This window comes from Aulonocara stuartgranti (genome assembly GCF_965226115.1).
Source record: "Aulonocara stuartgranti genome assembly, chromosome: 8".
In the NCBI taxonomy this organism is placed as follows: domain Eukaryota; kingdom Metazoa; phylum Chordata; class Actinopteri; order Cichliformes; family Cichlidae; genus Aulonocara; species Aulonocara stuartgranti.
The window spans coordinates 20,760,320-21,012,347 of record NC_138959.1 but is presented as its reverse complement, the minus strand read 5'-3'; the positions used below and the strand labels follow the sequence as shown (position 1 = coordinate 21,012,347).

General features: G+C 41.3%; 8 protein-coding genes and 5 long non-coding RNA genes across 16 annotated transcripts; 7 read left to right on the top strand and 6 right to left on the bottom strand.

Moving 5' to 3' along the window:
• Positions 1-23,160: 23,160 nt before the first annotated feature.
• Positions 23,161-24,786, top strand: LOC309713212. The gene is made up of 2 exons (XR_014278517.1): positions 23,161-23,633; positions 24,016-24,786. It is a non-coding gene; the product is annotated as an uncharacterized lncRNA (long non-coding RNA).
• A 7,451-nt stretch (positions 24,787-32,237) lies between these two features.
• On the bottom strand, positions 32,238-33,863 carry LOC309712377. Its single transcript, XR_014278280.1, has 2 exons — positions 33,391-33,863; positions 32,238-33,008 (listed from the first exon to the last, which is right to left on the bottom strand). It is a non-coding gene; the product is annotated as an uncharacterized lncRNA (long non-coding RNA).
• A 1,059-nt stretch (positions 33,864-34,922) lies between these two features.
• Positions 34,923-40,586, bottom strand: LOC309712261 (phospholipase A and acyltransferase 3-like). The gene is made up of 5 exons (XM_082542923.1): positions 40,534-40,586; positions 38,627-38,700; positions 38,394-38,493; positions 37,888-38,153; positions 34,923-35,656 (listed from the first exon to the last, which is right to left on the bottom strand). The coding sequence occupies exons 2-5, from the start codon at positions 38,639-38,641 to the stop codon at positions 35,552-35,554; spliced, it is 486 nt and encodes a 161-aa protein (XP_082399049.1). The 5' UTR covers positions 38,642-38,700; positions 40,534-40,586; the 3' UTR covers positions 34,923-35,551.
• Positions 40,587-41,387: 801 nt separating this feature from the next.
• Positions 41,388-42,053, top strand: LOC309712907. The gene is made up of 3 exons (XR_014278451.1): positions 41,388-41,467; positions 41,606-41,705; positions 41,913-42,053. It is a non-coding gene; the product is annotated as an uncharacterized lncRNA (long non-coding RNA).
• A 6,582-nt stretch (positions 42,054-48,635) lies between these two features.
• LOC309712906 lies at positions 48,636-49,348 on the top strand. Its single transcript, XR_014278450.1, has 3 exons — positions 48,636-48,799; positions 48,938-49,037; positions 49,245-49,348. It is a non-coding gene; the product is annotated as an uncharacterized lncRNA (long non-coding RNA).
• A 24,346-nt stretch (positions 49,349-73,694) lies between these two features.
• noxo1b (NADPH oxidase organizer 1b) lies at positions 73,695-77,178 on the bottom strand. Its single transcript, XM_082544900.1, has 8 exons — positions 77,040-77,178; positions 76,856-76,936; positions 76,623-76,695; positions 76,170-76,353; positions 75,871-76,085; positions 75,664-75,774; positions 75,256-75,373; positions 73,695-75,108 (listed from the first exon to the last, which is right to left on the bottom strand). Exons 1-8 carry the CDS (start codon positions 77,112-77,114, stop codon positions 74,430-74,432), a joined length of 1,536 nt encoding a protein of 511 aa, XP_082401026.1. The 5' UTR covers positions 77,115-77,178; the 3' UTR covers positions 73,695-74,429.
• Positions 77,179-89,635: 12,457 nt separating this feature from the next.
• LOC309713301 (uncharacterized protein) lies at positions 89,636-126,169 on the top strand. Of its 2 annotated transcripts, XM_082544832.1 has the most exons (3): positions 89,636-90,535; positions 123,472-123,574; positions 124,446-126,169. In XM_082544832.1, exons 1-3 carry the CDS (start codon positions 89,971-89,973, stop codon positions 124,462-124,464), a joined length of 687 nt encoding a protein of 228 aa, XP_082400958.1. In that variant the 5' UTR covers positions 89,636-89,970; the 3' UTR covers positions 124,465-126,169. The 2 variants fall into 2 exon arrangements, 1 of the variants encoding a protein (XP_082400958.1); XR_014278541.1 differs by lacking the exon at positions 89,636-90,535 and adding an exon at positions 122,848-123,038 and having other exon boundaries at positions 123,472-126,169.
• LOC309713305 lies at positions 92,102-95,270 on the top strand. The gene is made up of 2 exons (XR_014278542.1): positions 92,102-93,338; positions 95,112-95,270. It is a non-coding gene; the product is annotated as an uncharacterized lncRNA (long non-coding RNA).
• A 732-nt stretch (positions 126,170-126,901) lies between the features above and the next one.
• Positions 126,902-134,616, bottom strand: LOC309713303 (glucose-induced degradation protein 4 homolog). The gene is made up of 6 exons (XM_082544835.1): positions 134,216-134,616; positions 133,768-133,827; positions 129,810-129,917; positions 129,613-129,714; positions 129,394-129,524; positions 126,902-128,334 (listed from the first exon to the last, which is right to left on the bottom strand). The coding sequence occupies exons 1-6, from the start codon at positions 134,405-134,407 to the stop codon at positions 128,271-128,273; spliced, it is 657 nt and encodes a 218-aa protein (XP_082400961.1). The 5' UTR covers positions 134,408-134,616; the 3' UTR covers positions 126,902-128,270.
• Positions 134,617-134,765: 149 nt separating this feature from the next.
• Positions 134,766-141,936, top strand: atpaf2 (ATP synthase mitochondrial F1 complex assembly factor 2). 2 transcript variants are annotated; one of them, XM_082544831.1, is made up of 9 exons: positions 134,766-134,961; positions 135,078-135,139; positions 135,232-135,276; positions 135,396-135,544; positions 135,784-135,881; positions 136,516-136,596; positions 140,297-140,409; positions 140,649-140,764; positions 141,122-141,936. In XM_082544831.1, exons 1-9 carry the CDS (start codon positions 134,930-134,932, stop codon positions 141,257-141,259), a joined length of 834 nt encoding a protein of 277 aa, XP_082400957.1. In that variant the 5' UTR covers positions 134,766-134,929; the 3' UTR covers positions 141,260-141,936. The 2 variants fall into 2 exon arrangements, with proteins under 2 accessions (XP_082400957.1, XP_082400956.1); XM_082544830.1 differs by having other exon boundaries at positions 134,767-135,139.
• A 402-nt stretch (positions 141,937-142,338) lies between these two features.
• On the top strand, positions 142,339-156,532 carry tom1l2b (target of myb1 like 2 membrane trafficking protein b). 2 transcript variants are annotated; one of them, XM_082543339.1, is made up of 15 exons: positions 142,339-142,465; positions 142,912-142,996; positions 143,730-143,808; positions 144,124-144,273; positions 145,589-145,723; positions 145,853-145,999; positions 146,836-146,952; positions 147,144-147,277; positions 147,447-147,498; positions 149,663-149,831; positions 151,162-151,288; positions 151,398-151,473; positions 152,244-152,303; positions 153,714-153,750; positions 153,857-156,532. In XM_082543339.1, exons 1-15 carry the CDS (start codon positions 142,414-142,416, stop codon positions 154,003-154,005), a joined length of 1,569 nt encoding a protein of 522 aa, XP_082399465.1. In that variant the 5' UTR covers positions 142,339-142,413; the 3' UTR covers positions 154,006-156,532. The 2 variants fall into 2 exon arrangements, with proteins under 2 accessions (XP_082399465.1, XP_082399466.1); XM_082543340.1 differs by lacking the exon at positions 152,244-152,303.
• Positions 156,533-162,879: 6,347 nt separating this feature from the next.
• foxl3 (forkhead box L3) lies at positions 162,880-165,077 on the bottom strand. The gene is made up of 3 exons (XM_082544599.1): positions 164,599-165,077; positions 163,678-163,846; positions 162,880-163,372 (listed from the first exon to the last, which is right to left on the bottom strand). Exons 1-3 carry the CDS (start codon positions 164,703-164,705, stop codon positions 162,899-162,901), a joined length of 750 nt encoding a protein of 249 aa, XP_082400725.1. The 5' UTR covers positions 164,706-165,077; the 3' UTR covers positions 162,880-162,898.
• A 4,550-nt stretch (positions 165,078-169,627) lies between these two features.
• fam20cb (FAM20C golgi associated secretory pathway kinase b) lies at positions 169,628-226,911 on the bottom strand. The gene is made up of 11 exons (XM_082543843.1): positions 225,592-226,911; positions 225,229-225,404; positions 221,548-221,626; positions 178,641-178,733; positions 174,617-174,732; positions 173,900-174,080; positions 173,488-173,597; positions 173,182-173,263; positions 172,123-172,182; positions 171,764-171,914; positions 169,628-171,330 (listed from the first exon to the last, which is right to left on the bottom strand). The coding sequence occupies exons 1-11, from the start codon at positions 226,101-226,103 to the stop codon at positions 171,214-171,216; spliced, it is 1,677 nt and encodes a 558-aa protein (XP_082399969.1). The 5' UTR covers positions 226,104-226,911; the 3' UTR covers positions 169,628-171,213.
• Between the last annotated feature and the right edge of the window lie 25,117 nt (positions 226,912-252,028).

Below are 252,028 nucleotides of genomic sequence, written 5' to 3'. Positions count from 1 at the left end.
GCCTCTGTAAGCTGCAACTGCGATCAAAAGCTCTGTCACACTGATCACAGCTGTACGCTTTCACTCCACTGTGGACGAGTTGGTGTTTTCTTAGGCAACTATCCCAGGGAAAAGACTTTCCACACAAGTCACAGCTGAACGGTCTCTCTCCAGTGTGGATGACTTGATGCATTGTTAGTGAAGCTTTGCGAGAAAAATCCTTCCCACACTCGTCACAGCTGTAGTTTTTCTCTCTCTTTCTTCTGTGAGGTTTGTCGGCCTCCTGAGAGCGCTGACTTCTCGGTCCATGTTGGTCCTGCAGCGACAGAGATACAAACACAGGAAATGAGTGAAATGCAGTCGCTGAACAAACTGAACCTTCAAAGTCCCTCCATTAACACTAATTTTAAACCTGAAGGTGGAGTGTGGCACCAAACACCTAAAGGTCTCTTATCACCACCTACTGGTAACAGTAACACATTACATCCAACCTGGTGTTAAAAATAATGAATGACTGTTCAAACACACTAAAATCATGCCCATCCACCCTGCTTTACACAAATATTAATGCTAGCATGCTAACACACTCAGAATAGTAATACATGTTTACCAGGTCTATACTTTCTTATATTTCTTTCCCCTGTTTCCTATCATATATTTCTATAATTTGCTAGTTTATTCAATGATAATAAATCCAGTGTAATAGTTGCAAGCTTGGTTCAGTGAAGAGTCTGTTTGTAAACTAAGGTTGTTGTTTTTTAACATTTACTCCCTACATTAAAAATAATAATCTGTACTTTATACTCCTTACATTTCCAAACAGATGTGTTACTTTTGGTTTAAGGCCTTTGAGAGGAGTTAGTTCATCACAGCTTAAACAGTAACACATGAACGGCAATCCAGATGGTGTATTAATCAATCAATAATAGTCAGGGGTCAAAGTGGGCCAGTGTTTTTTATTTTGGCACAACGCTGGAATGACTGCAGCGCTCATACGTTGCTGTCACAGTACTTCAGCATCTAACCACACACAAGATGAGCGAGCATAAATGGAGTAATAGTTTTTAAGTGGCAGCTAATTTCAAATGCAGCATTTTTATCAGCTCAACAAAAATTTGAAACGCACCAAATGTTTGCATGCAGTTTGTCTAACAGTGTGTTGCTAGCTAAAGGTCCAGCTGCTGTATTTCACAGGGAGAAAAGGTAGCTTCAAACAAAAGGACCAGTCAAAACAAATCGAGGACCTTATTCCTAAACGAGGGGCTACCTCTGTAGCATGGACGTAAAAGAGTATGGAGAGAGTTTACGGATTTTATTGATATCAGTGATGGCCAAATGAAGCTTTCTGAAACACTGAAGCTTGTATTATAAGCAATGTAAGCCCAACAAGGGACAATGGTTGGAAATTAGCAACAGCTATAAACTCATGTGCAGTACATCAGTTTTATGTTTCATACTTGGACTGTGTTAAACTGCGCTGTTCCTTTTAAATAAAGAATTATTATTATTATTGTTATTGAAAAAGGGTTCATTACTCAAAGCCTTTCAACACAGTCGTATGTGTATTTTGTGTGTGGGTGTATGTGTACATATATGTATAAATTAAATTAATTGAAATCCATTTGGTGAAACAGTGGTACTTTTTCCTCACCTTCTGTGTTGAGCTCATCGTTTTCTCTGTAGTAGCTGAGCTGAGTGCAAACGACTGAAAATGTTCCTCTGCTGCTCCGTCAGACTTCTCTCCTCCTGCTGATCAGCTGGGACACAAAACAGATCTTTGTTAGGCTCCACACTGCACTGAACAGTCAAAGTGTCTCATATGTTCTTCTGACCTACTGCTGCATACTCTGGTTCAACTGCTGTACTGTGGAGGACAAAGAGGAAACTGTAGTGGGTGGTGAGGGTGCCAGAGCGGGCAATTGGCACTTCACTAACCCCCCTCAGAGACATTTATACTGGCAGACTTCAGCGGAAAGCCAGTATCATCATCAAGGACCCCTCACACCCTGGACACTCACATTTCCCCCTCCCTCTGGTAAACAGATCCATCAGGTCAAAGATAATCAGACTCAATAGGAGCTTCTACCCACAGGCTGTCAAACATGCCCTACCTCCACCCTGAATGAAGGTTAGCTGTGCTGTTAACACTCATGGACACATAAACATACATAGTAATTATTATAACAGACTAGTCTAGAGAGTGCAAATGTGTTTTCAAGCGGGTTTTAAAAATGTCGAGTGTTGGCGAAGACCTAATGTGAAGGGGCAGAGTGTTCCAGAGTTTGGGTGCAGCGATCACAAAAGCTCGGTCACCTCTGTTTATCCCGTCTAGTTCTGGGGATAGTCAGAAGCAACTAATCTGCAGATCTAAGGGCCCTAGTTGGATTATTTTTTGTCAAACAGTCTGTAGGCTCAAGCACACAATGAATTCAAACAGAAGTAAAAAAACAAAAAACTGGACACTGAAAAATGTAACAAGGTGATGTGGGAGGGGACAAAGGGAAACATCACTGAATTATCATCAATGAAAGAGCAGAGATTGCAAAATAAATCAGGAAAGGACTTCAAACCAGATCTGTCTGGGTTAAAGTACAGACATCGAACACTATGAGAGATGGAGGCAACTATCATCCTTGCATTTAGCAAGTAACCATGGACATAAACAATTCAAGTTCCAAATCATGTCAGTGTGTTTATTGTAAGGCAGATTAATATGCATGCTAGGTTGAACCCACCCGAAAGATTCATAAAGTTTTATCTACAAATTCCTTAAAAGCTTTTTTGCTTTATAGTCGCACAAATGTTGACCATGAAAGCTTTTTGAAGTGACCTATGCTGCCTTCACCTACAAAGTCCAGAGCACACAGTACATGTTGGTATAGGCTACACCAGCGGTCCCCAACCCCCGGGCCTCGGACCGGTACCGGTCTGTAAGTCGTTTGGTACCGGCGTTCTGGGAATTTCTCCTACTCCGTAAACCGTCCTACCCGTTGTTCCTGAGCATGTGCGCACATGCGCACAACACAAAAAGGGAAGCTAAGCGCATCAGGTGTTCTGACAAACCATCCTACTTTGGCAAACCGTCCTACCAGTAGAATAATTTTACGCTGCCATATGACAAACTGCCCTACCGGTACTTTGGCAAAATGTCCTACTGTACGTAATTTATGCACATTTCTGCTGCCAAACAATAATTCCAGCACAAATTTAAGTAGGTATGACAGTTTGCCACTTAACTTTGCCCATCAGAGTATGTTTGTAGCTGATATTCATGAAGCCAGTACGGTTGACACTTCTTTTTACCCATTAAAGTGTGCTTGTAGGTCACATTCACAAAGGTAGCATGTTTTGGCACGCAATTCTTCCCATCAGAATTATGCTTCTACTTTATAATAACAAAGGTAGCATGTTTTGGCACGTAATTCTTCCCATCAGAATTATGCTTCTACTTTATAATAACAAAGGTAGCATGTTTTGGCACGTAATTCTTCCCATCAGAATTATGCTTCTACTTTATAATAACTAAGGTAGCATGTTTTGGCACGTAATTCTTCCCATCAGAATTATGCTTCTACCTTATAATAACTAAGGTAGCATGTTTTGGCACGTAATTCTTCCCATCAGAATTATGCTTCTACTTTATAATAACAAAGGTAGCATGTTTTGGCACGTAATTCTTCCCATCAGAATTATGCTTCTACCTTATAATAACTAAGGTAGCATGTTTTGGCACGCAATTCTTCCCATCAGAATTATGCTTCTACCTTATAATAACTAAGGTAGCATGTTTTGGCACGTAATTCTTCCCATCAGAATTATGCTTCTACTTTATAATAACAAAGGTAGCATGTTTTGGCACGCAATTCTTCCCATCAGAATTATGCTTCTACCTTATAATAACTAAGGTAGCATGTTTTGGCACGTAATTCTTCCCATCAGAATTATGCTTCTACTTTATAATAACTAAGGTAGCATGTTTTGGCACGCAATTCTTCCCATCAGAATTATGCTTCTACTTTATAATAACAAAGGTAGCATGTTTTGGCACGTAATTCTTCCCATCAGAATTATGCTTCTACTTTATAATAACAAAGGTAGCATGTTTTGGCACGTAATTCTTCCCATCAGAATTATGCTTCTACTTTATAATAACAAAGGTAGCATGTTTTGGCACGCAATTCTTCCCATCAGAATTATGCTTCTACTTTATAATAACAAAGGTAGCATGTTTTGGCACGCAATTCTTCCCATCAGAATTATGCTTCTACTTTATAATAACTAAGGTAGCATGTTTTGGCACGTAATTCTTCCCATCAGAATTATGCTTCTACTTTATAATAACTAAGGTAGCATGTTTTGGCACGCAATTCTTCCCATCAGAATTATGCTTCTACTTTATAATAACAAAGGTAGCATGTTTTGGCACGTAATTCTTCCCATCAGAATTATGCTTCTACTTTATAATAACTAAGGTAGCATGTTTTGGCACGTAATTCTTCCCATCAGAATTATGCTTCTACTTTATAATAACTAAGGTAGCATGTTTTGGCACGTAATTCTTCCCATCAGAATTATGCTTCTACTTTATAATAACTAAGGTAGCATGTTTTGGCACGTAATTCTTCCCATCAGAATTATGCTTCTACTTTATAATAACTAAGGTAGCATGTTTTGGCACGCAATTCTTCCCATCAGAATTATGCTTCTACTTTATAATAACAAAGGTAGCATGTTTTGGCACGTAATTCTTCCCATCAGAATTATGCTTCTACTTTATAATAACTAAGGTAGCATGTTTTGGCACGCAATTCTTCCCATCAGAATTATGCTTCTACTTTATAATAACAAAGGTAGCATGTTTTGGCACGCAATTCTTCCCATCAGAATTATGCTTCTACCTTATAATAACTAAGGTAGCATGTTTTGGCACGCAATTCTTCCCATCAGAATTATGCTTCTACCTTATAATAACTAAGGTAGCATGTTTTGGCACGCAATTCTTCCCATCAGAATTATGCTTCTACTTTATAATAACTAAGGTAGCATGTTTTGGCACGCAATTCTTCCCATCAGAATTATGCTTCTACTTTATAATAACAAAGGTAGCATGTTTTGGCACGCAATTCTTCCCATCAGAATTATGCTTCTACCTTATAATAACTAAGGTAGCATGTTTTGGCATGCAATTCTTCCCATCAGAATTATGCTTCTACTTTATAATAACAAAGGTAGCATGTTTTGGCACGCAATTCTTCCCATCAGAATTATGCTTCTACTTTATAATAACAAAGGTAGCATGTTTTGGCACGCAATTCTTCCCATCAGAATTATGCTTCTACTTTATAATAACTAAGGTAGCATGTTTTGGCACGTAATTCTTCCCATCAGAATTATGCTTCTACTTTATAATAACAAAGGTAGCATGTTTTGGCACGCAATTCTTCCCATCAGAATTATGCTTCTACTTTATAATAACAAAGGTAGCATGTTTTGGCACGCAATTCTTCCCATCAGAATTATGCTTCTACTTTATAATAACTAAGGTAGCATGTTTTGGCACGCAATTCTTCCCATCAGAATTATGCTTCTACCTTATAATAACTAAGGTAGCATGTTTTGGCATGCAATTCTTCCCATCAGAATTATGCTTCTACTTTATAATAACAAAGGTAGCATGTTTTGGCACGCAATTCTTCCCATCAGAATTATGCTTCTACTTTATAATAACAAAGGTAGCATGTTTTGGCACGTAATTCTTCCCATCAGAATTATGCTTCTACCTTATAATAACAAAGGTAGCATGTTTTGGCACGCAATTCTTCCCATCAGAATTATGCTTCTACTTTATAATAACAAAGGTAGCATGTTTTGGCACGTAATTCTTCCCATCAGAATTATGCTTCTACCTTATAATAACTAAGGTAGCATGTTTTGGCACGTAATTCTTCCCATCAGAATTATGCTTCTACTTTATAATAACAAAGGTAGCATGTTTTGGCACGCAATTCTTCCCATCAGAATTATGCGTCTACTTTATAATAACTAAGGTAGCATGTTTTGGCACGCAATTCTTCCCATCAGAATTATGCTTCTACTTTATAATAACAAAGGTAGCATGTTTTGGCACGCAATTCTTCCCATCAGAATTATGCGTCTACTTTATAATAACTAAGGTAGCATGTTTTGGGACGCAATTCTTCCCATCAGAATTATGCTTCTACCTTATAATAACTAAGGTAGCATGTTTTGGCACGTAATTCTTCCCATCAGAATTATGCTTCTACTTTATAATAACAAAGGTAGCATGTTTTGGCACGCAATTCTTCCCATCAGAATTATGCGTCTACTTTATAATAACTAAGGTAGCATGTTTTGGGACGCAATTCTTCCCATCAGAATTATGCGTCTACTTTATAATAACAAAGGTAGCATGTTTTGGCACGCAATTCTTCCCATCAGAATTATGCTTCTACTTTATAATAACTAAGGTAGCATGTTTTGGCACGCAATTCTTCCCATCAGAATTATGCTTCTACTTTATAATAACTAAGGTAGCATGTTTTGGCACGCAATTCTTGCCAACAGAATTATGCTTCTAGTTTATAATAACAAAGGTAGCATGGTTTGGCACTTGTTTGTAGAAGCAGTCTGCATGCCAAGGTGCTTAAGTTATACAGCTGTCACCATTGAAGTGATTGGAACACCTGACTATATAAACTTTGACAATGAACTCACTCCATTATAGTTACAGTATATATTTACTGAATATATATACAGATACATATATTTCACATTTATAGATCCAACAGAACACGGGGAGAAAGAACTGAAAAAGAAACAGTGTACAAATTATGCACATTTGTCGCACAGGTACTTGACCAGGCTGTTCTCATATTGAGCACATCCAAAATGTGCCAAAGTTCTAGCAGTTCGCAAGCAATTTCAGTGCGGTGCAACCCAATGGCTTCTGGAGTGGACAGCACCCTAGTAACCTCTCCACTCAGAAGGTAGTGTTCGGCAAACTGTAAAATATGTTACAGTAATTGCAATTGATTAACTTAATTCTAGTTAAATACATTAAATACAATTGCTTATTAAATACCTTCAACACTAAAACTCCACAACTGCTGGAGTCCATCTGCTTGTTGTGTGGCAGAGTCACCATTTTCCAATCCACTCGGGACTCTTCCTTTCCTTTCATCTTCAGAAAATTCCTAATAAAAACAAAACAAGTTTTTAAAATGTAGCCAGCATTTTGCTCTAAATAAAAAGAAAAAAAAAACCCACAAACCAAACAACCCAAAACAGATAATTAATGGATGAATACCTCCAGTTACGCATAACTTTCCTTTCATAACAACCTTCATTTCCAAGAGGGTCTAACAGCAGTACAGATTGTGAGGAGATTTTGACAACCTAAAATAAAAATTGTATTTAGTAGAATATGTGTATTACACTCACTTAACTCATTCACTGCCATTGACGTCTATAGACGTCAATTGAAAGCATACGTTTGAAAATGGCTGGCAGTGAATGAGTTAAGTAAACATAACCAATTGTAAGCATTTTCAAAATAAGAATATGCTGCTAAAAAGAACAGTAAAACAAAAAAGAGAAAAAACACATGAGGTGTGAACATGTACCACAAGGATCCAGTGTGCACCAGAGTTCAGTGGGCACAACCAAATGTCCTCAGCCGGAAACAACATCTGTGGAATATTTTTAAGTTTATAAAGGTTTAGATTTATTTACATAACATACACTATATAACCAATATAACATCTACATTACCTTGCTGACACATTTAAACTTCCCAGAAAACAGAGGTTGCAACAATGCAAGACAACTGATACACGGGTTTCTGAAAAATGCAAGATTTTTTTTTTTTTAAAAGATTACAAAATTGTATAAAATACTTTTGTGAAATAACCGGCATACGTTCTTACTTGCCTTTTGTTTCCTATTGAGGCAGTGCAGGTATGCATCAATGACCTGTTTGGATTAAAAGATTATTTTTACAGACCACCACTAGGACCAAAAATGATTATTTCACTTACCTCATCAGAAAGCCACCCACTGTCCTCCAGTGTGCGAAAAGAAGAGTCATACAATTTGTATGGCCCAACGACTGCCTCCACACGCCCGGTGTCTTTTGCAGCCCAAAGCCACTTCACTAAAAAACAAAATATGATAAGTTTCTTTAGTAATAACAGTTGCCATTTGAAAATCACGGTCAAGGGCGAACGGGCCACAAGCAGACAAGGGCCAACGGGCCAACAACATAAACATGCCAGAGGGGAGTATCCATTTGACTAGCCAAACTGGCAACAATTGACCAACCGGTTAGAATGAGATTTTTAGCTATGCCACCTTTTTCCTGTGTGCTGGGTTTCTGGGGGGTCACTGGTACAAGCTCTTCTGGTGCTTGGACTGATTTTACCTGAGCTATTTTTGGTGCAAACTGAATGACAGAGGATCTGTTATTTTGCAGCGCTTCTTGATGATGCTGAGGACTGCAAGGCCACATCTCAGAAGATGGGCTACTCTCAACAGGGTCAGTTGGAGTTGAGACTTGGACAGGGTGGCTTCTTCTATAGGGTTTAATGTGGTCAATACTGTATAGACTTTTTAAAGTATTTCCCTCAGCGTTTTTCAGTCTAACACATTTTCCACTGAAGTCATCAATTGTGTAGGGACCTGAAAAATCCGGTTCAAGTCTTCCTCCTTTTCGCCCACGTTTCCTCATATTTAGAAGCAGAATTTGATCCCCTACATTGTACACAACATTTTTGTACTTTTTCAGGGCCCGCTTGGCGTATGCAACCTTTTGCTTGTCTTGTGACTTCGCAATGTTTTCTTGTGCAGTTTCTTTAACTGCATGTTGTGCTTCACTTTCAGACTGTACATAGTCACTGTACCTTTTGTCGTCTGGCAGAATGATGTTGGAAATCTAAAATTTTGTAGATATTAGCAATTAAAACAAGATGATATCATATTCATAAAGACATTACTGGGTTTTTTTCTTAAATGGTTTCAATTCTTTGTTCTAACATAGAAAGAATTTGACAAACACTCACCGCCACTTGATTAGGCACTTCTTTTTTTTTTTTTTTTTTTTTTTTAAATGACATCAGAAACAGCAGTATGCGACATTACGTGATGGCAGAGCTTCAGTTCATCCTTTGTCATTTTTTTTTTTTTTTTTTTTTTTTTAATAAATAGGACAGGGGGAATGAATGAGAGAAAGAGGGGGAGAGAAAGAAAGAAAACCAAAGGGGAGAAGAGACGGTGAGAAGGGGGGGGGAAGAGAGAGAAAAAAAAAAAAGAACTCCTGGGTCACCTGTATGGAGAAAAAAAAACAAACAAACAAAAAAAACAAACAGAGGAGACAGCAAACAACAAAGAGCAACATAATAATAGAGAAAACAAAGCACCATCACAATAAACTAGCTAGTCATAGATATAAATATTTACTAAATAATAAACGATATTGTGCAGCACGCAAGATAGACAGCGCACAGTGTGCTTTGAGGCAGCAGCCAAGAAAGCTTTAGTCCGCGTCTGTGAATACCCATGTGTGCATACCTGTGTGGATCAGCATGCTTGCATTCCAAAGGTTTCTCCATGTAATGATCTGCTAGGGAGTGTGGGGGGGCCACAGCCCCGTCCTCCAGGGTGTGAAGCGGGTATGGAGGAGATCAAAACTCCAGACATCCAGAGGCCCCCAGAACACAAGAGACCATGGAAGACCAACAGAGGGGCAGCCGCGCCACTGTTCCAGTAAGAGCTGAGGAGAGTCCCAGATGAGGGCTCGCCCAGCAGCCGCGGAGCAGAAGTCAGGGGGAGTTGCAGTGACGCGCCCGTGAGCTCCGCCGGCCCCCAGCTGTGCCTGAGTGACCGAGCCCCAGGCCGAGAGGCCGGGGGCACCCCACCTCCAAAGGGGCCCGAGCGAGCCCCAGGCCCCAGGCCCCGACAAGCGGCCGCCAAGGAGTGAGCCGGTGTGTACCCGGACGCCCACCCCCAGACACAAAGAACCACCAACACACCGACACCTGAGGGAGTCCGCCACCGGCAGGGGAAGTGGTGGTGGGTGGAGATAGGCCTCCAAACCTTGGAGGGCCTGAGGTGTCCCCAGAGAGGTGGCGTCTGATACCCAACCTGACATATAGACACAGACATACGGGCACACACAGACACAAACATCCATTCCCACCCTCATGCTCTCATATGCACTCACTCCACACTCAACCAACGTGGAGACAGACATAAAGAGACGCTGTACACACAATCACACTCCCCAAGCGTACTCTACAAACCGGGTCTAGGTACCCTTGCCCCTGGAGGGGGGAATTGCACCCAGACCCAGGTGGTGTTACCCTTTTCCCTGCGGTGGGGAGAGGCAGACCACCCCGACTCCGCAGCAGCAGGGAGGCCCCACACCCCAGACCGCAGTCGGATGGCCAACTCCTCCTACTAGCCCTCCCGCTCCAGCAGGCCGCAGAGAATGGGGGTGGGAGAAGACTCCAAACCTCCCTCCACCCGCTCATTGTAGTGTTGATGCATATGTGTTCTAAGGTGCAATTAAAACCCAGGAGGGCATGGAGCTACCTGCCAGAGAGCAGCAGGTAAGCGCATAGTCCCTCCTGCTAGCCCTCAATGACTAAGTGTATTTAAAATTGAGAGGTGGCCAACGACGTCAGGGGTGAGGTATACACCCTGATGGTAATTTGGACTCCGTGATTGTGCCCACCCCCAAGATCCTATATGTATGTGTAATGAGAGTGTGAATAATGTGAATGTCTAAGTTGTGGGATAAAATTGAGGCAGAGGCAGCCAGAAGGGGACAGAGGGGGGGGTAGCCTCCTCTGCACCCTGGTGACATACCCCCACTCCAAGGCCCTGCATGTGTGGGTGGTTGTGGAGGAGCGGGAAGAGGGAGGCAGCTGGAGATGGGGAGGGAAGGAAGGGAGGGGCAGGTAACCCCTCCCTGGGGCCAGCTCCCCCGCTGACCCCAGTAGGCACTCCCACCCTTCGCGACCCGCCAGGGAAGGGGGGCCCAGGCCCATCAGACCAGAGCCCAGTGCAGTAGCGCCCTCCGGCTCCACAGAGCCCTGGACAGTCCACCCAACCCCACCACAGAGAAAACTGCACCCACCCCACCATCCACACATCTTCTGATGGAAATACTGCCTCTCTTCCATACATCAGAAAAAAAGGTGTGTATTTTGTTGTGGTGTGTACTTTTGACCGAAGTGAAAACAGGGTGGGCTCTAGATACAGATCCCAGTTATTCTGCTGGTCATTCACCAGTTTTCGGAGGGCTCTAAATGCAGGCATAGAAATATGTAAAGACAGTAATGAAAGTTTAATTAGAAGTAAAGAAATTAATAAATTATTAAGTAACAATTAAGTTTGAATAACATAAGTAATGTTATTAAAAACTGAGAGATAAAAATTAGGCATACCTTTTTATGTTGTCATTGGTCTTTTCATCTAGACCATTGGTCTGTGGATGGTATGCTGCTGTGACACTTCTTTCAATTTGCAATAACTTGCAAAGATCAGAGTTGAGCTTCAACAGATAAGGACAAGGTTCTTATACTTCTTATACAAGCACACAAGAAAAAATCTTTGACCCCAGTGAAGTAAAGTTAAAAAATGTAACTGAAAATTATTTAACACTTACTTCATTCACAAACTCTCTGCCTTGATCTGACAAAATCCTTTTGGGGCAGCCATGTCTATATATAATGGAGCACAAGTGCTGGGCTACCTCAGGTGCAGATTTCGTTTTTAATGGGAAAGCTTCAACCCATTTTGAAAAGTAGTCAGTTGCAGTAAGTATATACTGGAAGCCGCTTGAAGTTTTAGGAAGAGGTCCAGTAAGATCTATACCAATAAGTTCCCACACTCCAGACACCTATCAAGGACAAATTAATAATTTGAATAACAATTTGTATAATGTACACATTAACATTGATGGTTAAAATTAGTTGGCAAACCCTCCTGCCTTTATGAATATGAGCTACAAGCATAGTTTGATGGGTAAACGGGGCATAATATTTACCTGAATACACCGCAACGGTTGCACAGCAGTCAGTGGTTTCCCAACTTTTTGACACTGGTCACATTCCAGAATCTTTAAGGTAAAAATATTTATGGAGTTCACGTAAATGTTCAACATTCTCATTTGTAAAAAACAAAAACACTTAATGACATATTCTCTAACGAACAAACTATTTAGCAACAATAGCTTGTGTGCGCGTCTTCAAATCTCTGCCAGGCCTACAGGTTATTACTGTAATATCACTAATTAACCATATTTATTTATATTTTGCAAGTGTACAGTTTCTCTTTTAACTGATATCAAAAAATTTGCTTATTTTAAACGCTATTTAACAACAGTACAAACAGTTAATACATACCCATGTTTTAATGTCAACTGTCATACCAAACCAGTAAAATCTGGAACACACTGCATTTAGCGTTTTGTGTGTGCCAGTGTGTCCTCCAATTGGAGATGAATGAAACTCATGAAATATCTTCCTGGCATCATCCATGGTTTTTACTACTCTTCTGGTTCCAACAAAGAGTTCTCCATCTGCAGTAAAACAATATATATTTAGAAATTAATTTAACCACATATATGAGTTGTTAGTATTAACAATAAATTACTGACCCTCTTGTTTGAATTTTGAGGCATATCTTCTGAGGTTTTGCCTCTGAGCCTTGTCATATCCTGAAGGGTAGGAGCCCGCAGAAATGAACGCGTAAATCTCTTCCCACTTCTCCATATCTACGAATGTCAGTAAACATTTTCTTATGAGCTTCAATACCTGCAGTTAACAATGCAAATAATTTAACTTATTAAATAACGACATTACCGAAACAGCCTTAAAACACCAAAGCTGCGGACTCAAAAGTGTTGTGCAAATACCACGTGTCCAGTAACTTGACAGCAGACTTCACCGAATCTGCAAATTCGACAGTTTTGTGCAGAAAGCAGATAGCGACTTCACTTTAATATTGACAAACAATCACAAAGGCTTAAAAAAATCAAGTATCAACGTCAATAAAAAGTACTAATACTTACTACTTATGTATTCTCCTGCAAATATGACAACGGAGTAGCGTGAAATCACAGCCGGATGCGCTTAGCGTCCCTTTTTGTGTTGTGCGCATGCTCAGGAACAACGGGTAGGACGGTTTACGGGGTAGGAGAAATTCCCAGAACACCTGTTCATGAAAATATTGTCGGGCATAAACCGGTCCGTGGCGCAAAAAAGGTTGGGGACCGCTGGGCTACACCACATAGCTGCTACAGTTATATTACACCACTGGTTTGGGTATAATCGTTATCATGAGACTATGTAACAAGAGCATATGATCTGTTGATAAAACTCACTGTTATGAAGATAGATTGGTTCCAGTGTGTTCATGAAATGCTGGGTTTATCCATCTTCTGGGCCGTGCCTACAGTGGAGTTCGGAAGATTTCCTTGTGAGTGCTGGTGGTGAAGATCTCTGTTAAAAACCCAAAGGACAGCATTACATTTTTGATATTAAAAGTAACTCTGGACTTCTGTGGAGTGTGCAGCTGATCTCATTACTGTCTAAAAATGGAGAACAAAACCTAAGAAGTACTGAATTATTCAGAAAATACAGAGTATTAGAGTAACAGGTGTGTAGCATGCTAACTAGCTAGCAGCAAGCCTCTAACACAGTGTGTATGCTAGCAGCTAATCTAGCAAACAAATTAACAGAGTGATTTTAGGTTTTGTAGAAGATAAGATGATAAGCTGTGTGCCTTTTTTTTTATAACGACGTGGTTGTATTAACCTTAACTGACCGAGTAGTCAGTCGAGGTAAACCCATTAACAGATAAACTGGATCAGTCTGCCTACCTAAAAAGTGTATGGGAGCCTGAAGTCACGGCTCCAAAAGTGCAACGTGCAGCTCCCACAAGCGGGATATTTTGGCTTCATTTTTGCACAATGGGAGGAACTGCTGTTATGTCTTTCATCTATTATACACTCATTGCTCCACACAAGCACATTAACATTACTGACACTCGCTGGCACTCTATAAATAGTGGGCATTTCAAGGGTCTTACCTGCAAGCACTGGTATATCCACCAAAAAAGAAAGGATGTAAAGTAGTGACTGCCGTGTAGCTGCAAATGGTCTGCTGAAAAGGGGCAAAAAAGCTGAGGTGTCTGCTCAAAACATACTGCTGCTGGGAGGTTTTGAACCAGGACTCTCTGAGCTAAACGTGGGCTACCGCCGGCTCTATGAACAAAACTTAAATTTTTCGTGTACAATGAGAAGTTAAAACCGCCGTTTCTTCCTGTTAAAAACCTTGTGTAACTCGAAAACTATGGAAAGGAAAACTAACTAATGGCAATGAGGAAAATAGGTATGTTTTGATGTCTAAATTGTGTGGATGGAGCGGAAAATGAGTGAGTTAGGAGCGTTTGTTGGGACATGAAGAACAGATTGAGAGATTGAAGCGAAGTTGTGTGTGAAAAATTGAAGAATTGCCCTGTTCCCAGTAGGGCTGCCACGATTAGTCGACTAGTCACGATTACGTCGACTATCAAAATTGTCGACGACTGATTTAATAGTCGACGCGTCGTTTGAAGCTTTGTAAGATCACAAAAGACGCAGGAATAAGTAGTAGGATTTAAGAGTGTAATAACGGACTGAAACAGATGATGGCAGCACTGCATGTACAAGGATGTCAGCTGCCGTTAAACCCCGAAGAAGAAGAAGAAGTAGCTCTGTCCCAGAATTCATAGCGCAGCCCAGCTCAGTTTACAACAATGGCGGCAGCTACTTAGTTTTAATATTACTCTTATTATTCTTTCTGGGTCACAAAATAAACGTTTAACATATTTCCAGGCGAGAATGTAGCTGTGTAAACCTCAAATATCTGCTCAGTTTATCAGGACACCACATATTTTCAAAAGCACTCCGACGTTTTCGGAGACGTCTGTTACCCACTAGCTCGATAGCTGAGAACACCGGACTCCCGGCAAATCGTTTTCAAACCCACCGCCGTCTTTCGCTACTCAGGTTAAACATATATAAGTCACTTAGATAACTTAAAACTGTTATTGTTTGGCTTTTTTTGTATTTTATTTGTTCCTGAGTAAATCGGTTTGGCTGAGATTAAATTTATAGTTTTTACACAGCTGAATAAACGTCAAGCAGACAGCTGATTATCAGAAGTGTGAGATGCTGGAGAATATACTCCGGTGTCCTGTTATATTTTAGATAGCAAGGAGTTTATTAAACTTCACCGAAACAATCTGCAAATTTCATTCAAATTTAATAAACTATCATCTTGTCTTTCTTTATTTTTAGTTAGCACATACCTTAAACACTTAAAGCTGTAAGCTAATGATAGTTATATAAGAGCAGATGCTGCTGGTGCAATAAGCTGTACGTTTTATGTCCAATGGATGATGATCTGATTAGTCGACTAATCGCAAAAATAATCGGTGACTAGTCGACTATCAAAGTAATCGTTTGTGGCAGCCCTAGTTCCCAGGCAATTCTGCTATATTTAAAGCGCACACCCGCGCTCCCTGCTGCTGCGCGCTCCCTGCTGTCTGCAGGTGGGGACGTGTCAGCTGTGCTTGTTTTAAAGTGCTTTATAACTTAACATCATCATGATCATGATGACACTGTGCGCACAATCACCTCACTGACTCAACATGCACTGCCAGCTACCCTGACTGTGTCTCCATGGCAACATATACAGGTATGTACATATATGTTATGTACATACATGTTATTTGCTATGTAAACAGCTTCCAAAGATAGCAGCATAGCTCTCTGCAGCTGTAACACTTTCACTGTCTGCAAATCATTTCAAATTTGCTCATTTCATCAAGAAAGAATGTGCACTTTAAATGGACCAAATTTGCCGCCATTTGATGGGTTACAGAGGCAGGTTTCAAATACCAAGGTTGAAGTTTCCAATCAGCTGGTGCACATGTGGTTATGTGCCTCCTCAGGTTTTCATCCACAGCCTGCAAAGTGCTGCATTGTGTAAACCTCTTCCTTGCTCCGTACTTGAATCCTGCTCTCGTTTTTCGCCCCAGCCCACTGCAATTCAAACCCAAGCGAAACACTTTGCTTTTTTGCACACTCATACAATTCACTCAACTCCACTTCACAATGCACTTTCTATTATACTCTTACTCTTTCATTTCTCACCTCTCTACCTTCTTATATCATCAAAAAACATTGCCTCTCGGACTTTGCTCAATTTTATTACTAACAAATCAGAACAAAAATCAAAAGACAAAACAGACAAACATCAAATCATAACAATGTTTCATGTAAATGGTCTGTCTTCCCAGCCTTAGTTCTGCTGCCTGTCATGTGGCTAATGACAAAGGTCAATACATCACTTGGCAGGTCTTGAGTTAGGCGGGGCTGTCTGTGCTGATTTTGCCATCACAGGCAGAGCCTGTGGCCCATGTTGGTGAAAGATGGCACAAAGCAAAGGTGGCATCCCCATGCGACAGGGTGTTGCAGCCATGCTCAGTCAGCATTTTAAATACAACAAATTTGCCCTGATTGGCCGCTGTGGCGAGTGGTGCTAAGCAGCGGCCTGGCAGGCTGGAAACACAGTGCTGGTTGGATCCCAAGGGAACGCACCTAGCTCCCTATGTTCACCTGCTAGTGGGTTAGCCTGTAGAAGCCAAATGTGGATGAGGTTGTGTCGCTCCAGGCTTTTTGGTTGTCCTGGAGCCCTGTATGTAGCTGGCACTCACCTTCTTAAGAGCAGAAAAAGTAAATCCTCTTTTATACATGTTACTAATATCATTTTAAGCAGCACATTGGGTTAAATAACATCAGCGCATACAGACATCAGTGGGAAGAAACAAGCGTGTCTGTGAACGAGCTCCTTCAGGACTGTGATGGAAGACACTACAACATGTTTACCAATGACCTCAAAGTGTTAATGAAGAAGACTGAAGACGTGGTGCAAAAAAACAAAGAAACATTCCTCATCTTCACTGAAGAGAACACAAAGAAAAGAAAAACAAGAGCACTGGGACAAGAAAGAAAGAAAATTGCAGGACAATCAGCACAGGGAAATTAAACATGTCAGGAGGAGGAAGAAAAGCAGAAAAAGCTCCAAGAGGAATTGGAGCAGAAGAGAAAAATATGAAAAACAAAAGAAGATGATCGAATCAGAAGAGAGCTTGAAGAAAAAGAACAAAATGAATTAGAGGAAAGCTACAAGAGAAAAATGGAGGACAAGAAAAAAAAATACAACAACAAAAGAAAAAACATACTGGAGAATGCAATCTATTACAAGAAGTCTCAAGTCAGAAAGAAAAAGAAATGAAAGAAGAAATGGAGAAACAAGAGGAAAAAATACTTACAAAGCTTCAAGAAGATTTTAAGCAGGAAATAGAGAAATATTAAAACAAAAGAAAAGTAGATCAAATTGGAAAAAAAAAACAAAAAGAAAAAAGCAAAAAAGAGAAAAATGGAGATTATGAAAAAAATGATAAAGAGGAGGACATAACATTTCAGAGTGAAATACACCAAAGACTTTAAAGACTCATAGAAAAACAGAATGAGGAGCTGAAGCAAAAGAACAGCATGAAAACGAAATACAACAGGAAAAATATACCAAAGAGTAAAAGAGTATACCAAACAACAAACTACAGAATGCTCACATTAAAAAGACAAACTACTCAAAGAGCTGAATGAAAAAGAAAACTAAAAGAATTATAGAAAAAGAAAAAGATGAACTTGAAAAGCTGAAAAACAACAAAATCAATCACATCTGTTTGTCTTTCTGTGTCAAAATCATTCTCATACATTCTGGGGCCTACATATCCATAAACTGGATGTTTAACATCACTCCAGCTCTTTAAATCTTTCAGGTGATGAAGATTTCATTTTTTTTTTTTATGGAAAGACTAAAGAGTTCAGTATCACTTAGAATCTGATAAAATTAATATTGTATTATTATTTACCTAAAACCACATGAAGCTGTTTTTTACATAATCCATTCTGAAATCATTTAGCTTCACTTTAACTCTTTTTGGGAGTTTTTTTTTCATGGAATTATCCATAAAATGGTGTGTAACTGCACTCACCCACTCGGGTAACACCATCATAATATCATCTCATGGTTTCAGTGGTGTGGAAACTAAAATTTCGAAGGTTTCGAATGAATGATGGTCATGGTTAAAGGAAATATCGGAAATAGAAAAGGAGATTGGCCCAGAACTGCTAACAATTGGAGAATATACGAAGAAATTACACTTCAAAGCTGTAAAGGCAATGTGGGGTGAGACACTATATGTTCACTGTAGTTATTATTAATCAACAATCATTATTAATCAGAGTGAGGCCAGGAAGTCTTAAACTGCTACTTGTTAAAAACAAAATCTGAGTTGCTTTGAAAGGTTTTTAGCAGCAGTTTACAAATGAAATCATGTGATGATCAGAAACAGTCTGTCAAGGAGTTAATGTCGAAAGCAAATATAGAAACTGTATAGAAATGTGACTACTCAAGCTGTTTTAGTTTAAATGATTTACAGTCTCTGTGTGTGCTCCTTACTCTCCCTGCATCTCTGCACTGTCTGATGAATTTAAAAAATGATAACTTAAAATATCAGATGTAAAATTTGGTCAACTGAAACCAGTGTGATCATATCTAAGAATAATTGAACCCTGAAAAGTTAAATTAAAAAACAAAACAAAACTAATACGGGTTTAAGAAGATAAAAAAAAAATCTGACAGCAAACACTGATGTTGAGGTTGAGTTTAAATAGAACTTCAAAATAGGAGGCTTCTCTGCTGGGGTGGGGTTATAAGTATACACACATATAATAATAGTATAATTATTCCACAAGGGGAGCTCTTAGGAAGACCTATCATATAAACACCCATATTTGTAGTCAGCACTGCATGAGAAAGTATATTTAACAGGGTGCCAAGAGAGGAGCTGCAGTATTGTATATGGAAGTCAGGATGTCTGTTTCATCTGATTTTTTACCTTTGTTTTTATTATTACACCAAATCATGAAAAATGTAAGTAAGAAAATCACAGATTGAAAAATGACAAAGAAATAATATTTATACCTCTAATGAATCCATCCATCCATCCATCCATCTTCATCCGCTTTATCCGGGGCCGGGTCGCGGGGGCAGCAGCCTAAGCAAAGAGGCCCAGACCTCCCTCTCCCCAGCCACCTCCTCCAGCTTATCCGGGGGAACACCAAGGCGTTCCCAGGCCAGCCGAGAGATATAATCTCTCCAGCGTGTCCTGGGTCTGCCCCGGGGCCTCCTCCCGGTGGGACATGCCTGGAACACCTCACCCAGGAGGCTCCCAGGGGGCATCCTTGTCAGATGCCCGAACCACCTCAGCTGGCTCCTTTCGATGTGGAGCAGCAGCTGCTCTACTCTGAGCCCCTCCCGGATGGCCGAACTTCTCACCCTATCTCTAAGGGAGAGGCCAGCCACCCTTCGGAGGAAGCTCATTTCTGCCGCTTGTATCCGCGATCTCGTTCTTTCGGTCACTACCCACAGCTTGTGGCCATAGGTGAGGGTAGGGACGTAGATCGACCGCTAAATTGAGAGCTTCGCTTTTACACTCAGCTCCCTCTTCACCACGACGGACCGGTGCAGCGTCCGCATTACTGCAGCCGCAGCCCCAATCCGTCTGTCGATCTCCGGCTCCCTTCTCCCATCACTCGCGAACAAGACCCCGAGATACTTGAACTCCTCCACTTGGGGCAGGAACTCATCCCCGACCCGGAGTGGGCACTCCACCCTTTTCCGGCTGAGAACCATGGCCTCAGATTTGGAGGTGCTGATCCTCATTCCCGCTGCTTCACACTCGGCTGCGAACCGTTCCAGTGCGAGCTGGAGGCCCTCACCCGATGAAGCCAACAGAACCACATCATCTGCAAAAATCAGAGATGAGATTCTGAGGCCACCAAAGCGAAAGCCCTCCGCCACTTGGCTGCGCCTAGAAATCCTGTCCATAAAAATTATGAACAGAACCGGAGACAAAGGGCAGCCCTGGCGGAGCCCATCACCCACCGGGAACGAGTCCGACTTATTGCCGGCAATGCGAACCAAGCTCTTGCAACGGTTGTATAGGGATCGAATGGCCCGTAGCAATGGGCCAGACACCCCATACTCCCGCAACACCTCCCACAGGACACCCCGAGGGACACGGTCGAATGCCTTCTCCAAGTCCACAAAACACATGTAGACTGGTTGGGCAAACTCCCATGCACCCTCAAGTATCCTGGAGAGGATAAAGAGCTGGTCCAGTGTTCCGCGACCAGGACGAAAACCGCATTGTTCCTCCTGTATCCGAGGTTCGACTAGCGGACGAACTCTCCTTTCCAGCACCCTGGCATAGACTTTCCCAGGGAGGCTGAGGAGTGTGATCCCCCTGTAGTTGGAACACACCCTCCGGTCCCCCTTCTTAAAGATGGGGACCACCACCCCGGTCTGCCAGTCCACAGGTACTGCCCCTGATCTCCACGCAACATTGCAGAGGCGTGTCAACCAGGACAGCCCTACAACGTCCAGAGCCTTCAGGAACTCGGGGCGGACCTCATCAACACCAGGGGCTCTGCCACCAAGGAGTTGTTTAACTGCCCCAGTGACCTCGCCCCTGGAAATTGGCGGGTCATTCCCCTCATCCCCAGACTCTGCTTCCTCCTCGGAAGACGTGTCAGTAGGATTAAGGAGGTCCTCGAAGTATTCCTTCCACCGCCTGACAATTTTCTCAGTCGACGTCAGCAGCGCTCCCCCAGCACTATACACAGTGCAGGTAGAGCACCGCTTTCCCCTCCTGAGACGCCTGACGGTTTGCCAGAATCTCTTCGAGGCAGTCCGAAAGTCTTTTTCCATGGCCTCTCCGAACTCCTCCCACACCCGAGTTTTTGCTTCAGCCACTGCCCGAGCCGCATTCCGCTTGGCCTGTCGATACCTGTCGGCTGCCTCCGGAGTCCCACAGGCTAACCAAGCCCGATAGGACTCCTTCTTCAGCCTGGTGGCTCCCTTCACCTCTGGTGTCCACCATTTGGTTCGGGGATTACCACCGCGGCAGGCACCAACCACCTTGCGGCCGCAGCTCAATGCAGCAGCTTCAGCAATGGAGACGCTGAACATGGTCCATTCGGACTCAATGTCCCCAGTCTCCCTCGGAATGCTGTTGAAGCTCTGCCGGAGGTGTGCGTTGAAGATCTCGCGGACTGGGGCCTCTGCTAGACGTTCCCAGCACACCCTCACTACGCGTTTAGGTGCACCAGGTCTGTCCAGCGTCCTCCCCCGCCACCTGATCCAACTCACCACCAGGTGGTGATCAGTTGACAGCTCAGCCCCTCTCTTTACCCGAGTGTCCAGAACATATGGTCGCAGGTCTGCTGATACGATTACAAAATCGATCATCGACCTACGGCCTAGAGCGTCCTGGTGCCACGTGCACTTATGGACACTCTTATGTTCGAACAGGGTGTTCGTTATGGCCAAACTGTGATTAGCACAGAAGTCCAATAACAAAGCACCGCTCGGGTTCAGATCAGGGAGGCCGTTCCTCCCAATCACGCCCCTCCAGGTCTCGCTGTCGTTACCCACGTGAGCATTGAAGTCTCCCAGCAGGACAACAGAGTCTCCAGGTGGAGCACCCTCCAGTACCCCCCCCAGGGACTCTAAGAAGGCTGGGTACTCTGAACTGCCACTCGGCGCATAAGCGCAGATGACAGTCAGGACCCGTTCCCCGACCCTAAGGCGCAGGGAACAAACCCTCTCGTCCACCGGGAAAAACCCCAACGTACCGGCAGCAAGCCGAGGGGATATTAGAATACCCACCCCAGCCCGCCGCCTCTCACCAGGGGCAACTCCAGACTGAGACAGAGTCCAGCCCCTCTCCAGGAGACTGGTTCCAGAGCCCAAGCCATGTGCAGAGGTGAGCCCGACTATATCTAGCCGGTACCTCTCAACCTCACGCACTAACTCAGGCTCCTTCCCCACCAGAGAGGTGACATTCCATGTCCCTATTGCCAGTCTTGGCAGCCGGGGGTCAGTCCGCCAGGGCCTCCGCTCCTGGCCGCCACCCAGCACACAATGCACCCGACCCCTATGGCGCCTCCTGCGGGTGGTGGGCCAACTGCTTTCAGTTGTAATAAAATAAACCAAGGTGTTCTTGGCTGGACAGGCAGTTCAGGTGCAGGTGTGCTCTCAGTTTTCATGGTGACACTGTATCGATACAGTAATATGAAAAATATAGTGCAACTCAGAGAGTGATATTATACCCCTTTCGTCAAAAAAAGTGACAGGTTACTTCCGGAGCTCATTAATTATTCATGAGCTCCGGAAGTCCGGAAGTAATTAAATTATTCATGAGCTCCGGAAGTAGGAAGTAATTAAGTAATAAAAATATGATATTCATAAAAATATGATATTCATAAAAATATGATATTCATAAAAATATAGTTGATTATTTAGAAAGTTTCTTATATATCAAAATAGCATTCTTTTATTTTTTTAAGCAATTAAATTTTTATTTTTTTTTATGCTCAAAAAACGCCATCTGGTGGCGGGTCAGTGTGTGTGTGTGTGTGTGCGTGCGCCCGCGCGCGCCCGAGGCTGTGTGTCTGGGCGCGCGGGGGCGCGCCCGTGTCTCCGGACCGTGCTCTCTCGGGCTCCGTGCTCATGTGTTTAAAAATGTATTAAACCATATTAAAATTGTTTAGTTAAACTTGTGCTTTTGTAACGTTCAGTGTGGCCACAAACACATGCTGCATGCCTTGGGGGAAAACTTTATTTAGATTTATATGCATTTGTAGATTTAGAATAAAACTCATACTCAGAAAAAACTCGCGATCCCCTAACCCTCCTTAGATACATAAGCAGGGAAAACTCCTTAAAAAACCCTCCGCGATTTCTCCAAAACCCTACAATAACTTGTTAGGGTACCCCCTCTATTCCCAAAACCTTATATTCGATAACAGGGAAAATCCTGAAAAAATCCTTAGTCTTTTTTCTCAAATTCAGCGCCCCGCGGCTCCCTTCATGCTCAGCCAAACAAAGCCAAAACTCCTTTAAAAAAAATTCTCCGCGATTTCTCCAAAACCCTACAATAACTTGTTAGCTACCCCTCTATTCCCAAAAAATAGCGCTATAATCCAAAAACATTGGGAAAGCTCCTTACTCTTTTTTCTTCAAAAACTTGCCTCTTGCTAGCTACCTCTAAAATTCTACGCAGAGTCTAAGTTCTACCTCGCTCTTAATCGCACCGACCCGCAACAGCTTCCAGAGCATAATTTGTCCTGCTTGTTCGCTCCCCGCTCTGCTCCCTAATGCGCTGCTTACCTCGTTTGAAAATTCCCCCCTTAGACCAACTCCGCCTCACTGCGCCCCGCTGCCAATCACATAACTATTGCACCGCTCCCTTCGCACCCCGGTTAGCCAATCCGCTCCAGGTCCGATTTTTATGATCTCCCGCTCAGGTTAAGACTATCTTCGAACCCCCAGAAGACATCTCACTTCAGACGTATCAACAACTGGAACCGCTCAGACTGCTTGCGAGTTCGCATAGGGAGCGGCCGATTTCAACAGCAACTTGCGTCTCTTTCCTTATCCGCATATCATTCGGTAAGTGTTAATCTTCCTCTCTAACTACATTTTTGCATTTTCCTTTTTACCATTCTGTCAATCCTTTCATTTAAAAAAATAAATAAATATCACAATGGTTTGTAACAGGTACAATACACCATCCATCCATCCATTCGCCTCCACTTATCCTTTTCTCAGGCTCGCGCGGTGCGCTGGAGCCTATCCCACGTACAATACACTTTAAAATATATATAAGCTCCACTTTTAACTCCCGTAAAAGTTTATACATTACATGTCTACATCACCTATCATGGCCTCATCGGGTATCTCATATCATCTTGTTATTGTTATGTTATGCTCCTTTGATATTTTGCTAGTTTGCGTGTTTTAAAACTCTTTTTGTTTTTCTTTATATTTTTAGACCCAGATGTGTTAACCTGATCCCTGCGAAACACCAGCTCTGCGTGGATTTTGACCGCGAGTGACCGGATGTTGTTTCCGGCCTGAGGTTGCCTGAAATGCCTTGAGGCTCGTTTGAAAGATTGCGCCCGAGACCAACTCCGCCTCCAAGGCATGCCTACCTTTAGCTGCCACCAGTGAGATATCAGAGCCGGGCTCCACATATCCAATCAGGAGCACGAGCAAGACAGCTTTTGCAGACTCTCCAGAAATATACAAGTCCTTACCAACTGCTCTGCAACCCAGTGTTTCTGGTCCCCTCACTAACATCGCTTTTTGAGATATTTTTTATGAACCACCAAAAAAGCAATTTTACCCCACAGACTGGGTCTGAGGGCAGCAGCGGGGACAAATGATTGTAATGAAGCGATGGACATTTCAAGGCTGGTCTTGCATAATCGTGAGTTATTATGTCATATGGTGATAAGTACATAGTTTTGCAAGAGGCATACAAGCACTGTGGAAAAAGTAATCATAAAACTGTTTTTGTGAACACCCTACGTTATGCTTTAAAAAATGTGATACATGTAATGTGATCATCAAAGAACATGATTTTTTAAAAAAAAAACAACTTTTATTCTTATGCTTTTAAAGTATGTCAGATTATCTTAAAACACTTATTTGTATGTTATAATGTTTTTCTTACACCATGTGTAATTTTTATAGACACCTTATTCATTGTATCAATGTGTAATTATGTATCTTTGATAAATAAATAAAATATTTAATCTTGTATTTGTGTACTTTCTGGTGATTCAATAAAAAATTAGTCACATATCGCTCTGATAAACACAGATGGCTGAAAGAAATGTTTGATGGAACAAAGGAAACAAGTGTCTTGCTGCTAAACTTTTAAGTCACCATGGTTTAAATGAGAAAGTCTGTATGTAAAACATGAAAAACTCCATATCAGTGATATCTACAAAGGTGTACTCATTTCTTTGTAATGGTACTTTACTGTTCCAATGAAACAAAAAGAAAATCTCATTTTTAAAGTACATTTTTCGGCCACCCTGACCTATTTTCAGGGGCAAGAATGTTGATGTTAGACTGTGTTTTAAATCAGGTTGTGATCTTAAACTAACTATCACAGCACTGATTTCAGTTGTAATGTCAATTAGAATCCCAATTTGGCTTTTCTCCAGTCAGTGTTATGGTGAAATTTAACTTGTTCTTTTGTGTAATTGCACATGGCCCAGCAAAGGACCCCTTAGTAAACTGTACAGCATAAGTTTTCAATTCACTTTTGTCAGAAAACTTCACAGTATGAGAAGTTACAGCACAGTTTCTCCAAACGTGTGGTTCTTTTTCAGCCAGCGTGCTTTTAGAGCATCTACATTAGCTCATGTAGTAAAAGTACAATCAGTAAGTGTACTTTAACATTTGAGATTCCGAGTCACTCTTGCTTAGATCATGTGAACTATATCATGAACCTTTTTTTGTATAATGCATCAAACGTGTTCAAATCAGTTTATTTTCAATTTATTTTAACTAATCTAGAGACAAGCAACTCCTTTTTAGCTTCTGTTATGTATTTACCTCTCTCACCTTAATCTAGATGTTAGTGTTCTCAGAGTTAACATGTCTCATGTTGCCATGTTGTATTTCTAATACCCAGCCTCAGTGTTCGCCCTGTTGACCCTCAAATCCAAACACCAATGATCTAGATATTCACAAAATTCATAAGGAGATTCTTAAGGTCTTAAGTTTTGTTGTTTTTATGTTTTACAAAAAAAAACTTCACATTTTTTATATTTTTAAACGAAAGTGACATGCAAGGATATTTTTCTTTAGTGATGTTGCTTCAGCAATCTCAAATACTAATTATTCTGGGAATTTTTATGGTCAAACTATGTGATTTTCCAAATGTGTGTGTGTGGAGTAAAATGACCTTGTTCTTATGATGTTGTCACCGTGAATCATTTAGGATTAACAACACAAATTGTATCGATAGCAGAAACAGTCTTATAACTTATAATTCTCACACGTTACCGCTAGTTTTACAAACGCAGTCTTCTTCAGCTCTGTTTATGTAGCTTTTATGAAACTGATTTTCCATAGTACAAGTAGAATTTAATTTTTCTTTGCTCTCCAGTATAAATGCAATAATTTGCAGGCTTTTTACTGAAACTCTCACAATGCAACACTCAATGCTCAGAGCTTCATATATCAACAGCTCTGAAAATATCTTCTTTTTTAAAGTAATGTAGGACAGGATCTCTCACTCTCTGTGTCTCAAAAAAAACCCAACTAAACTGGCAATCACCACTAAACAAATGAAAGTAGTTTATGGCTTTTTTATCAGCTGCATTTCTTTCATTTATGTATTGATCCCATTGTTTATTGGTAATGCTTTTAGGTCACTGTTTTAGCATGTCTGCCTCACACTCCATTTAAACAGTTTAACAGATAGTGGGGTCTGGTAAGGAAGTTGGGGGGAAGCAGACAACTCCACAGGAAGAGTCTTTTTGTCTTTTCTCCACTGTAAAAGATAGCAAGGCAGTGTGAAACTTTCTTTGCGGGAAAGACAAAACTGAGAGCCATGCTAGGCTCAGTGAGAGACTCTGCTCACCCCTCTGCCCCAGCGATGGCAGTCCCTCACCAAGCTTGATTTCTGTTCTTTGTCTTGATTAAAGAATGTTAGCTACCGCTCATCGCTTGTCTGCAGGCTTTATTAAATGGAAAACTTCCACAACAACCTCTAAACAGTGGTTTATGGCTTTTTGTCACCTGCAACACCATGTAACACTTGGATGTTAGATTCTTTTACCAGTCAGTGTTGTTAGCCCCAACCCCCAGGCTCCAGCTGTCTGAGCTCTAACCCTGGCTGCCAAATGTCCCCCTGAGGCCTTTGTGCCTTTTACCACCAGACTAAGTTTGTAGTCCTATCTACTAATATTATTTTATTTTTTTATTATAGCACAAGGTTCAGTTAGGTTACTACTTTGACTTCCTCAATTTGAGCACATTTCTGACCCGATACTTTATCAAGCTTTTACTCGAGTGTTTTTGACACTAGCAGCTGTACTTCTACTTAAGTGAAAATTGCCTGCAATTTTGCCACCTCAGTTGCCACTTTTCTGGAGTTTGTACACTTTTTATATTGAAACGTTCAACGTTTTACGTGTTATCCTTGATCACAGTTCTAAACAAGTTAACTTTCTTCACTTCAAAGTAACCCAAAAAAAGAAACTATATGTCCAGTTCTCTTTACTCCAAACCTGGTTTAAGGCTATGCTGTTGTTGTGATATGGCCATACAAATAATATTAAGTTTAATTAATCTTAAAAAAAAATGGCTGCTTCATGGCTACCTGTTCAGAGAATTTGCAGACTTTTATGGAAACTGTCACAATGTAACACTCTCACTGTCAAAACATGGTTGATCCATGTTTCTATGAACACTGATTAATTTATCAACAGCTCTGAAAATCCTTTTTTTTAAAGTAAAGCAGAACAGGATCTCTGTATCTCTAAAAATCCCAACAAAACTGGCAATCACCTCTAAACAAATGGAAGTAGTTTATGGATCTTTATCACCTGCAACACCATGTAACACCTAGATGTTAGACTCTTTTACCATCACATTTGCAAGGGTTTATGTGTTATCCTTGATCACAGTTCTAAATAAGTTAACTTTGCTTGACATAAAAGTAGCCCAAAGAAGACAAATATATGTCCAGTTCTTTTTTACTCCAAACCTACTGATCGGAAAACATTATGTGATGCTGGAAGTTTTCATCCTATCCATCTGCAAAACAAGTTTACCTGTAAGCCAACACATTAGACGTAAGCAAATTTGTGAAATTCCTGAACAATGTGCTTTGTGGAGTAGCAGTAGTACTAGAACTAGTACTAGTAGTCCTAGTATTCTGCAGCAACCAGGCTTCAAGAGTGATCACTCTTCTGGCTTTCAAATGGTGAAAACATGTCACAGTCTTAACCGCAAATCAGAAATGTTGGTAAATTTAAAAAGGAATTTAAACGTCAGCTTTGACATAGACACAGACTTTATTAATGCCACACTCAGGAAATTCACATGTTACACATGATTTAGCTCACCTGCTAAATCCCCAGAGCAATAACCCCATCAGCACCATTAGCCTGAGTGTTGATCCTCCAGGTGAGTGAGTGGAGTTGTGTGTGTGTGTGTGTGTGTGTGTGTGTGTGTGTACTATTTATTTTTATTTTTTGTATTTTGTAATGAATCTCTAATTCACTTTTTCTTGTTGGCCTTGTTGTGTGTACCTCACAAGTCAAATTATACATTGTGATGGAGCAGTCACAATACACCCGCACGAGACACAGTTTGATTTTTCTAACACAGAGTTTGTATGAAGTTCACTTTATCAGCTGAAAAATATTAAAGCCAGAACTTACAAGATCAAAAACCTTTTACTTCATGTACAGGGTTTCCAAAAAAGTTTTATTTCAGGTATATAAACCATTACATTTGATTCAAGTAAAACAAATAATTACATTGATTCTTGTAAAGAGTTTCCAAAAAGGTTTTGACTGGCAACAACGCTCACCTGCTAAATCCAACAGAACACCACTGGGACATTATGTTTCACTCCATCTGACTGTGCAGGAGCTCAGTGTTGGGTATGGTAAATGGTCTGTTTCATATTTAGTGCTTTTAGACTCTTCCTGGTTGTTGATGTTTGTTTCTAAAGATGTTGTTGATGAGACTTTGCAGAAAGCAGCTTCACCTCTGATCACTCACACACACACACACACACACACACACACACACACACACACACACACACACACACACAACTCCACTCACTCACCTGGAGGATCAACACTCAGGCTAATGGTGCTGATGGGGTTATTGCTCTGGGGATTTAGCAGGTGAGCTAAATCATGTGTAACATGTGAATTTCCTGAGTGTGGCATTAATAAAGTCTGTGTCTATGTCAAAGCTGACGTTTAAATTCCTTTTTAAATTTACCAACATTTCTGATTTGCGGTTAAGACTGTGACATGTTTTCACCATTTGAAAGCCAGAAGAGTGATCACTCTTGAAGCCTGGTTGCTGCAGAATACTAGGACTACTAGTACTAGTTCTAGTACTACTGCTACTCCACAAAGCACATTGTTCAGGAATTTCACAAATTTGCTTACGTCTAATGTGTTGGCTTACAGGTAAACTTGTTTTGCAGATGGATAGGATGAAAACTTCCAGCATCACATAATGTTTTCCGATCAGTAGGTTTGGAGTAAAAAAGAACTGGACATATATTTGTCTTCTTTGGGCTACTTTTATGTCAAGCAAAGTTAACTTATTTAGAACTGTGATCAAGGATAACACATAAACCCTTGCAAATGTGATGGTAAAAGAGTCTAACATCTAGGTGTTACATGGTGTTGCAGGTGATAAAGATCCATAAACTACTTCCATTTGTTTAGAGGTGATTGCCAGTTTTGTTGGGATTTTTAGAGATACAGAGATCCTGTTCTGCTTTACTTTAAAAAAAAGGATTTTCAGAGCTGTTGATAAATTAATCAGTGTTCATAGAAACATGGATCAACCATGTTTTGACAGTGAGAGTGTTACATTGTGACAGTTTCCATAAAAGTCTGCAAATTCTCTGAACAGGTAGCCATGAAGCAGCCATTTTTTTTTAAGATTAATTAAACTTAATATTATTTGTATGGCCATATCACAACAACAGCATAGCCTTAAACCAGGTTTGGAGTAAAGAGAACTGGACATATAGTTTCTTTTTTTGGGTTACTTTGAAGTGAAGAAAGTTAACTTGTTTAGAACTGTGATCAAGGATAACACGTAAAACGTTGAACGTTTCAATATAAAAAGTGTACAAACTCCAGAAAAGTGGCAACTGAGGTGGCAAAATTGCAGGCAATTTTCACTTAAGTAGAAGTACAGCTGCTAGTGTCAAAAACACTCGAGTAAAAGCTTGATAAAGTATCGGGTCAGAAATGTGCTCAAATTGAGGAAGTCAAAGTAGTAACCTAACTGAACCTTGTGCTATAATAAAAAAATAAAATAATATTAGTAGATAGGACTACAAACTTAGTCTGGTGGTAAAAGGCACAAAGGCCTCAGGGGGACATTTGGCAGCCAGGGTTAGAGCTCAGACAGCTGGAGCCTGGGGGTTGGGGCTAACAACACTGACTGGTAAAAGAATCTAACATCCAAGTGTTACATGGTGTTGCAGGTGACAAAAAGCCATAAACCACTGTTTAGAGGTTGTTGTGGAAGTTTTCCATTTAATAAAGCCTGCAGACAAGCGATGAGCGGTAGCTAACATTCTTTAATCAAGACAAAGAACAGAAATCAAGCTTGGTGAGGGACTGCCATCGCTGGGGCAGAGGGGTGAGCAGAGTCTCTCACTGAGCCTAGCATGGCTCTCAGTTTTGTCTTTCCCGCAAAGAAAGTTTCACACTGCCTTGCTATCTTTTACAGTGGAGAAAAGACAAAAAGACTCTTCCTGTGGAGTTGTCTGCTTCCCCCCAACTTCCTTACCAGACCCCACTATCTGTTAAACTGTTTAAATGGAGTGTGAGGCAGACATGCTAAAACAGTGACCTAAAAGCATTACCAATAAACAATGGGATCAATACATAAATGAAAGAAATGCAGCTGATAAAAAAGCCATAAACTACTTTCATTTGTTTAGTGGTGATTGCCAGTTTAGTTGGGTTTTTTTTGAGACACAGAGAGTGAGAGATCCTGTCCTACATTACTTTAAAAAAGAAGATATTTTCAGAGCTGTTGATATATGAAGCTCTGAGCATTGAGTGTTGCATTGTGAGAGTTTCAGTAAAAAGCCTGCAAATTATTGCATTTATACTGGAGAGCAAAGAAAAATTAAATTCTACTTGTACTATGGAAAATCAGTTTCATAAAAGCTACATAAACAGAGCTGAAGAAGACTGCGTTTGTAAAACTAGCGGTAACGTGTGAGAATTATAAGTTATAAGACTGTTTCTGCTATCGATACAATTTGTGTTGTTAATCCTAAATGATTCACGGTGACAACATCATAAGAACAAGGTCATTTTACTCCACACACACACATTTGGAAAATCACATAGTTTGACCATAAAAATTCCCAGAATAATTAGTATTTGAGATTGCTGAAGCAACATCACTAAAGAAAAATATCCTTGCATGTCACTTTCGTTTAAAAATATAAAAAATGTGAAGTTTTTTTTTGTAAAACATAAAAACAACAAAACTTAAGACCTTAAGAATCTCCTTATGAATTTTGTGAATATCTAGATCATTGGTGTTTGGATTTGAGGGTCAACAGGGCGAACACTGAGGCTGGGTATTAGAAATACAACATGGCAACATGAGACATGTTAACTCTGAGAACACTAACATCTAGATTAAGGTGAGAGAGGTAAATACATAACAGAAGCTAAAAAGGAGTTGCTTGTCTCTAGATTAGTTAAAATAAATTGAAAATAAACTGATTTGAACACGTTTGATGCATTATACAAAAAAAGGTTCATGATATAGTTCACATGATCTAAGCAAGAGTGACTCGGAATCTCAAATGTTAAAGTACACTTACTGATTGTACTTTTACTACATGAGCTAATGTAGATGCTCTAAAAGCACGCTGGCTGAAAAAGAACCACACGTTTGGAGAAACTGTGCTGTAACTTCTCATACTGTGAAGTTTTCTGACAAAAGTGAATTGAAAACTTATGCTGTACAGTTTACTAAGGGGTCCTTTGCTGGGCCATGTGCAATTACACAAAAGAACAAGTTAAATTTCACCATAACACTGACTGGAGAAAAGCCAAATTGGGATTCTAATTGACATTACAACTGAAATCAGTGCTGTGATAGTTAGTTTAAGATCACAACCTGATTTAAAACACAGTCTAACATCAACATTCTTGCCCCTGAAAATAGGTCAGGGTGGCCGAAAAATGTACTTTAAAAATGAGATTTTCTTTTTGTTTCATTGGAACAGTAAAGTACCATTACAAAGAAATGAGTACACCTTTGTAGATATCACTGATATGGAGTTTTTCATGTTTTACATACAGACTTTCTCATTTAAACCATGGTGACTTAAAAGTTTAGCAGCAAGACACTTGTTTCCTTTGTTCCATCAAACATTTCTTTCAGCCATCTGTGTTTATCAGAGCGATATGTGACTAATTTTTTATTGAATCACCAGAAAGTACACAAATACAAGATTAAATATTTTATTTATTTATCAAAGATACATAATTACACATTGATACAATGAATAAGGTGTCTATAAAAATTACACATGGTGTAAGAAAAACATTATAACATACAAATAAGTGTTTTAAGATAATCTGACATACTTTAAAAGCATAAGAATAAAAGTTGTTTTTTTTTTAAAAAATCATGTTCTTTGATGATCACATTACATGTATCACATTTTTTAAAGCATAACGTAGGGTGTTCACAAAAACAGTTTTATGATTACTTTTTCCACAGTGCTTGTATGCCTCTTGCAAAACTATGTACTTATCACCATATGACATAATAACTCACGATTATGCAAGACCAGCCTTGAAATGTCCATCGCTTCATTACAATCATTTGTCCCCGCTGCTGCCCTCAGACCCAGTCTGTGGGGTAAAATTGCTTTTTTGGTGGTTCATAAAAAATATCTCAAAAAGCGATGTTAGTGAGGGGACCAGAAACACTGGGTTGCAGAGCAGTTGGTAAGGACTTGTATATTTCTGGAGAGTCTGCAAAAGCTGTCTTGCTCGTGCTCCTGATTGGATATGTGGAGCCCGGCTCTGATATCTCACTGGTGGCAGCTAAAGGTAGGCATGCCTTGGAGGCGGAGTTGGTCTCGGGCGCAATCTTTCAAACGAGCCTCAAGGCATTTCAGGCAACCTCAGGCCGGAAACAACATCCGGTCACTCGCGGTCAAAATCCACGCAGAGCTGGTGTTTCGCAGGGATCAGGTTAACACATCTGGGTCTAAAAATATAAAGAAAAACAAAAAGAGTTTTAAAACACGCAAACTAGCAAAATATCAAAGGAGCATAACATAACAATAACAAGATGATATGAGATACCCGATGAGGCCATGATAGGTGATGTAGACATGTAATGTATAAACTTTTACGGGAGTTAAAAGTGGAGCTTATATATATTTTAAAGTGTATTGTACGTGGGATAGGCTCCAGCGCACCGCGCGAGCCTGAGAAAAGGATAAGTGGAGGCGAATGGATGGATGGATGGTGTATTGTACCTGTTACAAACCATTGTGATATTTATTTATTTTTTTAAATGAAAGGATTGACAGAATGGTAAAAAGGAAAATGCAAAAATGTAGTTAGAGAGGAAGATTAACACTTACCGAATGATATGCGGATAAGGAAAGAGACGCAAGTTGCTGTTGAAATCGGCCGCTCCCTATGCGAACTCGCAAGCAGTCTGAGCGGTTCCAGTTGTTGATACGTCTGAAGTGAGATGTCTTCTGGGGGTTCGAAGATAGTCTTAACCTGAGCGGGAGATCATAAAAATCGGACCTGGAGCGGATTGGCTAACCGGGGTGCGAAGGGAGCGGTGCAATAGTTATGTGATTGGCAGCGGGGCGCAGTGAGGCGGAGTTGGTCTAAGGGGGGAATTTTCAAACGAGGTAAGCAGCGCATTAGGGAGCAGAGCGGGGAGCGAACAAGCAGGACAAATTATGCTCTGGAAGCTGTTGCGGGTCGGTGCGATTAAGAGCGAGGTAGAACTTAGACTCTGCGTAGAATTTTAGAGGTAGCTAGCAAGAGGCAAGTTTTTGAAGAAAAAAGAGTAAGGAGCTTTCCCAATGTTTTTGGATTATAGCGCTATTTTTTGGGAATAGAGGGGTAGCTAACAAGTTATTGTAGGGTTTTGGAGAAATCGCGGAGAATTTTTTTTAAAGGAGTTTTGGCTTTGTTTGGCTGAGCATGAAGGGAGCCGCGGGGCGCTGAATTTGAGAAAAAAGACTAAGGATTTTTTCAGGATTTTCCCTGTTATCGAATATAAGGTTTTGGGAATAGAGGGGGTACCCTAACAAGTTATTGTAGGGTTTTGGAGAAATCGCGGAGGGTTTTTTAAGGAGTTTTCCCTGCTTATGTATCTAAGGAGGGTTAGGGGATCGCGAGTTTTTTCTGAGTATGAGTTTTATTCTAAATCTACAAATGCATATAAATCTAAATAAAGTTTTCCCCCAAGGCATGCAGCATGTGTTTGTGGCCACACTGAACGTTACAAAAGCACAAGTTTAACTAAACAATTTTAATATGGTTTAATACATTTTTAAACACATGAGCACGGAGCCCGAGAGAGCACGGTCCGGAGACACGGGCGCGCCCCCGCGCGCCCAGACACACAGCCTCGGGCGCGCGCGGGCGCGCGCACACACACACACACACACTGACCCGCCACCAGATGGCGTTTTTTGAGCATAAAAAAAAATAAAAATTTAATTGCTTAAAGAAATAAAAGAATGCTATTTTGATATATAAGAAACTTTCTAAATAATCAACTATATTTTTATGAATATCATATTTTTATGAATATCATATTTTTATGAATATCATATTTTTATTACTTAATTACTTCCTACTTCCGGAGCTCATGAATAATTTAATTACTTCCGGACTTCCGGAGCTCATGAATAATTAATGAGCTCCGGAAGTAACCTGTCACTTTTTTTGACGAAAGGGGTATAATATCACTCTCTCAACTCTTTTCCCCTTTTCAAATATTATTGATAAATTAAACATTTGCACTTCTCGGGAAATTCTTTCAGTGTAGGAATTTTGCAGAGGGTTCGCTAATGAAGGGAGTTTGACTGAATAAAAAACAGACTGACATCCAAAGAACCCAAATTATTCTTTATTTAAATCATTCAGGAATAATGATGTCAGAGGAAGACTAAATATATCAGTTGCATCATGGTAAGCATTGGGGGGGAAACAGTAGGAACATTCATGCAGAAACAGCAGGTGAAGACACAAATATCAAATATTTGCTTGTTGTTTTTTTTATTAACATTTATATGATTGACTTTACTTGGGCACTTGGATATTTAATAGTGTGGTAATGATGACCACATTAAGTGTTATTTAGGCTATTTTTTAGTTTTCAGACTGTAGTGCCTTTTCAGAGCACACAGCAACATTTAAATGTATGAATTTATTATTAGAAAAGGCAGTGTTGTTACAGAGAGGCTGATCAGTGTAAACATGCAGCCTTACATTGTATTTAAAACCAAAAAAGAAGAATGGAATGTCAGAGCTGAAGGTGAGGACACAAGGAAGGAATCACCCACATGATTTCCATAACAAATATTTCTGATGTATTTTAAATAAAACTTAGAACAAATTATGGGAAGTTGGCTGAGAAATCAGCCTGCTTGGCATTAAAAATGGACAGGGACAGATTAGAGTAAAAAGATCAGATTAGGTTTGTGATTTCTTTGTGATCAGTAAGTCAAAATGATTTTCCGAGTTAGTCTTTACTTTTTTTGCTTTAAGTTCCAGTTAGTTTGTGTTGGCTTTAACTGCAGCTCGTGCCAAAGCACTAAGACCAATAACCAGACTCCCCAAAATACCAGCTGTTGCTGCTGCTTCATCTACCTTCTGCACCTGTAAGGGAAACATAATTGCTTTAGTTTGGGTCCCACGAACATAATCAGAGGCATTTAAACTCTATTCATATTTTTTAGAATAATGCATTTTTACACTATTTTGAACTCCTTAAGTTAACACAAGAATTTACATTTATAACCCAGCAAACATGGGAAACATTAGGATTGTATCTCCAGTCCAAAATCATTCAGTATGATGACAGAAACGGCATCATAGATGCATTTTTTTTATATACACAGTGGTTCAGGCACACAGTCTTTTACAAAACAAGAATTACTAATGAGATTATTGCTATTGTAGCAAAATTAATATTATATATTCATGTTGCTTTGTTAATCACTGTTAGTAGCCAGTCACATTATATGGTGCTACTATAAATAGTAGCTGCCATATGAGCATCTCTGACCTGTTGCAGTACACATCCAAACCTTCGGAGTGTCTTCCGTAGCTGTTACAGGTAGGAGTCACGTACATGTCGCTGCTGCCTCGGCCTGAATTGGCTCCACTTTTGTTTATTGTGTTACTCCTGTTTTTGCAGAGATTACCTACGGACTGTTTCCTCTGAAGCCTTCTACCGATTGCTGGTATGTTTTTATTTTGTATGCTGTATGCTTATTATTTTACCTGGTAGTAAACAGGTATTTATAGGTTGTAGCTGCAGAAGCCTCCTATTGACCCCTTTGCTTGTCAATTGGGCAACGCCGTTTGAATAGTATGTAATTTTCATTTGTTGCGATCTTAGCATTACTTCTGTCATAATTGTCTTTTTGCTACTTTTATGATGCATTACAGGAAGTCTGGGCCTGAGTGGGTGGCTGATAGCTTTATAGTGGGGCTGCTCCTGCTTCTCTCGGCTACGTTTACAGAAGTGCTGCTGATTTGCCATTTTGCATCCACTTTTGGGTTTTTTTTGTTGAAGTTTTTAAGCTTTTCCTTGTTGCCTTATTTGGCCCTCTTGTTTGCTTTGCCTGCAACGCTCTGGTTCTTAGAATAGCATTTGAGCCGTCTGTGCAATATATGAAAGACTGTTAATGTGCATTTTAATGCATTCAATTCCCAGAGGAACCCACCCGAGGGATTAATAAAGTTTTATCTTATCTTATCTTATCTTATCTTATCTTATCTTATCTTATCTTATCTTATCTTATCTTATCTTATTTATAACAGTTGTATGTTTAACAATTCGTAATAGTACTATGAAGTTATCTGCTCTAAACTGACAATTTAATTTATTTTGTTTGTACATTTGGTTTTTGAATGTTTGATTTGTAGATCCTAATTTTTATGTTACACCACTGGGAGGAGGCCCGTTGTCTAGCTGCAGATCACCAGTGTGTTTCTGCAGCAGGGTTAACCACAGCAGTGGGTCTGGGTTTTGTTTTGGATATGTTAAGAACTTGTGTTTCATTTATTCATAAGCAGATCGCCTAAAGTGGAGGTGACTGGGTGGTGGGAGCTTCTGTGTGCAGTGAATATTTATGCGCCCCTGGTTTGAGCTGCACCATAGTGTGAGCGTTGCATGTATGAGTTTCTGATTTTCTGGACCTGTCCTCATCTGGCATCCGTTTCATCTACTGGTAAACCACAGGTCTGAATTTTACAGTACATGAACGACTGATTCATCGGCTCTTTTATGAGACATTTGTTAATAGCTGTCAATAAATTGTTTGTTTTATCTTGAACCTCATCTCTGTCTCATGCCTAATAGACCAAAGTGTCTTCTTGATAATTAGCATAGTTTCAAACTAAATATTGTCTGGGTGAAATTCCCAGGGTGGCGTTGTCAGCTTTTCCCTTTAATTGTAAAGAGCTTTTGAGCTTCCACTTGCTGCACTGCCATTTTCAGTGTGTGCGTGCAACATCATTGGTTATTTGGTCTTTTACTTATCATTCCCACCACTTTGTGCTGCCACAGTATTAGGAAAGCAAAAGGTTTTTTGTTTGTTTGTTTGTGTGTTTAATTTCTTTTTGTGTTTTTTTTAACAGTAACACTTGATTTACAACAGCATGTAGCTGTTCAGTAAACTGGTTGTGTTCTTCCTTTGAAATATGCCCCCAAACTATAAATATGCAACCCTGATTCACACCAGTAAAATTCAAACTGAGTTGCTGAGTTTGTGCTGACCTTTGCGAGTGGCATTGCAGACCTACATCTGAAATCATAGTATTGTCATTTTGTGCTTGTGCTCTATCAGACCTGTAAAAAGGACAGAGGCAGTTCAACCCACCTGCTGAGACATGGCTACACCGTAACGCATCTCATTGGCAAAGTGTTCACAGTTACTCTCTTTGAGGTTGTACTTCCGCACTTTGCCAACCGATGCAAGGGCATCCTTCACAATCTCCTTAGCTGGACGGGGTTTATACTTCACATCCAAACTGTTCTTGACTTGCCACTTGGCCTTTCCAGCTACAGACTCCAGCTTCTCCTTCATCACACGGCCCTCCACAGTTTGGGAAGACACTGCCTTGGAGGCTGGACTAAGGTCTGCAGCTTTAAGGTCAAAAATATCAAAGAGGAAAAAACTGGATCATTTGCAGACAGTTTATATACTAAAAATCCCATCAGATTTTTCTCTTTAGTACGGTAATTTAACTAGTTTGTACTAAACAAGAAGCTACTGTCTGAAAACTGCATGTCAAATACGGGCTGTCAGATAAATTACATTTTCTTCCACTCAGAGTAAGAATATGTATGGAGGAGTAAGGTGAGTCAGCTGTGTGAAAGACTTACCTGGCCCTCCAAAGTGAACAACAAAGCCATCACCAACATACACAGCCCAGTGCGCATACAGGCCACGAGAGATCTCAATCAGGTCCCCGGGCTGTGGTTTCTTATCATCACAAGAAAGAAAAACTTTGACATCAATAGTTTTTTGGTAACTATTGCAGCACATTTGATGAGATGAGACTCTTTGACATAATCTAGATTCAACAGAAACGACATATTTAGTGAAATTTCCGAACCTGTACTGGTGGCATAACGGTGCTTTTCTCCTTGGACAACAGACAGATTTAATTTTCCTGATGACTCTCAGAACCTGCAAAACAAATACACAAAAATGTAAAGCAAATATAAATTTATAACTCTTTATCATCTCAAGCCAAATGCAATAATGATTCCCTCTATAATGTCATTACATTTTTCTTCACCGTGTGGTATTCACACATAATTTAGAAAATAATATACATGTGCTTTGAGTGCTCAGAGTACAAAAGCACTATATAAAAACCATTCCATTAAATTTATTCTTTGTAATAATTAAGCATGTTGTGCTAAGGTGTAGATTACATCTTCAACAACAACTCAGTTCAGTGTTAAGGTCCATCCATCGTAATACATAAGCTCTGTAAAGCTTTCCTTTCTTAAAAGTTATATTTACTTTGTCATTTATATATCATTCACATGCTGTTGAAATATGCTGCATCATAAACAGGAGTTTTTCTAAAACAGGTAACTTTCATGAAAGTTTTCACAATCTACACACTTCAACCCACTAAAAGTGGTGAAACTCCATCATGGCATCATGGAACGAGTCTTCATTCTGACTTTCATCACAGTTTAGGTTACACAGATTCTTTAATGGGTTATTATTCTCCAATATATTAAAAAGTTATGAACCTATTGAGGTCATGAACTGGAGCCATAGATGACTAAAATGAACCTGAAGAATCATGAGCTGCAAAAAATGTTTGACATGCAAATACTTCAAAACTATTCACAAAAACAAGTCCACAGAAGTGGAACAGGTTTTCTTTAGCTTGCAGAACTGCATTGCTGGCACGCTACACATATGACAAACTGTACTATTATCTAAATAATGTTTTAGTATGAAGTAGGTAAAATGTACTGAAATATACTGAACATGAATCTTTTTGCTGTGCTTCATGTCTATAAACTGGACGACATTCCTAACTCTACCTCATCTATGAATTTATTGCGTCCTGATGACTGAAGTAAAATCCTGTCTTGGATTAATGCTGAGAGACTAAATGGCTCCAACAAATGTAAATCTTTATTGAAGGTTCCCACTGGCAGCAGATATTTGCATGAGCTGAAGCGCTATGAAGAGGAAGTTCTTGCGGTCAGCAACTGGTGTAACCCACCTGCAGATCTCATAACTTTGTTAGCATCATTTTAGTTTCCGTGTCAGAACATGTTTGTCTGACAATGCAAGCGCATTCTTTATAATACATCAATAAAATCTATAAAAAGTTCTGAGACAAAGCTGCATAACAAGTTGCTACCTTACAGTTATTACTGCATCACAAAGTCAAAGTATAGTTTAGTCATTTACAATAAATAGGTGTGGTTTTCTTTAACTGTCTGCAGAAGCCTGTAGTGTAAAGATCACTATGATGACAGATTTGTTACTGAGTGTGTTGGGCTGTAACTACAGCAACATACACAGTGTGTTTTAGACATACAATTATCTGTTTAACTCTGATGTGCTATACTTACTAACATCTCTAATTGTTAAACTTGTTGTGCTTTTTATAAAAACTAAAACAAAACCTGCAAACACCACAAACACTTTCTCTAACAAAGATTCAGCTCGGCTGCTACAGGGTCATACAAAGGAAATTTTCAATAACTCAAACAGTAACTCAACACATCTGCCCAACAGAGACAAATCTAATGTTAACAATTTTATATAGTTGTTGTGTTTTCAAAGTCTGGACTGTCAGGACGCCAAACACCCACTAACCCACTGCACTATGTCTGTGAAGGTTCTCAGTCATCCAGGTCATCGTAGTCAAAGGAGCTTGCAAAGAAAAGCGTCTGGACTTCTTTAACGCCCACTCACATCCTGGGCCATCTGATCTCAGGAATTCGCATGATAAGGTAGGGCCAGGTTTCACAATGAACACACCCGAAACTCTGGCTGATTGGGGCCCACACTCAGTTTCACACCTTGGCTCAGGCGATTAGAGGATCATCAGGGGGTCCTTTTGTCCCTCTGTGGGGGGTTACTCCCACTAGGTTTATATCTGGGACTCTCCACCATTTGACCTTAGAACTGACGAAGCTTCTCGGATGAGAGGTGAAACGTCTTCAAGTAACTTAAAGAAGTCCAGACGCTTTTCTTTGCAAGCTCCTTTGACAACACACTGCACTGCACCGTCCACTGATACACTGGGCCACTTTAACATAATCTGGTGTTTGCTTTGCTGTTTTTATGATGAGCTGCTGAATTTGAGGTATTGTAATAAAATTATGGTTACTTAATATTGTTATATACATGAAAATGCTATTGTATTAGTTTTTATATCAAATTAGTTTTTACAAGTGTTTACTTCTTATCATCTCTTTATTCATTCTTTCTAAAATCTGATGGAAATATTTGTTCTTATGCATTACATATAAAAGTATGCAAAATTATATAATAAATTGTATAACAACTACCCTTTAACTTTGTTATAACTTGAAAGAAAGTTCGTATATGTGACTAATGTTCCTGGTTTAAACACTAAAGGCATAAAATCATCCATTTAAGTTAAATGCTGATTATCTGAAATAAAACACAAAGTTGTTCCACTTCACTTTATACAATAATAACAGACTGCATTAACCATATTTTATGAATTAAGATCATATGTTTGCTTACCTATTGAAGTATGATTTGTCCGCACACAGATGACTAAAGGGAAAGTGTAATGAACCGCTGATCTGTACCATAAGTCATCCTTGCGGGGGTTGTCGGAACTGTATGCGCAGTTGCACTAAGGACAGATGTGATCAGAGGCATGCCCCGTAACGCGTATAGAGCAGTCTGTCGCGGCAGGAATAAGTTGTACAAAGTCCATGTAAGTTACGATAATACTTTGATAAGTATGATAAGTGTGTTTCTAATGTAAGGTATGTTGCTGCGTTTGTATTGTGAGCTATCTGAAAACCCTTTTATTCTTTATTTACGTTACTTACATCCATGTGCTATTTTTTAGCTAGACATGTGTGTCATGCAAGCTAGCAGCACCCCATGAGAAACGGGCCGAAGTGTTTAAGTGTTTACCGGAGTTTTGCACCCTTGGCAAGCGGACTGAGGTATGTGATGAGAGATGATCTGTTGTTATATTTTATTTAACTGAACTGTGTAATCCCTTGATGCTGTTTGAAGTAACCCCTTTTGTTTTATTTAATCTGTGACTGTATATCTCAGAATTACTTGTTTGAACTTGCCTGAATTAACTTAAGCTCATTGTTATAGTTCAAAGGGTACTGTACGGGTATCAATTTTTTCTTATTTTATAGTTTTCACGGTGCTCAACGTCCAGAGAATGAGCCGTGTGTGGTGAGGAAATAAATGGCTGCACCCGTTAGAGACTCTTCTGTCGTTCTTGATGCCAAGGGCTGCTACAGTGAAAACTCATCGCTGCCTTGCAGCCATCTACACTCATCTACACTCATCTTATTCTTTCGTCGAACTGTGAGTAAAGGAGTGTATCGCATCATCTAGAGACTACTGGATCAGTAAAGGACTCAAAATAAGGACATTATAAATACAATGTCATGCACACCTTCATCTTGTAAGCTGTGTGAGCAAATGATCTTCAACATGGCAGTCTAAAGTAATGCAAGAAAGAAAGACCTCTTCTGTATTTAACACAGTAGCATGTAAAGTTGTGATGCTGAATATCCCACATTTCTTGCATCAGAATGTCTAAGACTGAATCTGGGCTTTATGCTATCAGTTGTACTTCTGTAAAAACTTAAGTGGCAAATTGTCTGATTTGAGGGCATCATCAGTATTATTTTGGTTTTGTTGCCAGTCTGTGAGGTTAAAGGTGTAAATATCTAAGTTGAGTGTTAATAAGTTTGAAACCACCACTCAACCCATTTGAGTTAAGATATATACACTTAAAAGGGCAGGTGCAACAAGCCAAAAATAAAATTAATAATAATGTTGTCCCCTGTTGAAGAAATAGACAAATCTACAGAGGCACAAGAGGCCAGGTCCAGCTCCAGAGAGCGAAGACTAACAGAAAAGGGGCAGGAGATGCATGAACAGGAGGCCAAGAAAAATGAAAGGTCATTTAGCAAGGCATATGAGTCCTGGAAGGAGTTAGCAAGAGGAGTTAGAACAAGGCTGAAAGGTTTCTGCTCAAACGAAGACCTTGTTAGAACACAAACGGACATTAAGGCTAAAGAAGCATTAATGCATGAACTGTATGAGCCTATCCGACGTAATCATACTTCTACTCCAGATGTTGTCAAGAAAATGGATGCGTGTGTTGCCCTAACAACAGAAATTTGTGATCTCATTAGTAAACGACTAGAAGATATAGATAAGACTTTTAATGACAGGCTCGAGAAGGAGCGTGTAAGGATGATATTGAGTAAGGAGGAGTATGGATCTGTTTTTGGGAAAACTGAAACAGAAACAGTTATTTCAGAGCATTCAAAGGGCTCAGATTCATACTCTGGAGACACATCTACGACTTCTAGCAAACGTGTGGATGCCGAAGCTGACCTTGCAGCTAAACTAGAACAGGCGAAGGCAATGCAACGAATACATGAACAGCAAGCCAAGTTGAGTAGCTTAGAGCATGAGTGGAAAATCAAGGAAGCACAAATGATTGCAGAAATGACAGCAAAGCTAGAGGAAGAGAGAACTAAACTGCAACAGCTACAGGCAGAAAATGAGGTAAAAGTAGCAGCAGCCAGAGTGAGAGCTTACAACAACTACGATGGATTGGAAAGCCTTAAGTATGAAGCAGATGACAAATCACAACTTGATAGCCAAATCATTGAATCTCAGAATCCATTGAATCCACAGGCTGAATCATTTCGACCTCAGTGTGCACCACCTGAGATTTTGCAAAGGCAACAGGAGGTCAGCTTAACACAGGAGCTTGCAAGCTTGTTCGTCTCCAACCGTCTGCCTGCACCTGAACCCACAGTGTTCACTGGTAACCCTTTAAAGTTTATAGACTGGAAGATATCCTTTATGGCATTGATTGGCCACAAACCCCTCCCCGCAGGCGAAAAAATGTTGTACTTGAAAAGTTATCTTGCTGGTGAGGCACGGAAGGCGGTCGAAGGATTCTTCTATCGAAACTCAGAAGATGCATATCAGGGTGCCTGGGAGATTCTTCAGGAGAGGTATGGAAGTTCATTTGTCGTCCAAAAGGCTTTCAGGGATAAACTGATGAAATGGCCAAAAATAGCTCCCAATGACCCAGTAGCCCTCAGAGAGTTTTCAGATTTCCTTCAAAGTTGTGCCGAGGCCATCCCTCATGTTAAAGGGCTGGCAATTCTAAATGATTGTGAAGAAAATCATAAACTTCTCAAAAAACTGCCCGAATGGCTGGTACGCAGATGGGGTCGTGTTGTTGTGGATGAACTAGACAGATGTCAAGAGTATCCACCATTTGCTCATTTCACCAGATTTCTACAAAGGGAAGCTAGAATAGCCTGCAACCCCATTGCTTCTCCCTTCTTATTAACCACTAAAGTTACAGATGAAAGGCTTCCTAAGAGAACCAAGGCACTCAGCACCAATGCTCAAGCTAAGCACTCTGCAGGTAAACCAGGGACCTTAATTTCAAAGCCAAGACCACCATGCTTCGTCTGCAACGATGAAACACACGGTGTCGCCAAGTGCCCAACCTTTGCCACAAGGCTTCCTGATGAAAAGAGAGCTTTCATTCGTGAAAACCGTCTTTGCTTTGGCTGTTTAAGAAAGGGTCACACTAGTAAAGAATGCAAAAGAAGGCACACATGCACTATATGTGGTCGAAATCATCCAACTTGCTTGCACATAGAGAGAATTGAGGGAGCCAGTGAAATGTTAAACAGTGATTCACCATCTGCAGGAAATGAGACAAAGGAAGTCCGCAATGTCATGTCACACACATTGACAAGATACTCCTCAGCTACGTCTAGCATTGTTCCAGTTTTTGTGTCATTGGCAGAAGACCCCCACAGTGAGATTCTCACATATGCTCTGCTCGACACACAGAGCGATTCAACTTTCATCTTGGGAGATCTGGTCTCTGCACTAAATGTGAAGACTCAGCCAGTGCAATTAAGGCTCAGTACAATGACAGCAGTAGACACAGTCATAGCTAGCAAAGTGGCTTGTGGATTGCAAGTTCGTGGGCTCCATAGTGAGTCGCATGTTCAGCTACGCCAGGCATATACAAGGGATTTCATCCCAGTCGATAAGTCTCACATTCCTACAAAGGACACCGCACTTCAGTGGCCACATCTGAGGCAACTGGCAAACAAGCTGCAGCCACTTCAAGACTGTGAAGTGGGATTGCTGATTGGCTATGATTGCCCATCAGCACTGGCCCCTCTAGAAGTCATTGTAGGGTCAGAAAACCATCCATTTGCTCAAAGAACCGTGCTTGGCTGGAGCATCATAGGATCAGCAAATCCATATCTTGATAGAAAGGAACATCAAAGCTTTGTACACAGAGTGGCAGTAAAGGAAATGCCATTGCCTCCGGTCAATGATGTGTTGAAGGTCCTAGAAATGGATTTCAGCGAAAGAAACTATCAAGATAAATATGTTTCTCAAGATGATGTTCATTTTGTAAAACTCCTCAGCAGCACAATCACAAAAAGGAAGGATGGACACTATGAGATGCCACTTCCTTTCAAGGGCAGCTCTCCACCTATGCTGCCAAACAACAAGCGACTGGCTGAAGCTCGTTTGCAACACCTCAAGAGGAAGTTAAGGTCCAACAGGCAGTACCATGACCATTACACAGCATTCATGGAGGAAACCATCAGCAAAGGTGTTGCAGAACCAGCCCCCCCAGCACATGAGGGAGAGACAATTTGGTACATCCCACATCATGGGGTGTACCATCCTAGGAAACCAGATAAACTTAGGGTGGTCTTCGACTGTTCAGCCAAGTTTCTGGGCATCTCTCTGAATGACACCTTATTGACTGGCCCTGATCTGATAAACTCTCTAGTAGGAGTTCTCTGCCGCTTTAGGAGGGAAGCAGTAGCCATCACCTGCGACATTGAAAAAATGTTCCATCAGTTCTATGTTCCACCCAACATGCGGAACTACCTGAGGTTCCTATGGTGGAAGGGCGGTCAGCTGGAAACAGAACCCCAAGAGTATAGAATGGCGGTGCACCTTTTCGGTGCTGGTTCCTCTCCAGGGTGTGCCAATTTCGGCCTTAAATATCTTGCACAGCAATGCGAAGCCGATTATCCTTCGGCTGCTGCTTTCATTGAAAATAACTTTTACGTTGATGATGGACTGACTAGCGTCCCATCAGTCACAGAAGCTACAGACCTGATTATCAATGCACAGCACCTGTGTAAGACTGGAGGTTTACACTTGCACAAATTTAACTCGAACAAGGTGGAGGCGCTATGTGGTGTTGCGCCTTCAGAAAGGGCAGTAACCACCGGACCTCTCAACCTTAGCCTGGATTCAACAGCGGAGGGTCACGTACTTGGCATTCAGTGGTCAATAGAAAGTGACACCTTCAGCTTCAACATTGACAAAAGGGACCAACCCTCAACTCGTCGTGGTATCCTGTCCGCTGTCTCCTCCCTCTACGACCCTCTGGGTCTTGTAGCTCCCTTTATCCTGAGTGGTAAATGTATTCTCCAGGAGCTGTGTCGCATGGGCGTAGGTTGGGATGATCAGCTTCCCGATAGCCTACATGCACGGTGGGAGCAATGGAAAAGGGATCTACACAGGCTAAAGGAAATAGCGATACCCAGATGCTACCATCCTCCAGACTTTGGCAACATAGTGAGGGTGGAACTGCATCACTTTTCAGATGCCAGTAACATAGGTTATGGTGCATGTTCCTACCTCAGATACAAGAATGGAAAGGATGAAGTACACTGTAGCCTTGTGTTAGCCAAAGCAAGAGTCGCACCAACAAAGCTCATGAGCATCCCAAGGCTGGAGCTTTCGGCTGCAGTAATCTCCGCAAGGCTAAGCGTCATGTTAAAAACAGAGCTCGGCATGCAGATTGACGAGGAATTCTTTTGGACTGATTCCCAAGTTGTATTGGCCTACATCAGCAATGAGGCACGGCGATTCCATGTGTTTGTCGCAAATCGTGTTCAGCTAATCCGAGAAACCACAAACCCTGCTCAGTGGCACTATGTGGATACGGCAGAAAACCCAGCTGACCACGCTTCGAGAGGTCTATGTGCAGGGGACATTCTGTCAACGAACTGGTTATCGGGTCCTAAATTTCTATGGAAACCTGAGATACACCCAACACTACATTTTTCACCAGATTTGCTAGTCTGTGACCCTGAAGTTAAATCGGTGAAAACCTTTGCCACCCATGCCAATGAGCAAAATGACATTCTGAACCGTCTAAGCCGCTTTTCCAGCTGGACAACGCTCATCAGAGTAGTTGCAAGAATTAAGAGACTAGGCATGAAGTCAGATCGTGTCAGTAGCATTGTGACGGTAGAGGAAAGGAGAAAAGCTTGTGAACTAGTAATCAGTCTGGTTCAGCGACAAGCCTTTTTGCAAGACATAAAGACACTTCAGAAGGGCAACTCTCTTCCATGCTCTAGCCCCCTAAGTTGTCTTGATCCCATCTTAGATGAAGGACTTCTTCGTGTAGGTGGAAGACTGACAAAGGCAACGCTCAGTCGAGAACTAAAACACCCGGTTATCCTTCCAAAGGAAAGTCACATTACAAGACTAATACTGTCTCATTACCATGCCACCATCTGTCATCAGGGTCGCAGTCAAACCCTAGCAGAACTCAGAGCAAATGGGTTTTGGGTGCTTGGGGGAAGCAAAGCAGTTGCCAAGTTAATACATAAATGTGTGCAATGTCGAAAACTTCGGCGCCCCACCGAGGAGCAACGCATGGCAGAGCTCCCGAAAGAAAGGACTGAAGCCTCCGCTCCTTTCTCGTACTCTGGTATGGATTGCTTTGGTCCATTTTCCATCAAGCGGGGCCGTAAGGAGTACAAAAGGTATGGGCTTATCTTTACATGCCTGTCTTCACGTGCTGTTCATATCGAGATGCTAGAAGACCTATCAACAGATGCATTCATCAATGCCCTTAGATGCTTCATCAGCCTCAGAGGAGCTGTTTGCCAACTCCGCTGTGACCAAGGCACAAACTTTGTAGGAGCCAGAAATGAGTTCAGAGAGGCTCTCAAACAATGTGACATGCAGGCACTGGAGGCTTTCCTGGCAGACAAACAGTGTGAGTTTGTTTTCAATGCTCCTTCTGCAAGTCATGCTGGTGGCATCTGGGAACGCCAAATTAGGACCATTCGTAATGTGCTAAATGCCACTACTGCTCAGTGTGCAGGAAGACTAGACGATGCCTCTCTTAGAACTTTGTTTTATGAGGCCATGGCTATTGTAAATAGCCGCCCCTTGACTGTGGGCAGTATCTGTGACCCAAAGGCACCTGAACCTCTTACTCCGAACCATCTTATACTGATGAAGTCCAAAGTTGCTCTACCACCACCTGGGAAATTTGTGAGAGAAGACTTGTATGCAGCGAAGAGGTGGCGTAGAGTACAATACTTAACTGAGCAGTTCTGGGGTAGGTGGAAAAGAGAATACCTCATGAATGTCTCCACAAGACAGAAGTGGCACAAAACCCGCCGTAATCTAAAAGTGAATGACATTGTTATCATCAAGGAAGATATGTTACCAAGGTGTCAGTGGCAACTGGGGCGTATCGTTGAAACTATCGAAGGCGATGATGGTTTAGTCCGTCGGGTCAAAGTTCAAGTAGGAGTCCAAAGTCAGACCAAGAAACAGGACCGTGCTTTCAAGCCCCCCATCATCGAGCGGCCTATTCAAAAACTGGTGGTTCTTGTTGAAAGAGAATAATAACAACCATGTTATTATCTGAGAGGAACTGACATACTGACATAAACAATGTAACAGTCCAGGTGGCACCTGCTCTATGATGTTTGTACACCTGTATATTGGTTGAAGTGGTCTCATTTTGTTGTTGTTCAAATCATGTATGATTAGCTAGTTTGTAAATCATTGCATGATTGGTGGGAGTGTAATGAACCGCTGATCTGTACCATAAGTCATCCTTGCGGGGGTTGTCGGAACTGTATGCGCAGTCGCACTAAGGACAGATGTGATCAGAGGCATGCCCCGTAACGCGTATAGAGCAGTCTGTCGCGGCAGGAATAAGTTGTACAAAGTCCATGTAAGTTACGATAATACTTTGATAAGTATGATAAGTGTGTTTCTAATGTAAGGTATGTTGCTGCGTTTGTATTGTGAGCTATCTGAAAACCCTTTTATTCTTTATTTACGTTACTTACATCCATGTGCTATTTTTTAGCTAGACATGTGTGTCATGCAAGCTAGCAGCACCCCATGAGAAACGGGCCGAAGTGTTTAAGTGTTTACCGGAGTTTTGCACCCTTGGCAAGCGGACTGAGGTATGTGATGAGAGATGATCTGTTGTTATATTTTATTTAACTGAACTGTGTAATCCCTTGATGCTGTTTGAAGTAACCCCTTTTGTTTTATTTAATCTGTGACTGTATATCTCAGAATTACTTGTTTGAACTTGCCTGAATTAACTTAAGCTCATTGTTATAGTTCAAAGGGTACTGTACGGGTATCAATTTTTTCTTATTTTATAGTTTTCACGGTGCTCAACGTCCAGAGAATGAGCCGTGTGTGGTGAGGAAATAAATGGCTGCACCCGTTAGAGACTCTTCTGTCGTTCTTGATGCCAAGGGCTGCTACAGAAAGTAAAGATTCTTGAGTGGCTAAAAAGGGAGGTGGGTGGGGAAACAGGATGTGTTTCAGGAAGTGGTGCAGGTGTTCTTTAGCTTTCAGAAGAGCTTCCAGTCAAACTGCATTGCTGGTATGGTATACAAACAATTTGCCACTTTTTTCTTTGTTGAATGGAAATAACTTTTCAGTATGAAGTGGCTAAAAATGTAAAGCAAGTACCTAAAATCTGAACATGATATGAATCATATAATTCTGTAGCTTCTTCTATCATGTGCTTTGGTACATGACCACAAATCTTTGAATCTTTGAGCACCATATCAGATCTATCACCAAATCTGCATATTTCACCTCTTCAGTATCTCAACTGTCATCAGTGAATTTGTCATGTCCTTTATTACTCTAATTAAATCACACCCTGGATTCTAGTAAAGTGCTGCTGCCAAGATTCCCACACACATGAAATCCTGCAATCAGCCTCTGACTCCCAGTAAAATTTTCAAAAAGATTTTACTGCGAGTCACCAAATCTGCATATTATTTCAGAGGGAGAGAGAAGAAAGAGCTAACTTCACTGACAGATGGAGAAAGATAAGAAAGAGGACAGGAGAGGAAGAAGAGAGCTTAGATTTAAAGGGAAGGACTGCTCATTTAAAGCTTACATGTAAGTCCTCATGTTTTTAAATCTCTTTCAACTTATGATGATACCCTGAAAGAGCCGTGCTGCCTGTTTTCCAGCGAGATATTTCAAAGTATGTATTTAAGTTGTGCATACACAACACTGACTGTTTCTAAAGCCAGTAAAGCAGACTAAATGATTTGATGTTCAACTGTTAAGGTTGGTCATGTGGCCTAAGTGAGGAGGGTTTGAGAGGTCTACAGAGCGTCATCTTCAGAAAACCAGAGAGTGTCAAACAAATCAAGAAGAGCATTATCTGCAAGTGTTATCAGGAGCAGAAAAGATGAACTTTGATCATGCTTCACATGATGAGTTTTACAGTCATTTTCTGATGAAAGCCAGTAATAAATATGTGTAATATCTCAGTTTGTCTTCAAACTTGTATCCACTTCATACCTAGTAGGTGTCCTGCTTGGGACACAAATAGGTGGGCATGTTTCCATGTCTGTCACAGAGCATTCATTGACAGTGCATTCCCAAGGCTCCATCACATCAGTGTAGGTACAAAGACAGCTGGCACATGTTAGTCCTGGAGCTAAAAAACACATCTGTTACACTGTTTGCAAACAGGCTGTATGGTAATACAGAACAGTAGACAGGTATGGAGACATTACACTTTCTTGTTCAACATCACAGGGAAATATTGTACTTTTTACTTCTTTGACACGTTCAGTTACTTTACAATAGTTTTTGCTCACAGAATGAAGACGTATTGAAATATGATTTTTTTTTTCATTTTGGTGATGTTCCAGCTTCAGCAATATTTTATATTTATATTACATTCATGTTTGCCTGTCAAAGGTGATATTGTTCCGTTTCAAGTTCTTTTATGTACATTTTAAGTACATTTTCATCGAATGTACCATTTCATCACAGCATTGATATTTTGAGTGCAGTAGTAGTACTTGTGCTTATGTTAAAAAAAAATCCTACTACAGTGCAATAAGTAGTCCAATTGATTCTGTCACAACGACCCTCAAATGAACTTTTGGACGTATAACTTTGTTATTTAGTTTGAATTGATTTGTTTGTAGATTACCAATGAACACAATCAAATAAAGTTGAAACATAACTGTCATTTTGATGTTTTCATGGATTTTTCAATCATATACATTCATATATATATATGTATTGTGTAGAATATGTATTCACACAGCCATTCATAGAGCTACAAACCTTCCTTTAACTTACATATTTCAGCCAGACATGTCAAACCTGTGACCCAGGGGACACAGCTGGCTCACTAGAGGGTCCAGGCATGCCTACTGAATGCTCTGGAAAGTGTGGACGTTTCAGTGAAGTCATGAATTGAAATGAATTGGTGATGCAATGCTAGTACTGACACACCACAGCAAAAATGTATAGACATTTATGTTTGCACGATAAAGACATAAAACACTATTGTTTAGCGGCAAGAAGGTACATGTTGAGACTTCTTTTGTTTTTACAGGCACCGTGCTGTAAATCATTATATAGTTCTGACTGTAGACTTGATATGGAACAAGTGAAAATTAGTGCTGAAAATGTACTTTGTGAAAAAGAAAGGAGAAGTCTTCTCCAAAACTGCCAATGCAAAGTCTATATTGAACACGAGAGGGATTAAATGGCATGTGAGAAAATGTCAAAGTTAATGTTATGATTTCAATTTGATATCATTTATGTGGCCTTGTTAAAACAGTTGATGCAGTTTGTGGAACTTGTTTGAACTCGGTGCGTTCCAATAGTCTTTCCAGCTGTCTGATGGCTGCATTCCATTTCAAAGAGCCGCAGAAACATTTATATATTTACAGATATGTACTCCAGTAACTGCTGCTAAATAACTAAAATATTGTTGATGATAATAAGACAATCTGGGACACTAAACATAAATTCCACTTCTGTCTAGTTTCATGAAAATTAGAGCTGATCGCGACCACTCAGGACTATTCAAGGAAGCAGTGTCCAGCTACACAAAGTGGGTGAAGGGAACAGGAAGTCAGAGCAGGAATAGAATAGAACATCCTCAACTTTCTAAATCAAATTGAAAATTGCTTCTTTGCTGTTGATGGCTCAGATCTGCCATAGACTTGAACATTAAAACTCTGAACATACAAACAACAGCAAATGTAATCAGGCTAATTACAGTTTCAGCATTCGTCAGTTTACTGTTTTACACACTTGCCTCAAAAGTAAAAGGTCTCTTGTTTGACTCCAGGAGCTCATAAATCAGTTTGGCGTGCATCAGGAAAGGCATCCAGTGTCAAATCTACCAAATCAAACAGACAGACCTAAAAAGCTGTGGCAACGCCTTGTAATAAGAGCTGCTGCAAGTAGCTTTTGCCTTAACATATTTCTATATTGTTGAAAATCTGCTTTGATTTTGTTACATTAATTCATGAACATAAATAATTTTTAAGAATTTTAGTCAGTTTGTCTGTACACCATAATACATCAGAGTCCAAATGCCACCATCACTACAAAGACATTTAATTTATTGGTCATTAAATTACAGTTTATTTCCACAGATTATGTGGCTTAATGTATTTGTTATGAAATTCTCATTTTGATACTAAATAATAATAATAAAAACATGAAATCTCAACATAAAAAAGCACTTCAAGTTCTCACACGTCAATTAACTTTTTATGTTTTAGTTTTATTTGCAGTGACAGGACTCAGTACATTCACAGAAGCCTTCACAGTTATAAATAAACAAAACTCATGTTTATAATGCCACCTTTATTTGAGAAACAAAAGCACACGGAGTGATGAGTTTATGGGCTTTTTACAGAATGTAGCAAAAAAATAAATAAAACAGCTTTACAATTAACACATTCAACATAAGATCACAGAACTAGTATTGTAAGTAACAACATAAGATACAGATTTTTGCATAAAACAACGGATTTAAACAAGTATAAATATGAGTCTAACATTTGTAACCAATCAAACTGCTTCAAATGAACACATCCTGTCCGTCAACAGCAAAGACCAATGTGGTTTCTGGATCTTTGGTTCCACATATTTTTGACACTGTTCCCCGTAGACAGTACACATCTACAGTTTGCAGATATTATATTAATAATATTATGTTACAAATGTTACAAACAATTCAATTCAATAAAACTTTATTGATCCTGAAGGTTGACCCCCGAAGGAAATTGGGTTAAAGCTGCCGACCTTTGCCAGCGCCATCTTACCCTTCTGACCACACATACATTACACAAACATCACAGGGAAGATAGGTCAGAGAGGTATAACAATGGAAAATGCACAACATGAGGAAAGACGAGGAGAAAAAAAGAGCTCCCCCCAGACTGAGCTCCAACAGGGAGATCAGTTTGAGAACAGAAAAAACACCTCAGCACAGGAATCATCACATCTCACAACACAGAAGACATAAGCTTCGAAGGCGTTTGGAGGGGGGGTGAGTGTAGGTCTGTGTCAGTGTACATGTGTGTGCGTGTGTTCCGTGTTCAGCCAAAAGAAAGTGTCCCTTCACTCGGTTAGGAAAAAGTCAACAATCTTCAGTCAATGCGGGTGGCCTTGGAGGGGGAAGAGAGTCACAACACAGTTTTGTTATCTAAGGGAGAATTTTTTGTTATTCCTGTCAGCTTTTGCCTTAAGCATCCAGCTGGCACCAGGGGGGCCGCATGAGATCAGGATGGTAGTTGTTTTGGTTAGTGCAAACAAACTGCTTCCAATTTTACAGCTGGTCTAATGTCCGTCACTGGTCATCAGGTCTCTCAATTCCCGTTGTTCTTCTTCAAGATGTTATCCATATAGCAGAGCCATGAGCTTCTCCAAGATCTTGTCCATATTGCGTTAAAAAAAAAAAAAAACACAGTCTGAGTGCTCACAGCCCTGCCCATCGTCTATCATGTCGGCCAGCCTTGTGAGATTTTGAATAGCTGTAGCCGCTTCTTGTTCTTTGATAAGCCAGGTCCAGGCCAGCTCCAATCAGCCAGAACTCTGTTACCGTGGTTCCGAATTGGTAGATCTCATTCAATGTTGATAGGTTTTGTATTGTTGATTGTCATTTATGCTTAGAAACATTTACTCATATATGCTTAGAAGTGTATAATTATTTGTAGATTGAAAGAATGTTAAGAGGTCTGTAACAACTCTGTGTAGCATGAAGAGGGGGTGAGTTCACTCCCCTACAGAGGAGAGATCGTATCTTCCTTTGCTGATTTATGGTATAGCAAACACACGTATATCTGTTTAAGTATAAGAGCCTTTTGTTTAGATGAACTGCTGGACTTCCTTACCGGGGGGGGGGGGGGGGTCTAGTCTACCCTCTTCCTGACCAAGGATGTTTGCTTGTGTGCTTTTATGACCCTTTGATCAGCAGTACCCCACACACACACACACACACACACACATCCACACACACACACACACACACACACACACACACACACACACACACACACACACACACAGGCAAGGTACTCTTTGTGTGTATGTAGACGTCATATGTTAATGACCCTATGCATATTCATGTAACCACAATAAAAGGAGTGCTGTGGGGAAACCTGGCTGAGAGTCTGACAGAGGTCAAGTGGTGGAACGACGCTTGGCTCCAGCCAGGTCTCCCTCATGCATGAGTAACCAGAGAACTTTGGTGCCTTGAGTCTTGCTTTGCGGTGTAATTATATTGTCTTCAACGTTCCAGCGAATAGGGTTATGCTACAAACCTATCAAATGTCTTCCATCGAGAGTGTCGCCAGCAGAGGCAGAGCCAGACATTTGAAACACCCGGGGCTTAGCCCTAAAGGGTAGTATGCATGTGGGATTTTTTTTTTTTTTTTTTGGGGGGGGGGGGGGGGGGGGGGGGTTAGAAATGACTGAAAGATTGATAGGCTCTGTTTTGAGTTTTGTTCAAAAAAGAATGACTTCATATAGGGAAAAATATATATCACATATGCAGGACACCTTAAACTAGTTTTTTAATTAAGCAGCAAGGCAGAACAAAGTCGGGGCTGTATCAAGACACGAGGACTAAACCCCAATTCAACCAGACCCAGAACTGATCCGGAATTAAAACAGGACTACAACAGTTCAAAATCAGGACTACTGAGGACTTAACCAAGACAGAACCACAATCAGAACTAGATGATAGTAGCACTAAAAATCATCATAGACCTGCACTACACTTATTTTTTAATTCTACCAAAGTACACTATTTAGATTGAGAAAAGTTTATATAATTATTTATCCTTGTTGTGCAAACAAGCCTGCATAATGTAATAAATGTAGAATTTGAAAAATAGCAAACCTAAAAAGAAACACTAGGTACGAGATACATGAGGACCTATGATACGGTGATACTTTTGGTAAACGACCATTTGACTAACATGTGTGTCTCACCTGCTCTTGTTCATCTCTGTTCTGTCCTCATTCTCCTCTCTCTCCCTCTTTGTGCTGACAATCATCAAATATACAGTTGAAACCAGATATTTACACACTCTTCAGATCAAAACACAAACACTTTTTTAATTGTAACATCAAATCTAAATGTTTTTTTTTAGATTGATAAATATATTATTTATCAATAACATATTTGTTAACTTTAAGAGTAAAGAGAGAAATTGTCTGTATTTCTTAATTGTAAATGGCACCAAATTGTATTCATAATTGAGCCACACTTATGGAGCTCCACGATTCTTTTTCTGGTGTTTTGTTTGACATCTCTTGATTTTCCCATTTCAAAGAAACAGGCTCTGTGTTTTGCCTTATATGCATCCATAGGTGCGCCACCAATTTACTCATATGGACTCTACTAACCAATCAGAAGCTTCTTCAGCTCAGAATGGAATCGTCTGGAGTTTTCTTATTAATTAACAATAAACTTAGTGTATATGTGCTCCTAAATTTGATGAAAGTGATAAAAACAGAAGCTCTGTCTCTCTTTATTCTGACATTTAACTAATTCAAAAGATATTTCAATATTTATTTATCCAAAACAAAACAAGTTTGCTCTAAATTGATGTTGTACAGTAAAATAAAATGTTCTTGTGTTTTCCATAAAGTGTATGTAAATATCTGGTTTCAACTGTGAATATACTGCTGTCTATTGAAGTTCCTCTTGTTTTGCATAGAAACATACTGAACAACATACAAAGCATAATATTTAAAATACTACCAGAGTTTTTTCTTTGAAAGAAGCCCCTTATGTCCATTCTTGTATATCAGTGCATTAGTGAAACCGATTTATTTAGCCGTGGAGGGTAACAACTGAAAATATGAAATAAACACACATGTAAGCTAAGACTCTCTAAAGAAACAGCATTGTTGTTGTTCAGCTTTTCATTTCGCCATTTGTTGATTCACTTGAAGAGCAAGTAACGTAATATTGGTCAAGCGATCAGTTTGATATCAATCTTTCGTGATGCACCGTCATATTTACATTATTTGTACGGTACGAATGATTTGCTTTGGTACCTGGTCAAACTTAAGCTCTCCTTAGTATGGCTGGCTCCGTTTCTCCAACAGCGCACTCACAGGCAGCAGCTGCCCCGCCCTCTCACTCAGTCGCTTAGTGCCTGAGCTCGGATCATACTAATATCAGGGGGGATTCACGCACAGTCGTAAATTCCTATGGTGTGCACTATGTGCTTCGAATATTGTGTGTACTTTTTGTTTTATACAGTTGTCAGCCAGACATCTAACTATGAAAATATTACACTCCAAAAGACCCCGGGCTTCTGACAAAACAACCCGGGCTTAAGCCCAGTAAGCCACCCCCACGCTCCGCCCCTGTTGCAAGAACAGGCTCATGTGTGGTGGTCCCTGAATGCTGCTCTGTTCTTGTCTCTGTCCTTTCTTGAAGCTGGCAGGTTGGACAGTCCAGTAGTGATATCCTGCCCATCTGAGGAGCAGTTTGAAAACACACATGCAACAACCTGAATAGGTGATAAAGCGATAGATCTTTCAGCCCAATTCTACAAGAACAGAGCCTGTTTCTTTGACCTCGCCTAGTCACGTATTGATCACGGTGATTATGAAGATGACAGCGAGCGGAAGACTGTAAAAATCCACCACCAGAATGTTTAGATGCTTTCTAATTATTAATGAATATCGTGTTTGTGTGGTTTGGGTTTTGTTTTTTTGGCCTCATTTGTTACTAACAAAGGTCTCCAAGCTCAGTTTACATTCTGTATGTGTTTTCATCTTTAGCAGCCACACTCTGACTGCAATTAAAAAAACACAACATTAGAAATATTGAAGGGGTTCAGGTAGAGCCGGCTTATGAATTACTATGAGCACTTACCATACTGTACCTGTACAACATGTTTTTGTATGAGACAGATTTGTAGCAGAGGCCTTAGTCTCAGTAAGCCTGAAGTCCTTTCCTGAATAATTTTGCAATCTCTGCTCTTTCATTGACGATAATTCAGTGCTGCTTCCCTTTGTCCCCTCCCACATCACCTTGTTACATTTTTCAGTGTCCAGGTTTTTTTTTTGGTTTTTTTTTTTTACTTCTGTTTGAATTCATTGTGTGCTTGAGCCTGCAGACTGTTTGATGGGCTCCTTGTCTTGTAACCGCTGCCTGTTTTTGACTAAAGATTTGGACTTTTGACTTTAATACAGCCTCTGCATGTCCTCCCTTTGTGTCCTCTGTGAATGTGTTCCACGTGTCACAGATGTTTTCATTTTAATAACACAGCTTTCCCACAGTGGGTTGCAGCAGCATTTATTCGCAGCACATTCGAGAAAGTTGATTCAGATGACTACAGTGATATTAAAGATTTATGAATTATTATCTTTCACCAGGTCAATTTTTAAACTTCAGCATTTCAAAGCAGGAGCTTTGAAGAATCATATTGGCATTAGGACTCTAACAATATGAGATTTTTACAAAGTCTCCTTTTTCTAATTGGGTTCAAAAACTGGAAGAAACGTATGCAATCAATAATACTGTTAGAACTTTGAGTGTTTTTTTGCATATGAATTATACTCAAATAGTTTGCTTCTGTACTGTTATGGTCACAAACTCTAAGCCACTGACAATCTAATATACATTATTGGCTCTGAGTTATTCACAGCACGGCTCATTAGACAGACCCCGGGTCTCTGTGTGAAACTGCTGTAAGGTGCAAGAGAGTTGTCCCGTTTCAGTTCATTGAAAGCACGAGGCAGGTTGTTGGAATTTGATCCAGTTTAATTAATAGGTTGTGCAATCGTCTCTGTAAGAGAACAGAGTTGAATTTTTGTCATATTAAACTGTGAGTATCGGCACCACGTAGCATCACCTGTGAAGACAATAGAGGGCAGCATTTGTTCATCATTTAGCATCATTTAAAACATGAAACTTAATAGACTGTACAGTGTAAAAATGTCTCAGTGGCCATTATAGATGAGAGAGACAACCACAATGCATGTATTGTGTATACTAGCAAGAGATTATTGTATTAAAAGAACTTGAAAAACTGGAACTGAGCCAGTTGTGTAACATGAGTGTGACACAGTGTGTCTATGTTTGTACAGATATGCTGTACTGTACTTTATAATACTGCACTATTGTTTTCTCAGAATAAAACAGATTACATTTCATTTTACAGTCACCATCAAATCCTGACAGCAAACACTACCCATCGGTCATAGCTCTACAAACCAGTAAGTTTGCAGAGCTACTATTAGAAGAACGACTAGCAGGAAGAATCTTTGTGAATGAAATTACCTTTAAGAAACATTACAAACCACATGAGTTAATAAATGAGACAATAAATGATCGACTGTTGTTGTTCGTTTTTTGTACAGGGTCCTTGCAGCTTTCTGCATGAGTGTTTTACAACATGGATATAGGGAGAGTCCTCGGGCATGTCTGTTAGCTGCTAACTCATACATCTGCTCCATCAGAGACACTGAAAGAAAGTAGTTGAAAATGATTGGATAGTTATTGATAAATTGGCACATTTTATTCATGAGGTTTGATAGGATACTTTTCATTACAGCACTTATAATCGACTTGTTTACTGTCAGTTATGCGTTGTGCTCCTTTCATACTTGCGGTTTCATGTGGGTTGGGCATCCCATCACTGTTACATAAAATAGGAAACAGCATAACCAGTTTAACTATATTTGTTATATAAATCTGCTATTCTGGTAAGTAAAAACATTTCCTTAAAAAATTCCCTCAAACAATGATCTAGTTTGGTGTGGCGCTGAGTCGTATGCCCAATAGGAGGACAATGCTCCTGATTATGATGCCCAGACAAGTAACAGTGACACACTGCAGTGACCTAACAAGAAGATGAGACAGACTGTAGCACAAATGAAAACATCTGAACCTATCACAGACTGAGTCAGAATCGTGGCATACTTTTTGACTCATTATATAATGATATGTTTCTCATATGACGTGTCAGTTGAAATACCGGCCATTGTTTTATCAAGAATGCCAGATAGAGATGCTTAGATAAACTGCTGTGAGTAAACTACCTGTAAATACAAGGTTAGCATTTTGTTTCTCTGACATGCGAATAGAATTTAAAGGTGGTTTCTGCTGGCGTTTGTTGTCAGTTACTCCAAACCCAGAAGATTAAAAACTAAAAAAGCTACTCCCAAGTCTGACAGTAACACTAAACATTCTTGAGTTTCTGGGTAAACTCTGTTAAAACCTCCCAATTCTTTTGATCTTTGGGCTGAAGGAAGGACAATACTCGGTGTATAAATGCTCAATCAACAATCTTTTATTCCATACAATTCAACACTTTATGCGCATAAACCATCCGGAGGGGAGATGAGCGCGGGTGGGTGTCTGCCTGATCTCGAAGTGTCTGAGCATTCCTCACATTCTTATAGCTTCAGCCCCTCCACTTTGTCATAAAACTCACTTAAGTCACTTAACCTCATCTTGTATCCAAACTCAGAGCTTTGACTTTGACGTGCCAGAACAAGAGATCATTTTATCAATTACCTGATAACAAAGAGCTTGTATGAAAAAGCATGAAGTCAGGAACACTAATGAAAATGCTCTGTAGCAGATGCTCAATGCAGAAAAGACAAATATCTAAATGAAGAAATGCATATGAATAACAAAAAAGCATCCACAAAAACAATGCATGAAATGAAAGAATCACAGTGAGAAAGCAATGTGATAAATCTGAGAGACTGTGTGTGCAGCTGCTGAATTATTCGCAGCACGGCTCATTAGACAGACCCCGGGTCTCTGTGTGAAACTGCTATAAGGTGCAAATTCATTTCTGCAGTGAATAAAATTATTATTCTGCAGTGAAATTATATAAAATTGTATAAAAGACAACTCTAATGTCCTTTGTTGAGTTGTCCTGTTTCAGTTCTCCATTGAAAGCACGAGGCAGGTTGTTGGAATTTGATCCAGTTTAATTAATAGGTTGTGTAATCGTCTCTGTAAGAGAACAGAGTTGAATTTTTGTCATATTAAACTGTGAGTATCGGCACCACATCTGTGAAGACAATAGAGGGCAGCATTTGTTCATCATTTAACAGCGAGCACAGAAGCCAGGCACTTTTTTTACCATGTCTTATCATCTCACGATTAAAAGATAAGCTCTGATTTTGTTATCTTAATACAGGTCAATTAAAAGTATTACAGATTGTTTAATGGTGTACAATTGTGTATCAACACAAAAGCAAACCAAAAAAAACCCCATTTGATTGAATAATATGTTAACGAATTATTATAATTTAGCTGAAGCTCACATGGTTTTTGAGTTTGTTTTCATTTATCTAACAAAGCATGGCTTTGTTTGTTTCTTTGTATTTCTATTTTAAGTTTTAGTTTGACTAATAGAGAAACAAAGTTCTGTTCTTGGTTTCACTTTTGTTTCTGTTTCAGTCTTTCACCCAAAAATCCAAGAAACAAAAAGAAAAAACAAACAAAACCTAATCAATCAATAAATCTTCCTAAAATTATGACTTTAACTAAATATATATATAAATGTAAAATGAAATGTACTTGACTGATATAAATTGAGTTTATCCAAAGCACATTGTAATTAATGATAATTTAACTGAGTAATAAATTGATTTAATGAATTTAAGTTGCATTTTACTCTGAATTATTGCTTCATGTTTATTGAGGCTTAAAAACCTTTTGTTTTGTTTAGGGTGGAGACTGTGTGTGCTCATGTGTTCTTTAATGTTTAATGTTTAATGTTCATGTGTTCATGCCTTGTGTTTAGTGTCTTGTTTAGTCTCTGTGTTTGTCTTTGGGTCTTTTTGTGTCTCCCGATTGTCTCTCCTCCTGTTTTGTTTTAAAAGTGTTGTTCTCTGCGTTGAGTTTTACTTCCCCGTCTCTTTGGTTGAGTGCCTTCAGCTGTGTTTCTCACCTGTTCCTACTTCCCTCAGTACATTTTCTGTACATGGTCTCAGTCTCCTCTCGCCCTTTGTTGAGTTGTCCCGTTTAGGTGTGCGCTCCCTTGCTCTGTAGTCTAATGAGTTCTTCGACTTGTCTGCCTTTTGAAATCCTTTTGAATTGTTTTGGATGATGTGCTTTGGTGAGCAATCAGCATTAAAGCTGCATTGTTGACTTTACATCTTGCTTTCTCAATCCTGCGTTTGGGTCCACAATCCTGCCACACATCAGTTTTGTGACACACACAGACAAATCATCTTCAAAGTTCTGATCTTTTATAACATCTTCATTCTGGACCTTCTGCCACAGATGAGCAAGTCTTAGACTACAGTAATTAATTCTGTATTTGTCACTCAGGAAATGTAGACATGCTTTTCTAATTACTGTGCGTTCACATTGAATAAGCTGTCCTAACATGGTCATCTGAAGTAAAGTAGACTCAGTCAAAGACAACAATTTTGCATGTTCCTTTAAAACATGAAACTTAATAGACTGTACAGTGTAAAAATGTCTCAGTGGCCATTATAGATGAGAGAGACAACCACAATGCATGTATTGTGTATACTAGCAAGAGATTATTGTATTAAAAGAACTTGAAAAACTGGAACCGAGCCAGTTGTTTGACATGAGTGTGACACAGTGTGTCTATGTTTGTACAGATATGCTGTACTGTACTTTATTATACTGCACTGTACTCGCATTTTTAAATTATTATTGAGTTTAATTGTTTTTAATCGTATAAACTGTGTGAACTTGTTGTTGTTGTTTTCTCAGAATAAAACAGATTACATTTCATTTTACAGTCACCATCAAATCCTGACAGCAAACACTACCCATCGGTCATAGCTCTACAAACCAGTAAGTTTGCAGAGCTACTATTAGAAGAACGACTAGCAGGAAGAATCTTTGTGCATAAAATTACCTTTAAGAAACATTACAAACCACATGAGTTAATAAATGAGACAATAAATGATCGACTGTTGTTGTTCGTTTTTTGTACAGGGTCCTTGCAGCTTTCTGCATGAGTGTTTTACAACATGGATATAGGGAGAGTCCTCGGGCATGTCTGTTAGCTGCTAACTCATACATCTGCTCCATCAGAGACACTGAAAGAAAAGTAGGTAAAAGGTTATTGCTGAACTGGCTCATTTTATTTATGAGGTTTGACAGGATACTTTTCATTACAGCACTTATAATCAACTTGTTTACTGTCAATTATGTGTTGTGCAAAGATGGGCAGTAACGTGTTACTTGTAATGCGTTACTGTAATCCGATTACTTTTTTCAAGTAACGAGTAAAGTAAGGGATTACCAGAGGTGGGACCAAGTCATTGTTTTGCAAGTCTCAAGTAAGTCTCAAGTCTTTATCCTCAAGTCTCAAGTCAAGTCTCAAGTAATGTCAGGCAAGTCAGAGTCGAGTCTCAAGTCACTGGTGTAAAAGTCCGAGTCAAGTCACAAGTCTGAAACTTTGAATTTCAAGTCCTTTCGAGTCTTTAAAAAAAAAAAAAAAACGAAAAAATAATGTTGCAGTTATGCTAAATGTAAATATTAGACCATGTAATTTTAAAATCTGTGTTTTTCTCAACACATGACAAAATAGTGAACTTAGAAAATATACACAAATTGTGAAATTGCACCTCTTTAAAATGCAGCTCAATTAAACCTAGCTCCAAGAATAATTTTCACCGACAGTTCTGAGATAAGCTGCATGTCATTCTTGGATGCGGTTGTAGGACCGGCTTTAAAATCGCATGACAAAAATATCATACACATTAAAAAAAACTGTATCACCAACGTAGCCTGGACAACATTTGCTAGTTAGATGAAGTCAGCTATCTCATCTTAGCATATTTATATGCATATTTATAATCATACGGTTCTTGGAGTGAGTGCATACACTCATGAAGTTTAGTAACTTCAGGTCACTGCAACAAGCCCAGGTACAGTTTACCGACGGATGGGTGCAGGACCTTGAAATGCACCGTGTAGAACGAAAGACCATCGTACGTATCATAAGTTTACCAGTCTCACAAATTGTCGTCATAAATACACATTCCTTAACCGTTTATTAATAGGACCTTTGAGCTCAACGGTAATTAATTAGTAGTGGAAATAATTTCTGGTAGCATCACAGAAATGTAGCAGTGACAATAATATTGTATGCTGTAATCGTACTGGGCAAATACAAAAAACCTGTTTTATCCTGTGAATAAAAGCATATGTTTTTGTCAGTGTACCATAATAACAGAAGCGAAACACAATATTGTGTCAGGACAATTCACTATTTATGCACAATAAACAAAGGAGCATAGCGCGACAATTTCTGTTCAGCACCAGACTTGCTTGTAACCTATATCACCAATTATGTTATGAAAATGACGTATTAACTACTAAAAAACACTGACCTTCGTGTAAATGCTTGGAGCAGACTAACCTGTGAGCTGGAGTGTTCTGGGACGTTATATTTGATCTTTGAATGGCTGCGATCCAGGCCATCCGTCTTGTCTTTGTTACTTCGGAAACATGGCTCGAACAATTTCTCCTCAACGACGTAATCCGATAACAACCGATCTCTTTACCCGTCGGCTTCCCGTGGCTGTCATGCGACCGGCTATTGCAGTTAATAATACAACAGCTTCTTGACATTTTTGTGTTTCTTTTTATCGCTGTATAACTGATTTTAATTGAAAGCCTGCGTGCGCTAGTACCGCTTGCCACGAGTTCCCAGAATCCTTTGCGGTTCTACCCGTGAATGACGTCACATTTTCAATCTCTATATAATATGCATGTTAAATTTTATATTTGGGGTAAAATATCAAGTCTTTTCAAGTAAACCGGTTCAAGTCCAATTCAAGTCCCAAGTCATTGGTGTAAAAGTCCAAGTCAAGTCACAAGTCTTAGAACATTTTTTCAAGTCAAGTCTAAAGTCATAAAATTAATGACTCGAGTCTGACTCGAGTCCAAGTCATGTGACTCGAGTCCACACCTCTGGGGATTACTATTGCAAAAACAGTAATTAGATTACCGTTACTTTCCCGTAGGAATGCTGCGTTACTGCGTTACTAAAACCGTGGTTTTTTTGCGAGAATGTCTCATGACAGTGACGTAAGCAAGTGCTACGTTTGTGACAACAGCTGTGTGCAGAACAACAATGGATAATTTATCGAGTGCAGGAGAGAGTATGAGCGTGCAGCGTTTAAAGCGTGGAAGTACTGACCTTACTTTAAGTTTGATTCCATAAAAAGTGACAAAAACATTAGCGTCCGCTGTTCATTGCGTGGGAAGAAAACTTCTTTTTACAGCAAAAAAACCCCTAAACTTCCGAGCAAGCACCGAGTGCGCTGCGACGTAATGGGAAACTCACAGAGAAACTGCCGTATCCTTCCACTGACCGCTGCGGCACACCTGACCCAGGGCAAACCTCCACCTACCCCACTCCTGGTTTACAGGTGAAAATAGAGCAACAGGACCACTAGTCTTTGACTTTATTAATTACTTTTGAAAATAAGTAATCAGTAAAGTAACGGGATTACTTTTTTGGGGAAGTAATCAGTAATTAGTTACTGATTACTTTTTTCAAGTAACTTGACCAAAACTGGTGTTGTGTTCCTTTCATACTTGCGGTTTCATGTGGGTTGGGCATCCCATCACTGTTACATAAAATAAGAAACAGCATAACCAGTTTAACTATATTTATTATATAAATCTGCTATTCTGGTAAGTAAAAACATTTCCTTAAAAAATTCCCTCAAACAATGATCTAGTTTGGTGTGGCGCTGAGTAGCGTATGCTCAATAGGAGGACAATGCTCCTGATTATGATGCCCAGACAAGTAACAGCGACACACTGCAGTGACCTAACAAGAAGATGAGACAGACTGCAGCACAAATGAAAACATCTGAACCTATCACAGACTGAGTCAGAATTAATGCATCTTACACAAGTGTTATAATAATATAACATAACCCTGGCAACAGTGGGAAGTAGGAACTCCTTTTTCTCAGGAACTAACCTGGTAGAATTGGGTCCAGGGAGGAGACATCATCTGCCACAGCAGACAAGCAGGCGAAGGACGAACAACAAAGGTGGCAAGACAGAAACTATAGGAGGCAGATAACGTATGACATACAATAATGGCACGCAAATACACGAGGCATAAAAAGGGGTGTGTGTGAGAAATGCTCAGCCGTCAGAACAAATCTTTTCACCTAAGCAAAATGAATTTTCTTAATAAACTTCAAGTATTTATTAAAAAAAATATTAAAGTAAAGCTAATCAAATTTTAATTTAGTCGTCATAATAGAAGGTTTAAATTACACCTGACTCTCTTGGTGCTCGTAGCTGAGATTATGTTGCACCTTGCACACGCAAGATTTATGATGAGGAAGAAGAGGGAATGTTATTTCCCATCCTGGGGAACAAAGAAAAAAACATATAAATCTTTCTGCACTTAGTTGACTCCAAGAACAACAAGATCCATGTAGCTGTAAGGAAGGAAACCCGATCAACTTAATAAGTTCTCATGGTGAAATTTCAGTGTAAAATAAAACCTGTAAAATACATATTTGCACCATTCTGCGGTTTCATGCGAGGCATACCGTATACTAGAGATTGAAACGCTTGAAGTTAATGATTACCGCTTAACAGTCACCACATCAAAAGCCAACAATACAGCTCAGAAATCAAAGACTCTTTCCGAGATGTTTGGATCTGGCTTGTGAAATGAAAACGTTGCGTCGGTCACGTTTGACCAGAATTAGAAAATATATTAAAACTTCACCCTTCTGTCTGTGTCTGTTGTTCACCTCTTTATTTGAGTTGTTTCCTCTGTCTGGTCTGTTGTACGATTTTTTGTTGCAAGGGGTTGATTAGGCAGTAGACTCTGATCCTTGGCCACCAGTCTAATTTTACACTGCGTGTCTGGAGGAAAGAGACAACACTGCACTACCTTCCCTGCAAACGTCATATTATTTCTACAGATTAAAGCCAATGCACATGTCAGATTTGTGCATATCAGAAAAGTCACAAAATCTGTGAAAGCATCCCTGCAAGGATTGGATCACATTTATATATGCATCAAAATATCCATTTGAAAACCTGCACAGACGCAGTACGTGCACCAGATAATGTATTACTAAATGTAGTTCTGAGTCATAAAGCACATTGAAATTATAGTATTTAATGTAGGCTAGCATGTTATGAGGACACAATAAAAAGAAGGGATTGTATTTTTAAAATGCAATGTGAGCTTATGATATCCTCTAACCAGCAAACTTACTTAATTTACTTTGCAAAGTGTCAATGAAAAAACTAATCTACCATAATTAAGTGCTAGAAGTGTGTCTTTTAACAACAGTCCTGAGAATTGATTAAAGCAGCTCAACACGGATAATCGTCGTGGCATACTTTTTGACTCATTATATAATCCCGTTCTGTTCCTCATATGACGTGTCAGTTGAAATACCGGCCATTGTTTTCTCAAGAATGTCAGATAGAGATGCTTAGATAAACTGCTGTGAGTAAACTACCTGTAAATACAAGGTTAGCATTTTGTTTCTCTGACATGTGAATAGAATTTAAAGGTGGTTTCTGCTAGCGTTTGTTGTCAGTTACTCCAAACCCAGAAGATTAAAAACATCCCGTCGGAGCTACTCCCAAGTGTGACAGTAACACTAAACATTCTTGAGTTTCTGGGTAAACTCCGAGCCTTGAGACTCATCCTCGTAACATTTTACTGGTCATGGTTCGAAGAGCGTGAAACTGGGATGGTCTTCAATTATCAGTGCTGATAAACTGTGATGATGTCCTGTAAATTACCTCTGCAAAGCTGCAGTAATGCTGGCATCAAAACTGCAATAGGAAGACAGGCCTGTAGCTGATCGTTGTTGTGATCAGTTAAGTTGTTTCAAATACTTGTGTTTATATAATTGAATGAAGTCAATAAGTAATAGTGCCCCCAACTGCTGCCTCAGCAAAAACCTGTAGTGTTCCCGTACGTGTCAGGAGTATCGGAACAGCTGAGACGCATTTTTTCTGATGACCACGTCTCGGTGGCTTTTAAACGCTCGGCCAAAAATTAGTCCACCACGAGGATAGGGTCCTCCGACACAAACAGAGTAATATAGTGTATGTTGTTAAGTTCCAGGAGGATTGCCTGATTGATGATGTATACCAAACAACCTCTGGCTAAGCGGACAACACACAAGAGCTACTTCGTCAGGCCAGTCTATTTACACCTACAGGCCAGTGGACCCTCCTTCAGTGATGAGGATGTACACATCCTGGATGGGGAGGAGCGGGGTGTGAGCGCGGAGTCAAGGAGGCCATTTACGTGAAAAGAGAAAGACCATCTCTGAATCGAGGAGGGGGCCTAAGGGTACATCTTTAGCCATGTTACAATGCTGTGATTGCAGCCGTTCCCCAACTCTCTGTGAATGGGACTCATGGCCATTGATCAGTGGTTGTTGATCAATGGTCATAGAATTTGCATATTAATCATCAAGAACTGACCTCACAGCCCATTTTTCATTCAGGGGGCTTGTTTCAGTTATTGTGCAAATGCACTGTTTATGAGGTTGGAGAAACCTGCAGTCAGCTGAGACTGAAGAAGTCACTTGGATGAGTGATGAAACGTTTCTCTCACTGAAAATGTCCAGATGAACAGAATCAACTGTTGGGATTTATTTACCTGGATGATTGAACGTGCATCAAGACAGCAAGTCATAGTGGTCCACATTCATTTATTCTTTTTTTTCTTGATGTACAGCAGTGCCTGCTGCCTCAGCTTCATTACCCAGACAAGCACTGTGTTTGTGTAGGTGTGTGTGTGTTAGAGAGAGAGAGAGAGAAAGCGAGAGATCCTAGAAGTTTTATTTGTAATGAGTACAGATCAAGTTTTACAGGTGTAACAGGTCCGACAGGTAACTACTAAGTTGAGGTTTTCCATCTGTAACGCCCCCATAAGAGCTTTCTTTATACTATCTGTCAACATTGCCATTAAATCTGAAGTGATCACATTGCCAGACGGTGTGAGGCTTTGTCTTCTACGCTGAAACTTGATTATGTTGGACGTGCTGCAGTATATTCTCAGGTTACAGGGTAATGATCAGGAAATGGAGCTCTGTAGCTGGGAAAATGCTGTTGTTTGTTATTTGTCAATCACACATAATATTCACACCCATTGTCTCACTGCCAAAGCTGATGGGATGCTTTGTGCATTTGTAAAGTTGGTGCATTGTTGTCAAGTACCAGTCTTTTACACATTATACAGGGTTGCTGGCAGCATATCCTTGTGGGAAATAATAACTTGGATACGTTTACTACTTTGAATCACAATAAAAAGACACTAAATGAGACTTTGATTTTATAGGAGTCTGCAGGGTTTTACTGTGTTTCTCACAACAAAGCTCAAACTGAAAATGAGCATGAATATAAATGAAGATTTATGATTTTGAAAGCACAAATAAAACCCGGAGAATTTACGTTTACCGAAAAGTTGTATAATATTTAATTGAAAAACATGAGTATGTTTTCAATAAATGTAATGCAATACACTTCAAATTTCTCTACCGATTTGTTTTCTATCTCATATTTCTGCAAATTATGGAAAGATTGCTTTACGTGCAAAAAGATCCCCCAGTTTAAGACCAGGAGGACAGCACAAACGGAACCTGTGAAGGTAAAATCTGTATCAAAATGCTGATCCGTCTGCTGTGGTGACCCACTGGGAACGGTGGAAAGTACCAAGCATTTCAAAATGTGGAAATTCTTTTTTTTTTTTGCATCACCTTTATCAACACTGTAAGCATTTGGAAAGTGCTCAGAGCATTTACTGGAGCCTTAAGCTTAAGGCTTCTTATCATTTGTTTCAGTTGCTTGATAATTCTGGACTGCAATTGGGCCAGTTAAGCCAGTTTAGACTTCAGTTAAGCCAGTTTAGACTGACTACAGATCTGTGCTGGTGCATGCTCAGAATGTGGCTGGATCTCTTTTGTTGCCTTCCTAGAAAATGAAATCATCTGCATGCCAGCACATGTTGCCCCGTGTGCCACACATCATCACAGATGCTGGTTTTTGAGCCGTGCCCTGCTTGTCGCTCACATACAGAATTCATTATTTTGTCCAACTATCGAAGCTTTTCATTTGAGTATTACCTGTTAGCAGGAAAACCAAATTACCTGGGAGATCGATACTTTTATCAAATGTGTGGAGGAAATAATTCGCACAACATCACAGCTGAAACATGCCCCGGGTCACTGCTCAAATAAACACGTGAATCCAGTGCCAGCAGCATTCAAGTGTTAAGTTGCATTCGCCAAAGAGGAAGGTTATTCAGTTACAAATCGAACACATTGCTCTGGGGTTTCCAAGCTTTCATAAATGATACGCTGTTCTTAAGCAAATGCACCCACATCCCAAAAATGCATCACGTTCACAAGTGGTCACGTAGACTTGTTGTGCAAACTGAACAGTGCAAAATAAATCCTCAAGGGTTACAATTATTATTTCTTGAGACTTCCTTTTACTGCGGCTTCGTGATATTTGCCCCATAAAACGAATGCCATAAAAACACAGCGTCGATGCTGTTTTTCATGTAGTGCACTCAAAAGGAAATAGAGCCTCCTGCTGTGTTTACCTTAGAGTCACTTATCAACCAAGGATTAAATGTTTACTGACATGGGCAAGGAAATCTGGGGTGAATAATTAGCCAGAAGTGGGCTGCTGATGGCAAGATGTGCCACGTGGTTGACACACTTTTATCGAAAAGATTTTCAGTTTGCTTCTGTCATTGAGGCAGCTTCATGACCAAAATGGCAGTGTGTGTGTGTGTGTGTGTGTGTGTGTGTGTGTGTGTGTGTGTGTGTGTGTGTGTGTGTGTGTGTGTGTTTGTTTTGTCTTTACAGGAACCTTAAGGAAGTAACAGCAGTTTTTGTTGAGTTTTCTTCTTATGATTGCTCACTTATGTTGAAAATGGTGCAATAGATACCCTATTACACAAAAATCAGATTCCCATTGTGGTAATCATCTTTAGCCTATGGGAGTGTCTGTCTTAGCTGGGGTAAGACTCCCAACACGTATGTGGTTCACATTTGAGTATACTTCCTAGTTCTTGAAATGACTGATAAGTAAAACTTTATCTGTGGCTACAAACCTGAAGGAACTGAAAAAAGAAAAAAAAGTCAACAAAAGGAGTCAAAAGAGTGAGTCATAAACGAATTCTTCCTTAAGGGAAACCTGTTCACATTTATTAACTTCCTGTTAATAATAGGTATAAATATACTTCCAAGAATCAAAGGTGGAAAAGCTGCAGTCTGGGAATGCAACTGATATTGGGGAGAGGTGCAGCTTCACTTTTGTTCTTAAATAAAGAGTCATGTGAGAAGAACTATTTCACTAAGTTAATAAAAAAGAGTGAATAAAAGTAAACAATATTAATTAGATTACGATTAGATAAATACAGTACTTTGCAAAAATCTTGAGCTATTCCTCCTTTCTTTATATTTTCCTAATAAAACATCAAATAGGAGAAGCAATTTTTGTAAATACAGATTTTAAGGGGAAAACGGAGTTATGTAATTGTAAGAGCTCTTCTTTGGATGTTGGTTGTTCCTTTTGGTTCCTGTTAAAATGATCCCACATTGCTTTAATAATGCTGAGGCTTCAGCCTTTTCTTATCGTTGTCCTTCCTTAAGAATGGCTTCCTGACAGCCAGCCTTCCACTGAGACATTCCCGATGAGTCTTTAGTGAACAGTGGATGGATCAACTGAAGGGCCAGATCTCAAGTCTCGTGTCAGGTCTTTTCTTCTGTCTGCTGTAGATCATTTTTTGTTTATTAGTTTGTTTGTTTTTACAGCTGCCATTTCTGTTGTGCCAGGTCTTTGGCTAATACCTCTTTGGGAATCAACTTGTTGGCACCAAAATATATTTTTATGTCTGTTGAATGGTTTTACATTTAGTATTTTTCACAGATTCAGCTTAAGAAATAGGGCCAAATTGTATGTTTTGATCAAAGGCTGCTTAAAATTGGCCATCAGCTAAATTAGCCACTGAACACAACCCTGGTTCATCTCTTGAGTTAAGACCCTTTTTATGCTTGAATGATTCAAATGTCAGTGTTAAGTGGTTCAATAGGCAAAAAAACACACCTCTGAAAATGGTTGGTTATGAGGACTGGATTGAAAACAAGAGTACCTTCAGAAACCCCGGAGAACATCTACTCAAGAGCACTTGTAAAAAAATATAGAATAATTTTTTTGACTTTTTTGAAGCAAAATATAAAGGCATGAGGGTTTGTTTGTTTTTTTTAACTTTTGCACACGTCTGACTTTAAATTGGATTTTAATCGTTGACTTGCAAGTTTATAGATGGCCTAGATCTTTTTTTTATTTAGTTTCCCTTTAACCTCTTCTGTACCTGTTTTCTGCAGAAAATCTTGCAGTCAGGGAATCATGATTCCTTACATTATTACACAGACAAAATAGCTAGATGACAAAAGAAAAAGAAAACAATGTGTTCCTCATAAATCAAACAAGCAGATGCACTGAGTAATTATCCAAAGTTAATCTTATGAAAAAAGAGACAATACTAGATAAAATGCTGTGATTCAATCCACGTGAGAAAGGTGAAGCTTGGCTCTAATAATGCCCACATCGTCTCAGACCTATCAGAAGAGCCACAGACCATAAAATGTTAGTTTGTCATGTCTGGGACATTGCATCATCTCTCTCAACCACTTGCATCCACTCCATTCATTTGCTGTCTGAAACGAGGCATTTTAGCTCCGGCTGCCCCTCACACATTTTGGTTTGAACAGCACGTGGTACATAGTCAGAGCTGTGTGCCAGAGACGACTATATGAGGGACTTCTGCTCTTACTGTAATCATACATGGAGTTCCACAGGGCTCAAAGCAATTCTGTTTACATTATACATGCTTCCCTTACGCAGTATCATTAGAAGGCCTGGGATACAATTTCACTGCTATGCAGATGATACCAAGCTTTATTTGTGAATGAAGCCACATAACATACGCCGATCTAGGTGACCTGTAGGAATGTCTTAAAGAGATAAAGACCTGGATGACCTCTAATTTCCTAATTCCAAATTTGGATCAAACTGAGGTTATTTTACGTTGTCCTAAAAATCTTGGTACATGGTATCCAACCCAATGCTTACTCTAGATGGTATTACCATTGCCTCCTGTGAGGAGTCTTTGAGTCATTTTTGACAAGGATATGTCCTTCACTCCATATAAAACAAATATGCAGGACTGTTTTTTTTTTTCATTTGCACAATATTTCTAAAACTAGGAATGATGCTGAAATACTACTTGTGAAATGATCAGGACCCACACAGCGTTTGAGTCTCAGTCGTAGCACCTTTATTTTAAAACAGTGTTTTCCACTGCTTTGACACCTTATGCTCAAACGGGAAGCCAGCTTTCCAGCTCCTTCCACACTAAAAAGGGTGAGAGTTCATTAGTTGCAGTCCCTCTCACCTGTCCTCCGACCTCCCGGCACCACCCTGTGAGCTTACTGTACCACCCTTCCACTGCAGCAGAGCTAGGGACAGCATCCCCGTCACACAACTTTATAAATGTAAATGGCCTGCATTTGTACTTTATAAATGTTTATAAATGTATTATTTCTAGGCTGGACCATTGCAGTGCATTATTATCAGGCTGTCCTAAAACTCCCTGAAAAGCTTTCAGCTGATCCAAAATGTTGCAGCGTGACTGGTGACAGAGAATAAAATGAGAGAGCAAATTTCTCTTGAGTTTCCTTCATTGAATCCCTGTTAAATCCAGAATTGAATTTGAAATCCTTCTCCTCACATACAAGGTCTTGAATAATAAAGCCCCAGCTTATCTTAAAGACCTCATAGTACTATATTACCCCAATAGAGAACTTTACTCAGACTGCTGGTATTTAAAAGTAGAATGTGAGATCCCTCTTCAGGGGAACCAGCTCCCAGTTTGGACACCCCTCTCTACTTATAACCCATAAGAGCCCAGAGACATTTTTATTGTCAGGGAAACTAAGTCAATGTTGAAACTTTAACAGGAACTTTCTTCAATATGTAAAGGGACACCTATTTCACCGTGGGTTCTTAGAAGTTAATATTAAGCTTCAAACTTTAGTTAGGACTGGGTCAGGCAACCCTGAATCCTCCCTTAGATATGCTGCAATAGGTCAAGGCAGCTGGGGGCTTCCCATGATGCACTGTATATTTAATCAGTCATTAAAAGAGACTGTGATCTGAGAAGTACAAGCCCATATGGTTGCCCTTTTTGTTTTTTTGCACTCAGAATCTTTTGACACCCAAATTTGTCAAACACACGAGAAACGAACAAACATCGGTGCACATTCAATTTTATTGACCTATTTCATGCAGGATATAAGGTACATAGTGAAGCAGCAGCACATTCATACAAGAGGCTACTTCAAAAACAAACAAAAATGAAAAAAAAAAACCTACAAAAACAACACATCATGGCAGGAGACCCACAAGCCACCCCTCCCTGTTTCCCCGACAGCTTGTTTACCACGCCCATGACGTTTCAGTGCAGTCATTCAAAAGGCCTTTGCGTCAGCATTCAGTCTGTTCACTGATGCGTGCCTTGCTGCTCCTTTTTTTTTTTGCAAAAGCTGCTTCACATGTATTAGTTTTTCAAATCTGTCAAGCACAAGCACTGCAGTGAATAAAGAGGAAATAATCATTTAACCATATTCACAATCTATTACAATATTTTTGAACCCACAGCTGATTTGATTGATTTCTACATGTTAAAACAGCCATAAAGCCCCTGTACATTTACAACCGCTTCAAGGCCACCGAAATTTCCCCAAAACACTCTTCAAAGCTAGAAAACAAACAAAGGTCACATACGTAGACTTACTTACTGCTCCTCATAATGCTTCACTGAAGCTACATTAGTCTTATACTTACACTGAAATATTCAATGAACAAGTTACATTTGCTTCTTATAAACACATAATGAGTCTAAAAGGTTTGCAGAAACAAGTGAGTATCATTAAGAATACAACTTATTGTAGGATTTGTAATGTATAGCACTGGTGCCGTGGTTTCCTTAACGGCTGTGAATGGACTTGGGCTGAATCTGGAGCCGAGCCTTGGTGGCCAGGGCTGCCTTGCGCGTCATGGTGGTGCAGCGGGTCAGGATCTCCTCTGTTTTGGGTCGGGGAGGTACCCTGGGGACGACTGAGGCGTTGCTGCTGCCTTTGGACTTGACAGACCCAGAACTCTCTGAGCCGCTGTTGAAGCTGACGCCGTCTAAGAGGCTGGGATCGGGGCTGCTGCGCGAGCTGTCGGGCTGTTGCGTGGCTGCAGGGTGGTCTGCGTGGCTCTGCGCCTCCTCCCTCAGACTGGAGGACGAGTCACTGCTTGAGGAGAACTCAGAGAGAATGGAATCAGAGCTGATTTGGCTCATGATGCTCGGGTGACTGTTTGAGGCTGGGGCTTCCCTCTCCTCCTCTCCCTGAGGCCAGGGATCGGAGAGGACATCAAGAGATCGAGCCTTGTGGAGACGTGCTGGCTCAAACATTTGTCTGGAGGGGCCAGCAGAATTCTGGTGTAGGTCATCTTCTTCGTGGATACTGGGAGGGTAGGGAGCCTGGCGATCCCTGCTGGCTGTTGCCAGATTCAGAGAGGAGCTATGCAGCCTGTTGTGCAGCCCATAAAGGCCGGCCCTAGGGTTGTTGTATGGCTTCAGGTACATGGTTGGGATGTAGCCTACTCTGCCATTGAATCTGTAGAGAACAAAACATGATGTAATTCAAACCTGTTAAAAATAATTAAATTGTCTACAAACTGCTATACTATTAAATGTGGACTTTCTAGTTTTCTAAGTAGAAGATGATAAGTTTATCATTTGCAAACAGACAAGACCGACATACCTAATGAGCCACCAGCCGTTGTCAGACTTCCTCAGCACCTCAACCACAGAGCCAATGGGCACGGAGATCTCATCAACCTTCTTAGATGTGTAACTTCTCACAGCACAGTACAGAGCACCTAAAAGTCACAGGCAAGAGAAAAAAAGCTTGAGCAACAAAGCAGAGCTGAAAAGTGGTCAAATAAGTCGCCTAAAATGCAAAAACAGCATCTAGATTTTTATTAAAAGGAAACATGCACTGATGAAAATGGCTGAAGACAGCTCTCTAGTGTTGGCTATTTGTAACAACAAGGCAAAGCTTCATCAGCACATATGTGGAACCTGCTCACAGGCATGCTCATTTATGTTGTAAATGTGTATCCAGTGCACTCTTTGAAGTCAAACTTTCCAGCGCAACGCAAGTACACACCTCTCAGCTGAAGCTCATCTTCATCGTCATCGTCGTCGCCTTCCGACAGCTCCAGATACGGAGCGGGAAACCAAGCCAGGCGCTTATCTTCATTCTCCACAAGCCACCAGCCTGGAGATGAATTAAAAAAATTAGCATGAGACTCTCTTGTTTAGTAGAAAGATAAGAGTCTCTTCAATAAAAATGCATAAATTTGAAAGCACTGACCTGCAGGGTCTTTGATCAGGACGTCCAGCTTCTCGTCCTTGGCCACCTTGAACGGGCGGTTCTTGGTGTCCTTTGTCTCATAGGCAGCCACGCAGTGGTATGTCTGGGTCACAAAAGGGTTAGTGATGCTGCCTCCATGGTGAAAGTGGTGGGCAGATCTGCCTCCTCCTCCACCTGACTCGTCATTCTGATCATCAGAAAGCAGCATCATGACACTGTATAGAAGAAAATTTATGTTACCAAAAATGGTCAAAGCTCTTATCTGCCCCTCACAGTTTCCCACTGGGCTGGGAGCATACCTGTTCTTGGTGTAGTCTGGCTGCAGGTCATGGTCTTTGGGGGTGAAGAAGCGGGTGACCTCGATGCTCCGGGTCACGCTTTGGTCGCACTTCAGCAGTTTTTCGAGGTAGCTTTCCAAGAACTTCATCCGTCGGACTGACTTCTTGGAGCCTTTCCTTTGCACGCTGCTCTTCCTGGCCTTCCCTGGAAAGAAGATGAGACAAAAACAAAAAAAACCTATCAAGACATGATTCGCAGAAGAGCAAAGTTAAAAAAAAAAAAAAAAAAAGAGCTAAATGACAGCTCCACTAGTGTTTTACTCAAATTCTGAGAGACTGAGCTGCTAAATTAACCCAGGTTTGGAGACATGCTTAACTAACTTTACTCAAACCTTCCTCTAGTTGGAAGAGGGCTTCTGAATTTCATCCGATTAACTCAACACACATCAACAACAGCAGGTGAATCAGTCTCACCTGTGAACTTTGGGATCATTCTGTCGTCTTTCCGGAAAGGGTTCAGATTGGGAAATCTCCTTTTTAGTTGTTTCTGTAGAAAATTTTTAAAAAAATTAATTAAATACACATTTAGCCTCAATTATTTTAAAAGATCCAATACAAAGCAGCCAAGATCAGTCCCAATAGTAATAAATGTAATAATAATAATAAGAACAGATGAGCTGATATATATATATATTTTTGTTCCTTACATGAAATTCCTTGAAATCCTGGAATGATCTGTAGATAATAATTTCATTCTGGTCAGACCAGAGCACAGACAGCATGAACATCTGTGAAGGGGGATTAAAAAATCAAAATCAGCCCAAACTGTCAATTTTTACCCGTTTATTCATTTTATTGTATTTTTAAAGCTAATGTCTGGTCTTAGCTCACCTTGAGTTTCGGTGCGTCCCTGTGAACACCTCCAATGATGCGAGCGCTGAAAACAAAGCGATGTTCGTCAGCCATCGTTTGGCACTTCGTGTCTCAGCTCAAAGGATGAGTAGCTGCTTCTTTTCTGACCTCAGGTATGCCGGTAGGAGAGCCAACTGCTGCTTAATATACAGTCAAGGGGCGGGGGAGGGGGCGTGGCGGGGGCGTGGTCTGAGAGGAAGGATGCCAGCATCCCAGCGCCTGAACAGAAACAGCTGTAAGAATCACAAACAGAGTAGGAGAATGCAGTGGAACCGGAAGCCCAAATGGAGTACGTGGTGCATGAAATGGGAATGAAAAGAAAGTCAAAACAGCCACTAAAAAAAGCCACTATTATGTGTTTATTTTTATTTTATTTAAAAAAAAAAAGAGATAAGTGAAGAGTCGGTGGATATGAAGGCATGATACAAATAGCTCACATATTTGACCCTTGAAGCAGGTTTATTGACAATATTATGATTATTATTACATTTCCAGCTGCTCCGCTCCCGTCTTCCTTAGTCTTCCTGGAATCCTTTACATCCTCAGCTCTCATAATTACAACATTTTTGCACGTGCAGCCGCTTCACGTTTATCACCTGGCAGTAATATCCCCTTATCAGTAACAAGTGCAGAGAGCTGCAGGGCTAGGTGTGTGTGTGTGTGTGTGTGTGTGTGTGTGTGTGTGTGTGTGTGTGTGTGTGTTGTGGGGAACAGGTGTTTCTTCAAAGTGAAGATAGCATGAAAGGGCCGGAGTCAGAGGGGGTTACCCCGACCAGTCTTGAGACAGTGCAGTACTGGTATGAAGCAATGCCAATCCTTTGTCTCAAACACACACACACACACACACACACACACACACACACACACACACACACTGCTTTATGATCTGAAAGGTCAGGACTGTCCAGCTTTGTGAGTGACCTGTGAGGATGTCAGCACCTGAGGGTAAAGCCACATTGGGATTTTCAACAATAAGTGTAAACAACCGTGACTCGGATTTTTTCTTGTCTTTCTTTTTTTTTCTTTCATTTTTTTTGGACTACTCAACCAAGTGCAGGCAATCGGATCCAGGAATTGAGACACGTGTGCAAATGTGTACAAATGAAGGATGTTTGCACAGGAAATCAAGCACACATGCTCGCACCCAAAAACACACATTAATGCACACTATCACCTAACTGCACCCACAAATCACGTGCACATTGGTTCTTCTCACCTGTCAGTCGAATAGGCAGCACTTTTTTTTATCTATTTATATTAAAGGCCTGTTTGCTTTCTTAAAGGTTTCTCAGGTATTTCACTTGATTTGAATGCCAAAAAAAGCACCAGTGAAGCCATGTGTGTGTGAGCTGTGCGCTTTAATACGGTTTTTGTAGTGTTTGCATAGCTGTGCTGAATGCAGTGGAGCAGGTTAGTGTGTTGCCCTGTGTGACAGCTTTAAAACATGAATGTAATAATCAAAACAGAAAGAAAGAAAAAGGAATGCACATTTGAGCTCCGTTCAGCTTTTGAGCATCACGCCCTGCTACTGGGTGCTGTGACCATTTGCTATGTTCTATTTTTCTTTATGCACTCTCTGTTTTTATGTTGGCCTTTCTAAAGCTATATAATCTGTTAAACAATATGCTAAACAGTAGACAGAAGAAAGCTAAGAGAGAGAAGAAAGCTAAAGGCAATGACCTCCAAAGGCTGGTCGCAGAATTGCAAAAACAAGAGACTGCATGAAAAAGAGAAAGCTAGGCTCATGTTTGCTTTCTTATTCACATAAATGAGGCATTACGAGCAACAGCAGGACTTCCCTAAAGTGGAATGCAGCACCATTATTGCGGTGAACAAGGAAAAATGTTTGTGTAAGAAAACGGCCTATGATTGAACAATAGCTCTTTGACTGAGGATGACATAAAGCGATCACCTATTTTCTTTGGAAGCTCCCACTTATCTGGAGGCTTCTAGAAAAACTTCCCACTTTTAATGCATTCCTCAGGACAGAGGCAGAGGTTAGTCATCACCTAATAATACCCATCGGCTTACAGGTGAGGAGTATTTTTGCAAGAGTCAGTTCATAGTTCAGCAGTGCCATCATCGTCATTATCAGCAATTATCGGTGTGCCGGGATTTTGAAAATGAGACGAACAGCCCATTCTCAGGAAAAGTGCTTCTTTTTTTAGCCAGAATTTTCCACACAGTGTCACACATCAGCATTTCCTATGAATTCGATTGGCGTCACAATCCTCTTTTTGTTTGGTTTTACTCTAAAACAGAGAATTGAAAGGAGAGAGCAAATAACCAGGTGCACGGCGCATACCTTTTGCTTTCCCCTAAGTTACTGGAAGACGTTTATCACCATGGTTTTTATGTGTGTGTGTTTTTAACCTGAGACATTCTTTCAATTTCAAACCTGTCAAATGTATCTTCACTTTAGTTTCAGATAGTTTCCAGAGCGAAACATCTTATTTCAGTTTAGTTTTTATTGTTTGAAAATTATTTGTTTTGGTTTAGCTTTTATTAGTTTTTTAGGTTTGATATGTCAGATGCAAGATTTAAGAAAATTGATACAGGTATTACAGTATAAAAACAAAGAACTTTTCTGTAGAAGTTTCATAAAATCTCAAGAAACATGTCCATCAAGGCGAGTTAAAATGAAAATTCCCCCCAAAACTAACAAACACTGAATTAAGCACATTACCTCTTTATTTTTATTTCCTTTTAGTTCACAAAATCATTTCAGTTGGTTTAAATTTTCCTCAAAAGTCCATTTTTTAATTTTTATTTTTATGTTGTTTTTGTTCACCTCTCGTTTCAGCTTAGTTTCCATTAACTACAGTACTGTAATAAAATGCAGCACAAACTGAAATGCATGAAGAAATGCATCACCTGTCACACAGACAGGAAACAAAGTGTGGACGTGCCAGTTGTCATGCTTTTATGACTTGCAGCACAACCGCTAACAAACACTGCCAAATTCTTCAAGCAGAATAAACATGTCAGCAGAGCGAGGCATAAGAATGCAAACGCAACCTCAGGAAACAGCTCGAACTAGACATGCAACTTAATGTGAAAGCTGCTTAATGAAGAGCCTGAAACATGTTCGTGATGTGCAGCAGATGCTTTGTCGCTTACATTCAACATAAGAAGGCAGAGTTGGTTCATAAAAGCTTTTGGAAGTTCCTTACAATTGTTAATAGAGGAAGCTGCGCTGGAAGGAAACCCGTTACTGTAATTATATAGCCACTGCCGAGAAGTCACAGGTACGCCCACATAAGGCATTGTACGTAACATATGCTCTTAGGATAATGACTCCTCAAATGTGAGGCAATGCTGGCATTACCCATGTAACTCACAGCTCCCGTATTATATCTGTCTGCATCTGTCTCCAGGCTGAGTCATTTGCGAACGCAAATTCCTCTGTTACAGCAACACATTAATCAACAGCCCCACCTTGTTTTTGTTTGACAGGCCGAAGGCTAAAACCTTCTTGTCTCAGGAGGAGTTATTTTAAACCACTTTTATCTCCATCGTTGTAGGCGTTTGGTTTAAGCTGAGAGTGCAGATGCTCTATTTATGGTGCATTTATGTCCCTCTGCTAAAAGGAGATCATGCTTACTTGCAAAGCTGCTGCTCTGAATGCAAAAGAGTAACACAGAAATCCATGATATATTAATACATCATGCAGTTTGCCTACAGACATTTCATTTGAACATTTCATTTGTAAACTTTTAACCATTGTGAGCTCATAAAGGTGACAGGCAATAAAAAAAAAGTCCTTCTTTAGTTATTGTTAAAGACACCTCCGCTAATCTGGATTGTCAGTGCAAGTAGAGATATTATAACATAATCGGGCTTGTGTCACTTGTGGTTGTGCAAAGCAAAAATCATCACTTGTCGTTTTATGAGGATGGCAACATTGCCTCGTATTGTTGACCCAGATGCTGATAATCACAGATGATTGAGCGCTTGGGTGTGGCTGTTGGTTTGAATGAAAAAAGAAGAAAAAGTCCAGTTACTTAGACAAAGTTTGGGTTCAAAGCCACAGATTGGAACTTTTGTGGATTAGTATGAAACTGTCCAGACGATGCTCACATTCCTGCCCTAAGACAGTTTTTTAAAATGCCAGGTAGGTCCAATCAGAGATGTCCTGGACTCTTAACTATACAGAGGAGTGACACTTTTCATAATCATCGTTATCTTCTCTTGCTGCCAACTTTAAGGCAGACTTTATGTCTGAGTGAGTGGGAAAAATCTAAGAATAATAAGCCAGTGTCACTGGCTCACATCCACCTACAGCATTTTTTGTTCCTGTCTTTGTAGGCGCTTCTTTTCCTAGAGTCACAACCACAATTGCGCAATACCAAGTCATTCAATATTTAGTTTAACAATACGCACAATCCTAAAGCCACTTCTTATCTCTGCATACATCACCTTTAACTTTTTACCCATTCAGTGTTTGCTTTTTCCTCACATTTTTAATGGTCTTTTTTTAAGATTTTCTGGGAAAAGAGACTTAACCCTACTGCTTTAAACCAGTGAGGCCTTCCAGAAACAATAAAATCTGAACCTGTTGCTCCCCATGACAATGTCAGCTGCTAATAAACAACCAGCCACACTTTAAATCATGTCACTATGTACAAAAGGTGGCAAAAATGTGTAATGTGCAACCCGATTTGCAGAATTTTATTACTGAAAAACTTATGAACATATGGATATGGGATGTTTGGCTTCTTTGCCCCCCCCGGAAGTCACTGCATTGGATGAAACATATGGGAACATGAACCTGAAACACTAAATCACCAACCCTGAGTCCTCCTGACTATCTGCGATACTGTGGGGGAGCATACACGTTTTGGAGCAGCATTTCAAATCAAATCAAATCACTTTTATTGTCACATCACATGTGCGAGCTTCACAAGCAACAGAGGTGTGCAAAAAATACAATAACATAAAACAAGCAAAATATAAGAATGGCTAAATCTGAGAGTAATAAATATATGTACAATATAAGAGTGTATGCATTGGATGTGTATACTAAAAATGTTTTTCTACGTGTGTGTGTGTGTGTGTGTGTGTGTGTGTGTGTGTGTGTGTGTGTGTATACATGTTTTACAAATTAAATAGAGTAAACAATAAATAAAATATATAAAATATACAGCTACCTTTCAAATGCTGCTTTCTTATCAGAGAAGGCCTTGATTCATTTATCCAGCAAAGACAATACCAGGCTATAATTTTGCATTTAGTGCAGCATAATAGAAAACTGTGGGCGTTAAAAAGAATGCCTTGGATGATGACCAACTGCGAAACATTCAGCCAATTACGAAATAGTTAATATAACACAGGAGGCTTGTTGTAACATGTCTCAAAAACAAAACCGCATTGTTAATTGATTTAAATTAGAGAGAATATGCTGCAAAATAGAACGACTATGGAAGAAAACCAAACTTGACGCACACAGGCTCCATCTTCGAGATCTCATGCTCTCCTTAAATGACACGGTGAAAACTGTTAGATCAGAATATTTTTCTAGAGTCATAACAAAAAACAAGAGAAATCCCAAGTTTCTTTTTGACAAAATTAGTGCTATTGTCTCCCCAGATGTGGTACCTTTAGATGTACACTCTAAAGTAGATAGTAACAAACTCCTCCGATTTTTTGTTGATAAGATTAAAAACATCAGTGCTAAAATCTCCCCAAAGCTTTCTTGTTCTCCGAGTCAGGCACTAACTTTGTACTCCTGGTCGACTTTTACAACTGTAACATATGATGAAATAGCAGCCCTGGTGGACAAAATGAAGCCATCCTCAAGCCCCTCAGACATTATCCCCACTAAGCTTTTTATTAATGCCTTTGACACCAATGGTCCTTGGGTTGTGAACCTTTTTAATGTTTCTCTTCAGACTGGGGTGTTCCCCAGCTTTTTTAAACATGCCACTGTGGAACCAAGGCTCAAAAAACCCAACCTGGACCTAACACGACTTCAAAATTTAAGACCTATGTCCAAACTCCCATTTATGTCAAAAATCCTTGAGAAGGCAGTAGCTGTCCACCTTACGGCATACTTGGAGAAATATAACATCCATGACCGTTTTCAATCTGGGTTCCGTAAATTGCACTCCACTGAGACAGCACTACTGAAAGTTACTAATGATATTATGATGTCAGCAGACTCCGGAGAATACAGTCCTAGTCTTGTTAGCTTTACCTCAGCCTTTGATACAGTCAACCATACCATCCTGATAAACAGACAGAGACCTGGTTGGGATGTCTGGCTCTGTTCTAGACTGGTTTTCATCTTATATATCTGAAAGGAGTTTTAGTGTGTCTGCAAACCAGATCATGTCGGAATCTACAGAGTTGTTGTGTGGAGCTCCTCAGGGCTCTGTGCTGGGACCTATTCTGTTTTTAATATACATTCTTCCTTTAAGCCAGATAATACAGCAGTTTCCTGAAGTATCGTATCATCTTTTTGCTGACGATATTCAGCTATATTATTCTTTTAAGCCTGCTGAAGCTCATAAGCTCTCCAATCTGATTGACTGTTTAACCAACATTAAACAATGGTTGAACAGTAATTGCTTACAGCTAAACCCGGCCAAAACAGAAACTTTGATTATTGCACCAGGCAGTGCAATACCTGATATTAAACAGCAACTGGGTGACTTAGGTTCCTCACAGAAACATAACCTTAGAAACCTGGGAGTTATTTTTGATGAAGCTTTTTCTTTGGAGGGACATTTAAATCAGACAGTAAGAACCTGCTTTTTTCACTTGAGGAACATTTCTAAACATAGATCCATCGTGTCAACAAGTGAACTCGAGATGATAATACACGCTTTTATCTCTACAAGACTCGACTACTGTAACAGCCTGTTTACTTGTCTAAACATGAAAGGGCTAGCCTGCCTACAGGTTGTTCAAAACTCTGCAGCGAGGCTACTGACCCGCTCGAACAAGGGTGCTCATATGACCCATCCATCCATCCATCTTCATCCGCTTTATCCGGGGCCGGGTCGCGGGGGCAGCAGCCTAAGCAAAGAGGCCCAGACCTCCCTCTCCCCAGCCACCTCCTCCAGCTTATCCGGGGGAATACCAAGGCGTTCCCAGGCCAGCCGAGAGATATAATCTCTCCAGCGTGTCCTGGGTCTGCCCCGGGGCCTCCTCCCGGTGGGACATGCCTGGAACACCTCACCCAGGAGGCGCCCAGGGGGCATCCTTGTCAGATGCCCGAACCACCTCAGCTGGCTCCTTTCGATGTGGAGCAGCAGCTGCTCTACTCAGAGCCCCTCCCGGATGGCCGAACTTCTCACCCTGTCTCTAAGGGAGAGGCCAGCCACCCTTCGGAGGGAGCTCATTTCTGCCGCTTGTATCCGCGATCTCGTTCTTTCGGTCACTACCCACAGCTCGTGGCCATAGGTGAGGGTAGGGACGTAGATCGACCGGTAAATTGAGAGCTTCGCTTTTACACTCAGCTCCCTCTTCACCACGACGGACCGGTGCAGCGTCCGCATTACTGCAGCTGCAGCCCCAATCCGTCTGTCGATCTCCGGCTCCCTTCTCCCATCACTCGCGAACAAGACCCCGAGATACTTGAACTCCTCCACTTGGGGCAGGAACTCATCCCCGACCCGGAGTGGGCACTCCACCCTTTTCCGGCTGAGAACCATGGCCTCAGATTTGGAGGTGCTGATCCTCATTCCCGCTGCTTCACACTCGGCTGCGAACCGTTCCAGTGCGAGCTGAAGGCCCTCACCCGATGAAGCCAACAGAACCACATCATCTGCAAAAATCAGAGATGAGATTCTGAGGCCACCAAAGCGAAAGCCCTCCGCCACTTGGCTGTGCCTAGAAATCCTGTCCATAAAAATTATGAACAGAACCGGAGACAAAGGGCAGCCCTGGCGGAGCCCATCACCCACCGGGAACGAGTCCGACTTATTGCTGGCAATGCGAACCAAGCTCTTGCAACGGTTGTATAGGGATCGAATGGCCCGTAGCAATGGGCCAGACACCCCATATTCCCGCAACACCTCCCACAGGACACCCCGAGGGACACGGTCGAATGCCTTCTCCAAGTCCACAAAACACATGTAGACTGGTTGGGCAAACTCCCATGCACCCTCAAGTATCCTACTGCGGTAAAGTGAGCCGTCATTTGTGAGCCGCGGTCAAGCCAGCCGCCTCCTATCCGCCGCATAAATTTCCTTGCGCTTTTACACCAGTCTTTACGGTAGCGCCTTTTCGCTTTATATCCTGATTGAAAGCCTAGACTCGCGCACACACGCACGCGCGTGAACAGTCACACGCACGCGCGTGAACAGTCACACGCACGCGCGCACACAAATTACAATGGAACAGCTCAATACAGCCATCGTGACAGTCTGGTTGCATATTCAAAAATTCATTAAAAATCATTCTTAAAAGTTGATGCCAAGCTTTCAACACAATCCTCTTCTCGGACACCTACTTTACCTCTGGGCCAGTTTTTACCCAGATTTACTGTAATATTACTCAGAAATCACAGTAAACTCATATTCAGTGCAATACAGTCAATGCACTACAATTATGTTTATTTCAAAAATTCATTAAAAGTCATCCTGATTAGTTGATGTCCAACTTTCAACACATCCCTCCTCTAGGACACCTACTGTACCTGTGTGCCAATTTTCATCCAGATTTACTGTAGAATTCCTCAGAAATTAATGGAAACATTTATTCAATCTAATACAGCCAATACACTACAATTGTGTCAATTTTCAAAAATTCATTAAAAATCATCCTGAGTAGTTGATGTCCAACTTTCAACACATCCCTCCTCTAGGACACCTACTGTACCTGTGTGCCAGGTTTCATCCAGATTTACTGTAGAATTCCTCAGAAATTAATGGAAACATTTATTCAATCTAATACAGCCAATGCACTACAATTGTGTCAATTTTCAAAAATTCATTAAAAATCATCCTGAGTAGTTGATGTCCAACTTTCAACACATCCCTCCTCTAGGACACCTACTGTACCTGTGTGCCAAGTTTCAGCCAGATTTACTGTAGAATTCCTCAGAAATTAAAGGGTACTTGTATCCAATGCAGTCAGCCAATACAATTTAATTATGTCAATTTTCAAAAATTCATTAAAAATCATCCTGAGTAGTTGATGTCCAACTTTCAACACATCCCCCCTCAGGGACACCTACTGTACCTGTGTGCCAAGTTTCATCCAGATTTACTGTAGAATTCCTCAGAAATTAATGGAAACATTTATTTAATCTAATACAGTCAGTACAATAGAATTATGTCAATTTTCAAAAATTCATTAAAAATCATCCTGATTAGTTGATGTCCAACTTTCAACACATCCCTTCTCTGGGACACCTACTGTACCTGTGTGCCAATTTTCATCCAGATTTACTGTAGAATTCCTCAGAAATTAATGGAAACATTTATTCAATCTAATACAGCCAATGCACTAAAAATGTGTCAATTTTCAGAAATTAATTAAAAATCATCCTGAGTAGTTGATGTCCAACTTTCAACACATCCCTCCTCTAGGACACCTACTGTACCTGTGTGCCAAGTTTCATCCAGATTTACTGTAGAATTCCTCAGAAATTAATGGAAACATTTATTCAATCTAATACAGCCAATGCACTAAAAATGTGTCAATTTTCAGAAATTAATTAAAAATCATCCTGAGTAGTTGATGTCCAACTTTCAACACATCCCCCCTCTGGGACACCTACTGTACCTGTGTGCCAAGTTTCAGCCAGATTTACTGTAGAATTCCTCAGAAATTAATGGAAACATTTATTCAATCTAATACAGCCAATACACTACAATTGTGTCAATTTTCAAAAATTCATTAAAAATCATCCTGAGTAGTTGATGTCCAACTTTCAACAAATCCCTCCTCAGGGACACCTACTGTACCTGTGTGCCAAGTTTCAGCCAGATTTACTGTAGAATTCCTCAGAAATAAAAGGGTACTTGTATCCAATGCAGTCAGCCAATACAATTTAATTATGTCAATTTTCAAAAATTCATTAAAAATCATCCTGAGTAGTTGATGTCCAACTTTCAACACATCCCTCCTCTAGGACACCTACTGTACCTGTGTGCCAAGTTTCAGCCAGATTTACTGTAGAATTCCTCAGAAATTAAAGGGTACTTTATTCAATTCAATACAGTCAATACAATAGAATTATGTCAATTTTCAAAAATTCATTAAAACTCATCCTGAGTAGTTGATGTCCAACTTTCAACACATCCCCCCTCTGGGACACCTACTGTACCTGTGTGCCAAGTTTCATCCAGATTCACTGTAAAATTCCTCAGAAATTAAAGGACATTTATATGCAATTCAATACAGCCAATACACTACAATTATGGAAATTTCAAAAATTCATTAAAAATCATCCATAATAGTTGAGGTCCAACTTTCAACACTTTCTTACTCTGGGCGTCCTACCGTACCTCTGGGCCAAGTTACATCTCAATTCACTGTAATCTTTATCAAAAATTGAAAGAACAATTATATGTCAATGCTGGATGTGTGTCCTTTCAAAGTGACACTAAAGAACAGAACTCAGGCACATCAGGGAATAATCCAAAAGGCGGATTTATTAAACAAAAACAACATACAAAATATCTCTAACCCATACTACATAACCTAAAAAGAAACAAAGGGACACTTAGAAGCACAAGGAAACAATACTGAAAGGGCAAGAGACACAGTCCAAACATAATCCACAACTAAAATGCCAAAAGAACAAGTCATCCCACATAGCAGACGGGTCTTGCCTGGATCTGGTGTCAAGCCGGCACTGCTGGCTGACTTCTGGCATGGTAAGATGGCACTGTTTATGTGATGGCATGCCACATTTGGCCTGATTGGGTGAATGTGACATGTTGTATAGAGCACTTTGAGTAATATGGGTGAGTAAAAAAGTGCTGTATAAGAATCAGTCCATTCACTGTCTGAACAGAGTTTCGTCATGTTACTTTTGCACTATTATGTTCCAGCACATGTTGTTATTACATGGCTTACATGGCTAAGGTACACATTAGGCTGACATCTGGGGCCAGAGCTGAAACTGTTCTGGGCCAGCACAGGGCCAGCAGTGTGTCTGCAACTGGCCTTGTGCTGGCTCATGTGTGGGCCACCTCTGGTAAACCAGATCTGGGCCACCATAGGGCCGTCATTCTTTGCGGTACGCAGGCCATGTGTAAGCACATTGTGTGGGACAGATCCAGGCCATACCAATTTTGCTATGTGGGAGGAATTATGTAAAAATAGAAACATCATAAAAATGAAAATGAACATAAAGTAAAATGTACTGAAAAGAACATCAGTATGGCCATCATTATTTGCTTGGAAAGTCTAAAGTTCCATGGCTTTGAACAGCCAGAGAACGCAATGCCCAGCTTACAATGACTAAAAGTAACTTCTTTTAACATTCTGTCATTCTGCTTCTATATCAAAAATCCACTAAAAAATAGTCATTTGAAAAAAAATATTCGCCACTTTTCATCAGTTTGGGTTCCTCTGTTTATAGCAATTTTTAGAAAAGAACCCAATACCTTTGTCACTATACAGTTGTACAGTGAGATACAGAGCATCTCCTACTCATTGCAAACATGCTGGGAGGGTGGCTCTATCCGCCTTAGTGCAGCTGCTGTACCATACTGTGATGCAGTAAGTTAGTAGGCTCTCAATGGGCGAGTGGTGGAAGGGTGAGCTGTAGTCCACAAAGAGCATTCTGGCGTAGCTCTGCCGCTGTTCTAGGTGACTCAGCACCGAGTGGAGGGTGATGGCATCTTCTGTGAATCTGTTTGCACGGTATGCAAACTGGTGGGGGTCGAATTCTGGGGGGAGGTAATCCTTGGTGTGCTGAAGGACTAGTCTCTCAAAGCATTTCATGATTACCGGTGTGAGGGCCACAGGGCAATAATAGTTCAGGCTGGTGATGGGAGACTTCTTTGGTACTGGGATGATTGTGGCTGATTTTAGACAGGATGGGATGGCTGCTTCATCCAGTGAGAGGTTGAAGATTCTGGTGGAGATGAGGGTGAGCTGGTGGGCACATGGTCTTAGCACTTTACCACTTATTCCGTCTGGACGCCTTCCTGGGGTTCACTGCTAGGAACACTCATCTGACATCGTGCTCCGTTACAGTGAATGGAGCGGTGCAGGAACCAGGTGAGGATGAGGATGGGAGCAGGGCTGAGGCAGATGAATGCTGCTGTTGTGGTGTTTCAAAGCGGGCAAAGAAGCTGTTTATGTCCTCTGCTAGCTGCACACTCAGGTTTTCTGTTTTCACAGTTCTGCCTCTGTGGTTTATGATGTCTATTATTCCATGCCATGTGTTGTTGCTGGACAGGTGGGACCCCTTTTCAGGTCAGCTCGAGCAGACCTGTACAGAGCTCTGTCAACAGACCTACAGGGAGTGCAGAATTATTAGGCAAGTGTAGCACTTGGTAAAGTGTAAAGCTAAAATATGTCCAAAACATTGCATAAATCTGTTGGTATTTGTGTTATTCAACTATAGGTTTGGATTTTTGGCTGCTACATGTTTTTCCACCAGTAGGGGGCAGTCACGAAAAAAGAAAAACTATGTTCGAAAAAGGAAAAGAAGAAGAGTGTATTTTTGGGCTCTGTATGTGAAAGCCACGGTTCTGAAGTACCCAAATAAACTCGGTTCTGCTGTTTACACCAAGTTGTCCTGGAGTGGTGTAACATTTTGGAGGTCCCACCGAGATAGTTTTTGGGACTACTTCACACAGAGGAACACAGTAAAGGAGCGTGACAGAGCAAAGGAGCTAATGCTAACGGATTGCGACAGTCTAGCTAATGCCACGGAAACTGTGTTTTCTCCGGTCGGATACACTGAGAGAGTTTTACTCGTCTTAGTTATCTTTCAAGCATGTCTGTGAACCGTGAAGATTTTTTGTTGGAATTGGAGCAGAAGTTATGTGGACTTTCTTTGGAAGAACTGCTCAGAGTATGTGAACTATGTAATATTACAGAAAAGGGCAGCAAAGAAATACAAAGCAAATCTCGCAGAGCTCTCGTTAAGCTTATTAGCCAGTTTTGTGAACGAGAAGAGCTTTTACAGCGAGAGGATGAAGGCATGCCGGTGCTTCTGGAGCTAAATGATGTGCTGGTTTTGCTGGTGGAGGCGCGGTCAGCGGCTGTTGGCGCAGGAGCGGTGGTCCGGTCTTCATCTTCAGACAGAGCGGAGATGACGGTGGAGGCTGTGCACGAGGAGCAACTGGCAGCGGCGCGGGCACCTCCGGAGCAGCGGACAGGGCCGATGACATCGCTAGAGCATCAGGCGGCTCAAGGGACATCAGCGGAGCAGCAGGTGGCCATGAGGACGTCGCTGGACGGCGAAACACAGCGCAAGGGGAGAGACTGTATTGGCAACAGCTGCTGTAATGTTTCATCAGGTGGATTCAGAAAAGACTTCAGGATAAGTGGACATGTGGGTGAGTCTACAGCTAAAGACACGCTGAGTTTCAGTAGCTTAGAGCACCAGATGGAAAGCGGCTTAAAAACGGGCTACTCTGAAGCTGAGATTGTGGAGGCTGTCATACGTGCCATCAGTCCTGGGTTAAAACTAAGGAGCTATTTGGAAGGGAAAGAAGATCTCACATTGACCAGCCTGAGACAAGTTCTAAAAGCCCATTATGCAGAAACGGATGCAACAGTACTGTACCAGCAATTAACCAAAGCTACACAGGGGGCAAATGAAACACCACTTGAGTTCCTGATTAGAGTGCTGGATTTGCGTCAAAAAATCCTTTTCGCATCTGAGCGCACCCAGTCTAGCCTAAAGTATAACAAAGAACTTGTTCAAAGTCAATGTTTTCAGTCCATTAGAACGGGTCTTCTAAATGACAATGTCAGAGCAGAAATGAGAGCATATTTGCAGGATGAAAACTGTAGCGATGAACTCTTATTAATGAAAATGCAAACAGCCCAGTACAATGAAAGCGAGAGAGCGTTAAAGGCAAAAGCCCACAGGTCATTTAGAACAGGACTAAATGTAGTTGAGCAGAATGTAGCGCTTACTGATCCCCGCACAAGCCAGCCTGACACAAAACCGGCTAAAACCCTCAAAGATAACTCCTTATTTGCAAAAATTGAGGAAAGTAACTCAGCAATTAGGGAACTCACAGGACAGGTAGCTTCACTAGTGCAAACTGTCCAACGAGATAGAAGTGGTGATGGTGGTAGACAAGTCAGGGCGTACAGAAAGGCAGCTCAGAGACCAAAAAGGCGATGCTCTGCATGTCAACAAGAAAACAGGGACTGTGACCATTGTTTCAAATGTGGCAGTGACTCTCACTGGGCAAAGGGATGTAAAGTAAGGGGAGCTCAGAAGCAGGAAAACTGGGCGGGGCTGTGACTGCGGGACAAGCCACAGCTTTACCACCAATGTCCCAATGTGATAACATTCCCAAGGCCCAAAGCTTATCCCTAGCATCACCAACTGACTCAGGAAATCCTAAAATTAGGAACCAACCCCCAAACGTGTTAAATTTAAGTACCAAAAAAAGAAAAGTAGCACAGCTCGTGGGCAGAAAGTGTCTAGTATGGTGTAGAATGAATAACTGCAAAACACAGGCACTGTGGGACACGGGAGCCCAAGTTTCAATAATGAGTGCATGCTGGAAATCAGACAATTTACCTCACTTAGAAGTTCACCCCATCAGCGATTTACTAAGTAAGGATGAACTTTTAGACTTGAGAGCTGTAAATGGATCTGAAGTCCCTTTCCAGGGTTGGGTAGAAGTTAGCCTTAGCCTTTGTGATTCGAGAGGAAAAGCTGTAGCTCAGAATGAGGTTCGGGTTCCAATCCTAGTAAGTCAGGATGTGATGCAAAAACCAATAATAGGGTTTAATGCTATTGAGGAACTGATAAAAAAAGACACTACTCAGTCCAGTGAAAGCTTGTCTTTACTCAGAAACTCTCTAAGAGTAGGATCAAGCAAAGCAGAAGCACTGTTGAACCTTATCCACACCACCAGTAGCGAGATAGTTACTGAAGGATACAAAAAAACAACAACAGCAATAGAATAATATTAAACACAAAGTGAACCCGTCTTCCTTCATTAAATAGGTTCTTTTAGATGTTAAGGAGGAATTGACTTAACCAGGCTGGCGGAGAATGAAGACAACCGGACACCTGCGGCAGATGGGGAATCAGTGAACTTTTATTGTGACAGAGACAACCTCTCAACACAGCTCACATCAGGAGATTCCCAAGATTTGCTGTGAGGATGGGTATATATTCTCTAAAACTTACAGGAGGGGGTTGTGAGGAAAGTGCTGCATTAGCAGAAAAACAACTCCATAAAAGGAAATCGGCCTTGGGTGTTCTAGTCTCTTCGCTTGCAGATATCTTGCACCTGCAGGATGAGGCGATCGCTTCTTATCGCTCTCAAGGCCAAAGTCGTGAGCACATTTTTATTACACAGTTGCACAGTAACTTTAAAGCTGAACAATATTTAAAGCTGAATAATGTTTGATCAGATTATATTTTCTTCAAATCCCCCTTTTGACCCATCTTAAATGGGTCAACACACAAAAATAAGTAACATTCAAAGGAACACAGAGACGTGTCGAAGCCTGGCTCGAAAAACTCCTCGGGTCTTATCATTTGTCTTTATCTGTCATTGCAGATGAGGAGAAAAGAGTCCAGGCACCACCCTGCCCAGGGGTCGGCTGCAAGCAGTCTCGGTTCCCGACGAAAGCAGTAACAGCTGTCCTGCACCCAAGGATACAACGAGTCAGTGCAACCAGGGTAGTGACACAAAATTAACAGTTCCTGTAACCCAGCAACCAAAAAGCATAAGTAATGATAAAAATGTGGAGAGTACAGAGTATACTATAATAATGAGAGATATAAACGTGAAAATGTGAAAGAATAAATCAACCGTAAAATAAACCCAGAACGGTAACTGCTAAGGACATTCAAAAGTGAATATGGTAAAACGTGAGGAAGGGGTGTGGAAAAAAAACAATTTATATCCAGTGGTGGGAGTACACATTCGCTCAGGCTTAAGTCCGGAGACCCTGAGAACATCGCTTAACCCTCACAACCCGACCAGACACAGTTCAACCAGATATATCCTTCAAGAGGAAGTGGGTGAGGGAAACAATTAATAACAAGCCTAATACAAAACACCACAGAGAAACAACCATTCTAGAAGCATTTAAACAAGAGAAAGACGATAATGTTCGTCACCCTCACGATCAGAGTTTTCATCATCCGTTGGCGAGGAGGTGGGAAGTTGACTAGCCAATAAAGGCATCTGCCGGGCGAGATCCTTATCCTCAGGAGTGAGAGCTGTAACAATCAGTCTCTGGAAGAGGGATCGAATGCATGGAATACAACAGCAACCGCAGGTGACTAGGACAGCAACAAAAACTGAGATGGAAACTAGGATGGAAGCTACAAGGGCCTTATATTTGCCAAACATGTTAAGCCAAGAGTCCCACATGGCAGTATCAACGCCCGAGTGTTCCTTCATTTTAACAGTAAGAGCTGTGAGACCAGTAATAGCTTTAGTGAGGGAACCATCAGGAGCTGTGTTATTGGGGATATAGGTACAGCACTCCTGACCAAAAAGGCTGCAGACTCCGCCTCTTTCTGCGAGGAGAAAATCCGTTGCGACCCTGTTTTGGAAAGCCATTAGGGAAGTGGCAGATAACTGTGCATGCACAGCTTCAAAACCATCTCGAGTGTAATTAGCCAACAGTTGCACATTAAAGTGAATGTAGTTAATTCTGTCTACATTCGCATTTATTTCAACCATCCAAAGTATCGAGGCCCATCCTGCTTTAACCTGGTCTCGCAGTTTATATTCATCGGGGACCCCACGGGGTATACCTACAGCATCAATATAGGTTGGATTATGAGCTGAACCTGGGATTAGAGAACGTTTAGAGCGGCGTTCAGAGGAGGATGGGAGGCCAACTTCGTGTACTTCTGTAGAGAGATCTACTGGAGTGACTAAAACAGGTAAAATAAGAGTTATGAGAGCGCAAAGACCTGACGCATCCCGAGGGAAACCATCATATAACTTGTTATTGCCACACCACCACCACAAATCAGCCCTAGCCGTAGGTCGGAAGTTTGGTTTCATAACCGTCTTCTCAGTGCACCAAGAAGAGTTCAAGCTACCTAGTTTTACTGCATTGCCAGTCAGGTTAATACAAGTGAAATTGTTCACAGCTACATCTGAAGAAAAGAAAGGTGGTTTATTAGAGACCGAGCGTTGAGTTTTAGGAAAGTGATTTTCCAGATATGAGCAATGACCTCGTTTTGTATTGTTCATAAGATGCAGGAGGCATGCACTACTGACTGGCGCCGGTACCACTCTTAAAGTGGGGCGGGCTCCCATACACACTATGCAGTCGGAAGCCGTCTTGTCAGCAGCTTGTTCAGCTAGTAGTAACCAGTTGTTTGTTGCTCCAGAAATACCGGTTAGAATTTGGAAGAGGTCATCTTTAGACATTTTATTTGTGTCTACAATGCGTATTCGGCCGTTTCTCCCCCCGTTTGTATATGTCACCGGAGGGCCATTAAAGGTGGGGTTATCATCTTTAACTACAGAGCTTGGAGCTGCACCAACGCTAGGGCATATTTCCATTTGCCAATACAGGGCGGTGCGATCAGTCCAAGGGGCAAGTATAAATTGTTGACAGGAGGTCAAGGCCAGATCCTTTAGGGTAAAAATTAAGCCTGAAAGATCCGGTTTTTTTGCTATTCTGAGCATATTTTGGTTTCTCCAGTGCAAAGCCTGACCCCTAGAGTGCTTGGACCAATCGAGGTCCGTTTCTGACACTAAACTGGACCACTTCCACTGATGCCAACCTCCCAGGGTTATATACCACACTGAGGAGGAGAGATGTACTGCAAGGTTAAAAAGATCCCCCCCTTGGTCTTTGGTGACGGGAGTGACTGGGAAGCTAGCGAAATCTATTTCGACTACCCAACTTTTATTGTTGGGGACACAGAGAGTAATCATTCTAGTCGTACTTGGGGTACAGGAGGTAACCGTGTCTCGTTTCTTTCTAAATGGATCGGGCGTGGGCAAAACTGGAGAGGAAGTGGTGGGCAAGACCCTAGGGGCTACATTTGTCAGATTGGGACTGTCAGAAGGGGGCGAAGCTTTTGAACTTGAAGGTGTCAGAAGTGTCGGGGGCCCTTCACAGATCAGGATTATGCCAATGGGAATGAGACCCAGGGCCAGGAAGCAAACAAAGACGCAACATCTTTGCCTGCCTGTCATTTCAGGGGGAAAGGGCCAAGACATGTTTACTTAGCTTGGATGTCTTCTAATAGAGGATGATGGGGCACAGAAAGGTGGTCCAGTTCCCCCCACCTCGCCAAGGGCGTGTTCTAGGAGTTAAAGAGCAACAAAAAGTATCAGTGACACAACTTTAAATGAGCTTTCAGCGGTTAAAACTATTGCAATGTAAAATGTAAATCTTAAAAACTCAAGCCAATATAAAAGCAAAGTCATAAAAGATGTTAAAAATAGAAAAATAAAAATGTTTAGTTCAGTATGAAGAACACCCCCTTTTGTAACCAGCCGGCTTGTAGGTTGAGTTTTGGCTCCCTCAAGTGGTTGGTGATGCTGTTGCAGCTCCTTCTGACAGGTCCTTCTGCACCTCTCTCAAGGTTCTTCCTGGTTCGGTGGCAGCAGCGCACTGTGTGTAATGAAACCAGGTGTCACCTTTCCCTTCGAGCCTGACAGCGTGGGAGGTCCGCTCTGTTATGCGGTAAGGGCCTGTCCAGCGAGGCTCAGCCCACTTTCTCTTTGTGACTTTCAGGAGGACGTAGTCCATTCCAGGTGTAGCCGCCTCTTTCAGCTCTTGCTGGTTTCTTTCAGCGACCTGTGAGGAATACTGGGCAACAAAACTGCGGAGCATGTTATAATATGTCCTCGGATCGAGGTCTGAATCAGCTTCATCCGACATTAACAGGCGAGAGGAGGGGCCAGGAAAAGGCCTGCCATGCTCCAACTCAAATGGAGTGTAACCAGAGGTTTGATTTACTGAGCATCTTATGGACATTAATGCAAGAGGCAATGCCTTAACCCAATCTAATTTGGTCTGTGCACAGATTTTAGCCAATTTAGTTTTTAGAGTTTGATTCATCCTTTCCACTTTCCCCTGGGATTGGGGGTGGTAAACTGAGCCAAACTTATGTTTCAAACCTAATGCGGCTTCAACCCTCTGCAGATCGTGGTTCCTGAAATGTGAACCATTGTCCGACCTTATGACCTCGGGAAACCCATGCTGTGGTATATAATGATTAATCAGACACTTCACCACAGTTCCACTGTTTTCACTTGCTGTCGGCCAGGCTTCTGGCCAACCTGAAAATGCATCCACAGCCACCAGCAGGTACCTGTAACTACCTACTCTGTCCACCATGTCTGTGTAATCAATGATTATTTCTTTCCCTGGGCAAAGTGGGATGGGGAAGTACCCTGCTATTGGCTTGAAGGCGGGCTTGATTCCAAATTGGTTGCACTCCTTACAGGTTTTAACCATGTATTTTGTCATGTCTTTTAGATAAGGGTGCCACCAGGCGGCTAAGTTCCTCATCATTTGTGCAGGTCCCACATGCCCCACTCCATGTGCCTCTTCCATTGCTGTCTGTCTGACCCCTGGCGGTAGAATGGGCCTTCCATCTGGGCCACGCCAAACATCTGTGTTTGTGGCCCCTCTTGTTACCCATAATGATTTTTCCTGGGGGCTGGCTTTGTCCTGTAACTCTCTGATTGTGGCTAGGCCTAGTTGTATGGGTGGTCTTTCTGGAGGGGGTGTGGCTTCTGGGTCCATTACCATAATCAGGGAGGGTAAGTAACCAGCTGTCTGCTTAGCTACTAAGTCGGCCTGTTTGTTACCTAATGCCACTAAGTCCAATCCGGCACTGTGTCCTTTGCATTTTACCACTGCCACCTTAACAGGTAACAACAGTGCTTCCGCTAATTCCCTCATTTCTATCTCATGTTTAATAGGCTTTCCGCTGGCTGTCAAAAAACCAGCTCTTAGCCACTGCTTGAGCTCCACATGCACTGCTCCCACAGCATAAGCTGAATCGCTGTATATATTCACTTTCTGTCCCTTTCCCATCCTTAAGGCTTCAATCACCGCTCTCAGTTCAGCTCTCTGTGCAGACTGTTGTCCTGTCAACTGCTCTGCTTTCACTGTTTTCCATCTCATGTCTGTCTGTTCCACTATTGCCCATGCAGCCTTCAACATTCCACTTTCAGTTCTGAAACAACATCCATCTGTGAACCAATCTTTTTCTGCATCCATTAGAGGTTCTGCCTGCAAATCTGGCCTGATTTTCTCCTGTACCTGCACAACCTCTTCACACATATGTGGTTCCCCTGATCCCATGTGATCAGCCATGTTTATGCCTTCATGTGAGTAGGTGATGTGTGGTGCTTCCAAAATGGTACTGAGGCGTCTCTGCCTGAGTGAAGTGAGTGTGAAGGCCTGTGAGGAGACGTAGGCCACCACACTGTGTGATGTCAAAATTTTTAGTGGGTGGTTCATCACTATGTGTGCTGTTTTCTGAATGATTTTTGCAAGTCCAGAAACGTGTTGTGTGCACGGTGGGTGGCGTTTTTCAGTGTTGTCAAGCATTACGCTTACATATGTCAACACTTTTCTCTCTCCCCCTTTTTTCTGGAACAGGATACCATTGATATGGGTTCCGGTTCCAGAAACATCAAGATGAAAAGGCAAAGCATAATCTGGCACAGCAAGGTCAGAGGCGACAGAAAGCTGTTGTTTTAACTTTATAAACGCCTGTTCTGTTTCTGTAGTCCATGAGAGGGGAGCAGAGAGGTTTCTCATGCCTTGTTCATTTACCAAAACGCGCAAAGGGGAAGTAAGGCCAACATAGTCTGGGACATAGGTCCTGCTGTAACCAGTCAGGCCCAAAAATGACAACATGTCTTTTACAGTTAGAGGTTTTGGATGGTGCAAAATGGAGTTCCTGTGTTCTGGGGACAAGGAAATACCGGACTGTGAGACCATGCGGCCTAGAAAAGAAACCTGTTTTCTTGCAATCTGTAGTTTGTTTTTGCTCACTTTAAAACCTGTGTTGGCCAGGTGGTGAAGTACCACTCTGGTGGCCTCCAAACAGATGTCAGCCGTGGGGGCAGACAGCAAAAGGTCATCCACATATTGTATTAACATACAGTCAGATGGTAGTGGGCTGGTTTGTAAAAGTTCTTTCAAACACTGATTAAACAGTCCTGGGGAGAGGGCAAATCCCTGTGGTAAGCGAGTGTAACGCCATTGTCGGCCTCTAAATGTAAATGAGAAAATGTCACGCAGTGACTCACGAAGTGGGAGGCAGAAAAAGGCATTAGCCAAGTCAATGCAGGTGAACCAGGCATGAGATGGTGGGAGGTTGGTCAAGGCAACATAAGGATTAGGCACAGGCAAAGTAGGAGTGCCAAGTAAGGCATTAATCCTTCTCAAATCATGTGCCATTCTGAACTTCCCCGTGCCTTTTTTCTCAACGGGTAGGATGGGCGTGTTCCACTTAGAGCAGGAGGGCTCCAAGACACCGGCAGTGACCAAACCAGAAATTGTTTCTGCAATCCCAGCCTCAGCCTCCGGTCTGTGTGGGTACTGAGGCTGCCACAAAGGGGTAGCAGATGACAGTTGAAAAGAGACTGGCTCCACATCAACTAAACCTACATCTGTGGGTCCAAGGGACCACAAACAATCTGGAAGAGAGTCGAGTAAAGGCGCAGCATCACAGTGGTCTGTGTGTTCTCTTCCATGTGACCCGCTGACCACTCCATGTTGCAGTGTTGAGGAATTAAAGCAATCATTTAAAATTTGGTATGTCTTGGTAGATGGAGAAAACAAAACCTGTGGGAGTTTTGTAGGTGTCCAGTCAGTGGCCGCAAGGGAACGTTTAACCATTCCACCCAGCTCCTTAGCCTGGTGTCCAGGATGTAAGGCCAGTGACACATGGGGAGCTGCCTCATCAGACATCATGTACCACTGTAATTGATCTGTTGTAAAAGTAACCGCTGCTGCCACTCCCTCCGGTGCCGCAAAAATGCACGACATGTTCAGAGACCAAGCCCGCCCCTCACACTGCTTTTGGAACATGTGCTGGTACCAGGTGGTGTCATGCCTGTCATAAAACAGTGTAACATGAGGTGGGTCAGGGGGAGGGACATAAGGATGTAGGAGTGAGAGCCACGGCCGCCATTGCTGAAAAGCAGTCCAAACTCCTGGTTCAGCAGGTGTTTCAACTTCCAATAATGCCCAGTAGATGTCAGCAGAGTCCGCCAAACAGGAGGAGGGTTGCAGCAGAAACTGACCACCTCCCTCTGGCCCATCAGAGCAGGGAAGTACAACCCCAGTAGGGAGAGTCACAGTTAGGCCTTGTGAAGAGCAGAGTATTGTGGCTCCTAATTTAATCAACAAGTCTCTTCCCAGTAAATTCACAGGCGCCTGTTTTGAACAAACATAGCTGTGTAACAAGGTCTGATCTCCAACCGTTGTGGGGAGGGGCACGGTGTAAGGCAGAGTTTTAGGTTCCCCAGATATGCCCACCACTGTAATCACTCTGTCAGTAAGTCTTTCACGAGCAACATCCTTAATGGTGGAGTATGTAGCTCCAGTGTCCACTAAAAAGCTGCTTCTTCTTCTATCTACAGTTATGGACAGCATAGGGTCCGCCGTTGTCCCTTCACCGTCCTGGGCAGTCTGTGGGGTGTCCTATAGCTGGGGACCACCCTCGTAGTACTCCCACCCCATCACAGGCATCTGTGGGGCCGGGGGCACTCCAACTACAGCACCACGAGGTCCACCTCTGTGGCCAGGATGCTGATAGGGCCCACCACGGGCTCCCCTGCCTCTTCCAGCAGCCGGGTTCAAAGGGCACGCTTTAGCCCAGTGTCCAGGTTGTCCACACCGGAAACAAACATACATCTGGCCTCCCCTACCACCTCCCATCTGACCCCTTCCCCTGAAACCACCTCTGTTTCCTCCAAATGGGGAACCTCTCTGCCCATAAGGGGCCGGGGAGTGATAAGCACCATACTGGGGGGGCTGTGGATCAGTTGGCCATGGGTTCGGATACAAATCAGGGGCAACTGGACCAGGAGGGGGAGCCGCAGCGGCCACAAGCTGCTTTTTAGGCTTGTCACCTTTTCCACCCAGGTCGTTTTTTGCTTTCTGCAGCTGAACCTTCAACAGTTGCAACTGTAAATCTTCGACGCTCTCCGCTTTATCATCAGACTTAATCTGCACTTTGTTAAGATTAAAAATCAAATGTTTCTTCCAGATTGCAAAGTCACAGTCCTGCAAATCAGGATTATCCTCCATTTTCTGGCTTACTGACTCCGGAATGCCCCTCAGCACCGCCCTTCTAAACCACATGCTCTGTGAACAAGTCCTACTGGGGTGATGACCTGTATGGTTCACCCAGTCTTCAACAGCCTGATTTAGATAATGGGTGGGATTTTGCTTTCCCTCCCATTTAAATTTCTGTAAGGTGCCTTGATTTTTGGGTGGGAATTGTTTGCGCAGGGCCGGTCCAATAAACCTCAAGGCCTGCATTAGTGGCACCTCGTTCTCATGCATGGTAGTACCCGCATTTTGTTCCAGGTCCGCTGCCTGAGATCGGGATGTGCACCTAGTTATAATAGCTCTAAAATCTCCCAGTGCGAGGTCCTGTCCAGCTGTGTATTTATCCAAACCAGCCAACCAGGCATTCCCTCCCTCCGTTATGTCAGGGAGTTTGTCCACTAGGGCCTGGACATCTCCGAATGAATAAGGTTGATACACTGGTCTACGTTGCGCTTTAGTCTGGACCAGGGGAAATATGCCTGGAGGCTGAGGCACAGGGCCCTTAGATCTAGTCTGATATCCTAAACTGGGAGGGGTAGAGGGGGGTGTATTGTTAAGGTCACTGAGTTCATCATCAGTATCCTCAGTTTCTTCCCCGCCTGGTGGGGTAGCAGTGTCAGCAAAAACGTGGGCTAAACTCATCTGTGTTTCCGGATCCTGACGGCCCACCAAAGACATGGTAACTGTGACATTTGGTGAAGTGCCAGGCTCAGTTTTTGCAGTAGCGGTCAGATCTCCTTTAACAGCGACAGGAGTGCTGGCAAAGGGGTTGGACCGGGAAAGAGGGGCTGACGCAACACGATTATTCACCTGGACCACTGACCTATGTTCATTTAAGCAGGTGCGTAATGCTGCTTCTTGATCAGTTAATTGTTGTTCAGTGGGTTCCTGTCTGTTCATTCGAACCGCAAATGGTGCGCTCGCAGGGGGGTCAGTTAGGCCCTCAGATCCGGTTCCAAAACAATGGGACATAGAAGAGGGGGCTCTACTACTAGCTGAGGATGTCGCCGACAGAGAGGAGCTTCCTGGGCAAAAATGCTTGGTATCTATGGGAGTTGGAGCTACGGGCGGTTCTTCTCCAATAGTCATTATTCCACCAGAGATATTAAGTACCGGATATATGCCTGCTGAGGGAGGAGTTGAGGCAGAATAGGGAGGTGGCTGAGACCTATTTTTCTTCATGTGTGGTTTTGCAGTTTCCCATAAACACACCCAGTGATTAAATTTAGCTTTGCGGCCTGCGTGCTTATCTGCTTCCTTTCTGTGTCTCACCCCGCTCATCACACCTGCACCTGCTGCTGCTGAGTTGGCTTCTTCCTCTTTCTCTTTTGCCTGCATAGCCTTATTCTGCCAAATTATTCCCCAGTTACCACTACTCCCCTCGTCCTTTCCCTTTTCTTTCATTAACCTTTCAGCTGTTTTCCTCAATGACTCTTTCTGCTTTTTTGCTTCTTTAGGCTGGTGTGTGGAGTTGATGACTGTCTCAACACATGTTAATTGTTCTCCCAATGTGCTAAGAATAACACCGGGACCCCAACCATCATCATTAGTTTCTCGATCTAATTCTCCATCCATTTTACTGTCAATGGAGGAGTGTTCTTTTATTGATTTTAAAGGAGAATTTGGGCCAGCTGGGTTTCTGCCTCTGTTAGGCACTAACAGCTGGGGCGCTGCTTTAAAGGTGAGTCAGCACTGAAATATCCCTTCAGGTGTTACCAAGCTTCTACCAAACCGGAGTCTGGCGGGTAACCTTGCCTAGAGCTTCCTGATAGGGGTGCTAGTTGGTTGTCACCTTGTTCACACGTCTCATTCACACTTCATACATTACCTGCAGTCACTCATTACCCTCCTTATGTATGTAATAAATGTGTAAAAAAAAAAAAAAATTCTATGTGTGGTGTATTATTTTAACCAAAAGAGGAACCTAGTTCCTTTAATTGTGTAATCTGTGAACAACGGAGAACCAAACTGTCCTGCCCAGTGTTCCACAGCAAGCATTCAGCGTGTATTTATGTGTGTCCAATATCAAACAGAACATCAAAACATTTAAAACACTAAAATCATCGGGGTTTTAAGAAGAGATCCGTTTTCTCCTATTGATCAAAGGGACCCCTCCTTTGGACTCCAACCAGTACTTCTCCTTTTTAAGTTTTAGAGGATCTTTTCTAATAAAGTCCTCTGGGCCTTCCTAACCCTTCTGTAGTTTAGAGAATATTACTAAAAAATATTCTCAAGGCCTTTAACCTTTTAATTTGTTTAGAAAGGCGTTACTAATAAACCCTTTCAAGGTCCCAGACCTGCACTGAGGTATGTATCCGACACCGGAGAGCAACCCGTCGGCTGCAACCGTGGTCAGACCTCAGTTCACTCTTATCTTTATTCACTTATTCACTTATTTCTTATTCACTTATCTCTTATTCACTTATTTCTTATTCACTTGTCTGATTCTCAACAAGCCTTAAGTAAGCCAGACAATTTTGGTTATGAATTACTAGGAGTTTGGACACTAAGTATTTTTATAATGTTCAATATAGCAGAAATAAAAGGTCTGCTTACCTTGTTTTTGTGTGCACACAGCTTTTGTCCAAACTCCGTTCACTCAGACCACGGCCGAAGTCCTCCCATCCGTTCCAGTTGACCTGGAGCGGATCCTGTTCGTGACGCCAATTGAAGGATACAAAAAAACAACAACAGCAATAGAATAATATTAAACACAAAGTGAACCCGTCTTCCTTCATTAAATAGGTTCTTTTAGATGTTAAGGAGGAATTGACTTAACCAGGCTGGCGGAGAATGAAGACAACCGGACACCTGCGGCAGATGGGGAATCAGTGAACTTTTATTGTGACAGAGACAACCTCTCAACACAGCTCACATCAGGAGATTCCCAAGATTTGCTGTGAGGATGGGTATATATTCTCTAAAACTTACAGGAGGGGGTTGTGAGGAAAGTGCTGCATTAGCAGAAAAACAACTCCATAAAAGGAAATCGGCCTTGGGTGTTCTAGTCTCTTCGCTTGCAGATATCTTGCACCTGCAGGATGAGGCGATCGCTTCTTATCGCTCTCAAGGCCAAAGTCGTGAGCACATTTTTATTACACAGTTGCACAGTAACTTTAAAGCTGAACAATATTTAAAGCTGAATAATGTTTGATCAGATTATATTTTCTTCATTACTTATCCTATCAGATCAGGACGCAAAGCTATCCGGTTGTTCAGTGATAACGCGACGAATCGTACTTCTGGGTCTAAAGTAGTCTGCGTTTAATATGGCATTTGTGTTGTTAACATGTTTAATGTTATGTATTTTCTTCTATTTGATCTCAAAAAGCTCCTAAAACAGTCAGTGATCACTGTTGACCTCCCTCGGCTTTTATTACCGCTAATCATCTATTTAAGCTCAGTTTTTACCTTAGGCTGTAACTACAGCCCAGCCCATACAGCAGTATATGAATGACTAACCTCGTATTGTGGATGGATTATCTCAGTTGTTCTCCTGGCTGAAGTTTGGTCCTTTTACAGCATCCTGCCGTGCGATTACATTTGTTCCTGACCACCGAGAACACTCACGGTAACTTTTATCGAGTGGGAAAAAAGTTAGCTTGTTTATATTATGCTAACATAGCTGTGTCGCTAGCGATCACGTAGCACATCATTATATACCAGCTAGCCCAACTTCAGTAACCCTACAAACGTCACTGCTGTTTAGTTTTCTGTCTTCATTTATGCTGGAAGTGATAAGAGTTGTACGTTTTAATTTGTTTCCAAAACCCCGCAGTCAGGACATGCTATATTGTATTTAGATAGAAGCTAGCGAGCTAACTCCCTGCTAACTTCTAATTCTGTTAAATGTCATAAATTCTGTTTTCATGGATGCCTGGATGTTAAACTCAATTGTTACACCTGGTAGAGCAGAACGCTGATCATTTTAATAAAGATGAAAGACTTTAGACAGTTTTTCAACTCTCAGTAATGCCATAGTGATCGTTTGATATATGGACCTGCAGCGGAGTTTAGACCCAGACACGGCTAGTGACGTCAGACTGAACAACCGGATTGTCGTACCGAGTGGACAAATGTACGGCGTTAGTTGTTCCATCAAAACAGACCTAAAGGTAAAAAGTGAAATGCTTTTTGAGCCAGATGAAAACTTGTCTTTAGATGAGGGTCTGAAATCTAACTGCCAGTTGCTGTCTATATCAGGCAGTACCCGCAAAGTCAATATCTATGTTACTAATGCTACCAAACATGACATTGTGCTGCCACCTAAAACCCTTCTAGGTAACATAGAGAGGGTAACACATAGTTATCCTGTAAATCTCAAAGAAGCTCAGATAGGCTCGATTGTAGAAAAAGACAATCAGAACCCACCTAGCTCAGCAGAAGAGCCTTGGGAACCACCTGTCAATTTGGGCCACCTTAACACAGAACAACAGGCAGTTGTCTTGGAAATGTTAAGGGAGGAGTCAGGCGCATTTGCTAAACACAAAGAGGAAGTTGGTTACATAAAAAATTTAAAAATGGATATCAAACTCACTGATCAGATTCCTGTAGCCAAATCCTATAATGCGGTCCCACGTGCTCTCTATGATGAAGTAAAAAGTCACATTCAGGACTTGTTAAAAAAAGACTTTATTCACAAATCAACCTCACCATATGCCTCTCCAATAGTGTGTGTGAGGAGGCGGGATGGAGGCCTGAGACTGTGTGTTGATTATAGGGGCCTCAATAAAAAGACCATTCCAGACAGACACCCTATTCCACGAATACAGGAAATCCTTGATGGACTTGGCGGCAATAGGTGGTTTAGTGTGCTTGACCAAGGCAAAGCGTACTATCAAGGTGAAATCAGCGAAGACTCAAAAAAATATACCGCCTTCACAACACCCTGGGGGCTGTATGAATGGAATAGAATCCCATTTGGACTCACCAATGCACCTGCAGCTTTCCAGCGGAGCATGGAGGAAAGTTTGGAAGGCTTGAGGGACAAAATATGCACTCCATATTTAGATGATGTTTTGGTGTACAGTCAAACATTTGAACAGCATATTGAAGATTTGAGATCAGTTCTCAAACGTCAGCGGGCTTGGGGAGTAAAACTAAGACCTGATAAATGTGACTTGTTTAAAAATGAGGTCCGCTATGTGGGCAAAATCATTTCAGCAGACGGCTACAAAATGGATGACAAAGAGGTACAAGCAGTACGAGCTTTGAAGGACAACCCACCAACAAACATTAAAGAGCTGAGAAAGCTTTTAGGATTTTTAGGATACTACCGAAGCTATGTACAAGATTTTTCAAGACATGCAAAGTGCCTATATGATTTACTCTCAGTTGACCACACCCAAACACCAGCGCGGTCAGCCAAGGCGGGGCATGCTGCACCCACCCAAAAAATCATATGGAGTGACAGCCACCAAAAAGCACTAGACTATTTGGTGGATGTTTTGACTAATGAAGGATATATAAAAAAAAACAACAGCAATAGAATAATATTAAACACAAAGTGAACCCGTCTTCCTTCATTAAATAGGTTCTTTTAGATGTTAAGGAGGAATTGACTTAACCAGGCTGGCGGAGAATGAAGACAACCGGACACCTGCTGCAGATGGGGAATCAGTGAACTTTTATTGAGACAGAGACAACCTCTCAACACAGCTCACATCAGGAGATTCCTCATATTTGCTGTGAGGATGGGTATATATTCTCTAAAACTTACAGGAGGGGGTTGTGAGGAAAGTGCTGCATTAGCAGAAAAACAACTCCATAAAAGGAAAGCGGCCTTGGGTGTTCTAGTCTCTTCGCTTGCAGATATCTTGCACCTGCAGGATGAGGCGATCGCTTCTTATCGCTCTCAAGGCCAAAGTCGTGAGCACATTTTTATTACACAGTTGCACAGTAACTTTAAAGCTGAACAATATTTAAAGCTGAATAATGTTTGATCAGATTATATTTTCTTCAAATCCCCCTTTTGACCCATCTTAAATGGGTCAACACACAAAAATAAGTAACATTCAAAGGAACACAGAGACGTGTCGAAGCCTGGCTCGAAAAACTCCTCGGGTCTTATCATTTGTCTTTATCTGTCATTGCAGATGAGGAGAAAAGAGTCCAGGCACCACCCTGCCCAGGGGTCGGCTGCAAGCAGTCTCGGTTCCCGACGAAAGCAGTAACAGCTGTCCTGCAACCAAGGATACAACGAGTTAGTGCAACCAGGGTAGTGACACAAAATTAACAGTTCCTGTAACCTAGCAACCAAAAAGCATAAGTAATGATAAAAATGGGGAGAGTACAGAGTATACTATAATAATGAGAGATATAAACGTGAAAATGTGAAAGAATAAATCAACCGTAAAATAAACCCAGAACGGTAACTGCTAAGGACATTCAAAAGTGAATATGTCAAAAAGTGAGGAAGGGGTGTGGAATAAAACAATTTATATCCAGTGGTGGGAGTACACATTCGCTCAGGCTTAAGTCCGGAGACCCTGAGAACATCGCTTAACCCTCACAACCCGACCAGACACCGTTCAACCAGATATATCCTTCAAGAGGAAGTGGGTGAGGGAAACAATTAATAACAAGCCTAATACAAAACACCACAGAGAAACAACCATTCTAGAAGCATTTAAACAAGAGAAAGACGATAATGTTCGTCGCCCTCACGATCAGAGTTTTCATCATCCGTTGGCGAGGAGGTAACCGTGTCTCGTTTCTTTCTAAATGGATCGGGCATGGGCAAAACTGGATAGGAAGTGGTGGGCAAGACCCTAGGGGCTACATTTGTCAGATTGGGACTGTCAGAAGGGGGCGAAGCTTTTGAACTTGAAGGTGTCAGAAGTGTCGGGGGCCCTTCACAGATCAGGATTATGCCAATGGGAATGAGACCCAGGGCCAGGAAGCAAACAAAGACGCAACATCTTTGCCTGCCTGTCATTTCAGGGGGAAAGGGCCAAGACATGTTTACTTAGCTTGGATGTCTTCTAATAGAGGATGGTGGGGCACAGAAAGGTGGTCCAGTTCCCCCCACCTCGCCAAGGGCGTGTTCTAGGAGTTAAAGAGCAACAAAAAGTATCAGTGACACAACTTTAAATGAGCTTTCAGCAGTTAAAACTATTGCAATGTAAAATGTAAATCTTAAAAACTCAAGCCAATATAAAAGCAAAGTCATAAAAGATGTTAAAAATAGAAAAATAAAAATGTTTAGTTCAGTATGAAGAACACCCCCTTTTGTAACCAGCCGGCTTGTAGGTTGAGCTTTGGCTCCCTCAAGTGGTTGGTGATGCTGTTGCAGCTCCTTCTGACAGGTCCTTCTGCACCTCTCTCAAGGTTCTTCCTGGTTCGGTGGCAGCAGCGCACTGTGTGTAATGAAACCAGGTGTCACCTTTCCCTTCGAGCCTGACAGCGTGGGAGGTCCGCTCTGTTATGCGGTAAGGGCCTGTCCAGCGAGGCTCAGCCCACTTTCTCTTTGTGACTTTCAGGAGGACGTAGTCCATTCCAGGTGTAGCCGCCTCTTTCAGCTCTTGCTGGTTTCTTTCAGCGACCTGTGAGGAATACTGGGCAACAAAACTGCGGAGCATGTTATAATATGTCCTCGGATCGAGGTCTGAATCAGCTTCATCCGACATTAACAGGCGAGAGGAGGGGCCAGGAAAAGGCCTGCCATGCTCCAACTCAAATGGAGTGTAACCAGAGGTTTGATTTACTGAGCATCTTATGGACATTAATGCAAGAGGCAATGCCTTAACCCAATCTAATTTGGTCTGTGCACAGATTTTAGCCAATTTAGTTTTTAGAGTTTGATTCATCCTTTCCACTTTCCCCTGGGACTGGGGGTGGTAAACTGAGCCAAACTTATGTTTCAAACCTAATGCGGCTTCAACCCTCTGCAGATCGTGGTTCCTGAAATGTGAACCATTGTCCGACCTTATGACCTCGGGAAACCCATGCTGTGGTATATAATGATTAATCAGACACTTCACCACAGTTCTACTGTTTTCACTTGCTGTCGGCCAGGCTTCTGGCCAACCTGAAAATGCATCCACAGCCACCAGCAGGTACCTGTAACCACCCACTCTGTCCACCATGTCTGTGTAATCAATGATTATTTCTTTCCCTGGGCAAAGTGGGATGGGGAAGTACCCTGCTATTGGCTTGACGGCGGGCTTGATTCCAAATTGGTTGCACTCCTTACAGGTTTTAACCATGTATTTTGTCATGTCTTTTAGATAAGGGTGCCACCAGGCGGCTAAGTTCCTCATCATTTGTGCAGGTCCCACATGCCCCACTCCATGTGCCTCTTCCATTGCTGTCTGTCTGACCCCTGGCGGTAGAATGGGCCTTCCATCTGGGCCACGCCAGACATCTGTGTTTGTGGCCCCTCTTGTTACCCATAATGATTTTTCCTGGGGGCTGGCTTTGTCCTGTAACTCTCTGATTGTGGCTAGGCCTAGTTGTATGGGTGGTCTTTCTGGAGGGGGTGTGGCTTCTGGGTCCATTACCATAATCAGGGAGGGTAAGTAACCAGCTGTCTGCTTCGCTACTAAGTCGGCCTGTTTGTTACCTAATGCCACTAAATCCAATCCGGCACTGTGACCTTTGCATTTTACCACTGCCACCTTAACAGGTAACAACAGTGCTTCCGCTAATTCCCTCATTTCCATCTCATGTTTAATAGGCTTTCCGCTGGCTGTCAAAAAACCAGCTCTTAGCCACTGCTTGAGCTCCACATGCACTGCTCCCACAGCATAAGCTGAATCACTGTATATATTCACTTTCTGTCCCTTTCCCATCCTTAAGGCTTCAATCACCGCTCTCAGTTCAGCTCTCTGTGCAGACTGTTGTCCTGTCAACTGCTCTGCCTTCACTGTTTTCCATCTCATGTCTGTCTGTTCCACTATTGCCCATGCAGCCTTCAACATTCCACTTTCAGTTCTGAAACAACATCCATCTGTGAACCAATCTTTTTCTGCATCCATTAGAGGTTCTGCCTGCAAATCTGGCCTGATTTTCTCCTGTACCTGCACAACCTCTTCACACATATGTGGTTCCCCTGATCCCATGTGATCAGCCATGTTTATGCCTTCATGTGAGTAGGTGATGTGTGGTGCTTCCAAAATGGTACTGAGGCGTCTCTGCCTGAGTGAAGTGAGTGTGAAGGCCTGTGAAGAGACGTAGGCCACCACACTGTGTGATGTCAAAATTTTTAGTGGGTGGTTCATCACTATGTGTGCTGTTTTCTGAATGATTTTTGCAAGTCCAGAAACGTGTTGTGTGCACGGTGGGTGGCGTTTTTCAGTGTTGTCAAGCATTACGCTTACATATGTCAACACTTTTCTCTCTCCCCCTTTTTTCTGGAACAGGATACCATTGATATGGGTTCCAGTTCCAGAAACATCAAGATGAAAAGGCAAAGCATAATCTGGCACAGCAAGGTCAGAGGCGACAGAAAGCTGTTGTTTTAACTTTATAAACGCCTGTTCTGTTTCTGTAGTCCATGAGAGGCGAGCAGAGAGGTTTCTCATGCCTTGTTCATTTACCAAAACGCGCAAAGGGGAAGTAAGGCCAACATAGTCTGGGACATAGGTCCTGCTGTAACCAGTCAGGCCCAAAAATGACAACATGTCTTTTACAGTTAGAGGTTTTGGATGGTGCAAAATGGAGTTCCTGTGTTCTGGGGACAAGGAAATACCGGACTGTGAGACCATGCGGCCTAGAAAAGAAACCTGTTTTCTTGCAATCTGTAGTTTGTTTTTGCTCACTTTAAAACCTGTGTTGGCCAGGTGGTGAAGTACCACTCTGGTGGCCTCCAAACAGATGTCAGCCGTGGGGGCAGACAGCAAAAGGTCATCCACATATTGTATTAACATACAGTCAGATGGTAGTGGGCTGGTTTGTAAAAGTTCTTTCAAACACTGATTAAACAGTCCTGGGGAGAGGGCAAATCCCTGTGGTAAGCGAGTGTAACGCCATTGTCGGCCTCTAAATGTAAATGAGAAAATGTCACGCAGTGACTCACGAAGTGGGAGGCAGAAAAAGGCATTAGCCAAGTCAATGCAGGTGAACCAGGCATGAGATGGTGGGAGGTTGGTCAAGGCAACATAAGGATTCGGCACAGGCAAAGTAGGAGTGCCAAGTAAGGCATTAATCCTTCTCAAATCATGTGCCATTCTGAACTTCCCCGTGCCTTTTTTCTCAACGGGTAGGATGGGCGTGTTCCACTTAGAGCAGGAGGGCTCCAAGACACCGGCAGTGACCAAACCAGAAATTGTTTCTGCAATCCCAGCCTCAGCCTCCGGTCTGTGTGGGTACTGAGGCTGCCACAAAGGGGTAGCAGATGATAGTTGAAAAGAGACTGGCTCCACATCAACTAAACCTACATCTGTGGGTCCAAGGGACCACAAACAATCTGGAAGAGAGTCGAGTAAAGGCGCAGCATCACAGTGGTCTGTGTGTTCTCTGCCATGTGACCCGCTGACCACTCCATGTTGCAGTGTTGAGGAATTAAAGCAATCATTTAAAATTTGGTATGTCTTGGTAGATGGAGAAAACAAAACCTGTGGGAGTTTTGTAGGTGTCCAGTCAGTGGCCCCAAGGGAACGTTTAACCATTCCACCCAGCTCCTTAGCCTGGTGTCCAGGATGTAAGGCCAGTGACACATGGGGAGCTGCCTCATCAGACATCATGTACCACTGTAATTGATCTGTTGTAAAAGTAACCGCTGCTGCCACTCCCTCCGGTGCCGCAAAAATGCACGACATGTTCAGAGACCAAGCCCGCCCCTCACACTGCTCTTGGAACATGTGCTGGTACCAGGTGGTGTCATGCCTGTCATAAAACAGTGTAACATGAGGTGGGTCAGGGGGAGGTGGCTGAGACCTATTTTTCTTCATGTGTGGTTTTGCAGTTTCCCATAAACACACCCAGTGATTAAATTTAGCTTTGCGGCCTGCGTGCTTATCTGCTTCCTTTCTGTGTCTCACCCCGCTTATCACACCTGCACCTGCTGCTGCTGAGTTGGCTTCTTCCTCTTTCTCTTTTGCCTGCATAGCCTTATTCTGCCAGATTATTCCCCAATTACCACTACTCCCCTCGTCCTTTCCCTTTTCTTTCATTAACCTTTCAGCTGTTTTCCTCAATGACTCTTTCTGCTTTTTTGCTTCTTTAGGCTGGTGTGTGGAGTTGATGACTGTCTCAACACATGTTAATTGTTCTCCCAATGTGCTAAGAATAACACCGGGACCCCAACCATCATCATTAGTTTCTCGACCTAATTCTCCATCCATTTTACTGTCAATGGAGGAGTGTTCTTTTATTGATTTTAAAGGAGAATTTGGGCCAGCTGGGTTTCTGCCTCTGTTAGGCACTAACAGCTGGGGCGCTGCTTTAAAGGTGAGTCAGCACTGAAATATCCCTTCAGGTGTTACCAAGCTTCTACCAAACCGGGGTCTGGCGGGTAGCCTTGCCTAGAGCTTCCTGATAGGGGTGCTAGTTGGTTGTCACCTTGTTCACACGTCTCATTCACACTTCATACATTACCTGCAGTCACTCATTACCCTCCTTATGTATGTAATAAATGTGTAAAAAAAAATTCTATGTGTGGTGTATTATTTTAACCAAAAGAGGAACCTAGTTCCTTTAATTGTGTAATCTGTGAACAACGGAGAACCAAACTGTCCTGCCCAGTGTTCCACAGCAAGCATTCAGCGTGTATTTATGTGTGTCCAATATCAAACAGAACATCAAAACATTTAAAACACTAAAATCATCGGGGTTTTAAGAAGAGATCCGTTTTCTCCTATTGATCAAAGGGACCCCTCCTTTGGACTTCAACCAGTACTTCTCCTTTTTAAGTTTTAGAGGATCTTTTCTAATAAAGTCCTCTGGGCCTTCCTAACCCTTCTGTAGTTTAGAGAATATTACTAAAAAATATTCTCAAGGCCTTTAACCTTTTAATTTGTTTAGAAAGGCGTTACTAATAAACCCTTTCAAGGTCCCAGACCTGCACTGAGGTATTTATCCGACACCGGAGAGCAACCCGTCGGCTGCAACCGTGGTCAGACCTCAGTTCACTCTTATCTTTATTCACTTATTCACTTATTTCTTATTCACTTATCTCTTATTCACTTGTCTGATTCTCAACAAGCCTTAAGTAAGCCAGACAATTTTGGTTATGAATTACTAGGAGTTTGGACACTAAGTATTTTTATAATGTTCAATATAGCAGAAATAAAAGGTCTGCTTACCTTGTTTTTGTGTGCACACAGCTTTTGTCCAAACTCCGTTCACTCAGACCACGGCCGAACTCCTCCCATCCGTTCCAGTTGACCTGGAGCGGATCCTGTTCGTGACGCCAATTGAAGGATATATAAAAAAAAACAACAGCAATAGAATAATATTAAACACAAAGTGAACCCGTCTTCCTTCATTAAATAGGTTCTTTTAGATGTTAAGGAGGAATTGACTTAACCAGGCTGGCGGAGAATGAAGACAACCGGACACCTGCTGCAGATGGGGAATCAGTGAACTTTTATTGAGACAGAGACAACCTCTCAACACAGCTCACATCAGGAGATTCCTCATATTTGCTGTGAGGATGGGTATATATTCTCTAAAACTTACAGGAGGGGGTTGTGAGGAAAGTGCTGCATTAGCAGAAAAACAACTCCATAAAAGGAAAGCGGCCTTGGGTGTTCTAGTCTCTTCGCTTGCAGATATCTTGCACCTGCAGGATGAGGCGATCGCTTCTTATCGCTCTCAAGGCCAAAGTCGTGAGCACATTTTTATTACACAGTTGCACAGTAACTTTAAAGCTGAACAATATTTAAAGCTGAATAATGTTTGATCAGATTATATTTTCTTCACTAATCCACCTGTGATGGCTTATCCTAAGTTTGAGGAACCCTTCATTCTGCACATCGATGCTTCAGAAGAAGGCCTTGGTGCAGTTTTGTATCAGAGGCAGGACAGTAAATTAAGAGTCATTGGATATGGGTCAAGAACATTAACACAAGCTGAGAGGAACTACAGGTGGCACTCAGGGAAACTTGAGTTTTTGGCACTAAAATGGGCTGTGACTGAGCGCTTTAGAGACTATTTGTTCTATGCTCCCTCAGTGACAGTGTACAGTGATAACAACCCTTTAACCTATGTTTTAGGCACAGCTAAACTGAATGCAACAGGGCACAGATGGGTTTCCGAGCTGGCTGATTTTAACATAACACTGAAATACCGACCCGGAAAAAGTAACGTTGATGCAGACTTTTTGTCCAGAACACCTTCTAGTATGGATTCATACATGTCAGAATGTACTGAGCTGTGTTCGCCTGAAGTGTTAAGCGCAGTACTGAATGCCATTGAAACACAGGAAGACAAACAACTGGATTGGATATCAGCCATAACATGCAATCCAGAAGTAAACAAAATACTTACAGAAAATCTGCCAGATGTGAGGATCACAACGCAGGAGCTATTGCAAGCTCAAAAGCAGGACCCTGCCATAGCTTATGTTCTTAACTTAAAGAGTACTGGTGCGAGTCTTGACAAGACATCAGCGCTCAAAACCCCTACAGGAAAACAGCTACTACACGAGTGGAAAAAGCTGTTTATCTCAGATGACGGGTTGCTGATACGAAAGACTGTGACTTACACTCAGATTGTGATTCCGGAATCGCACAAAGAACTGGTGTACAAACACCTTCACTGCGAAATGGGTCACTTGGGGGTGGACCGTGTGATGAATTTGGCAAGGAGTAGGTTTTATTGGCCGAATATGTACAAAGATATTGAGTTTTTCATCACACAGGTGTGCAAATGTAATATTCAGAAAAAACCTACAGTTCAGTGTAGGGCCCCCATGTGTCACGTGCCGGCTACTGCACCCTTTGAAATGGTTTCAATAGACTATGTCCATCTCGAAAAGAGCAGGGGAGGGTATGAGTATATTTTAGTGTTACAGGACAACTTCACCAAGTTTGCTCAAGCCTACCCTACACGCAACAAATCTGGCAAAACAGCAGCAGACAAAATTTTTAATGACTTTTCCTTGAAATTTGGTTTTCCTGGTAAATTACATCACGATCAAGGCAGAGAATTTGAAAACCATTTATTCAAACAGCTGCAGAAGTACACAGGAATAGCCAATTCAAAGACCACACCCTACCATCCACAGGGGAACCCAGTGGAAAGGTTTAATCGCACCTTGCTGTCAATGCTCCGGACCCTGGATGAGGAAAAGAAAGGAAACTGGAGTGACTATGTAAACAAAGTTGTGCATGCCTATAATTGCACAACTAGTGACTCGACAGGGTACTCGCCCTTTTATTTACTCTTTGGTAGACATCCACGTCTCCCTATTGATGTAATTTTTGGACTGAGTGAGACGAACAAATGCAAATCATATGAGGATTATGCTCACAAATGGCAACAACAAATGAAAGAAGCATATGACATTGCATCCAGAAACATTAAAAAGACTCTGGCAAGAGGGAAATCACATTATGACCTGAAGAGACAAAGTGCTGTACTCTCACCTGGGGACAGGGTACTTGTCAGGAACATGTCAGAGAGGGGAGGCCCGGGAAAGTTACGCTCCTATTGGGAGGATCAAGTTCACATAGTGATCTCTCAAAAGGGGGAAAACAGCCCTGTTTATGAGGTTAAGCCGGAGCGTGGTGCTGGGCGAGGCCGTATCCTCCACCGCAACATGTTAATGCCCTGTAATGCATTACCGCTTCCCACAATAACAAGAACTGAACGAAGCCACACTACACAGACACAAAAACAAAGAGACCTACAAGACGCATCGAACCATATAGAGAGCTCAGATGATGAAGAACAGTATTGGTCTCAGAGAGTGAGGCACCACCACTGTCAGCCTCAAGGGGATTTAATGGTGTCTGCACCTGCTACTGAACTGGACCAGGACCTTCAGCGAAAGAGCACGGAGCTTAGAGTGGATGCTGAAGAGTTTCAAGTAGAAATGGTGAATGGACAAGGTAACGCTGAACATGACACCTCAGCATCATCAGACACTGTTGCTTCGCCAGGTCAGCCCAGTGAAATGAACCCAGAACTGTCGGAACCGCAGCCGAGAAGATCTCAGAGGGAGAGATGTCCACGGAAAATATTGACTTATGATGCGTTTGGCCAACCAGTTCAAAGAGCAATTGGTCACAGTGTTAACCCATTGTATGCCAGTGCAGCAGCACCGCCATTCTATGACCAGTTTGGAGTACCTTGGGCAGCTCTACAGATGCCTTACTATGCAGCTTATGTGCCAGTTAGTTATTATTGAACTGTGAAAGAGTTTTTTTGAATTTAAATGATGTTACTTTTCAAAAATGTATGGGGACTTACAAGGCCTTACCAATATGGTGACACAAGTATTTGATACTTTTGGGATGGTAGCGTAAGACATTGGATCGTTATGTTTGATGAGGTTAATTGTGATTAAATGGTTACTATCTAAGTTGATAAGCTCCGGAGCACGTGATAAAGTGATAGTAATGTCTTAGAGGGTAATAATTGTATGTGGACTGTTGGAAACAACTCAGCATTGTTATAAGCCGATGCTTATCTGGTAAGAGAGTAACATGTGATTCTGTCACCTGAGGTCCAATAGTGCATCATGAAAGTGATCTTAAAGCACTGCTAAATCCTATTCCGACTTACGCCATCTCTACGTTGTCACAAGGAAAAGAGAAGTATAGTTGTTTATTTTTGTTTCTTATTGTCATGTTTCCTCAATGTTGGGACAACATTTATTTAGCAGGGGAGGAATGTAGCACTTGGTAAAGTGTAAAGCTAAAATATGTCCAAAACATTGCATAAATCTGTTGGTATTTGTGTTATTCAACTATATGTTTGGATTTTTGGCTGCTACATGTTTTTCCACCAGTAGGGGGCAGTCACGAAAAAAGAAAAACTATGTTCGAAAAAGGAAAAGAAGAAGAGTGTATTTTTGGGCTCTGTATGTGAAAGCCACGGTTCTGAAGTACCCAAATAAACTCGGTTCTGCTGTTTACACCAAGTTGTCCTGGAGTGGTGTAACACAAGTTGTATTTTTGAGGAATAATTTTATTATTGAACAACAACCATGTTCTCAATGAACCCAAAAAACTCATTAATATCAAAGCTGAATGTTTTTGGAAGTAGTTTTTAGTTTGTTTTTAGTTTTAGTTATTTTAGAGGGATATCTGTGTGTGCAGGTGACTATTACTGTGCATAATTATTAGGCAACTTAACAAAAAACAAATATATACCCATTTCAATTATTTATTTTTACCAGTGAAACCAATATAACATCTCCACATTCACAAATATACATCTCAGAATCAGAATCGTGTTTATTGGCCAAGTATATGTGCAGACACATACAGGGAATTTGGTTCTGGTAGATGGTGGCTCTCAAGCACAGCAATGTAAATCTCTCTCTCTCACACACACACACACACACACACACACACACACACACACACACACAAGTGTCTATATATACACATTACACATACATACACAAAGCTATGTAAACCAACTATAAATAACGAATCTAAACTTATATACATAAAATACAGAAATGAATGAGGTGGAATGAATACTACAAAATGTACATAAGGTGCAGTTGCAGTCTGGCAGTGGGAGCAGTGTGACAGGTCAACTGTTAAGAAGGGAGATGGCGAGGGGAAAGAAACTGTTCCTGTGTTGGGTGGTCCTGGTCTGCAGGCTTCTGTACCGTCTGCCAGAGGGCAGCAGATCAAAAAGTCTGTGTGCAGGGTGTGAGGGGTCTGCGATGATTTTCCCTGCCCGTTTCCTGGTTCTTGAGAGGTACAGATCCTGGATGGAGGGCAGGGGGGCGCTGATGATCCTTTCTGCTGCCCGTACAGTCCGCTGCAGTCTGCTCCTGTCCTGTTTAGTGGCTGCTCCATACCAGACTGTGATGGAGGAGCACAGGACAGACTCAATGACCGCAGTGTAGAACTGGATCAGCAGCTCCTGTGGAAGACTGTACTTCCCCAGTTGTCTCAGGAAGTACATCCTCTGCTGGGTCTTTTTGAGGATGGAGTTGATGTTGGTCTCCCACTTCAGGTCCTGGGAGATGGTTGTACCCAGGAACTTGAAGATCTTCACAGTCGACACAGGGCTGTCTGATATGGTGAGGGGGAGCAGAGTTGAGGGATGTCTCCTGAAGTCCACTGTCATCTCTACAGTCTTAAGAGTGTTCAGCTCCAGATTGTGCTGACTGCACCAGAGTACCAGCCGCTCAACTTCCTGCCGGTATGCAGACTCATCACCATCTTGAATGAGGCCAATGACAGTGGTGTCATCTGCAAACTTTAGGAGTTTGACAGCAGAGTTATTGGAGGTGCAGTCGTTAGTGTAGAGGGAGAACAGTAGTGGTGAGAGGACACATCCTTGAGGGGCACCAATACTGAGGGACCGGGTTTCAGAGGTGATCTCCCCCAGCCTCACTTGTTGCTTTCTGTCTGTCAGGAAGCTGGTGATCCACTGACAGGTAGCTGGTGACACGCTGAGCTGGGAGAGTTTGGAGGAAAGAAGTTCAGGCACAATGGTGTTAAAAGCCGAACTAAAGTCCACAAACAGGACCCTGGCATAAGTTCCCGGGCGGTCAAGGTGTTGCAGGATGTAATGCAGCCCCATGTTCACTGCATCATCCACTGACCTGTTTGCCCGGTAGGCAAACTGCAGAGGGTCCAGCTGGTGGCCTGTAATGTCTTTCAGATGGGCTAACACCAGTCGTTCGAAGGATTTCATGACCACAGACGTCAAGGCGACAGGTCTGTAGTCATCCAGTCCTGTGATGGTGGGTTTCTTGGGAACAGGGATGATGGTGGAGCGTTTGAAGCAGGAGGGAACTTCACACAGCTCCAGGGATCTGTTGAAGATGCGAGTAAAGACGGGAGCCAGCTGTTCAGCACAGGTTTTGAGGCAGGAGGGTGAGACGCCATCTGGTCCGGGGGCTTTCCTGGGCTTCTGTTTCTGGAATAGTCGGCTCACATCCTGAGTGTGTATTCTTAGTTACAGGGAGGAGGAAAGGGGGGTGAGAGGTGTGGTGGAGGTCGTTGAGTCTGGGATGGAGAGGGTGGTGGTGGTCGTTGAGTCTGGATTGGGGAGGGTGGGGGTGGTCGTTGAGTCTTGATTGGGGAGGGGCAGGGTGAAGGGGGGAGAGGTGGAAGGTGTGTTGGGGGTCAATGTCTGAAGCAATGTCCCTGGGGAGGGGAGGGTGGGGCGTGGGAGTCTGTCCGTCTCAAACCTGCAATAGAAAGTGTTTAACTCGTTGGCCAGGTCTTTGTTTGCTTCAATAGTGGGTGGGGGGGCGTCTGTAGCTGGTGATTTCCTGCAGGCCCCTCCACACTGATGCAGGGTCGTTGGCTGAGAGCCGTTCTTCCAGCTTCTGGGAGTAGATCCTTTTAGCTGCTTTGATCTCCTTGGTCAGTGTGTTCCTGGCTTGCTTGTACAGGACCCTGTCACCACTTCTGTAGGCGTCCTCCTTGGCCTTGCGAAGATGTTGGAGTTTAGGAGTGAACCATGGTTTATTGTTGTTGTATGTGCAAAAGGTCTTTGTTGGCACACACACGTCTTCACAGAAACTGATGTATGATGTCACAGTGTCCGTGAGCTCATCTAGGTTCTCAGATGCAGCTTCAAAAACAGTCCAATCAGTGCAGTCGAAACAGTCCTGCAGTTCCTGCTTTGCTGTGTTAGTCCACTTCTTCACAGTTTTGACTACAGGCTTGGCACGTTTGAGTTTTTGCCTATAAACTGGAATAAGATGGACCATGCAGTGATCAGAATGTCCCAAAGCTGCCCGGGGCACAGAGCGATAGGCATCTTTTAGAGTGGTGTAGCAGTGATCCAGTATGATGTTGTCCCTGGTGGGGCAGACTATATGCTGTCTGTATTTAGGGAGTTCGTGGTTTAGGTTTGCTCTGTTAAAATCCCCAAGAATAATTGTAAAGGAATCCGGGAATTTCCTCTCCAGGGTAGTAATCTGGTCAGCCAGCTCGCACAGTGCGTTGTTCGCGTTGGCCTGTGGAGGGATGTAAACTCCGACCAGCATGAAGGAAGAAAACTCCCGCGGTGAATAAAAAGGTTTACAGTCGATGAGAAAACTTTCCAAGTGTGGGCTGCAGTGTTTCTGTAACACTGTGACATCAGTACACCAACCTTCATTAATGTAGAAGCAGACTCCACCACCCTTTGTTTTCCCTGAGAGCTCTGTTTCGCGGTCCGCCCGGTGAAGTTGGAAGCCCGGCAGATTTAAGACAGCGTCTGGGACTCGCTCACTGAGCCAGGTTTCAGTGAAGCAGAGGGCAGCAGAGCGTGCAAAGTCCTTGTTAGTCCGGTTTAAGAGCAGTAATTCGTCGACTTTGTTTGGAAGAGAGCGGAGATTCGCGAGGTGAATGGAGGGGAGTGCCGTGCGGAATCCTCGCCGACATTCAAAAAAACAACAACAACAAATCAGTGACCAATATAGCCACCTTTCTTTGCAAGGACACTCAAAAGCCTGCCATCCATGGATTCTGTCAGTGTTTTGATCTGTTCACCATCAACATTGCGTGCAGCAGCAACCACAGCCTCCCAGACACTGTTCAGAGAGGTGTACTGTTTTCCCTCCTTGTAAATCTCACATTTGATGATGGACCACAGGTTCTCAATGGGGTTCAGATCAGGTGAACAAGGAGGCCATGTCATTAGTTTTTCTTCTTTTATACCCTTTCTTGCCAGCCACGCTGTGGAGTACTTGGACGCGTGTGATGGAGCATTGTCCTGCATGAAAATCATGTTTTTCTTGAAGGATGCAGACTTCTTCCTGTACCACTGCTTGAAGAAGGTGTCTTCGAGAAACTGGCAGTAGGACTGGGAGTTGAGCTTGACTCCATCCTCAACCCGAAAAGGCCCCACAAGCTCATCTTTAATGATACCAGCCCAAACCAGTACTCCACCTCCACCTTGCTGGCGTCTGAGTCAGACTGGAGCTATCTGCCCTTTACCAATCCAGCCACGGGCCCATCCACCTGGCCCATCAAGACTCACTCTCATTTCATCAGTCCATAAAACCTTAGAAAAACCAGTCTTGAGATATTTCTTGGCCCAGTCTTGACGTTTCAGCTTGTGTGTCTTGTTCAGTGGTGGTCGTCTTTCAGCCTTTCTTGCACTGAACATAAGTTCCCTGCAATTTCTGAAGAATATTACAGTAAATCTGGCTGAAACTTGGCCCAGACGTACAGCAGGTTTCCCGGAGGAGGGATGTCTTGAAAGTTGGACCTCAACTACTCAGGATGATTTTTAATGAATTTCTGAAATTTCCATAATTGTAGTGTATTGGCTGTATTGAATTGCATATAAATGTCCATTAATTTCTGAGGAATTCTACAGTAAATCTGGATGAAACTTGGCACACAGGTACAGTAGGTGTCCTAGAGGAGGGATGTGTTGAAAGTTGTACATCAACTACTCAGGATGATTTTTAATGAATTTTTGAAAATTGACACAATTGTAGTGTATTGGCTGTATTAGATTGAATAAATGTTTCCATTAATTTCTGAGGAAATCTACAGTAAATCTGGATGAAACTTGGCACACAGGTACAGTAGGTGTCCTAGAGGAGGGATGTGTTGAAAGTTGGACATCAACTACTCAGGATGATTTTTAATGAATTTTTGAAAAATGACATAATTCTATTGTACTGACTGTATTAGATTGAATAAATGTCTCCATTAATTTCTGAGGAATTCTACAGTAAATCTGGATGAAACTTGGCACACAGGTACAGTAGGTGTCCTAGAGGAGGGATGTGTTGAAAGTTGGACATCAACTACTCAGGATGATTTTTAATGAATTTTTGAAAATTGACACAATTGTAGTGTATTGGCTGTATTAGATTGAATAAATGTTTCCATTAATTTCTGAGGAATTCTACAGTAAATCTGGCTGAAACTTGGCACACAGGTACAGTAGGTGTCCCAGAGGGGGGATGTGTTGAAAGTTGGACATCAACTACTCAGGATGATTTTTAATGAATTTTTGAAAATTGACATAATTATAGTGTATTGGCTGTATTGCATTGAATACAAGTACCCTTTAATTTCTGAGGAAATCTACAGTAAATCTGGATGAAACTTGGCACACAGGTACAGTAGGTGTCCCAGAGGGGGGATGTGTTGAAAGTTGGACATCAACTACTCAGGATGATTTTTAATGAATTTTTGAAAATTGACATAATTATAGTGTATTGGCTGTATTGCATTGAATACAAGTACCCTTTAATTTCTGAGGAAATCTACAGTAAATCTGGATGAAACTTGGCACACAGGTACAGTAGGTGTCCTAGAGGAGGGATGTGTTGAAAGTTGGACATCAACTACTCAGGATGATTTTTAATGAATTTTTGAAAAATGACATAATTCTATTGTACTGACTGTATTAGATTGAATAAATGTCTCCATTAATTTCTGAGGAATTCTACAGTAAATCTGGATGAAACTTGGCACACAGGTACAGTAGGTGTCCCAGAGAAGGAATCTGTTGAAAGTTGGACATCAACTACTCAGGATGATTTTTAATGAATTTTTGAAAATTGACACAATTGTAGTGCATTGGCTGTATTAGATTGAATAAATGTTTCCATTAATTTCTGAGGAATTCTACAGTAAATCTGGATGAAACTTGGCACACAGGTACAGTAGGTGTCCCAGAGGGGGGATGTGTTGAAAGTTGGACATCAACTACTCAGGATGATTTTTAATGAATTTTTGAAAATTGACACAATTGTAGTGCATTGGCTGTATTGCATTGAATACAAGTACCCTTTAATTTCTGAGGAATTCTACAGTAAATCTGGGTGAAACCTGGCACACAGGTACAGTAGGTGTCCCAGAGGGGGGATGTGTTGAAAGTTGGACCTCAACTACTCAGGATGATTTTTTAATGAATTTCTGACATTTCCATAATTGTATTGACTGTATCGGGCTGCTACATTGTAATTTGTGCGCGCGCGGGTATAGTCTTTCAATCGGCACATAAAGCGAAAAGGCGCTACCGTAAAGACTGGTGTAAAAGCGCAAGGAAATTTATGCGGCGGATAGGAGGCGGCTGGCTTGACCGCGGCTCACAAATGACGGCTCACTTTACCGCGGTAGTATCCTGGAGAGGATAAAGAGCTGGTCCAGTGTTCCGCGACCAGGACGAAAACCGCATTGTTCCTCCTGTATCCGAGGTTCGACTAACGGACGAACTCTCCTTTCCAGCACCCTGGCATAGACTTTCCCAGGGAGGCTGAGGAGTGTGATCCCCCTGTAGTTGGAACACACCCTCCGGTCCCCCTTCTTAAAGATGGGGACCACCACCCTGGTCTGCCAGTCCACAGGTACTGCCCCTGATCTCCACGCAACATTGCAGAGGCGTGTCAACCAGGACAGCCCTACAACGTCCAGAGCCTTCAGGAACTCGGGGCGGACCTCATCAACACCAGGGGCTCTGCCACCAAGGAGTTGTTTAACTGCCTCATATGACCCCTGGTTTAAAGTTGCTCCACTGCCTACCAATCAGATTCAGGTGCGATTTTAAAATTTTAATTAGACCAGGGTTTTTATGATGTATTTTATGATTGTATTATGTGTTTACCTTGTAAAGCACTTTGTGACATATGTCTGTGAAAGGTGCTATATAAATAAACTTTACTTACTTACTTAAATATATTCTGCATATTCTGATAAGTTGCATTAAAAAAAAGCTTCTGGGAAGCCAGAAATGTAGCTTTCACAATGCTAAGTGGCCTGTTGGACAAACCAAAATACTCTGCTCGATGAAATGAGTAGAGAAAGTGTGAAAGGAATAAAAAATGTGAAAGTGACCCAGCTCCACTCCTTCAGGGAAAGAATTCTGCACAACACATGCCATAAAACAAATACTTTGATCGCATATTGCAAAACTAGAATGGGAATGTTATTTGGTAACAAATCCCTGCCACTATTCTCGGAATTCTCAGGCACACAAACCGCCCACATAGGTCAGGGTTCCCAGCCCTGTCCACCCTCAGACGGTATGCAGTCTTGGTACCAGACAAAGGATCTACAGAGCAGACCAAGATCGTAAGTCACAATTATTCCAGCTAGCAACAGGGATAAAGAAGTTTTTTGGGTTTTTTTTGCTTCCAAACAACCAGGCATTCATATACATTTTTTAAAAATGCACTTAAGTGGCAATTCTTGAGGCTTGTTTCCTCATTTTGGATCCAGTTCTTGTACCTAACCTCTTTTTTTTTCATTTAAAATCAATCAAGCATAGAAAAGTCACCTACCTAACTCAGGGGATGAGCCAGTTTTAAATTGTACATTAAGGCACTTTGTTAAAGCAGGCTGTCACAAAAACACATCCATCCATCCATCCATGCATCCATCCACCCTATCAAAAAATCTGAGAATGCACATTTTGTCCTTTAGTTGATTCTGTGCAAAAAAATTGGAAAAAAATTTGGCAAAGATAATATAGAGTGACAGCTATAACCTCGTATTTTATAGTATTTTTGCACCATCAAATAAAATAATTCCTTGTTGTCTATCTTGGCACAGTTCTGCTTAAAAAAACTGGGATGTAGCATGACTAAAAAGCTATCTAAACTATCTACAGCAGAAAACAGTGTCCGAATGTCCTTAAAAAGGGGGGGGGGGGGAATCCACTAAAGACCTGGAACTTTTTATTAATGAATCTAAAGAAGAATTAGCAGGTATCGCGTCTTACAGTGACTGCAATAAATGCGCAAACAGCAAAATCAAGCTACCAAACTTCAAATAGGTCCTTTTATTTGGCACTGGTTATGGAAATTTTAATAATCTGTTTTTTTGACCTTGTTACGTAATTAACAGTGGTTTCCATTGTAGTGGCTAACTGCAAAACGGTGTCATTGGTATTAGGAAATGTTTTCTTACAACAAGATATTCATTGTCTTTGGCTGATCTACAGCTTTGTCCATTGCTGGTGATGCTTAAGACGAAGGAGCAGCAATATCTGTACCGGCTGCATAATAAATCACAGATGGGATGTAACGAATGTCATGCCGTGGAAGAAGAAGCAAAAAAACTGGATCACCTGAGGTTATGAAAACAAAAAAGGTCCTAGCTTCCGGATGACAAGAATTGGAACATTGCCAAAAAATGTAACATTGTCTACATTATTCTGAAAAACTGAAAGTTCAAAGCAGTGTGTTGTTTGGCAGTAGTCTGTAAGTATCCAAGGGCAATAATTAAAAGGTAATAATGCATTTTTTTTATTGCTTTTTGCCTATTGACATGTAACAGTGATCGTATTCAGCATTTCTTTTGCATGGCTTTTAGCACCATCCAGTGGTAGCTGTAATTAACAGGATGGGAGAGGAGTCGAGCTGGTGGTAAGGCGGTGAATACAGGGAAGGGTCTCTGAGGAAGCTTTGTTTGTGCTCGTGTGTTGATAGAGGAAGCATCACAGTACAACAATCCTTTGAATCTGTGCTCAAAACACCACAAAAATGGCTTCATCTGTATTGTCAGTTGCATTAACATGTTAGTTTATCCATTTTTGGGGCTTGAGTGCCTCTGATGGTGGTGGTCATTTGTATTATAAATATTTGACTGTTGTAATAACACTTATCTTTTTTCATATTTTTGCTTCTGTTGACAGTTTGACAAGTGTTCGTATTTTTCTCATCTATTCTTTGAAGGATGCAATGCTGAAGAATATGTTTAAATCAGGTGCACTACATTACCTGTAACAACAACTGTAGCGAAAGCAAATCTTTTAGATTGATGATACTACTCATTATTTTATTTACTCTTAGGGGAACCTAAAACATGGTGTTGGGGGATAACACTACAAAGTGCTGATAGGTTAGCTATCTTTCACCATTTCTAGTTTATTCCAATGAACACCTGCTTCTCACTGCAGTCACGTAGTGAAAATGATTTTGTTTATTCTGGGATGCTGCGGCCTCTAAACTAAAGAGAGGATAAACTGGAAAATGCAGTCCAGCCTGAGCTTAACACAACTACTCAGTTTCCCCATTTCTTAACCATCCGTAAGGCTTTCCTCTGTGTACTAACTGGATTGCTACATTGCAAGAATTCAGGCCAGCAGACAAGAAAAACAAACAATAATAATAATGAAAGGTGGGTAAATGTTAGCTAACAAATATATGTAATTAAAGCAGCTGCTTGATTCTCCTTAGGCGAGTAGAGCGTCTCTTTCTTACTTTTCAAACAATACTTTCTTTTTCAATAAAGGATGTGTGTTTGTGTCTCAGTCGGCTGAAAGCTGGTTTCTTTGCTGGGAAAATAAATGAATACAGAAATGCATTCAAACATTTGCAAACATACAAGGAACAACATGGTGTGAACTCACTGAGACAGGTTTTCTGGTACTTTCTTGAGGAACAGTTCTCCAGGCTTTGTGTTCTTCATCCAGATGATCTCACACCGTTTCACAAATGTTGAAGTACAGACTCTGAGGAGGCCCATCCACAACCCACAGTGTTTGTTCTATTGTGTGTTTTTCTATCCAAGCATGATTATACTGTGGAAAAGTTTGGGATCATTGTCACGCAAAAATCTATCATTCCTCCGTTTTTCCTACCTGCTTTCCTTTCATTGAGGCTTCTTCCACTGAGACCATTTCTGATGAGGTTTCGGTAGATGAAACAAAGGATCAAATGGATCTCTCAGATCCTGCGTCAGGTCTTTGCTGGATTGTTTTTTCCTGTTACTTACAGACATGACATTCAGATACTTTTCATCATCTGCAGATCTTTTTTAGTCCTGCAACTTCTTATTTTGTCCTCTACTTGCCCAGCTTAGTCAGATTTCTCACAGACACAATTTACACCATGCTGAGAAGTTTGTAGCTTTTTGTGAATCCTTTTGTTGGTGCAAAAATACGGTTTCCTCTCTGCCAAACTGTGTTTTAAATTCACATATTTATATCGATTCAACTAAAGAAATGTGACCAAAATGTGTTTTTTTAACAGACTGCCAGTAACAAAGTGTTTAAAGATTTAAAGTTGTCAACTGTTAAATTAACTGTGTTCGACACAACACTGGTTGATCCCTTGACTTAAGTGCCTTCTTTGTGCTTATGATTCATAGGCCAGTGGCTAAACGAACAAAAACAACCTTCTCTTAAAAATGGTTGTTTTTGCAGCCAAGCAGCAAACGTCCCAAAAAAACCCTTTAAAAGACCTTTGCAAGTGCGTCAAGACCTTTGCACAATGCTTCAAAACAAAGTCAGGGTCGATAAATCCTCAGGAAGGCTGCAACAAGTGTTTAGCGACACTAGAGGGCACCAGAGGGCAAGATGATCTTCCAGTTTATCACACCTTTCATCAGAGTTTGAAATGAACACGTACCACAACTTATTGTAAAGAGGTCAAACACATAAGACAGAACAAAGGGTGTTTTGAAATTGTTTTTTTTAAATCCATATTCCACTCTTTATAGTCACACCACCAATCAAATCCAATGTTAGTCTCAAACAAACACGTTTTGTTATAATACAACTCTAATAAGCTTTAAAAAGATGGCACCATCAAATAGAAGGGGAACATGATTAGGCAGGAGAGTGTTGTCACATATATTTATAACAAAAATATTTCCTTTTAATTAAGATAGTTCTTTTTCATATACTCTAAGGATAGAATCAAATTTTCCCTCTCACATATCAGGGCCTTACTTTTGGGGAGTGCTATCTTGAAAGTGTTGCATAGTTGAGGAGACAAATGTGGGGGGGGGGGTCTTAATTTAAAACGACACATGGGGAGTAAAAAGCTTTTCGTTTGATGCAGAGTGCAGGATAAAAAAATACTCTTCTGAATACTGTTATGGGATTGTACTGGCTCTAAAGCCTTCATGTAATAAAGAAAATGAAAAGTGTGAAACCTGCGGCCTTGAAGCTTGTGTACTGGGATGTAAGTGTAGAACGCTAACTGCAAGCATTTTAGTAACAAAAACAAAACCTGTGCAAACATAACTCAAAAGAATAAGATCCACAGCAATCCTATGTGATGATCTCCCAAGCGGTTTTATAAACACAGGGGAAAAGCTTGTGTCTCTCAGATTGTATCCATTTTTAAAAAATAAAGAAAGAAAAAGTGCCGCTCAGTGACCATCATTCAGAGTAAAACAACATATACTCTTGGCAGGCAAACAAAGAACCAGCTTAGCTTAAAAATACTGACTTTCTAGCTTATGAGCTTATTAAAGCTCCAATTGTAAAACCTGATAAACCTAACCTTCTGTGTTGGCTTTCCTCCACCGACATGGTGATTTACTTCTTTAGAGATTGTGTTTATAAGAACAGAGTCCTGCAAGGAATCCTTGTCCGACGGTCGCCGAACCCGTTTATTCTGCTCATTCCAAGTGAATGAAAGCTGGATACGTTTCGATTTGCAAAATAAGAAGGGGAATTCCCAACTCAGCTTAAAGTGTCTCGAGATATTGTGCCAAGCATTTTTAAAGCCAGACATTAAAAGAAATGAAGAAAGGGGCACACTATATGAACCGCACCCAGTCTTTGCTGCTGGTTCTGACTTTACAAGCTCCAACCAGGGAGCACACCTGCACTTTCTTCCTTTCCAGCATTTCCATGCGTACATTCATTTGTCCCTTATATCCTGTATACTCATCTTCGTCTGTCCACCCACTGGTTGAGAACATGTAAAAGTTTGTACTGCTCCAAGTCCAAATCCCTAGTAGCGTCTGCAGACCTCTGCTTTGCTTTTAAGTCTTAGTCCAACAAAAGAAAGATCCACAACGCCGACCAGGGTCACCGGAACTCATAGATTGCGGCACTGTGCTCGGGAACATGGGTGAGGTTCAAAGACTGGTACCTGGTAGGAGATTGTATATGTCAGCATGTATATACATCAACACTATGTGAGAAATACAGACATAAGAGTGAGAAGGCACATTTTTGTAGGTACAGGCTACAGAGCAGTGCTGCACTTCTGCGAATGCAATATTACAGCCAGACCTATATCAATCACCTATCTGATACTGGCTGGTCGCAAATATATTGGTATTTGCTTCAATTCTGTATAATATGAGGCAATATGAACATTTTTGCATAGGTACAACATACAGAAAGACTAAGGCAATGGTGCCAACAACCACACCTCAAAGACTTGGATGTTAGTTTAATTGGTGGCTGTAAATTGACTGTAGGTGTGAATTTCGTGAGATAAAAATGGCTTGGAGACTATTTTGAACAGCAACAGTTAAACTGCTACCACAGAATGCACAAAAACACTAGAGATGGAGTAAAAGTGGGGCTAAGTTTGCTTATAACCAGGCAGCATAACCACATAAATTAAACAGACCAAACTGCAGGTTGGACTGTTCTGCTTTGTTGTCAGAGATTTACAGTTAACAAACAGTCAGGTGAGTAAACAACACTGAGACACTTAAGATTGACAACGTGCGGCACGGGTGAAAAGCTGTCTGTGTGTGTAAGCTGTGTGTGTGTGTCACAAAGTATGTGTGTTGCAAGTCAATTTCTAAGAATAATATAATGCAAGTCAACTTCTGCGGATATGTATTTCTGTACTGGTCTCTTGTCAGTGTCACAGGGTCAGCTTCCTGTTTCAACAGAAAACTGAACAGAAAACAGAAATATGTGTAACATAACTTTTGAAGCATAAGCAAGTAAAACAATAAAAACTCCCTAACATTTGTGTATATAAAATTACACATTTTAAACTAGAGCTGTCTGCTAATTATCTGAGGAGCCACAATTGAGAAAACTTGAGAGAAGCTGACTGAATGAGTTTTCCCCAACCAGATTTTCAGCCAGTCTAGGATAAAGCAACTTTTCAGAGGTGAGCCAGCTGGTTAAAGCTCCTAATACAAGTCAACCTTGAATCACAATAACTTTTAGTGTGCTGCATCACCATTCGGAGCTCCTGTGGTAGTAGTAGCCCTCAATTGTTGCTGTGGATTTCTGGAAGCAGATGTAGTAGAATCCCGCAAAGGAAGCGCCGCTGATGTCCTTAATTGTGTGGTCAGGGACTAAAAACTGTTCCTAAGGCAGGCAGGTGAGAAAAACCAACAGAAATATAAGAGGCAACCTACTGCAGAATATAGTTAAGTTCACTGTTCGGTAATCGTACCTTCCACCTCATGAAAATATAGTCAGAGTTCTTCAGATCCTCGTAGTCAAAATCGTCAGAGTTGAATGTCTTTGCATACTGGTAGAAGGCCTGGAACTTGCCCTGGACACAAAAAATGTTTACAGGATAGGTCAGAATAAATCAGTCTGATGGAGAATAATTTTTGTAATTTACAAATAAAAGCAGTTTCACCATACCCAGTGCTTACGATCCACATCCTCATCTGCATCCCATTTCCGAGTGAGAAATGGCCGTTTCCTACTGATGATCTCTCCAGCAAAGAAAGTGGTCAGTGTTGGATATTCCTAAAACAACAACGAGAAGCAACTGAAGACACGTCTGGTCACTTCTACTCTTTGTAATTAAAAAGAAAGTAACATTAAATGATAACAAACGCATCGGTCTACTTAATGTTCAATTATATAAAAGACACTTCAATTCTAAAACACTACTACAGAAAGTGATCATTTAGAGACTGACAAATAAGAGGTATGTGTAATAAGCCAACACAATGTCACAGCTAGTTCACCACTGCATTCATACAGTGGGAATGTTCTGGATGCTCTGTACAGCAGGAACACAAAGACGTGAGCTGTTACCTAGTAATTACTTCTGTAATTCACTCGACCCGCTCCAGTTCGCATACAGAGCTAACAGATCAACTGAAGATGCCATTGCTACAACGCTCCACACCACCATCTCTCACCTGGAAGTGCAGGGCCGTTACGCCAGGCTGCTCTTTGTTGACTTTAGCTCTGCTTTCAATACGATACTCCCGGACAGACCAATAGTTAAACTGCTAGAAATTGGACTTCCTTCCACCACCTGCCGCTGGATCAGAGCCTTCCTCTCAGACCGTGTACAGAGAGTTAGAGTGGGGCCTCATCTTTCCTCAGCCCTCAGCCTCAACACCGGCTCTCCATAAGGCTGTGTACTGAGTCCCCTACTGTACACTCTGTACACACATTACTGTGTTAGTTCCCACCCAGACAACACAGTCATCAAGTTTGCAGATGATACCACCGTGGTGGGGCTCATCTCAGGGGGAGATGAGACGGCGTACAGAGCTGAAGTTCAGAGGCTGTCAGATTGGTGTGTAGATAACAACCTGGACCTCAATACCACCAAGACAAAAGAACTGGTAGTTGACTTCAGAAGGAGGAAGTCCGAGCTGCAGCCTGTCAGCATCAACGGGGAGTGCGTGGAAAGGGTCTCCAGTTTCAAGTTTCTGGGTGTGCACATAGACACAGACCTCCAATGGAGCTCTAACACCTCTGCGGTCTTAAAGAAGGCCCAACAGCGCCTCCACTTTCTGAGAATCCTCAGAAAAATGGAGCTGAAGAAGGAGCTGCTGACCGTCTTCTACCGCTGCTCCATTGAAAGTGTGCTGACATATTGCATCAGTGTGTGGTTCTCCAGCTGCACCACAGCACACAGAAAGGGACTCCAGAGGATCATCAATATGGCCCAAAAAATCATTGGACATTCTCTTCCCTCCCTGAAGGACCTGTACAGCACTCGCTGTCTCAGGAGGGCACGCAGCATCCTACGGGACTGCACACACCCAGGACACCGGGTGTTTAAGATGCTGCCGTCTGGCAGGAGGTTCAGGCTGCTGAGGTCCCGAACAAATAGACTCATGGACAGCTTTTACAACAGGGCAATAGCCCTGATCAATGTAAATGGCTGACCTGACTGGCTACCTCCCTGGACTTTTTTAGGGGGGAGGTAACAATGTTTAAAACAATAACAATAATAATATTTATATTTATAACAAGGTGCAATAATAATTAATGTGCAATAATAACAGTGTGCAATACACATACACTTATTCTTCTTTTTTATACTAAGTTAATATACTGTGTTGTGTTGTTTGTTGCGTTGTGATGTGTCATATCGTGTCGTGTTATATGTAGTGCCGACTAGGGCTGCCACAAACGATTATTTTGATAGTCGACTAGTCACCGATTATTTTTGCGATTAGTCGACTAATCAGATCATCCATTGGACATACAGCTTATTGCACCAGCAGCATCTGCTCTTATATAACTATCATTAGCTTACAGCTTTAAGTGTTTAAGGTATGTGCTAACTAAAAATAAAGACAAGATGATAGTTTATTAAATTTTAATGAAATCTGCAGATTGTTGTGGTTTAATAAACTCCTTGCTATCTAAAATATAACAGGACACCGGAGTAAATTCTTGAGCATCTCACACTTCTGATAATCAGCTGTCTGCTTGACGTTTATTCAGCTGTGTAAAAACTTTAATCTCAGCCAAACCGATTTACTCAGGAACAAATAAAATACTAAAAAAAAGCCAAACAATAACATTTTGAAGTTATCTAAGTGACTTATATATATATTTAACCTGAGTAGCGAAAGACGGCGGTGGGTTTGAAAACGATTTGCCGGGAGTCCGGTGTTCTCACGGCTCTAGTTAGCCTAGCCTAGCCTCCGGCTAGCTATCGAGCTAGTGGGTAACAGATGTCTCTGAAAACGTCGGAGCACTTTTGAAAATATGTGGTGTCTTGATAAACTGAGCAGATATTTGAGGTTTACACAGCTACATTCTCGCCTGAAAATATGTTAAACATTTATTTTGTGACCCAGAAAGAATAATAAGAGTAAAACCAACTAGCTGCCACCATTGTTGGAAACTGAGCTGGGCCGCGCTATGAATTCTGGGACACAGCTTCTTCTTCTTCGGGGTTTAACGGCAGTTGGCATCCTTGTACATGCAGTGCTGCCATCTTCTGTTTCAGTCTGTTATTACACTCTTAAATCCTGCTACTTATTCCTGCGTCTTTCAGGATCTTACAAAGCTTCAAACGACACGTCGACTATTAAATCAGTCGTCGACGATTTTGATAGTCGACGTAATCGTGACTAGTCGACTAATCGTGGCAGCCCTAGGCCGACGTAGGACAGTTTTCCAATTTCATTGTACTACTGTACTATGTATGACTGTGCAATGACAATAAAGAGTTATCTTATCTTAATAACCGAGGACACTAATTATAGCATGTATTGCGTTAGCTGTAATTTACTCTGTGAAATAGATTTTAACACACCTCCTGCAGAGATAGTGTTATGGCCATTTTGCCAGTGTGCTGATAACATCTTATTCACACCATCTTTAAACGTTGCTATTAAGGCATGATTAGTAGTATAACATCCACCAATCAGAAGAAAGTTGAATTAAAATGACAAGGAAGAAGCAGAGGATGAACTAAAAGCCTAAATATAAGTTTTCAGGAAGTCATTTAACTTAACTACAGTCTTGTTTTGACTGTTTGTTTTCTTCTGGTTACGTGTGGCCATTCGAGTTCAACCTGTGATAAACGTTGCCTTTCCCGACACCTAGTGCACACAGCCTCAACACAAACTTAAACTGCCTGTTTGTGAGCTCAAAATGTAGCCTACTGAATAACACATGTTGGGTGTCTTATATCTTCTCTACCATTGCCATGAATCTGTCTGTGGCCGATCCCGACTACCCGCTCATTTCTGTAGGTATTAAGGTGTTCTGACTTTAAGCCGTTAACAAATTAAAACCTACAGGATTTCAAGAACCTGTGTGACAATCTCAAAACTACTTTTAAGTATTAAGCTAACAACATTTTTTTATTGATGAGACATGCATATTAGAACAATGTGTTCTCGAAGGGCCAATCAAAAAGGAGTTGCACGGCCACAATAACTGGTGCGATCTGCCTCAGGGGAGGGTGCAGTCACTGATTCAACTATTTCAAAGAGCACTCAAAGAAAAGGTTCAATAGTTGAAATTAAACTAGAAATGTATATTTTATAGTGACCAGCAAATGAATTAGTAGATGTTTAATGGAAAGTGTGGACAGTATGTGCAAGAAAAACCTTTAAAAAAATGCAAAAAGCCTTCAAGAAGTTAGCCCTTCTACTCCTTTTGCTAAACAGCTGTACTTACGTTTCCCACTGTTTTAACATCAATTGATACTTTGGTTGAAAAGCCCAATACTCTTTGTGTTGTCTTATGTTATTGCCTTTTTCTCTTGGCACTGTTAGACATGTTTGCTACTACAAAAATAGTCACAACAATTTCCATGACAGCTGTGGCCAGACATGGTATAAATTATTTATGCTCATGCTTTAATGAAGGGAATCACCTCTCTCACCTCTGTTAGTCCTTTTATCTTCAGGTAGCCACATAAGTAGGAATCCTCCATGGTCACATGCTTTAAAAAGAAAGCAAGACATACAATAAACTACATCACATTGACATCAGTTCAGATCAAGTTATGGTTTTACAAAGCCAATGCTAAATATTTAATTTCTAACAGCAACCTCAAATACAAATAATTTTCTACTGAGGTAAATGTTTGTGTAGGCCTTTACACCAATTCTGAATGTCCTTATTAGTATTTATAGTAATAAATTACTTCAGCTGCATTAAAACATTGACAACAAATTTAAAATGTTTGTTTGTATTCAGTCGTGGGCACTGCTACGGGACAGGACAGGCTGATTTTAACACCTGTCAATCATCATGCCGCCCGTTTGACAGATGACCAAATGCCTCTGACATCTCGACTGAATAACGAAATAGCCGCTTCACTGCCCCACCTGCAAAACAACCTCCACGTCATAAGAGTTTCCTTTGCTTTTCTGGTGGCCTCTGAATTTGGAACCGCTGTACAGGAGCGAAGTGACAACACCGGGCTGCTGCGTGTTTATCGGGGGCGGCGGGATAAGTGAGGCCGAGGATGTGAAGGCCGCGGCGGTGGAGTCGCTGAGGTATCCAGCGGGGACAGGCATGGCTCCCGCTTCGCTGACCAGGCACCGACCACGGGCAATTGCCGTCGAGGAGAGGTACTCTGTCGGCGTCTACGAGGAGGTGGCAGAGAGCCGAAGAGGTCCAACAACATTCAAATTCCACTTAATTCCGCTACAGTTCAGTTTACCAGCAACCAAGCTCCCAAAGAAGTGGACTTCGACGCGGTGTTTTAGCGAGAAGTATCCGCCGCTCTCATTGGTCAACTGAGTCTGGCTTTCGAACATCTTCGAAGCTCATTGGTTCGACATGCGGAAGGTTTCGTGGAAATATTTGGGTGTAGTTTTCCAACTGTTGTGTAAGGATGTGTAGCGCACGTATAGAAGCGCTTTTTAAACTACATTTCCCAAAGAAACTAGAAGCCTCTACGCTGCTGTCAAGCGCCGAAGGTCACACGCGTGTTTTTGAACACAAGAGATGCTTAAGAATTGAGCAGCTGATAAATGGATTAAAAATAAGACTTGATGCTAATAGGAAACTATGCGTGCAGTGCTAACTCTTGTTAAATGAGGACGTTTCGGACACAGACATCTCGCAGGTGTGTTTTCTTCTCAGTCAGCCTTACTTAAAAGCATCACATCTTCACATACTTTCCGCTATGCTTAGGTGTATAGTTAGACTTCAGAGTCAGGTTGGGAATGCTTTTTCTCTCAGTAAAGTGTGCCCGAGAAATCAGTACTACGAATGTGTTGCGAGATACTCCGCAGCCACAGCAGGTAAGAGCAATAACCACATTGAATGAAAGCTCCCGTCATCTACAGAAGATTTGTGTCATTTCACCCTGATGTGGCGTTTTTCTGTTCACCAGAAAGGAAGAGATTTTATCAAGATGTCAGCATATCTCAAAGTGAAGGTATCTGTAGTTTTGTCATTAGTAATCCAGTCAAGTGTAGTATTGTAGTAGCAGGTTTTCCTGCCCCATCTTTATGATTGTGTCATTCTGGATATCTTTTGAAAAATATCTCTATATAGGTGGTTTATATGAGATAAACCTGGACCAAAGGAAGCTGAAAACTCCAGGAGGGAAGCTGTTCACGGTGCCAAATGAAGCCTTGGCCATCGCTGTTGCAACTGAGTGGGATGCTCAAAGGGACACACTCAAGTTCTACACTATGCACTTGGTAAAGCATTTGACATGGAGTTGTAGCAAAGTACTGGTGGCACCTACGTTACATAAAATAATGTTCAGAGAAAAGGAAAATTTGAGAGGAGTTTTATGATTTGATAGGTCATATTTATAAAAGGAATGTTACCCAGATCTTCCAACAACTTGCAGGACGTGTACCTTTAAAATAACTTTGCCATGATATTTATACAAAAATTTCACTGTAATATTAAGTTTGGGAAACTCTTTCCTCAGACTACCCTGTGCAACACGGCTCTCGACAATCCCACCCAACGCAGCAAAGAACAAATGATCACCGCTGCTCTCAAGTTTCTGGAGACTGACACCATCTGGTATGGCACTTGTTTATTTCTATTTATTTTAGGTTTGTTTAATTTTCTGAAACTTCAAACATAAACTCATATGCGAATGCATGTATATACATCTACATAGTCCGTATATCCTGTGAACGCCCATGTGCATTCAGAGATCCACGTATGCATCTGAGAATTATTTAAATTTGAATTTATACAAAATAAGACAGGAAATGAACTATTGTATGGTATTAATATCCAGTAACACTTATATTCGCCTTTTTCACCTTGGGAAAAAAATGTCCCTTTGCAGAGTGCTATGATACTTTAAGAACAGTTTGATTTGCACTACAGTTAATTGTTGTTTCTTTATAGCTTTAAATATGTATGCTTTCCTGATCATAATTATGATGGTATTCAGGTATTTTCCTTAAACAGCGTCACTTAAATCACAATTAAAGCCAACATTGTGTTGAAAGACAAATATGAAAAATTCATTTGTTCATTTTATTAATAAAAAATCAGTGTTTTAACACCTATAAAGAGACATTGACACACTGTAGACAAACTTAGCTGGTTATTTTCTGAGTTGATGTTTTTTATGTTGCTTAGTTGCCACCAATTGATTGGAGTTATTGTGACTTTAATGTTGTAGGATTTATGTTTTGTGTAGTTACAGAGTAGATGAGCCCCATGGTTTAGTCGAGCTGCAGAGGAATGAATGGGACCCTGTGCTGCAGTGGATTGAAAAAAGGTAAGAACAGCTTTAGCTCTTGTTGTACATGCTGCAGATTTGAAGGTAAAATATTCGTGTTCTTTTCGGGGTATCCTTTCTTTTCCTAATAACAATAATTAGGTGTAAAAGGCCTCATCTGTGGTGTTCACATTGCTGTACTTAATACTTAATTCAAAATAGTTAAAGAAAATCTTGTGTATGTTCTCCTTATTTTAATAGTGATTTTTGTAGAAATACAGGCATATAAAGATTTTGTGTAATATTATTAACAGAATGTTACACAGATGATGTTGTGCAATAACATAAGCCTTATAATGAGCAGCGTATCTGATACACATCAGTTCAGTTGTATTTATATAGCTCAATTTGTAACAGTTACCATAAGACACTGTTGTAAGATAAAGACCTTGCAATATTAGAAAGAAACCCCAATAATCATGCCCATTGACCAAGCCCTTGGCGACCGTGGGAAGGAAAAACTCAGTTTAACAGGAAAAAACCTCCTGCAGAACCAGGCTCAGGGTGGAGCAGCCATCTGTCATGTCACTACTCTGGCTGTGATATTCAGCAACTGAATGACTTTTCAAGGAACTTTTAAGGCAACCTTATGATAATAATGAGTACAGTATCAATAATAAATAATAATAAATTTGTTGGGATGTTTCTAATTTTAGGAATATTGCACAAATAAATGAAGTCATTCCTACATTTTTGTTTAATGTGCTCACTGAAGCACATGCTGTGATCAACAATGACTCCAAGATTCTTCATAGTGTTACCGAAGGCCAAGTTAAAACCATCTCAAGTAAATATCTGGTTACATGTAATGCTTCTAGGACAAAGTAAAAAAACAAAAAAAAAAACCACTTCAGTTTTGTCTGAATTTAGGAGGAAATTAGAGTTTGTAATGTAGTAGTTACTTCTTGTCTGTAGTTTAACTACTTGACCTGTATCACTAGGGATGGGTATCGTTTAGGTTTTATCCGATACCAGTACCAAACCGGTACTTTTGAAACGGTGCCGGTGTTTAAACGGTGCTCGAACCGGTGCTTAAAGAATGGGGAACACAAAATTGGTCCAAAAACCTCTCATGTTCAGCTGGGTTTTTTTGTAAAAAGGTAACAATGTTAGCCTTTTCTGCAGCTATAGGGCATATATGGCATCACTCTTGGCTGGAAGCAGTGCTTAATCAATGGAAAGGGTGAAGGGAGTATCTGCCATCAAACAAGAAGACAGCTGCATGTAACTACAATGGTATTTGCTAGTTCACCTTACGTGCATTAATGTAATAACGTGGTTAGCATACTCAACGTAAATTACACACAAACAACATTAAGCTACTCACGCAGAGAAGAACGGCTGCTGCTGCCATCATCATCCATCACCATTTCTGCTACACTGGCAGGGCTAGGGGCCAGGACTCTCCTCTTCGGGTTTTTGGGGGATGTTGCTAACTCCGGGTCCGATAACAGACACCACACCCGCAGTAGATGTGCTCGGTGTGAGGTCTCGCAGCAAGCTATCAAATACGGCACATTTCTCGGCTTTTAACGTTGCCAGGTGTTTCATCAAATTCGAGGTGTTGCCTCCTTTGCACAGTATCACTGTATCACCTTAAAGCACTTGTTGCAGGCTGCTGAGTTTGCATCTTTTGCTGTGAAGTACAGCCAGACTTTTGACCGCTTCGCCTTGGTCATTTTTAATCTGTAGCTCTGCTCTAAAAGAACGTACGTACCTGGGCCCGCCTACTACGCTTGCAAAGGTAAAATGATTGGCTAGAATCTAAAGTGTATGACATCTCAGGGGAAAAAAGCACCGAAATAAAGCACCGAAATGTGCGCTGCTTTTCGGTCTGGTTACTACCGTTTATGTCAGAACCGGTGCCATTATACCGGTTCCCATCCCTATGTATCACCTGCATAGATAAATGAATTACTTGCTGTGGGGAGTAAATAAGTAAAGTAATGCAAAAAAGTCAACAGCAATTTCTAGTAATTATTTATTTATTTGAATACCAACCTGAACAATGGCCATATTTGTTTCATGTTTCTTGACAGGTCTGGACTGTAGCCTGGCCAGTTTAACCAGTTTACAATCTTGCTACGGAGCCAGGCTGTTAGGGATTTCTGTGTTTCATTCATAACAAGCTGAATGAGCTTCTATTATCCATTTGGTCAGATTACAGAGTGTTTAGTGCTGTGATTTCTGGGAACTTTAAGCCATTTCATGTTGTTCTTTAGCCTTGTGCCATATATGCGGGTATTCCTTCTCTTCTAAGCAGAAAGTTATGCGTGAGAATGTGATATCTTTAGATACTGTAAATCTTTTAAATATGCTATATAACTGAGAAGAAATCCTGAGGTAGGTTGGCATGTTCGTCTGCTCTCTTATCTCCCAATGGCGCACCACACCAGATGTTAATTTGACACAGATCTTAAATGGATGCTGTGATGACACAATACTCCCATTTGTCTGGTGTTGGGAGTGACACTAGGAGTATGTTAAGGGTCTCCTTCTGGTCTTGAAGCGGCATGTAAGGCAAATGTGTTAACCACTAGAAAAATTACAACATGTTAAAAGTAGAAATTTGAAAATGAGTGCTGTTTTTATTTTTTTTTATTTTTTAAAGAACAATATTTTTTTACTCATGTTCAACACTTGATACTTTGTATTTGTTGTATATTTCAGTTAAATCTAAGGAGAAGTGATTCATATTTTACATTCTTTCCAACTTTTTAGCTTTTTCACCAAAGTGCTGATGAGCTTATGCTATGATGACGTCTCCATCTGTTCGTCTGTACAGTCATCTGCTCACAGTTCACAAGAATCACTATTCCTCCCAGAGTGCTTGTTAGCATTTAATTGCTTGTAATGTTCATAAAATGAGTTTTGTCATCTGCAAATGCCCTTCTTCTTCTTCTATTTCTTCTTCTTCTTCTTTTTTCAAAAATGTAGTCTTCTGAGCATGCTCAGGCCACAAAATCATTGCAGTTATGTTTTAAAATGATAAATTATAAAAAACAAGCCTGATGATTGAAAACAAGAACTAATAGGATGCCATTTGGCAAATTTCAGATGCTCAATTTGGGATTTCTCCAGTGTAACCTTCATGCACAGTGCTTACAGTTTCGCTAAAATCTCACTCCTGATGTGCTGAACAATATCCAGTTCGAACCATTTAGCGAAGCTGTTAACTTAATATTAAAGAAAGGACTACATGAAACACCACGTGATGTAATAGCTTGAAATATTGCTTAGTTGTGCACCACTTGTATCTTTTTAGGTGGTGCTGATCATGATCTTGTTGGTCATGATCAGGGAGGGAGTTGGTCCTGTTGGCTGACTCCACTCGAAGGTGTGGCTGGAACCTTTATAACACCATAAAGTCAGCATTATGATTAAATCTATGACATGCTGATATTTAATCATGTTTTTTTGTGGCCATAGTTACTACTGACCATGTAGTCATGGTACTCTTGAGCTCAAACACACACATTTGGTGCAGAATGAGACAAATTTTCCCTGGATATGACTTTTAAAATCTCATTAGTTTGTGCAATAAAACCAACCAGTGATACAGAAACAGCATCACTTTCTCACACATTACACTGACCTATGACATGCGATGGCGCGTGAGCTTGATGAGCTCCTACATCATCGACGTTCTCGTTTTGAAAGTGCTTTACTAATTTTTATTTTCCCCACAACTTCGCTGCAGATATAACGTCACTATTGGCTCCTCAGCCAGTATTTTGGGCCCTGAGATTCCAGAGGCAACCAAAGACACCTTACGGCAACATCTCAAGTCTCACAACTTCTGGTCTCTGACAGGTAACACAGACCTATATGCTTTTTTTGTTTTGTTTTGTTTTTTCACTCTTTTGACCTTGTTTTAGATGGGATTTGCCTGTATCTAACATGTTTTGCTTGTTTGGTAACTGTAATGGCACAGCTGATGATGAGGAAGGGAAATGCTGTTTGAAGTGGAGATGGTGTGATGTTTAAATCACATGGTTTGGTTGATATGTGATTTGACTAAATTTTACATGCGTGTTGTTGTTCCTGTGCAGGACTTGAATATGTGATCACCCAGCTCAAGTCTATTGTATTGTCACTGGGCATGATTGACAGGCACCTGAGCGTGGAGCAGGCGGTGTTGCTCTCCAGACTGGAGGAGGAATACCAGGTAGGGAATTGCTGAGTCATATGCTTTTTTTTTTATATTACTTGCATGAGGATTTTTGCCTTTTTCAGTCAGTTTATGTATTGGCTTAACTGAGGAGTTGGACAAAACTGGTTTTGTCCCGGATTTGTCATTACGAGAAGCTTCTAAGATTTGTTGTTTTAGCTTTACTGACGCTCTTACATGACACCTACCCTGGCAGTATATAATGTATAAAACGTGAAAGTTTTGCTTGTTTTTTTGCAAATGTCTTGATTTATGATGCTCTTCTGGCCAACACTCTTAACATATTCTCTATTTAATCCTATTAACGTATTTCTTTCTTTCTTTTTCTCTCCCCCCCCCCCCCCCCCTTCACAGATTCGACGCTGGGGAAACGTGGAGTGGGCCCATGACTACGACATGTATGAGCTGAGGGCACGGACTGCTGCTGGTGCCCTTTTTGTTCACCTCACATCCGAGAGTTCGACTGTCAAACATAAACTTCTGCAGGACTGAAAAGGATTAGGATCAACTACTGAGAACATCCCCAGCACCTATGTTGTATAAATGTCTCTGCATTCACAAAAAGGCTGCATATTCTGTCTGTTCTGTTTAGCAGTGACAGCTGCTCTGTTGTGATCTGTTATGCAGTCATCTCACTCCAGTAAAACATGCTGGCTCTCCTTTTTGCAGTGTTTACATGTAGCAGCTGCCAAGTGTGACACCCTTCACAGAGTTTCCAGTGGGTTCTCAATCACCCGTGACATTTTGGACAGCGACACATTGCCTCAGAAGACTAGTGAAGGTTTTTGTTGTCTCTGTGGCAGTGGAGCAATAATTCTGCATTTGATTTTGTTTTGTTTTTTTTGCTTTCTTTGAGCCACAATGTCATTACTGGAAAGCAGATATGCTCATCTTAACTGCACACTATTCAGTCTGTACTGACTGCACTGTGTGCTGTCTGGCTCTGGCAATTACATGTGAAAAATATAAACTTCATTAAATTCTGAATTCTAATTATTTTTTGCTAATGAATTAACTATGTTCTGTATGTCACGGTGTTTTTCTTTGCTGGTGAAGTGTAAAATTGAAAATGTAGAGAGAACGCCTTTATTAGTAAAGCTTCTCTGCAAAGAGCAGTCTTCACAGGAATTGTTGTTATTACAGTTGATATAAATCAAGGAATGACATCATGCTTGTGGATATGATTCATATTCTTTTTTTCACAAAACATTTTCCCTTATGTCATATTTATCTGATAATGCACTTTATATAACACTTTTATAGTGATAAAGATAACTAAAGACAAATATTTTCTATAGTTAACTAATAAGCATCATCATAATAAATTAAAATAAATATATAGATATATTTTTTTTAAAAATACCAGGAATGGGTAAAAACGTAAAATAACTATTCAAAGTTCGCATTAACCAACAGAAGAGCTAATGCTACTTCCATAAGATATCAGTTTGGTTTATAAAGGGAATTAAAGGTTCCCTTTATTTACAATCGCCCAACTCTCATAATGGTTGTTCTTGCTGTCCAATCACACTGGAGCATAGGATTTTTTCACCCAATTACGTTGATGCGTAGGCGGGACTTGCTGGACGTTTCCTCAAGTATCATCGTTATCAACCCATGGACTGACTTGTTTGTTGTCGAGCAAGATGGAGTTCATTTTGGGAAATCCTTACACTACGCCAGTGGGACATTGCATTGGTACGCAAATAATTATTTAGGGGAGGACATTGTGGAGAGATGTATGTGTATATCTTAGAGAGGTGTCTATTTTATGTAATAGTCATTTACGGGTTTGCTACCTTTAGCATGCTAATGTCCCTGAATGAGTTCTCTACAGCTGGAAAGCCACCGTTAGCCGCCTAGCTAACTATTACAACATTTGCTGTCACTGTGTAAGCTCTCTCGTTAACAAATTTAATGTGTGCTTTGTGCCATTACGCCATTACCTGTGTCGCACAAGCCGTTTACGTGTGCATCTGTAATAATGACAAGCAGCTAAGTTAGCTAACAGCTAGCCAACAGCCATCGTCATATATTCGGGGCGCAGTTTTTAAGACGTTATTAAGATGATTTCCTTATGTAAGTACGTGTGTGTGTGTGTGTGTGTGTGTGTGTGTGTGTGTGTGTGTGTGTGTGTGTTTTAGAGAGAGCCACTGATGGATCCCTACAAAGTGAAGACTGGACTCTCAACATGGAAATATGTGACATCATCAATGAAACAGAGGATGGGTGAGTACCTTGTGAAAATCAATGAATAACCACATAGGTGTTGATTAAATTCTGTTTAAACTGTGCACTGGTTTGGTTTTACCGTTTTACCGGCCTGTGATTTTTACATTGTGGAGTGCTGCAAACACGATCAAGTACTTCATCTTTTCCCCTTTTCTCTACTATCGAATCATAAGTGAGCCAGTCTAGCCCTGGCTGCATGAGGAAGATTTATGCGAGGCCTCACTTCTTATCTCTGTGCTTCATTAACCTTGTACACAACGTGTGCAACTGGTGTGTGAAGTCCACGTTTGATCAGTGGATTGCACTTAAGATTAGGTGGCTCTAACCTACAGAAGTGTACTGTAATAAGAAGTCTGTTTGTCTTTTGTCTATGAGGAATGCAATGGGTGTAACACATCCACTTATGCAAGGCGTGTTTGCTCTGTTGGAAGTAGAGACAAAGTTAATAATTTACTTCTTTGATGCTGTAGCTGTTCTGCTCTAAGAATTATTGGCTCATGCTTCTGATATTCAACTTTCTAATGTTTGTCACAGTATCTGACATCTTGTCAGTGCCACTGAAAATGGCAGCTAAAGCTTTAATTTATCAGCTTATTAGAAATCATGTGTCCTTCCCTGTGGGACATGTTTTCGTAGTCCATTTAAAAGCACACCAGGCAGGCATGCTATAATGTGGTATTTTTGTGTGTTTAATGTGGGTTTTGACTTGTGTCTGTATGTGTGTATGCAGGCCAAAGGATGCCATTAGAGCAATGAAGAAAAGGCTAAATGGCAATCGGAACTATAGGGAAGTAATGCTGGCTTTAACAGTAAGTTCACATGAGCAGGAGGAGAGCAGCTAATGTATGCTTTTTATATAATATATTAGCATATAACGTTAATATCAGTTTTCCTTATATAACAGTCAGATGAATTGGTCAAAGGTGCTTTGTTTTGGCATTTATCGGTAACATAAATAAAAGTATTATGATTGCATTTATCAGTACTAAGTTGATTGCATAACATAATTTGCATTTGCAGTTTTTAGTCCAACACATTATGTCCATTTTGTATCTTGGCTCCAAAACTTCTGAACCTCTCTGTAAGAGGAGCTATTTCAATGATGGCGTCTGTGCATCTGTCAGGTTCTGGAGACGTGTGTGAAGAACTGTGGCCATCGTTTCCACGCTTTAGTGACTAGCAGAGACTTCGTTGATGGCGTGCTTGTTAAAATTATCTCTCCCAAGAACAACCCACCTACCATTGTTCAAGATAAAGTACTCGCCCTGATTCAGGTAAGAACGGCAGAACTGAATGCACAAAGTTTGCATTCTCGTGTATTTGTTTTTTCCCCCTGTTTTTATGACAATATATAACTTCCAGAGAGAGTGCACAGTGTATGTGGAGCTCTGCACAAAGGGAAAGTAGCATGTGTATATATGGGGGAGGACCAAATTATGTTTAACCTTGTTTAAATATTGCATTTTAATAAGATGACCTAGTAAATTCCCAACAAATATTGAGATTCACCTCAGCTGTGTTATATATGTAGACACTATGTGGTAGAAACCCTTAAAGAAAACTAAATGAGCATCAAATTATTATTTAAAACATCTGTATCATAAGGGCCCAAAATTTCACAAACCACGCATCCTTAATATATTTGCTTCTGCAACGATGTACGTCACTGTGAGAGACCTAATCATTTGTGACTCAGTCGGTTTGTGGATTTTGTTGCGACTGTGGTGGCTGCCCAGGTGGTCTTTCATCCCCAGGCACAGTCTCAGGTAAGGCACACTGTCTCCAGGGCTTCAGCCAGTAGCAGCTCTAGTTACCTGTCAGAGCTCAGATAACCCAGCAAGGTTTGTGTGTGTTGCTGTTATTTCTATCAGGGATGCTGTATGACCACAGCTTACAGCATGGAGGAGGAGCACGAGCATACAGTAGTTGTGAGAGAGAAGCTTGATGATTTCCTTTTTTTTTTTTTTTTTTTTTTTTTTTTTTGTTTATTTAGTAGTCAGAGAAACCAGTTTATGACTTGAAGGTCAACTGGGAAAAATGCATGGGAAACATTTATAGCGTAACACTCCCTTCATGCAGCAGCTGGAGTGTTGTTGACATTTTCATTAGTAAGAGAGGTAAAACCCAGCTGGGCAGCAGACTGTGGTTATGCTGGTGCATCTCACTAACCACCTGTTTCATCTCTCAGGGATGAATGTGTGCACTTTGGAGTTGATAAAAGTTGACAAGTGTGGACATTTCATAGCTTTTACAAGTTTAAAGTCAAAAGCTCTATGATCATTTTGGTAACCTGCATTTCTTTCGGGCTGTTGTGTTGTCTTGTATTTAAGCTGTTGTAATGGCTCGAGCCCAATTTACCCTCTGGTAAGAGCGAAGCCAAACGCTTTGTAGTTTGTTCGCCGAATGTATTCAGGGAAGACAAACAAATATCATCAGAGAACAGACTCCTTTTACTGTCTGCACATCATTTGCTTTGTTTGCCTTTTCAGCCTTCCCTTTTATCCATTGTTTAAATTTCTTTTTTTTCAGTCGGTCACGCTCATTTCTCTTTTCTTTTAACTCTTTTTACTCTCTGTTATCTTTATCCAGGCGTGGGCCGATGCATTCAGGAGCAGTCCTGACCTCACGGGTGTGGTTCAAATCTACGAGGAGCTAAAGAGAAAAGGCATCGAGTTCCCAACATCAGAGCTGGAGACGCTGTCACCTATACATACACCTCAGCGTGTAGGAGAGCTCATGCTTGGCAGCCTAGTTTGCTAAAGTTTCTTTGCCAGAACTATTTGGTGTGGTTACGTTCCCAGGTAACATGTTGCCTAATGATATGTTTGTTATCACCTTCTCTGTTGTTTCTAGTCAGCCACTGCTCCGGAGGGTGACTCTACCTTACACAAGCACAGCAGCACTACTCAGCCCACACAACACTCTGTGCCACCAGTCTACACCACCCCTCAAGTCCCCAACATTCATGCCTCCGGAGCCATTAATCCCACACCTGAACAGGTACAGTGGTAATCCTATGACCACATTTTCTACAACCGTCCTACAAAACAACGATATTCTACGGTTTTCCTTTTAATATCCGCTCTCAAGTGTACACCATGAAGATTCCAAGAATCTGCCCAACTAACGATCTTTCTGTAATTTTGAATTGCCTCACCTCCAGTTTTCAAGGTCATCTTCTTATGCACCTCTGGACTGGTTTCAGTGCAGGTGATAAATATAGAGTACTTCCTAGAAGTCCTTTTGTGTCCCTTTGACTTTAAGCCTCTGCTGTGTCGCAGTGGTCATCCTTAAACTTGATTGTCAATCACATGGAGGTATATCTGGTGAGTGATGAGTCATGAGTATGTGTGTATCCAAAGGTCCCCCCACCCAACTTGAAAGCACGTTCACCATCATTGCTGTTCAGCCTGTTTCAGCTGAAGGTTACTATGCAAGGAATTCCCAGTTTACAATCTAATGAATGTCAGAAAAACAAGCACGTGTGCTGCCCTTCAAATGAAAACCACTCACTCTTGAAACAGAGGTTGGTGTTTGCTTTCAAAGCCCAAGAGTGAACAGTGGAAGCAGAGTGCAGAAAGCAGTCCAAATGTGCACAAAGAGATGATCTTGAAGGGGACACACCTTTATACTTTCGCAATTATCATTCTCTGGTGGTTTTCCTCGCTACCACAGTAATACTTGTGTTTTAAATTAAAATGTATGGAAATAATATAAAATTGACTTTTACTTAAGGTAATTTATGCTTTACTTTTTTAGTTTTTTGTTTTGTTTTTTTTAAATCACCCAGTTTCCAAGTGCTAGCATTTAGGCTAACTTGCACTATTATCATGTAGATTTCCCGGCTACGCAGTGAGTTGGACATTGTTCGTGGAAACACTAAAGTGATGTCAGAGATGCTGACAGAAATGGTGCCAGGACAGGAGGATGCTTCAGACTATGAGTTGCTACAGGCAAGACACCACTTACATTTCTATTTGTGTGTTATGTGAGTATCTGTAAATTAACAAATGTAAAAACTTTATTTATTTAATTTTTTTTTTTTAGGCCGGCATGTACAAATGTGACTCAAAAGCAGACTGGGATCCGTTTGCATACGTGTGTTTTTGTAAGCATTTGTATTGTGTACATTTGTTTTGTGTAGGAGCTCAACAGGACTTGTAGAGCTATGCAGCAGAGAATAGTGGAGCTCATCTCCTGTGTTTCTAATGAGGCAGTAACGGAGGAGCTGCTGCATGTCAATGACGACCTCAACAACATTTTCCTCCGCTATGAAAGGTTAGAAAACGCAGGCAAACATGTTGCGCAAATGCAGGTGTAAACTTGTCTTTGGGTGCAAGAACGTGCACGTAGCCAAACTTGTTTTTGCCCTCTCAGCACAAATTGAGTTTGGTAAACTACAGGTGTTTTGTTCCTTCCTTTCATGCTATCTCTTTGTTGCTTTTAGGTATGAGAGGTTCAGGTCTGGAAGGTCCTCAGCTCAGGGTGTAAACAATGGGGTGAGTCAGCTCATAGTGTGATTGCATCACACTTAAAATTCCTGGAGTTCCTCTCCGAATGTTTTGAGCTAATTTGCACTGTTTATTTTGGACATCCACACCTTTCAGTGTCTGCAGTGTGGATGTGCATGTTAACATTATCAGTCAGGCTTTCCTGTGCCGTCTTTATATGTCAAAACCTGTCAGCTGTTTACCAGATGTACATGCCTAATTAAATGGAAACCCAACAAAGACCCATGCAGTTGGTTTCACAATAAAATATAGAGACATCTTTGAAGACGTTTATATTTAGTTTAGATTTTCTGTTCTCATTCGAGTGTCAGATTGCATTTCTACACTATAGTTCAAGCAGACCTGCTGTATTTAAGTTCTGCGGAGTAAGTGAAACAAAGACCATGATTATACAGCAGAGAATGCAAATTTAATTGCTGTTGCGCTGGAGCTGGGCTGCTTGTATTTTATTCATTGCACATTACAATAAAACAAGCAGCCCAGTCATTGCTTTGCAAGACGCAAAGCAGTATGTTCCAGAACAATTTCTAACAGCAGTGTGTTGTTTATTTAAAGCTTGCATGTGTCTATAAATTACTGCCTTGCTGTGTTTCAAACCTATCAGTAAAAAAAAAACCAAAAAAAAAAAAAACCTGTTTAAATAGCAAATTTATTTTCTGCTGCTTCCTTAACTTAATATGCCATCGATCACATGACTGGACCTGCTTATAGTAGAATGTAGGGTTGGGCAAGTATTGACACGATTGCACATTACGTTTAGAAACATCATCGATTTGTTCAGTTAAAACATTAAAAATATATCAAAGTGAATTAATAGACGTTATAAATGAACTGAATTAAACATAGAGCGAGTTTAGGCTTTTAAGGAGGGACACAAACAGTTGTAAAGGTGCATTTTTGGGGCACAGTGAGTTAGAACACTATTGTGAAACAGAATAATAGTTTATTTTTCATTAATTATAATCAATGGGATTCAAAATGAGAGCAGTGTGAGGCTGTAAACCGCTGCCAAAGCTGGAAATTTCCTGCATAGAAGAAATAATTGAATTTGGATTTGTTTATGTTTTCTGGAGAATTTCACATGATGTGACTTGAAATATCAAGTTGTTAAAAAGTCCTTTTGAATTTCCTGGATCCTGATTTATCCCAAACCTTTATTACACCCTCTAACTTCCATGCAAATCCTACTACAGTAACTAACTGACAGATCTGATAACGTAATATTTTGTGCTTAAAAAAAGGGAATCTTCTGTTGGAGAAGTATCACCACCTTAGTGGGTTTCAGATCGTTTAGGCATGATATATCTCCCACAGCTATCATGCCTTTACAGTCTGTCCATACACGGGCATGTTAATGGTATTCACTGTGTCTTCCTTTTCTGTTCTTTTCTGTTCTTCTGTTACTTTGGCTAGCTGAAACAGGCAAGTATGAAAATATTGTCACCCCCCCCCTTTAAATGATCAGTCACCCAACTGTGACATTCAATACATGACTAAAGAACATGGGGCCAGCATTCAGCGGTACCTTTTTAACCATATGGTATGTTTTCAGTCTGCAGCCAATGATATGTGAAACCTGGAGGCAGGCTGACAGCGACATGAGCTTAAGATGGCACCTAAATGAATGTATGCCCTAGAATCACTGTCATGTTGGCTTTCCGTCATCTCAGACCGTCAGGGTTTGAGATCTGCAAATTGGTCTTAACAGAGAAAGTTTCACAGAGCCCAAAGATTCAGTCTACCCTCCTCCCTGCCCGCTGTATTTCTGCCTTCTTAAGGGGGTTGTTTTCATCACTCTACGTTCATGATAAATGGCCTGATTGGCATTTGTCCTATATGAAGTGGAATTGAAGCATAACTATTTCTCTAGAATAAAACTGTATTGTTTTACCCCCTTAAGAAACTGTTTTGCAGAAATTGAGTTGATTTGCTGCTGCCCCGAGTCACAGACATTTTTCATGCTCTCCTGAAGCTAAACACTTTCGTTTTTTTTTTCTCCACATTTGTTCTGTTAAACTAAAAAGCTAAGTACTGAATAACCCTGCCTTTAATAGCCTCCCCCCCCAAAAAATTATTTTGCTCCTCATATACGAAAAATCATAAATCCTTTGATTTTTACCTGAAACTGTTTCATCATTTCTCCTTCATCCAGGTCCTCAGTGAGGCTACAGAAGACAACCTGATAGATCTCGGCCCAGGCTCCCCTGCTGTGGTGAGCAATATGCCAAATGCAGCCCCAACCAGCTTGCCTCCCACTGTCACAGCCCCTGCAGGAAGGCCCTCCTCCCCAGCTACTCTGGCCTCCCGATTGGCTGGTCTCGGTATGCACTAAATCCCTCGAAACAGTTACATTTTTAGCTACAGCATTACACTGTATATTCAAATACAAATCTGTTCAGAACATATTGCTAAATTCATGTCAGGTAGACATATGGGCTTGGATTGGAGCAAAACTCAGAAACTTAATTTCCAAGTTAGCGATTGGTAGGTAGGTGGTTCAGCATCTAAAGCTTGAAGTATGGGGGGGGGTGTCTGGATCTGTTAGAGTTAATGTTGTTCTTCAGATAAGTGCTGTTGATTAACAAACTCCCGGTTCTCTTGTAATAATTTACACAACAAAATACAGGCCAGCCTCCGAACAAAGAACAGGTAAAGGCATCAGTCTAAGGGCGATCGTGGCTCAAGAGCTGGCAGTTCGTCTTGTAATCGGAAGGTTGCCGGTTCGAGCCCCGGCTCGGACAGTCTCGGTCGTTGTGTCCTTGGGCAAGACACTTAACCCGTTGCCTACTGGTGGTGGTCAGAGGGCCCGGCAGCCTCGCCTCTGTCAGTGCGCCCCAGGGCAGCTGTGGCTACAATGTAGCTTTGTGTGAATGACTGAATGTAGTGTAAAGCGCTTTGGGGTCCTTAGGGACTAAGTAAAGCGCTATACAAATACAGGCCATTTACCATATAGTTATTTTTCTCATGTTGTGACACTGTGGGTGCAGTGGGTACCATACCCAGGGTTCCTTCAGGTAGGTGTGCAGAGAACTTCAAGCTGTCTCAGTAATCTCTCTCTGGAAAGACTTGCAGCTCACCACAATGTTAACAGTGTAATTCAAGGAAAAGCCCATTGTGTAAACCACTATAATATGGAGCCATTAACAGTGAAATTCAGTAACTCACAAAATTCGAGTTATCACTAATGTACCATATAACTCTTGTTCACCGTCAGTTGTTTTCCTGTACCTGCTGCTGTCAGCGCCACCACTCAGTCATGTGGGTGTCACTGAAGGCATCACTGCTGAGTCCACACACTCTGCTCTCCTATCTGCCTCAAAACAGGGGCAACTTTCTCCTTTTATATCTTCTGCAGCTTTTACTGTGTATACAAGCTAAAGCTTAATTTCTCCCATAGCACAAAGGGATCTGTGTGGTCTGATGCAATGGTACATGCACACACAGAACAGACAGTTTGATGTAAGACTGTCAAAAATAAATCAACAGATAACTTTAGTTCTCGATTGTTTGGATCCAAACTGTTCTTAAAATGAATCTCAGTAGAAACAACCTTTTTCTCTTTACTTTTATTTTTGTAAAGTCTGATTCTCTTCTGTGCAGTTTGTTAGCTTGATGTTAAGGTGGTTTGTTTGTTTGTTTTGCCTCTTCCAGACATGGGAGCAGACAGTGTGAGCAGTACTCTGAGCTCCCTGTCCAGCTGTAAGCCTCCACCTGCCCAGGATGACTTTGATGTGTTTGCTCAAACCAGAACCGGAACCATGTCAGAGCCACAGAAGGTGTAAGAATCCAATGAGGAGTGGCAAATTTAGTTTGGCATTTAACCTACTTCCTTTTTATTTCTGTTAAAAGTGGGCAAATAACATTTGCTTGTATGTGTTTTGTCTCAGTACTGCATCAGAAAACACCCAGGCCGCTGAAGGCCTTCCTCCCACTCTGGATGTTCTACAGACAGCTGCTGGAGGGGTGAGTCTCAGTGACAATTTGGGTCTTAATTCAAAGTCGGTGTTGTCATAGTCTGTCGGAGAATTTTGATACTGAATATTTGTGTTTGTGCGCTTTCTGACCCTGACATGCTTTTTCATCCTTGCACTGTTGCTGCTAGATGCGACTAATCCCTTGATTAAAAAAAATAAATAAATTGAGAAATACAGTTTCTTTGTTTATTTACATCTTACAGCTTAACAGAGAGGGTTTGAACACTGGAGCTGTGCATCGTCTTCTTAATTTCTTTGATAAAATCAATAATTTTTTAAGCGGTGCGTAGGGAGATGGATCTTGTCTTTCATGCAGTACTAACTAGAGTTGTAAGTTGTTTTCAGCTTTGTCATCTTCTGAGAAAAAGGAAGGAAATGCTATGCTAGCTGTATTAATAGCTATGCTATAGAGCTTCCAGTTTGATTTTATTATTATTATTTTGTTATTTATTTTATGATGGGGTTTTTTTTGGCCATGACGTCTCTGCACCGCGGCTTGCTTTATTCATTTTCACCAGCATGGCTCTGTCTTCCCAGCTTAACCTGCACTTAGATTTGTTTTTGTATGACTTGCGCACTCATAGCTTTATCACAAACACTGATTTTTGGTTTATTCATTTGTTTTTCTCACAACTGTATTAAGCTGCATTTGAGTTACCACTGACGTTCACTTAAGTCATTTTCTGTTGTGTTTGGGGCGGGATTTCATTTCTGTTTTTGTTCTGGCCACCTGTGGCGGTCTCGATGCTGCCCCCATAGGTTGTCGGAGGCCAGTCCTCTGTCATGGATGACATAGAGGAGTGGCTGAGTACTGACGTGGTGAGCCCATCATGATTTTTTTTTTTTTTTTTTGGTTCATTTATGCTTGCTTCTTTACTTTTTTCACTCTGTCGTATCCCTTTTTAAAAATTTCATACTGGCTTTTGAAGCCTGAAATTAACACATTTACTCGATGGTGTTTTCCTGACTGATCAATCACATTTTAATTTAGTTCACTGAAATTTTACTAACAGTGTTGTGTGAGGGGCGACTGATATAATTATGGGAGACTGTGGCAAAATGGCATGAGGTCTTGAATGCAAATAATGTATGCAACATTTTGTTTATTTTGAGCTAAAGTGGACCTATTATGCATTTTCTTTTCTTCAGCATTGTTACTACACTTAAGTAGCTTTGCATTAGTTACAGTCACAAAATCCTTATTTAGCTTGGACTGGCTTACAGATATCTCCTTAGTTCATCTATTGTCCCTGAGAGCCCATCACCTGGCAGTGTGGCAGTTCAGAAAAAAAAAAACCTGATATAAAAACAGTTTCTCATCTTTAAAGCAAAAGTCATGCTGTAATAAACATACTGCAGTCAACCCAGAGCCTTTTCCACCTTACTGAAGGTCCATTAGTGACATAAAAGGCTGCTTAGATATAAGCTCAAACTGTTTTGAAAGCTAAAATAGCCACACTAACAATACTGTTTAACTGCCTGAACAGTGATTTAAGCTACGTTGTATATGCCCAATTCAAATATTATTTAAAGTTTGGGCAACGATGAGGAAACAAAACCACAAACTTTGAGTCTAGCCGGTTGAAAACGTTTGTCAGGCCCATCAGGTGTTTGGAGGGTGCTGAGCTCAAAGCTTTTTCTTTGCCTCAGATGACTATATGAGGAAAACTGAATTTGTTATAGTGCAATCTGAAGCGTGAGCATTTGGCTCCAAGGATGACCTGTTTGTATGTTAACCTCATGATTTAAAAAACTTTTGCTATGCTATATATGACAATCCATCAGAATAGGTCTGCTTTAGCCAAAACATCTTAACTGCCAGAGCTGTTATAGAGTGATATTATTTATTTATCTAATCTGGGCGAGTGTTTGTGACCCAGAATGAGTAATAATGCATTCCAAGACTTTAGTGCTTATTTTGTGCAAATTTGTGCTTATGTTGCACAAATTTATCAGATTGTGTGCCGAGTGTTTTGGTTGGGGAGCAATGAAAGTGTATTAGAACTTCTAATATTACCGTCACAACCTTTGGTCCGTGCTAATGATGGGTAAGTGGCTCTTGTTATGAGTGAAATTTGACGGGTAAGTCAGTTTTGGGGTTTTGTGTTTTGTTTGTTTCTTAATGTGGTTTGAATCAGATTATTGGTCAAGGGGTCATAATTTGGCTTTTGGTTTGCAGTGGGTAATGTTTGTCACAGCGTGACATGGTGGGTTTTTCTTTTTCAACAGAAGGGAGATGAAGGTGAGGAAGGCGTCACAAGTGAAGGTACGACACTGTGATTCTTCTCTTCTAACACTTCCAGCTCCCCCAGCTGTATTTTGAACACATTTTATTTAATAAAAAAAAAAAAAAAATTTGTCTCTGCCCCCAGAATTTGACAAGTTCCTTGAGGAGAGAGCCAAAGCTGTTGAGAGGGTCCCCAGCCTACCGTCGCCCCCGAGTGGTAACCCAGGAGCAGTGCAAGGAACCCCTAGCCGCAAAAAGCCAGAAAGACCTGAGGACACTTTGTTTGCCGCGTAGACCTCCCAGCTTTGACCTCCGATTTCCCCTCCAGCCTTAGACCCGACCAGCTATGCAGCTTCACCTTAGGAGAGACCGACCTGACACTGAATCACACCCACCTCTGCTAACGATTGATCGCAGCGCTACTCGACCCACACTACAGGAAATTGCACATGAAATCAGTAGAATTATGTTAAGGCTCTCCGTTAATTTCTCACGCAAAGGGAAAAGAAAAAATCCTATTTTCATACGCCAAAATGAGATGGATCCCACTCGATGAGCAGTGTTAGAGACGGTGAGGCAGCAGGTCCCCCCCCCACCCCTCTTTGGTGTAAATCATCTCCTTCAGCCTGGTGTGGACTGCAGATTTGTATAAAAAAAAAAAAAAAAGGGGGCAAAAAAAGAATCCTTGTCATAAGTAGGAATTCGTTTCCTAACTAGTCCCTCAACTCAAGACAAAGTTTGTACTGTTAAAGAAACCGCTGCAGAAACATTATGGATGTTGTTGCAGACTTATCCCCCTTAATTGCAGAAGCACTGATCATACCTACGAGGCTCTGGTTTTGGTGTTTGTATCGGTCCCTTTGCAAGTCTGTCTTAAGTTGAATTGTATATCTGTAAATGACAAATGTCGGGTTTATTAGTTGTGTGTATATTTTAGCTTACACAAGTATGTAAGAGATGGTAATTTAATGTAGTTTTTTGTTTGTTTTTTGAAAAAGGATATATGTTGCCCTTGCTTTGACAGTAGGGATGTACCTCATTGGGCTGAGCTTTTTCAAGAGAAGGGACAAAAATTGTACACATGTGATTATTTACAAAAGCTAAAAGAGACGAGGGTTAAGAAGGGATGTCGTTTTTTGCGGATTGGCGTCGTGGCGCACCGTACCCAGATACGTGTAGTCTTACCTTGCCTTCTCATTCCCCGTGACAGACGTACGTGCAGTTTTTCGGTGATTTGCTGGTCACAACAGATTTATTGAGATTATTTTGCTGAGATTCATTAGCCTGAAAGCTGCTATAGTTTTGTAAACTAAAGTTTAATTTTGATGGATTCTTATGGTAGTGTCATGGAGTTGTGGATGGGAGTGGTTTTCTGATGAGTGCTGTTTAAGGTGCACGCTCGGAGCTGAAGAGACGTTTGCTGTCGTTCAGGAGTTTTTACTCGCTGTAGGTTTTAACTGCGTTTTGAGGGAAGATTGTGCTGTATGCGTTTTAATTTTAATAAGTTGGAGCTTAGAGGACCAAGTTTGTGATCTCATTTGGGATGTGGACGGAAGAATGTCCTAATAATTGTGTTCTTGTGTTTCATTAATTTTTAAAATCGAGGGTTTTTTCTTTTTTCTAAATTCACAGATGTCCTAAAGAATAAAAACAGAAGCAGTTTGCACATGATTTTTGTGCATTTCTCCTTTTTATTTCTTAACGCTGCCATCTTTAAAGGCCTGACCTTTCAAGCGTGATTTGTTTTTTCAGAAATGAGCTCGCTGCAGACGTCAGGCTACAAATTAGACTTTTTGCTCTCGACAATAACAAATGCAACATTAATCACAATCGTAACAAGTGTGCACTTTGATGGCCGCGTTTCAACTCGTACTGTAAATCAGCTGAATCTTAGCCTAATTTAATTAATGAGCATATGAATAATTTATTCAGCACTACTTCTTTTCCTTTGTTTTGTTTTGTTTGTTTTTTTTCTTAAAGATCAGTATTTTAAATCACTTTATTGTGAAAATTTTAAACGGGAAATGAGCTGTGTTAAGGGATGAGATGGGAAATTGTGTATGTTTTAGTGTTTCTGGCTTCTGTTTATGTAGTTAAGTTTTTTTTTTTTTTTTTTCTTGGTTTGTTTTATACGTTGTTGCTGGCTTGTGTATTTAATTTGTCATGATTGGGTTTATTGGGTATGTGGATATCCTCGGCGGCTGGAAGTGGAGGATGATAAACACATGGAGGTGTTTTATCACTGGTCTGTAGCCGTTAAAGAATTACACTACTTGTCTCATTTTGTTTCATGAAGGATACATATTGAATAGATTTTATGTATTGACCAGCACGTGGGGGGGAAACTGACACAAAGTAACTTAGTTTGGACACTTTGAACAAAGCATCATCATTGCACATTTTGAAAGGGAAGCTTCCTTTCTTCCTCCTTTATGTCTCCTTGTTTTAGTGTTATGTGTCTGTTGTGTGACGCTGAAACATTTTAATCACAGTTAATTTTTTTTTTTTTTTTTTTTTTTAAACTAAGAAAGCTCCAAATGTGAGCTCAATGAATACATGTTATTCTCCTGTTTGGTTTTTTTTCAGTGTGAGCTCTGTCAGTGATTTGTAACTGAACCCCAGCGTACTGATAACGTTGCCAGAGAGTCATCTCAGACCTGCTTTGCAGAAGAACAACGTGTTTCTTAGTCACTGGAATATACGAAAAGCAATGCCGATAATGGAGGCTGCGCTGTACGACTGCTAATTTTCCTCAGTTGCCTCATTTCTCTTTGTGTTGTTTGACTTATGCATGATCTCTAATAAAAGATTAGCAGTGTGATCTGCTGTGTGGTTTTTGTGTCTGCTGAAAATCCAGCACCTCAATCTCTTCCTAGAGTGCAATGGGCCCCACACTAATGGGGCTTTACCGCTGTTCATAGGGAATCCCCTCATCCCAAAACATGGCCCCTCATATTCTGCTTCAGTCACTGGAGCATTTCCTGGTCAAGAAACAAGGGTGTGTCTGTCACACAGTACACTGAAATATACAGGACGTCTTTGTAGCATTTTTACAGTGAGTGGCTAACTTAACAGTGGATTTCTCTCAGAGGCAAATGGATGTTTTTGTGTTGGAGACCTCTGGCTACACTTCACGACAAATTCACTGAAAAAATGTGGAAGACAGATATTCTAATATGGTGTAAATCGGTTATTTTTGTCAGTAGCACATACATGTGTTGGTCTCAGATGGTCATTTGTTTTGTGTGGAGGCATGTCACTACTTTGATTATGTATTTGACTGCCTTTCGAATACAAACTTAGAGTTAATTATACCACATTCACTTACATTTTTTTTCCCCACATGCGTTGCCGAGGCTCTGTGTGCACAGCCACTGGGTCGGAAAGCTGAACTGAGGATCCAGTTTTCTTGGACTTAGCTGGCATTCAAATCTCCACAGACGGTTAGCTAGCACACCCTGGTGGCTGCACCGTGGAACCTCATGGCACACATGCTTGAGGTCAGGGCACAGGCAAAACCACTAAACGTCCACTTACCAAGAAAACAAACGCAAACGGTGGTCTGTTTAGCCGTATAAATTGCAGGAAGTGCTGACACAGTGCTGTGGCACGTTGTAGTTCCACTGCACGTTACAACAGTCTATCACAAACATGGTTATATGATAGCTCAGTCATTTTGCCAGCTTTATTTTAGTCCTCTTGGACCGTCAGCTCAGCAGCACTTTTGCTTTATGCCTAACTCTGGTCCCTGCAGTGATGTTGTGTAAAGTTTATCTTGAGGACAAATTCAAAATAATGAACAACCTGTGTACTCTAGGTTCAGAATATATTGTATTCCAGTAAGCTGGTATTAATCCATTTTCTCTGTACGGTTTTGTGTTTTGTTTCATAGACACTACATTAACAGTATTAAGTGGATATATGATGTCATTTTCCACATTCTCAAATCCCATTAAAACAAATGGTAAATGGCCTGTATTTATATAGCGCTTTACTAGTCCCTAAGGACCCCAAAGCGCTTTACATATCCAGTCATCCACCCATTCACACACACTGGTGATGGCAAGCTACATTGTAGCCACAGCCACCCTGGGGCGCACTGACAGAGGCGAGGCTGCCGGACACTGGCGCCACCGGGCCCTCTGACCACCACCAGTAGGCAACGGGTGAAGTGTCTTGCCCAAGGACACAACGACCGAGACTGTCCAAGTCGGGGCTCGAACCGACAACCTTCCGATTACAAGGCGAACTCCCAACTCTTGAGCCACGATCGCCCACAAAAGTTAATACTTGTCTACAGCTATTAAAAAACATCACAAACTACATTGTTGCTCCTTCATTATCTGAAAAAGTCTGTCCCAGATGCTGCTGCCTTAACAGTCATTAGAGACTACTGCTGCTGAATATGGGCTCCGTAAATGCACAATTTACTCCCACTACAGTAACGTTTCCTTAAAACTACAATGCCTAGCTTCTTTCTTAATTATCTTGCCTTTGCTAAAAATGACAAACATCATCTATTTTTAAATGTCTTTAAATGCTTTCATTTAATGTTTATATGTATATATATGTATGTATGTATGTATGTATGTATATATATATATATATATGTATGTATGTATGTATGTATATATATATATATATATATATATATATATATATATATATATATATATATATATATATATATATATATATATATATATATATATATATGTGAAAAAAAAAGATTTAAGTCTAATTTAGCATGTTAAGGGCTGATGTTTGGGACAGCAAATTTAAAATAAAAAAGAGAGAAACATGCGTATTTGGAAAGGTTACCAGGAGAAATTAATCTTTTGAGCATTTTACCAAAAGACTTTGGAAACCAAAGTGGAAATGTTTGGCCATAATGCACAACACCACATTGGATTAAATTGCCTGATATTGACTGTCCAGCATGGTGATAGAATGGCCACATGACCCGGACACCTTGCCACATAGAGTTGACCATGAACTCCTCTGTATGCTATAGTATTGTAGAATCAGATGTGAGGCCATCTGTCCAACAGCTAAAGCTCGGCTGAAACTGGATCATGCAATAGCATGGTCAAAATTCAGACCCCAACCTGTATGAAATTTTGCATTGGGGCATTTACAGAGCTGTGCATGAATAAATACCTGCAGACCTCAATGAACTGAAGCAATGTTGTAAAGAAGAGTGGGCCAAAAATCCTCCATAGTGATGTGAGAGACTGCTAAAAGTCAAATCATGCAATCATCATGCATTCTGCATTTTAGCTCAGTTCTTGTGAAATAGATAATGATCCAGTGTAATATGCCATGTGTTGTTGTTCATGTGAGTTTCTGTTTAAATGTAAAACCTCATAAGAACCAGATGAAGTTTTTTGTTATGTCCTCATACATAAAACCTACCTAGCATACTTGGGTGCAATGCAATGCACCTACTTATTAGTGCTACAAAACAAGCGTATAAATCGGAAGAATTTAACTCATCAAAAAGCTTCCAAAGGGACCAGCAGCACTGTGGCTCAGCAACTGGAATAAGCAGAGGTGAGGCCTTGCAGACAGCAATCGGCAAAGAGCTCCCCGTGTACTGGCACACTTACAGCAGACACACCCCTAACTTGAAACCCTGACAAAAATCTGAGAAAGCGATTAAAGACACCCGGTGGTTATTTAACAGGGGCGGGGTGGATTAGGTATAGAAACCAAAGATATTTTTATGCAGCCTGAAATCAGACGTTTAAGCCTGTGGGGATTGACTTACTTTTGGAGCCAGCCACAAGTGACACTTAAAGTAACTGCAGCTTTGGCCACTTTATCATTGCTTCTCTTTTTTTTTTAATTTTAGCACAAGAGATCGGTGTTTGGAGTGCTAAAAATAACAGCTTTAAATAGTACCTTAGTTAGGTTTAAAGTGTTGCTAAACCGCTGTATCTGAACACATTGTTCTCGGCTATGTCAAAATGCGCCCTGTTCTTTTTTATTTGTGCAATTTGTGCATATTTGTGCCTCCAACCAAACCTTTAACCCCCGCTGTCCCCAAAACTTCACTTAACTTGGCATGCATACCACATGAGAACTGACATATTTAAACAGATATCTGGAAGATTCATGGCTTGCATTTTCATTAAAATGTCAAACCCTTTACTACATTAAATTGCCTATTTTCCATTTTCTTTCCAAAAACCCTCCCGGTCACTTCCAGTCCTCCCACTTCTGCTGTATTCCTAGAAGGGGCATGCAGCCGAAATATAAACACGTCTCCCAACTGCAGCTGATTGACACAATATGTTGATTTTCTCATTGCTGACACTCACTTGAAGACATTTGAAAATAATAGCATATTCCAGTCTTAAAGCAGCTCTGCACACGTCACGAAACGACAAAAGGCAGAGGTGTGTGTATGTGCAGGTCCTCGGGCTATTTCACTGCTTTTCATTAGTTAGTATACCCTAATATGTCTTGGAAGTGTTTGCCCCACAATTCATTTGCACTTCTGCAACCATAGCTCAAGGAGAGTTTAGACAGTATGGTGCAAAATGCATTTAGATCAAAACACCTAAATTCATCTCCAATCCCATAATTCCCACCACAGCCTCAGTGAAATCCAGTCGCTGCGAACACTCAAGATTAAATGACCTATTTGTGTTTATAATTCACTTGTTACTGATGTTGCAGACCAGTGGTTTCCCAATTTCCTCTACCTGCAGTTCCACTGTTTCTCACCCTCAGCTGCTCATTTCACCTGGCAGTACGGGCATAATGAAGTTTCAAACAAAATCGTACTTTGTAAATGGAAAATATTGTGGAATTAATTATAAATGACTGGTGCAAAATATTAAAAGGACTGAATGAGGCAAAGAGACGGATTCAGATATTATTATTTAATAGAGGCCATTCATTGGGACACCGCGCCAGTAGCTACACTTTCATATATTCACTGACAACATAATATGTGCATTGACTTTTCGGGCCTCACTGGTGCCTTTCTCTTTCCTCAGACTCCCTTAGCCTTGAAGCACTTTATGCTAAGTTAATTTACCCAAATATATCCGCGGCATCACGGCAGCCGCCTCAACATCAACAACTTTGTTAATGGAAACTTGCTGATCCATAAACGTTTGTGCCGCCACAGACTTTTTGCTGGGGGGCAGCTCACGTATGAATGTTAAAAACCATACAGATCGATGAGGGGCATTTGCAAAAGAGGCATAAGGTGTGTTTAATTATAACTGCGTCAGGGGTTTGTGGGTGTGCGCATGCTGCTGGGGGTGGTGTTGCCGTTTAAGCTTCAGAAGCAAGGGGGGTCTGGTATTTAAATAGGGTCACTCCTGGGCCTCACCTTGCAAGTGTTATGCTATATTAAATGCCACTCATGTTAAGTGTGTTGAAACCCTCCTTTGATGTAGTCAAGACATAATATAAAGGTTAAATTGAAAAATGTCCCCTTCCACAGCGCAGGAACATGCCATGATTGATCTCTCTTGTATAGGAAAGAAATGTTAGGCAGACCTGTTTAGTTAGGCCTCCTTTAAGTGTATGAATACAATATGCTGTAATAAGTGAGTGGATTAGAATTTAAGTGTCAGTCAATCAGGATTTCAAAAGGTCAGTGAAAACAGAATTTGCAAAATGCAGGCTGAAATTAGGTTTAAAATAACTGAATTCCAGCAGAACAGGCTTACTTGACAGCAGACACTTATCATAGTTGGGAAACCTTAGCTATTACTAATTACATTAGCAATGGTGCTAATCTAGTGCTTGTTTTTAACCCTTAAAAAAACATTTAAAAAATGCATATTAAATGTAAGCAGGTTTTGAGTGTACATACAGATAAACTGACCAATTAAAATGGACAGAAATCGGTGTCACGGATGCCAACAATCTACACAATGACTATCCAATGATCATCCTGTCTCCTGATAGGGTGTAGCATGTTAGCACGCTAACATTTAGCCTACTTAGCAACATAAAACTACGGAATACAATTATTATTTAGTGGGTATCAAAGCAATAAATGGAATATAAAATCAAGTTAAGTTTTTTTTAAATAGTATATGAATCAAATTTAAGTGTATGAAATTGGGTATTTGTAATCTGGATTTGTTTAGAACACAAAGGATCCTGAAGCTAAAGCTAATTTGAGTCTAGCACTTACTTATTTACACCTATATGTCTTTCCGTGGTTATACTAAGGCCTGTTTGTAACTAAAAGAAAGACATTTTTTAGAGAGTTCACACGAGATTTTTTGAAAAAAAAGAGAAAAAAAAGAAAAGAAAAGATGCTCAAAAATAAATGTTTTTTTAATCAATATAAAATTAATTTGAAAAATGTTAACATTTCAACCAGAAATGTAATATACTTATTATTATGTTTTTACATGGATGTTAGAGCTTCTCTGATCAGATCAGTTTTTATGTAGAAAATAATAAGATAATTTATTAATTGAAGGTATTAAAAAATACCTATATTAATAAACAAAATATTTCAAAATATTTTGGGGATTAGTATTATTATCATTATTGTTATTTTCTTTTTGGGTAGGGATTTCAGATTGAGCTGGGGTGTAAATAGAGAAAAACAAATTGTGTAAGCCACATTAAAGGGTGTAAAAAAAAAGGGAAACGCTTCAAAGAACAAACCATACAATTTTGGGTTTTTTTCCCCCTTTATATCAACTTTTGATCTGAACATAATCCAATAATTTCCTTTGTCTGATCCATTTTAAAGCAGTTTTACACACATCATAATTGTGCTCACAATTTCTGTGTATATACAGACAGACAAAAATCTATAAATGGTAAATGGCCTGTATTTGTATAACGCTTTACTAGTCCCTAAGGACCCCAAAGTGCTTTACACATCCAGTCATCCACCCATTCACACACACATTCACACACTATAAACCTAGTCTATGTCAGCACTAGACACCACAGACAGTATAATGATAATATCCTTTGCTGAAAGTTCAAAGTTAATCTCTTGGATGAATTCCCACATGTATTCTTAGACTTTTCGTTTAGATTCCACCACACAATACTGTACCTCCTTATTTTGTTTCTGCATTTACATTTTCAAGTAAAATTCCTCTTGGAATTCCTGTCCTCAGATGTCCTTGTACTTCCCAGTTTTAGACACAGACCGTGATGAAATAAGTTTAATGTCTGCTTCCCTCTCCTCTTACAGAGTCCAGAAGTGCAGGTTCAGGTGCTGTGGCTCCAGAACGTGTATCGGCGGCCCTGGGGGCCCTATATGCACGGGGCCATGGGAGGATCTAAGCCCAGACAGGGGCGGATCTGGAGTGGATAGGATGTAGTCAATGCTGAACTTGATCTCTGACTCTGGTTTCCCTTGCTGGGTGGGGTTAGGGATAAGGTGGTTATGTTGGGGACCGGGTCTTGGTCTCTCGGGGTTTAATGGGCAGAGGGTGGATTCGGGCTCAGGACGTCGAGCTGAGGGCGTGTGCTGGTTGCTGTGGCTCTCCAAAGAGTGGAAAGGGCTTTCTCTGGAATCACGGAGGCCAATTTTCATGTTTCTCCGGCGTCTGCGACGGCGAAAGTTGCCGTTTTCAAACAAATCGAGCATGGATTCACAGCCAGTGGCAAAAGTCCAGAAGTTTCCCTTTCCCTTCTCATTGCCCTCAGTCCGAGGAACCTGCGGAAAATAAGACAAAATATGTCCTTATTTACTATAATAATAATAATAATTATTATGATGATAATTGCAAAAGTAATTCTGCTGCTGTAATAGAAGGAACACATCTTCTGTCCTTTATCAGGAAAGTAAAAAATATGTATACGGAAGCTTCTTAATCATGACAACAGAATTGAATAGAACTAAAACCAATGATACAAATAACTGATGATTTCTTTCTTGAAAAAGCCTGATGGAAACTAAAAATCTGTGTGTGAGATGCACCATTTTTAGTTCTCCCTGCACGCTGTGCTGTGGGTCCTTACCTTGATGAAACAGCTGTTGAGAGACAGGTTGTGTCTGATGGAGTTCTGCCAGGCTCTCTGGTTGGATCGGTAGTAGGGGAATCTCCTCATGATGAACTCATAGATGCCGGACAGGGTGACCCGTTGGTCGGGGCTCTGCTGGATAGCCATGGCTATCAGAGCGATGTAGCTGACAAACAAACACACACGCAAACTTTCATTAGGTGAAACATAGTAAGACGAAAAGAGGCAATCAAATGGGGAGAAGAAAAAATATTGACAATATTTTGTCAATATGTAAAAAAAAAAAATTCAATATATTCAATATTTTATCTTTGATATTTTATCTTTCATATTTTATCTTTGATTTTGATTTCATTTATTTTACAAAGATCAGAAAGTACATAGATCCTCTACTTGACCCTTTTTAGCAATGATTCTGTTAAAACAACAGTAATTTATATTGGAGAATAATAGTACTGTAAGCACCAATCATAGAAGGCTGTGAGCTCAACAAGACAAAATATAGTTTGTTTTTTCAGCGGTGCTGAAAAATAAATTTAAAAAATCCCCAAAAAAGAAGTCTGGTTTATTTTTCTGAGAAACATTTTGAGTATTATAATGAACTTCACGTTAAAGTTGCAGTTCTAGTTAAATTAAACCAGGTTATCATCAGTTTTGTGTCAGATTCGTAGCACTGGGGAAATAAAAACAACAACAAAAAAACACAAGGCATTTTTCTAAGTAGCATTTTGTCTAACGACCTATTATTAAACTGCTTTTCTATGACTTTACATTGTAAAGAGAGACAAAAAGTCCCACTGGAAAACTGAACTGGACCTAAATGTAAAATATGTCTTTTTGTGTGTATGATTGTGTGTATAATGACTAATACACAAAAAATGGGGGAAAAGAAAAAGATTTATTAATAACCCTCCATACCTGTATGCCGGTCTGCACATTTTCTTCTCTTCGTCCGTGCTGGAAGAAGGGTATCCGTCACCATCGTAGTTGAAACAGTTGAAGGGGTAGTGAGAGTTGTCAAACATATCTACACTTTGACAAGTTTGACGTGTAATCCGAGGTGTTTGGCTCCTCTGAGTGTCCTGGCCAAGGCCCAGCAGCAACACCCTGTCCTGCTGCTCTGCTCTGCCACCATGCTCTGCTCAGCCGGCTGACACTCACTCCGAGCCCTGCTGATGATGGCTGCCTCCAGCCCCCCCCCCTCTTTCCCTCCCCTCCTGGTCCCAGCTGCTCTCCAGGAACTGCTGCTGATCTCGAAACTCGCAGCCTCCTCTTACGAGGTCTTTGAACCCTTGCGACCCTCCGTTGTAACACCAGTATTTTCGGCAACCTCTTGAAAAGAACGCTTTTCCCCACCTTTCTTGTTTTTATTTTTGGGTCAGGGCCTGTTTCTAAGCCAGTCCCCTACCTCTGATCGCCGTTTGTTTACACACTCTGCTTTAAGTGGTGGGTGTAGCACTCAAAATCTATGCAAACTCAGATGTAAATCATGCACCTGACTACACTGCAACAGTGTTGCTACAACACAGAGTAGTAGTTGACTTTTCAGAATAATGACTGGAGACTTGAAAGCACATGAAAGAGAATTATAGCTAAGGAGTTATAATATATACTATCTAAACTATATATTATACAGCAGAATGTTTCTCTGTATCAAAACTTGCACTCTACCTTTACCCCTAACCTCCACTCAGTTGTCCTGCATCTGGACACAGCCAGAGATGATGGATGCCCTGCAGGGTATTAAAATCTTTCAAATTTACACTCCCAGATTTTTCCTTGTAATCTCCAGCCCCATCTGACACAGACAAGCGGCATCTTGCGGCTCATTTTGGAGCAATGATACATATTCTCCATCACTTATTAGCAGACCATTATGTAAAATAAAGTTTAAATGTAACTCACTTCCAATCATGTAGGACAAATCGACAGCTCCCGGTTTGGGGAACTAGTAAAGTGCAACTTTAGGTTTTCAGGTGAGCTTGGCTGTGTTTACTCACTCCTGCGCGCTCACGCAGAGCCGCCACGTTACAGTGAGAATAACGTTGCTGTGAGCGAGACTCAGAAGAGACCGTCAGCTGTCACTGCAGCTTGACAAGTCTTGCGACTCGTACACAATCATATAAAATCAGTGCAACCTTCTGCTAAGCTCTTGCTGTGCTGATGCAGTCCACCCAGCCTCACGCTGTACCCGGAGAGAACATACACAGGACAGACTGCTCCTCTCCCCCCTCCCCACCTTCAGCAGGATTCTGGGTGGTCTGCAGGGCTCGAAGGCCGCCTTCATGTTTTATTTTGCTTCTTTTTATAGCTTAATCTCTCCAAATGTACTTAAAAAAGCAAAGCCCAAATCAACAAACAAAATCCTTTGCATCTTTGTTTTCTTTTTCTCTCCGTTAACTCTTTAGGGTGCATGTGTGTGTCCACTCTGGCAGACTTTTTAGCCAACAACGGGAAGTATTGTAGATGCTATCTATAATGTTCTTTAATGGCCATAAATTGTTTCCGTGTCTTTAAAACAGGGAGATGTGTATTCTGAAGGGCTCTTAACGGGGCAATTGGAGCTCTCCTGTGGGGCGACAGAGGCCGGGAAAACAGCCCCAAGGTCCGCCAAGCCTCTGTGTGTGGCCTTTCTGCTGTTGGAGTCACATATAGGTACGCTGGTGCGTACGCACAGACGTTAAAGCAGTGCTTGTGTTTATTTCTGCCGGCTGATCGAGCAGCTGAAAGGTCAAAACCGTGCTTAATTTTCTTGGAAAAAAACGTTGTTCTTTAGTCTTCATCCACAAAAGGATTCACAGTTTTGAAGTGAAGGTAAAAGCAAGATTAACCCTTGACGGTCAGTGTAAGGTGCTGAGCAGCAGATGCCAAGGCGGCACCTTTGTCTCATTAACAAATGTCCTTAAGCAAGTAAAGATATTGCTCTAAAACCTTTTTAATGTCCCCTCGTGTTTTTTTTTAAATTGTATGACTGATTTGAGCTCATTCAGGAGTAGAGCCAAGAAGAAAACGCAGAGCAGTTCAAACATGGCTGTAAACAGGACCGACGGAAGAAAAGGGGCGCAGAGGAGGAGAAGGAGAGGTCACAGTATCAGGCTGGTTTGAACTGAGATCTGATAAGCACCTCGTGGCTCGCTCCCATGACTAGGCTTCCTCTGGCGTCCTGTCTGCGGCCGGCCGCGGTGATTACGGCCCTCAGTAGTTCTCCTCTGGTCACTCTCTGTCCCTCTGATGGTTGTCTCAGATGCAGCTTCCTCCATTCATCACTCTGTCTGCCTCGTTCTGCGTATCTGCGTGTGCGTGCATGCATTTATGTAAACCAACCGAAGAGCCTTTCCGGGGGCTGTTCTGTGAGGAAAGGTTATCAAAACACAACCGTGCACTGGGAACTGTAAACATGGTTATGCACAGATCTGAGGCTGAGGGCCATTTTCTTTTGCACTGCACTGTGCAGCCATCCTCACTGCCACCACCTGACAAATTACACTGGATGATGTGGAGCTCTTCAGTATCACAGGGGTGCCGATTTTCCCCTTTTTGCCTTTGTCAAAAGTACTTATTGATGGTATAAACTAGTTATTATTAATCATTTTTATTGATCATAACACTATATATTAGGTATTATTAATCTCTGGCTCTCTTCCATGGTGTGTCTTTTGTCCCATTTTCCTCCCCATGGCTGGCTCTAAGCCTGCTTCTGCCAGAGGTTTCTTCCTGTTAAAAGGGAGTTTTTCCTTCTCACTTTCACCAAGTGCTTGTTCATGACGGGGTCATTAATTTTTGTCTTTCTATGTATTATTGTTGGATATTTATCTTGCAATATAAAGCATCTTGAGGCAACTATATAAATAAAATTGGATTGAATTGAATATATTAACATAACTGGTACATGCATATTAATTATTTGCTTGTCTAAAGCTCTTGTCTACAGATGTTATTTACAAACAAACAGTTTTAAACTTTTAACCATAATTCCACAACTTCAACATCAGTTTGAGGGACCTCTTTAATCTTTAATACCTGGATGTCCTCAGTGGAAATTTTGGAAAGAAATAAATATTTTGTTGTAAATAAATAAATAAAACGTCATTGAAAGAAGGGTTAAGAAGAAGACAAAACACACACAAACACACACTTCCCCGCAGACTTGTGCTCACACACTCGCTATCACATTTATTTCCCTATAAGATAATTGCCTCACACTCAATTTGGGGCTTATGTGATCACAGAGATCTGGTGGCTGTAACAGCCTAACATCAGTTTAGATGCTTATAAACACAAATGCTTGGAAGTGATTTTATTTTATTTTATTTTTAAAGGAATAAGGCGATGGTAACAGCCTAATCCTCTGTGTACAAGAGGAAGACAACATGATTCACAACCAGGAAGGCTTTTTCCGTGATGATGTGACAAAGAGCATCACTATCATGAGCCTTCCTGCCATTAAAGATCTACCTCCAGCAGTGCCTGCGTAAGGCCCACAGTATAATCAAGGATCACAGCCGTCCATGTAGCACACCAGCTATTCTCAGGCAGATGGTACCCACCCACCCCATGTACTTTCAAGAATTTTTAATTATTGATTATTTTTTTAAATGTTATTTATCTGACTTCTCGCTACTTTTCTCATCTTAGCTTTTAAACTCACACTGCTTTTGTTTTTTTTTATTTTTTTATTTTTACCTTGACTCGAGAGCCGAGTTATTATGGTTGTAACTGCTTTCACTGACGAGCTGTGCCCCTCCAAATACACGTCACCAAAGTGGACTCCTAAAACATGTTTGTGATGCATGTTGAGCATTTATTATTATATTTTTCAGAATTATTGTTGCCAGTTAAATGACAGGGTGCTCTGTGTTTAAATGCATTTACAAACTGCAATTATCCAAATATAAAACATTCCCTCCACTCAAAGTTGGAAGGAGGACACTAGACACAAGTGGGAGTTTGTGGGGATTGATTTCTTTTTACAGCTCGCCTCAAGCAGCATCTAGCGCAGGGGTGTCAAAAATAAGGCCAGTGGACCAGAATCGGCCTAGCCAAGACTCAAATCTGGCCCACTGGACGTCTTAAAAATTTGTATGACGATATACATTTTTTCTACAATAGGAAATTCGTTTTTTTACATTGAGTTTACAGTCAAATAAATCTTACACATGTATTTATGTTTTTTACAATTTAAGCTCAAAGAGTCATGTTGATAGATTTCATTCATTAAATAGAGCAGCATTTCTTTTGTGTAGTAAAACTGAGATGCGCTGCTGAAATTGCACCTCTTTTTTTATATTGAGACGTTTCAGGGATGAAATATACAACTACACTTGTTTACACTCACAGAACTGTGTTTTTACTGGTCTGACCCACTTAAGTGTTTGTGGCACTTGATGTAAAATGAGTTTTACATCTCTGATCAAGAGGAACTGCAATTTACCCACTTCTGCCTTGGCTTCAAATAAATTTACTAACTTTCACAGGTCTCGCAAGTTTGGGGAAATGTTTGGGGCATTTTCAGGTAAAGTACCAACCAAGGAACATTTGCACATTTGTAACGAGTTCTGAAGATTTTTAAATGTTGTTGAAGCACATTATGTGTTTCGTGTAACATGAAAAGGAACAGAAATTACTCCCACAAAACCAAAGGATCCACATTAAAGTTGAACGGGCCAAATCTAATCCAATATCCTATCCTAACTATCCTGAGGACTGAAGGTCAGAAGAAAAAGAGAGAGCTCAGAAAGCTGCGAGGCACTGAGACGGATGAGGAGGTTCACTCTTCTTCTCGAGCTGAGTCAAAATGATCTGGCTCACTAAAAAGAGACGGAAGAGTGCTTGCATATGATTTGTTTAATGACATTTCACATTACGTTGCTTGCTTTGCTTTAGAGAATGAAAAAGACACATTGTTACTGTCAGGAAGAAGTGTGTACGGAGGAAAAAAAGACTCAAATTATGCTGATTTTGTTTTATTGCACTTTTACCATGATGCAAAGAAATTCAAGATAAAATCCACAGAAACGATGAGCGGAATAAAAACAAAAAGAAAGGAAAAAAAAGAAGCATTTTCACTTCAAGGACACCATCTAAGGTTCTCCGTTGATCCACCCATACATCCATACACACTGTACCGCCCTGACACAGGACTATGGAAACTTAATAAAAACCCCTTATGGAACAGATGGAGTCAGCACACATATGTAGACCTCTGTGTCTTATCTATAGCTCGTACCCAGGAGGAGCTTAACCCTTTCTGCTATGAATCCAGACATTCAAGTATTTCTATCATTGCACAGGCACTAGATTTTTCCTAATGTAATATATTAAACTTTCAGCCAGTGACTGAATCATCGACACCAACAGTTAAGCTATGAGCTGCTGGTAATGAATGAAATATACATCCTGAAAAATAATCTCTCCACAACAGCAACATCTGGACATCAAATATATATTACAAAGAAACATTAGTGTCACATTTGGCTTTTGGTACCGTAACTCAAACCGCATGTCTGTTGCGCTGAAGGCAATAAAGTTGGGGGAACAAAAAAAAATTGTAAATGCTGTAAACACAGGTGGCGATGTGTGGTGCCTGTAAAATGGGACTGCCAGTACCCGGCAGCTGGCCACCCTCTTTGCACGTGCTCAGGTTGCCCTCTTGTGGACAAATTAAGGAAATTCAGCTTTAAGACAAAGAAAAAAGGAAAAATATGTTACTGATTAGTATTCATTTTGAACAATAAATAATAAATACTCTCTTAAGGACATGTAACATTTATGGGCAATAATTCATGGGCTAATCCAGGAGTAAACCTGTACTCCACTCCAGTCGAATATTTTTCATCGTCCAACTATGAGATGCTGAAACGGCTCAGCAGGAATAAAGTTAAAAAATAAAAATCGCAGCAAATCAATATCATTTTCATAATGACAATAACAGGAAGTCCCCTTCTACCTCTTCCAGCCACCCTGATTGGTTAACCATGACGCTTGCAATATTCAACAGCAGGTAGAAACACATAATTCAGCATGTGAAGAGGAGGGGGCCGGATTCTTTTACGAGTCCCTCGGAATTCACTGAATTCAAAAAAACGGGTCCTGAACCAGAAAGGCGAGAGAAGGCGTCCTTTGCAAGACTTTAGCGGTTTGGTTGGTCGGCGGGGTCGGCTGTGGTGGTACACTAAACTCAGGGTTGGATTTTTCAAAGGAGTCTAGGTGGTGGGTTCGGTTCTGCTAAGCCCCGGATCGGTCCAGAAATCTTCAGCATGTCTCGGGCATCAGTACAGTTACAAGTTATTGCACTGTTCTTTTTTTCAGTGCTATCCAGCAGGCGTCCTCTTCTGCGCAGCCTATTACCTCGGGCAGGTGGGCTTTCCTGTAAGTTCAGCAGAATTTAAGCCCTCGGAGAAATTAAGCACAGATGGAGTTCATCTGCGTTACAGGATTCCAGTTCAGTTTAAAGGTAGACTGGGTTTGGTCCGTCCAGCCTCAAATCTCCAGGTAGTCAGTCCAAGTCCTGCCGCCAAGCGCCCCCCGCGGCAGCTACCTCCTTCTCGGGCCGTTGTGGGCGTGGTCTGTCCCTTGGTATCCCTGGAGGTCGTCCTCCACCACGTAGCTGTATCCCTCCTTTTCGATGCAATCTGACAGCACATTTAGCACCTGGTGACGAGAAAACGCCAAGCTTTTAGTACACGGTGAGCTTTTTTGTAACCACTACGTACTGACTAGCTTTTCCAAGAACAAGAGCACAGTGACACCACTCTCAGACCTCTGTGGTACTGCTGATGACTCGTCAAAGAGCCGAGACTTCCAGTTCGTGATCTCTTATTGTTTATGAATGAAAAGAAACGAGGGAAAATCTGGGATTAAGAATTTGAGACTGCATTTAAGCAAATGTGTTCCTCTTTTGTCCTCCAAACACACTTTCTACTGGTCAATGACTCCCGGAAATCAAAGTCTTCAGTCACTTCTAGCTGCTGAAAAACATTAAGTAATTATCAAATGAATGTGTTTACTGACTGTTTATAGTTTCAATTTATTACATTCAATAGACAATCCCAAGCAAACTGCTTTATGAGTGTGAAGCACTGACCTGGCGCAGTCGTCGGTCCATGGCGTCCAGATGTGGCTGGATGAGGATGGGAGAGAGGCGGTCCCTCACCAGGGACTCTGCCATGAGCACAGACAGCTTGTATTCTTCCTTAGCCAGCAGCTGCAGTCGCAAGTGGGTAGACTTCCTTACCCTGCAGAAAGAGAACAGCCGGGGGAAAAAAGAGTCAGCGCTGCCACACGCTTTACATCTCTGCCTCTGCTCAGCAACACTCACACCAAAATACAACAACACCCCACGTGCACCTTTACTAGCCTCATGCAGATTATAATTTTTAAATAGGTTTTTTTTCCTTCTATATTACACTATCCTTCCAGAACTATCAAAAATGAAGACCTCACCTGCAGCACTGGTTCAGTGGCACCAGGATGGACAGCTCATCATGCGAGTGTTTTCCAAAGCTGGGATGGAAAAGCATAAATAAGTGTGCAAAATGGGATGTGGTTCCAGATTTCTGTGCATCATGTCCACAACACCTGAGCATTCTTTTTTTGTTTCACTTATTTGGTTTAATTTGAATGGCCAGAAAAAATTAAACATAGCCTGTTACGATTTTCCTTAATTTATGTGTATACTGTTGCAATGGTGGATGCTCACATTTCATATACGAGCAAGTTTTAAATATGAAATCAAGTCTTATGAGCCAAAAGACGAAACTTCAAAGCGATATAAATTTTTTCAGCTTACGACAGTTTTTTTAAATTACACTTTTTGTTTTTTATGATGTCATTGAGAGCTGATATCCCTTATTCCTTATCTCAGATATACAGCGCTGTTTGTGGAGCTCCAGAGATGCTAACAGTTAATTATGCAAAGCTGCTCTAGTAGAGTCCAGAACTGAAATCATGGTGTCATAAATTAGTATAAGGACTTTAAACATCCATCCATTTTCTTCTCCTTATTCAGGGCCAGATCGCAGGGGGCCACAGCTTAAGCAACGAAGCTCAGGGCGTCCTCCCGATAGGACATGCCCGATACACCTCACTCTAGAGGCAGTCAGGAGACATCATTGTTAGATAGCCAAACCACCTCGACCGGCCTACTGTGAGACCCTCTCAAATGAGTGCACAACCTCAAACTAAGCGAGAGTTCAGCTGCCCTTTGGAGCACGCTCATTTATGACGCTTGTATCTGTGATCTCATTATTTCGGTCACTACCCAAAGCTCGTGATCATAGGTGAGGGTAGGAATGTAGATTAACCAATAAACTGACAGCTTTGCTTTTACGCTCTGCTCTCTCTTCACCACGATGCACCAGCGCAGCGTCTGCATCACTGCAGCCAAGCCCTCCTTCATGAACAAGACCCCACGATACTTAAACTCCTCTATTTAGAGCAACAACTCATCCCTGACCCGCAGCGGGCACTCACCCATTCTAAACTAAAGCTGCACTGACTCACCCTCTGCCATTGTCTAGATGGATGATGAAGGTCTCATTTCCAAACTTTTCAAATGTCTCATAATGGTGGCGATCCATGTTTCCTGTTAAGAAAGAGGAAAACAAAAAACAAATCAGCTAGTGGATGTTATGATATATGAGTAATATACCTGCTTATAAGGCTACATACTGTATAAAAGTACAAAAAAATAAAAACCACTGATGGCAGTAGAGTCGTGGATGATAACGTTCGCTCGACTGAACACTAAACAATCCGACTTTTCGGTGTTGGTAGAAAACTGATTCTCGTCTTATGTCAGACACTCACCCATGAGGAAGTCAAAGATGGTCATGTCCATAATGTCCAGCAGTCGTGTGCCGCTGTCATAAGGTGGAGTCTGTTTGACCTCCTCACAGTAGTCTGGGTCCACCTCCCATCTGAAGAAACGTTTAATACTTTTAATTTTTTTGCATCTGATTTGGAAAAATGTCTTTTAAACCCATTTCCCTTTTATGCTATGTACTTTTAGATCTAAGCGTTTTTTTCCTGCGTCGTAATAAGATTGAAATTAATGCTGTATAGCCAGCATTGACCTCTTGCACAGCTCTTACGAATTCATGCTGCTGGTAACTGTCAGTGACTTCAATAAACACCTCCTGATGCAGTGAATCGCTCAGTATTTGCTTCTACTGAACGCGTGCGAATGCAAGAGTGTCTGAACACGGGATCGACGTCTTACTCTGCCTTCTTCCGTTTGTGGTACGAGCGTCTCCATGGGTTCCTCCAGGTCTTGCGTTTGGCAAGGGCCAGGTCCGGGAGGAAGGCGGCCAGAGATCCTTCTATCTGGTCAGGTTTACCACACAGAGCGTGCTCAGTGGAGCAGTAGTAGGAACACTCTCCATAGAAGCACACATTGTTGGCTAAAAGTCAGAAAAATAAAAGCAAACACATTCATATACTAATACTCTGATCAGCCAGTCAGTGCTAAATACTTAAAGAGTCACTGCACTCTTCTTCTCTTTTTGTCAGTCGGTCCACATATATTTAAAGACCATTTTCCACCCGATTGAAATTACCTGGGGATGCTCGCTGACCTGTATTAATTGCTGAGATTGTCAGTAATTTTAATCCAGTGACAATTTTGCTCGTGTATAATATGTAAAGCTGCATTGCTAATTAACTGTCGTGCTTTGGCACAAGGTAAAGTCCCCTGATAATACTAATCCCATGCAAATGAATATCACAGCAATTCAGGCCAAAAGACTTGCTCTACATTATGATCAAGGAGGTGCTTGATTTTTGCTGTGCTTTTGCATTTTTTGAGGGGGGATGTTAAAAAATCTTTCAAGGTGTTCTTCTGACATCAACAATTCAGATCATCAGCAGACGTTTGGGAAACTGCACATGGACACGAGCGGTTTTTGGAAGAGAAGCTAAAAATAGTCTAGATGTGTACCTGGTGAAATGAAGAAGGTCCTCCAGAGCTTTTTATCTCGTGTAACATCGCGGATCTCTTTTGTCATGTTAGCTAGTCGGCCGGCTACAGGAGGGACACGACGGAAGTCCAAGATCCTACAGGATGGAGACAAATACTCAGGGTCATTTGACTTCAGTGGCAGCCCACCAAAAAAGTATGAAAGCGATGAGTGCACGCGTCCAAACAAAAGATGCATTAACCGTGGTTATTTGGATCTGGACCGTTCGTCAACAGTGTTGGTAGTTGCAGTAATTGCAACAAGACACAGGTCATTATTTTAACCTAATGTTTCACTCTATGCATGGACTATAATAATATAAGCAACAACTGAGTCATAATTGAGTAAAATCTAAAAGCACAAATGTGATTTAGTTAGTTCAACTTTTACTGTCAAACATCAACCTACAGGCCAGAATAGGGCTGCCAAAGGATACCAGATGACCCCTCCCTTCATTGTCCTTTGAAAATCTGCAGTGTATTGAACTTCTATGTGTGAACAGCAGCAACAGGGACCAGCTGTTTGTAATGCAGAAAAGCTTTTTCACACCAAATGGGAGGTGAACTTACAATCCCTCACTTAGAGGAATCACTACTTCATCCGTTATGCCACTGGAGCGAAATACCTGTACTGTCATAGAGAAACCTTATGTGATTGAACCTCACTACCAGAAGGGGGCACTGTGACACAAGTACCAGACAGTTAAGTCACATGCTGGTAAACCTCCCTGTGGTTTTCATGTGGCTGTGGTCCTACATTAAGCTATTTTTTAACTTCAGTGCAGCTTTTTATTGCCTTAATATGCTGAGAGATATAAGTTTCCAGTGCATTCTAATCTATTTCTGGGTTTGTGTTTTTGCATCATTTGACTGGAAACCAGCCCAGATGCGCATTTGAGAAAGGTTTAATATGGCGTGAATGTCTTCCTGCATGTATGCAGCCACCCAACTACAGCACCAGCATGGGCTCTTTAAAAATTGATACCTCTGACAACACCTAATGGCCAAAGCCCGAGGGCAGGGAGACACGAGGAGACAGACTGATTAAATGAAATGAAGGCGCGGGAATGAGAGAAGAGAGATGCAGCGATATGGGAGAACAAGCCCATCATACAAATGATGCCATCAAGTGTGTTGGCGGGTGCAGTGACACAGACACGTGCAGTCTCTTTCCTGCTCTCTGTCAAAGAGACAGAAGGACACAGGATGCGGTGTTGTACGGTGCTGTTTGGCCTGCTGGGCCTGGGCTTGCTGCCATGCTAAAGGGAACAGCTAGTGCTGGCTTCTGCCTCTTTTATCGCTCACACACATTTTCTTCCATCTTCGTCCCCTCTGATAAGCCCAATTCCCACAGTGCCCATTTCAAACTTGCGTTATATTTAGTTTGGGTTTAAGAGAACCTGCTAGAGCCATGAAATGAACAACAGTGGGAATCGCTGCTTCCCATATTCCCAGCTGAGAAAATGTATAAGACCCAAGTGGGTCTCGTGAGATTGGGGCTTATATGGTTTAATATTTTAAGGTCACATTTGGCCTTGTATGACTTTAAATCTGCTGACTACCTAATGCAGCACTTCCCAGTTAAATCCAATCACATTATTAATGATGCCTAAAGCAGTTTAGCCCATATAGGAAAAGTCATTGTCAGTGTTGGTGTGTGTATGCGTGTGCGCGGCTGTGCTAGTGATGCTTTAAAAGTGCCTGTGCGTGTGTGTGTGTGTCTGTGGGCCCCCCTGGGAGGCAGTGTAGCCTCAGCCTCTGCACCAGCAGCAGCAGCTGCAGCTCTCTGGACAGGCTCTAATTTAGAACAGACAAAATAAGGAAAAAAATTAAGCGCTGCTTTTGGCAAACCCTGCCTGGCTTATATTTAGAATGGCACAGGGCCTTTCGTGCCTTTGGTTTCCTCTTCTTCCCCTTAACCCACACATATGCTGGAGCATATTTTCATGTGTGTATGTGGAGAGGAGGACCAGATGTGAAGCAGACTGGTGAAGAACGCCACTTCTAATGCAATTCCAGATGAACTGTGTCATTGTGCCTAAAGGAAAAGCAGATTCACCATCACGGCCTTCTATGGCCCTATTGTGTGTAGACGTGTGTGTGTTTGTGTGTAGGTGCGCAAGACCTCGGTATCATCTCGTGTCAGCACAGAGGAGCACCAGGATTCAGACTACAACACAAGCCCTCTGCTTGTAATAGCAAACAGCCACAGTGACGTCAGCACGACTTTAACAGCAACGCACTAAAACTCATTGCTCTCGCTCGTCGATCAGAGGCCCTCGCGAGGATTTCTCTTTTCATTAAAGTCTCTCCAGCAGCCGGGTGGGCCGTAAAGTACTAGCCTGGTAAAGGCAGTGAAGTCAGAGAGCTTGGTTGTTAGTTAAGCAAGGAGGCTGTAGTCATTGTTCAGTCAGATGCTAGCTGCAGGAGTTCAGCATTCATCCGTTATGACTCATGGCCTCTCGGAGCTCACAGCTTCTGCTGGATGGGTCAAACTCGCACAATTCACTGTGTTTGGGTGAAAAAAAAAAGAGTTTCTGAGGGACAGGAAGCAAATGTGAAAATAAGTGCAGAAGAATATGGAAGGTTTTCATCCACACGGCGTAAAGACTATGTGTTGCTATACTTGGGGTGACTTCAATCGGCTATATTCTTTTTCCTCATTCAAACCTTTAAAAACAGGTAGAATGGCAACATTTTGATCTTTCTATCCTGTGATATTGTAATAACCAGATTATGCTAATCGAGCAATTATGTAAGAGAATTCACGCATTAATTAGCAAGGCTTCGCACGAAATATGGAGAATATTCACACGAGCACACGTGTCTTAAAGCGTTACTGTAAGACACCGGTACACGGATCTGGTGTTCCTCCCAGGCGGTTAATGAGCTGACACGAGGACAGGCAAAAAAGAAATAGCAATCAGGGAGGAACAAAGCCCTGCAGGATGTTGGCCCTCGCGGGTGGAAAAAATACTTGGGAGGTTAGTGTAAATTTAAGAACATGAGCTTTTTTTCTCCCCTCCTTATTAAGTCTGAAGTGTTTGTAGCAACAGGGCTGTTTCTGGGTGTTATGGTGCTCAAGGCCAGACACCCACTGCTGCCCCTGAAGGAAGAGGCCTTTTCACAGCTAATTCTTTAACGTTGTTTCAGTTAAATTGAGCTTTTGCCTTCTGGTTTGTGCCAAGCTGCATCTTTCCTTGTTTTAGCCACGTTCCAAACATGTTGGACCCAGGAAGCTGAATAAAAGTGTATTTTTATTGTGTTTCCTTTTGCTTTTTATAATGTGTTTTAATGAAGACGTTTATACATTTTACAAATAAAAATCTGCAACTCTGAATCCCTCTGCACTTTAATAAAGTTAAAGGCCTTACATTTGCTTTGCATGTCAGAATTTTTAAGCTAGCCACAGTACCGTTGCTCACAAACAAGACTGTATGTTACCCAATAAATTGCCCTTGCAAAAACAAAACAGTCTGCTTTTGAGTTCACACCAACTCTAATGTCAAAAACCAACAAATTACAAATCAAAAATGTTGTGATGTTGTCGATGAGGTGACTGCCTCATCGACACATGTTTAGGTTCAATCTGAATTCATCAGCTGGGTTATGGAAAAAGAAAAAGATGCCATTGTTTTACATTTTAAAAGTAAATAGGTAAGTTGGAATTTCACTGTTTGAATTGCTTTATGGTTTTATTCACTTTAAAAAAAAACAGATATCTTGCCTGTTTTTTTAAGGTTTTAACTGAAATGACTGGTTGGGCATGTCAATCTAGTGACAGTGATCTGTGCCTGTACAGGCACATAAAATTCAGAATAAAACATTTACATTGAAAAGGTCTATCTTCTCCTTTATGGTGATGTGTAGCTCGCCTGCGGCTGATAATCTTGTCCTTTGCAGCAAGGTACGGAAAAGCTAAAATCTTTTGATCTTCTGCTTTATATGAGGGACTGGTGGTTTTCAAAAAGTCTCAGAGTATTGTGCCAGGCTAGTGTTCACCTACTTGTCCAGATGAAAGGCTGCAATTTCAGCATTGTGTCTTTCAAAGTCAGAAAAATAGAAGAAATCTGGCGGCGTTTCCTGCTCCCGGGTCTGCCTGCAGGAACACAAGAAAGAAAAAAAGCACAGTTAGCTGAGGGGTTACACACACACACACACACACACACACACACACACACACACACACACACACACACACACACACACACACACACACACACATATCTTATGCATAACCAGCAACCTGCAGCGATTTGACACTACGCATCAAGCTATGCATGCATTTCACTGTTCTCAATGATTAATTAGCATGGATACAGAAAGAATCGAGCTGCAGGCATGCAAAATGACCAGAATTCAGTGTCACAGTCTTTGACGGGTGCACTGAACATTAACCCATAACGCATTTCCACAGATGTCTCACTCCACAGCAGCCCAGTCAGTGATAATCCGCCCAGGCTTTACACCTGTACAGCTAATACTACAAACACCATTTGTGAGTAATAACATAGGCACAATAAACCAGTGTCCTTGCCTCACAAAAAGACCCTCGTCAGAGTTACCCAGGGTGTTTTGTGGGGCAGCGAGAAGGCGGGGACAACTCAAGGTCAAAGACTTTCTACTGAAGCATCCGCTCCTGTTCTCACCCTGTACCTATTTCTGTCCAGCTCTGATCCTTCCCTCTCTTAAAAAAACTGCATTCCATACACATTCTGCCTTAAAGCTCTTACTGGAGGGAAAAGAGGCTCTTAAAGGCTTAAATCCAAGAGCTGATGGAACATGGGCCAGGATGGAGAAGGACAGGCTGGATGGCTGCGGTAAAAATAAGAGGGGGAACGGGGGTCAAAGGAAGCAGAGGTGAAAAGAATTCCTGAGAAGATGCTGCTTATAGAAAATATGTAAATATATATAAAGAATTCAAAGAGAGCCATGAAACTTTCTTCTTTTATACACTCTGCCTTCTCTTTGGTATTTTTTTTGTTATTGACAACAGTAAATACTTTCCAGGAAGGCAGCTGAGTGTAATGATTTGGACTGCAGCCTCTGCCATTTCTACTTCAGCTAGTTGAGGGAGGATAAGAATGGAAACTATCTTGGCAACTTCTCTTTCTCTCCTTCGCTCTCTATTCCCTCTGGATGGCTCTCTCTGTTTATTTCACTCAAAATCCTCTATCTCACCTCCTCTGCTTCACTGCTCTCCCTCAGAACTGTTTTCTCTAGTTTCGTGTGTGTGTGTGTGTGTGTGTGTGCGCGCATTCACGGCTTAATACTTTCTATCTGTCTGCATCTCTCTTTTTCTCTCTCCAGTCCATCCGTCACTCCCTTCCTCAGCTGGCTGGCTGATTGTAGCTCCACAGCTGCGTGGCTGACATATGCACCAGTCATTAACTAACCCAACATGGAGCCCAGAAACACTCTCATCCACTAAACCCTCCCCACACCAATTTCCTCTCCTTCTTTATCTTTCTTGTTCTGTCTTTCTAAAATCTATCGCCATCCTCAATCTCCCCTGCGAACATTTGACAGGCAGCCTCGTGCAGATGGGTGGCCAAGTTTGACTGCAGCAAGCAGAAAAGTTTGAGAGTGAATCCTGCATCAAAACTGCCCAAAATACAAGAATATTGCTTTTTAAAAAGACGTTCGGCTTGTGTTTTCGCATTAGACGACTACGTTCAGCATCTAAAGTTAACATAAGCAGTCAGTTATTCCTCCTTTAACATTCTTCAGTCTTTGCTTCCTCACTCTCTGCCTCTCTTTTACTCTCGGCCTCACTCCCGAGCGGTCATTGAGACTCTGCCAGTAAAGGCCAACCGCTGTCTCTTGATTGTATCGCTCTCTCCTTCTGGATAGCCTCGCTTCAGGGACACAGCTCTCGCTCCACACGAAGGAAAAAAATGAAATGATGAAGGCGGAAAGCAGCGTCTATTTACCCCCAACGCTGCTCAGCAGCTCTGCGACACAAAAAAATATCATTCACGCCGACACATTAAGCAGCTACTTTATCAACAGCGGCGTAAAGTCAGGTGCTGAATCTATTGTTTGCCAAAACGACAGGGGGACCGGCCTCCAATGAATAAATGAATTTTGGAGACTAAAATGTGAAGAGGTAATGTTTACATGCACGCAGTTGGTCAGCAAAGCTTGGCATACAGAAGCAAAGGAAACAGGAAGGAACAACAACCAGTGCAATGCATCCACCTACCAAAAGTAAAGCTCACTAACAAAAACTATCTTTTTATTTACAACTGAACAACATAAAAGCTTTTTAAATGTACTTCAAGCGCTGCCTTGTTGTCCAAGTTCATTAACCAAAGAAAACCTATAACACTGGCACACTTGTAACTCAGTTAAACTGATGGCAAAACCCAAGCATGCATTTTCTATAAGAGGGATTCCAAACACATTGCTCTTTTACAATTTTATTTTTCTTTTTGAATTTAAGGGTTTGTTTTGAGAGTTTTATATTATCTGAGGTGAAGCTGATAAATCCTTATTAGCTGTACTGGGCCAACCTGTATTCAAGTGGGTGGAAAACTGACCATTCAAGGCTGGCTGACGTGATAATCACCTGTTTAAAATGTATCAAAGTTTACAGTTATCAGTTAGTTGCATGTTTGCTTTAGGTGACAGGCGGATGCACCTCCACTATATTGAGTCAGTACCAGACCATTCTCACCATGTTTGCGGTGCTGTTTAGTCTTTTTAATGGAATTACACGACAAATGTATCTATCTGTGCATGCAGTTGCCCTAGCAACCTCATCAAGAAGCCTGTGCTCCAATTTTGGCAAGTAGATATTTATTCATATAATACTAAATGCTGATTAGAAGACGGGTATAGACGCACCTTGCAAACCATATTCTCTTGTCTTGGCCGATATTATCAGCTGATATTACAGAACTGGCGATATATTGGTATCACCAAATATAATTATTTGAAAATGAATATAATTTCATATTTCAGTTTTTAGCAGATAAAGGCAAATGGCTTAATTAAGAATTGAGGTGCGGTATGGGGAAGGCTAAGCAGACTGAAAAAAAGTAACCTGCAACACATTTATTCTTAGCTGCACTGCCACATTATCTTAGTAAGGACTTGTAAATAACCACAAATAACAAGTGTAAGGGAAAAGAAAAAATATATCGGCTGATATATCAGATTTTTCAAATCCCCAAATACCTAGGCTCTAGTTTGGATGTAATCCTCTTTGGCTCCAAAGTTAACAAGATGGCGATGCCCAAAATCATAAACATTTTGAATGTTATGGGCACATTGTGATAAGATGAGAAAGCAGTAGATAAAATACCCCTTTAGAAGGAACGAAAGCTGATCCCCAGCCCTGTTTGGGAGACTGTTGTGTAGTTTAAAACAAAGATAATGTAAAAGAAAAAAATACTACAAGGAAACGTGTGTTACTGTAGCCCTAACTTGCCAGTGTTTCATGACTGTGCTGACCATACAGGAGCGTAGTCATGGAGATTTCTTGGAGGATAAGAATGAACAAACATTCTAGTGCGATGATTCATGGCCACTCAGCCTTAAAGAAACTCACTAAAATACTTCACGTAGTCGTGCTACACTCCTCTCTCTGTATAGGGGAAGAAACCACAATAAGGTGCTTTATTCGTGAGTGCTCCACAGACCCAACAATAAAGCTTGTCCAAGGTGCATATGCTTGAATCACTGCTGTTCTCTATGATGGTGCGAATAAGAATATAAGAGCCCAGCAGTATATGTTTATACTTGAGACAAATATCTCTGCCTGTGGCCTGGCTTGATATGTGGCTTCACTGATGCTCTCCTCTCACTGAATGCCAGCCAGGAAGCAGGAAGGCTGGATAATTACCACAGTCCACAACCAATTCAAATGTCAATAAAGTTATTTAGAGCATGTCATTTTGCCCCCCCCCCTGCCCCGCCGCCGAGTGAGAGCGGGAGGAAAAAGGGTAAAGAGAGGAAGAACTGAAGGAAGGACGCGAAATAAATTGCGACGAAAGGTTAAACAGGCAGATTAGCAGTGATGACACGGAGGACGAGCTACGGTACGTCTCTCAGGTACCTTTGAACTCACAAATACGCAGCTGTTTTGTATTATGTAACATTGTGTTTGAGTCGTGGAACACAAGCACCTGTGTTCTGGAAAATCTGCGCGCGTCCTGATCAAACAAACCATTAAGGGCACGTTACGAGGGAAGCGTTCCATCAAAGCATGGTAGAGGAAACATACATAAATGCATGACCACATAATAAAGTCTATAAATGTTTGAGTACACAGTATGCACTGAGTTCAAAGGAAACTGTGAGGAGGGCAGAGATGTCGGCTGCTCGAAAGCTACTCGCCCTTTTCATTTTGGACTGCCTGCTCGAGCCCAACCTTTAAAATATTTACAAATCCACGGCGGACTCGTGCTGAACGAATCGTAGATATCTACAGCATGCATTTCTTCTCCTCCTCAGCAAGAGAAAAGTAACAGTATATTTAGAACTAGCTGTCTTTCTACACCAAACATCAGCTCCTTTATCATCACAAGCAGGTGAGATGCACTGAGCCGAGCATGCCCACTGTGACCCTGGCCCTGCTGTAAACACATAGTTTACACTGAGTAGCCAGACAGTTTCTTGGCTCTGCTCCGAGGGGCCCCCGGCAGCCACCGGGGCAGCGAAAGTCTATTAGCAAACACACAGCAGTGTGAAAACATAAAGTTGAATGAAAGCGCTGCATCTGGAAAATCTACCTGTGCATACAGGACATAGCTGACCTGTGAAACACCAGCGAGACACAGAGGGGACCAAGGAGAATGGGGGGAAAAGGCGTTTCCATTTGACCTGCTATTGACATCAAGTCACAGTATTTTAATAAGATCTGCAAATAAAAATCTAATCATTAGATTTAATGATCAGTTGAAGCTGAAATAAACACACCGAGTAACCTTGATGTGATACACTATGACTATTTTATTGTACCCTTATGAGAATTTATTCTTCAGTAAATTTCCCTAAGGGTACAATAAAGTATATAGTATCGTATCATATTAGATCTCCTGCCCTGTGTAAAATTATCTCAGACCAGCCACTATTGCAAATTGTCTGAATGGCCACATAAGTGAGCTATTACAGGATTCCCTAAATTTCCCATGGTACAACTCAATACCAGCTCTCTTTTTAAAAGTTCTTCTGCGTGGTTAGTAACACGCAACAACCTCAGGGGTTTAATAATAAAGCCAGCATGAAGGCCCAAAACTGCAGTTCCTTAAATGGCCACTTGAGGCAGGCTGACATTAAAAGCAAGTCAGTCATAGTAGATTCACGTGGTAAAATAGCCATCTTGACAGTAGATATAAACATACAGTTGTCAAAGTTCATGAGAGTACACTAACAAAATTAATGTGTATGGTGTATTCAAAAGGAAAGGGGAAAGCCACATACAACAAACTTGCATCTGAAAAAAACCACCAGCCTTATGTAACAATATCCTTTGGACAGTTGGGATGAAGCACGGTGGTGCAGGGATTTTAGCTTGTTTTGCTCTGTATACTTAAGTATACAGTGGTCCCTCGCTATGATGCGGTTCACCTTTCGTGGTCTTGCTGTTTCTCAGGTTTGTTTTTTTTGTTTGTTTTTTTACAGCGCATTGTGTTCTGTGTCCTGATTGGCTGTAGACCATTGTCAATCAATCTTGTGCCGTGTCTTCTGTACAGTACAGCATGTGTTCAGCTTGTCACATTTACATAAATCTTCGATTGCTAGCAGTGTGACTCTGAAGTGCTGTACTGTATATTTGTTTTTTCTCCCCAACAAACACAACAATGTCGACGAAACATTTTGCACCGTCAAAGGCAACCACAGGTGCATTTAGTTTCATTCTATAATACAGGGAGTGCAGAATTATTAGGCAAGTTGTATTATTGAGGAATAATTTTATTATTGAACAACCATGTTCTCAATGAACCCAAAAAACTCATTATTATCAAAACTGAATGTTTTTGGAAGTAGTTTTTAGTTTTAGCTATTTTAGGGGGATATCTGTGTGTGCAGGTGACTATTACTGTGCATAATTATTAGGCAACTTAACAAAAAACAAATATATACCCATTTCAATTATTTATTTTTACCAGTGAAACCAATATAACATCTCCACATTCACAAATATACATTTCTGACATTCAAAAACAAAACAAAAACAAATCAGCGACCAATATAGCCACCTTTCTTTGCAAGGACACTCAAAAGCCTGCCATCCATGGATTCTGTCAGTGTTTTGATCTGTTCACTATCAACATTGCGTGCAGCAGCAACCACAGCCTCCCAGACACTGTTCAGAGAGGTGTACTGTTTTCCTTCCTTGTAAATCTCACATTTGATGATGGACCACAGGTTCTCAATGGGGTTCAGATCAGGTGAACAAGGTGGCCATGTCATTAGTTTTTCTTCTTTTATACCCTTTCTTGCCAGCCACGCTGTGGAGTACTTGGACGCGTGTGATGGAGCATTGTCCTGCATGAAAATCATGTTTTTCTTGAAGGATGCAGACTTCTTCCTGTACCACTGCTTGAAGAAGGTGTCTTCCAGAAACTGGCAGTAGGACTGGGAGTTGAGCTTGACTCCATCCTCAACCCGAAAAGGCCCCACAAGCTCATCTTTGATGATACCAGCCCAAACCAGTACTCCACCTCCACCTTGCTGGCGTCTGAGTCGGACTGGAGCTCTCTGCCCTTTACCAATCCAGCCACGGGCCCATCCATCTGGCCCATCAAGACTCACTCTCATTTCATCAGTCCATAAAACCTTAGAAAAACCAGTCTTGAGATATTTCTTGGCCCAGTCTTGACGTTTCAGCTTGTGTGTCTTGTTCAGTGGTGGTCGTCTTTCAGCCTTTCTTACCTTGGCCATGTCTCTGAGTATTGCACACCTTGTGCTTTTGGGCACTCCAGTGATGTTGCAGCTCTGAAATATGGCCAAACTGGTGGCAAGTGGCATCTTGGCAGCTGCACGCTTGACTTTTCTCAGTTCATGGGCAGTTATTTTGCTCCTTGGTTTTTCCACACGCTTCTTGCAACCCTGTTGACTATTTTGAATGAAACGCTTGATTGTTCGATGATCACGCTTCAGAAGCTTTGCAATTTTGAGACTGCTGCATCCCTCTGCAAGATATCTCACTATTTTTGACTTTTCTGAGCCTGTTAAGTCCTTCTTTTGACCCATTTTGCCAAAGGAAAGGACGTTGCCTAATAATTATGCACACCTGATATAGGGTGTTGATGTCATTAGACCACACCCCTTCTCATTACAGAGATGCACATCACCTAATATGCTTAATTGGTAGTAGGCTTTCGAGCCTATACAGCTTGGAGTAAGACAACATGCATGAAGAGGATGATGTGGACAAAATACTCATTTGCCTAATAATTCTGCACTCCCTGTACTAGACTTACTTTTCTATAGTAGTGAGGGGTTTTGCAGCCTTAAAACATCTGTAATAATTGTAAAAAATAAAGTTGGCTACTTCGCGGATTTCACCTATCGCGGGTTATTTTTGGAACGTAACGCCCGCGATAATCGAGGGACCACTGTACAGCAAAAATTGAGTCATGCAACAGGACAATGATCCTGAGCACAGCAGCAAATCTACAACAACTGAAATCAAGGTGTTGGAACGACTCAGTCAAGTCCACACCGCAGCCTGACTGAAAGGCTGCGGTGTGGACTTTAAGAGAGCTGTGCATAAACCAGGGGTGTCCAACTCCAGGCCTCAAGGGCCGGTATCCTGAAGGTTTGAGGTCTCACCCTGGGTCAACACACCTGAATCAAATGATTAGTTCATTACCAGGCTTCTGGAGAACTTCAAGACATGTTGAGGAGGTAATTTAGCCATTTAAATCAGCTGTGTTGGATCAAGGACACATCTAAAACCTGCAGGACACCAGTCCTTGAGGCCTGGAGTTGGACACCCCTGGCATGCCCACAAACCTCAATGAACTGAAGCAACATTGTAAAGAAGAGTGAGCCATAATTCAGAGAGCGATCAAGTCATCCAGAAAAAAATTACATCAAGTTATTGTTGCTAAAAGTGGTTAAATCATGTAGTATACTTTGGTGCATATATATAGGAAAGTATAATCCCAGCCTACCTGTTAGGCACCACCTCTGAACTAGACTTTTCAAATGCAAACTTCTGACAAAGAAATATGATTTCCTGTGCTGTTACCTGCATTAACAGCCTGTTAGATGTCTTTGTTCTATTTATAATTAGCTACGTTACAGTATTTTATTTGCATGTCAGGCTAAATTCTGTGATCCATTCATACAATCCATAGATTGTAGCAAAGCAAAGGTGCTAACCAAGCTAGCTAGCATTAACTCACAACTGAGAAATCTATCTCGCTGTCCATGTAAGGCCTCTCAAGGCTTTAGGAAGCAAAAGCTGCAGTTTTTAGCAAGTTTATGTATAATATGCATCTTGTTTAAACTCTGTGTTCTGGAGTCTAATACAAGCTTTGAGCTCCAGAAGAAAGCAGTGTTTACCGCAGTGTATTTCATCTGCTCCTTTATCTTTGAGAAGGTAAGATGTAAAAAACCAAAAAAAAAAAAAACCCAAAAAACAAAAGTTACTCTCTTAACTATTTGTTCACTTTTGCGTTTTCAAAGAAAAAAAAAAAGGTTCTCCTTTCTCAGAATGTTCCCTCGTTGAGATTTTCCCCTTGCTCACAATCAAAATCCTTTTTAAGACATCAGCAATGCATCTCAGTGGCTTAAACGCATTCATTATGGAGAAAAATTCAAATGTGGTGACAGTCAAAATTATGCACAAAGCCGTTCACTGTGAATTCCTTCCACACAAATCACAATATATGCTTTTTTTTTCATTTGCATTTCATGTTTTTCATGGTCCAACTGCTCACTTTTGAGCAATTCTTGCTTGTGCTGCAGTATTGTTTCATCTGCAGCTGAGCTGAATTCTGGAAACAAAACATCCCCAACATATCGTTTCATCTGACTTTACAACCGGAGTGAATATCCTATCCAAGGTGATGTGTAATAACCCGGGTGTCACCATGTCATGGTGCGTTTGGATATAGACCGGAGAGGATATTTTCTGTTGTTTCAAAGTCAAGCGGCCAATCGATCACCATAAGCCCGCAGCTATGGTCGCAGGCCAAAGCATGAAGAGAAAAAAAGCAGACAGGAGTAAAAAGATATGCTGCAAAATATTAAAAGACAAGGGCATCTTCCAGCCCCAGCGGGTTCCCACCAAAGGGCTGACTCCACACACTTGTCACACATCATCTGTCAAACCCACGGGCATGGCGGGGAGAGCGCAAGATCGCGTGCACAAAAACGTATACGCTCGTACGTACACATCTGCACAAACAGAGCGTTAACATGCATACACACACATTCATAGAAAGAAGACGTAGCAGCTTAAATGATTTTCTAAACCCCGAGAGGGAGGATCTGAACGCCAAGGCAGCAGGTAAGCTTTAAATGCATAAGAGGGTAAGATAGCGAATACCATTTATTGGTCAAAAAATACCATCAGAACCACGCGGAGATTGGGGATGAGAGGAGGCGGTGCATTGTTTTATCTCAAGCATAACACGTGTGAAAGCTGACCTTTCGCGCAATGACATTTGATAAATTGAGAAAAAAGGCTTTTACCAGCATATGAGACAGGCGCACCTGCGTGTTTGTATCTGACGATACGTGTTGCTGTTTACTGGCCTTTGCTGCTATAACCCTCTGCTGTAATCTTATGTCTGAGCACAGGTTTTACCGCACAAATGGGAAGATGTGACATCTTATTTTGTATGAGTAAGTGCTCCGCTCTGTGGGTGGTGCACTGAGAGGACATTTTGTGTGTGTGAAAGAAAGAAAGCTAGAATGCAAGAAAGAAAGAAAGATGGCAAGGGAGGAAGGAAGGAAGGAAGGAAAATGACAGAAAAGGGTGCAAGACAAGGAATGGAACGCAATGGAAAGAAGGAGAAAAGAAAGAAATGAAGGAAGGAAGGAAGTGGAGGGGAGAAAGAAGGAAAAGTTGCAAAACATTTTCTGTTTTTATATTTCCTTATATTTTAGGGAAGGTGACAGAAGGAAATGAAACCAATGGAAAGGAAAAGGCAGGAAAAAGGTGCAACACATTTGTCTCTTAATTTCCTTATAGTTTAATGGGGAAAAGAGGACTGAAGGAAAGAGAAGAGGAGGAAAAGAAAAGAAATGAAGGAAGGAAGAAAGAAAGGAAAAGGGAAGAAAGCCTTTTCATGTGACGTTAATGTGTTTTTTCTTTGAAATTCAAAATCATGATTTGACCTGCTGCACCTCGGTGCGCTCTCTTCTTTTAAAAGCATTTCAGGGCACCTCTTGAGTGAAAGGCCTTAATACTCCCATCACTGCTGAGCCCAACAGAAACGCCGCCTGTTTTTTTTCACACTGGCAATTACAAAATTTTAAAAATGAGCGTTTATAAAGACACAAAAAATCAGCATCAACCTTCAACACCTCGTAAAGTCCGAGCGTAGCAGCCATAATGAGTCAGGTAGTAAAAATTTCACTCAAGGATTTTTAACTAGCACACCGCAAACACTCAAGGGCTCTCTAAATAACCTTCACAGACCAATCCAGGTGCGTGTGTGTGCGTGTTTAACTTGTGTGTCACAGTTTCTAAGTGTGATAGCTGTCATGGCTCCCCAGGCACTGCAGTGCTCTTCATCCTCCACCTCCTCCTCCTTCTATACTCCTTTACCCCTTCAGATCCCAGGCCTGACATACAGAAAGACAGCTGCTTCCTTCTGGCAAAGCTCACTCTACCCCTCTCTCTCCGTAACACATTAACACACGCACACACACAGAGGAAGGTGTGTAAACACATTTTTGAGGGGTGTAGGTAGAATGAACTACAAATAGGCACATATAGGCTTCACAGAATAGGACACACACACCCTTACGCACACACTGCGTAAGTAATGAAAGTATTGAGATAGCATGATGACAACTAGGTTAGCACACGCAAACAGTGCAAAAATCACTGTTACAGCTTGAGCTATTCCCTGTGGAAAACAGCTATGCGTGCGTGTTAAATGCATTCTCAACGTGTGTGCATGAAGCTAATGTCAATATAATGATTTATGCAATAAAACTGATTTTAAAAGAATCTGTATTCAGCTGCGAATTGAGCTTCTGTGTCCTCCGGGGCCAGCACCATGTAAATGCAGTCATCCTGAATAAATAGCCAATGCCTTTAGAACACAACAGCTTTTTTTTCCTCCTTTTTTTCCCGGTGCCACTTCAAAGAGGCCTGTGCTTAAGCAAAGAATAGCCCTAAATGAAAATCACTGAGCAAAACACAGCTATTAGAGGTTTATTGCGTGGCATGACACCATGAAGTCTGTTAGCTGTGAGAGGAGAAGGAGGAGGAGGAGTAGGAGGGAGACGCTGAAAGAAGGATGTTCAACTAGATTGTTATTGAGAGGCTTTTTTAGACTATGGCAAGAGACAAGGGACAGAAAAAGGTGAAACGTGCGCGCCATTAATTTTAAGACTTCTACTGGGATTATCTTCGCATTAATCCGTCATGGTAAGTGTGGATATTGTGCAAATATTCCATCCAGATAAACTGGCCATAAAGATGAAGTCGTCATTTCAGCATAACCTGAGAGAGATACTCACCACTCCCTCTGAGCAGGCATCATCTCCTTATCTGTGCAGGATACAGCAACAGCACACATCCTAATACAGCACCAGCGTTTAGCTCAACACCTCTACTTATCTATCGCTTTCTTCATTAGAGACAAAAAAACATGCCTTTCTCTTTTTGTATGTCAGAGGAGGAAGAAAAAGTAATATTTATGGAATGGCTGTGGATAGAAAACTGCCTGGGAGACACTTCCAGGAGTTGTCCTTTCAGTGCTGCAGTATTCCTTGGAAATAAACAGTCGGTTCTTACTTGGTTTTGAATGCGCCAAAGCCAGCAGGAAATCAGCAAGGGCTCCGACTTAATTAAATTGGCTTCGATTAAAAATTTAGTGAAATTCAATTAAGTATTGCAAAAACGTCTAATGCTTTTTCCTTCCACCTGGAAGCTGGAGTCAGAGGACTTAATCATAAAGAGTGAAAAGGAGGATGGATGGATGGATGGATAAATTCTCTCCTTATGAAATCCTGCTCTCTATGTGAGAAACATAACATGAAGGCATAGTAAACATTCACAAGATCTGATTTTCAAACACAAATGCAAACATGCTTCAGTGGATTCCCTTATAAACCATATAAGAGCAAGACTGAACTGTTTTTAATTTCCATTTCTAAAGCAGGGTGGGATAATGTGTGTGTGTGTGTGTGTGTGTGTGTGTGTGTGTGTGTGTGTGTGTGTGTGTGTCTGCAAGTGGGAAGGAGAGATGATGAATTTCCCTGTACGGCATAAAAGATGATCCTTAATCTGCCGCATTCATTCAGCTTTCAAAGGAACAACATCAGTGAAGCGCTGCCACCATCAGTTGGCTCACACGGCGCTGCGTGAATGAGTAACATGCAGGGCCACATATTGACCGAATAATCACATTATGTTACACAACTGTACAGACTGCGAATATATCCGTGCCTTTGAAATGTGACACTTTACAGCGAGGATATGCTACGACATTTGTGGAGGAAATAAACGAGTGCAGCTTTTGTGATTCGCACAGTTGGAATCAGTGGGAGATTTCCACCCTTGCTTTTATTTTTTCAGTAAACCTTAGGTTTCTGATATACTCTGTCTCTATTTCTAAGGTTCTTCGAGTTCTGGTACTCCAGGTACTTTCAAGGAAACACAAGTGTTGCAAGCCTGGCGGGCTAATGCGTCTAAGTGCCCCCCCCACTAAGCGTAAGCATCAGGGAATTATAACTTGCAAGTATTAAGTTACCTAATGTATCTTTATTAGCCTACTGTTACAGTTAATTATTATTACACATATAAAACAGCTTGAAAGACAGTTAAATTTCAACCTAACTCGAACACAACAAACAGCCTAACTGTGCTATTTCCACTGAAGGATACTAAAAAACCCCAACAAACTAAAGGGAAAGCGCACCACCTGCCATTTCTGGGGTTTCAATTAAAAATGATATGGTCTTAATGATATAAATCCAATCTGAGACAAATAACAATACATATTATATTATACTGTGCCATAATTCATTTAACAAAACTGAGCCAAAATGGAGAAGCAGTTGCAGAAAACTAGACTTCGACTGGACCATCTTTTTTCCCAAGTCATTCTGTTGTAGATTTGTTGCTTTGATTGGGATCACAGTCCTGTTGCATGACCCAGTTCACACCAAGCTTTAGCTGTCAGACAGATGCTCTCACATTTTACTTGAGGATACTTGGATATATGAAGGAGTTAATGGCTGAAGCAAAAAAAGAGTCAAAATCATCATCCCTCCGCCACCGTGCTTGACAGCTGACACGAGGCATTTACGCTAATATGCTATCTCTAATCGTGGCGCTGTGATTTAGCGCCAGACATCTCCACTTTGGTCTCGTCTGTCCAAAGCTCGCTGTTCCAGAAGTCTTGTGCTTTGGTCACATGTAACTCTGCAAACCTGAACTGTGCTGAAATATTCTTTTTAGAGAGAAGAGGCTTTCTCCTGGCAGTCCTTTCAAACAAGCCATACTTGTTCAGCCCTCTTCAAATTGTACTGTCATGAACTTTAACGTTTAGCATGCTAACTGAAGCCTTTTTGTAGTTGCTCAAACATTGCACTCTCTGACCTTGGGAGGAATTTGCTAAAATATCAGCTCCTGGGAAGACCTGGAACTGTTTTGAATGTTTTCCATATGTGAATATCTTCCTCACTGTCGACTTCAAATTCTTTGCAAATGCTCTCATAACTCTTCGCAGGTTGATGACCACTAGCAGGTGCTTCTCTAAAATTATTGCTGATGTCTTTTTTCCTTTGCTTTGTACTAAGACACACCTGAATGCTCTAGACCTACAGCTGCTAAAGCCTCTGCTTTTATAGAGGTCCTCAAACTTGCTGATGATCAATTAATCAAATGCATTTGATTATCAGCACCTGGCTGCTACTTCTACTCTTATTTCCTGTGGAAGCAAGAAGGGTGAAAAAGTTTTTCACACACTGCTTCTGCATTCTAGCTTCTTCTTCTTCTTCTTTAAAGAAGTAAGTAAAATAATAAGTGCTGTTGTCCAGGTGAAGCTCTTTATTGTGTCCTGATATGTAAAAAAAATTAGAACTGACAGATGGTGTACTTTCCTTTCATAATAACTATCTAAAATCTGTGATTCTTCTGCTACACACTTTTGGTTATAAAAGGCAGAAACACTTATTTATTGAGTGTGAACATCAAAGGATGACAGTTCAATCTCAAGCACTGGGATTATATCTGCTGTTAGTCTGACCTCGAGTCTGATCAGCTGCTATAACATTTGTACATCTCATACGTAGCACAATAAACAACCCGGACTCAAGTCCGATAAGGAATCCCATTCACTCACCCGTGTCTGTAATTTTTGCATATTTAACTTCATTCATATTTAACATCATTTAACTTCACTTGACGTGGCAATTTGTAAAAAATAACCTCCATTCAGAATAAAAATCTCCACTGGATGATTAGAAGACAGGCTCGGCTAAGACTGATTGCCGTGGCCTTTCCAGAGCTATTCTGGCTCTGCTGAGTGCGTGCCTTCCACTCACTATTGATCTATCGACCCACAGTCCAGTAAAACCTTGCTCAGACCAAAAGGTGAATCGGACACACACACACACACTACAGGCACGACCAAGCGTGCATATACACTCACACAGACACAGACTAACAGGCATGTTGATTTTTGATGACAAGATTGATGTAGCCTCTCTGAATTATGCTCACGTCAACAATAGTCACTCCAGCTCGCTCACTGTTTGCGATTCTTTAGTGTGTGGCGGCGGCGGTTAGGTGCCATTGACCAGCCTTTGTAAGCTTTTGTCACAGTGATGCAATCACCACAATGCAATTGGAATTGAGCAGCTCAGTAAATAGGGTTAGCAAGGTAAGAAAAGGATCAGTATTGTCTGCTGTAATAAGATGCAGGTGGATGCACTGGAGGTGCAACAGAACACATTGCCATATATATAAAAAATTAAAAGTCAGTGCAAAGAGTGCAGAAAATAAATACTGCATGAATAAGGGAAGGAGTCTCACTACTGAGAGGAGTTTAATCCGAAAGTAAAAGGAGTCGCTCTCTTAAGTTTCAAGTCTTTCTGCAAACCATTGTGACTATGTGAGTGGCCCTCTCGGCTCAGCACTTGAGCCCATGCTCACTCACCCACACTGAACGTTTCTCTCCGGCGTGCAGCAACAAACGCTGGCGACTGCAGCTTGTGTGTAAGTACATAAAGAGCAGCTCCTTTACAGCTCTGTCATGGCCACTCTTTCTCTCCCTTTGTGTGTGTAACCCCACACACACACTCCACCCCACCTCACCCTGTGCACTCAAGTGTGCAGAGGGAAGCTTGCTTTTTACAGCTCTACATTTACAGCGCAAATATGGCAGGCCCACATGCCAGTGCTGTACACAGTGCTTGGTCACGCGCTTTTGTTGTGCGGCGTTTACTTCCTAAGGCGTTCTTTTGATACTCTCACCATCAATGCAAAGCAGCACTTAAATGACAGCAGCTATCAAGTTTATTTCTCATACATGCAATCTACAGAATATCTAAGACATTAGGTTAACACCGTATACACCTATCAGGCATAGCATTCTGACCACTGACAGGTGATGTGAATACCTCTGATTATCTCTTCATCATGGCACCTGTTAGTGGGTGGGTTTGTTAGGGAGGAAGTGAACATTTTGTTCTCAAGGTTCACGGGTTAGAAGTGGGAAAAATGGGAAAACACAGGGATTTAAATGAGTTCGATAAAGGCCAAATTGTTATGGCTCCAAAACTGCAGCTCTTATGGGGTGTTCCCAATCTGCACTGGTCTATATCTATAAAAGGTGTCAGCAGCAGGGCCCCATCCATCCATCCATTCTTTCGCTTCCGCTTCTCCTTTTCAGGGTCACGGGGGGTGCTGGAGCCTATCCCAGCTGTCATAGGGCGAGAGGCGGGGTACACCCTGGACAGGTCGCCAGTCTGTCGCAGGGCTAACACACAGGGACAGACAACCATTCGCGCTCACATTCACACCTAATGGCAATTTGGATTTTCCAATTAACCTATCCCCACAAGCTGCATGTCTTTGGACGGTGGGAGGAAGCCGGAGTACCCGGAGGGAACCCACACAAACATGGGGAGAACATGCAAACTCCACACAGAAAGACCCCGGCCTGATGTTGGAATTGAACATCAGGCCCATGTGGCTATATTCACTCTCACTGAAATCACTGAGATCTAAAAGCAGAAAACTGCCTGAAACCAAATATGTAAAGCAATCTGACACCTGAGCTTTTGGCTTTTATGGATTAATGAGACATGGACTCACCTCATTATTTGAAGCTTTGGCCTTGAAACAGCACACATATGACAGACATTCCCCTTTAATAACACTAATAACACGTTTTATAATGAATACCCAGACACCAGTTTAGTCTCTAGGAAGAAGATTTAAAAGAATATTTAACTACTTATTGATGTTTAACTGATCAACTGAAAAAATAATAAGCTGATGTGTTCATTGCATCTGTAATAAGAAAGAAAATCTTTGTCTAATGGTGCAATCACATGAAATATAATATGAAATCATTTAGAATAAACAAAGCGGGGAACAGAAGCACTGTGAAATTCTTTGAAACGCCTGATATGAAACCCAAACCAATTGCCTGATTTCCCTCCTGAACAACAATTACCGCTAATTATCAGCTTCTCTGCTCTTCTCCGCCTCTGCCCTTAGCACTCAAGGCACGTAACACATATCCATCCTCTCACTTCTTAGGCCATTCTTCTTCTGTTCCATCTCCCGCTCCCTTTCGCGCAAACAGCCTTCATCTGCCTGTAACCAAAACAGACGAAGCCGGGGTGTCGCCGGGCCCTGATGGGACAGCGTGAGCTCTGGCACTTTTCATTATTCATGCCCGCCTTCTTCCTCGTCGCAGTTTCCCTTCTTCCTCCCTCAATCCCCCTCATCCGCCCTTTTGCTCTCACAGCGTGCAACGGATTTATTAGAAGGTATTACCAAGAAGGCCCGACGTTACTGCGCTTCCATCCCAACAGACCCGAAGGATGGGGGAGAGGGGGTGGATACTGGGAGAGGGGTGGGACAAAAGCCAGAGGAAGGGAACAAGAGGCAACACAACAGCAATACTCGTGAGAGGAGATGTTCTTTCTTTAAAACGCATATTTTATAATCGGTGCACGCAACAACAGACAGTTTTAATGTGGCTTCACTGAAACTGTCTTTTAAACCGCATGCATTGTTTCACGCTCTAAGGACTTGCATGTATACTCAGCATCTAGTTCCTGTATCAATCGTCAAACGTTTTTCTTTTTGTTTCTGTCTGTTGCGTTTTATAAACTGATGCGCACACTTAGACACACACATACATGTACATAAATGTGCATGTGCACATACTCCCAGAGGTGATTGTGTCACAGAGTGTGCAGGTGCACAAATGTATAGATGTGCCTTTTTTGCATTTGCAAATATGTCTACCAGTTAACTCGTTTATGTCTATGCAAACACATTTTAATGACATACGCGGCCACAACACGTTATTTTGTGTCATTTGTTGTATTAGAAGCAGAGCATGAAGCCCCAACAATGAAAAATAAATACAGAAAACGGGGCTCCTAAGCTCATCAAGCGCCTCTCAGAGCTGATAGACTTCGGCTTACAGCACCAGCGGTAGCTGCTGCTAGAGGCTACAGTGCAGAGAACAAAGCCAAGGCTCTGTGAAACATCACACAGGCCGGCGCCATCCAAACCCCCGAAGAACCTCTCCATCGCAAAGTTCATTGTGCTGCAGACTTATCAGGCCATTCCTGAATAGGACCCACTAATAGAATTATGTGGAGGGAATGAAAAGAGAGGAGAATGGCAGCAATGTTTCTGTTGAGAGGGGATTCATTTCCAAAGGAGGCGACGCTCTCATGGACATGTGTTGCAGATGTTGTCACGGTCAGTAACGCCAAAGCTGACACGGAATGAACTCTCGGGTGCAGAGTAAAATAAACCCAGAGAAGTTACATCTACTTCTCAGTTTGGGTAGCAGGCAACAGACAGAAAAAGAGGGAGAGATGAGACCTGCAGGCAAGACTGTTTCCAGTGAGGTCTGATGCTGAGCGAGCAGGTGGAAAAATAGAATCTCAAGTCTCTCTCTCTCTCTCTCTCTCTCACACACACACACACACACACACACACACACACACACACACACACACACACACACACACACACACACACACGAGCTGATGTGGTTGATCAATGCTACTGCACAGCAGAAAGTCTCACTCTGGAGTCAAATCAGCACTTTTTTATGTCTATAACACACATTGGTGTCTCATTGTAATTATTTTGTAATAAAGTGCACGAGGTTATTAAAAATTAATTCACAGTGCTGAATGAATTCCCCAAAAGCTCACTGAAAATCAACATGGCTCCTCAAAATAACGACTTCTACTGTAGCAGGAAAATTGGCGGTTCAGAGGTCATTGCTGAGTCCCTGCTACACAGTGCAAGCTGGCTCCTTTTATAAAGCCTGCTCTGTGATTCGCTCTCGGGTTTTCATTCATCTGTCATGCACGCTGAGAAGATTTCTCGCAAGCATCAATAATTTGGGCAAATGAGGCAAATTACCAAGTGTCAATTAGAGGGGGGACAGCGTGCTTTTCTCAATTGCAGTCATAATTTCAGTCTGATAAGATGGGTACATTTTCAAATAAAAAATTAAGTCTAGTCCATTTTCAAAATTCGCTGCTTTTTTCCCCCCAAAAATTGATTGAACCATTTTCATTTAAATTTTGTCATTTCTTTGAAATTGAATCATTTAGAGATAACTGCAGTAGTTTATATGCAACCCCGTGTTTCCATGTGCCAGCAGAGGTTGCCTGCTGCACTTGTGTTACTCGAGCTGACAGGCAAATGGCTGTATAAGCAACGGAAATTGTGAAGAGGACGGATCATCACATGTCTGTGCTTTGTGCACATGATCAGGCTTTATATGACTCACCGGTGCTCTTGGGCACATGAATATGGTAAATTGAAAATTTGGTTATCCAAATATGCCAATGGCCAGAGCGTCCGTGAAGGCTAATCTCATTGGAGAAGGCCTCGGCGAGCAGAAGGAGAGTGCAACATTTGTTGAGCTGATACATTACGTTGTAAATTGAAGCAAAGAGTTTTTGTTTGTTGGAGCAAAAATTTAGTTCATCTATTATTTGACTAATTGTTTTGGTCCAGAAACTATGGTGGCCCTGAGAGATCAAACACACTCCAACTTACGGAAACACCAGCAAACACAACGCAGATGTTTTTCTGGCTTTTTCCAGCGTTGTTTTAGACGAGTTCGTCAGACTAACTGGTGCATTGAGTCAGAGCCAGAGTTATTACAGTTTTGTATTTTCTAATTCTCTTTTTCATTTTGTTTTTGAGCTTTATTGTCGTTTCGTTTCGGTTCATTTTCAGAGCGGGGCTGAGGATTTCAATCTGCTTTTTATATTTTGAAAATATTAACTTTTCATTCGTTTCAGTCGTTTTAGTTATAATACGGAGGGCATTTGTCAGGGGCAAGATTTCAGAAGTTGAGAACAAATATTAAAAAAACAACACTTTATTAAAGTAGTTGACTCACGGTCATGCAAACACTCATGCATATGCACCTAAGCCTCCTCGGGCTTGTTGGCTTGAAAACCTTAACCTAATTGAGAAAGACTAAAACCACAAACATTTTCTCCTTATTTTCAATTTTAGCTGAATATAAATGTACTGTGCAGAAGTCTTAAGTTATCCTTCATTTCCTTTTATTTTGCTTTCAATGAGCCATTTAGTAATTTTCCAGTAATAGTTTTCCAGGCTTTCTGAAGGTCATCAGATTTCTGACTCATTTTCAGTCCAGTCCTTGTACCTGATTTTCAGATGTTTTTTCCCCTTTGTTTGTTAAGCCACTTAAAAACTGACCTACAGTATGAATCCTTCAATCTCAAAAACAGTACCTACCTCCAGTGATGTATCTAGCAGCAAAGCAACTTTAAAATGGATCTTTTAGCACTTACTAGCAGCCTGTCACAAAACTCACAATTTGTTCCCATTTCTTTAGTTGAATCTAAAAAGATAACACCGTTTGACGGGCATAAAAACAACCTTTTTGTATCACTGCAAATTTGGCACATCTCAGCAAGGTGTGCAGCGTGTTCTTAAAAAATTAACTGGACAAGTTCAGGACAAAAGTAGAAGCAGCATGCCGAAAAAAAAAAAGAAAAAAAAATCTACAATCTACAGCAGATGAACGGTATCTGAAAGTCACGGCATCCGACCTGAGAGATGAATCTGGACCTTCAGTTAATCCATCTACTGTTCACTGAAGCGTCATGAGAAATGGTCTCAGCAGAAAGGTGACTGCCAAGAAGTCATTCTTAAAGAAGGGAAACAGGGAGACATGGCTGAGGTACGTATAATTACACTAGAACTGGACTGAAAATATGTGGCGACCTGTCTCATACAGTGTTTCAACAAATATGTACAAAACATGGTGGAGGCTCTATCACGGAACGAAAGGCCGCCAACATTCAAGGAAGGGTTTTGGAGTATGGACCTACCTACTCAACCAGAAAGCTTGCCTGCAGCCAAATATTGACTTTTAAGCTCGTTAGAATTCTCTATTTTACTTTGGTGCTGGATCAAGACTTTTGCACAGTCCTATATGTAGAGTACTGTTGTTGGTCAGACAGTCCAAAAAACAGCCAAGACACATGCCGAGCAGCAGCCCTCTCCAAAAGAAAAAAGAATCCTATAACCTCGCTTTTGTCCAAACCTGAACATTTTGTGCAGTATGTATACCTCCCAACGTTACTGTGTGATCCAAATGGCAGCATAAGTGCTGGCCCGGATACACGTAGATGCCATGAGATTGCCTCTCATTGGGGATGAAGTCATCCTCCTCTTCTCTTCTCGTCTTTCATGTTTGCTACATTAGTGACAAGAGAGTAATCAAAGCAGCCATTAATGCCTGGCCATTTCCTCTGCCCTTGCCACGCAGGCCCACGGGGCGTGATATGCTTCCACTGGACTGGAGTAAAGACTACAGAGTGTGTGGGTGTGTGTAGGAGTGGGGGGTGAGTGGGTGCAGCTAAAACCACCACCCTAATGGATTTTCCTCATTTCCTGTGGCTTTAGTCTTAAAAGAACGAGGAAAAAAAAACATCTGAGATGCTGCTGGTGGTAAGACTTGTGATTTGTTAATGGTTCAAATTTAGAGATAAAGGGGGGGGGGGGGGGTGGGGGGGGGTCTATGTTTTAATCACAATTAACCAAATTCAGAAACATTTAGAGAAACAGGCAAGTCAGTCTCACAGCATGGTTATGGGTTTTTAATGGGGAATGCTGGAGGATAATTAAACCCTCTTTGTGAAGTTTCCGTCTTAAATGACCACTAAATAAAAAGTAACACCGGTTAAAACTACAAATATAAATCTTTGTTTAATGACTTCAAATAATGTTTTTCTGTTCACTATTCAAGAACAACAAAACAGCTGCTTCACTGTGTACACGAGACACATTTTGATTTTCCCATCTAACTCTTGATAAGAGTCCGAAACATCGTTTTCCGACCTTGCTGCATAGAAAATAGCACGGCCAGCTGCTTATGGAGTAACATTATTAACTAAATCAGCGGTCCCCAACCTTTTTTGCGCCACGGACCGGTTTGATGTCAGGCAATATTTTCACTGGTGGATAAATACAACAAAATAAAATGATCCAACCAAGACAAAAACGGTGGTATTTTGCAAATATATTAATAAAGGGTAATTCACTGTGTAATTGTTTAACTTCATTAGCAGCGTCCTCCTGAAATGCGCCAACAACAGAGAGTAACATCCTCCTCTCTGCCCCTTAATGCTCTCTGGTCGCTATGGTAACGTGTAAATATTTCTTTCAAAATAAGACGCGGAACCACAACACGGGAAAAGACCGAGTTAACGCTAAAAGCCCTGAAAACCATAAATTTCACACCCCGAGCCTCAACTCTCGCGGCCCGGTAACAAACGACTCACGAACCGGTACCGGTACCAGCTGATTTATTTCTTAGGAAAAATTTGGGAACTATATAATGTCAAGCACGTGACTACTTTCAATAAAAGATGTCACCAAATCTTGTCGTGGCTCGTCCCCTTCTGAGAAGCCGAATTAGGCGTGAGGAGACAAACAGTTCATTCTGTCTACCTCCCAAGTCGTTTCTATCTCTGTCTCCTTCTCTCACTACTTCCAGCACACAGCGCACTACAAACAACCAACAAGGTTTTTTTTAATCATGTGCCTGCTGTGCACTATTTAATTTAACTCTGCCTCGACTTGTGAGTTTCTTTAATCAATTCTAGCTTAAAATTATCCACCATCCACCACTGCGCCAGTTCCTGACATTAAAGCTCTGTCTCTGTCCCAACACTCTGCAAACTATGCGAGTAATTAGTAATGCAGCCCCCTCCAAATTCTTTCATGTCTGAATTGAAATTTATTGCTGAGACAATTAGTGTAATTATACTGTTTGCTGCCTGCTTAAGAAGGTGGTGGCATGCCACTGTAGCAGGATCCAACTTGTGCGCTTATGTGCGTGTCTCCTCTTTGACTAATGTGTTGTTGCAAAATCATAAACATGGGAAAATGCACACTGACTTGATTTAGCAACATGCAACATGGTAGCTGACTAGCACGTGTGATTTATGGCACCCAAATCTCTGTTGATCACAGCTCACACCTCATACCTAAAGCAATACGTGGTCGACAGGAATAGAAGAGCTGAGCGCTTAAGCAAGTTCTTTTCTGTAGTTCCTGGCAAAAAAAACAAAACAAAACAAAAACAGGGGCAGCAAGGGATTGGGAGTCTGAGAGCAACGAACCTCTGTGAAACAGCAGAGCAGAACACTGACTAAGAAGGGAGAGGCAGAAAGCCAAGGAAGTGGGTTAGCAGGGAAAGATGGTAAAAGAAAGAAAAGTAATAAAAAAAAATGGGTGTTGGGAAAAAGCATAAATAGGTATGGCACAAATCAAGGGATTTGGGAAAAGTTTTATTTATTTATTTTTAAATGAAAGACAGAGAGAACGGGGATCAAGGTCTGAGTGGCTGCAGCCAGGGCCTGTGGTGCCCTGAAATCCCAGGGCTCTGTCTGGTAAATTGGTGGGTGGGGTACATGGTGGCTGTTGATAAGCAGATAGAAAACAGTGCTCAGTGCCTATAAATACATAATAAATACACATAGGAAAACCCTGGAGCCATGGGACTAGCATGGCAAGGGTGCACAGGGAGGGAAGATGGACTCCCTACATAAAGATGTGGAGCACTGCTGCAGAGACGTTCAGTGAAAAACACAGAGATGGATACAGAAATATAGAAGAGGGTGAGAAACAGTGAAAGGGAACAAATTAGATGGAACGAGGAAATTATCCTGGAGAAACTGATGGGATCTCACTAACACGAGTCGTGTTGTTCTGTTTCATAAGACCAGAAAACAAAAAGAGGATGCATCTTACTCCTTCAACCTGTCAGGTTTCAACTTGTTTTTGCCATTGTGCCACCATTAAATCCTCACAGATACAAAAGGAAACCGCAGAAATGAAAAATGGTGGAAAGCAACAAAACTGAGCTCGTAAAGCATTTATAGGGGCCGTCTGAGAGGCTTTATGAGCAGAGGAAAACAAGTTTTTGCAAAAAGGAGGAACAATATATGACAGATTCAGATTTTCCAGAGATGTGAAAGCTGGGAGGGTAAGTGGGTCAGGAAACTCACAGGAGAGGAGCAGAGGGGCAGCAAATACGGCACACTGAGCCGTTTCCTTCCAGCTGAATCACTCATATTATATCAGGAGAAAATGAGAGGACGGAGGTGTTGTTGGAGGGAGGGAAAGCAGGGCTCGCCTCTCGCTTTCAGTTCTCCCAAGACCAGAGATTGATGGGTGTGGCTGGAGGAAAGAGGAGTGATGGTTAAAAGAAGTGACGGGAAGAAAAAAAGGGACAGAGAAAAACAGGAAACAGCCTGGGGAGGGTTAGATACGAAGCAGAAGAGAGGCGAATGAGGAAATAAAACTGAAAAAGCTGGAAGAGGAATGAAGAGGTAAAGGAGAAATGCCTAAAAGGTGCTGTCAGAGTCCAGGTGTGGAACATCACGCTTACTGATTTTAGCATACCAAAGATATTAAAGGACAAAGTTAATGATATTAGTCATTTAAATATTAAATAAAAATTAGTAATAAAAAACAATTAATTCCGTATTTAAACATTAGGCTACATGGATGAAGTCGCTGTTTTCCTTCCTCCTCCTTTCTCATCAATCGATCAATCAGTTTATTCATATTGCACTTTTCACAGGATAAAATCCACAAAATGCTTCACAGTAATATAAAAACAGAAATACATAAAATACATCAAAAATCAAACATACAGAACAAATCTAATTAAAAGACAATCTAAATAAATGAGTCTTAAGCTGCTTTTTAAAAGAATAAATACGATCAAGGCAACGTAATGATGGAGGGAGAGCATTCCACAACCTGGGGGCCACCGCTCTAAAAGATCTATCACCTCTGGTCTTAAAACGGGTTCGTGGGACTACCAACAGCCTTTGATTAGATGATCTCAGGCTGCGAGAGGGAGCGTGGGGTTCTAAAGATCTGAAATGTAGGCAGGGGCATCACAATTCAAAGCTTTAAAAGTCAGTACTAAGATTTTAAAATGAATTCTGAAATGTACTGGAAGCCAGTGTAATGAACGTAACACTGGTGTAATGGGCTCTCTTTTTCGTGTTTTAGTTAAAATCCTTGCAGCAGCATTCTGGACTAACTGGAGACGGTCAAGATTCCTTTTGCTCAAACAAAGAAAAAGGCTGTTACAATAATCTAAGCGAGATGAAATAAAAGCATGAATAACCATTTCTAACTCAGATTTAGACAGCAAAGTTCGCAGTTTGGAGATGTTTCTTAGCTGAAAAAGGCAGTTCCTAATTAACTGGCGAGAGTGTTGTTCTAGGGACATGGTAGAATCAAACATCACACCGAGGTACCTGAGGCTCGGGTGAACAGATGAGCCAAGAGAACCAAGATGCTGTTTGATTAGAGATATCTGGTTGTCGGGGGAAATAATTAATGTTTCTGACTTCTCAGAGTTCAACAGTAGTTGTCACCAAGCCACTGTTCAATGGAAGCAAAACATTTATTAAAGAGGACAGTTTATGGACTTCCATCGGCTTAAAAGAGCAATAGAGCTTAATATCATCAGCATAGAAGTGATAAGACACCTCAGGGAACTGCCTAATTATAAGTCCTACATATACAAAAGAAAAAGAAGAGGACCCAGAACTGAACCCTGCGGTACCCCACATGTCAGATCCTAGAATGTGACATAAACTGATTTGCAAAAACACTAAAAGATCTGTTGGAGAGGTACGACTGAAACCACTTCAAAGCCAGACCGGACACACCGACTACGTCCCAGAGCCTGTTAATCAGGATGGTATGTCAATGGTGTCAAAGGCAGATGTCAAGTCCAACAAAACCATGACTGAGGATGCTCCGGAGTCAGCTGACATCATAATGTCACTAGAGACTTTAAGTAATGCGGTTTCTGTTGAGTGACTTTTACGGAAATCCGACTGAAATTTGTCATACATTTCATGTTTTTCTAAAAAAGTGGAAAGTTGATCTGCAACTACTTTTTCCAGAACTTTCGACAATAATGGAAGCTTAGAGATAGGCCTATAATTCTTCAGCTGAGCTGGATCCAAACTGCTCTTTTTTAATATCGGCTCAACAACAGCATGCTTACAGAACCTAGGGACCACAGAGAGGCATTGCATATCTCTACAATAGAGGGGCCAGTGGCAGAGAGAGCATTTTTAAACAGCCCAGCAGGTAGAATGTCATTTGCACAAGTGGTAATTTTCATTTTATCCAGCAGGAGTGAAAGGTCATGTATGTTCATTGGGTTAAACACTGACAGTAAATGAGGGGGAGGTGGCCCAGAGACACAAACAATATAGTGAGACACTCACTAGTTGCACTCCATATGACAAGAAAAGCAAACAGTGGATGGAAATGACCGTTGTGGTTACCTGGTGGGAAATTAGGACGAGAAAGATCAAGCCAAGATGTTACAAAGTTGTGCAGGCTCCACGTTCTGATCGGTTCCAAGATTAAGTTGCTTTTTTTTACTGTTAAACTAAAGCCTTAAGCATTTATTTTACATTTTTACTGCTTAAAGCGCTTTGGGTGACTTGAAAAGCGCTATATAAATCCAATCCATTATTATTATTATTATTATTACATTTGCCTTACTCTATGTCACTATGATTGCACTATAATGCTGCTGCTGCTGGCAACTTGCTTCAGTAGATTCACACTTCAAATTAGGAAGTGTGTCATCAGTGATAGCAGCTCATTGGAAAAGGATGGAAAAAGCCCTTCCCTTACATACACTTAAAAAAGCATGCGCTCTGCGAGCCACAAGCATCAATAAAACATTACTTTTTTCAGTATTTTCTTTCTTTTAGATTATCAGAAATATCATTATCACAAATCTTCGTGAAATATTGTATATATATTATAATTTTGAGGCTATATCACCCACTCCTACTTGGGAGCCACTTGTGGGGAGCATGTCTGTTTTCATGGTAATCAATTGAAAATGAGCAAAGCAACCAACTGACAGACCGGCGTTGCTTGGAGCAACATGGCTAACATTAGGAAAAGGCACTCAGTGTTAAAACCTCTTATTAGTTTTAGCTGAACCTTTGGGGTGCATTAGATTTAGTTCTGCGTCTCCTACATTTAAATCCTATTATTAAGAGATCTCCAGAATCATGTATGGATAGGAGGAATGACTACAACAACCAAAAACAATTGGGAACACTGTCACAAATGGACCAGATAGACAGTTTCTTTATGAGTTAGGCTTACATATAAAATGTAAAACTATCTTCTAGATTCACAAAGAGAAAAGGAAAAAAGCTGAAAAGTGAAGAAGCCAAACTGGCCACTGAGACACAAACTGCCACTCAGTTCCTCGTGTACCGTCACGCATTTTCCTACAAGAGCACCGAGCAGCAAATCTTCATGTAACATGCCAATTTTTTTTCCTTCTTTCTTCAGCCTCGAGAAAAACTGGCTTCAAATACAGCAAGCTAACAGTAACTAATGATGTACACAGCATGACAGATGCATGCACGTTTAATTCAGCGTATAAAAAATACATGGGGGGGGGAAAAAAAGGAATCTGTGTATATTTGCATATTTAATGTGAAGCCTTTTCTTACATCTGCTGCACTTAACTGCAGCTTTTTCCATTTACTGCACAGCTGAATAAAGGAGTGTATATTCAGTGAGAGCGCAAACAAACTGCTTTTAATGTTTCCTTACACACTATGAAAGATGCGAAAGCCTCTCTTCAGACTGACTGATAAATTACGAGTTACACTCTTACATTTAGAGGAGGGAGTGTTGCGTGCTGCATGTTTAAGCGGTCTCCCTGCTTGAGTTGTTCATTGACAGTGAAGTAGGGGAGGACATGTAGAATTAAAGGTGAAAACCCTGCCTCGATTTAGACTCTAGGCTATGATTTTACCGGACCATTACTTTGAATGATGAGTCAGCCACGCCCCCTCTGAAGTTAGCTCGTGCGTGGGCAAGAACTGAAACTCCAAAGCTCATATTTGAATTGGCACTAGGCAAACACCGTAAATGCCCCCACCGCTACCACCACCCCTTGCCACTACCACCTCCCCCCTCCTCCATAGCCCTACACTGAGTTAAGCGAACACACAGCACATCATCACAGTTGGTAGAGAAGCACCATCGCTCGCAGCACACTAATCCGTGCAATTTTGCCAAGCTGCTTTCTCCTCGCAGGGCCTAACAATGCTGAAGTCACTTTTCCTGCCTCTCCCTCTCTTTTTCTTTTTTTTCTTTTTTGCAAACAACAACAAATCATAATCCTTTGGTGAGCTCAGCCATATGGTATTTTCTTTATCCTTTCTTTATCCACACCCCACTGACATTAATAATCTGTGTGGCTGGGGAGATGGTATAGGGCCAAAACACTCCCAACATTCAAATAATCCCACTGTCATTTTTTTGTACTTCTTTTGGCTGAAAAAAACATTTGCTTTGAAACTGATGGGTTGATGTATCGTGATTCTCCTGCAAATGATGAGGACACAAAAAAACTGTCAGACTGTAAATCATTCACTGCTCAACTTCTAAATATATTTACGTTTTATAGCAACTGAGTTGTAAAGGGCAACAGAAAAACACTGACAACCTGAGAGGACTTGCCAATAAATCTATAGTGCTTCGTAGCTTTACAGTAATTTCAGCTCTTTGTTTAGCTGACTGCTGCAGGCGGCGGTTGTTTTCACAAAAATCTTTAAAATCAATTTGTGCTTTAACTGTTCAACACCAGCACAGTGAACAACTAGCTGGTGAACACAGTGGGGCCTTTAGTTATTAAAGAGATATATGTTTCCTCCAAACCAGCGCTAAAAGTAGAGGAAATGATGGACTTGGGTGACCAAGAACTACATTTGTGCAAATGCAGACTGTAACACTTTGCAAACATTTTGTTAGCCAAAGGAGATTTAGCCGTTCTGTATACACATGTATATTGACTCCCTCTCCGTATTTAAGACACAGCTCAAAACACATCTGTTTAAACTGGCTTATTCGCTTTAATGCTGATTTTATCTGTTGTCACGCTCTGTTTTGTAATTTTAACTTATTTTATGTATTTTATGACTATTGTTGCTTTTATTAATTGTGTTTTTTGTAAGGTGACCTTGGGTTTCTGAAAGGCGCCCTCAAATAAAATGTATTATTATTATTATTATTACATGCATGCAAAGCTGCAACCTAAGGCCCCAATCGCAAAGGGCTAGAGACCAGTCAGTCACCCACAGCCACCAGTCTCTATGGAAAAAAAGTGTATTCTTTGACTGGTTGGTGAATGGTAAATGGAGGTTTCTACCAGTAAAACTTGCACCAAGAAACTCTTTGCGAGCTCCAGTCAATAGCAGGTTCCCAGTAGTTAGCATGGCAGACAGTGACTTGTCTTGCTAAGCAGCAGTCAAACTGATAGCTAAAAACATTTTTATTCAAAGTTAAATTTGTGTTGTTTGTAATGTGCTGTTTGCAGTGGTAAACTTTCAGTTTGAAAGCTAATATTCTCTATTGCAAATTTCAAGCTTCACTACAGCTTAGAGAGTTAATTAAAGTTAGTTAGTTAAAGTTTTTCTTGACAACTCAACTGCATCTTTTATGCAAACTACAGGCAACAGTGACACTGTGTTAGTGAGGAAACAATCACAATGAAGTATGCAGCGCAACCAGTTTTGTTACCAGTTTCACTTGGCAGCTGCCAGCAACTTGAATCAACCACTCGACAACCGGGAAATACTTATTTTTCCTTAGCAACCAGTGGCTGCCAGGTATTCTCTGACTAATCTTTAGGCCTGTGTGACTGAGGCCTAAGCAGAAGTTCCAAAAAACTGCAATTCACTGAATGACCACTTCAGGCTCCCATCAAAATGTTTGAGTAAAGATTTTGTTTATAATTCAGCAGGTAAAATTTGACTAAGGCTTAAAATTTACATTATAAGAGATGTGGCAGATTTGACTGGAAGGCGGTCGCCAATGCAAATACAGCCATCTGCTAGGCCTTCACTCATTTGGTTGCACAGCTCATTCAAGAAGTCTTCCATTGCAATCAGTTTTTGCGAGTGAAATTGTGTTATTGTATCTGTTGTATCCATGTAGCCATACAATGCAGCTTGCAAGCATCAGCCAGCAACAACAACTCCACACTTTTGTCTAAATATCTTCAAAAATAAAAGATATGGGCATGGTCATAAAAATAAATTTAAGGCATCAAAATGTGAGTCTGCATACCAGCCGGTCATGTAACTGTGGCTGCATCCGTCTTTTAAAATCTATGCTTGGTCCCTCCAGCACTAATGCAGGCAAGCAAGTCTTTCTTCCAGTAGATTTGTCTATTTTCTGAATGAGAAGCCTCCAAAGTCACATTACCGCACTTGTTGTCACTTTGTCAAATTATGTAACGATTGTCTTTGTTGTTTTTATTTCAGCAGAGAGCGCTAACATGCCAAGAGGGCCCCTATAAACTGTAATGAAACTGAAGTGTGGCCAGTAAAAAAACAAAAAAAGAGCAACTGAGAATATTATTGTGCCACTAAATCAGCACATCCCAGTGGAACAAATTACATGCTGTCATCACTTGTAAATTATGATCAGTTCTTAGACATCCATTCCTAAAAGGTGGAGAGAAAGACTCACAGTTCAGTATAGTTTTTTTCTCATTGCGATTCATGTTAGGCATCTATTCATGTTGAGACACGGGTGCTGTGTTTGACTTTTTAATCTTCCCATCTGAGACTGGCTGCTTCACTTGTATCTCAAGAAATGAGATAAATGCTGCAAAAAAAAAAAACAAAAAAACAGCCAAGGACCTTGCAGTGCTATAATTAAACCTGACAATCAGGAATGCTGAAAAGCAATGGTTGATCATGGTATTTTACCTCCTGCTTCATTACAGTCTAAAGGTGTTTTTTCCTGACACTAACTGCAGCTTACAAAAGGGATCAGTTCCTGCTGCCAGGACAGTGTGATGAGACAATGAGCTTTAATGGCTATTGAAGGCAAGAAAAAAAAAAGAAGGAAGATCACAGAAGAGGCCTTGAGCTCTGCTGCAAACCAGAGCGGAGCTCCAACAAACGATAAAACGTTGGAAACTTTGCTAAAACCAGAGCTGTCCTGCACCATGGCAGGAGAACAGATTAGGTTTGTTTCCCCCCTTCAGAATAAGTCCAGAAATAAAGACTCCTTCTCCTTTAATTAAAACGACTAGCAACGCTTTCACCAGTACCTTGGCTTTGTTCATCCTGAGCACACAGGCTCAACTAACTGGACCGAGGCATGCCGTGCCGCTCCTTAGAAGCGAAACTGCATCTAGGCCTATCGCTGTAAACAGTCCAAATGTGCAAAGACCAAATTGCGAGATGAGCTGAGCAAAAGGAAAAAAAACTGCAAGGACTGATCCTCAGACTCAAGCGTTTTCTCCACACGCTCCTACGCTGGTATAAACAGCACAGCAAGTAAATTAGTCCACGATTCTTGGCTGGAGTTAAAGGGACTGAAGTTAAGATTTATTTAAAGTCGCCCTTCTGCCAGAATTTCTGTCTTGACAAGATGACAGCTTTCTAAAACTCTGTCCAGTAAAAAATGAGATGTGAGGAAGTGTGACTTTTGTTTACAGGTCCTGCTTGATTTGTATCTTGCGTCCTGAAAGCAAACGAACAACGAATACAAGCGTGGAAGCTTTAACGTGGATTGGCCCACGGAAAGAGAAGCAAAATCAAACAAACAAAATCAAAGGTGCGAAAAGCTTCTCTGAAGTTTATGCTTTGCAGTCCCAGATTGTAAAAGCGCGTACTCGACTTTCTACCCAAGTCGAGTACACAATACCAAACACAGGACACATGACACTGACTCTCAGAAGACATTAAGGGCTCATTTCCAGCCACCCTCTGTGCCTCTGCTTCCAGCATCTGGCTCGCAGTAATAGCACCGTGGAGGGGCCGGACTCAGGCCAGATGAATCAATACCTGCTGCCATTGTCACATCAGCTGCTGAGGTGTACTGTGTCCAGACAGAGACAGAGTAAAGCCTGCCTCTGAGTGACAGTCCCTTCAAAGCAAAGAGACAAGATGACAGATGGTATCAAAGCCTGCTTTCCCATAGAAATACAGAGCAGGATCAGGTTTTCTGAGGAGTTTATGCCCGAGTAATTAACTGCTTTCTTCTTCAATGAGTTTATCAGTGATGAACCGCAATTGTGACAGTCGAAAAAAACTTGCTTTTGAGACCGCAGAAAAATGGCAGCGCAGCACGCATTTAAAATGCATGTCTGTGCGTGAGCATGTGCAGCTCTGGCGATTGCTCGAACACACATACACACGCACACAAAAGCACACAGATGGCAGAGGAATTTAGCCGAGGCTTTGATATGCAGATTGGATGCTGGCTTGTCATCTCTGCTGGCTGCAACACTGTGTTATCGTTTCTTCAGCACAACATTAAGGCTGATAACATTTACCTGAAGGGGGCAGTTGACTGATAATATCGTCAAGACATTCCTGCTCCTGGAAGGCCTGGGCAAATGCTACGTGGAACAGTATCGTAGAAGAGCCATGCTGTATGCACAGGGGCATGAGTAAAAACATACACACACAAACACACACAGACGCACACGGATCAGCACAAAAAGACAAAGAAATAGGAGCACACTTTTCTCCTTCTTGTCTCCTAGGCACCGACAGTATGAGTACTGTGACAGCTGGGACGCCTTCATGTCCAAAGTCATCAGAGGTGGCAGTAAAACTGTGACACACACATACACATACACAGACACACAGTGAGATTTCAATTGCAGCGACAGCAATGTATAGTGTGGAAGATGGGAGAAGAATGGATGCTGATGCTGGGACTGCTGAAAATTAACTGTAAATTACATAAAAGGAGTGAATGCCAGCGTCTAACAGACATGTCAATAGAATATGTTAGTGGAGGATAAAAAAGTATCTCAGGCTCACTAATACCTACATTCTACATACCGGTAAATCATGACGCCTGATTACTGTAGGTGGCAGAATGCCAGCAGTACATTAGTAGATTATTACAGTGGGACACTTGCTCATGTGCAGCTTCCTGCATCCCCGCTAGACTGTAGATTAGTTGCGTAAGCTTCTGCTGCTGAGTACTCATAGCAGGGTTGGCTATAGTGTAGCCTCTATGCTGTCTATGACATTGGCCTAAATTAAGAGATTATTTCAGAGGAGAGAGAGTTTATCCTTTAATTTTAATTATAGGGAATTTCACAGCAGATAAACTGAGTAATTAAATAGATTTAGTGGCATTATTTTTTTCTAAACTTCTTTTTATCACTGTTATTTTTTTCTTTTTGGGTTGATAAAACCAAAATATTTAAGGTGATTACTGATTACTCTCTACTTAAAGGTATGGGATTACTTATACAGTATCTACTATGTGCGTCTTCTATAGTCTGTACTTTTCCATTAGTATTAATATACGTGGTATACATAGAGTGGAAGTTCCAAGTTTGCAGTAGCAAATTACAGAGATTAGCTAAAATATTATGGATGCTATGATAATGAGTTCTTTTACAGCCTCTTACTGCCTCTAGGAAGTGGGTAAGTGGCAGCCAGGTGCTGTTAATCAAATGCAATTTAATAATTGATCAGCAAGTGACCACATCTGTAAAAGAAGTGGGTGTTGGTGGTTGCTGGTCTGAAGGACTCAGCTGTGTGTGTTACCACAATGCCACAGTTTTTCCAGGACTGGACGTCTCAACAAGATGTGAAGCATGGTGGTGGAGGGATGATGATTTGGGCTTGTTTAGCAGCCACAGCACCTGGATGCTTTGCAGTTTTTACGTCAACAATGAACTCCAAAGTATTCTAGAAATGTGAGGCCCTGTATGACAGCTAAAGCCTGGCCAGCACAATGAACCCAAGCACAGCTGCCAATCTACAACAGAATCGATGGAAAAGAAAAGGATCGGGGCATATCTCAAAAAAACTAAAGCAATGCTGCAGAGAAGAGCGGGTCAAAATTCCCCCTCAAAGACGTACAAGACTTCTAAAGTCACACAGAAAATGATTACTTCATGTTAGTGCTGCTGAAGGTGCTTTTACAAGTTACTGGCTCATAGGCTGTACTTAGTCATATGAAAAGGAAGTTTTTCACAGCACTCTATGCAGTGATGTGAACATTTTCTTTTTCATATGACTGCATTTCATTCGTTCAGCTGTTGTGTTTAATTTACCATTAATGTCATCGTAAGTGGTAACTATAACCTTAGATTTGGTGAAGGCCAAAGTTGTTCCTGTTCCTATTCTTCCCGGGGTTAGGGGTAAGGTTAGGGTTAGGGTTGGCACTCAAAGAGTTAATGTTTATCAGAAGGGTTGTGAGGGTGAGTTGCTGAGTTAATCATTCATACTGTGGTAGGACAGGGACAGGAATATGAAGACTGCTGCTCTGCTCATTGTAAAAAAAAAGTACATTTCAATCTGCCAAGCTGATATTTATCAAGAATTCCAGACAAAATGAAATATGATTGCATTTAATTAGCGGTAACTGCGGTATGTAATTTGAGAAGGTATAGTTAGATTACTTGTACCTGCTGCACTGGCTTTGTGTAATTAAAATGAAAAAACAAGTGACTGAAAACTAAGTCAGTTAACTGGAAATATTTTAGATGACTTAATAAGCACTCCAATGTAACTGTAATCAAAGTGCTGGTATACTTTCTGCTGACTGAAATAAACTGGGGAAGTGGGACCGGTGTACAGATTTTGGAGGGTTATTCATCAATAAGAATAAAAGCTGAAGGGGATGATTTTTCCCATGGAGTTAATTTTGTAGCCTCAATGAGCCAATAATGTTGAATAAAAAGCTCTTAACGTAAGCTATTGCTTTGCTTATATGCTTATATAAAGGAAGGGAAACTGAGTACATTCTTAGTGTTTCAGGGGTTATAAAAATAAAATAAAAAGCAGTGATTTACTGGAACCAGGCCGCAGCTGAACAGCACAGTGTGCATCACTGCCCCGCGGCACTACCTTGTCCAATATCGATCATTTCAGCCACGCTTCACTCTAGCAACAAAAAAAATCAAAAGTTCAAACATTTTTTTTTCAGGGCGTTCTGTCGACTGCCTCGTCTCAGACTACATCTGTTTTGTGATCGGCACTGTACTAATGCACCCAATCTTCTCCCTTCCCCTTATTCACCTCGGGACAACTGCAGGTGAGTTATAACCTGGCATCCCTGGCAACACTGAAGAAGAGTGAGATTATATTTGTAAGACTCCATGGCATCAGGGTGAATTACACCAAATTAGTTTTAGTCAGATTATTCCCATCTCGCTACATGTAGCAGTCAGACTAACACATTTAGTGGAAAACACAGAGCAGCTGCGTGATCCTGGCGCACAAGCAGCCCACAGTGTGTCACGGTCTCAGTGGGGAAGACAGAAAGGGGGTCAGATTACTAAGCCTAAGGGTTTCATTTGATCGTATGAATCATTCCGCTGCAGCGTACACTCAGCTACTGCAAATTTCTTCTACAGCACATGCAGAAGACTGGTGTGTGCGTTGTCCCTGCTTTGCTGGCGCGAGCACCTCTTTTAAATTGAGCACTCGTACACACTTTAATTTCAGCTTCGGCAAAGGCTGCACAATAATACCCTGGTGAAACAATTATAGCACTGGGGAAACAGTCAAAATATTAGCCAGAGAGAGAGAGAGAGAGACAGAGAGAGAGCAGCGAAAGGCAGCGAGTGCTGCTAAATCACACATCGCACTGTGGCTATAATTTTAGATTATTTAACAATCAAACAGAACCAGCGGTAACGCACAAAATGAATAGGCCTCAGATATTTCATAAGGGCTTTTACAAGCGTTTATAATATTCTGCTAATATTCAGGAAGGCACGCGTGCCGCGATGCATTTACAGTAAAGCTCGGATTCTGAATACGCTTGAAGCTTGAATGTGTTATATAGGAAGCTGCCTGTGATCATAGAGCAGTAGAGATATGCAAGTGCTGATCACTTCTCCCGTGATATTCCCATTGTTGGTCATTTGTGCTCTCAAGCGTTATTTTTAGATGTATGTAAATTAAAAGTGTGTATTATGTGGAAATTCTGTACACTCACAGTTTCACTGCAGCACTCTGTATGTTACAGGGTTTAATTGCTATATATGCTGCATGCATTTCTTTTGCGCTACTGTACAAATATCTTATGCACAGTTAACTGCGGGCGCCAAAATATTGCGTTGCACCATTTCCAGACACGTTTCCCAGCAGTTTGGGGGTTAACGTGGAACTTTCAGCCCTGATGTTGCTTCTGTGCTGCTATGAATTTCCTCTGTTTCCAAACAGAGCTGCACTCATCATCCGCGCTCTGAATGACTTGTCCTCAGGCGCTTCATCCCTTTATTTCCTGACTCAAAGTCAAAGCACAGGCACAGAAGACCTTGTGAATACAATATCATACAGTAAACAAGAGCGCATGCACAAACAACCAAAAACCCGACTATAAGTCAAAATATATATAACAAAAATTGAGGGACAAATACAGAGCTTGGTCCGCGGAGGCGTTGTGTTTGCTTGGCACTGTCACAGTTTGAATACATGCTGGAACAATCGCTGAACTGTCCTGCTCCTTTTTTTCAGTCTTTGGTCATTTGCCTCTTTCAAGGACAAATCTGGGCAGCTTGCAGGACAAGGATAATAAGGACACATGCCCTTATTAAACAAAGCTCCTTCTATTTTATTCTTCCACCCTCCACAGCTTACGCACCTTGATGACACATCCTCCCCGCACACACAGGCAATTTCTCACTAATATTTCACATTTAACACAGACGTTTCCTGCGCGCTGTTATTTTGCGCTGCGGTCAATATGTTATCGACACAAACGAGGTGACGTGTGGCATCAGTCTCTTGTGTCCCCGGCGTGTCAATCAAAAATTACTCACGGACCCCGACTCGAGACAGATATAGATCTCTCGATGAGGAGGAGCAGCGGAAAGAGCGGATATCTCTTCGAGGAACACTGGAATTGATTTGCGTGCGACTGAGCCAACAGCCGGGCTGATTGACAAGCGATACAATTAAGTGGAAGCAAGAAGGAACGGAAGACCATCATTATATCAATCATCAGTCCTTCCCCCGCATCCCTTCGTCGATCATCTGCACTCATCATCTAATGGGCTTTGTGTGCTCTGAGACTAATTTCAGTGTAAATATTACAGTCACGTCTTTGCCGTTGACACTAGCACAAAGTCATGGTGACAGAAAGACAAAAGATAGGGGGAAAACACAAGAAGAGATGAAGATAAATAGAACAGAAGTGCTTGCTTTTGTTACCTAGTGCCTCAGGTTCAAAGTACAATCAAGCCCAGCAACAGCTGAACACACAAGTACTTGTACCAAAGGTCGCCCAGTCCATAGAGTATAACCTGCATACCTCTTTTTTAACTTCCACTAACAAGTACATGGACATTTGTGACAGGAAAAGGCATTATATGTATTACTGTTATTTGAACTTGAACGTAAGCTTTTGAAGGTACAAAATGTGTCATTGCTGGAGGGTTACTCCCAGTGAGACTGTTACCTTTTAAATGGACAATTTTTTGTTTTTTTGCCACCATGTACTACCAGTTCAGTCAACTGCAGTCTTTTTTTGCAGTTTCTGACCAGAACAGCTGTGATTAGTGATCCTTTGGAACTAATGTGAGATATTACAGAGCAGGACTTCACAGCTGCCAGTCCATCAAAGACAGAAAAAAAAGTGTTAAATTATCAGGGAACACAGGCATCCCGAGTGGTTTTTGGATTCATACAAACCCGGGTTGAACATGAAGTTAAAAAAATAAATCACAGTTTTCTGCTACCTGTTGGTGAGCCCCAAGGGCCTATCTGAGCTTGTCTTTGATGTAATACTGCTGCAGAAGCTGAAAATGTGATTTGTATACATGGTAATGGTAAATAGCAAAAGTCAGTTTTTGCAGTGTTTTGATCAAACGTGTGGATGGGAGGCTTTTCTGATATTAAAGTATCCTACGTTTCACGCAAAGGTGAGCTGAGCTAGGCTTGAGCATGGATGGATGGTTTGATGGTAAAAATGGACGATATCAAAGTTTACTGTAGTATTAAGTATAGCTCACAGTTACCATTCATTATTATTAGCTCAAAGCAGCTCATTTTGCCATTTAGACTATTTTTCAAGATTCTAGATCCTTTAAATATCACGTAATCCTACTCAAACAGGTCAGCTACACTTAACATACTAGCATTGTTTGGCTTGTTCGTGCTGTTGGCTGTGAATTGAAAACAATATAATGTTTTTATAGGTGCATAAATGCTAAAAGCAAATCATTTTATCCTGTTGCTATGTAGTTGCTTGGCAACGTGATGATTTCTAATACAGATTTAGAACCTTCAGGGGCCTAAAATGTACCTGTGTGCCACACTTTGGTTAAAAGATGTCATTTCATATATAAAACGACAGTGCAAAATGACTCAACCAGTCCTGGTGGAGAGGTTATCATCTCATATGCAGAAGCTTTTGTGGATGACTCTACCACAGTGCCACAGAAATGCAGTCCATTGTTTTGTTCAAGGCCAGCACGGCTGTAAAACATAAATAATAATAATGATAATGATGATGATAATAACAATAATAATAATAATAATAATTAAAAGAAAAAACAGCTCACTGGTTACTGGTTGATGTTAACTGTTAGACAACTTGGCACAATCTCCACAAACCTCCAACTTACAAGTGCAAAAGACACACCAAAAGTCTGTCTTTGTACCTCTTTGGAGGTTTGAATTTTATGTGTTTGAGGTCATTTTTCATCTATTTGCAGGTACCTCCATCATCTAATGATCATTTTGTGTTTCTTTGCTGTCATTTAGCATCTGTTTGTGCTCAAATGCATCTTTTTAAGGCTTTTTTGCTTTTGCTGATGTTTTGCATCTAGAAATGGTTTGCAGTAATTGTTGGAATGGTTTTGCATATAATACAAAACCAGTGTGACTATGTCTCATTTTGCTTTGTTCTACCTGTGAGGTGTTTATTCTTGGTTTTAAAAATTCTGATTTTAAAAACCACTTTACAGGAACCCTACAACATAACATACGATATAACCTTATGTGCTCCTCCTGGGAGCTGTAACTACACGTCGGTTTGAGGAATGCGATTAGCCTGTTCAGCACCCTCGATTCCTCCTGTACATTTCCAGCTACTTTTTTTGCTTCAGTTTTTTTAATTTATCAGTGAGAGAAAAACAATCAGATCTCGGGATGAGAAATAATAATCATAGGTTCAATATAAGGACTCGCAAATTTCCTGAAATGAGATGTTAAGAATATTGGAATGGGGAATGTCCAAAAAAGCAGAAAAACTCGAGTCATAATTATATGTGCACCCCAAAACATTACCACAACAAAAGGGAGGGAATAAAGTCCTAGCATGTTATTTTTTCCTATCAGCTTCCATTGCATGTAAAACAACAGGACATAACGCACTAATTAACACATAAAGCACCAGGACAAGCATAAATGTAGGCAATTGCCTACGATGTAATCACTTACATAGGCTACACTGTAGACTCTAGAAAGATTCCCTATGAGTCTCAGGACCACAGGACCAGCTTTTGGCTCCTCATCCAACTTGAAAAGGTTTTTTTCTTTCTTTTTTTGCCGCACTAAAGGCAGAAATTGTGAAATTGCTGTAAATCAATGTTCTTTCAGTCCAGACCACAGACATAACGAAAGCAGAGGATGACAAAGATGATAATTGAGCTTACTCATCCAGCTGAATGGTGCTCAGGTTACAATGCAGTTGTTGTTACAGACATTGCACAAAGATGTTTTCATCTGTCTGCTTAAGCAACACAGGGCTGGGCATCAGCTGGGATTTTAGCCACATCCCGTGAAGCCTCTTCGATCCTCCAAGAGAGCACAGACTTAACAAATATTGCAAAATAACCCTGGAGTTAGATTAGACTAGTTAAGACTGGGTTTATTTCATGTCTGGAAAGCTGGACCACAGACAGCAGATTTAATGGTCTGATTCATCCTTATTGCATCAGTACAGACAGATACTGTAGGCCACTTTGTGGTGACCCAGTACAGCAAGAAGCTAAATAAATATCTGCCACATTCAAGTACACACTGAGGCGTACTTTGCTTCTCCAAATGCATAAAGAAATACTGACCGTGGCATCTGATATTGACTCTAACTGAGGGGAAAAACAGGGGAAAGAATACCTAAAGGATCGATACAGAAGGCCTGTTAATGGATTTCTGCATTTCTGCTGTTCAGTAAAGAGAGAAAAACACACGGCAGACAGTGTTGCATGCACAGAGGAGGAGAATGATGGAGAATACTAAAAGTGAGAAAGAGACAGAAGAGCTGATAACCATATAGAGAGGAGGAGCGAGAGTGCAGTTTTACACAGATATGGATGGTTGGAGGGTCGATCGTTACCCCATACACTGCATGCATGCCTGCCTGCCTTTCGCTGCCTGATTGCCTGGCACACATTTGCATTAGAGCTGAGAGGAGTCGAGCAGAAGCGCGCAGCCAGAGAAGTCTTTGATCTCTCAGCCTCTGTCTCTTTGATGCACCGTGTGGAAACACACCAGCAGATTTGGGAACGACGGGATGATGTTGAGTGTTAAGTGGATGTGTGTGTGGGTTTTTTTTGAGTGTCTGTGTGTGTCATGTGTGATCTCTGTGAGGGAAATGGTGTACATAGCTGGAATGACTGTGCAAATCTGTCAAGAACTTGATTGCAGCCCAAATGAGCACACACACACACACGTACATGTCTGCATGGGTTGCCCTATTTTGTTAAGGACAAGTGCATTCAAGTTGGAGGAAATGAAATAGCTCCCCTTTGTTCCTGCCGTTCTTCAGGATTATCAAACATCACAGCGGCTCCGACAGCCACGAGTGTCAAGCAGCAGATTTACATCCAACACCATCGGCCCGTGCTTTTCTCGGAAAATGTCATTTCACATTTTGCGCCTGGGTTCAAATTCGAGGCAGTGCACCGAGATAATCTGTGGATTTGGACTCCGTGCATGTATTGACAACGCTCTCTCCCCACGTCTCTTCATCTGTCTCTCCTTCCCCAATCCGCCCCACCTCACCTCCCTAGACTCTCTCTCATCCTTTGCCTCCTCTCTCCTCATTCTTATCTCTGCTTTTCCCCCGCCTGTCAAGGATGATTTCAGGCTTGTTGCGTCTGGCCTGACTTTGTGGGGTGCGACCGAAACAGTAATTACAACAGTCTCTGAATAGCTTTTCCTCCCTCCCTCCTACCTATCATCCGCGGGCTTAACCCCGCTCTCCAAACTGACATGCAGGGGCCAGAAAAACAGCCCGCGTAGAGAACCATTAACCCACAATTAAATCACAATCACAACAGCAAAGGACGGGTGACATTTAAATCCATCAATTGATGTGGAATTAGGAGCACTCTTCACAAGATGCATTCTCTTCTAAATATGATGGTGCAGACAAAGGAAAAGTGAATTAATAAAATATTTCACAGTATGTGGGCCAAAGGGGGCAGCTGGGAACCACTGGGTAGACATTTACAGGTTAGGCCAAAGGGGTTTAAAATTGTCTGCACAGGTAAATACAGGTTACTGTAGTTCACTGATTCACAAGTGGAATAAGATTAAAAACAGAAATGAGGCAAAGAACAGAGGCTTTGTGGCTGAACCATAAGGCTCACAGGAATTGTGGCACCACTTCACATGGGCATGAAAGCCCATCGCCTTCAGTTTTATGATAGAAATATAAATATCTTCACATATAACCTGTTGGGTAGGTCCAAGCTTACAGTTTGGAGGTTAATGATGTCATTTTTAGCATGTTAGCTGACTTTTTCTACAAAAGAACCTAAGGAATAAATCTATGGAAAGTACTGCTTCAAGACCGGCCTTGCTCTCAAGAACCAGTGAAGACGGAAAAGTGGCAGCTTATAACTTTATCACCACCCTTAAACTTGCTACTGGTATTAGTCTTGGAACAAATTGAAAAAAAGTTCTGACCTAATGAAGAAAGAAGGTTATCAAAGTAATTAAAGCTCATCATCAAAGAGAGGGGAGTGTCTGTACCCGCTTCATGGAGAAGGTAATGTGCACTTCAGTCCAAGAAGAAAAGAAGATGTCATGCAAACATCCAAAATATCCATCACGCTTTCTCTTACACGAATCATGACAGTAGGTTCTGTGGCAATTCAGTTAGTAGTTAGTACAAAAAAATTGACCTGCTGGTGTACTTTAGTGTGGATTTGTCATCTGGGAGCCATGGATGTTAGTAGTAGTCTTAGTATTTACAATTGCCTTGTTTAACCTTTGCTCTGGACCAAAGTTTGATCAAAAGGTGAACCAACCAACATTGCCACCCCTACAGCCATGATCCCGATCCCTACCTCGATCTTGCCAACAATCACCAACAATCTATTAAGATGAAATAGTCTAGACAGGCAAATATCAGCAACAATACATTTCTACTGGATTATGATAAGCTGGATCAACGGTGTCTGCTTACATGTGGATCACATGCTGAGAACAAGATAGGGGCATTTAGCTCGAGTAGATGGTGCGATAATATCTGGACACGGAAAACTAATCAGATGGAATCAGTAACAAAATGTCTCAGGCTGAGAGCCGAAGGCCTCCAACATGGCCACTGAAGAATGTGATGTGTCATCCTAAAGCTGCGAGAGGTGAAATGCCTATTCAACATTTGGCTCTGACACAGCAGAATGATGTCGGCCTTCAATCTAATATCAAGGTTGTGCTGAAATGAAAGCAATTTGATATTGCCAGAAAGGAGAATGAGGAAATGAGATTGATGTTGTGAGGAGAATGGGTAGGTGGTGAGATGCGGAAAAAAAGGAAGTGAGCCAAGGCAGAAAGCTGCACAGTTCGTGTTTTATGCTGAAATGGCACTCAAGCTTTAATACCATATGAAGAAGGTCGTTTTTTTGTTTGGTTTTTATTTTCTTAAAGAGAGCAGGGTCAACGCTGCTTCATGTGTGGTCGAGCAGGAGAAATGTAAGGTTAGCAGGAACGCACATCTCAAAATGAGAAACAAAACTTACTTCATGGGTTTGAATAGTGCCTGTCCGTAGTTCTGGAAGGTCATGATGAGCTTCAGCTGAGTGCCTCCAGATTTCATTGCTGTTGGAGTCAAACAGACAAGGTCGCTATTAACTTCAACTGATATTAGCTACACATGTTTTGCGGGTATGTTGAAGAAATGAGTCCTGCCCTGAGATAAACTGACCCACTGTATATCGGTTTTAGTTAAATCAAAAATTTCTCCCATTAAATTTCTGAATCATACCTTCTTGCTACTGTTTCTAAGTTTCTTTCTAAAATTTATAGCCCACATATTATTTATTAATGTTGTTTGCACTACTTTCTCGCACAATCTCACTCTTACTTTTTACTCTTTTTTTAACTTAACTTCACTTTTATTTTTTATTTTGGTTTTTAATAATCATTGTTGTGTATAAATAATTTTTTTTCAGGTATCTCACAGTATAAAAGCGCTCATTAAATGCCTGTGCACATGTATGGCTAGTAACACTAGCCATACATGTGTATTAATGCAATTCCTTAACAGCAACAGACTTTGCACCCTTTGTTCTCATACATCATAAATTTGAAGTATGTTCTGCTTACATTTAGCAAACCTGTAGATGGATTAGGCATGATCTTGTTTTAAATGGGAATGATTTGATTTACACTTGAGCGACATCTCACAGCACAGCAGAAACATCAATCTCCTCTGCTATTTAAGTGAAGAGCCCCGCTGCATATGTAAGCTCATACACGAGTGGTGGCAATGTGTCTTTTCTAAGCCAGTTATGTTTGTGTGTTTGAACTCCAAAAAGACAGAGAGCTGATGTCACAGTGTTTGTTTGATGGCAAAGGATAGCGAGAGGGTGAAGGACACCCAGTGCGCATCCAGCGCTCGTTGCTCCTCTGCTGTTTACTCCCTCCCCAGTATTCTCCTGGGGGTCTGTCCCTCTGTTGCTGTTTCTGTGTGTGTGTGTGTGTGTGTGTGTGTGTGTGTGTGTGTGTGTGTGTGTGTGTCTTTGTGTTTTTTTATTCATCCTTCCATCTTTCATGTTCTCTCCCTTTTTGAACACGATAATGCAGTCTAAAGGCCCTCATGGGACTAGCTGGTGCCAGAATGACAGCAGAAAACCAAACTGAAATTCACCAAAAAAGAAAGGGAGCAGAGATGACAGAGTGCCCGTTATTTCCTACACACTGATCGACTGGAGGCTGTTTTTCGGTGGCGCGTTGCCAAAGAACGACCTCCTCTATCAATGTGTTCATTTATGTTTACATACATGAATCATGACGACAAGCAGACTGTTTACAGAAAAATAGAGGCAGAAAGATCAGTGTCCATCTGCCCCCCCCCACCTGCTGCTGTGCAAAGCTGTGTGTGTGTGCTTATGCGGACATTTGGGATATCTCAAATAATGGATACCCCTGACTGTAGTCGCTAGGAACTCATGCATGCAAGGGGCCATGAAAATAATGTTTCAGCTTCCACTCTCAGCGAGCAAACCGTATTCACCGAGCCTGCCGTGTTGCAAAGCGTTTACCTGTGTCTCTGCTCGGGCTGTGAGCTTACAGGTTCATCCTATCAGCTTCGATATTGTCCTCTTTTCCATGCTCGATCTTCATATAATACATCTAAGATCTCCTATGCCGAATTTGAGATAATAGATGACTACTGTTGGCTTCTATTGGTAGCCTGCCTGAGGCCTGTGCTAAGACTCTGTAATTACTGAGCCACCATGTATTCAGCTGGCAAGAGATGCTGAGAACTGCTTCCGCTATCCACCCAGGCCGACAGACAGAAAGCAAGAGGAAGAAAAATCTGAGAAAATTAGAGAGCGTCTTGACTAGAACAACAGAAAAGAAGGATATTCCTCTGCTAGTTATGCTGCATGAAGGCTAGTTTCATAAGTATACAGCATCCCCAACAATTTTTTAATCTTTGCTGCAGACCACTTAGATTTTAGTCACTGGCAGAAAAACCTGAAATCTGGGAATCTACCTTTTTTCAGCGAGCTAATGATAGGAGACCTTAGGTCAACAAGCACTCTTGGAATGAGGAAGCTAGACTGAGCCAAGCAGGAACAAAAAAAAAAAAAAAAAAAAACAGAGAAAGAAGGTAAAAAGAAAGATTTAGGTTCAGTATAGGCAGATGACGCAACACATTATCACCTCTATCAGGTATCTACTGACACTTTCTTCAAGTATTTGGGGGTTCTCTGCCGCTTGCTAGGTTTATGGCCCACCTGCCAATCAAATAAAAAGTCGGAGTTTGATTTGATTCAAACGGCAGTGTAGCTGTGTGATTTGCATCGAGACCAGGTGTTCTCTCGGGCTTGATGTATTCCACTGCGACGCTTTTGTGGAAATACATGAGAAGAGACCGGGGTGTTATATTATACCTTCAGCCTTGTGAGGCGGGAGCGTGCGAGCTGATCGGATTCAGCGCCCACAGCTCGCTTCCATCTTCATGCACGCTTGTGTGTACAACTTTGAGATCGAGGAGCACGCTTCGCAGTCAGTTAGCAGCCCCTCCTCACAACCGCCGGCCCAACTTGGGCTGCTTACGCGAGCGTGCAGAGGAAATTTGTTTTGTGCGGCTTGCTGTATTTTGGGCCTCGCCGATGAAATAATTTTAGATACAGTCGTCCCTTTTTCCGCTTCAGGTGGTGTTAAACAGTTGTTCACATAATAACTCCACCCAGTAGTGTAGAGGGAATCAGAGCTGAGCATTACAGAGCTGTCAGTTCAACAGGCTCAGCATGCAGCGACTGAAAAGTGATGATCAATAAAAGGCACTTCAGTCACAACTAGGCTTCGTTTTTATCCCAGCAAGTAGCCTTGAAGCTTTATCTGCTCCTGTAAGATTATTTTCTATCCACTGTGATCATGATTTTGGATTTCCAAAACTTAAACATGTATAATAGAAGTCCAGAGGATCATCACGCATACACTTAAATAAAAATTTCTTGCTTAAATAGGGTTATTTAGGTTAAAGCTCTGTAAATGTTTGTGGAAAGACATCAGCATCGGTCGATGTTGGCCTTCTTAACCTGAAAGGAAAAGAGTTTTCTTGATTCTTAACATATCATTTTTTGTGCTAGCTTAACTTAGAAAGGAAGGACTTAAAAACTGTACTTATAATTTTCTCACCAGCAATATCGGCATCTGTTGTGTTTGCTTATCGCCATTGGCCACACTAGTTAAGCCATTTAATAACAGGTCATTATTTTAAAATGCCAGGAAAGAGGAGAACTGTGTAAACTGTAATTAAAAATGAGACATGTTTGTGATGATTGGGTGAGCTGACCCAGTCATCACAAGCGATATCTTTATTGGATTGCACAGGTTTTAAACCATGAGCACAACAATCGGTATCTGTGTCCATCAGTAGACACTGGCCTATCAGCCAGTTCTGAAGTAAGACACCGCACTCCCTATAATCTCGTTTTAGCGGTTCACCAAATGACACCGGAAAGGTGGCTGAGCTCTTTCACCTTCAGCTGCAAAATGCACAGATTTAATCCACACACGCTGCAGTGACGCATGTCAGCCCAAAATAAGTGAGAAACGTTTTCTGCAGTGTCAACATGGTGTCTTCAGACCAAATGTAATTTTGACCCTCCATCTGTTCACTGAAGCCCACCTGCTGGTTTTTGTTTCGATCAAGCTGCCCCCCTGTGCTGACTTATATGACTCACCCACGCTGGTGATCCTCTGGGTAGCCAGGTCCTTCAGAAGAGCATCGATGACCGGGTTGTGTCTGGAGTACAACTCGTATCGATTAATCCCAATGTGGAAGCGGAGCCAGTTGGGGTAGGAATCGGCTGTCAGTTCCCCAGTCTGGCTGAACTCGTCTATGTTGCTCTCCCCAGCCCTGGAGAGAAGAAGAGGGACAAGGAGAGAACAGAGAGGTAGAGATTGTTATTATTAGTATTCCTGTTACTTGTAATGTTATTACTTTATTATTGCACATGACTGAACTTTACTGTAATGTTCAAAGAAATTATGAAATATTTATTTGTAGGTTTTGTTGCATTAAAGTTTGGCTTTAAACACTTTACCATGCCTGATCCTCCGCTGCTTTGGGGTCAAATCTAATGTCCGTGTTGACGTTGAACAGCGTGTCCTCGTCTGTCAAAGGCGGCAACGACGTTTTATATAAAGGATGGTCATACAGAGCTGACAGCCTTGAACCTTTAGCCGGCACGTTCTTGTCAACCCCGGCGTCCTGCATGAACTGCCTCTTCCTGTCACCACGTTGTCCGTGATGGTCAAGTCTCCTGAAAGCTTGGGATTTATCTCCTGCAACCGGGACCCTCTCCAGGGAGTGCAGGGAAACATTTGAGCTGGGCTCGTTGCTGAAGTCCTGGAGGATCCGCAGACTGTGTTTGTTAGGCCAACCCTGCTTGCCCCAGCTCTTTGGCTCCTCGCTCGGCGTGTGCGAGCAGGAGCAGCCGGTGCTGCCGTGCCTCTCCAGCTTTGGTAACAAGTCTATCATGATGTGCATGGAGCATGCAATTAGGAACACCATGAGGATCAAAACCCGGAATTTGCGCAGGAGAATCATCTTCATGGTCTCCCTTTTGAGTAGATGTGAGTACTTACTGCAAATGATCAGCACGCAGATGAACAGGCTGACTACATCGCTGATGATGTTTATCAGACTGGACGCCAATCTAATGAAATACACATTAAACACGTAGGACCCATCTTCGCTTGCCGTCTTGAGTAAAGGATTCAGTGTTCAGCCTTTGTATTTTCAACATCAGAGTCCTGCTTGTGGGTTTTAGGCGAGATCCCCGAAGCGCCAAACCATCCGCACGAGTCCAGGTAAAACAGGTCGAGTCGCTTCAGACCAACGGTCGATTTGCTCAAGCCTCATCCTCTTCGCACTGGCCCCGGTCTCCTTTCCTTGTCCGCCAGTAAAATTATCAGAGGGAATGCAGGCTACAAGACGAGTGAAGCAGCCGGGACAAGAAGAGAAAACGATCCGTTAAACGTCGGTGCCCGAGAGGTCCGACAGCGCGCATCGATCTCACCGACCAGCCTGCGCAAGGAAGAGTGGCCTGGGTTAGCCGGGACGTCAGCCCGGAACAGACACACGAGAAGTGCAGCTCTTCACATTTAAGTGTTGTTTCTGGGGGAAAGTCCCCGGGAAGTAGTCGACGTGTTTACTCCAATTCACCTATAAGCGATCCGGGATGCGTAATTCTGCCACATCGAGAGCCGTCAAACCACCAGAGGCGAGCCAAAGGAGTAAGGTAACAGGAGACCGAAATCTCCCTCCCTCCCGGGGCCGGGCAACCTTTAGGAGTACAGCGGGACAAGAGATCGCACCTCTTGTAGAATGTGTGAATCTGTGTGGGTGTGTTAAATATGATGATGAAGCCGAAGCTAGATCCTGCCTTTGCGCAGCGTCACAGTGCACAGATTGGCTGAGGAGAGAGAGAGAGAGAGAGGGTGAGGGAGGGAGGGAGGGAGGGAGAGCGAGAGAAGGGGGGAGGACAGTGAGACCATGTGAAGCATATAACTGCTTGTCTGTATTCCTCTTGGAATAAATCCTCATTGCACATCCCGGCTGCGCAAGAAGAGGGCGTCTTTCTCCTGGCCAATATCCAGGCTGGCTCACACGCAGCAGCAAAGTATTTTATTTTATTTATTTATTTATCTTTAAATCTGAAATTCATCTGCTGGAATCTCTCTGAAATGTCTCCTCCGAGACGGCACTCAATCCATCGATAATACATTAGACAGGCCTATTAGACCGCTCATCAGTCTGAGGATCCAGTTCCATCCTCCACTGCTGCCACTCAGCAGCAATCGCATCTTCAATAATGTTTAAAGGCTGCATGAAATGAAAACCACAAAGCACCTTTCAGCGCTGCATTCTGAAGGCAAAGAAATGACTTTGGCAGCAAAGAAAAATGAACAGGCTCCTTGCTTTCCTGCTGCCCTCACCTCAGACCTATATAGCATACCACAAAAAGCCCATTTACTAAATACTGAAATGAGAGATTCTTCTTCTCTCGGCCAAACTATTTGGTCAGCTGGGTAACGTTTCATCCTTATGGCTAATTGGAGTGGCATTAAGGTCCCCCACACCCTTCCCAGTGGCTGTAAATAGGTTCAAAGAAGCAATAAACTACTATATGTCATATATGCATATGTTTATGAGTAACTAATCATGCTGTCTGTGATTACCTCTCTAGATTGGTTTATAATTAAAAAGGGCCCAGAAGACAGAGGGAGGGGGGAGGTTGTGGCAGTGGCTGCTGCACTAACACTGATTCATAAGAAATGAAAGTGGAGATGACTTAAGAAAGGCTCTGTACGGGAATTTACCCAGTGGAACAAAGCATTAGTTGTGAATGTTAATGAAGCTGCTATAGAGGCAAAATTAAAACAACAGTGTAGAGATCTCTGCTAATCTGATGTGTGTGTGTGTTTGTGTGTGTGCGTGTGTGCTGGAGATACACTGAGGAGGAAGCAGGAAGAAAGACACTAACAATGGATTTATCCACCTATCCCCGCAGCATTGTCTATTGAGTCACATATAAGATTGCTGTAATTCCCCTGGAGGACCCTAAGGCGGACTTACCCCTATATTAGTGAGTAATGGAGGGTTAACGAATATAAGATACAATGACCAGTGACATTTTGGGGGCCCCTTTAACAGTGGCTGATTCACAACAAAGCAAAAAGGTCCATCAGATTGGCCTCTGTGGTGTTTGATGTCAGTCACGGCGTCAGCGCCGAAGACAAAGTGATGCTTGTTGTCCGCCCAGATCTCGTGCCAGCCACTGCAGCCTGTGGCCCACTAGCCTGAGGTGAAACAAGCAGAGATGAATGTGTATCGATGTCAGTCAGACATGGATCGCGGCAGTCGATGGGTCAGTGGTTCTTCGCGAGGCCTGTCATGCGCAATCATGGCTGAGCCCTTCAATTGGAATCCAAAGGAATGGTTGATTCTCCCACTTTTTCATTTTGTGTTGGTGTGTAAGGGGGGGTGATGTGTCAACACATTTTTCTTTACTTATTTTTGTGCTGTCACAGGACATTAACGCTTCGGCTGTGGTAATAGAAGTGGACTGTTGTGAGATGACAATTTGCAACACCCAATTATTGGCCTCACTCTATTATTGAGCAGAAACACGAGTTTAAACACAAACGAAGCGCAGCTCAAAAACAAGAAAAAAATCAACAACATAACAATAGCCAGACAAAGACACCTAAGTTTGGGGTTTCCAGTGTCAAATTTCAGCCTTTGTCTGGAACGCCATGCCTGAAAAAAAGAAAAACAAAACTTGTTTTTGACTGGTGTGCTTTCGGTGACAACCTATGATGCAACAGACTGATTGAGAAACACCATCCACTATCACATGCCATGTGGGAACACTATCAAAAGCACCTAGACCTTGCACAGACAAGATCAGGAGAAGTAGAGGGGCTGGGTATCCTAACAGATAGCTGACTACAGCAAAGGTCGTAAATATATAAGATTTATGTCCTCTACACTTCACAGTGTCTCTCAGCGAGATCACTCAGAAGATACTGAGATAGCGTGAGCCGCGCTCCTATCTGGACTATCGCAGTGAAGAGTGAGCTTCGCTACTGTACAAAGTCTGCCAAATCAATTCAGGGGAGAGGGGATTCAAGTCGAAATGATGTTTTCATTTTCTTAGCAGCTCTACCGTTTTATCGATTTCATGTAAAGAAAAAAATTAAGAAATAAAATAAAACAAAGATCTATATCAAAACAATCTGTGTTGTTAGGTTTTATTGCATTGTAAATAACAGAGACGCTCAAAGAATGCTGAATAGCAAAACAACAGCCAATCAGCTGCCACCTGAGGAAAATTATGAGCATGTCGTGTTGTTGTGCTAACACCTGCATGTTTATGAGGTTTCATTTATCTATTCATCATCTTGCTAAAGATGTTGGCAAGTGTATTTTGTTTTTTTTAGCATGGCCTGTGACTTTAACAGAAATAAGCACGGCATTTTGATCTAGATTGAGCAAATTTGCACATTTGCAGTAGCGCTCATGGGTTTGGCACACTTTTTAAGTAGTTTTAAGTGGTATAAGAAGGTGTTATGTCTGCCAATATAAATTATGTGTTTCTTTCCGTTCGTTCATTTAAGTACAGATTTGTCCTTGATAACCTGAAATAACTGCCCACAGGCGTTGCCAGGATGTCTGCCAGGTGCAAGACTTTCTTCTAGAAAGATTTTGTTCATGGTACACTAGATTAAACGAAAGTATTTTAAAACACTTTTGAAAAGAAGATATGATCCACGCGCCATGCTGGATTATGTCTCACACTCTTACAGAAAAGGGTGTATCAAAGGAATGGAGCCATTATAGGCTGGGAACTTTTTTCTTTTTAATTAATAATTATTATTTTTCTAGATTTCTATACCTGTTAAATCCAGAATCAAATTTAAAATCCTTCTCCTCATATACAAGGTCTTAAATAATCAGGCCATCATAGTACCTTTTGGTACCAAGGGTATTTAGAAGTAGAATGGGAAGCAGAGCCTTTAGCTTTCAGGCCCCTCTTCTGTAAAATCAGCTCCCAGTTTGGATTCGGGAGACAGACACCCTCTCTACTTTAAATATTAGGCTTAAAACGTCCCTTTTTGACAAAGCATATAGTTAGGGATGGATCACGTGACCCTGAATCCTCCCTTAGTTAGGCTGCAAAAGGCCTAGGCTGCTGGAAGCATCCCATGAATCACTGTATATTTTTTCTTCACTCTCTATGTGTTTATACACCACTTTAAATTGAATCATTAGTTATTATTAACCTCTGGTTCTCTTCCACAGCCTGTCTTTGCCCTTTTTTACTCCACTCAATTCTAAGTTGCTCACAGCAGGGCTGCCTCTCCCTCAGGGTCTCTTCCTGTAAAAGGGGTTTTTTCCTTCCCACTTTTGCCTTCCCCAGTGCAGATTAACATGCAACATGCAGTATGCAAGATTTGTTATCATTTGTTATTGTTGGCTTTAGTTTAGTTGTAGTCATTGTGTGATTTTCTCATGCCAGGAGCAGCCAAAACATGAAATTCACCCTGAAGCTGCACGGAAATGAAATGCTGACAGTTTTTTAGTTTTATGTGGACAGAAGTGAGATCAGGTTGAATCACAAACTGACAGGCGGCTCTCTCAAATCCCATCACTTTTTCAGCCATTCGCACGACCCTCTGTATCATCAGCGTTGCATATTTATTGTCTGCATAAATTCATTTGTCTGATGCGCCCTTGGTGTGACCAGGGCTGAGTGGGGAACAAGACTAATTTCCATCTCTGAGAAGCGCCGCACTCGCTGCATCTGATACAGCACATGTGAATGGATATTATAGATAACAATGCCCTCTGTTGGCCCCAATAAGCCTCACGACATCTTCGCTCCTCTCGCTCCTCAACCCTCCTCCTCGTCTTCTTCCCCTCCTCTCAGCCCCCACCCTCCTCATCTTCCATTAACAGTTGCCCAGCTTGGGAGTCCGATGTGTAAACACAAACACTTTTAAACTACTACAATAACATCTTAGGTTAGAAAAAAATCCCAAGAGAGCTGGTGAAATTTTTAAAATAATCAGATAGCTTCTGAATGAGTCACACCCAACGCAGCGCTCTCCTTTCAGTTTCAATACACTTGTGTACTCGGTGCGGGTTGTATTCTTTTGTTATCCCTTTTCATCTATTTCTCTATAATATTTGAATGAATGATGAGCTTTTTGTTTACACAATTATCACTTGTGGGATGTCAGCACAAAGCAAGCTTGACATTTTGCTTGATTGCATATTAAGGGTGTATGCGAGATATGTGTGTCCTCTTTGTGATCATCACTTTGTTCTTAGTTACAGAGGGATGGAAGTTGTTGATAAAAAAATAATAATTGGCATCTCATTTGTAAGAAATGTAATATTCATAGAGAATTCATTGTTCCTCAAGATGATGCCTGGGGGTTTTAAAAAAAAGCACATCTTGGCAGCCCTTTACACATCAGTACCTCTACACAAGCATTAGCGTATTTACAAAATATGCAGTGTATTCCTCCATGAATAATTATGACAAGATGGTAAACTAAAGTGGGCTGGGTTTTTTTTCTCATATTTAGCACTATCACAGTCACTGACCTGACAGCTAAAGCTACCTGTTGTCCTCCTGTTCCATATACAAAAAGCACCATAAATTAAACTAATAAATGAAGGGCTGTGTTTGTGTGTCATGCGTCTTGCCGGGGACACGAGGAAGTCCAGCACTGGGTTTGAACTCCTCGCTTAGAGGTGTTCGGTCATGCTTCAATAACAGTCAGATGTGAAAACATTAAGTGACCCTCGAGGGCTGACAGACTTTACAGCTGACCCCAGCCATCTCCAGCTTAATCAACTGATGGAGATTTTTTTTCCAAAGACGCTGCAGATCACCCTGCACGCTGGCCTGCTCTTGTATGAGATCTTTACCTGTGACTGCCAAGCCATCCATGCAACAAACACCATAAACATTTTTTGCAGAGGGCATTGTTATGCCCTCAATACCAGAAGGAACAAGTGGATCGCAGTGGCAGAAGAAAAGAACCGATCTGAGTCTCCAGCTTTAGATTGCTGGTAGCGAACACCACTGGAGTGCACACAGCTAACAACAAAACCTTTACTTGAATCAAACTTTCATGAGATCTCCTCCTCAATTTCTTCGAATTCACAGTGGAGAGCGTGCCGACTCAGGACATCACTGCACTGGTATACGGCAGCTGCAGTGAGCAGGCCCACAGGGATTTGCAGTGTGGCGCACAGCTGCCTACAGTTGAGGAAATCTACTTGTCTAGATGTCAGAGAAGGGGACTCTAAGATTACTGGAGACCCCACTCATCCCCACTCACCACCCGCTTTGAACTGATCCCCTCTGGCAGATGTTACAGGACTTTGCACTCACACACCACAAGCATGCTGAGCAGCTCCCCCCCCCCAAGCTGTTAGGCTCCCGAATCAGTGACCACCCCCCGTGTATTTATGTATTTATAGTTTACTACTGTTCAAATTTTTATTGCTACTTTTAAATCTCTCTTTTTTTTGCCATTTAACTTATGTCTCTTTTTATTTTGTCTGCTTTTCTTTCTTTTTTTTAAACGGAGAACCACGGGATGCCTACCTAATTTTGTCGTCTCTGCACTGCAGTACAACGGCACTAAAGTCTTTTTGAATCTCCAATCTAGAGATAGTGACAGCATGTTCAGTGAGCTGCAGCCAACGTCCTGTTGGTGTGTGTGTGTTCACAGACTGCAGTAAAACTTATTATTGCCCAATGTGAAGTTGTGTTGTACGCTGTCTTGCCTAAATACTGTTTTTTTATGTGTTTTTGTAACTGCAGTTGTAGTGGCAAAAAAAGCAACTAATAAAAGTTGAGCTTTCCCTTAGTGTTTTTAACAATTCATCACACACACACACACACACACACACACACACACACACACACACACACACACACACACACACACACACACACACACACACACACACACAGGCATAAATAACAACAGACATGAGACAGCATGAAGGGAGGAGCTGGGGTGAATGTGAATGTGAATGAATCAGCCTGTCAGCTGATGTGGATTGGCTGAGCTCAATTTAACTAACACTTTGCTCACTGTATTTTTCTGATAGCTTTGCTTTAAAATTTCTCTTTTTTGCACTGGAAACTAGACTAGAGCCATGGCAGCAGGTCTGTGAAGCTAAAAATGGACATTGTTTAGATGCTAGCATCTTAGTATTTGCTAATTAAGAGCTCCAGGTTCTTATGTGCGAAAACTTTAATAATTTATTTCACATTACTGAAACCTAACTGAAATTTAGACTGAAGATGATGCACAATGAAAACAGTGAAAGGCTCACCAAAGCTGCCATCGTTGATTCTGAACATCCATACCATGCCAAATGTCACCACAAACACCTAACCCTGTTTAAACTACTGAAGTACAAAAAATATTGTAAAACATACATGATCTTACAGTGAGATACCAACCAACATCCCAAACACGCCATCACTGTCGTGTTTGTATAAAAGCTTAGAACCCATGAAAGTTTAAAGTCTTTGATTTCTACCTGCACAAACTACTCAGTGTGAATAATCAATGAGCCTGCAGCTCATTTACTTATCTGACCTCTAAGGGATGAGTCAAAAATGAGAGGAAGAAGAAATAAAAGAAGTCCCTAGCGGGCTAAAAAATCTGGAAAGTAGTAAAGGGAGGATGCGTCTTTCCCCTTTAAGACTGGTAAATGGTGACACCTCTACTCTGGGGGCATCACTTAAAACATCTTAAAAGCCCAGACTGTCTGTGGCTATAATAAGATGTTATTGAAAAGAGATCTCCTGACCCAGTCTACTACCCTCTGCTATCACACTTTGGTACTGACTCTCCTTGCTTTCTCTACCTTTGGGGTTATTTTTAAGTATGTTTAGGAGTCACGCAGTCAGCACTATACTTACCAGGTGTATGTCTTGTTTGGTTTGGGTGACTTCAGACTCCCGAGTCCTGTGGAGAGGAGGACAAAAATGGGTAGTGTATAAATGAGTGTTTTGAGCAGGAGTGTGTGTATGTGTGTGTGCTTGTGGGTGGATACCTGGGTCACTAGGTACAGTGATCTGGCGGCATCCAACCAGAGGCCCTCGCTGTGTCCTGCTGGCTGCTCTGTAATCCTATAATTAGAACTTGGGTGGACCACTTTAATGAAGGCTGGCTTGGATGGATTGCTGTTGCTGTTTGGATCATTTTGGTACGAGCGTGTGTTTATTTTAGAGTGTGTGGCTCTGTTGACTGCCAGGCCTCCCCAATATAGAGTTCACTGCTCGGGTCCAGATATAGTAGCGACCCTCGGCGCCCTTCCTGCTCCTTGTTAAAAACAGTCATCTGTGGGAAATTTGTTTGTTAGCTTTCGCTCTGATTGCCCGAGGTACTCCTTGACCTTAAGTTTAACCAGTGAAGTTGTGCTGCATTACAAAAGAGACCAGTGCATTTTGCAGGAAATGATCTCTCAGTCTGGGCAATCATGTTTCACTGCTAATGTGGCGAGTGCTAGATGAGAAGATTGTCACTGCTTTCATAGACGCTTTCATAGCTTAGCTTAGCTTAAAGACCAGGCCTCCGAAGATAATGAAATTCATTTACTTCTTGTGGTTTTATGGTGATTAGAGTTGAACTCTCGAGAGTCAACAAGGAACCACTGCATCACTTTGCAGGGTTGAATTAAACACCTCTGCTTAGCATTTTCTTCATATTTTTGAGAAAACAATATGGTGATAACATTTCAGCATCTGGAACTAGATGCAGGGATATTATTGGTGCAGACAATATCTTATTGTACCTTCTCATATATGATAAGCATTCCCTCTTTATTGGTGGTTCAGCCTCTATTCTTCCATGTTTTGCTCTTTCATAAATCTGGAACTTTAACCCATTTATTTCTACTAAAGTATTACTTTATACAGTCCTGTGCAAATGTTTTAAGCATCTCCAATTTCTTTATATTTTATAACAAATTGGAAATAAGTGCAGCAATTTATTGAAACATGCAAAGATTCACAGAATACTGTATATATACTGAGTTTGAAATTCAATCTTTGGTATGACCACCTTTATTTTTCATCGCAGTCTGAGCTCTTTTCAGCAAATTTCTTGCAATTTCTTTAAGTAGTCTTCAGGAATAGTTCTCCAGGCTTCTTAAAAGACATTCAAAGCTCTTCTTTGGATTTTGGCTGCCCTTTCCCCCCCATTTTCTGTCAAGATGATAACACACTGCTTCAATAATGATGAGGTCCGGGCTCAAGGGAGGCCAGTACATGACTGATAGTGCTCCACTGAGTGTTTTTCTATCCAGGTATGCTTTTACTGCACTAGCAGTGTGTTTGCGATCATTGTTATGCTGAAAAACGAAGCTGTCGCCAATCATATGGGTTCCACCAGTTTCAACAAGATCCACAACAGCACAAACTATGACCGTTGTACCTCTCTCTTGTCCTCCTCTGTCATTCTGACAATTTGAACCAAACCAAAAAAAATCTAATTAGGTTCATCACTCCATAAAATCTGTTTTCATTACAGTTCTTCGTAATTTTCTCCCTGTTTCTCCTACCTTGAGTGTGTGTGTTTGTACATTGAATTTCAGAAGTCAGATATTCGTTTTTCATATTGTTTCAAAATTTAAGTAAGAATTTTCTTATTTTTACCTATTTAGAGTTTTGAACAACTTTTCCTAACTTTAATCTAAAATTTAATTTAAAGTTTTAAACATTGCTCAGTATGACTACATTTCCTCTCTGGTACATGGCACTTTTTCCATCTGCGTTAAACTGCTTACCCTCACTCAAATGTCTGTACCTTTCATTCTGAATCTTATTTTTCCACATGCCCACATTTTCAATTTCATGCAAATATTTGAATTAATCAGAATCAGAATCAGAATCAGAATACTTTATTGATCCCTGGGGGAAATTATTTTTTGTTACAGTGCTCCATTTTAAACCAACATTAAGACAAGACAGACAATACGCTAACTAAGAATAGTACAATATATACATATATATACATACATACATACGTCACTTATAAATAAATAGTTGGAAAAGAAACATGTGTAGCTGTAGCAGCAAACAGTGTGTTAAGTGGATGCGTTGTACAGGGAGATGGCCACAGGCAGGAATGATTTCCTGTGTCGTTCAGTGGTGCTTTTTGGTAATCTCAGTCTCTCACTGAACGTGCTCCTGTGACTGACCAACATGTCATGGAGTGGGTGGGAGGTGTTATCCAACATTGTCTTTATCTTGGACAGCATCCGCCTCTCCGACACCACCTTGAGGGAGTCCAGCTCCATCCCCACAACATTGCTGGCCTTACGGATCAGTTTATTAAGTCTGTTGGCATCTGCGACCCTCAGCCTGCTCCCCCAGCATGCAACAGCATAGAGGATCGCACTGGCCACAACAGACTCATAGAAAATCCTCAGCATTTTCTGGCAGATGTTGAAGGACCTCAGTCGCCTCAAAAAATAGAGACGACTCTGGCCCTTCCTGTAAAGTGCTGTGGTGTTTTTAGCCCAGTCCAGTTTATTGTCAATGTGTACTCCAAGGTATTTATAGTCCTCCACAATGTCAACACTGACCCCCTGGATTGAAACAGGGGTCAAGTGTTTCCTGGTCTTCCTGAAGTCCACGATCAGTTCCTTGGTCTTTGCCACGTTGAGCTGCAGATGATTCTGCTCACACCACGTGACAAAGGAGTCGACCACAGCCCGGTACTCTGTCTCATCATCCCTGCTGATGCATCCAACCACCGCAGAGTCATCAGAAAACTTCTGAAGATGGCAGGTCTCTGTGCAGTGGCTGAAGTCTGTGGTGTAGAGGGTGAAGAGGAAGGGGGAGAGGACAGTCCCCTGTGGTGCCCCTGTGTTGCTAATCACCTTGTCAGACACACACTGTGGGAGACGTACATATTGTGGTCTTCCTGTCAGGTAATCAACAATCCAGGACACCAGAGAAGCATCCACCTGCATCGCTGCTAACTTATCACCCAGGAGGGTCGGCCTGATGGTGTTGAAAGCACTGGAAAAGTCAAAAAACATGACCCTCACAGTGCTCGCCGGCTGGTCCAGATGGGTGTAGACACGATTGAGCAGGTAGATGATGGCGTCCTCTGTTCCGAGACGAGGCTGATAAGCGAACTGAGAGGGAACCAGATGTGGTCTTACTATGGGTCGCAGCTGGTCCAGGATGAGCCTTTCCAGGGTCTTCATGATGTGGGAGGTCAGTGCCACGGGCCTGTAATCCTGGGGGCCACTGGGACGAGGCGTCTTTGGTACAGGGACGAGGCATGATGTCTTCCACATCACCGGGACCCTCTGCAGACTCAGACTCAGCATAAACAGTTTATGAAAGACTCCACACAGCTGGAGTCTTAATCACCGTAACTACCACGAGAGTGAAAAACATTCTTATCTTATGACATGCTCTTTTTGATAAACACTTTTTTTTACAGTGTGCTTTTACGTGACCTCTTTCACAGATACCATCTCCTAAAATCAACATTTATATTACAACATTTTCTGAGTTTAGTGCCGACCGCCTTCACAAGGAGGTGGGCGTGCTCCAAGGGCAAAATTCTCATGTTAGGACATCAAAATAATGTAATCATCCAGATGGCTTTAAAACACTGAACTCTCGCTATTAATCCAGCCTTCAGACACATGTTTGTGTTTCTAATTGCAGCGGGAGTGAAAAAAATGGTTCTGCAGTAAATCTCAACAGTTATGACAGCTGAGCGAAAATAGTGCTAAATGGAGACAGATCCTGGAGTCATTAAGTCAAAATGAGAGAGAAAGAGATATCTCAAAGATTTGACTCACAGCCAATACCGTTAGGAGGATGATATATGAACCTATTCGATCTGGGATTTTCACTCATAGTGGATGGTGTACAATGTACCCACAAGCATGTGCGCATACACACTCAACTCGCTGCCGATTCCACCTGCTCCCTGCAGCCCTACCAAGAAGCCTCCACACAATCACCTATCTCCTGACTGCTGACTTTGCAACTCATCCCACCCTCTTCTTAGTTTTTCTCTAACTCTTTATTTTGTTCTTCTCATTTTGGCACACTCCTATAGACCTGTCATACAACTCCTCTCCTCTCCTCTTTGCTCCTCTCCTCTCCTCTCCTCTGACTTCTCCTCTTTGTGCTCATCTCTTCACTGCTGTCGTGGCGTATCAACAAAGTCCCATCACTGTCAGCCAGCGAAACTGCCTCTGCTTTTCAGTGTGTTGCTTGTGTGTGTGTGCATATGTGTACTGCTGAGACACTTGTCTTTGTTTCTCTACAGGAGGTACAATCCTGGCTTTAGACTCACACAGTCTAAAGTTCGTAGGGTTATCGAAATTGGGCTAGCTGCCGTATAATCGTGTGCTACCTAGAGGCTAGCTATAGAGCTATGGCTAGGCTAGCTATGGCTAGGATAATATAAAAACATTAGCAGATCAAAGATTGAGGGCAATGCTAAATTTTTCTCCTAAAAGTCAAACTTCTGTCAAAAGACAGAAATGATACATAAACAACACAAGGTTAGTCATTAATATGTTGCTCGCTATGAAAAATTCCTCATCCTAAGCTAGTAGCCACAGACATTCCACTTAGTCTCAGAGTGATTCTCTGTTCTCAGATTTTGTTTCTTGTCTATACTGAAACTTTCAGATATTTTGGTTTCTGGCAAACTGAGCCCATGGTCTGACGTTACATTGGAAGATTTAAAAACTGAGCTTAAAGACAAGCTGCACATAAATAGTGCTAATAAAAAGCCAGAGAGGCTGACAATGATCACTGATTACTTTTAGGAGCTTGATTCTAATAAATAAAATAAGATACAAAGCCTTTTAACATGGTAAACAGACAACAACCTTAATGAATGCGAAGCTTGGACCCAGAAGCAGGGCTGATACGTCAGCACTTAAAAAGCAAAAGGAACCTTCTGCTGGCTGCACCAAGCATCAGCACCCAGGGTTATAAAAAAAGTATATTCGGGAAGCACAGTGTAGAGTTAGGGTCATCAGTGATGATGACTTAGGCCTCCCAGGGTTAAGAGAAAAATATAAATGAACCAATCAAATGAACTTTGAGTCAGTGCAATTATTCCTTACTAATTACAATGTTTACAAATGAGTAAAGCGCCAATCTATGTGATGGGAGTTCCTATTAGTAATGAAGAGGGCTTTCATTACACTCTCATTTACCTAAGAGGCCAATTTCATGGAAGCAAGCAAAGTCCTTCTCTCTAGATTGTATCTTGTTTGTTTGTTTTTTGTCATCATATATTGTCAAGCAAACATTTGGTTGACATAGTTTGGCATGGAGCAGTAATACCTTGGATGCCAGGCATTACTCTGATGTCTGTAAACAGACAGAGGTATCATGTCTGTTCACCATATTCTCAGGACCATAACAATGGATTTGACACATTTTTAATTTACAGGAGGAGAAACCATCAGTATTTGTGGGTGTATCTTGTGTCTGTATACACTGTTGTGTGAAAAAGTATTTGTTCCTCTCCTGATTTCTTGATTATTATTATTTTGTCACACTTACTCGTATCAGATCATCAAACTAATGTTAATATCAGACAAAGATAACCAGAGTAAATACTAAATGCAATTTTATAAACAGTATTTGTTCTTCTCATTTATTAAGGAAAAACAGTTATCCAAACTTAAATGAATTAAATGTGATTAAACACATTTACCGTATTGGAAAGCCGAGTTCAATTTCACCAGCCACACTCGGGTTGGATTACTGTCAGAGTTGCTGAGTCAACAAAGCACTTAAATAGGACCTGGTTGACAAAGTGAAGCAGGCTAAACGATCTCAACAAGCAACACATTGTCACAATCTGAAAAGAAGAAGCTAAGAAACAACGTTACTGGCATTTATTGGTCTAGAAAGGATTACAAAAATGGCATTCATTGGGAGAGTTCCAACATGAAAACCACTGCTGACCAAAAAGAACACAAAGGCTCATTTGCCAAAACACATGCTGATGATCTCCAAGACTTTTGGTTAAATTTTCTGTGGGCTGAAGAAAGAAAAGTTTAACTTTTGAAGGTTTGAGTCCCGTTACATATGGCGTAAAACTAACATAGCATTTCATAAAAAGATCATCATACTAAACCTCAAACATGGAGGTGGTAGTGTGACGGTCTGGGGCTGCTTTGGTGCTTCAAGACAACTTGCTGCAAGTGATGGAACCGTGAATTCTGGTATCTTTCAGAAAATCTTGATGAAGATTTTCAGCTTGTGTGCTGAAGCTCAAGAGCACTCAGTTTACAGTGATCTGACTGAGAGAAAACAAAATTAAGTTATCATGAATGGCTGCATGCAGTTCTTGCTGCCAAAGGTGGCACAACCAGTTATTAGGTTCAGCAAACAATTACTTTTTCACAAGGGCTGTAGGTTTGGATAGCCTTTTTCCCTTAATAAATGATGTTTGATGATAGGAAACACACACACACACACACACACACACACACACACACACACACACACACACACACACACACATATATATATATACATAGAGAGAGAGATACTTAAATGTTAAAATTGAACATGTTACAGAGAGACACGCATGCAGCAATGACACAGTGAAAGGGCACTGTAAATGTGAACGACACAGGTTATATTCCTGACATCAACAGAGTGTTAGATGCCCATCTGTATTCACAGCGATTAAAAGGTCAGAGCGTTGTCCTGACATTCTCTGCACCTCTGGAGCTCATATCCCCCCCCCGCCAGGTTGTGGAAATGTTATTGTAACTGAGATGCTAGCTGGACAGGGCCCAGTACGACACAGGAAGTGTGTATCCTAAATGGAGTTTCCATGAGATTCGGAGTGGCTTGACCTTTCAGTGATGGCCTCGATGTGAAGTACCTTCCCCTCAGGGTAAAAAGAAAAGGTGCGTCTGCTGTTTTCCTTTCCTCAATGGGAGCTTTATTGAATGGGGGAGTGGGAGAAAGAAGGGCAGCTGTTTCTCGTACGCTTTCTTTATCGAATGTCGGACAAAATTGTGATAAAGTCTCCTCGCATTTCTCAACCCTGAAAAGCAAAAAGTTGTTTGTTTTTGTCTTCCTTTACAAAAACAGGTCTCTCTGTGCAAATTCAGTAGGAACAGAATAGGTATGAAGCCAGAGAGTAGGGGACGTATTGCAACACACTCCTTAATATTGGGTTTACTGGCCGTGAACCATGCCTGGCTTTATGTCTGCTCTGTCTGCCTTTATTATTACATAGCTTTTTGTGATTTGCAGGATTTTGTTTTATGATATCTGTTGCAGCAAAGGCAGTATAGGATATTATCAGTTGTTGTAAAATATCACATACCTTGAAATATTACAACCTCATAAAATATGCTATACATCAAACTCTATTACTGCGAACGCTGTCCAATAGATAGCACACACAAGACCTCTGTCGCCTGTGGTTTTGTCATTTAAAGGATATATTGATTTGGCCTTATGCCAAACCATTTCTGTGTTATTTCCCTTAAGGCTGCAGTGGCTAAAGCACCCGTATTAATTTTGTAGATATTGATACTCTTAATAGAGCAACACACACAGGCACTCACCTTTTGGCTTTCTCTACGTAACAACCCATCTGTGAGATGTTTTAAGTTATTGTGGGGTTCTCATATTATTCTCATATTAAACCAAAGGAAAAACAGAGATCATTTAAGTGTGTGTGTGTTTGCATTGGAAAGAATTTCTTTCCTTCAATCTAAATTCAGTTGTCCTGTCCCGTAAAAGGTGTTGGTTGGCAGGTGGCTGGTCTTGATTGCATTAGACTGATGACGTGCTCAAAGCAGCAAAGAGAGGGAAAAAAGGAGAAGGTCTGTTTTCTTGCCAGAGGTATAACAAAAAAAAAGGCGAAAACTCTTAAGTATGTGTGATACAGCAATCTGTGAGGGAGAGGATAGAGGTAGGATTAAGGGTGCAGACTGAGTAGAGAGCGAGATATGGCCGTGATAGAAATGATGATGTGAGAGAACACGAGCGGTGGGGGGAAAAGCACCTTCACAAAATATGAAATCAGCATCTCCCAATCTCTTATTCCAACATCAAATAGCGGCGTTCCGACACTAATTTTCTGAACACAAAACAAACATTAAAGCCCTGGTTTTCTGTTTCCCTCAGATTATAGTGCCTTGGTGTGTCTCAATGAATCCCCCTCTATCTGATTCCCTGTTGTTCGCGCTCCCACCTGCCTGCCTGGGCTTTTTGCCTGAGCTTTGTTGGGCCCTGAGAGCAGCTTAATACCTGTGGCTGATCTTAAACCAGCAAAAAGCTTTCTCTCAGGCCTCCTGCTGCATCTCATTTCCTTCTACCGGAGGTCGTTTGCAGATGCAGAACACTAAAAGACAGAGGATGAAAACAAGGGATTGCTGTGTGTATAGGTCAGATGGGTTTTTGTGAACCAACAAAGGCTGTATTGTTAAAAGACTGATTTGAATCCTAAGTAATCACGTGGGGATGACTGTCGCGTCGATGTCTAAATATCAGTGGTCTGACAACTGGTATAGAGCTCCTTGTTCTCAGTCAGCACAGAAATGGACAGCAAACAGCGGCCCTGTTTTGTTTGGGTATCACACATTTTCAAAGAGGCTTGAATTCAGAGGAAGTGCCTACAGCGTCCAGTTGGTTTCTTGGCCAGTGGATTTTGTGCCAAGATAAATACAGTAAAAAGCCAGCTGATTTGTAACAGCACTTGCCTAAATGGATACCACTCCAAAGTCTTTGTGACAAATTCAAAGCAAGTACAAATATACTCTGTGGCCAGTGATCAAAATCAAGCCTAAAGATACAGACACAGCCTCTCTCTATCCATCACTTAGCCCACTTAAATTAGGGAAAGCAAAGGAAAATGGTTCCTGGTCTTTTGGTAGATCTTAGTCAAATGTAGGGGGGGTATCAATGGGATTAGTGGTCTTCAATCATTCAAGCTTATTGATCCCCAGTCTGAGGAAATATCTGGAGGGCTAGTGCAGTATAGCTGAAGTGGGATTGATTGGGAAAATGGGACGGGTGATTTAGTTGATGCTTTCAATCTCTTTGAAGTTCAACAAACACACAACAGCCTCCATCACAAACACACATAGACACATGCACTACATTTAAAAGTATAGTAGCCATGCTAACAGCTCTCTCTAACAGCAGAAACTGTGTGAAAAAATGGGAGTTCCTCTAATGGCCAGCATAGACTTGTTCCAGAAGGTACTCAGTCCGTTTGGACACCCATGGAACAATGGCCAACTGTAGTGATTAAAATTAAAACCAAGAATACCAATCACAAAACAGCTTTTCTTTATTTCCCACTTCAACTCTATAACGGGTGAATTTCTTTTACACTCTATTTTGCTAAGACGCTAAGTTAGTGTGAGCCGACACAGGCAGCTCACACTAACAGAAACATCTAAGTGTGACAAAATCTGCAAAAATAAATAAATAAATAGAAAGAAAAATCAGAAAGGCAGCATTTAGTTTTTCACAGCACTGTAGTGCCACTCAATCCTGCCTCCAGCATGAATTACAATGCAAAGATCAATAAAACACCTGCATGCTGAACAGTGCGTCGATTTGTTTGTATCACGCCGAACCTGTCTCCAGATTACAGCTCTGACAGCCTCCAAATCAGAAGGATGTCAAGATGCAAGCGAACACACCATCTGTGTGCTTGTTTTTAGCAACTGTGTAGCAGCAAGGGAGTGAAGGGCTGGGGGTAAACACAGGCCTAGTGTGTTTACCACCTTAAAGGTGTTACCACCTTAAAAACCAACCTAAAATTTGATCATAATGCATTATGAATGATACCATTTTTCTCCCTTCACATAATTGTCAGCAGAACAGAAAATAATGGTATTTAAACACCTACTATAATTATCTCGTCTCACTTTAACTCAAAGGTGGGTTTTTAAGAAACGTACATTAACTCCAAATGTATCCATTCTCAATGACTTGCAACATACAACACGGAGTACATACACTGTACAACGTGATTAAAAATATGAATAAAAAATTTGCAATATTGTTCATGCTCATTTAATTTTTTAACTGACATTAGATAATTACAGAACACAGTTTAAACACAGTGAATTTCTGTTCTGTTTACAAGTTTGTGATGGAGAAAAATATTGCTTTCCATAATACATTATAATCATCTTTTCATAGTAATTATAGAATCAGTACCAATAATAAATATAGTGAATCCTTTCAGGATTTATTGTGGTTTGACCTCCTTCACTTCACTAACCACCCACAGAACTTATATATAGATTCGTTAGGCCGTGAAATATCAACATGCACAATATCGGCTTCATAACTCTGCCCCACTTTGCTTTTTGGCTGGAGAAGAAAAGCTTCTTAGACTTTGCGGTTGAGCAGTCACTGAGTCACTAGTATTGATCAACAGCCTCTATCGACCTCAGTTCATTTTGTTCTATGGAGCAATAAAAGTCTAACTTGTTAATCCTTTTAAGTGGAACTAAATGATTTCAGGAGGCATCTCGCAGCAGGACAGATCTGCTATTTGTGTCCAAGCATTGCAACTTTACGTGGTGGGACGAGATGAGCTGCGGCCACTGCAGCCGTCCTTCAGTCTGCCACACAGTGTGTAATGAAGCCCAGATTTTCATTCTTATTTGTCTTAGTTGAACCGCAGCCAGCGAGCAAGTCAAACGTGCATCATGTGTCCATTGGTTAAGGTGAATAAAGTCTTTAGTATTCCTGGCGTGAGTCTTCTCTGCCCGCACAATTATGAAAGCCTGATCCAGTGTTGAAAAGAGAAAAGGCTCAGTAACTTGTCTGATTTGACTGTCAGCATGTTTGTCCAGCAGCTGGAGGGACACAGTGAACAGAGCAACAGAACTTCAAAACGCGTATCAGGTTTTATATCATTGGTTAGTCCCTGTTTTATAATTTAATTCAATTTTAAGGCCTCTGTAGCTACCGTGTTGTTTACATCAGCCCCTCCGTCTTCTGTTCGGTTTGTTTAGACTGGACCTTGGTGAACGCTCTCTTCATCATATAACTGAAGCGAGCCATTTAGTACACATTTGTAAGGTTAATGTAGTCAATGTTCAGTTTTCTTTATTATTTAGAGGGAGAGATTATTACATTTTTCTTCTAAACTTAAAAAAAAATAGCTTCCAAATCATTATGCTTACTTTCAGGAAAATGGAAAGTAGACACATTAAACCTGTGGCATCTGTTATTTGATAACATACATGAAATATCACCATCATTATTGGCCACCCAGCACATCTGACAGATGGCACCCATCTCAAAATGGCTGTTGTTGTCTTATCTGGGCAGTGGCAGACTGAAATGTTAATGAGGCCTTTTGATCAACAGCAGCCCCGTCTGTCAAGCTAGCCTTTAAACTGATCGGTTTGTTTGTCCAGAAGATTACGGGGGAAAAAAGAAAAATACAACCTTCAGTCCATTGACCTCTTTGCTGAATTAAGAGATACAAATAGTTTTGTCTTTACTGCCAGTGATTGGTTTCATGGCCCCTGCTGTATCCAGGTATTGACTTGGTCTTAAAAAGAAAGACAGAAGAACAAGAAGTACTTTGATGGGGAAAAGGATTTGTACAAGAAATCCCAAATGGAGATGAGTACCGGAGAAAACTCCAACATCAGCAAGCAGAGAGTGACAGAGATTTAAGCCTGAAAGAAAAGCAGAAAGGAGAGAGGAACTGCCAAGAAAGAAAAGGAGGAAATTGAGAAGGGAATGAATATATTCATCTGAAGTTGCGAAAGAACAAAGAACACATCTTTGATGTTGCTCGTTCTCCACTGTGAAGATTATAACTTCATTATGAATCACAATAGAGATAGGGATGAACGGTTCTAGCTACGTGTCTGTCATCATAACTGAAACCCCCAGAGAGAGCATCCGCTGGTCAGTGTTAATATCAGAGATGATAGCAAATTGGTCCCGTGGGACGTTTTTAGAAATCCTGTTTAAGCTGCTCTGTTTAAGCTATTACGTTTGTAGAGTCAGGTGAAAAAGAAAGCTTTCACAGGACTCTGTGCAGTGCAGGGACTCAAGTCTGGATTTTGACAGCAACTTAATTTCATTGTCCTGTTTCATGACCAAATTCGGGTCAACGTATGGTTGTTTGACTGATGGCCTCACATTTGACTACAATACTCTACAATACAGAGGAGTTAATGGTTCACTTGAAGTCTTCAAGGTGTCCAGGTCCTGTGGCTGCAAAACAAGCCCAAATTGTCACCCATCCACCATCGTGCTTCACAGTTGGTTTGAGGTATTTGTGCTTATATGCTGAATTAATTTTTCTCCATGTGCTGTTGTCCATTACTGCTTTTAATGTCATCCAATGTCCAAAGCACATTGTTCCAAAAGTCACACCAAGGAAAACTAGATCTCTGTGCAGCTGCAAGGGTAATGGACAATATTTTGGGGCTTCCTGCCTGGTTCAAGACATTCTGTTCAGTCCTCCAGCTCATTTAAGAAAAGGTAATAAACTGACAATAGTAGACAATAGCTAGTGGTTGTGAGACAGCATTTTGGCAAATGCAACTCTTCTAATTCTCTCTGCATGGACTGTTTCCCGGCATGCAAACAAACCCTGATCAAATGTGATGGATCTATAAAACTGGGTCTACAAGTAGGCCACATTATAAACAAAAAAGCTTCCATACCCAAATCTTGTCCCTCACCTGTATACTCCACATACTCATATGAAAATATCTATTTATAGAAATGAGAAAAACCAAGCAAGATTAAAAGCCAATGCCAAAAAACTAGTGAAGAATTTTCAGACATCTGCATAATCTCCAGGAATCGTTAAAGACGCATTTCCAGTAAGAGAATAATAAACTTCCGTGACCAGCTTCCAATTACAACACCCAAGATGTCCTCGTAAACTGAAAACCAAGTCTGGAAATTAAATTAAGAAGAGTATTGGACAAGCTTCTAATTGAATACAAAAATATAGTGGTGGATTGCCTCCAGTGGAGCCAGAAGAACAAAGCCTTTTCAAAGCTTTAACAGGACCTAAACCTCAGAGAGAAAAGAAGATTTTACTGTGGGCAGAATACATTTCCAAAACAAGATTTGACATGTACCCAAGCATTCACCATGATATGCAACAACAGAACGTCACAGGGAGAAAAAGATGGTGCTACTGTCTAAACCACATCATCAACTTAACATCTTCTCTCCAGAAAAACACAAGTATGAACTCGCACTGGAGACACAGCGTAATTGGCTTCGCCTTGCCACGCTATCAGAGAGCTCAGCTGCCCAAGCTGTCATTTGACAACATGCTGAAAAAGAAATTCAGTAAAACCTCTCACTTTGGGTGTAAGGTGAGTTACATACATTTCATTTACAGCTGAAGTCACAATAAATACTGAATGCAATCTTATTTTAACCACCAGACTAGCTGTGGTTCCTATGCATCCATCCATATTATTTTATTTTACAGGCGCAGGTTTGCTTCATAGAATCTGATTTGCTTCTTGCAACAGAAATATTACAACATCTTATAAAATAAAATTTAACTTTAACTTTTAATTTAGCATTTTTCATGGACGTTGATCCAGTGGCTGAATGAATTTGAACCTTAGGTCATATCTCTGTGAACCTCTGTGCTATCTAAATATTTCAGTCATATTTCATCAAGCAGAGTGCATTTTTCTAATTTCATTTACAGTCCCTCTTGTATATGCATAATGCATGAGCTCCTATCCTTCACTTGCATAGACCGTATACAAAGTCCATGTTCATGTTGCAGGTTTTGAGAGCCCTAGTGTAGTGATTCACATATGAAAAGATACACCTGCCTCCTTTGGAAAAAGATCTCACAATTATTCCTATACTAAATAAATATAAAAAAGGTTTTCTATCTACACTGTTACAAAAAACATCTTAAAAAAACGATAATATTCCGGCAGCTGGGGCGCCAAAACACTACCGTAAAATAACAGAAAATAACTTCCTCATGAAAATACAGTTATTTCCAGTAATGAAAATAGAGTTTGTTGCGCTAATTTCACATGGGATTCTGCCTTTTCTAAGTGCTTTTAGACATTAAATTAGGAACATTTTAACGTGATCAAACAATGAAATTACCTATAAACAAGGTCACTGAATGTGGCAATATGAATCATAATACGTAAATGTACAGAAATATACAGTTAATTTAAATAATAATGAACTGCATGCCCTGGGACAGAGGCGAGGCTGCCATATCGCACCATCGGCCTCTCTGGCCATTACCAGTAGGTGAAGAGTCTTGACCACGGACACAATACCGAGAGTGTCTGAGTCGGGGCTTGAACCGGCAACCTTCTGAGCACAAGGCGAACTGCCAACTCTTGAGCCACAATCGCCCTAAATCACAAGGATAATAATACTTATGTGATGTAACACAAGCTTATAGGACTCATGTTATATACGTTTTACTTTTCCATTTGAATTCAACAGTTCAATCTTTCATTTAACGGACAGATATTTGTGAAATCATGAAACATTTGTGAATGTATTTTTACAAACTAAATATGCATATGTAAAAAAATATATATTTAAAAAAACAAGTAAATTGTGTTTTACTATATGTGCAGTGATGTTATGTTATTTTACCTTTGACATGTAAAATCACAGTTTGCTTATGTAAATTTCATGATATTCTAGAAAGACAGTACAAAACTGTAAAATATACAGTAAGATATTTTGACATTACTATTTATTGGAACAGTGTACATATAAGTGAAGTACATTTTCAAATTGTGTATCCTTCTTTAAATATGTCCTTAAGCTAATGCCTCAGTCAACAATAAAATACAAGGTTTTCTCAGGTAATTTTACTTATGTCCACTGCTAATTCTTCAACTTCATTTCAGACAAATCCTGTTTTGTCCCTGAATATAGCTGGCTTTATAGATAAAGCCTGTCAGAGGCACGAGGCTGAGCAGCACAGATTAAAAACACTTCGCTGTTGAGTGTGTGAATAAAACACAGTGTCACGGTCGCTGGATTTCACACACACACAAAAAAAAACAGAATCCAGAATTTACTGAAAATACAGGTTGTCATCGCTTTTTTCAGCATGGTTATGTTCAGCTTTAACCGTCCTCCCCATTCTATAATATCTTAAGCTTTCCGTGTTTACATTTTTTGCCAGTCTACATGACAGTGAGTTTAACACATTTAAACACATTACACATCCCTCTTAGGGTTTTATCCAGTTGTTAACATTTTGCACTAATGATTAAATCAAGAGAGCTTCATTTTAATTAAACTGATACAAGTACTCAGTTACTAGTAATGTAATGTTAAAACTAGCTGAGAACTTTAGAGTTGTTTGCTTCTCCTGAGGTGTCCTGGACGCTGATGATGAACTAGCTTGGCTTGTAAGGTACATTTATAATTGCTGCAACTTTGGTAGCCGAAATTTAAAACACAATGTAATTACTGGAGATATTGATACACTGACTCTTTGGAGTGCAACGAACAGCTAAACAACACAATGTCAAGTAATATCATCTATGGAGAAATAAATGGGAATTTTATTTTACGATCAAAAGACCCCCTAAACACTTCCTTCCACTTTGCACTTGTATTGTAGCAAAGTGTAACGATGGTTCTCTTTATTACTTAGACACTTACACATGAGTATCTTAGATAGTATCTGAATAAAACCCATCGAAAGAGGTTTGTCATGTTTTATTGATTGATGTTTTCTGTACTTGATTCTTTGCTGGTAGCCTGTCAGTTGGTAGTGATGAAGCTCTGCCCTAGGACTAGAAATATAGATTAGTACAGCAAGTTTGGTAAGGCCAATTGAAAATAATAGTTTTAATACAGTGTTTTAATATTTATGTAGTAAATTACTATACTATACACTTTATAGAATCTACCTACAATAGGAGGCGAAGAGTCTCCAGACATCCTGAAAGGCTTTTACAGGTTCCAGTTATAACAAAGTGTAATTGAGGAGGGGATGGGACGGGCATATCAACCCTTATTTTACATTAAAGGTTGATCAAGGCCAGGTTAGGCAATATTTATTCAATAGTTGTTGCTTTTTCTGCAGTCATGATTTAATATTAATAAAGTTTTTTTTATGCAAGCTGTGTGTTAAGTATATCAGTTTAGTTCAGAAAGTAAGTTTTGTTATGATTTGGTGAATTAACACCCGATGGTCCGCATCTCATCTCTGCCTCCTACTTCAACGAGCCCGTCACTTCAGGATGGGCAGTCTCTACTTTCTTTGTCTTTCATTGAGTTTTGTTAAAACGAAGCAAACCTCAAGTGCTCGCCTTACCACTATGGGGCACAGAGCTTTCAGTCGCTCTTCTCCTCGGCTCTGGAACTCACTTCCTTCAGCCTTAACCCTGGAGAACCCATGGGGTCAGAGCCGACCCCATGGGTTCTCCAGGGTTAAGAAATATAGATCACAACACAAGTTACAACTGAAAAGCTACTTTTTAAACTGGCTTACTCTCTTTAATATAAATTTTACTTGCTGTCAACTCTTGTTTATTTGTTGTTGTTTTTTTGGTTTGTTTTTATTCATTGTTTTTTGTATTTTGCTGTTTTTTATATTTTAATTGATTAGAATCTGTTTTAATCTACTGTTTTATTTATTTTTATTTAGAAAAAAAAAAAAAATCTACTGTTTTATTGATATCTTTTTCTCTTTGTAAGGTGACCTTGGGTTTTAAAAAGGCACCCTCAAATAAAATGTATTATTATTATTTTATTATTATTACAAGTGACAGTAAATGCAAACATTAGTAAGAGAAAGCTCATAGCCCTCCTTATTAACTATATACAGTCATGTGAATGAAAAATGTTTGACAAGACTTGCAAAAAGCTAAGTCCACCAACTAAGTAACTAGCAGCCAGGTGTTGATCATCAAATGTACGAGATTAACTGATGATCAGCAAGTATGACACTCTCTATTTTGGCAGTTTGCTGGTGTGGAGCAGGAGACCAGGTATCTGCCACAGTTTTCAGAGGAATCAACATCCCAGGAAATTCACCATAAGCTCAGCAACATCGTAGACTCTACAGACCCTAGGTGGCATGTTAAAAAAACGAACATGGCTTAGATTATGCAGAACCTGAATGAATTCTGAGACTTCTAGAGCAATGTCCTTTGACCAGATGAAACCAAACCAAACATAGGCTCTCAGTACAAACACCTCATACCAACTATTAAGCACGGTAGTGGAGGGGTGATAATTTGGGTTTGTTTTACAGTCTCAGGAGCTGGGCGCCGTTCAATCACTGAACTCATCTGTACCACAAAGTAAATGGAGGCCATCTGTCTAATAGCTAAAGCTTTGCCAAAATTGGGTCATGTAACAGGACAGCGATCCCACACATTGAAGCGAAACAGAGTGGCTGAAAAAGTCCAGACCACAACCTGAAATCAGAAATAAAATTCTGTGGAAGGACCTTAAGAAAGCTGAGCATATACGAAAGTCCACAAACATTAATGAACTGAATCAATGCTGTGAAGAAGAGAGGGCCAAAATTCCTCCCTAACAGTGTGACAGGCTGGTGAAATCATATAGAAAGTGATTAATCCGAGTTATTGCTGCTAAAGATGGTTTTACAAGCCACTGAATGATGGAGTGCAATAGAGTCCTGGGAAACCTCCCATTTCAAATGACTGTATATATTGTAAATGGACAGACATCTCAAATTTGTATTACATGAGTCAAGGTTTGAAGGTTTTGCAAGGCTGTGTTAATACAGTTTCTTTTTATTTACACCAGAAAACCACTGAGGAGAGAGTCCAACAGTCCTCCAAAGTATTCCCAGCAATAAAATCAAGTGTACACATGCTATTTGTGTGCTCCTGGTGTAGAAACTGGTACTGGGTGTTAGATTAAAGGGTGAGGTGGCAGTGTCACAAGGTTATCAAAA

Coding starts and splice junctions, on each gene's coding strand:
- LOC309712261 (XM_082542923.1), bottom strand. Junction 38,154..38,393: donor TGTTCACTTTGGAGGGCCAG/GTAAGTCTTTCA, acceptor TTGACCTTAAAG/CTGCAGACCTTAGTCCAGCC. Junction 35,657..37,887: donor GTGTAGCCATGTCTCAGCAG/GTGGGTTGAACT, acceptor TTTCCCTTACAG/GTGCAGAAGGTAGATGAAGC.
- noxo1b (XM_082544900.1), bottom strand. CDS start 77,114: ATGGCTGACGAACATCGCTTTGTTTTCAGCGCTCGCATCATTGGAGGT. Junction 76,937..77,039: donor GGGACGCACCGAAACTCAAG/GTGAGCTAAGAC, acceptor CCCCCTTCACAG/ATGTTCATGCTGTCTGTGCT. Junction 76,696..76,855: donor AGGATTTCAAGGAATTTCAT/GTAAGGAACAAA, acceptor AATTTTCTACAG/AAACAACTAAAAAGGAGATT.
- LOC309713301 (XM_082544832.1), top strand. CDS start 89,971: ATGTCTGTGAACCGTGAAGATTTTTTGTTGGAATTGGAGCAGAAGTTA. Junction 90,536..123,471: donor CAGGATAAGTGGACATGTGG/GTGAGTCTACAG, acceptor CGGAATTCTCAG/GCACACAAACCGCCCACATA.
- LOC309713303 (XM_082544835.1), bottom strand. CDS start 134,407: ATGCCTGTCCCCGCTGGATACCTCAGCGACTCCACCGCCGCGGCCTTC. Junction 133,828..134,215: donor ACGTGGAGGTTGTTTTGCAG/GTGGGGCAGTGA, acceptor TTCTTTTTAAAG/CATGTGACCATGGAGGATTC. Junction 128,335..129,393: donor TACCACAGGAGCTCCGAATG/GTGATGCAGCAC, acceptor ATCTCCTACCAG/GTACCAGTCTTTGAACCTCA.
- atpaf2 (XM_082544830.1), top strand. CDS start 135,022: ATGCTTAGGTGTATAGTTAGACTTCAGAGTCAGGTTGGGAATGCTTTT. Junction 135,140..135,231: donor ATACTCCGCAGCCACAGCAG/GTAAGAGCAATA, acceptor TCTGTTCACCAG/AAAGGAAGAGATTTTATCAA. Junction 136,597..140,296: donor CTGCAGTGGATTGAAAAAAG/GTAAGAACAGCT, acceptor ACTTCGCTGCAG/ATATAACGTCACTATTGGCT.
- tom1l2b (XM_082543339.1), top strand. CDS start 142,414: ATGGAGTTCATTTTGGGAAATCCTTACACTACGCCAGTGGGACATTGC. Junction 144,274..145,588: donor AAGTACTCGCCCTGATTCAG/GTAAGAACGGCA, acceptor ATCTTTATCCAG/GCGTGGGCCGATGCATTCAG. Junction 151,289..151,397: donor ATGTCAGAGCCACAGAAGGT/GTAAGAATCCAA, acceptor GTTTTGTCTCAG/TACTGCATCAGAAAACACCC.
- foxl3 (XM_082544599.1), bottom strand. CDS start 164,705: ATGTTTGACAACTCTCACTACCCCTTCAACTGTTTCAACTACGATGGT. Junction 163,847..164,598: donor ATGTGCAGACCGGCATACAG/GTATGGAGGGTT, acceptor TTTGTTTGTCAG/CTACATCGCTCTGATAGCCA. Junction 163,373..163,677: donor TCAACAGCTGTTTCATCAAG/GTAAGGACCCAC, acceptor TATTTTCCGCAG/GTTCCTCGGACTGAGGGCAA.
- fam20cb (XM_082543843.1), bottom strand. CDS start 226,103: ATGAAGATGATTCTCCTGCGCAAATTCCGGGTTTTGATCCTCATGGTG. Junction 178,734..221,547: donor GCACTATTCAAACCCATGAA/GTAAGTTTTGTT, acceptor GTGTTCCTGCAG/GCAGACCCGGGAGCAGGAAA. Junction 174,081..174,616: donor GACCTTCTTCATTTCACCAG/GTACACATCTAG, acceptor TCTGACTTTTAG/CCAACAATGTGTGCTTCTAT.